This window comes from Salvelinus alpinus, chromosome 2 (assembly GCF_045679555.1).
Source record: "Salvelinus alpinus chromosome 2, SLU_Salpinus.1, whole genome shotgun sequence".
In the NCBI taxonomy this organism is placed as follows: Eukaryota; Metazoa; Chordata; class Actinopteri; order Salmoniformes; family Salmonidae; genus Salvelinus; species Salvelinus alpinus.
In genome coordinates, this window is record NC_092087.1 from 87,838,110 (window position 1) to 88,105,609 (window position 267,500).

A 267,500-nucleotide genomic window follows, 5' to 3' on the forward strand; every position below is an offset into this window, starting at 1 on the left:
ACTCAGTACTGGTACCCCTGCACATTGACTCAGTACTCGTACCCCTGCACATTGACTCGGCACTGAAACTCCTTGGATATCGCCTCACTGTTGTTTTTATTGTGTTACTATTTCCTTTTCATTTAGCAAATATTTGGTTGACTTTAACTCTGCATGGTTGGGAATGAGTTCGTAAGTCAGCATTTCACTGTAAAGTCTTCACTTGTTGTATTCGGCGCATGTGACCAATAAAATCAGATTTGAATTGATTTGACAAGAGACAGACAGATACAGTAGGTCTCTATATAGCGTGTTAATCATTTGAACAGGTACTGCCACCTAGTGGATAAAATAGGTTACAACAGCTAAACCGACTTGAATAGGCCTACTACTCTGACCTCAAATCAAATCAAATTCTATTTTTAACACGTGCCGTATACAACTGGTGTAAACTTTACCGTGAAATACTTGCTTACAAGCCTTTCCCAACTATGCATATTAAAAACATTTAAAAATAAAATTATAATAGAATAGCAACACAAGACAAATAAAATACACAAGAATGGAGCGATATACAGGGAGCACCAATACCTCCCTCCCTGGCTCCTCCCTTCTCTCACGTGGTGGACCAATTAAAACACCTGATGTGCTTCATCTAAGCGGGTAAGGAAGTCAGTTTTATTTGATTTATTCAACTTTTATTGAACCAGGGAGACACACTGAGAGCTAGGTCTCATTCACAAGCCTGGGAACAACAGTCACATCAGCACACACACAGTTATATACACAATATACACAAACAATATACACATTAGCCATTATGATCAAATAAAACAAACACATTCATCACTATAAAAATCCTTAAACAATTTCCTAAATTGACCCAGAGACACAAAATGATCCAAACGAGGTCCTGAAATTCTACATTTCAACAGAGATGTTAAGTATGTTGGCAGCTTGTGGAGTAGGGCTTTAAAAACAAAAAGACAGTAATGAAGTGATCTACGTGTCTTTAAAAGGGGTCCCAGACAACTTGGTAAAGGATGCAGTGATGAGTATTAAAGCTGTCAGATGTAATAAATGAAGGGCGCTGTGATAAAGACAATCAGGGGATTTTAGAGTAGAATCAGTTGTACTTCAGGAGATGGTATCACCATAGTCAAGAACAGGTAGAAACGTTGATTCTACAATTAGCTTCCTGCTAGCCAGTGAAAAACAAGCTCTGTTTCCATATAGGAAACCCACTTTACACTGTTAAAATCACATCATTTTTAATCATGTAGTTTGCTAATAAAACAAAACTGTCCATAGCCTGCATGTGCTTTCTCACATGCTCACCAATTTCACTTGTTTTATTTGTTGTTGTTGTTTATATAGCACAGTCCTAGCCGACCTCAAACCAGCTATTTGCTCTCGTGTCTAAGGGGTATTTTTCACCCATTAGTTTGACTGATATGATCTAGGTGTGGATCAGCACATTAGACAGGTCGTCATTGTTATCATATTCCAGCCATGACTGGCTACAGCTTACATTTGTTTAGATATAAACATTAGGATCCATAGGCATAGGCTCCATAGGGTTCAAACCGGCTCCTTAAATTACCATAGACTCCAGAGTCCAAACTGTCTCCTTAAATTACCATAGACTCCATAGGGTCCAAACTGATTCCTTAAGTTACCATAGACTCCAGAGTCCAAACTGACTCCTTAAATTACCATAGACTCCATAGGGTCCAAACTGCCTCCTTAAATTACCATAGACTACATAGGGTTCAAACCAGCTCCTTAAATTACCATAGACTCCAGAGTCCAAACTGCCTCCTTAAGTTACCATAGACTCTATAGGGAACAAACTGCCTCCTTAAGTTACCATAGACTCTATAGGGTCTAAACTGTCTCTTTAAGTTACCATAGACTCTATAGGGTCTAAACTGTCTCTTTAAGTTACCATAGACTCTATAGGGTCTAAACTGTCTCTTTAAGTTACCATAGACTCTATAGGGTCTAAACTGTCTCTTTAAGTTACCATAGACTCTATAGGGTCTAAACTGTCTCTTTAAGTTACCATAGACTCTATAGGGTCTAAACTGTCTCTTTAAGTTACCATAGACTCTATAGGGTCTATACTGTCTCTTTAAGTTACCATAGACTCTATAGGGTCCAAACTGCCTCCTTAAGTTACCATAGACTCTATAGGGTTCAAACCGGCTCCTTAAGTTACCATAGACTCCATAGGGTCCAAACTGTCTCTTTAAGTTACCATAGACTCTATAGGGTCCAAACTGTCTCCGTAAGTTACCATAGACTCCATAGGGTCCAAACTGCCTCCTTAAATTACCATAGACTCTATAGGGTTCAAACCGGCTCCTTAAGTTACCATAGACTCTGTAGGGTCCAAACTGTCTCTTTAAGTTACCATAGACTCTATAGGGTCCAAACTGTCTCCTTAAGTTACCATAGACTCTATAGGGTCCAAACTGTCTCTTTAAGTTACCATAGACTCCATAGGGTCTAAACTGTATCTTCTTAAGTTACCATAGACTCTATAGGGTCTAAACTGTCTCTTTAAGTTACCATAGACTCCATAGGGTCCAAACTGTATCTTCTTAAGTTACCATAGACTCTATAGGGTCTACACTGTCTCTTTAAGTTACCATAGACTCTATAGGGTCTAAACTGTCTCTTTAAGTTACCATAGACTCCATAGGGTCCAAACTGCCTACTTAAGTTACCATAGACTCTACAGGGTCCAAACTGTCTCCTTAAGTTACCATAGACTCTATAGGGTTCAAACTGCCTCCTTAAGTTACCATAGACTCTATAGGGTCCAAACTGTCTCCTTAAATTACCATAGACTCTATAGGGTCCAAACTGCCTCCTTAAGTTACCATAGACTCTATAGGGTCTAAACTGCCTCCTTAAGTTACCATAGACTATATAGGGTTCAAACTGTCTCCTTGAGTTACCATAGACTCTATAGGGTCCAAACTGCCTCCTTAAATTACCATAGACTCTATAGGGTCCAAACTGCCTCCTTAAGTTACCATAGACTCTATGGGGTCTAAACTGTCTCCTTAAGTTACCATAGACTATATAGGGTCCAAACTGTCTCCTTAAGTTACCATAGACTCCATAGGGTCCAAACTGTCTCTTTAAGTTACCATAGACTCTATAGGGTCCAAACTGCCTCCTTAAGTTATCAGAGCTTTAAACTTAAGATCCCTTCCCGTGTCTTACTTCAACAGAGTGCGTTCAAGATAAGTCTTACATCAACATAATGTACTCAAGATATCAAGTGAAAAGTACAATTCCTGTGATTAGGAGTCGGGTCGTAGAATGTGTCTGACTCTGACCAGCTCCCTCCTCAGTAATACCATCGATGCGTCCTCAGCTCTCAATACTTTCCAATCTGCTTCAACTCCTAGAGACCTCCCATCCTGACTTTCTGACATTTTAATTGTCTTTGTTTACTTGTATGGGAGGTGTACTGTAATTCAGCTTTTCAGCTGCCAAGTAGAGCCTACATGTAACAATAATAATTAACCAGTACTGTTACTACTAACTTGACCCACCTCATCCACTAGGTGGTGGTTTTGACTGAGCCAATAGAGGTAACACTGAAGATACGTTTAACTGTTTCCTCTTTTATCTGTGGTAATAGTGTCTCGATGTTATTGTAATATTCATGTATCCACTCTCAAATACCCATATATTATATGGTCATTCACTTCTATTGGTTTTCTAATTATTGCTAAATATTGTCAGATAAAAATGCACATGAAGATTTCGTAACCTTTCAGTCAGGTAAGTCATTGAGAAAGTGAGGCCAGTTTCAAAACTTCATTTTTAAGCTTTATTAGTAAACCCAACACTCCCAAGTATCACAAAAGTTATATGTATAAGCAGCGGTGGGAAAAGTACTTAATTCTCATATTTGAGTAAAAGTTGAAATATCTTAATAGAAAATGATTCAAGTAAAAGTGAAAGTCACCCAGTAAAATACTACTTGAGTAAAAGTCTAAAAGTATTTAGTTTTAAATATACTTCAGTATCAAAAGTAAATGTAATTGATAAAATATACTTAAGTATCAAAAGTAAAAATATAAATAATTTCAAATTCCTTATATTAAGCAAACCAGGCGGCACCATTTTCTTGTAAACTCAGTCATCGTTTCCAAACGAATCATGTGTTTAATGAGTCCGCCAGAACAGAAGCAGTAGGAGGACCAGGGATGTTCTCTTGATAAGTGTGTGAATTGATCCATTTTCCTGTCCTGCTAAGCATTCAAAATGTAACAAGTATTTTTGGTTGTCAGGTAAAATGTATGGAGTAGAAAGTACATTATTTTCTTTAAGAACGTAGTGAAGTAAAAGTAGTCAAAAATATAAATAGTTAAGTACAGACACACCAAAAACCTACTTAAGTAGTACTTTAAAGTATTTTTACTTATGTACTTTACACCACTGGGTGTAAGGTCAGATAGCTCAAGTTTAAAGGAAAAAACAAGTGAAACGGAATTGTGTCATTTTGACCAAAAGGCATCCATCCTATACAGAGGCTGCTCTCCAAATGGTTACAAATGGCATCCTATTCCCTATGTAGTGCACTACTTTAGACCAGGGCACATATGGCTCTGGTCAAAACTAGTGCACTATATAGGTGATAGGGTGCCATATTGGCCCCGGACAAAAGTAGTGCACTACATAGGGAATAGGGTGCCATTTGCGACACATCCAGAGTGTTGCTGCAGTAAAGGATTTAGTTGGTACTGTAACAACAATGTAAAAAGCCTCAGTGATACACAGAAACACACATACACAGATGTAGGATCTTAAATTGATCACTCTTTTGTTGCTGAGAATTTACCTGCACCACAGGAAATGCAGATGAGCTTTGTGATGTACATAACTTCACTGAAAGCCCCGCCCTAAAACACAAGATTATATTAACAGTATTGTACTTTTCATGTAGCCTACTTTTGTACAGCTAATAGCCTAACCACCGATCCAGCAATATTACGGACAAAACGTTTAAATCCTGTTACTACAGGATTATTTTGCTGTGACAATATAGGTCAAATTACAATCCTACATCTGTAGCCTACACACACACATACCAATATGAAACTTCAATGTACAGCAAACTACAGCGGAGGCTAGCATTATATCAGAATGATAAGTAAAGCATGTTTACAGTAATAGCAAACACAACATTCTTAAAGCTGAAATCCGCACCAGGGGAAACAGCGCCACTGTTCAACCCAGCATATTTGTTAATGTTATTGTTATTGTTTTTGTTGAGGAGTATCAACAAAACAATTTTGCAGTACATACTCTGCTGTTATATTGTATGTACAATGACGTACAATGGTGTCCAAGGAGAAAAGAACTGTGTACATTGTTGTTGTAATATCGCAAAAGGATGAGGCAGTTTCACAATGACGGATTCCAGGGATAAAGGGATACTGCAAGATCCTGGTATTTACAATATAATTTATATTTCTCTGCGTGCAGTATGAAGGTGTCACGACTTCCGCCGAAGTTGGTGCCTCTCCTTGTTCGGGCGGCGTTCGGCGCTCGTCGTCACCGGCTTTCTAGCTTCCACCGATCCATGTTTCTGTTTTCCATTTGTTATGTCTTGAGTGTACACACCTGGTTCCCATTTAGTTATTATTATTTCCCTATTTAACCCTCTGGTTCCCATTATGTTTTGTGTGTGTTTGTTCCTGGTTTGTTGTTAGTCTTTTGTGTTAAGGTTAATGATCCCTGCGTGGCTTTATTTTTCCAGAGTAAAGTTCGTTATTTTACTCAGTTCTGTGTCCTGCGCCTGACTCCGTTCTCACCTCTGCACAACTAACACCTGACAGAAGGAAGTTAGCGGTGCTTTCGCGAGCCAATGCTAACTAGCGTTAGCGCAATGACAGGAAGTCTACAGGTACGGTAGCATTGAAGGCTAGTTTACACAGTTGTACATTAAAAAAACTGGTTCCAACTTCTTGTTTTGTTCAAAACAATTCAAGACAATTTGTGAGAAACAAACTACTTCATAAAAAATATATCTTGGATCCTATAGCATATATGTAGGAACTTGTTTTAAAGTGTTACTGTAACAATAATATAAACTCTTGATAGTCTTTAGAAAAGCAGCAGGCACTCCTTACACATAAGATATAGACACCATCATCAAACATGCAGTCAGAGACACAATAAGAATTAGGTTAGCATCCTAAATGGAACCCTATTCCCTATATGGTACACTTATTTCGACCGGGGTCCATATAGGGAATAGGGTGCCATTTGGGACTCATATTTACACTATGCAGAACTGTAATGTAGTCACTGAGAAATCACTGGGATGGGTGACTTGTTGGCACCAATTCCCTCCCTGTTGAACAAAATACACCACAGTTTGAGTTTTTACATTTGTGCATTTTGGTTGTTAGCATTGATTGACTAAGAAGCAGTTATTAACATATTATTCATTTATATTGTTGGTCTTAAAGTGACAGCAGCACAATCATGGGGGATAGATACTGTAGAGGCAGAGAGTAACAGACTGAACAATAAACTATACTATCTGTCTATAGAGATCGGCAGGTAGCCTAGCGGTTAGCGTATCTCACAGTATCCCTTGCCGAAAGCCGACAAGATGTGCCCTTGAGCAAGGCACTTAACCCTAATTTGCTCCAGGGGTGCTGTACTACTATGGCTGACCCTGTAAAACAACACATTACTGCACCTATCCGGTGTATTTGACAATAAAACATCTTATACTCACCATCACCACCAGTGGTCTTCCTCCTGTTGTAGTAGAGGAGACCAGCTGCAGCGAAGACCAGCCCCAGCACCAGCCCAGATGCCCCGATGGCTATCTTACTCCTCTCAGACCCTGGCAGAGACATGTCTGGGATGAAACGTAGTGAGATGAATGTAGTTATAGTTACAGTTGTTTGAAAAACAATACACATCATTAATAACCCAACTTATCAGAGCTCTTTGCTCCCTTATTTCAACCTTTCCTTACTTCATTGCTTCCTTACTTCCTTGCTTCCTTATTCCCTTCCCCAAACCATTTCCAGTAACACTCAGTTTGTTCCCTGACTTCCTTGTCCCCTTTTTCCTAGTTCCCTTGCTTCCTTGTTCCTTTACTTCCTTGTCCCCTTACTTCCTTACCCCAGTGGAGGATCTTTGGTTCAGTGAAGCTGGCATGCTCCACCATGCAGGAGATCTTCTCTCCAGGTGTGGGAGTGTACTCCAGGTAGGAGTGGATCTGATAGTGCCAGTCGCCATTGGATAGCTCCTCAGAGGAAGTCATGTTTGAGGTCACTTCCTGTCCGTCCTTCCACCAGGTCACCCTGATCTGTTTGGGGTAGAACTTGTAGGCGCTGCACGTCAACATGGAGGGGTGTCTGTCACTGTGGGGCGTCATGGACCTCAGATGGACGGAGGGCTCAACTGAGAGGGGAAAATAATAAAATAGTATTCTTTTGTTTTCTACTGCTTGGTGTTTTCAATGGACAGGTATGTACATGTCCACTAAGGTTGTACATCTATATACGGGTCAGTTCCCTTTCTAGCTTGGGTGTCAATGTGTTCCACCTATAAGCTTTAGTAAGTGTACTTTTAGACAGAGTCAATTGAGGTGGCTTGTGTTGTGTCAGACTGATACCCAAGCTAGTTCTCTTTCACTTCCTCAAAACAACCTCGGCAAGATTCCACCCTGGGATGGTGCGAGTTAGATAAGAACTGCACAGACAGGTTTCTTTCTGGAAGTTCCCTGACTTGTCAAACCCAAACGTAACTCATGTAATAATCAACAAAATGGTGCTTAAAAATAATATTATAAAATTATGATGTGAAATCAATTTTTCCTGAAATATCTTATGCAAATGTGTTTTATTTTCACCACCGTTCTCCATAGAACTGCTTACCATTGTTGTTTATTCCAGCTTCGTAGGCGAGGGCACCATAATGTTTGCAGAAGAAATGAAGTGGAGTTTGAAACGATGCCAGGACCACGGGATCTGCTTTAAATTGCTCGGCGATATGTATCCCAAAGGGTGTGTAACCAGTAAATCTATTGAGAGTGCTGTTGTATTCCATAACCTTCACCATGTCTGAAATAGCTCTCCAGACGTACTCCACATCGTGTGGATCTTCCCCTCTGTAATAACAAAGGTCGAGGAAGGTCATAAAGTGTCCATCTGGTGAGAAAAAACATGAATGCATGTAAACCTTTATACTCTGCCACATAATAGATATACGTTATTATACAATAATATGCAGTTCTCTTTTATTTGGCTATAAATAATTACTCTTAATATACAGTATATATTTTTACTATCTCTTTAAAGGGGCAATCTGCAGTTGCTACATCGATTTATTTAGACTTAAATTATATATACCCATGGATTCTTGGAGAATATAACCTATAAATGCCTCACGAGCTCAGTTCAATGGTCGTACCCCATCAGAACCAAAAACATGAGCTTGTTTTACTACAATGTAAACTTTGTAAATGTAAACAAGCACTGTGCTCGTGGGTTGCATGTGCGAGTACCGGCTGACTGTACAGAGATTGTGACAGCCGGTTAAATGGCGTCCCTTGAGAGGGCAAGAACAAGATGTATGTCAGGAGAAGTGCAGTATTATCATAAGGAGACGTATACTTGGAATAGGGAGGAGGAATGGAGGGCAACAACAGAGGCAGAGGAGGTCTAAGAGAGAGGAAGAGGGTGAGCTTGAGTTGGTTGAAGATGGCGGAAAAAAGGGAGATGGTTTGTTAAAGAATGGTAGAAAGTGTAAACAGAGTGAGCTGTAAGCCGGATCGAAGACAGGAGGAGAAATGGAAGTGAATGAGGGTGAAGTATAGGAGGTGGTAGGTGTGGTGAAGTATAGGAGATGGTAGGTGTGGTGAAGTATAGGAGATGGTAGGTGTGGTGAAGTATAGGAGATGGTAGGTGTGGTGAAGTATAGGAGGTGGTAGGTGTGGTGAAGTATAGGAGGTGGTAGGTGTGGTGAAGTATAGGAGATGGTAGGTGTGGTGAAGTATAGGAGGTGGTAGGTGTGGTGAAGTATAGGAGATGGTAGGTGTGGTGATGTATAGGAGGTGGTAGGTGTGGTGAAGTATAGGAGATGGTAGGTGTGGTGAAGTATAGGAGATGGTAGGTGTGGTGAAGTATAGGAGATGGTAGGTGTGGTGAAGTATAGGAGGTGGTAGGTGTGGTGAAGTATAGGAGGTGGTAGGTGTGGTGAAGTTCTCAGAGCCCCCGGCTTGCAACGAGGGTCAGGATAAAGATGCGTCTGTGACAATAGGAGTGAAGTTGCCTTTTGGCTGATCCATGTGTGGTTTCAGGGTGAAAAACAGAGTTTGGTGCTGTGGAATCGGTGAAGGTAATCAGAAGGGGTCTTGTGATAATTGTTTGTGTTTCTGCTGGTCAGAGGGAGCGGGAACTCCGCGTTAAATGAATGGGGACAAGAGAGGTGAATTGTTTTGCTCTCAAGGAACGGGTGCCATTGAGTGGAGTGACTACAGGGGTAGCGGTAAATGTGAAAGTTGAACCAACTGAAGGGGAAGATTCCCGGTATTTGTGATGCTCGTCGTTTGGTGCGACGCAGACAGGGGGGCGTGAGTGGGGAAACAGAAGAGTTGTTGTCTGTCCTTTTGAGTTTTGATGTTGAGTCTTTGCCCGAAAAAATGATGTTAGGATATACAGTACCAGACAATGTTTGGACACACCTACTCATTCAAGGGTTTTTCTTTATTTTCATGTGCGAAGATGATGGGTGATTGTTGATGGCTGACAGGCAGTACAATGAACAGAAATCAATCTCATTTGCCAACAAAAATAACAGCTAACGACCGTGCAAAACAATTTCCAAATGTTTTTGGAAACAAGAAAAAGTCGACAATAAACAGTACCTTCGAATCACCAAAGCATATGAGAATGTCAGAACAGTTCCCACCAGCGGCAGATCACCAGAACTGAAGTGGTAGCAGGGAAGACAGTGGCAAGCGCTGGAAGAATCAAGGTGAGTGGTGTTTTACTCAACTTTTACTCCGCTAACCTTGGCTTTAGTAGGGTGGTCGACACTCTGCTCTCCCCAGTCTAACCTTGGCTTTAGTAGGGTGGTCGACACTCTGCTCTCCCCAGTCTAACCTTGGCTTTAGTAGGGTGGTCGACACTCTGCTCTCCCCAGTCTAACCTTGGCTTTAGTAGGGTGGTCGACACTCTGCTCTCCCCAGTCTAACCTTGGATTTAGTAGGGTGGTCGGCCCTCTGCTCTCCCCAGTCTAACCTTGTCTTTAGTAGGGTGGTCGGCCCTCTGCTCTCCCCAGTCTAACCTTGGCTTTAGTAGGGTGGTCGACACTCTGCTCTCCCCAGTCTAACCTTGGCTTTAGTAGGGTGGTCGACACTCTGCTCTCCCCAGTCTAACCTTGGCTTTAGTAGGGTGGTCGACACTCTGCTCTCCCCAGTCTAACCTGGGCTGTAGTATGGTGGTCGACACTCTGCTCTCCCCAGTCTAACCTTGGCTTTAGTAGGGTGGTCGGCCCTCTGCTCTCCCCAGTCTAACCTTGGCTTTAGTAGGGTGGTCGACACTCTGCTCTCCCCAGTCTAACCTTGGCTTAGTATAGTGGTCGACACTCTGCTCTCCCCAGTCTAACCTTGGCTTTAGTAGGGTGGTCGACACTCTGCTCTCCCCAGTCTAACCTTGGCTTTAGTAGGGTGGTCGACACTCTGCTCTCCCCAGTCTAACCTTGGCTTTAGTAGGGTGGTCGACACTCTGCTCTCCCCAGTCTAACCTTGGCTTAGTAGGGTGGTCGACACTCTGCTCTCCCCCAGTCTAACCTGGGCTTTAGTAGGGTGGTCGACACTCTGCTCTCCCCAGTCTAACCTTGGCTTTAGTAGGGTGGTCGACACTCTGCTCTCCCCAGTCTAACCTTGGTTTTAGTAGGGTGGTCGGCCCTCTGCTCTCCCCAGTCTAACCTTGGCTTTAGTATGGTGGTCGACACTCTGCTCTCCCCAGTCTAACCTTGGCTTTAGTAGGGTGGTCGACACTCTGCTCTCCCCAGTCTAACCTTGGCTTTAGTATGGTGGTCGACACTCTGCTCTCCCCAGTCTAACCTTGACTTTAGTAGGGTGGTCGACACTCTGCTCTCCCCAGTCTAACCTTGGCTTTAGTAGGGTGGTCGACACTCTGCTCTCCCCAGTCTAACCTTGGCTTTAGCCATTACAAGGCCCAACTTGCCAGATTGATTAAAGAAGCCCCCCCAATTCATTCACCAGACCCGTTGAATCTCTTACCAGTGGAGAGGCTACACAGGCAGCCTGCGTAACTACGTTCACACAGTGTGGACCACAGTCACAATACATATCCAGCGGGTTGTTCTCTCCTTCAAATGGCTTGCACCCCCTGCAATCGTCCAGCCATGTTTGCGGCACCGTCATAGGTTTGTCCTGGAAGTTGGGACAGAGGAAGGCCTAGACGCATCATCACATCACATGCCATCTTGGCTATATTTGCCCTGTCGTTGATGACCCAGGAATTCTGGAGGCCGTCTCTGGAGGCTCCGGGCTGGAGGCCGTCTCTGGAGGCTCCGGGCTGGAGGCCGTCTCTGGAGGCTCCGGGCTGGAGGCCGTCTCTGGAGGCTCCGGGCTGGAGGCCGTCTCTGGAGGCGCCGGGCTGGAGGCCGTCTCTGGAGGCTCCGGGCTGGAGGCCGTCTCTGGAGGCTCCGGGCTGGAGGCCGTCTCTGGAGGCTCCGGGCTGGAGGCCGTCTCTGGAGGCGCCGGGCTGGAGGCCGTCTCTGGAGGCTCCGGGCTGGAGGCCGTCTCTGGAGGCTCCGGGCTGGAGGCCGTCTCTGGAGGCGCCGGGCTGGAGGCCGTCTCTGGAGGCGCCGGGCTGGAGGCCGTCTCTTGAGGCTCCGGGCTGGAGGCCGTCTCTGGAGGCGCCGGGCTGGAGGCCGTCTCTGGAGGCGCCGGGCTGGAGGCCGTCTCTGGAGGCGCCGGGCTGGAGGCCGTCTCTGGAGGCTCCGGGCTGGGCTTAGGCACAGGACTCACCAGGCTGGGGAGACACACAGGAGGCCTCTTCCTTGGCCGAGGCACCGGATACACTGGGCCGTGGAGGCGCACTGGCGGTCTCGAGCGCAGAGCTGGCCCCACCCGTTCTGGCTGGATGCCCACTTCCACCCGGCAAATGCGGGACGCTGGCACCGAGCACACTGGCCTTTGAATGCTCGGCCGAGACACAGTGCGCATCACCCCATAGCACGGGGCCTGACCAGTCACATGCTCGCCACGGTAAGCACGGGGAGTTGGCTCAGGTCTCCAACCTGACTCTGCCACACTCCCCGTGTGCCCCCACCCAAAAAAATTTAGTGGCTGCCTCTCGGGCTTCCTTGCCAGCCGTGTTCCAGTGTAATCCTTGGCCCCTTTCCTAGCTGCCTCCGCCTTCCTGGCTGCCTCCACCTGTTCCCATGGGAGGCGATCCCTTCCAGCCAGGATCTCCTCCCATGTGTAGGATCCCTTGCCGTCCAGGATGTCCTCCCATGTCCAGTCCTCTCTTCCACGCTGCTTGGTCCTTTGGTGGTGGGTAGTTCTGTCACGGCCGTCAAAGAGAGGAGACCAAGGTGCAGCGTGGGATGCGTACATACTTCTTTATTTAAAGAACGAACACTAAACAAACTAACAAAACAACTAACGAACCGTGAAGCTATACAAACATGAGTGCTGACAGGCAACTACACATAGACAACTACCCACAAATACAGGTGGGAAAAGGTAACCTAAGTATGGTTCTCAATCAGAGACAACGATAGACAGCTGCCTCTGATTGAGAACCATACCAGACCAAACACATAGAAATAGAAAACACAGGGAAAAAAACATAGAATGCCCACCCCAACTCACGCCCTTACCAAACCAAAATAGAGACATAAAAAGCTCTCTACGGTCAGGGCGTGACACCACCAGATTCAAAATGGTGTTTTGCATTTGGGGACTGGTGAAATCAAAGTGACCTTTCAGCCAAGGGGTCAGCTCTGCATCGCCCTCTGCCTTGTTCAGCTCTGCATCGCCCTCTGCCTTGTTCAGCTCTGCATCGCCCTCTGCCTTGTTCAGCTCTGCATCACCCTCTGCCTTGTTCAGCTCTGCATCACCCTCTGCCTTGTTCAGCTCTGCATCGCCCTCTGCCTTGTACAGCTCTGCATCGCCCTTTGCCTTGTTCAGCTCTGCATCGCCCTCTGCCTTGTTCAGCTCTGCATCGCCCTCTGCCTTGTTCAGCTCTGCATCGCCCTCTGCCTTGTTCAGCTCTGCATCGCCCTCGGCCTTGTTCAGCTCTGCATCGCCCTCTGCCTTGTTCAGCTCTGCATCGCCCTCTGCCTTGTTCAGCTCTGCATCGCCCTCGGCCTTGTTCAGCTCTGCATCGCCCTCGGCCTTGTTCAGCTCTGCATCGCCCTCGGCCTTGTTCAGCTCTGCATCGCCCTCGGCCTTGTTCAGCTCTGCATCGCCCTCTGCCTTGTTCAGCTCTGCATCGCCCTCTGCCTTGTTCAGCTCTGCATCGCCCTCTGCCTTGTTCAGCTCTGCATCGCCCTCGGCCTTGTTCAGCTCTGCATCGCCCTCTGCCTTGTTCAGCTCTGCATCGCCCTCTGCCTTGTTCAGCTCTGCATCGCCCTCTGCCTTGTTCAGCTCTGCATCGCCCTCTGCCTTGTTCAGCTCTGCATCGCCCTCTGCCTTGTTCAGCTCTGCATCGCCCTCGGCCTTGTTCAGCTCTGCATCGCCCTCTGCCTTGTTCAGCTCTGCATCGCCCTCTGCCTTGTTCAGCTCTGCATCGCCCTCTGCCTTGTACTTTAGACACTGGCTGAAATTCCCACTCTCCTTATCAACGCCTCAAAAAGCCTGACCTTGCAGCGCCAAGAACTTCACACCCCCAACAATCTTCATAAGATTTCTCCTCGCGTGTTGCTGCTGTCTTTAAAGCTCACGTGAAAGTTGCACATGAACAGGCTTTGGCTCCTGAATCCAAGTCATCACAGCTCATTTGTGACACTGGCTGTCTTTATGCGCACTACATTTCTCCAGTGCCTTCTTCCAATTTTGAAAGCCAGTCTGGACAAAAGCTGAATCTGCTTTTGTCGCAAGCTTAGACTTTTGTGTTGCAAAGTATTTATCACAATAGAAACAGAGGACCCCCTTTAAGGAGGGGCTGTAATGGAGCCAAGGATGATCTTTAAACCCTTTCTCCTGAAAGTAGAGTGTCCTATTTGATAGGGTTTGTAACTCTGTGTTGTTGTTTGTGTCGCACTGCTTTGCTTTATCTTGGCCAGGTCGCAGTTGTAAATGAGAACTTGTTCTCAACTGGCCTACTTGATTAAATACAGGTGAAATAAAAAAAAATATATATATATATTTAAAATAAATAGTTTTCAACAGGAGAGATTTGTATAAACTTTACTGTCTGTCTCTCCGACATTTGCAACATTGTTTCAATATTCAAATTAGATCTCCAACTGTCCGATAGTAATGATCCTGTAGGGCTCGGGAGTAGGGACGAGAGAGAGGCAGGCAGCGTTTCTCAGCCAGTTGAAAACACGAATCAGCTGGCAACATTTTTATGGATATATACAAAGAAATGTAAATTGAAAAAAAGTACAACGAAACGAAGTGCAGCTGGTTTTCAGTCTTTCCATCTTCAGTTCGAAGTTATTGTGTTAGCTGTGTTGTTGGCTAGCTCCTCTGAACATTTAGGATTAACGACTGGGTCGCGTCTATAGATACAGAACACAAAGATAATGAAAGTATGTCGATCATTATTTGAATATGTTGGTAACCCGTTTTATATAAGTGATAATGCCATCGAAGCCTCGGGCATTATCCCTTAATTTGGGCACCACTATGGCGCGCCGATAAGAGGGCATTTTGAGAACATTCTTAACAATGGCATGACGCGACCGGGTGACGGAACAGCAGATTATCCCTTTAAATCTGGTAGCAACAGAGTTGTTCATACTGCAACTAACTTCATCTAAACCAACAACAACTTTCACATTTAAAGAGCAGGATTCATTGACAGTCTTTCAGCAGGGTAATTCATTGACAGTCTTTCAGCAATATAAATAATCTCAGAGTCTTATAAAAAATGTTTGTTTTTGTGCAGATACTGTGCAAAATGGTATAGTTTACTAACCAATTTTTAAGATTTCTACTTACCAGTTGGAGTGAAGAATGAAAACATAACCACAACCAACAAATATGACTGCAAGCAAGCCCTCATAATTATAGAATGTTGAAAGGACGGAACTATGACCTACTCATTGCAGTAGTTATGAGAGCCAATATTTTTTCAGAGAAGAGTTCTGTCATCTGTTTCTGGCTGGTATGAACTTTTCATTTATTTATATGAACTTTTCAAGCTCTGCAGCTCTTGACTTCAAAAACGTTTTAAAACACGAATTTGATGTAAATGTGGAGTATAATGTTTAAGTCAATAGGTCTAAAAATTAACTAAATCAAACATTTTATTTTGGGAGGGGGGAATATTAAGCGACCCCCCCCATTTAATACAATAACATCTGATCATTTGTGTTGACAATCATAGTTTAGATTTTTTTTTCTCATTGAAAACATGCTGTTTGTTACAAAAGCATTCCCATAACTTGATTAGAAAAAGGTTTTCTCAATGTCCTCACTGTATCAAAATAATCTTGACTCAGAAATAATGATACCATAAGGATGATACACACAACCATAAACAAATAATATCACTAACAAAAACATTTGAAATAACCTTTATTCCACATCCACACATTACATGTATGAGGACTCGGATAATAATATGTTGCCGCTTGCAAATGTTTTTTCTGATGAGTTAAACATGTTGATGCAGTAAGCAAGTTAATATACAGTGCATTCGGGAAAATGTATGTCGGACTTTTTCCAGATTTTGTTACATTACAAAAATAAAAAACAGATACCTTATTTACATTAGTATTCAGACCCTTTGCTATGAGACTCGAAATTGAGCTCAGGTGCATCCTGTTTCCATTGATCATCCTTGAGATGTTTCAACAACTTGACTGGAGTCCAGTTGGCCATCGAAGCCTCGGGCAGGGTAATTAATTGACAGTCTTTCAGCAGGGTAATTCATTGACAGTCTTTCAGCAGGGTAATTCATTGACAGTCTTTCAGCAGGGTAATTCATTGACAGTCTTTCAGCAATATAAATAATCTCAGTCTTATTTTTAAAAAAATAGTTTTTGTGCCGATACTGTGAAAAATGGTAAATTCAATTGATTGGACATGATTTGGTAGGTCCCACAGTTGACAGTGCATGTCAGAGCAAAAACCAAGCCATGAGGTCAAGGGAACTGTCTGTAAAGTTCCGAGACAGGATTGTGTCGAGGCACAGCTCTGGCGATGGGTACCAAAACATTGTGGCCTCCATCATTCCTAAATGGAAGAAGTTTCGAACCACCAAGACTCTTTCTATAGCTGGCAGCCTGGCCAAACTGAGCAATCGGGGGAGAAGGGCCTTGGTCAGGGAGGTGACCAATAACCCAATGGTCATTGACAGAGCTCCAGAGTTCCTCTGTGGAGATGGGAGAACCTTCCAGAAGGACAACTATCTCTGCAGCACTCCACCAATCAGGCCTTTATGGTAGTGTGGCCAGACGGAAGCCACTCCTCAGTAAATGGCACATGACAGCCCGCTTGGAGTTTCGCAAAGGCACCTAAAGGAGACTCAGACCATGAGAAACAAGATTCTCTGGTCTGATGAAACCAAGATTGAGCTTTTTGTCCTCAGGATCTCAGACTGGGGCAAAGGTTCACCTTCCAACAGGACAACGACCCTAAGCACACAGCCAAGACAGTGGCTTCGGGACATGTCTCTAAATGTCCTTGAGTGGCCCAGCCAGAGCCCGGACTTGAACCCGATCAAACATCTCTGGAGAGACCTGAAAATAGCTCTGCAGCGACGCTCCCCATCCAACCTGACAGAGCTTGAGAGGATCTGCAGAGAAGAATGGGAGAAACTCCCAAATACAGGTGTGCCAAGCTTGTAGCGTCACACCCAAGAAGACTTGAGGCTGTAATCGGTGCTTCAACAAAGTACTGAGTAAAGGGTCTGAATACTTATGTAAATAAGAAAGAAAAATCTTTCTTTAACCTGTCTCCTCCCCTTCATCTACAGTGATTGAAGTGGATTTAACAAGAGACGTCAATAAGGGATCATAGCTTTCACCTGGATTCACCTGGTCAGTCTATGTCATGGAAAGAGCAGGTGTTCATAATGTTTTCTTCACTGTGTATAGTAGAGCATAAATAATTTTAAATTAATGAATAAGACCCAAAGTAGAATTTCAAACAGACATACAGTACCAGTCAAAAGTTTGGACAGTTTGGACCAGTTTGGACCAGTCAAAAGTTTTCTACATTGTATAATAATAGTGAAGACATCAAAACTATGAAATAACACACATGGAATCGTATAGTAACCAAAAAATTGTTTAACAAATGAAAATATATTTTATATTTGAGATTCTTCAAAGTAACCACCCTTTTCCTTGACAGGTTTGCACGCTCTTGGCATTCTCTCAACCAGCTTCTTGAGCTAGTCACCTATAATTTGTGGAATTTCATTCCTTAATGCGTTTGAGCCAATCACTTGTGTTGTGACAAGGTAGGGTTGGTATACAGAAGATAGCCCTATTTGGTAAAATACCAAGTCCATATTATGGCAAGAAGAGCTAAAATAAGCAAAGAGAGACGACAGTCCATCATTACTTTAAGACATGAAGGTCAGTCAATACGCAAAATTTCAAGAACTTTGAAAGTTAAGTGCAGTCGCAAAAAACATCAAGTGCTATGATGAAACTGGCTCTCATGAGGACAACAACAGGAAAGGAAGACCCAGAGTTACCTCTGCTAAAGAGGGTGAGTTCATTAGAGTTACCAGCCCCAGAAATTGCAGCCCAAATAAATGCTTCACAGAGTTCAAGTAACAGACACATCTCAATGTCAATTGTTCAGAAGAGACTGCGTGAATCAGGCCTTCACGGTCAAATTGCTGCAAAGAAACCACTACTAAAAGACAATAAGAAGAAGAGACTTGCTAGAGCCAAGAAACACGAACAATGGACATTAGACCGGTAGAAATTCGTCCTTTGGTCCAATGAGTACAAATTTGAGATTTTTGGTTTCAACCGCTGTGTCTTTGTGAGACGCAGAGTAGGTGAACAGATGATCTCTGCATGTGTGGTCCACATCGTGAAGCATGGAGGAGGAGCTGTGATGGTGCTTTGCTGGTGACACTGTCAGTGATTTATTTAGAATTCAAGGCACACTTAACCAGCGTGGCAACCACAGCATTCTGCAGCAATACCCCATCCCATTTGGTTTGCGCTTAGTGGGACTATCATTTGTTTATGAACAGGACAATGACCCAACACACCTCCAGGCTGTGTAAGGACTATTTGACCAAGGATAGTGATGGAGTGCTGCATCAGATGACCTGGCCTCCACAATCACCTGACCTCAACCCAATTGAGATGATTTAGGATGAGTTGGACCACAGAGTGTAGGAAAAGAAGCCAACAAGTACTCAGCATATGTGGGAACTCCTTCAAGACTGTTCGAAAAGCATTCCAGATGATGCTGGTTGAGAGAATGCCAAGAGTGTGCAAAGCTGTCATCAGGGCAAAGGGTGGCTACTTTGAAGAATCTAAATATATTTTTATTTAACACTTTCTTTGGTTACTACATGATTCCATATGTGTTATTTCATAGTTTTGATGTCTTCACTATTATTCTACAATGTAGAAAATAGTACAAAAATAAAATGATTGAATTAGGCATGTCCAAACTTTTGACTGATACTGTATAGTGTATGTAGCCTAAGAAATTAGGTTCATGAAATCGATTACTTGCTAGTAACAGCTGACATGTGTAGTTAACTAGTGATTATCTGACGATTGATTGTTTTTTATAAGATAAGTTTAACGCTAGCTAGCAACTTACCTTGGCTCCTTGCTGCCACAAGATCCTTTAGACGCTGCACTCGCGCAAAAGGTGGTCAGCCTGCAACGCAGTTTCCTCATGGATTGCAATGTAATCGGCCATAATCGGCGTCCAAAAAGGCAGATTACCGATTGCTATGAAAACTTGAATTTGGCCCTAATTAATCGGCCATGACGATTAATCTGTCGACCTCTAGTACGTACGTTCATGTCGGGTTAGGTTCCTTGTTCCTTGTCAATCATTGGCTTATTGGTGAAATCAGCAGTCAGACAATATCTTATTTAAGTAAATCAATCAAACCTTTATTAATGCAATTGCAGACAGAAGTTGACAATGGAAACACAGCATGTGTGTTTCAGAGTAGGTTCCCACCTAAGGGCACAGCTGATATTATACATGTGATCATATCCTAGTTGTATGATCACCTACGTCAATGTATGTATGCAGCAATAAGCTGAGGTTACCTTAGAAAGTAACCTAGTACAGTAGCTTCTCTGAATTAATTAGCATTGTCCACTGTCACACAAGATCAAAATGTCAAAACCAGACAGTGGTTACTTCTCTTTATCTAGTGTCGGTCTGACTCAGGCCTAGCCTGCAAGCACACTCTTGCAACAGCCAGGGCTTAACCACAAAGACTAATATAGATGCTTGTGCAACATATAGTGGCAGAGTTTTAGACACACAGCAACAGTATCTATTATAAGGCCTGCAGCAAAACATATGAATATTAAGGTCCCCTTAATCAATAATGGGGAGGGTCTTTGGGACTACCCCCTACAGTCACTGTGGGGATGACGTCATCGATGCACTTATTGATGAAGCCAATGACTGATGTGGTGTACTCCTCATTGCCATCGGAGGAATCCCGGGAACATATTCCAGTCTGTGCTAGCAAAACAGTCCTGTAGCTTAGGATCTGTTTGCTCGGAGCAATTTTTTATTGATCACACCCACTCATTCAATGTTTTTTCCTTATTTTTACTATTTTCTACATTGTAGAATAATAGTGAAGACATCAAAACTATGAGAACACATGGAATCATGCAGTTAACAAAGTGTTAAACAAATCAAAAAATACTATATATTTTAGATTCTTCAAAGTAGCCACCCTTTGTCTTTCGTTACTACATGATTCCATATGTGTTATTTCATAGTTTTGATGTCTTCACTATTATTCTAGGCTACAGCATTAACGGTCAGGGAGTTGTAAAGGAGACGCACATATTTCCCTACTCTTGACAAACTAGGCCTACAACATATGCTAATGTACCTTTCTGGACTGTCGAGAATAGACACAAACGGATCTAAAAAATTACAGGCTGATGGCCTAATATCTAGCCAATATTTAGCTTCCTACTTCGGCTACACATCACTGGCCTCTCTTCCAGCTGTTCCCATGTTCAACAGACTAAAGGCTGTGCCTCTACGCAATAGGCCATTCCTCCTCTCCTGAAATTCCAGGAAAAGCTATAGGCTACAAAATCTATAGGACATTTATTTTTATAGTAGGTCTAATAGCCTATTCGTGTGATCACTTTTGGCATGTTATGATAAGATTGTTGCTCTGATGCATTGTAAATAGTTGCACAGGACAGACCGAGATGAGCACATTGAAAAATAATGTTGTAAAGATGCGCAGGCTAAACAGAGTTTTTCGTTGAATTGCTACATTTAAATACAAGTTACTATATTATTTTTCATTTGGCCTACATGTACAGTGCAATCGGAAAGTATTCAGATGCCTTGACTTTTTCCACATTTTGTTAGGTTACAGCCTTATTCTAAAATGGATTAAATAAAAAATTAGATCGTTATTTTTGTTCTCATCAATCTACACACAATACGCCATAATGACAAAGCAAAAGCAGGTTTTCAGAAATTTTTGCAAATGTATAAAAAAAATAAACAAATATCACATTTACATAAATAATCAGACCCTTTACTCAATACTTTGTTGAATCACCGTTGGCAGCGATTACAGACTCAAGTCTTCTTGAGCTACAAATTTGGCACACCTGTATTTGGGGAGATTTTCCCCATTCTTCTCTGCAGATCCTCTCAAGCTCTGTCAGGTTGGATGGGGAGCGTTGCTGCACAGCTATTTTCAGGTCTCTCCAAAGATGTTAGATCGGGTTCAAGTCCGGGCTCATAGAGATTATACTGTGTATTATCACCCAGAGATTATACTGTTTATTATCACCCAGAGACATATAGGAGATTATACTGTATATTATCACCCAGAGACATATAGGAAATTATGCTGTGTATTATCACCCAGAGATGTATAGGAGATTATACTGTGTATTATCACCCAGAGACACATAGAGATTATACTGTGTATTATCACCCAGCGACAGAGACATATAGGAAATTATGCTGTGTATTATCACCCAGAGACATATAGGAGATTATGCTGTGTATTATCACCCAGAGACATATAGGAGATTATACTGTGTATTATCACCCAGAGACATATAGGAGATTATACAGTGTATTATCACCCAGAGACATATAGGAAATTATGCTGTGTATTATCACCCAGAGACATATAGGAAATTATGCTGTGTATTATCACCCAGAGACATATAGGAGATTATGCTGTGTATTACCACCCAGAGACATATAGGAGATTATACTGTGTATTATCACCCAGCGACATAGACATATAGGATATTATGCTGTGTATTATCACCCAGAGACATATAGGAGATTATACTGCGTATTATCATCCAGCAACATATACATATAGGAGATTATACTGTGTATTATCACCCAGAGACATATAGGAGATTATACTGTGTATTATCACCCAGAGGCACAGAGATTATACAGTCTATTATCACCCAGCGACATATAGGAAATTATGCTGTGTATTATCACCCAGAGACATAGAGAGTATACTGGGTATCATCATTGACATTGGGTTCCTTTGACGAGGAAGAATGTTCCGGTAGCGACTCCCAGCAGCCCCAGAGTCAGACCCAGTCCACAGAAAACAGCAGGACCAACACTGGGACGGGGGGGCACCTCGAACTCTGTGGGAAGATATTTCTCTCTTTAAACATGTTTTACTACAAAGATTTCAGTCAAATGTAAATGTAACACTATGTTACATAAATATTTAATCACCCCATGTCCTGGTTAGAGGTTCATCTAGGGCCGTGTGATCCACAATACAGGTGTAGATGTCTCCCTCTTGTGGTTCAAAGGTCAGAGTGGAGAAATGGTAGAAAGTGTAATCACTGTTGGTTGCATATTGACCCGCTTTAACCCCCTTGGGGACGTTCTCATCATTCTTGGTCCATTTGACTTGGACAGGCGGAGGAAAGAAATGATTGACGAAGCAGACGAGAGAGTTGTTTATTCCCAGGTTCACTTCTTCCTTGGCATACAATTTGATCTCAGGAGGAACTGTGGTTGAAAAATACAATACTATTAAGGGTTCTAACTAACTAGCTATCTCCAAAAGTGGTCATTAGCTATGACTGCATGTTGGCTTGGCAGTCCTTTCAGACCAGCAGCTAGCCGCAAGATTCATTTGACCAGGTTCTCTTTTAGTGATTGTATTGACCATCCACCACAACATACCTGAGGGTCTTACTAGCAAGAGGTGGATGGCATTTAGTTTCAAGTAGTCAAATCTGACAAGTCTTTTCCATACATTTTCATCATTAAAATATTTTTGTTGTAAAAATGTGTCAGAATACATTTCGAAATGATTTTGAAATACTCCCAAAGTCCCAAATGTTTAAACTCTGCCCACCTCGTACCAGGCAAGCTAAAGCCATTTCAACTAGAATTTGCCAGGTCTAGAAAAAAATATAAACAAAAATACTGTACCTTTAGCTTCTGGGGTTTCAAGGCTGAGTACTTTAATGGAATTGTTAAGACCTGCTCTTTGCCTCTCTGCAACTCTGACGCAAATAGGACAATCTATATAATTTGCCCATTCTGGGCGCGTTACCACGTCTTCTTTGTTGTTTAAATATACATGGAGATATTCATTACCGTCTACTACAACGGTCATGTTAAATTCCTCCGTTTCAGAACGTGCGTTTATGACGTTGAATACATGTTGCGCTGTGGAGGAAGAGGGTAGAAGTCATCAACATGAATTCTGTTACAACCAACCATACTATCATTGTAATGCAACAAATAAAGAACATTTTATATTTTTGCTTGGAAGTTGTTTTTCTTATAATAAATCTTAAAACAACAAAAATAGTTTTATCAAAACATGTTCTACACACAAGTATTTCAATTACACACCGTAATGGTGAAGTTTTTATGACATGTATTGTGTTGCACTACATTATAAATAGCTGAGGAACGTGCAACTCTGCAAGATAACAGTTGAACATTCCTCAGTTACTGTACATTGTAAGGAACCATGTGTAATCTCAGGTTAGTGCCTCGTGGTTTGCCTGTCAATCTGTTCTTACCTTGTCCTTGTGTAGAACTCACACTGAAAAGCAGAATCATAAACACAAGAGCCATCATCATACCATCAATTCACGATGACTGCTGTGTTTGAGTGTTCAATCTAAAAGGGAAATACAACTAAATCATAACTTCCTCCTCACTCCTCTAGCTTCTCTCATATGTTGCACCAATTAAAAATCTGTATGCTGTTTCTAGGCAGACAAGTTTGTGTCAAAATTGTTTTCCACCCAGGTTTTGACTGTGGTCAAAAACCTATTTGGAATTAGAGTCAACATATTCAACATACAGTCATTATTATTTGCCCCAAAAATATATACTGTGAATACAATGAGTGTACAAAACATTAAGAACACCTGCTCTTTCCATGAAATAGACTGATCAGGTGAATCCAGGTGAAAGATATGATCCCTTATTGATGTCCCCAATTGATGTTAAATCCACTTCAATCAGTGTAGATGAAGGGGAGGAGACAGGTTAAAGAAGGATTTCTAAGTTTTGAGACAGTTGAGACATGGATTGTGTATGTGTGCCATTCAGAAGGTGAATGGGCAAGACAAAATAGTTAAGTGCCTTTGAACAGGGTATGGTAGTAGGTGCCAGGCGCACCAGTTTGAGTGTGTCAAGAACTGCAACGCTGCTGGATTTTTCACGCTCAACAGTTTCCTGTGTGTATCAAGAATGTGGGGCGGAGGGGGTCATACCATGGATCATTTAGCTATTTGATTTAGAATTTTAGGACCCCTTTAGGTATAAAAGAAATGCATTCACTACCGGTCAAAAGTCTTAGAACTCATTCAAGGGTTTGTCTTTATTTTTACTATTTTCTACATTGTAGAATAATAATGACGACATCAAAACTATGAAATAACACATATGGAATCATGTAGTAACCAAAAAAGTGTTAAACATATCAACATATATTTTATATTTGAGATTCTTCAAATAGCCGCCCTTTGCCTTGATGACAGCTTTAAACCTGGCCTCTTCTATTTTTGCAGTAATGCTGCAATTAGTTGGTTGTAATTTTGGGAAGAGCAGACATTTCCATATATTTTTGATAGCTGCATGTATGACAACTCCACCAGTCCTATTTATGATAGAATTTACAAAGAATATACATTTATTTTAATTTTTTTGTTGCTGAAATTAGTATATTTGAGGGGGGGGGGGTTTCTCCTTTTTCTCCCCAATTTCATGGTATCCAATTAGTAGTTAGTCTTGTCTCATCGCTGCAACTCCCGTACGAAAGTCGAGAGGCAGGCGTCCTCCGAAACACAACCCAACCAAGCCTCACTGCTTCTTGACACAATCCCCACTTAACCCGGAAGCCAGCCGCACCAATGCAGGAAACACCGTACACCTGGCGATCGAAAGTGGACAACCTTGTTTTACTCCTCTTGACAGTTTAAAACTTACTGAGAAGTAGACATTATTTAAAAAAATTATTTGATGGTCCTGTCAACACTTTTTTAAACGTTGGTTGAATACAATTACAGTGAAATGGTTGAATTACAGTGAAATGCTTACTTACAGGCTCTAACCAATAGTGCCAAAAAAAGGTGTGTGTGTGTGTGTGTGTGTGTGTGTGTGTGTGTGTGTGTGTGTGTGTGTGTGTGTGTGTGTGTGTGTGTGTGTGTGTGTGTGTGTGTGTGTGTGTGTGTGTGTGTGTGTGTTTAAACAGAAATATAATTTACATAAGTATTCAGACCCTTTACTCAGTACTTTGTTGAAGCACCTTTGGCAGTGATTACAGCCTCTTTGGTATGATGCTACAAGCTTTTCACACCTGTATTTGGGGAGTTTCTCCCATTCTTCTCTGCAGATCCTCACAAGCTCTGTCAGGTTGGATGGGGAACGTCGACTGCATAGCTATTTTCATCAAGGATCTCTGCACTTTTCTTCGTTCATCTTTCCCTTGATCCTGACTAGTCTCCCAGTCCCTGCCGCTGAAAAACATCCCCACAGCATGGTGTTGCCACAACCATGCTTCACCGTAGGGATGGTGCCAGGTTTCCTCCAGGCGTGATGCTTGGCATTCAGGCCAAAGAGTTCAATCTTGGTTTCATCAGACCAGAGAATCTTGTTTCTCATGGTCTGAGAGTCCTTTAGGTGCCTTTTGGCAAACTCCAAGCAGGCTGTCATGTGCCTTTTAATGAGGAGTGGCTTCCGTCTGTCCACTCTGCCATAAAGGCCTGATTGGTGGAGTGCTGCAGAGATGGGAAAACCTTCCAGAAGGATAACTCTGGAGCTCTGTCAGATGTTAAGGAGAGATGCTGCAGAAATTTTTTGGAACCCTTCCCCAGATCTGTGCCTCGCCACAATCCTGTCTCGGAGCTCTACGGACAATTCCTTCGACCTCATGGCTTTGTTTTTGCTCTGACATTTTTTTGCATTGTCAACTTTGTGACCTTATATAGACAGGTGTGTGCCTTTCCAAATCAATTGAATTTACCACAGGTGTCAGGGTTGTGTGCGGCGAAGTAGCAGAGTCAAATGCAGGACACAGGTGTTGAGCGAAACACAAAACGTTTACTCAAAAATCTCAGCAAAATTCCACAACGGGAATAATTACAAAAACATATATGAAATAACAACAACCACTAACGTAACAAACAATCACGGACAAAACAGAAATGAAAGCCAGAGGGTTAAATAGGGAACATAATAGGGGAATTGAAACCAGGTGTGTATAATACAGACAAAACAAAACGAAACAGAAAAATGGATCGGTGGTGACTAGAAAGCCGGTGACGTCGACTGCCGAACACCACCCGAACAAGGAGAAGGGCCGACTTCGGCGGAAGTCGTGACAGTACCCCCCCCTTGACGCGCGGCTCCAGCAGCGCGACGACACCGGCCTCGAGGACGACCCGGAGGGCGAGGTGCAGGGCGATCTGGGTGGAGACGGTGAAACTCTTGTAACATAGACGGATCTAAAATGTCCTCCACCGGTACCCAGCATCTCTCCTCCGGACCGTACCCCTCCCACTCCACGAGGTACTGAAGGCCCCTCGCCCGACGCCTAGAATCCATGATGGCTCTTACGCTATACGCCGGGACCCCCGCGATGTCAAGAGGGGGCGGAGGAACCTCCCGCACCTCAGACTGCTGGAGCGGACCAGCCACCACCGGCCTGAGGAGAGACACATGGAACGAGGGGTTAATACGGTAATCAGGGGGGAGTTGTAACCTATAACAAACCTCGTTCAATCTCCTCAGGACTTTAAATGGCCCCAGAAACCGCGGACCCAGTTTCCGGCAGGGCAGGTGAAGGGGTAGGTTTCGGGTCGAGAGCCAGACCCGATCCCCCGGTGCATACACCGGGGCCTCACTGCGGTGGCGGTCGGCACTCGCCTTTTGTCTCCTGATGGCCCGTTGTAGCCGTACGTGGGCAGCGTTCCAAGTCTCTTCTGAGTGCCGAAACCATTCATCCACCGCAGGAGCCTCAATCTGGCTCTGATGCCATGGTGCCAGGACCGGCTGATAACCCAGCACACACTGAAAAGGTGATAGGTTGGTAGAGGAGTGGCGGAGGGAGTTTTGGGCCATCTCGGCCCAGGGGATGTAAGCTGCCCACTCCCCCGGCCGGTCCTGGCAATAGGACCTCAGAAACCTACCCACATCCTGGTTTACTCTTTCCACCTGCCCGTTGCTCTCGGGGTGGAAACCTGAGGTAAGGCTGACCGAGATCCCCAGGCGTTCCATAAACGCCCTCCAGACTCTAGACGTAAATTGGGGACCCCGATCAGAAACTATATCCTCAGGCACCCCGTAGTGCCGGAATACATGGGTGAACAGAGCCTCAGCAGTTTGTAGAGCCGTAGGGAGACCGGGCAAAGGAAGGAGACGGCAGGACTTAGAAAACCGATCCACAACGACCAGGATCGTGGTGTTACCCCGCGACGGGGGAAGATCCGTCACGAAATCCACTGATAGGTGTGACCATGGTCGCTGTGGAACGGGAAGGGGTTGTAATTTCCCTCTGGGCAGATGTCTAGGTGCCTTGCACTGTGCACATACCGAACAGGAGGAAACATAAACCCGCACGTCCTTAGCTAAAGTGGGCCACCAGTACCTCCCAGAAAGGCAGCGCACCGTCCGACCGATACCAGAATGACCAGAGGAGGGTGACGTATGAGCCCAACAGATCAAACGATCGCGGACATCAAACGGAACGTACAGACGCCCCGCTGGACAGTCATGTGGAATGGACTCTGTACGTGACGCCCGTTCGATGTCCGCGTCCACCTCCCACACCACCGGTGCCACCAGGCGAGAGGCTGTAATTATGGGAGTGGGATCTGTGGACCTCTCCTCTGTATCATACAGCCGGGACAGTGCATCTGCATTAACATTCTGGGAACCTGGTTTGTAGGTAAGGGTGAAATCAAAACGGGTGAAAAACATGGCCCACCTTGCCTGGCGAGGGTTCATTCTCCTCGCTGCCCGGATGTACTCCAGATTGCGGTGGTCAGTCCAAATGAGAAAAGGGTGTCTAGCCCCCTCAAGCCAGTGTCTCCACGCTTTCAGAGCCATGACAACAGCCAGCAACTTCCGGTCCCCCACATCATAGTTTCGCTCCGCCGGGCTGAGCTTCTTCGAAAAGAATGCACAGGGGCGGAGCTTTGGTGGCGTACCCGAACGCTGAGACAGCACAGCCCCTATCCCCGCCTCGGACGCGTCCACCTCAACTATGAATGCTAAGGAAGGATCAGGATGAGCCAGAACTGGAGCCGAGGTAAACAGAGCCTTCAGGTGACCAAAAGCCCTGTCCGCCCCAGCTGTCCACTGCAGTCGCACTGGTCCTCCCTTCAGCAGTGAGGTAATGGGAGCCGCTACCTGACCAAAACCCCGGATAAATCTCCGGTAGTAGTTGGCAAACCCTAAAAACCGCTGCACCTCCTTTACCGTGGTTGGAGTCGGCCAATTACACACGGCTGAAATGCGGTCATTCTCCATCTCTACCCCTGACGCTGAAAAGCGGTACCCTAGGAAGGAGATGGATCGTTGGAAGAACAGACATTTCTCAGCCTTGACGTACAGGTCATGCTCCAACAGTCGACCAAGCACCCTACGCACCAGGGACACATGCTCGGCGCGTGTAGCGGAGTATATTAGAATGTCATCTATATACACCCCTACACCCTGCCCGTGCAGGTCCCTGACGATCTCATCCACAAATGATTGGAAGACTGATGGAGCATTCATTAACCCGTACGGCATGACGAGGTACTCATAATGCCCAGAAGTGGTGCTAAATGCTGTCTTCCACTCATCTCCCCCCTTAATACGCACCAGGTTGTAAGCGCTCCTGAGGTCCAATTTTGTGAAGAAGCTCGCCCCGTGTAATGACTCGGTCATACTGGCTATGAGTGGTAGCGGGTAACTGTATTTTACCGTGATCTTATTTAATCCTCGATAATCAATACACGGGCGCAAACCTCCATCCTTGTTCTTCACAAAAAAGAAACTCGAGGAGACAGGTGAGATGGAAGGCCGAATGTATCCCTGTCCCAGAGATTCGGTGACATATGTCTCCATAGCCACCGTCTCCTCCTGTGACAGAGGATACACGTGACTCCTGGGAAGTGTAGCGTCTACCAAGAGATCTATCGCACAATCCCCCGGTCGATGGGGTGGTAATTGAGTCGCCTTCTTTTTACAGAAGGCGAGTGCCAAATCGGCATATTCGGGAGGAATGTGCATGTTGGAAACCTGGTTTGGACTTTCCACCGTAGTGGCACCTAAGGAAACACCTACACATCTACCTGAACACTGACAGGACCATCCCTTGAGAGTCCTCTGTTGCTACGAAATAATCGGATCATGAGAGGCCAACCAGGGAAGACCCAACACAACAGGAAACGCAGGAGAGTCGATAAAAAAGAGACTAATTCTCTCCTCGTGATCCCCCTGCGTTCTCATAGCGATGGGCGCTGTGACCTCCCCAATCAGCCCCGACCCCAAAGGACGACTATCTAAGGCATGTACAGGGAAGGGAACATCAACAGGAATAATAGGGATCCCTAATCTATGTGCTAAAGAGCGATCAATAAAGTTCCCAGCTGCGCCTGAATCTACTAGCGCCTTATGCTGGGGATGCGAGGAAAACTCAGGAAATTCTATATGTAACCACATGTGCGCAACAGAAGACTCTGGGTGAGTTATGTGCCTACTCACCGGAGATGACCCATCAGTGCTCCGCCTGCTACCTCGACTTCCAGGAGAAACACCCCAGCACCGGACAGCAGTGTGTCCTCTGCGTCCACAGTTGGTGCATGGAGTGGTCCTCCCTCCGGTCTCCCTACTAGCAGCCCCTCCTAACTCCATCGGTGTAGGATCCAAGGGGCTGGGTAATGGAACGGGCGGACCCCGATCTAGACGTCCGCGGGAGGCCAACAGGTTATCCAGCCGGATAGATAAATCCAACAGCTGGTCCAGGTTAAGAGTGGTGTCCCTGCAGGCTAACTCCCTACGAACGTCCTCTCGTAGACTACACCTGTAGTGATCGATCAGGGCCCGCTCATTCCATCCCGCACCAGCGGCCAGAGTACGGAAGTCCAGGGCGAAATCTTGAGCGCTCCTCATCCCCTGTCTGAGATGGAACAAACGCTCTCCCCTCAGGTGGATGATCAAAGACCGCCCGGAAGCGGCGAGAGAAGTCATCATAGTCATCCAGGGTTTGGCCCTCTCTTCCCCAGATGGCGTTGGCCCACTCCAGGGCCTTACCAGTCAGACAGGAGATGAGGGCGCCCACTCTCTCTCGTCCTGAAGGGGTCGGATGAACAGTTGCCAGGTATAACTCCAACTGTAGGAGGAACCCCTGACACCCGGCGGCTGTACCGTCATACGCTCCTGGGAGCGAGAGCCGAATCCCACTGGGTCCTGACGATGGAGGGATGACCGGTGGAGTAGGGAGAGGCGCGGGCGGGGCTGATGGGGTATGATTTACCGGGAGACCTCCTCTCTCCCATCGGTCCATTGTCTGCAGCACGCGATCCATGGCGGTCCCTAAACTGTGTAACATGGTCGCGTGCTGTTGAACTTGCTCCTCGACTGGGAGAGAGGGGCTGGCTGCGCCTGCTGACTCCATTTGAAGTTTGGTCCGTGATTCTGTCAGAGTTGTGTGCGGCGAAGTAGCAGAGTCAAATGCAGGACACAGGTGTTGAGCGAAACACAAAACGTTTACTCAAAAATCTCAGCAAAATTCCACAACGGGAATAATTACAAAAACATATATGAAATAACAACAACCACTAACGTAACAAACAATCACGGACAAAACAGAAATGAAAGCCAGAGGGTTAAATAGGGAACATAATAGGGGAATTGAAACCAGGTGTGTATAATACAGACAAAACAAAACGAAACAGAAAAATGAATCGGTGGTGACGTCGACCGCCGAACACCACCCGAACAAGGAGAAGGGCCGACTTCGGCGGAAGTCGTGACAACAGGTGGACTCGAAGTTGTAAAAACATCTCAAAGACGATCAATGGAAACAGGATGCAACGGAGCTCAATTTAAAGTCTCATAGCAAAGGGTCTGAATACTTATGTAAATAAGATATTTCAGTTTTTTTGTTTTGTTTATATATTTGCAAAAATGTCAATGATTTTTTTTGCTTTGTCATTATGGGGTATTGTGTGTAGATTGATGAGGGGGGGGGGGGGGGGGGGGGGGGGGGACTATTCAATCAATTTTAGAAAACCCTGTAACATAATAAATGTGTCTAGGTGTCTGAATAGTTTCTGAATGGACTGTATCTGCTCTTAGAAAAATAGTGCATTCTCCACTGCTATTTTTGTTGCCAGTTAATCATTGATTTAATTGACTTATTTCAGCAATTTGATTTTTTACATTTTTATAGTAGTCTAATGTTGGTGGGGCATATTATTCTGTTTTAATGTTACCCCTGAATCACTTTGATAAATATAATAGTTATTCTTGAATATACACTGCTCAAAAAAATAAAGGGAACACTTAAACAACACAATGTAACTCCAAGTCAATCACACTTCTGTGAAATCAAACTGTCCACTTAGGAAGCAACACTGATTGACAATAAATTTCACATGCTGTTGTGCAAATGGAATAGACAACAGGTTGAAATTATAGGCAATTAGCAAGACACCCCCAATAAAGGAGTGGTTCTGCAGGTGGTGACCACAGACCACTTCTCAGTTCCTATGCTTCCTGGCTGATGTTTTGGTCACTTTTGAATGCTGGCGGTGCTTTCACTCTAGTGGTAGCATGAGACGGAGTCTACAACCCACACAAGTGGCTCAGGTAGTGCAGCTCATCCAGGATGGCACATCAATGCGAGCTGTGGCAAGAAGGTTTGCTGTGTCTGTCAGCGTAGTGTCCAGAGCATGGAGGCGCTACCAGGAGACAGGCCAGTAGACGTGGAGGAGGCCGTAGGAGGGCAACAACCCAGCAGCAGGACCACTACCTCCGCCTTTGTGCAAGGAGGAGCACTGCCAGAGCCCTGCAAAATGACCTCCAGCAGGCCACAAATGTGCATGTGTCTGCTCAAACAGTCAGAAACAGACTCCATGAGGGTGGTATGAGGGCCCAAAGTCCACAGGTGGGGGTTGTGCTTACAGCCCAACACCGTGCAGGACGTTTGGCATTTGCCAGAGAACACCAAGATTGGCAAATTCACCACTGGCGCCCTGTGCTCTTCACAGATGAAAGCAGGTTCACACTGAGCACATGACAGACGTGACAGAGTCTGGAGATGCCGTGGAGAACGTTCTGCTGCCTGCAACATCCTCCAGCATGACCGGTTTGGTGGTGGGTCAGTCATGGTGTGGGGTGGCATTTCTTTGGGGGGCCACACAGCCCTCCATGTGCTCGCCAGAGGTAGCCTGACTGCCATTAGGTACCGAGATGAGATCCTCAGACCCCTTGTGAGACCATATGCTGGTGCGGTTGGCCCTGGGTTCCTCCTAATGCAAGACAATGCTAGACCTCATGTGGCTGGAGTGTGTCAGCAGTTCCTGCAAGAGGAAGGCATTGATGCTATGGACTGGCCCGCCCGTTCCCCAGACCTGAATCCAATTGAGCACATCTGGGACATCATGTCTCGTTCCATCCACCAACGCCACGTTGCACCACAGACTGTCCAGGAGTTGGCAGATGCTTTAGTCCAGGTCTGGGAGGAGATCCCTCAGGAGACCATCCGCCACCTCATCAGGAGCATGCCCAGGCGTTGTAGGGAGGTCATACAGGCACGTGGAGGCCACACACACTACTGAGCCTCATTTTGACTTGTTTTAAGGACATTACATCAAAGTTGGATCAGCCTGTAGTGTGGTTTTCCACTTTAATTTTGAGTGTGACTGCAAATCCAGACCTCCATGGGTTGATAAATTTGATTTCCATTGATAATTTTTGTGTGATTTTGTTGTCAGCACATTCAACTATATAAAGAAAAAAGTATTTAATAAGAATATTTCATTCATTCAGATCTAGGATGTGTTATTTTAGTGTTCCCTTTATTTTTTTGAGCAGCTGTAGGAATACAGGTCAAATCAGTCATTGACACAGACATGGTGGCGTAGCAGGAAGACATGCCATACCATAAACCAAGAGGTTGGAGTTCAAATCCCAGATGAGGACATGTTGAATAATAATTACTGTATAAATATACAGTACATACACTATGTAATCATTTATGTCATACGTACATTGAAAACGCTGACGCTATTTCGTGATGTTCTGGGGACATCCTTATTTATGTTTGATGGGAGGCATCATTTGAACATTTGAATGCACATGTGCAGAGTTATGTGAACATGTGAATTATCATCACATGTGAATCACATGTGGTTTCACGATTTCACATGAAATTTCACATGTGAAATATGCGCAAATCATGTGATTTTCAACATGTGAAATCATGTGGGTTTTTTTTTATAAGGGTAACTGCACATTCTTGTATGATAACAATCAATATGTGGTGGTGCAAGTATACAGGTGAATTCCATGTTTTTTCTCTCCAGATGTACACTTTGTCACCACCCTCGAACTTTGTTATTACAGAGGGGAAGATCCACAACATGTGAGTTCATCATCAGAATCTATTCAACATGGTGACGGTTGTGGAATACAACAGTGCTTTCAACAGATACACTGGATATACAGTTGGAATATATCATGCTGAGATACAGAACAAAGATCTGTTTTTCTACTGCAAAGATGATGGTGAACTTGTCTACAAAGCTGGATTTAATAAAACAGGTAAGCACCCATAGAGGACAGTAGTGAAAACATAATAAATGTGCTTCAGGCAAAATGTATTTTACATCATGTGTGTTTTATGGCATATAAAATATTCTGCTAAGCACTATTTGGTTGACTCTAACATGAGTGAGGTTTGTATTTGACAAGTCAGGGAACTTCCAGAAAGAAACCTGTCTGTGCAGTTCTTATCTAACTTGTACCATCCCAGGGTGGAATCTTGCCGAGTTTGTTTTGAGGAAGTGAAAGAGAACTAGCTTGGGTATCAGTCTGACACAACACAAGCCACCTCAATTGACTCCGTCTAAAAGTACACTTACTAAAGCTTATAGGTGGAACACATTGAAATACAAGAGACCTGGCCAGTATGAATCTGTCCAACCTTATTGGACATTTACAATACCAGTCAAAAGTTAGGACACACCTACTCATTCAAGGGTTTTTCTTTATTTTCTACATTGTAGAATAATAGTAAAGACATCAAAACTATGAAATAACAAATATGGAATCATGTAGAAACCAAAAAAGCGTTAAACATATTTTATTTGTTGAATTATTCAAATTAGCCACCCTTTGCCTTGATGACAGCTTTGCACACTCTTGGCATTCTCTCAACCAGCTTCACCTGGAATGCTTTTCGAACAGTCTTGAAGGAGTTCCCACATATGCTGAGTACTTGTTGGCTTCTTTTCCTACAGTCTGTGGTCCAACTCATCCCAAACCATCTCAATTGGGTTGAGGTCAGGTGATTGTGGAGGCCAGGTCATCTGATGCAGCACTCCATCACTATCCTGCTTGGTCAAATAGCCCTTACACAGCCTGGAGGTGTGTTGGTTCATTGTCCGGTTGAAAAACAAATTATAGTCCCGCTAAGCACAAACCAGATGGGATGGCGTATTGCAGCAGAATGCTGTGGTAGCCACGCTGGTTAAGTGTGCCTTGAATTCTAAATAAATCACTGACAGTGTCACCAGCAAAGCACCCCCACACCTCCTCCTCCATGCTTCAAGGTGGGAACCACAAATGTAGAGATAATCTGTTTACCTACTCTGCGTCTCACAAAGACACAGCGGTTGCAACCAAAAAGGACAGATTTCCACCGGTCTAATGTCTATTGATCATGTTTGTTGGCCCAAGCAAGTCCCAAGCAAGTCTGTTCTTCTTATTGGTGTCCTTTAGTTGTGGTTTCTTTGCAGCAATTCGACCATGAAGGACTGAATCAGTCTCTTCTGAACAGTTGATGTTGAGATGTGTCTGTTATTTGAACTCTGTGAAGCATTTATTTGGGCTGCAATTTCTGAGGCTGGTATCTCTAATGAATTCACCCTCTGCAGCAGAGGTAACTCTGGGTCTTCCTTTCCTGTGGCGGTCCTCATGAGAGCCATTTTCATCATAGCGCTTGATGGTTTTTGCGACTGCACTTGAAGAAACTTTCAAAGTTCTTGAAATTTTCCACATTGACTGACCTTCATGTCTTAAAGTAATTATTTGAGCTGTTCTTGCCATAATATGGACTTGGTCTTTTACCAAATAGGGCTATCTTCTGTATACCACCCCTACCTTGTCACAACACAAGTGATTGGCTCAAACGCATTAAGGGAAGAAATTCCACAAATTAACTTTTAACAAGGCACACCTGTGAACTGAAATGCATTCCGGGTGACTACCTGATGAAGCTGGTTAAGAGAATGCCAAGAGTGTGCAAAGCTGTCATCAAGGCAAAGGGTGGCTACTTTGAAAAATCTCAAATATAAAATATATTTTGATTTGTTTAACACTTTTTTGGTTATGTAAAGGACCACCAGAGGGCAGGCTGGTCCCACGGATAGTAGCCCAGCCCAGCATGTGAGTCAAGGTGATCAGAGGCATTTATGCACAGCTGATGGTACTAATGACCTATTCTCTTTCCCCTACAAGAGAGAGAAGGGAACCAGCAGTGAGGGGGACTGGAGAAAGAAAAGAGTGTTTGCTTCTCCAACGGAGAGGACATACCTTTCAGAAGGGAGAAGAAGAGGACAAACTACCTCTGGGGAATGGCCACTACGGATCCAGACCACCACCCGAAGGGAGCTCTCCACGAACGGATCGTTAAGGCGGTGACACACCTGTGATTCATGTTATAGTTTAAAGATACTCACCTTGTGTTCCTTGTTCTTGTAAAGAAGATTTGTGTTTTCTTTGGGAGATCATCCTTGATTGTCTTGGAGTTTTTGAGAAGAGAAAAATACCTCAATAGAGAACTTTGTTCAATTAAGAAAACCTGCTCCTGACTCGTTTATTCCACCTTTTCGCTTTAGAGCAACCTCAAAGTACTTGGTCTGCTCACAGTTACTACATGATTCCATGTGTTATTTCATAGTTTTGATGTCTTCATTATTATACAATGTAGGAAATTGTCAAAATAAAGAGAAATCCTTGAATGAGTAGGTGTGTCCAAACTCTGGACTAGTACTGTACATGTGCATTAGTAAAATGGTAGAAAAAGAAAATAAGTGTTTTATGATATTTTCCCCTCGCAGTTGAGCCCTCCATCCATCTGAGGTCCATGACACCCCTCCAAGTTGACGTGCAGCTCCTACAAGTTCAACCCCAAACAGATCAGGGTGACCTAGTGGAGGGACGGACAGGAAGTGACCTCAGATGCAACTTCCCCTGAGGACTTGGCCAATGGCAACGGGTACCACCAGATCCACGCCTACCTGGAGTACACGCCCATACCTTTAGAGAGGATCTCCTGTATGGTGAAGCATGCCAGCTTCACTGAACCAAAGAGCCTACACTGGGGTAAGGGAACGAGGGTGTAAGGGAACGAGGATGTAATGGCTCAAGGAATTAAGGGAATGAAGAGATGAGGAAACAAGTAGCCACACTGAGTTTGACAGGAATTTACTGGTTTAACAAACTGAGTGATACTGGAATGGCTTAGGGAAGGGGGGGAACAAGGAGATTAGGAAATTGGAAACAAGCAGGCAAGTGTGACTCAAAATGGCTAGGGTAAGGGAATAAGGAAGTAAGGAAGCAAACTGAGTGACTGACTGGAATTTCTGTGGTAAGGGAGCAAGGAACTAAAGAAATAGGGAAGTGGGGAATCAAAGAGCTCATATTAATGTGGTTCACCATTTCAGACATACTTTTATTTCATCCCAGACACAACTCTGCATGATTTAAGTGTGGTTATATGCATGTTAGAGATGTGTTTGTTTTGTGACTAACTTGAGCCATTCTAACTCAGTCTGAGAGGAGTAAGATAGCCGTCTGGGCTGGTGCTGGGGGTGGTCTTTGGTGCAGTTGATCTCGATTACTACAACAGGAGGAAGACCACTTGTGGTGAGACATACAAGAATCTATCAAAGATAGTATAGTTCACTGGTGGTGAGACATACAAGAATCTATCAAAGATATTATAGTTCGCTGGTGGTGAGACATACAATCCTCTGAGATATTACATTCAGAGGCCTACCTTTTGACCCACAATTGCCTCACAATGACCATGGCACTAAGTTTACCTGTGATAAGTGTGTAACTTTTTACAATGCCCTCGTTAAGCTAAGGCCAGACCAAGTGGATAGGTTGACGCATGAAACACAGACGCAGAGCGCCTCCCAGCTGTGGCACAATGCAAGGATACTGCGCATCACTGCCAGCACAGCACAACAAACCCAGGAAAATTCTTAAATGAACACTTGCTCCTGGCTTTTAGAGGGAATTCTGCCACTTGGTACTGCAACAAGGACAAAGGCACACAACTGATGGAAGGCAGAGGATTTGCTGTGGAGAGAAAAGGCCTGGTGGTGCATCCTGGCCATCCCTGGTCGGCAGCTGGGATTCTGGATCCTGGAAGTGAAATGTGACCTGAGGCTCCAAATCAAATTTTATTGGTCACATACACGTGTTTAGCAGATGTTATTGCGGGTGTATCGAAATGCTTGTGCTTCTAGTTCCGACAGTGCAGCAATATCTAACAAGTAATATCTAACAATTTCACAACATATACCTAATACACACAAATATAGTAAAGGAATGGAATTAAGAATATATAAATACTTGGACGTGCAATGTCAGAGCGGCATAGACTAAGATACAGCAGAATAGTATAGAATACAGTATATACATATGAGATGAGTAATGCAAGGTATGTAAACATTATTAAAGTGACATTATTAAAGTGACCACATCACTGAAGGAGTTTTTGACCCAGTCACGTGGTGACGTCAAGTCACGTGGTGACAACAAACAGTTTGTCATCCTTCCAAATGGGCCAAGTGGATATTACCTCCAGGTCCAGTTGTCCATGTTCTGTTTGGTCATCTGGACACCTACAGAAGACCTGGACATCCCTTTAATGCAGACTATACACAGGGTCATGTGACACGGTTACATAATTTTTACGTTCTGCACATGCTCCCCAGAATTGTAGATGACTTTGTGGCCAGTAAAATTAAGCTCTGCAGCAAGTACAGCGGGTTAGTAAAGATGCCAGTGAACTAGATGAAGAGGAGATGGGGGATGGGCATAAACTTCTCAGCCCTCTCCTGTACTCCCTGTTCACCCATGACTGCGTGGCCATGCACACCTCCAACTCAATCATCAAGTTTGCAGACGACACTACAGTGGTAGGCTTGATTACCAACAACGACGAGACAGCCTACAGGGAGGAGGTGAGGGCACTCGGAGTGTGGTGTCAGGAAAATAACCTCACACTCAACATCAACAAAACAAAGGAGATGATCGTGGACTTCAGGGGCCTGTTGCACAAAAGTAGAATTAAGACATCCGGGATAAATGACTCAGCTGAGCTCAATGAAGCCAAAACATGTGCGTCCAGGCTTAATTGGTTGCACAAAGACCAAGCCAGGATGAGCAGACACGGATTCATTAAGCCAGGTGAAACCAATCCTGGATAGGTGCGCGCTCACGGCTCACTCAAATAGACCCCGCCACAGATCACAGATTAACTGATTTACCATGGCAACTAGAGCCGCGTACTTTCCCCCGTCGGAAGCACAAATCCTCATGGAGGCATACGAGGAGGTAAAATATATAATTAAGAAGAAAGGCAACACCGCCACAGTGATAAAGCAAAGAGAAAAAGCGTGGCAAAGTATTGCAGACCGCCTGAATGCGTAAGTAGTGCACAATTACACACTCACCGCTCCGCTGAAACATCACAATTACAATTCAAATATTTAATTCACATCTCCAAAAATGCAGTTGTACTGTAATTATGAAACGGTAAAATTTTTAATTGAAATGCACTGCAGATATGAGTGAAATTGTGTAAAGTAACTCCATCACACTGTATAAAGCTATGATAATTTTTTTGATATTTTTACTGAAAACAAGACAAAAATACCAAGTAATTTTTTGCAGTGTGACTCCATTAAATGTGTGTGTGTGTGTGTGTGTGTGTGTGTGTGTAGATTAAACATGAACGGGCCAAAACGGACATGGCAGCAGGTCAAAATCAAATACAAGAACATTCTGCAGAATGGTATGGTCCCTGACTAATATTTAACAAAGCACAAGCATATATTGTACCCAGAAGGTGCCTGCTCACACATTGTCTGTACTGTTTTAGCAGTGAAAAAGAATACCCACAGACAAGGCACGGGTGGTGGGTCACCAAAGGCTGACCTTACCCCAGCAGAGGACATGGCCTTGGAGCTAAATAAAGGCAGGCCCGTCTTAGAGGGGATCCCTGGGGGGAAAGAGACGAGCATAGGTTCCTCCCAAGATGCCACCCGCTTCATTCAAGGTATGTCCTTCCATCTCTACATGGGATACAACCACATTCATATTGAATCAATTTGGACTGTCTGACTTTGGTTTACCTATTGCCTTGCAGTGTCTGGCAGCACTGTGTTCCTGTTAGAGCCACCAGCACAAGCACCAGACGATGCTGATCCAGTGAGTACTCCATCAAAGGCATACTGTAGGCCTGGCATGTCTTGTCTACTAGCTTCAATATGAATCCGATTAAATGTGATAGGGTGAAGGCCCCAGTGCAGCAGCAACAGCACATGATGGAGACGATGATGAGGAGGAGACCATCTCTCTGGATTCCAGAAGGCATGAGGTATCATGTTAAGACTGTGAAAGTACTATTTACTCTACAATGGTGAGGAGTCCTCATCAAAATCAAAAAATCTAATTTATTTTACAGGACCCAGATGCTATACAGTGGGAAAACCAGCCTGGCAACATAGTGCGTATTAATAAAAGGACACCACATCCTGCCAAATTCCAGCTGCGCTAATTGTATTGTGTTCACAGAGCTCACAAGCTATCAGAAAGTTGTATGGCAACCACCTCCGGCGCCAAATAGAACTGGCAGACATAGACATTCAGTACAAGAAGAAAAAGATGGAAAATCTTGCACTGGAGTCCGAAATAAAAAAGAGGACAATTAGGAAACTGGACCTTGAAATAAAAAAACTTGAGAGGGAGGTGAGATATGCCTTCAATGTACACTGTATGCTAACTGTAACACAAATGTATTAATCATTATTTTTCTTTCCTCCCCCAGCTCCAAGAAGATGACACAGCTCAAAATAAAAATTAGGTATATTCTCGTAAAGTCAAGTGAGCCATGACATATGAGCTCTTATTGTGAGCACACAGGACGGTGGCATCTTTCTAAGGTTTTTTTTATTTTCCCAGCAATCAGTACAACCAAGTCATCGTTATAAGGCATCGCCCTCTTTTGCCCACCCCCCCAGCACCAGGTGTGGCCACTAGCCTATATGAAGGCCCAAAATTGTGTGTTCCTTTCTGCTCTGACAATGGCATGCCCATTCGTGCGAGATGTGGTGGATGAAGAAGCACTTGTGCTGAGGAGAGCCTTCAGGCGAGAAAGGGTCTTCAGGGACCGGTTGGACCCACTGGCCTTCCCTGATGACCATCTATATGAAAGATACAGGTTTTCTGCAGATGGCATCAGGTATCTATGCAGACTACTGGGTCCCAGGATTAAGCACCGCACTGCACGGAGCCATGCACTGAGTGTGGAGCAAATGGTTTGTGTGGCCTTGCGCTTTTTTGCTAGTGGAGCCTTCCTGTACTCAGTGGGGGATGCAGAACAGCTGAACAAGGCCACAATTTGCCGCACAATAAGGAGTGTGTGTCTGGCTATCAAAGCATTAGCAGATGTCTTCATCTCCTTCCCTGGCCACAGAAGACTCTGTGACATCAAAGAGGAGTTCTATAGGATTGCAGGTAAGAGGATCTACAAATTACAGGACAACTGTTAACACATAGTAGGATACTCATTACTTTGCGTGACAGGTTTCCCCAATGTCATTGGTGCAGTGGACTGCACACACATAAGGATAAAAGCCCCCTCAGGTGCCCATGAGGCCGATTTTGTGAATAGGAAATCCTTTCACAGCATTAATGTTCAGGTGAACATAACTTTTTGATATTGTCCATTGACGAACACTCTGCATTGCCAGTGATGTGCATTGATTGGTGTAATATTCCTCATCTTATGATTTCAGATGGTCTGCAATGCTGACTGTGTGATCAGCAATGTTGTGGCAAAATGGCCTGGCTCAGTCCATGACTCCAGAATCTTTCGGGCCTCTGAAATCTATCAGTGCCTATCACAAGGTAAGCCACACAACCCCTATTTATAACCATCATGGCTGTGTCAAGAATATCACTGTGTTTATGAGGTAGTAATGATGAGATTTTGTGTTGACAGGTGAATTCTCTGGTGTGTTGCTGGGAGACAGGGGGTATGGCTGCCAGCCTTTTCTCCTGACACCTTTCACAGACCCCCAGGAAGCACAGCAGGCCTACAACCATGCCCATGCCAGGACCAGGGCCAGAGTTGAAATGACCTTTGGCCTCCTGAAGGCACGCTTTCACTGCCTTCACAAATTAAGGGTCAGCCCTGTTAGGGCATGTGATATTACTGTGGCTTGTGCTGTCCTCCACAATGTGGCCTGCCTGAGGAAGGAGAGGGCCCCCAGAGTGCCACCAGCCATGGACTGGGACAATCCGGCAATCTTCCCTGATGACGACAGTGGTCGGCTGCTGAGGGACCAATATGTGTTGAATTATTTTAGTTAGTATGTGTGCTTTCAATTTTGGTTAAATATGTCCTGCGGTGGCAGAGGAATTTGGGTTTTTTTGGGTTCGTTTTTTGACGAATTTGGCCTCTTATGATGTTTGTGCGGTATACTGTGTGTAATACAAGGCTGCAGGGAGGCTACTGCATCCATTCATTTGTCTGTTCAGTTGATGTGTATGGATTTGTCCTGCATTTATTTTAGTGTGCAGACATGCAGGGTGTGTTATATACAGACCTTTGAATGTGTATGTATCATTTTGTATAATATGCTTGGATTCTGTGCTTTCCATCTTGTAGAGTCACTGTGACTTCAGTTTCGAAAGGAGCTGATGGTTTACCTGCTTTGTTTTGTCCTTATTCAATAAAGGAACATAATGTTACACATTGTGTTTTTATATTCATATGGAATGTGTATTTGTTTATATGACAGAGTACTAGGGCCACACTGAAGAAAAAGGATAAAGTCATAAATTTATGAGGCTGGTTCTTTCTGCAGAAAAGCTACATATTGTTTTTACAGTTTTGATACTTATGACAATGTGATACTTAATATTCTGGCACATCAGCATGTCTTTGTTTATGAAACCATACTGAAGTACAATTTCACGAAATGCCCCACATCTGTCATTTTAACAACTGTCCTCCTTTAAAACAACTGGTTACAATATTATGACTTGTGTTTTTTTCCCCTCTGTGGCCCTAATATTCTATCATTTTATATATAGCCTTATAGTCTATGGGAAACTGTAAATTATCTAATGATAGCAACATCATCTAAAAATCATTTTTTATCCAAAATCATTGAAATTAATGATCACAAACGTTTAAATAATAACAGTGGGTCTAGTTATATGTGATAACAATGTATAGTGAGCAGTGAAATAACTATTGGTTTCCATTTGTGGTGACTGCTGACTGACATTAGGGATGAGATTAAATAGATCCTGGAATTTAGCCTGGTCTGGAGCAGGCTAGCTCCACAGAATAAATCTCCATGGTAATTTATACCATAACATATCCTCCTGCCCCCTATCCATCTTTAGTGCAACCGGATTACGGATCAATTGAGCCAGGATCACCAAGATATCCTGGCTTAATCCCTTATCCTAGTTTTGTGCAACAGGCCCCAGGATACAGAAGAGGGCGCACCCCCCTATCCACATCAAAAGGACAGTAGTGGAGAATTTTAAGTTCCTCGGCGTACACATCACGGCAAACTGAAATGGTCCACCCACACAGACAGTGTGTGCGCAACAGCGCCTCTTCAACCTCAGGAGGCTGAAGAAATGTGGCTTGTCACAGAAAACACTCACAAACTTTTACAGATGAACAATCGAGAGCATTTTGTCGGGCTGTATCACCGTCTGGTACGGCAACTGCTCCGCCCACAACCGTAAGGCTCTCCAGAGGGTAGTGAGGTCTGCACAACGCATCACCGGGGGCAAACTACCTGCCCTCCAGGACACCTACACCACCCGATGTCACAGGAAGGCCAAAAAGATCATCAAGGACAACAACCACCCGAGCCACTGCCTGTTCACCCCGCTATCATCCAGAAGGCGAGGTCAGTACAGGTGCATCAAAGCTGGGACCGAGAGACTGAAAAACAGCCATCACTAACATTGAGTGGCTGCTGCCAACATACTGACTCAAATCTCTAGCCACTTTATTAAAAAAATGGATGTAATAAATGTATCACTAGTCACTTTAACCAATTCCAATTTATATAATGTTTACATACCCTACATTACGTATAGGGTATATATGTATATACTGTACTCTATACCATCTACTGCATCTTGCCTATGCTGTTCGGCCATCGCTCATCCATATATTTATATGTACATATTCTTATTCATTCCTTTACACTTGTGTGTAAAAGGTAGTTGTTGTGAAATTGTTAGATTACTTAGATATTACTGCATGGTCAGAACTAGAAGCACAAGCATTTTGCTACACTCACATTAACATCTGCTAACCATGTGTATGTGACCAATAAAATTAGATTTGATAAAGAGGAGATGGGGGAGGGGCATAATGTTAAGAGTAGGTAAGTTCATAACATTTCTCAGAAGTCTATGAATTCACAAACTGGTAGGGATAAATGATCGTGTGATATTGTGTTTTATAAAAGGGTGATAACTGCCACTAAATCATCTCATGTATTGAGAGAGGAGATATGTTGTTACTCATTATGATTTGTTATGCTGTATTCATTATGAAAATGGAGTTCACATCATCTTGACTGAAACCAATAACGTAGTCGACTCTCTGTAATCATTTTGTCATGCCCACTACCAACCTTTTTGCTTATGTTGCCTAATCATTTGGTTATGTTATGTCACTACTGCAACAAAATATTAATAAGAAAAGTAGGTTATCTGTCAGTGTTAAATATACTACCAAGTTGTACATCATTTGTTCAGAGTCACTGTATTTCATGTTTTCAAATAAAAATTCAGTTACATTGAACAATACATTGCAGTTAATGAGGTTACTAGTACCCTCCCCCCACCCCACACTACTTGCTGGAAATAAGCTCCCCTCTCAGATTCACAAGGCCAGCACAGATATGTAGTATTTTATCGATTTTGGAGACCAGTGTGATTGGCACAGTCTTTCAAACGCTGTATTGCCCTTTCGACATGGATGCGGACGTTTGCAATACGCCGAGCGTTGGTCGCCTTCTCACAGGTGAGCTGCCCTCCTTGGCACGTGAACGCTGGAATGACCAAGGTCACTCTACGTTCATCCGGTACGTCCCGGATGTTAAATCCACGACCCCCAGTCGCCTCATCCCCAGAGCGAAGGTAATCCAGAAAAGCCTGAGTGCTGTGTTGTGTATTTATCACTGCACCTGCCACCATAGACATCTGAAATGAACACAACTACTCCACAAGGAGCAACAGCCACTAAATACTTTACAGTGTTGCTGGCATAATAATGGCCGTAAGATTCACTCTGTGAGTCTAAATGTTTTAGACTGTGTGACACCAAAGCGCTGTGTTAAATCAGCCATGACCAAGTTGAGTCTAAGTTTCCTGAGGGTCATCAGTGTCTTGTCCACTACATGCACTGAAAATGATGTAGGAGCAAAAGGCTGTAAACATGATACATGGGTATGAAAGGCAAGCAATGGTAGTCCTTTATATAATATAGTATCTGCAGGTTTGGCAACCAGACTGTCGGCAAAAGTTCTCGATCCCTCATTGGATACCTGGGTCATCTCCATGGCACTGCTGATCTGTATAGTTTGACTGCAATAGTTGTGGTCCTCCAGCATAAGATCCATCCATTGTGACTGAGCATCAGAGAAGCCCTGGGATGCAGGAGGTGACCCACTCACCCTGCTTGACTACAGTCATCTTCACGGTTAAGCATAAAATAATAGTTGTCATTGTAAGCTTGGACAGGCAATGGCACTGGAATATCTGATCAATAACATAGACATTTTGGAAGTGAACTAATAAAAACTGTTTGCCTGGTCAGTGAGCTGAAAACACCAACCTGCTGTTGTAATGTTGTCAGTGACTGCAACTGTCGTTGCCGTGTCTTCTCTGGGGCTCTATCGTAGCCTAGTCATAGCGTTGGGTAAGGGTTCTCGACTTTGTCAACAAAGTGGAACGAGTCTTCGGCGGTTTCTTTAATTTGAGATTTCGCAACCACAATTGCTTGTCTTCTTCCGCAGTTGGTAGACGATGGAATGTGTACCATGGTGGACGTGCATTCTGACCTTTTTAATGGTGTATTAGCTTTAACCACAAACGTCATTAGCTTTAACCACAAAAAATAACGTTAACAACGAAGGTAAAATGTACTATTCAACTAGCGATTAAGTTAGCTAACTCCGGGAGCAAACATCTGCAATAAGAAGTCTACTTCAAACTGGAAACTGTTCAGAATATTGTGGATTGAGATTCCTGCACATTCTGGAGTCTACATTATTTTTGATTGTGCATCCTCATGCCACTAGATGGCACTTTTGTAATAATGAAGAATAACAAAAGATGGGTTAGTTTACAACGGGCAGAAGGTCGTGTGTTGTGATTCTGGATGGCCAGATAATTAGCAACAATGACAAGAAGCTGCCTTGTGGGGAATCGTATGTGTCTCTTTTCAGCTAGTTATCTAACCAGCACCTGTAATGATGTATTTGAGAGTCAACAAGTGCTCAATGTGCAAATGTATTTATCTTTTCAATGAACATTGGAGATGAAATCTAGTTTCCATGTTGTCAACAATCTAAGCCAACCCAGTGTGTTTTGCCCCATAGTTGCGCAAGCATCAGTTTGTTGCTAAACAACCAACCTTATCATTTGGGGCGTAAAACAGAGGTATACTGGACCCCCTAAAAACATACCACTTCGATACAGCTACGACTAGAAGTGACTTTTCGTAACAGGTGCAGACATCGCTGGGGGAAGTAGTTTGGGGGCGTCATATTTCCGTTAGGGAACGCCTACTCTGTGAAGTGCACGTGTGCAATAACTCAATTCGCCTTTGCACTCCTTCTAAACAATGCCATATTTGGAAACTTTGAAAATCGTAAAGTCTACAAAACTTAGTCCACTCTGTTCGTAACCGTTTATAGTATTGGGAACAGAAAACTGTATTGAGATCAAATGTTTAATCGATGAGAAGATTTGCAGAATGTCTGCAATTCCATCTTCTCCCATCTCATTCTATCTTCTCCCATTGCCGGCAACTGGGCTTCCTCTCACTACCATATTTGGTAGTGAGTGGAAACGCCAAGCGGATGCTTCACATTTATACACCCAGTGAAATATCTGTTCAAATGTCAGATGTGTTCAGACTGACATGGCTACTCTAGTTGTCATGGTAATGGCGGGTGTGTGCAGGCTGCATAGGCTGATTGGTGGTGGTGCCCATTCTTCCTCTCAATCAGAAGTTGTTTTGTAGCATGCAGTCTACCCGAGATGCTTTTAATGTTCGATATGAAAGTCTACCCCAGATGCTTTTAATGTTCGATATGAAAGTCTCCCCCAGTTGCTTTGAATGTTTGAAATCTTAGTGTAAGAACACTTTTAAAGCCTCAAAGGGTAAGACGATCCAACTTTCAAAAATAGTCCTTTTTGGCTAGCCACAGCATTCAACTAGCTAGCTATGTAGCTGTTTAGCTTTCACATTCAAGCGTTCAAACAATGAACAAACTTGTGAGCTACCAGATGTTCTTGTCAAACTGTCAAGAGAGTAGCTAGCAAGCAACAATATATGCTAAATCACAGTCTAGAAACCACTTAAGGGCATTTGACCTTTCAGACAAGTCACATGGCCAGGAATCAGATTTATGTGATTTCAAAATGTGGCTTGAAATATCTGATTCCATGTGCTTTTTGTCTGTGCAGACTACAGGAAAAATATCAGATTTGACTCAACTATATACATATTTTTTTTGTATTTGAGTCAAACTTCAAACTGCCACTCTGGCGTTGCAGTTGGGTTGGACATAAAACTAGAAAACATTTATTTGACAGGTATAAAATCTGTTCTTCGTTTGCGTTGACTTTGACATGATTAAGATTTGACATATCAAAGATATTTAATTTGGGGCTTTCTGCAGAGGCCAAAGCGAATCGGATGACGATCTGATTTCCGGTCAGTTTTTCTCTTACTTGCAAAACAGTACTTGGTTATGATTTGAGCAAGATACATTGATCCCAGATCTGCGTTTACCGGTAACTTCCGTGTGCTGGCGACCACGTGTCGGTGCGCTGACCAATGGCAACGCTACTAGCTATAGCTGAACGAAGCCATGTGAGGATCTGTAAAATGGCGGCGCAGTGGCGTGGAAAAGATCAGCATATAATCACCGGCAACACGGACTTTCTGACCACAAACACATTCAATGAGGTACGGCTTTGATACATAATTTTTCTGCATACATGTGGCCAAATAAAAATTACTTGTACCACTTGGCTTGGACTATTTTTCGTGTTTGAAAAAGGCAAACCAGCACGCGGTGCCTACACGTGGATGTGAACGGCTAGTAGTAGCTAACGTTAGCTGCGAGTCGCATGGTGGCATGGGAAAATAACTACTGGTGACACAAGTATTCAACTATAATGTCTCCATTATTTCACGATTTAGTTCGGCATAAAACAATTTCATTGGCTTTCTGCAAAGTAATACCTGTCTAAGTTGCCGTGACAGTAAATGTAATGTGCTATAATTATGTAAGGAGTCAGCCAAGTTTCTTCTCTACTCGGAAAAGGCGATGTTCTGTCTGCTGCTAACGTTTATAGTTGCTGGACACCTAAAGACTGGTCGTGTTGGGTATGCGGAAGCTGGCAACAATGAATTGTCGGTTGGCGTCAATCAAAAGCAAATGATAAGATTCAATTGTTGAGTTTATTCTGCATTCACGTGGCTGCCGATATGCATATTTAGCAAAGTACTGGAACGTACACACTCACTGTCCCATACATATTCAGACAGGGACACGTTACTTTTGTAATGTTGTAACTGTTACGGTCCAAGTGTTGGGCATGTTACCTATGTCAACCATGGGCTCATACAGAGGTACATCTAATTCCGCTACAATACACCCTTATTTTACTCGTTTTTATAGCATTGCATTTCAATTGCCTTTGCGTACCACCCATTTCAGTAAATATTCTCCATATATCATTAACACCTGTCAACACTGGTCTCACACCCAGGGTCTTGTTTTACTGAACTAACTATAGCCGCTCTACTCTTGTGGGAAACATTCATGATAAACAGAGTTGTAGCTAGTGTGATTGTATAGGCCTGACATTGACGTTAATAGGAGTGAGTGTCAGGCACCTAGTAGCCTACAATGGCCTATTTCAACGCTGTCCACGTCTTTGTACTACTGTACTATCCCCGCTCAATTAAAATAATTTATATTTCCTGAGAGGTAATGAGGGATTAGTGCATAGGGACCCAATGGGCTCTGGTCCAAAGTAGTGTACTATATAAGGAATAGGGTACCATTTGGAACGTGCTCAATAATAAATAAAGGCCAAATAAAAAAATAACGTTACGCGACGCTTTTCTGTTTTCCCCAGTCTGAGCATTTTACAATGCTCCCATTGTTACTGTTCGCAGTCGGATCTCATCTCCCACACACTGATTGGTTGGGTGACACTGAGAAAAGAACACTGACTGGAAACTCTCCCAAATGCCACCCTACTCCCTATAGTGCACTACTTTAGACCAGAGAATGGGCCTTGGTCAAAAGTAGTGCACTGCACTTCATATGTAATAGGATGCCATATGGGATGCAGCTTGTGACTATCACGTTTCTCAAGATCCATTTGGATCTATAAGCCCTGGTCATAAGTAGTGCACTGCGTTTGGGAATAGGGTGTAGGGACGTAGGCCCATAATCATATTATAGACAGACAGTGTCCCAGCAACAACCACCACCACACCCAGGGAGGGGCCCGTTGTTGTCAAGGAGTGAGAGTGCGGACTAGTGTGCTATGGGCTAACTGTCACTTTTTATGACAAGCCAACTCATGTCCTTATGATGCGAGACACTTTGTGCTGCTGTTTTTACACCTTGTTGGATACATCAAACTGAAGAGTGGGAATGACTGTCCGAACATTCCCCTCCGCCCCCGCCACAGGGCTCTTCAACAGTCTGAAAACATGCACCCACACTCATTCTGATGGGAGGAAGCATACAAACGCAGCCTCAACAAACACTAATGACTAGCAGCTTGTTTTATTGTATTCAGACTGCCCTTTGAGTTATGTTACTCAAGTGTCTTTTAGTAGAAATGTGTTAACTTTCTCAATCTTTCCTTAATTAATTTTACATTTACATTTTAGTCATTTAGCAGACGTTCTTATCCAGAGCGACTTCCCCCCATCCTTCCTCTTTGCCACTTTCTGTAAATACATTAAAGAAGAACGTAAGAAGGGAGGGACCTTTGGACTTTCTCCTCCAATACGGTTGGGAAAGAGACGAGGAGATGGGATGTGGGGAATCACAAAAAGACTTATGATCGAGCAACTGTTTCTGTAGGCTGCGTTTACACAGGAGGCCCAATTCAGATATTTTTGCTTGCTCTTTTGACCAATCAGATCAGATCTTTTTCCAATAATTGGGCAGCCTATTTGCCTGACTCGTGATTGAACTTGTTCTCCCTTTCTGATCTTGTTGCTTGTTACAGGCTGTCCTGGGTAAAGGGGAAGTCAGTGATCTGGAAATGGACACTCACTCCTGCCTGGACCCTTCCATCCTGGCTATGTTTGAAGACTCCGCCGTAACTGCAGAGGTCAGTATCAGGACACAATGTTGGCCAACATTCAGATATACAGATATTCATTACGCTGATTCTGTTGTAAAACGTTTCTTAAAAGAAGGCAAACGAAACGGGGAGGGAACTACCTGAATTTGTCCTAGAAACTCTAACTTTGTTGTTTGCTACCGTTTGGGTCTTAAACGGTTTCCGTAATGAATATGCCCCTGATGTAGACCCTGTTCCCATCCGAGACAGGTTCTACATCAGTGGTTCCCAAACTTCAGGTCGGGACCCAATCTGGGGTCCCCTGAGAAAATGTGTGATCTTATCAAACAAATTAAGATTTTTTAGAATCTTCCAATGGGTCTAGAGTAGAACCTTTTAGTGTCAACTAAGGGCCGTTTACACTATTAGAATGCTCTTTCCTGTCGTTATTATGAGTTGGGACAGCCTGCGGGACCTAAAGTTGAGGAAATATCAACACGCAGCGTTAACTAGGGAATATCATGTTTCCAAGTGGGGTCCCCTGCATTTTCTAGTGTCCATTTGGAGTCGTGTGCAGAAAAACTCCTGGTTTACAGTAACTTGTCCAATTAGAAACAGAAATGAGAGATGCCAGTTGTATTATTTTTAATTAATTCAATTTATTTCAGAAATGAATGACATTTGTTTTTCAGACTAGGAGCAGACTGGATGAGGAGAGTGAGTCCACGTTGTTGACAGCTCTAACAGAGATACTGGACAGTGTTGACGATGAGACCCTGTCTCCCTTTGACACCCTGCCTGAAACTGGGCTCTTCTCTGACCAGAGGCTACGGGACAACTCACCGGTGGGTAAAACCAAGTGTGGGTCTGTGTGTGTGATTCAGAGTAACCAGCAGTCCTACTCTGAGACGCTGTGTGAATACAGTCCCAGGTGTTGTTGATTTGATGACAATCAGGGGTACTGCTTTTATTTTGGTTTTATCTGGAAGTCATGGTGAAAATGGTGTCTGTGGGAGGACGTGATTGTTGTTTTGTAATTACTGTATTTCTCCTGTTTGGTGTGTTTCTCCAGTTGAGGCGGCTGCTGAGTTTCACACGGTCTCCACCTGATAAAGAAGCACTCTTTCGTTCCATAAAGACCCCCTCTTCATCTTCATCCCCCTCTTCCTCTGTTGGAAAGGTAGAAACCTCATCCCTTTCTGTTTTATGGAAGTGTGTGTGTGTCAGATTAAAATTAGCCGTACTACTACTGGTAATCCCACCCGTTAATCTAGGTTTACAGAGGTCATTTCAATGATAAAAGAACCACTAGAAGAGTGCTCTCCAACCCTGTTCCTGGAAGCTATCCTCCTGTAGGTATTCACTCCAACCCTGTTCCTGGAAGCTATCCTCCTGTAGGTATTCACTCCAACCCTGTTCCTGTAAGCTACCCTCCTGTAGGTTTTCACTCCAACCCTGTTCCTGGAAGCTGCCCTCCTGTAGGTTTTCACTCCAACCCTGTTCCTGGAAGCTATCCTCCTGTAGGTTTTCACTCCAATCCTGTTCCTGGAAGCAACCCTCCTGTAGGTATTCACTCCAACCCTGTTCCTGGAAGCTATCCTCCTGTAGGTTTTCACTCCAACCCTGTTTCCTGAAGCAACCCTCCTGTAGGTTTTCACTCCAACCCTGTTCCTGGAAGCTATCCTCCTGTAGGTTTTCACGCCAACCCTGTTCCTGGAAGCTATCCTCCTGTAGGTTTTCACTCCAACCCTGTTCCTGGAAGCAACCCTTCTGTAGGTTTTCACTCCAACCCTGTTCCTGGAAGCAACCCTTCTGTAGGTTTTCACTCCAATCCTGTTCCTGGAAGCAACCCTCCTGTAGGTTTTCACTCCAATCCTGTTCCTGGAAGCAACCCTCCTGTAGGTTTTCACTCCAACCCTGTTCCTGGAAGCAACCCTTCTGTAGGTTTTCACTCCAATCCTGTTCCTGGAAGCAACCCTCCTGTAGGTTTTCACTCCAATCCTGTTCCTGGAAGCAACCCTCCTGTAGGTTTTCACTCCAACCCTGTTCCTGGAAGCTATCCTCCTGTAGGTTTTCACTCCAATCCTATTTGTAACTAACCTGGGGTGTATTTATTACGTCTTGCAACGGAAACCGTTTACTGTTTAAGAAGCAAACATAATGAAACGGGGAGGGTCCTACTTGAATTTGTCCAATAGAAACTCGCTCTGCCTACAAGAAAATCTCTTGCACAGTTCGTTTTGTATACTAAGTCTTGCGTAGTTGGTTTTGTATACTAAGTCTTGCGTAGTTCGTTTTGCATACTAAGTCTTGCGTAGTTCGTTTTGCATACTAAGTCTTGCGTAGTTCGTTTTGCATACTAAGTCTTGCGTAGTTCGTTTAGCATACTAAGTCTTGCGTAGTTCGTTTTGTATACTAAGTCTTGCGTAGTTCGTTTTGTTTCGGTATGTTGCATTGAAAGGGGCTAACATTTCGTTGATTCGATCCCAATTCCCACAGTAGAGGGAAACGTTGATAGTGTTAACTAACGGGGGAAACTAGAAAGTCGAGTGAGGTTCAGTCTCATGCTTCTCTGCGCGGGCTGATATTTAATCTGCGTGGCAGTCCGAGGCGAGCTGCGCCCCCACGCATGCACCGTCACGCAAAGAAAATAATTCTGTCGAGGGGCACTTTGAAGATGCTGGAACAGTCAACATTTACTTTTCCTCTGCAAACAAAACAAGTTACGAATAGAAAAATCGGACAACCCCATTGTAGAATTATCTATTTCTATGCAAGATAAATATTCCTCTCGAGGCACATTCACGTTATGAGTACCATAGGAAGAGCCCTGCGCTGGAGTAACTTGTTTGATTTCAAATAAGAAAAACGGTTAAAGATTTACATTCGTTTTAATGTACTAAATAAAATGTCTATCATAATGAATTTGACATACATTAGTATGGGATTGGGTTGTGTCATAGTTTGGAAATCATATACAAAAAATATTAGTGTACTAGACTATGGGATTGAGTTTGTCATGAAAAATATTACAGAGAATGATATCTTTATTAAAAATAGAGAAATGGCGAGCACGATTATGAGCATAGCTGGCTCTGCTGGAATAACAGTCTTGACGTCATTCTTCCTTACAGGTTGAGACAGTCATTACTGACAGACCCAGGAGGGCTAGGCTAACTCCCAGAGCCCAGGGCTCTTCCACATCCATACAGAGGAGCGATGGAGAGGTCCACATTCACAGTCCGCCTCGGGGCTTCAATCTGACCAATCAGGACTCGGGAAAACTTTTCCTTGACCAATCAGAAGTCAGAGCGCTGAACTCTGTAGAGAAGGACCATGGCTACTCCTCTACAGTGTCCCTGGTGGACCTGGTGAAACTCATGCACCCCTACTGCCTGAGGGTGTGCCTGGATGAGGAGGAGAAGGACTGGGTCGGCACATCCAGGCAGGAGGCCTCCTCCCTGGGGGAACGGAGCGCGGACCAGAGAGTACCCCTGGAGGGCGAGGTGTGGAGGTATACGAAGCCTGGTTCGGAAGAGAGCGATGAGGAAATTGATGTGGACGGATCAGATGACGAGTGTCCCTCGGGAGGAGGGATGAAGGATGAGAAAGAGGGGGGTGGAGAACAGGGAAGTAAAGGTGAAGAAGTGAAGCAACTAAAAAGTCTACTTGTGAAGTGGGACGTGTCCCAAGAAGGCCAGAAGACCAAGAACAAAAAAAGAGTGAGCTTCGGACCCGTCCTGGTGACATCCTACGAGCTACCAGAAACAGACGAACTTGACTTAAACGTGCTCCCGGACTTGAGCGAGCTCACCAGCCAAATCCCCATTTTTGACTTCAACAACGACACGAAAACAACGACCATTTCCCTCACAACATCCTCTCCAGAGTCTTCAGCAGCATCGTCAAAGGACAACCAACACCCGGTTGTAACTGACATACCTGAAAGGACCGGAGATAAGTCGTCGTCGGAGCCTCCACCACAGCAAGGCGAGTCCAAGCCCAGACCGGCCCTCAGTCTTCAGCAGTACCGCCTGCTGCGCCAGCAGAAAATACTACCCCTGGTGGTGAAACCTGAGAATTACACCACCAAATGGCCCTCTCTACCTGAAACCCCCAAGGAGTTGCCTCCTATACCCTATTTGCAAGGACCTAAATATAACGTTTTGGGACCAACGACCACACATCATTACATAGGAAGTAAAACAGGGGATGATGTCAGTGGATTCAAGCCTATATCTAAGACTAGGACAAAGATTGTCTCTCCTGCTTGTCCCAGTAAACCTGGTAAAGGCATTGGCATCAATGGATCAAAGCCTGTAAGAAGTGGGACTAAGACTTCTCCTGCCAGCTCAGCTTTAAAGCCCAAACGCAACTCAATGGAAGCTAAATCTGCTAATTATGTTGGTGTATTAAAGCGTATTTGGACTGAGACCATCTCTCCTGCTAGTCCCTTACCAAGTCCCAACCTGAACTCCAACTCAGTGGCGGGTCTGGGCCAGAACAGGACGAGCCCAGAAAAGAGTGCTGTTGCTGTCAGTAGCGACCCCCCAAACCCTGTCCTGGTCCCACTACCAGGAACCCGCCCATCTTTGGATGGATTTGATAGGAGCCATGGGACCAACCAGGAGAAGCAGGAACAATCTCTACCTCTGTCCACCACCCAGGAGTCTCCGGCGCCCAAGCCCAAAATGGTGTTCTGCAACCGGGATCCAAGCCTGAAGAGCACCAGTCTCCTCCTTGAGATCCAGCGGAGGTTCTCCACCAAACAACCATTACGGAAAGCACTTCACACCCAAAACACTGCAGAGACCACGAAACAAGGGGATCAGCTTCGCTCTCTCAGTCCAAGGAAAGGGGTCGAGACCGTACCAGAAGGGTCCAAGTTTTCCCCAAGTGCACCAGTAATGGCAAGTCCGTCCTCCAGGCCCTCAGTCCATCCACCCACCCATGCTGTTGTTGCTCCTTACCCAGAGATGGAGAGGGCAAAGCGGGTAGCCCTTGGGAACCTCCCCCATGTCCAACTGTCCACATCTCCAGAGAGTAGCACCTGCATACAGACCCCCACCTGCGGCACAGGTAAGCCAGATGAGCCATAACACACACACAAACAATATATTTTGGTGTAGGGTGAAGTTGACTCTGATTTTGGGTCAGTTTATCATTTTACTTACTACAGGTTAAGGTTAGGATTGGGGAAGTGGAATCTGATCCTAGATCTGTACATAGGGGAACCTACACCCTGAGTATGTATTTCTTCAGATAAAGCTAATTAAGCTAGAGATAAAAGTGGATGATTTGTGATTTAGTTAGAGCTGGTGTGAAATGAACAAAAATGTATCATTTGTGATGACTTTGATATCCTGTGTCATTCTTTCTAAGCCTCATTCAGAAAGAGATTGTTGTCTCCATGTTCAGCTGAAGGAATCAAAGCTTTAAACATGTACTAGATTGACGACTGCTTTTCAGAACGTGTTTATAGTTTTGTATTTGTTTTGTAAGGAGTGGGGCAGTCCCACTCATATTTTTCAGATAGGAAAGATGGAGAGGAAAAAGAGAGTTGCTGAAATAGCAGGGGTCTGGAACCCATGCTGTGGGGGTGTATGTGTTCTGGAGGAAGCAGTTTAGAACACTAGACCAGCAGAACGTTCACCTTGATGAACTGCTACCGTCCCTGCATTCTGAAACTGATTTCTCTTGGTCACGTTGCAGGAATCGAAGCCACAGATCTGACCAGCCTTCTGGAGCGGTTTGAGGAGACACAAGGTGAGTGAGGGATCAGTGGGGTTTTGTTAACTCTCTCCTGTTCTTCTTCCAGCTATACTACGTCTCATCCATTCTGGGATTTGCATTCAGATGTATTGATTTGGTTGATGCATACATCCCAGCTACCCCTGTCCCTGTCATCTTAAACATGGTGCTGGAAAAAGGCACAACAGATCCTAAATCAGCACTCCTACTGTAAGATTCAACCCCTGATCTTGCCTCCCTCATGGCTGTGTCTCTTCCCACAGCCAAAGAGGAGACTGAGAGTGAACCTGAAGGCAGTCCAGATAGGAGCCCTGTTGGAGATGAAGAGCTGAGCAGTAACACTGAAGGTGAGTTAAAGGAAGGTCCTTTCTATTATGCAGAAGGAATCCGCCTGGAGACTTGCACCCTATTACCTCCTTAGTGCACTACTTTTGACCAGAGCCAAATATGGGCACTGGTCAAAACTAGAGCACTATAAAGGGAATAGGGCGCCATTTGGGATGAACCGGTTCTTCGACTTCATTTCTAGTTTAGTCCACACAGTTGCTCAGAGGACTTTGCTGTGGTTATTCTCAGAACTTCAGTTTATCATCTGGTTTGTTGCTTTCTTTCCAGGGATGCTGACACTGCTGGGTGCCTATCTCCTCAGCACCCAAGAAAAACTCTGTCTTCCAGAACCTGCTGGCTTTCCAGAACTTGTCAACACACTCAAACCCCTCAGAACTCCGGAACCCCTCAGAACTCCGGAACCCCTCAGAACTCCGGAACCCCTCAGAACTCCGGGACCCCTCAGAACTCCGGGACCCCTCAGAACTCCGGAACCCCTCAGAACTCCGGAACCCCTCAGAACTCCGGAACCCCTCAGAACTCCGGGACCCCTCAGAACTCCGGGACCCCTCAGAACTCTGGAACGTTGCGATACTCAGGAACCTCTCAGCATCCAGAATGTTCTCAGCACTCAGGAACAGGCCCCTGCACAGCCGCGCTGGAAACCGCTTACCCCTGTCGCACCTCAGAGGAAGCAACCGGCGACCCCCAAACCTCTCCCTCCCAAGGCCATCCAAATCATCGACCCCCGTCCTCTAACACCCAAAAAGGCCCACCCCCTCCCCCCAAAGCCCCCTGTCAACCCCCCTGAGTTCCAGACACCAGTATCTGTCTCCTCGGACCACGACTACTGTCTATCTCAGGATCAACCAGGGAGTAATACTACTATGCTATGCAGCAAAAAACAAACGATACTCCCCGACCACCAACCAATTCCCAACCCCTCCTCAGTGCCTGGCACGCAGAACTCTGGGAAATATTTGCGCCAGCAGCAGCCAATGGACTCCAGGACTGTTCCAGAGACAGAACTTCCCTCAGACTCTGCTCCGCCATCTACAGAGAGCTCCCCCTCTAGGACGGACGCCATTACTGCAGGGGAGACACAGGAAGAGAGAACCAGCCCCTGCATCCCTTCCCCTCCTTCACCCAGTCCCCCTGCCAGAGGTAGGAGGTCGTCCCGGCGCTATCGGACAAGGTCTTCATGCTCGGACTCTAGCTCTAGGTCCCCTTCTTCATCATCATCTTCCTCATCCTCCTCCTCTCGATCCAGGTCTCGCTCTCCACCCCGAAAGAGGTAGGTTCAGATCCTGTGTGGTGACTGTTATTGCTCTTGAATTGAAGTTGGGGAGGGGGAGCATGGTAGTGGGTGTGGTGACTGTTATTGCTCTTGAATTGAAGTTGGGGAGGGGGAGCATGGTAGTGGGTGTGGTGACTGTTATTGCTCTTGAATTGAAGTTGGGGAGGGGGAGCATGTTAGTGGGTGTGGTGACTGTTATTGCTCTTGAATTGAAGTTGGGGAGGGGGGGGGCATGGTAGTGGGTGTGGTGACTGTTATTGCTCTTGAATTGAAGTTGGGGAGGGGGAGCATGTTAGTGGGTGTGGTGACTGTTATTGCTCTTGAATTGAAGTTGGGGGGGGGGGGCATGGTAGTGGGTGTGGTGACTGTTATTGCTCTTGAATTGAAGTTGGGGAGGGGGGGGCATGTTACTGGGTGTGGTGACTGTTATTGCTCTTGAATTGAAGTTGAGGGGGGGGGGGCATGTTAGTGGGTGTGGTGACTGTTATTGCTCTTGAATTGAAGTTGGGGGGGGGGCATGTTAGTGGGTGTGGTGACTGTTATTGCTCTTGAATTGAAGTTGGGGAGGAGGGGCATGGTAGTGGGTGTGGTGACTGTTATTGCTCTTGAATTGAAGTTGGGGGGGGGGGGCATGTTAGTGGGTGTGGTGACTGTTATTGCTCTTGAATTGAAGTTGGGGAGGGGGGGCATGTTAGTGGGTGTGGTGACTGTTATTGCTCTTGAATTGAAGTTGGGGAGGGGGGGGGCATGGTAGTGGGTGTGGTGACTGTTATTTCTCTTGAATTGAAGTTGGGGAGGAGGGGCATGGTAGTGGGTGTGGTGACTGTTATTGCTCTTGAATTGAAGTTGGGGGGGGGGTTATGTTAGTGGGTGTGGTGACTGTTATTGCTCTTGAATTGAAGTTGGGGAGGGGGGGGCATGGTAGTGGGTGTGGTGACTGTTATTGCTCTTGAATTGAAGTTGGGGGGGGGGGCATGGTAGTGGGTGTGTGTGGTGACTGTTATTGCTCTTGAATTGAAGTTGGGGGAGGGGGGGCATGTTAGTGGGTGTGGTGACTGTTATTGCTCTTGAATTGAAGTTGGGGGGGGGGGGGGGAGCATGTTAGTGGGTGTGGTGACTGTTATTGCTCTTGAATTGAAGTTGGGGGAGGGGGGGGGCATGGTAGTGGGTGTGGTGACTGTTATTGCTCTTGAATTGAAGTTGGGGAGGGGGAGCATGGTAGTGGGTGTGGTGACTGTTATTGCTCTTGAATTGAAGTTGGGGAGGGGGAGCATGTTAGTGGGTGTGGTGACTGTTATTGCTCTTGAATTGATGTTGGGGAGGGGGGGGGGGGCATGGTAGTGGGTGTGGTGACTGTTATTGCTCTTGAATTGAAGTTGGGGAGGGGGAGCATGTTAGTGGGTGTGGTGACTGTTATTGCTCTTGAATTGAAGTTGGGGGGGGGGCATGGTAGTGGGTGTGGTGACTGTTATTGCTCTTGAATTGAAGTTGGGGAGGGGGGGGCATGTTACTGGGTGTGGTGACTGTTATTGCTCTTGAATTGAAGTTGAGGGGGGGGGGCATGTTAGTGGGTGTGGTGACTGTTATTGCTCTTGAATTGAAGTTGGGGGGGGGGCATGTTAGTGGGTGTGGTGACTGTTATTGCTCTTGAATTGAAGTTGGGGGGGGGGAGCATGTTAGTGGGTGTGGTGACTGTTATTGCTCTTGAATTGAAGTTGGGGGGGGGGGGGGGGGGGGCATGGTAGTGGGTGTGGTGACTGTTATTGCTCTTGAATTGAAGTTGGGGGGGGGGGCATGTTAGTGGGTGTGGTGACTGTTATTGCTCTTGAATTGAAGTTGGGGAGGAGGGGCATGGTAGTGGGTGTGGTGACTGTTATTGCTCTTGAATTGAAGTTGGGGGGGGGGGCATGTTAGTGGGTGTGGTGACTGTTATTGCTCTTGAATTGAAGTTGGGGAGGGGGGGCATGTTAGTGGGTGTGGTGACTGTTATTGCTCTTGAATTGAAGTTGGGGAGGGGGGGGCATGGTAGTGGGTGTGGTGACTGTTATTTCTCTTGAATTGAAGTTGGGGAGGAGGGGCATGGTAGTGGGTGTGGTGACTGTTATTGCTCTTGAATTGAAGTTGGGGGGGGGGTTATGTTAGTGGGTGTGGTGACTGTTATTGCTCTTGAATTGAAGTTGGGGAGGGGGGGGCATGGTAGTGGGTGTGGTGACTGTTATTGCTCTTGAATTGAAGTTGGGGGGGGGGGGCATGGTAGTGGGTGTGGTGACTGTTATTGCTCTTGAATTGAAGTTGGGGGAGGGGGGGCATGTTAGTGGGTGTGGTGACTGTTATTGCTCTTGAATTGAAGTTGGGGGGGGGGGGGCATGTTAGTGGGGGGAGGGGGGGGGCATGTTAGTGGGTGTGGTGACTGTTATTGCTCTTGAATTGAAGTTGGGGGGGGGGAGCATGTTAGTGGGTGTGGTGACTGTTATTGCTCTTGAATTGATGTTGGGGAGGGGGGGGCATGTTAGTGGGGGGAGGGGGGGGAATGTTAGTGGGTGTGGTGACTGTTATTGCTCTTGAATTGAAGTTGGGGAGGGGGGGCATGGTAGTGGGTGTGGCCAATGGTACGGTACTTTCTATTGCTGTTTTAAACCTAATTTCTTCCAATTCTACACATGTTGCCATGAGGCGGACAGAAAAAAAGATCAGTTTTGAAATATTTTTTTTTGCAGTTTTACACATTTTGCCAACGTTATAAGCCACCAATCAATGACATGAGATTTTAACTTCTCCCTGGCTGTCTACTTTTTATTTTGGTGATTGTTAGTTCTAAAAGATGATCTTCAAAAGAAATATCTCCATTACATGTTCTACATACTTTACATCTGGTTTTAGTCATTAAGTTTACACACAACGTTTACCAAAATGTATTTTCTTGCTTTAACCCACATCTTCTCCTTCCTCTCCTCCCCATCCCTCTCCTCTCCTCCCCATCCCTCTCCTCCCCATCCCCCTCCCTCTCTTCCCCATCCCCCTCCCTCTCTTCCCCATCCCTCTCCCTCTCCTCCCCATCCCTCCTCCCCATCCCCTCTCCTCTCCTCCCCATCCCTCCTCCCCCACCAGGTTCTGTCCCAGGCGTTCTGAAAGCAGCTCCTCCTCGTCGTCCTCTTGCTCCAGCTCCGTCTCCCGTTCCCCGGTTCCCTGCCGGTACCGGCTCCCCTACCCACAGTCCTGGAACCGCGCTCGGTCCACATCAAAGTCCTGGACTCAGTCTGGTTCCAGATCTAGGTCCAGATCCCCCTCCACACTGGCCCACAGCAGGGCCCAGAGGTGGAAGGACTGCTGCAGGTCACTGATGGCATTAATACTTTTTTTAAAGTATTTTGTAAAAGTTTTTAGGGGTGTGTATTATTAAAGGAGTTCTGAATGATAGTTAATAATACAAAAGCCACACTGGTCTTCCGTAGTCCATCTCACCTCGCTGTCTCCCCTCCCCCAACCTTCAGCTCCAACAGGGACTCCAGGAAACGAAAGAGACAACAAGAGATGAGGAATCAAAAACTAAAAGCCATAGTGAGTACTGAGTAGTACATTACAAACCGTGGTACACCTTGTGTTGTTGCTGTTAACATTTTAGAAATATATTTTTTAATACTTTTTAAGATGTTAAATGTAAACGTGACATTACTTCCTGATTGATTTGGAGACCAAATTGTCGCCAACTGTCCTCTTCGGTTCCCACCAGATGGCCAAGCTGCAAATTGAAGATTGGCTATATCATAAACATTTCTGGAAACCAAAATTAGCTTTTTGATCTTCAATTTAGGTCAGGAATACAATACAATAACACAGATGTTTCAGACAACAAGCACTTTAATTCCCTCTGACATCATGGCATGTGTGATATAACAGCATGTACTACAATGTATTTGAATTACATTTCTGGAGGCTCATCTCCTCTGAAACAAAACCAATACAGATGTGCCTGGGAGAGACCTGCGGCACCGTGTCCCCTTTCACAGATCTCAGCTTCATGTTTGGGTTTCAAATCTGATTTTAAGAAGATCATTTGTAGAAATCTGCAGGGCTTGTGATAGTGACAACCCTTGGTGCGTTGTTTTGTGTGGCCAGGACGAGCGCAGGGTGGTGTACGTGGGCCGCATCCAGAGGACCATGATGCACGCGGAGCTGAGAGAACGCTTCTCTCTGTTTGGAGAGGTGGAGGAATGCACCCTGCACTTTAGAGACAGGGGGTGAGTCTTTCTTTCTCTGCATCAAAAGAGATGGACAAAAATCATTAGCATCAGTGTCTTTAAACTCTTTCTTCTCTAGACTTTCTCTGGCCTCTTTCCCCTTCTCGCCCCCTCACCTCTCCCTCTCTGTCCCCTTCACCTCTCCCTCTCTGTCCCCATCACCTCTCTCTCTTTCTCTCTCGGTCCCCTCACTTCTCTCTCTCTCTCTATCCCCCTCACCTCTCTCTCTGTCCCCCTCACCTCTCCCTCTTTCTCTCTCTGTCCCCCTCACTTCTCTCTCTCTGTCCCCCTCACCTCTCTCTCTCTCTCTCTCTCTCTCTCTGTCCCCCTTCACCTCTGTCACTCTTTCGGCCCCCTTAGATATAATAATACTTCATTTTATTTATTGAACACTTATTTCACCAGGTAACTTACCTTTGTCCATGTCAAGTGCTTAGGAAATAACAATTTCTTAACCTGTGTTCTGTTTCCATAGCGACCACTACGGCTTTGTGACGTTCTACAACATGAAAGATGCGTTCTCAGCCATCGAGAACGGCTACAAGCTGAGGAGACCTGACGAGCTGCCCTTTGACCTCTGCTTCGGGGGCAGGCGTCAGTTCTGCAAATCTACGTACGCCGACCTAGGTGAGTACCTTTAAGGGTCCCAAATGAGAAAGGGAGATACCTACTCAGTTGTTCAACTGAATGTCTTCAACTGAAATGTGTCTTCCACATTTAACCCAACCCCTCTGAATCAGAGAGGTGCGGGGGCTGCCTTAATCGACATCCCATGTATTCGGCGCCTGGGGAACAGTGGGTTAACTGCCTTGATCAGTGGCAGAACAACAGATTTGACCTTGTCAGCTTGGGGATTTGATCCAGCAACCTTTCGGTTACTGGACCAACGCTCCTAACCACTAGGCTACCTGCCACACAATGGCACCCTATGTTGATTAAGAATGTTTATCGGCCTCTCGGACGAAGGCTTTCCCCTTTTGGGAAATAGATGATATGAGTTTATTAAGTCACATGCACAGGGTCGCAGATGTAATTGCAGGGTAAACAGGTTGAAATCATAGCATGTTGGTAACTGAACTGGTTTGTTTCACCAGATTCTAATCGGGAAGAGGAGGACCCCACTCCAGCGAAAAGTGAGGAGGAGGAGCTGGACTTTGACACGCTATTGAAGCAGGCACAGAAAGGCTTGAAGCGGTAGCAGAGTCCTGGAGGAAGAGAGGGAGCCAAGAAAGGAATGATGGAGACCCTGTTCCCTATAGAGGGCACGAACCTTAGGGCTCTGGTCCCAAAGCAGTGCCCTCTATAGAAAGGAATGATGGAGCTGTCACCCTGTTCCCTATAGAGGGCACTAACCTGAGGGCTCTTGTCCCAAAGCAGTGCCCTCTATAGAAAGGAATGATGGAGCTGTCACCCTGTTCCCTATAGAGAGCACTGACCTGGGGGTTCTGGTCCCAAAGCAGTGCCCTCTATAGAAGGGAACGGGGTGTAATTTGGTCCTGCTCCAACAAGTTAGAAAGACTTACCTCAGAGATATACACATACTTTAACATTGTAGAAATGTTGTTTTAACTTGTTCACTTTTAACTCATTGTATTTACCGTGCTAGCAAGACTGTTGATGCAGTAAAAAGATTTGTAAGAAGAAAAAAATCATATGAAACTTATTGGAATATTGTAGTTTATTTATTTTTTAAAGGAAGAATCTTTAAATATCTTTGTTTGCACTAATATTGCATTTGCAAGCTTTGCATTACTCTCGTCTGTTACAATGTTTAAAAAGTTGAGATTCCCTTAGTCATTTTATTCCCAATTATGAACATGTTCTTTATGAATGAATAAAGACTATTATTGTGTAATACTGAACTAGTGTCCACCCCATTGCCCTGACTGGACGGATCCATGGACTGACAGATGAAGGAATATCTCAAACCCTACACTGTCAGTCTTCTTAAAGTGGAAACGAGTTGCTTAGTAACAGCCTACCTTTGGTTTTGAAGCTCACAATGTAGAAAATAATTAACCTGCCAAACTATACATTTCCAAAACGACATTCACTTTAAAGAGGATGGTACAAGGTAATCACAAGCAAGACTAGTTTAAGAGGAAATGAATTAAGTTAAAGTAGACTTGTGAACTGATGCCTATTTTTTTTATTTGCACGTTGATAAGATGGAGAGCGGACCCTTTAAAGGAAATTGTACACTGTCTCTTTAAGCACGCACCAACCAGAAGCCCTACATCGATCGATCCACGATTGCGCATGGTTAACTAAAACAATATTTTCTCGACTTTTAATTATGATTCTTCCTATGATTGGCATTCCACTGTCTAATTCTGTAGCACAACTTATATCGCTTTATTTGGCGAGCTACTGAGTCTGCGCACTAGGGAGCAATAAGGAACTCATAACTATCATGCTAATAAAATCCTATGCAGAGCTACGTGGTTGACACAAACACAGCTAGGCCGTTTTGAGTGATCGAGTGTCATTGACTAACTTTACCTAGCTCGATGTGCTACTAAAGGCTTCATCTAACGCCTGATCAAATCATCTCCGGGACAGGTACACAAATTGAAACTACCTAGAACTTGGAGAAAACCATGCCGAAGCCGAGCGCTTCCAAGGCGGCAGCTGAGACGGGGAAGACCCGCAGGTTCATCAGTGGTGTGGTGGAAGGTGAGAGTTCTACTCGTCATCACGTCAAATGGTCTACTGTAAGATGTCAATCAAATAGCTTGCTGTAGGAAAGGCCTACAAATAGTGTCTGGTTTGATTCAATGTAGTTACATTAAGCCACACATTTCAGTGCATGTGTCAGATTATAATAATATGGTATATTTGTATATACCATATAAATTCAGCAAAAAAAGAAACGTCCTCTCACTGTCAACTGCGTTTATTTTCTAATTTTAGGAGGGCATTTTAGATCTATTAAGACATTGTAATTGTATAAAGACATTCAAATTCTATGAGGACATTTGGATTATCTGAGGACATTCTAGTTCTATGAATAATTTCAAGTTCTATGAATACATTCAAGTTCTATGAGTACATTCTAGTTCTATGAGGACATTCTAGTTCTATGAAGACATTTTAAACGCAGCAAAAAAAGAAACGTTCTCTCACTGTCAACTGCGTTTATTTTCAGCAAACTTAACGTGTAAATATTTGTATGAACATAAGATTCAACAACTGAGACATAAACTGAACAAGTTCCACAGACATGTGACTAACAGAAACAGAATGTGTCCCTGGACAAAAGGGGGTCAAAATCAAAAGTAACAGTCGGTATCTGGTGTGGCCACCAGCTGCATTAAGTACTGCAGTGCATCTCCTCCTCATGGACTGCACCAGATTTTCCAGTTCTTGCTGTGAGATGTTACCCCACTCTTCCACCAAGGCACCTGCAAGTTCCCGGACATTTCTGGGGGGAATGGCCCTAGCCCTCACCCTCCGATTCAACAGTTCCCAGACGTACTCAATGGGATTGAGATCCGGGCTCTTCGCTGGCCATGGCAGAACACTGACATTCCGGTCTTGCAGGAAATCACGCACAGAACAAGCAGTATGGCTGGTGGCATTGTCATGCTGGAGGGTCATGTCAGGATGAGCCTGCAGGAAGGGTACCACATGACAGAGGAAAATGTCTTCCCTATCATGCACAGCGTTGAGATTGCCTGCAATGACCACAAGCTCAGTCCGATGATGCTGTGACACACCGCCCCAGACCATGACGGACCCTCCACCTCCAAATCGATCCCGCTCCAGAGTACAGGCCTCGGTGTAACTCTCATTTCTTCGACGATAAACGCGAATCCGACCATCACCCCTGGTGAGACAAAACCGCGTCTCGTCAGTGAAGAGCACTTTTTGCCAGTCCTGTCTGGTCCAGCAACGGTGGGTTTGTGCCCATAGGCGACGTTGTTGCCGGTGATGTCTGGTGAGGACCTGCCTTACAACAGGCCTACAAGCCCTCCGTCCAGCCTCTCTCAGCCTATTGCGGACAGTCTGAGCACTGATGGAGGGATTGTGCGTTCCTGGTGTAACTCGGGCAGTTGTTGTTGCCATCCTGTACCTGTCCCACAGGTGTGATGTTCGGATGTACCGATCCTGTGCAGGTGTTGTTACACGTGCCACTGCGAGAATGTTCAACTGTACGTCCTGTCTCCCTGTAGCGCTGTCTTAGGCATCTCACAGTACGGACATCACAATTTATTGCCCTGGCCACATCTACAGTCCTCATGCCTCCTTGCAGCATGCCTAAGGCACGTTCATGCAGATGAGCAGGGACCCTGGGCATCTTTCTTTTGGTGTTTTTCAGAGTCAGTAGAAAGGCCTCTTTAGTGTCCTAAGTTTTCATAACTGTGACCTTAATTGCTTACCGTCTGTAAGCTGTTAGTGTCTTAACGACCGTTTCACAGGTGCATGTTCATTAATATTTTATGGTTCATTGAACAAGCATGGGAAACAGTGTTTAACCCCTTTACAATGAAGATCTGTGAAGTGATTTAGATTTTTACGAATTATCTTTGAAAGACAGGGTCCTGAAAAAGGGACGTTTCTTTTTTGGCTGAGTTTATATCAGGGATGGGGAAACTCCAGTGCTGAGGGGTGGAGTGGTGTCACGTTCCCCCTATCTCTAGCAAACACAGCTGATTTAACCTAATTGCATTCTAAACTGAAGATCACTATTAGTTGATCATTGGAGTCAGGTGTGTTAGCTGAGGCAAGAAGAGTGACCAATCAGGCTCTGGAGGACCGGAGTTACCCATCCCTGATATATATACAGTACCATTCAAAGGTTTGGACACACCTACACATTACAGGGTTTTTCTTTATTTTTTACAATTTTCTACATTGTAGAATAATAGTCAAGACATCAAAACTATGAAATAGCACATATGGAATCATGTAGTAACCTAAAAAGTGTTCAACAAATCAAAATATATTTTATATTCTTCAAAGTAGCCACCCTGTGCCTTGATGACAGCTTCGCGTGCTCTGTGCTCCACGTTATGCATGACAACTGTAACAGTTTATATGACCTTTGCTTCACTCAGGCTTTTACGGGCGACCATGGACTATGGAACAGAGGACTGAGCTTTTCCAGAGGTAGTAAACCATTTCTAAACACACACTCACCCATACTCTTTCTCTCCTTCTTCTTCACAGGGAACTTATTATCCACGTGTTTCTTTCACCTATCCAGTCCTTACAGGAAGTTGTTGCTTTGCGGGAAGTGTCTCATACAGTGTGTTTGTTTGTATAGGGAGCAGAAGTGGGGTCTGAACACGTACCTCTACGCCCCTAAAGATGACTACAAACACAGAATGTACTGGAGGGACCTGTACTCACCTGAGGAGGCAGGTTAGGAGGACACCGCGTCACACACACACACACACACACACACACACACACACACACACACACACACAGCGTTGCAAACCCCTGACCCCTACATCAGTACCACCTAGTTACACCCCACCCTTAGTTCAGATAAGAGACATAGTGATTGTGATGTGTGTTGTTGTTGTTGTGGCGTTGCCTAGGAGACGCAGCTCCATATTGTGTCTGTTGATATGTTGTCATGTCAGATCATCGTTGATGCCCTCACTTTGACCTGAAGATCCACTCCCCTTTACCTTTGATCTACTTAGATTGAATTGATCTACTTAGCAACCAACGCATTGTTGTAAAAGCCTCTGTCTTGAATGACACCATTTCCCCTAAATAGTAAAAGTAGATGGTGCACGTCTTTAGGGTATAGTTAGTCATTTTGAGACATGGACAAATAAAATGTGTTCTTGTCAATCCATTTACCTGGTAAAGTGAAGGTAAAATTGTATTTTTAAAAAACTGACGTGGCACCCTCTTCCCTAATCTATACAGTATGTACAGGATATATAATGCACGACCTTTGACCTGGTCAAAAGTAGTGCACAATAAAGGGAATAGGGTGCCATTTGGGGTGAATGTTAATCTTCTGTTCCAGAGAAACTGGTTGCTCTGATAACTGCAGCGAAGAAGAACGGAGTGGACTTCATCTACGCCATCTCCCCTGGACTGGACATCACATTCTCCAACCCCAAAGAGGTGGCCACCCTGAAGAGGAAACTGGACCAGGTGATGTTCTAAACTATGGTAGCCTAGAACTGGACCAAGTGATGTTCCAGAACCATGGTAACCTAGAACTGGACCAAGTGATGTTCTAGAACTATGGTAGCCTAGAACTGGACCAAGTGATGTTCTAGAACTATGGTAGCCTAGAACTGGACCAAGTGATGTTCCAGAACCATGGTAACCTAGAACTGGACCAAGTGATGTTCTAGAACTATGGTAGCCTAGAACTGGACCAAGTGATGTTCTAGAACTATGGTAGCCTAGAACTGGACCAAGTGATGTTCCAGAACCATGGTAACCTAGAACTGGACCAAGTGATGTTCCAGAACTATGGTAGCCTAGAACTGGACCAAGTGATGTTCCAGAACTATGGTAGCCTAGAACTGGACCAAGTGATGTTCTAGAAGTATGGTAGCCTAGAACGGGACCAGGTGGGGTTCTAGAAGTATGGTAGCCTAGAACGGGACCAGCTGGGGTTCTAGAAGTATGGTAGCCTAGAACTGGACCAGGTGGGGTTCTAGAAGTATGGTAGCCTAGAACGGGACCAGCTGGGGTTCTAGAAGTATGGTAGCCTAGAACTGGACCAGGTCAGGTGGGGTTCTAGAAGTATGTTTAGAGAGAAAGTGTGGCCTGTGAGGAAAGCTGATTTCTCCTCCCCTCTCCTCTTCCAGGTGAGTGGGTTTGGCTGCAGTTCCTTCTCCCTCCTCTTCGACGACATCGAGACAGAGATGTGTCCGGCGGACAAGCAGGCATTCAGCTCGTTCGCCCACGCCCAGGTAGCTGTCACCAACGAGGTGTTCAAACACCTGGGACAGCCTGACACCTTCCTCTTCTGCCCCACAGGTGAGGTCAGAGGTCAGACCATCACCACAGAATCAGAATGATCTAGAATGGACAAACGGTCAGTCAGACCCATAGAAATAGAATCAGAAGGATCTAGAATGGACATTCCAATTCCATATCAACATTCCAATGTCAGACAACCGCACAATGAGAATGTCATTGTAATTAAAAGCAGTGTTCCATTACATGTTGGTTGCTGGCAGCCATATTGGACACACCCTGTTTTAAAATTCAATAAAAAAGATTTATTTTCTCACAATTTGCTGCTTTTTGCAAGTGTCGTCAAGGACTAGAATGTCTGTGTGTGTTGTGGTTTGTTTCAGATTACTGTGCAGCATTCTGCACTCCTAACGTCTCCCAGTCGGCCTACCTTCACACTGTGGGAGAGAACCTCCTACCTGGGATTGATGTTCTCTGGACAGGTGAGAGCAGACAGGAAGTCACTTTCCTTCATGTTGTTTTCCAACTATAGTCTGTTTGGTAAATTTTGCTCCTGGAATGTTTCCTCGGATGAGGGAGTTTTAAGGACATTACAATGCACATTGTTAAGACTATCAGGCATCCAATCTAACCCACTCTATGCTATCCTGTCCTGCAGGTCCAAAGGTGGTGTCGCACCACATCACTGTAGAATCCATTGTAGAGGTGTCCTCTGTCCTGAAGAGGGCGCCGGTTATCTGGGACAACATCCACGCCAATGACTACGACCCCCAGAGAATCTTCATGGGACCATACAAGGTGTCTATTATTTATACTATGACCCCAGAGGATGAGACTATATAAGGTGTCTATTATTAATACTACGACCCCAGAGGATGAGACCATACAAGGTGTCTATTATTAATACTACGACCCCAGAGGATGAGACCATACAAGGTGTCTATTATTAATACTATGACCCCAGAGGATGAGACCATACAAGGTGTCTATTATTAATACTATGACCCCAGAGGATGAGACCATACAAGGTGTCTATTATTAATACTATGACCCCAGAGGATGAGACCATACAAGGTGTCTATTATTAATACTACGACCCCAGAGGATGAGACCATACAAGGTGTCTATTATTAATACTATGACCCCAGAGGATGAGACCATACAAGGTGTCTATTATTAATACTATGACCCCAGAGGATGAGACCATACAAGGTGTCTATTATTAATACTATGACCCCAGAGGATGAGACCATACAAGGTGTCTATTATTAATACTATGACCCCAGAGGATGAGACCATACAAGGTGTCTATTATTAATACTACGACCCCAGAGGATGAGACCATACAAGGTGTCTATTATTAATACTATGACCGCAGAGGATGAGACCATACAAGGTGTCTATTATTAATACTACGACCCCAGAGGATGAGACCATACAAGGTGTCTATCGTTAATAGTATGACCGCAGAGGATGAGACCATACAAGGTGTCTATTATTAATACTATGACCCCAGAGGATGAGACTATACAAGGTGTCTATTATTAATACTACGACCCCAGAGGATGAGACCATACAAGGTGTCTATTATTAATACTACGACCCCAGAGGATGAGACCATACAAGGTGTCTATTATTAATATTATGACCCCAGAGGATGAGACTATACAAGGTGTCTATTATTAATACTACGACCCCAGAGGATGAGACCATACAAGGTGTCTATTATTAATACTACGACCCCAGAGGATGAGACCATACAAGGCTTCTATTATTAATACTATGACCCCAGAGGATGAGACCATACAAGGTGTCTATTATTAATATTATGACCCCAGAGGATGAGACCTTACAATGTGTCTATTATTAATACTACGACCCCAGAGGATGAGACCATACACGGTGTCTATTATTAATACTATGACCCCAGAGGATGAGACCATGCAAGGTTTATATAATTAATACTACGACCCCAGAGGATGAGACCATACAAGGTGTCTATTATTAATACTACGACCCCAGAGGATGAGACCATACAAGGCTTCTATTATTAATACTACGACCCCAGAGGATGAGACCATACAAGGTGTCTATTATTAATACTACGACCCCAGAGGATGAGACCATACAAGGTGTCTATTATTAATACTACGACCCCAGAGGATGAGACCATACAAGGCTTCTATTATTAATACTATGACCCCAGAGGATGAGACCATACAAGGTGTCTATTATTAATACTACGACCCCAGAGGATGAGACCATACAAGGTTTATATAATTAATACTATGACCCCAGAGGATGAGACCATACAAGGTGTCTATTATTAATACTATGACCCCAGGGGATGAGACCATACAAGGTGTCTATTATTAATACTACGACCCCAGGGGATGAGACCATACAAGGTGTCTATTATTAATACTACGACCCCAGAGGATGAGACCATACAAGGTGTCTATTATTAATACTACGACCCCAGAGGATGAGACCATACAAGGCTTCTATTATTAATACTATGACCCCAGAGGATGAGACCATACAAGGTGTCTATTATTAATACTACGACCCCAGAGGATGAGACCATACAAGGTTTATATAATTAATACTATGACCCCAGAGGATGAGACCATACAAGGTGTCTATTATTAATACTATGACCCCAGGGGATGAGACCATACAAGGTGTCTATTATTAATACTACGACCCCAGGGGATGAGACCATACAAGGTGTCTATTATTAATACTATGACCCCAGAGGATGAGACCATACAAGGTTTATATAATTAATACGCTTTTCTATTCACCTTCTATTGTGGAAAGTTTATGATAATTATTGTCTTTTCAACCACTATTGCCTATATAATGCACTGCTATTGCACTATAAACAGTGTTCCATCAGCAGTGTTCCATCAGCAGTGTTCCATCATGTTTATAGTAGATGTAGAATAAAAGAGAAGTTGTTCTCCTCCACTACTGTGGTCCTCTTCTAGTGGGGTCTTGGGAACAATTTCAATTCAGGCAAGTTCACAAGGAGGTGAGCCTGAATTGAACCCAACCAACCCTGCTGCCAACAGTGTCTTTCAAACCTTCATCACAGATCCAGCTTGTTTCTCCATTAATCCACCTTGGATAGTTTCCCGGTCAGGTTGAACCCCCCTAATTCGCTACATTTCTTCCTCTCCTTAGGATCGTCCCACAGACCTGATCCCCAAGCTGAGAGGGGTGCTGACCAACCCTAACTGTGAGTACTACCCTAACTTCGTGGCGATCCACAACCTGGCGACGTGGTGCCGGTCTGGAGGAGGACAGAGAGACGTGGAGATGAGTGAGTATCTATGAGGTGTTACTGTTTTACTCCTTTTAATGTCTTATGTGAGGCAGCTTGATGTACAAATAACCCCTGGACAGGACGCCAGTCTATCTCAGGGCCTTGCCCCCAATCCATCCACTGAGTGCCATGCAGAGAGGCATCGGCACCCATTTTTAGAGTCTTTGGTATGACTCAACCGGGGGGATTGAACCCCCAACCTTCCAATCTTAGGATGAACCACAATGCCAATGAGTTAAACTAACCCTAAACTATGTCATCGCCCCAGCAGGTGATGATGATGATGAGGCAGGTTCAGACCCCTGCTACAGCCCCAGGAGAGCCCTCACCCTGGCCCTGACTGACTGGCTACAGGAGTTCCTCAGCACGGACCAGCCTGGAGGTACAGAGGGAAAGATGACCAACCAAGCAGCTTCAACATTCAATTCAATACAACTTTATTTATCCCCTCGTGGGCAAACACATGAAAACTTGACAAAAACAACACATCATAGTCTCCATGAGGACCGTGATTACAGATCCACTTTTTAATTACATCTATTCATTGTGAAGAGATAAAACAGATGAATTAACTCTCTGGCTGTCGTCTTCACCTCAGGCCCTCGACCTCTGAACCCCACCCACCTGAAGAAAGAGTCCTCTGACGAAGAGCCCATGCAGACTGACGTGGGAGACCCCGTGTACGTGCCAGGTTCTGGGGACAACCCCCTGTTCACAGCAGAACCCCTGACCCTGGACGATCTCCAGCTACTCTCAGAACTGTTCTACCTGCCGTATGAACACGGTTCTACTGCTAGAACCATGCTGACGGAACTGGACTGGCTGAAAGCACACAGAGAAGCAGTGGCAGAGGCAGAGACTGAGATGGTGAGGAGTGTGTGTGTGTTGGGACTGGGCTGAGATGGTGAGGAGTGTGTGTGTTGGGACTGGACTGAGATGGTGAGGAGTGTGTGTGTTGGGACTGGACTGAGATGGTGAGGAGTGTGTGTGTTGGGACTGGACTGAGATGGTGAGTAGTGTGTGTGTTGGGACTGGACTGAGATGGTGAGGAGTGTGTGTGTTGGGACTGAGATGGTGAGGAGTGTGTGTGTTGGGACTGGACTGAGATGGTGAAGAGTGTGTGTGTTGGGACTGAGATGGTGAGGAGTGTGTGTGTGTTGGGACTGAGATGGTGAGGAGTGTGTGTGTTGGGACTGGACTGAGATGGTGAAGAGTGTGTGTGTTGGGACTGGGATGGTGAGGAGTGTGTGTGTGTTGGGACTGAGATGGTGAGGAGTGTGTGTGTTGGGACTGAGATGGTGAGGAGTGTGTGTGTTGGGACTGGACTGAGATGGTGAGGAGTGTGTGTGTTGGGACTGAGATGGTGAGGAGTGTGTGTGTTGGGACTGAGATGGTGAGGAGTGTGTGTGTTGGGACTGGACTGAGATGGTGAGGAGTGTGTGTGTTGGGACTGAGATGGTGAGGAGTGTGTGTGTTGGGACTGAGATGGTGAGGAGTGTGTGTTGGGACTGAGATGGTGAGGAGTGTGTGTGTTGGGACTGAGATGGTGAGGAGTGTGTGTGTTGGGACTGAGATGGTGAGGAGTGTGTGTGTTGGGACTGAGATGGTGAGGAGTGTGTGTGTTGGGACTGAGATGGTGAGGAGTGTGTGTGTTGGGACTGAGATGGTGAGGAGTGTGTGTGTTGGGACTGGACTGAGATGGTGAAGAGTGTGTGTGTTGGGACTGAGATGGTGAGGAGTGTGTGTGTGTTGGGACTGGGCTGAGATGGTGAGTAGTGTGTGTGTTGGGACTGGACTGAGATGGTGAGTAGTGTGTGTGTTGGGACTGGACTGAGATGGTGAGGAGTGTGTGTGTTGGGACTGAGATGGTGAGGAGTGTGTGTGTTGGGACTGGACTGAGATGGTGAAGAGTGTGTGTGTTGGGACTGGGATGGTGAGGAGTGTGTGTGTGTTGGGACTGAGATGGTGAGGAGTGTGTGTGTTGGGACTGGACTGAGATGGTGAGGAGTGTGTGTGTTGGGACTGAGATGGTGAGGAGTGTGTGTGTTGGGACTGAGATGGTGAGGAGTGTGTGTGTTGGGACTGAGATGGTGAGGAGTGTGTGTGTTGGGACTGAGATGGTGAGGAGTGTGTGTGTTGGGACTGGACTGAGATGGTGAGGAGTGTGTGTGTTGGGACTGGACTGAGATGGTGAGGAGTGTGTGTGTTGGGACTGAGATGGTGAGGAGTGTGTGTGTTGGGACTGAGATGGTGAGGAGTGTGTGTGTTGGGACTGAGATGGTGAGGAGTGTGTGTTGGGACTGAGATGGCGAGGAGTGTGTGTGTTGGGACTGAGATGGCGAGGAGTGTGTGTGTTGGGACTGGACTGAGATGGTGAGGAGTGTGTGTGTTGGGACTGAGATGGTGAGGAGTGTGTGTGTTGGGACTGAGATGATGAGGAGTGTGTGTGTTGGGACTGAGATGGTGAGGAGTGTGTGTGTTGGGACTGGACTGGCTGAGATGGTGAGGAGTGTGTGTGTTGGGACTGAGATGGTGAGGAGTGTGTGTGTTGGGACTGAGATGGTGAGGAGTGTGTGTGTTGGGACTGGACTGGCTGAAGGGACTGAGGCAGTGCGGGATATAGAGACAAGGACTGAGTGGGACAGACTCAATCAATGTAATAATTTAAGTATCTTTATTGATGTGGAAATTGTAAGAACCTACATTGACAACTTTCTCTAACACACACACCCTCTTTCTCTTTCTCACTAACTCTGTCTCTCTGTCTCCATGTATCTCTCGGTCCCCTCTCTCCCTCTCTACAGACAGCAGAGTGGCGTTCCAGGGCCAAGTGTTTTGACGTGATGTGTGTTGCTGTGTTTACCATGTTTAACCGTCTGTCCAACGCCCCCAACCGGAGCATCCTCTACGACCTCTACAACTACATCTGTGACATTAAGAGTGGTGTCACCCTGGCCCGCGCCTACGTCAAACAATTAGGTACAACGGGGGGGGGGAAATAGTGTGTGTGTGAGACACATGAAGCGGCGCCGCAAAATAATTAAGTACAACGGGCGTGGCTGCGGGGGGGGAGAGACCCATATAGTATGTTGTTGTGTAGGTCACTGCGTTATTGTATGTTGCAGTACAAGGAGCTGTATGCAGTAGGCAATAAGCATATTGGTTGATGTATCATTTAAGTGTAAAATTGTTTGTGTCCACAGGGGGGCAGAGTAGGCCCTCAGGCCAGGTGATGACTGACGACCCAGAGCCCTGGGGGTTTAGAGGGGGTCTCTCCGGGGAGTTCCAGGTACGGCGCTTACCCCCATCATCCACCCCTTTAACCCCCATATCCCACCCTTTTAACCCCCATCATCCACCCCTTTAACCCCCATATCCCACCCCTTTAACCCCCATATCCCACCCCTTTAACCCCCATCATCCGCCCCCTTTAACCCCCATATCCCACCCCTTTAACCCCCATATCCCACCCCTTTAACCCCCATATCCGCCCCCTTTAACCCCCATATCCCACCCCTTTAACCCCCATATCCCACCCCTTTAAATCCCATATCCCACCCCTTTAACCCCCATATCCCACCCCTTTAACCCCCATCATCCACCCCTTTAACCCCCATATCCCACCCCTTTAACCCCCATCATCCACCCCTTTAACCCCCATCATCCACCCCTTTAACCCCCATATCCCACCCCTTTAACCCCCATATCCCACCCCTTTAACCCCCATATTCCACCCCTTTAACCCCCATATCCCACCCAAAATTGTTACTGGATGTGTGCAACAAAAGTTCCACATTCACCTTTTGCTACTATTTGTCTACGAGTACAATGTGATGCACCACACAGAACACACTACAGCTGTATGTACTTCTGCTGTCACATTCACATCACAGATCAACACTCAATGACAAGCCACACACACACACAGGGGATCAGACAACCACCTAGACAGAGCCATTGATCTCTCAGGCATAACAAAGAGATCATTGACTTGGTACTGACTGGTTGATGACGATAGTATTGCTGTTGTTTATTGTTTAGAGAATGCTGCCTTGCCATGGTAACAGAGATCTGTTCCGCCACCCTCCTATGACATCAGTGTATTCTATACGACCCTTCTGCCCAGAAGACAAGGTTAGTTATTTCAATATATCTAGAACTGACTATAACATATCTGTTAAAATATACGAGACGTGTGGACCGACTGGCAATGGAAACCAGGTCTTCTGAGTGTTTTGCCATAAGACTGTGTTAGCCCACTGAGCGAAAGCCTGTAGTATAGAGCACCACAGTGGACACGTCATAATTCCCATAAAACCTAGCAGTCAAAAAGGGAAATGGTTCCAAACGTTTTTCCTCCATTCATTTTTCCCATAGGGGATTTTAGAAACACTTAAAATAAGGGCTGTGTTTCGTGTAGGTTTACCCTGGAGTGATGTTTTGATAACTATGTAAATCTCTCTCGGACAAGGTGACTTTTTTAAATCAATATATTCGGCTCTATTTACTCTGATTCAAAAATGCTAATTAGCATCAAAGTAGACATCGTGCAAAACTACAAATCCCTGCAAGCTCCTGCACATCATCTCTAGCTGACACCTTTGCTAACAGGTATTGTGTCAATTTGAAACTTGCACAAGACAGTCCACAGAATTGTCCATATAAAGAACTTTAGTAAATATATTCATTACTACATCGATTCAGCAGTCTCGTCTATGTCATGGCATTTGTAGTTCTGTATGATAGCTACATTAGCATTACATTTTTGGGAGGTAAATACAGGCGAATATATTGATAAGTCACCTTGTCTGATGGGGGGGATTTACATGTTTATCAGAACATCACGCCAGGGTAAACCTACACAAAACACAGCCCTTATTTTAAGTGTTTCTAAAATCACTTATGGGAAAAATGAATGATGCTAGGTTTTATGGGTATTCTGACTCATACTGTGGTACTCTATTGTTTTAATAATTATGCTAATATGACTCGTTTCATTCTCATTGAGAAGCTAGCTGATGCATGAAGAAGCTAACGCGTGTAGTTATAAGCTAGCCCGGGCGTTAGCTAGCCTGGGCGTTAGGTTTGGTTCACCAAACCACCTCTAATACGTGAGGCATGTATCGGCTAGCTGACATCTTTATTGATTTTGTCTTCATAACATCTCTGTTGTTTCAGACTGAGATACAGAAGATCCACATGGAGATGCAGAGAGGAGAGGCCAAGGCTCCTGCAGCAGCACTACCTGCTCTGATCAGTGATGGGTGAGGGAGGGAGTGTGTACAGCATGACTCCCCAATGATCCACTCTGGACAGTCTCTGATCAGTGATGGGTGAGGGAGTGTACAGCATGACTCCCCAATGATCCACTCTGGACAGTCTCTGATCAGTGATGGGTGAGGGAGGGAGTGTGTACAGCATGACTCCCCAATGATCCACTCTGGACAGTCTCTGATCAGTGATGGGTGAGGGAGGGAGTGTGTACAGCATGACTCCCCAATGATCCACTCTGGACAGTCTCTGATCAGTGATGGGTGAGGGAGGGAGTGTGTACAGCATGACTCCCCAACGATCCACTCTGGACAGTATCTGATCAGTGATGGGTGAGGGAGTGTGTGTGTGTACAGCATGACTCCCCAATGATCCACTCTGGACAGTCTCTGATCAGCCAGTAGTTTGTGTTCTTCAATATGTGACTGCGCGCTTGTCCTGACCTTCAGTCTAGACAGCCAGTATGTAATGTCCCAGTGTACCTCTCCCCCTCCCCAGGCTAGCAGGAGGGCAGCTGTGCCCCTCCCCAAGCTGTGGTCTGGTTCTGGAGGATGAGAGGGGGGTGTGTGGTTATGCCCTGGGCCTTACTGACGCCACAGCAGCTGCACTGAACAACCAGGTAACCGCTGGGTTCCAACGGCACAATCACACACTGGAATATGACTTGGTCTCGTTTCAATCATTGACCCCAACATTATTCTATATGGTTGTAGTTCTGTCTCTCTGTATTACTTCAGATGTTTTGTATGGAGTTCCTTGACTCTGAAAATACGATTTGATCTTTTCTCCCTCTCCCCCGTCCTTCTTGTAGAGAGCGTTGCCAGGGGACTTCCCTTCCATGGTAACCATGCAGCTCCACCCCCGGGTTACAGACCCCGCCCCCGCCAGGCGTATGATTGGCAGCCTGCTCTCGTTGATGAAGACCAGTGGTGAGTTGTTAACTTGTATATTCAAGTGCCACTACTGTGATTAGGGGGCTGACTCCCTTGTAGTTGTGCACCTGCACAGTGGGTTTCTGGTCACTGTTTGACTGAGGCTAGAGCAGGTCTCCAACCCTGTTCCTGGAGAGATACCCTCCTGGAGGTTTTCACTCCAACCCTGTTCCTGGAGAGATACTCTCCTGGAGGTTTTCACTCCAACCCTGTTCCTGGAGAGATACCCTCCTGGAGGTTTTCACTCCAACCCTGTTCCTGGAGAGATACTCTCCTGGAGGTTTTCACTCCAACCCTGTTCCTGGAGAGATACTCTCCTGGAGGTTTTCACTCCAACCCTGTTCCTGGAGAGATACTCTCCTGGAGGTTTTCACTCCAACCCTGTTCCTGGAGAGATAACCTCCTGGAGGTTTTCACTCCAACCCTGTTCCTGGAGAGATACCCTCCTGGAGGTTTTCACTCCAACCCTGTTCCTGGAGAGATACCCTCCTGGAGGTTTTCACTCCAACCCTGTTCCTGGAGAGATACCCTCCTGGAGGTTTTCACTCCAACCCCAGTTGTAACTAAGCTGATGCAGCTGATCAACCAGCTAATTATTAGAATCAGGTGCACTAGATTAGGGTTGGAGTGAACCTACAGGACTATAGCTCTCCAGGAACAGGGTTGGAGAACCCTGGCTTAGTGTGATGGCTGCTATGCAACGTGATGATGTCAGAGTTCAACAATACCCTTGACCTATTAGTAATCAGACCGGAGTTCAAGCACTTTCAGCTTTAGAGGTGGGGAATTAACTATTGGCACAACATAAAGTAGGATTCAGTTATTGATCCAGAAATGAATCAGATGTGTCTATGCCAGATGGTGCTTCTCTCCCTGATGGCATAGGGCTGGATTATCAGAACTAACATGTACAGCCCCTCATTCAGAATGAGGTGCATCGTTCAGTTTGTCTTGTTCCTCATTCTTTTCCCCTCATTGTCATTTGACTGTAGTTAACATCTGAATCTACCCCGCCCCTCTCTCTCCTACAGGTTCCAGAGGTGTGTTCTGTGAGCTGAGGAAGGGTGACAGGAGGATGTTTGACTTCTACTCTAAACTGGGCTCCTTCACAACGCTCAAAATGGCAGGGCTGCCTCAGGACGTCATCGCCATGGGAACCAGCTTGTAAACAAAGAGTCGTCGCCATGGGAACCACCTTGCACTACTACATCATCAGGTTTTTAAAATGGCCTTTTGGATAACAGGGACGAGAACGTTTGATTAATTCAGTTGCTTATTTGATTGAAAAACATTGTTTCATGGCCATGTGTCAATCACTATAGGATGATGTGTATCTGATCCACATTGTTTGACTGAGTATTTGTGGAACGTATCTTTGTAAATTCCAATCAGTTAATGGTATGTTTTAAATTATGACTTCCCTGAACAATCCCATATTAATGGAATGATAACTTGAAGTGATTGATTGCATTTAAATCAACCAGGATCTAACTAATGTACTGTATCTGTTTTATGTTGTGATCAATAAAGATTTGACCAATTTGAATCTGTATGACATGTTTTCTGTGGTAAGCTGGTCATTATTCAACCAACTCTGATCAAGAACCAGAATGACCATTTGAATCTGAGGTGTTCTGTTTTAAGAGAGAAAACAAGTTATTAACATAACAGCTGGTGTAAGAAGATCATGCATCTTATTCAGTAGTCTGTTCAACATATGGCAAATGTTGACAACCCAACGTCATCTAAGTTTTGCATTTGTGTGTTAGTTTAAACAAGGGTCCTCTTCAGAAGGCACAAACGTAAAAATTTTTTTTTTACAGAAAACCCCCAAAATTACTGGCCTTATTGAACAACTTCAGGTAATTAATGCTCAGTTTTAAAACGTTTCTTTACGATTTGTGCCTACTGAACACAACCCTGTCAATTTTAGTATTTTTGTTCCTGTGAGCGTCAGTTTTTCTTCTTCGGCTGCGTTTAGATATGCAGCCAATTATTTTGACCAGTCAGATCTGATGTGATTGGTAAAAACCTCAGAATTGGGCTGCCTGTTTAAACCCAGACTTGGTGGACTACATTACCCAGACTCCTTTGGGGGCAGGAAGTTTTTCTGGATTTTTCTGGACAACCTTGTTGGTGATAACTGGGACCTTAACCCTTCCTGGAACAGAGTTCTCCTACCTCATCACACTACTTCACAGGTGTGTCAGGTCACAGGTAGGTGTTGTTTCTAAGTTCTAACAACCAACCCTCTCCAGTCTCTCCTAAGGATCTCCCCATCCCTTCATTTTAAATAAACTCCAGTCCTTCATACTTCAGGTCTCCTATCTTCGTCTCTGGCAGTAACATCCTCCCGTCTAACGTAAACGCCAGGATATACGTCGCTATCTTCCCCGCGTCCTCCTCCGACTTCAACGCTAGTACGATCTGATCGTCGGTGTCCGGTACGAACTTGAACGAGGAGAAACCGTGCGTTGGGTGGAGGGGTCCAGCGTGCCCCACGGTGATGTCGCGGAAGTCCGAGGGGCAGGAGAGGAGGAGGTTGGTGGCGCGGCGCTCGTCGGCGATCTCATCGTAGCGTTCGGAGCTGGCGCGGCGGGGGAGGAAGAACCAGCGCTGGAGGCGGTCGGACCACGCCGCAGACTCATGGATCAGGTAACCTGGACGGGAGAAAGAGAGAAAGGGGATATATATGAAAGAGAAAGTGTGAGATTAACCCAGTTGACAGAGATGGTGAGATGATCGAGGGAGTGTTTTTCCACACAACTGACTTGGTGCATCAGGTCGCCTCGGAGAAAGAGAATAGAAAGTGACATCTTCAGAGGAACAGAGAGAGTCATACATTCTTCCAGGAACCAAGAAGATTAAAGACAGGTGTATTAGACTCCGCCCCTCACCTGGCGGTTGAATCCCGGCTGCGCTGCGCAGGGCGTTGTAACGCGGTACCCAGTTCTCGTGTTCCACGTCGCCGCGGTAACCCACCACCTTGATCCATTGTGGGTTGTCGTTGATGAACTCTCCGGTAGTGGTCGTCCACTCTTTACCCAGACCCCCCACGTAGAGGCACTCATCCTTCACCGCCAGCCACTCCGCCTTGAACCCTACACAGAGGTCAAGGGTTAGAGGTTATTACAGTATGGTCCTGGTGATCCACTCTTTACCCAGACCCCCCACGTAGAGGCACTCATCCTTCACCGCCAGCCACTCCGCCTTGAACCCTACACAGAGGTCAAGGGTTAGAGGTTATTACAGTATGGTCCTGGTGATCCACTCTTTACCCAGACCCCCCACGTAGAGGCACTCATCCTTCACCGCCAGCCACTCCGCCTTGAACCCTACACAGAGGTCAAGGGTTAGAGGTTATTACAGTATGGTCCTGGTGATCCACTCTTTACCCAGACCCCCCACGTAGAGGCACTCATCCTTCACCGCCAGCCACTCCGCCTTGAACCCTACACAGAGGTCAAGGGTTAGAGGTTATTACAGTATGGTCCTGGTGATCCACTCTTTACCCAGACCCCCCACGTAGAGGCACTCATCCTTCACCGCCAGCCACTCCGCCTTGAACCCTACACAGAGGTCAAGGGTTAGAGGTTATTACAGTATGGTCCTGGTGATCCACTCTTTACCCAGACCCCCCACGTAGAGGCACTCATCCTTCACCGCCAGCCACTCCGCCTTGAACCCTACACAGAGGTCAAGGGTTAGAGGTTATTACAGTATGGTCCTGGTGATCCACTCTTTACCCAGACCCCCCACGTAGAGGCACTCATCCTTCACCGCCAGCCACTCCGCCTTGAACCCTACACAGAGGTCAAGGGTTAGAGGTTATTACAGTATGGTCCTGGTGATCCACTCTTTACCCAGACCCCCCACGTAGAGGCACTCATCCTTCACCGCCAGCCACTCCGCCTTGAACCCTACACAGAGGTCAAGGGTTAGAGGTTATTACAGTATGGTCCTGGTGATCCACTCTTTACCCAGACCCCCCCACGTACAGACACTCATCCTTCAGGGCCAGCCACTCTGTTTTGAGCTCCCCCCACACACACACACTGACCTTTTGAGACAGACCCGTCTCCATCAGTCAGTATAACCCAGGGTACCGCCTGGTTCCCCTCTATCCTGTAGACAACTCCTGTACGGTCGTCCACACTGTACAGGTGACCGTTGAACGCAACTAACTCCGACAGCTCCATACCTGAGGGTACAATGATCAGTCAGTCAATACGATCATCAGTCGGTCAATACGATGATCAGTCGGTCAATACAATGATCAGTCGGTCAATACAATGATCAGTCGGTCAGTACGATGATCAGTCGGTCAGTACGATGATCAGTCGGTCAGTACGATGATCAGTCGGTCAGTACGATCATCAGTCGGTCAATACGATCATCAGTCGGTCAATACGATCATCAGTCGGTCAATACGATCATCAGTCGGTCAATACGATCATCAGTCGGTCAATACGATCATCAGTCGGTCAATACGATCATCAGTCGGTCAATACGATCATCAGTCGGTCGGTATGATGCACCCAGCGCAGTCTTCATTAATATTAAGTACAGAAAGTATTCACACTCCTTAACTTTTTCCATATGTTGTTGTGTTACAGCCTGAATTTAAAATGTATTAAATTGAGATGTGTGTAGGCCAGTGACAAAACAAATATCTCATAATGTCAAAGTGGAATAATGTTTTTAGACATTTTTACTAATTAATAAAAAGCTGAAATGTCTTGAGTCAATAAGTATTCAACCCCTTTGTTATGGCAAGCCTTAAGTTCAGAGATACAAATGTGCTTAACAAGTCACATAAGTTGCATGAACTCACTCTGTGTGCAATAATAGTCTTTAACATGATTTTTGAATGACTACCTCATCTTTTATTTACCTTTTTTTATATTTATTGAACCTTTATTTAACTAGGCAAGTCAGTTAAGAACAAATTCTTATATACAATGACGGCCTAGTAACAGTGTTCAGGGGCAGAACGACAGATTTTTGCCTTGTCAGCTGGGGGATTCGATCTAGCAACCTTTCGGTTACTGGCCCAACGCTCTAACCACTAGGCTACCTGCCGCTCCTCTGTACCCCACACATACAATTATCTGTAAGGTCCCTCAGTCGAGCAGTGGATTTATAACAGAGATTCGACCACAAAGACCTGGGAGGTTTTCCAATGCCTTGCAAAGAAGGGCACCTATTGGTAGATGGGAACACATAAAAAGCAGACATTGAATATCCCTTTGAGCATGGTGAAGTTATTAGTTACATTTTGGATGGTGTATCAATACACCTAGTCACTACAAAGATACAGGCGTCCTTCCTAACTCAGGAGAGGAAGGAAACCGCTCACGGATTTCACAATGAGGCCAATGGTGACTTAAACAGTTAAAGAGTTGAATGGCTGTGATAGGAGAAAACTGAGGATGGATCAACAACATTGTTGAACAACATCCACATTACTAACCTAATTGACAGAGTGGAAAGAAGGAAGGCTGTACAGGATAAAAAATATTCCAAAACATGCATCCTGTTTGCAACAACGCACTAAACAAGTAATCCTGCTGAAAATGTGGCAAAGCAATTAACTTTTTGTCCTGAATACAAAGTGTTATGTTTGGGGCAAATCCAATACAACACATTACTGAGTACCACTCTCCATATTTTTAAGCATAGTGGTGTCTGCATCATGTTATGGGCATGCGTGTAATTGTTAAGGGCAGAGTTGTTTTTCAGGATAAACCAGAAACGGAATAGAGCTAAGCACAGGCAACATCCTAGAGGAAAACCTGGTTCAGTCTGCTTTCCAACAGACACTGGCAGATTAATTCACCTTTCAGCAGGACAATAACCTAAAACACAAGGCCAAATCTACACTGGAGTTGCTTACCAAGAAGACAGTTAATGTTCCTGAGTGGCCGAGTTACAGTTTTGAATTAAATCTACTTAAAAATCGATGGCAAGACTTGGTTGTCTAGCAATGCTCAACAACCAATTTGACAGAGCTTGAATATTTTTTTAATTAAGAAGGCAAAGATTGTGCACAGCTCTTAGAAACTTTCCCAGAAACACTCACAGCTGTAATCGCTGCCAAATATTATTCTAACATGTATTGACTCAAGGGTGTGAATACTTAAGTAAATAAGATATTTCTGGATTTCATTTTCAATAAATGTTTTCACTTTGTCATTACGGGGTATTGTGTGTAGATGGGTGAGAGGAAAAACATATATTAAAGCTATGTTGAATTCAGGCTGTAACACAATAAAATGTGAAATAAGTCACGGAGTATGAATACTTTCTGAAGATTTATACTTCTCATATGACAGAAGGAGAACACATTCCAACTACTGTTATGTGATACTAGCCTGGCTGCCAGTCCGTCTCTGCCCTCTAGCCACTCCTTACATAAGGAGTTGGCAAGAGAGCAGAATCAGAGTGGTCTGGCAGCCAGGCAGAGAACACAACACAGTGGTTTAAACCAGTGGCTTTCAAACCTCTCCTCGTGGAACCTCGGACGTTTCACAATTCCATTGTAGAACTAGCTCACCTGATTCACCTAGTTGACGGTTTGATGATTAGTTGACAAGTTGAATCAGGTGTGCTAGCTCTGGAATAGATCAAACACATGGAACGACTTGGGGGTCCCTGAGGAGAGGTTTGAGAACCCCTGGTTTAAACCATGCTCCTCTTCTGCTTAGTCTTTGGGGTCTAGGCCGGGTTACAGTGAAGACGCACTATGCAGAAATCACTCAGCCATTTCCTGGTTGCTACAATTCTAATAGTTGTGACAAAACGCAGGTATAGTGTAGAGAACCTAAAACTTAAGAACAGGAAGTACAGAAATAGCGCACATAGGACAGACCTACCACTTCTTAGACTTGCTTTCAATGAGAACTACAGATCTATAACACGCATTTCTATGTGAATTTGGTCGGGTCGCCCCAGCTTTAAAAGCAGTTTGTGACAAATGCTGATATAAAAAAAAGCTTTTAAGGCATTTGAATAAATGGTACAACACGGTTCGAGTCCCAAATGGCACCCTATTCGCTGTATACTGCACTACCGAGTGGTGCACTAAATAGGGAAGAGAGTGCCATTATAGATGGAACCACAGTAATTAAAACCACCTCGTCCCTTCTCAGCCAGGTGGCTCTCCAGGGTCAGGCTGTCTGCGTCCCACTCCACCTCCACTCTGTCCCCACTCTCAGACACCACCAGGTGGCCCCTCCGCATGACGCTGAACCACGTCTGACCCTACAGGACATAGGAGTAGAATAAACAATTTCTCTTAAGATAAAATAACATAAGATAAATTAAGAAATACTGTATTAATCCCTGACGTAGCTAAACACATCTGCTCCTTAAAATAAAATAAGCTTGTTGAATTAACATCAAATCCAATCACATTTTCTTTTGAGTACACTTAAAACCACCACACGCTTCAGAGTAAAACAGTTAAAAGAAATAAAGCAAACTGATGAATAAAAGAACATAAACACACGGGCCTCCCGAGTGGAGCTGTGGTCTAAGGCACTGCATCACACTGCTAGCTGTGGTCTAAGGCACTGCATCACACTGCTAGCTGTGGTCTAAGGCTCTGCATCACACTGCTAGCTGTGGTCTAAGGCTCTGCATCACACTGCTAGCTGTGGTCTAAGGCACTGCATCACACTGCTAGCTGTGGTCTAAGGCACTGCATCACACTGCTAGCTGTGGTCTAAGGCTCTGCATCACACTGCTAGCTGTGGTCTAAGGCTCTGCATCACACTGCTAGCTGTGGTCTAAGGCTCTGCATCACACTGCTAGCTGTGGTCTAAGGCTCTGCATCACACTGCTAGCTGTGGTCTAAGGCTCTGCATCACACTGCTAGCTGTGGTCTAAGGCTCTGCATCGCACTGCTAGCTGTGGTCTAAGGCTCTGCATCACACTGCTAGCTGTGGTCTAAGGCTCTGCATCGCACTGCTAGCTGTGGTCTAAGGCTCTGCATCACACTGCTAGCTGTGGTCTAAGGCTCTGCATCACACTGCTAGCTGTGGTCTAAGGCTCTGCATCACACTGCTAGCTGTGGTCTAAGGCTCTGCATCACACTGCTAGCTGTGGTCTAAGGCACTGCATCACACTGCTAGCTGTGGTCTAAGGCACTGCATCACACTGCTAGCTGTGGTCTAAGGCTCTGCATCACACTGCTAGCTGTGGTCTAAGGCACTGCATCACACTGCTAGCTGTGGTCTAAGGCACTGCATCACACTGCTAGCTGTGGTCTAAGGCACTGCATCACACTGCTAGCTGTGGTCTAAGGCACTGCATCACACTGCTAGCTGTGGTCTAAGGCTCTGCATCACACCGCTAGCTGTGGTCTAAGGCTCTGCATCACACTGCTAGCTGTGGTCTAAGGCTCTGCATCACACTGCTAGCTGTGGTCTAAGGCTCTGCATCACACTGCTAGCTGTGGTCTAAGGCTCTGCATCACACTGCTAGCTGTGGTCTAAGGCTCTGCATCACACTGCTAGCTGTGGTCTAAGGCTCTGCATCACACTGCTAGCTGTGGTCTAAGGCTCTGCATCACACTGCTAGCTGTGGTCTAAGGCTCTGCATCACACTGCTAGCTGTGCCAATAGAGATCCTGGGTTCGAGTCCAGGCTCAGTCGCAGCCGGCCCATGGGGCTGCGCACAATTTGCCCAGCGTCGTCCGGGTTAGGGGAGGGTTTGGCCGGCAGGGATGTCCTTGTCCCATCGCACACTAGCGAATCCTGTGGCGGCCGGGCGCAGTACACACTGACACTGTCGCCAGGTGTAAGGTGTTTCCGCCGACACATTGGTGCTTCCGGGTTAAGCGGGCATTGTGTCAAGAAGCAGTGCGGCTTGGCTGGGTCGTGTTTCGGAGGGCACACGGCTCTCGGCCTTCGCCTCTCCCGAGTCCGTACGGGAGTTGCAGCGATGAGACAAGACTGTAACTACCAATTGGATACCACGAAATTGGGGAGATTTATAATAAAAAAATAAAACATGTTTTATATAAAATGTAATAAATGAAAAAAACATAAACAGTCTAATTACGGATAAAGCAGAAATGTGGGTTTTTAAGCATGATTTAAATACCTTGGTGCTCCTTGAGGCCGTGTCCAAGTCGGCGATCACCCCAATACGGTACCGGATGCTCCCGGACACAATCCTCTCCGGCGGGCTGAGAGGATATGTGTCGTTGTAGTGTTTATTCTTCGATTTGACGCCGCCGTTGGATCCCACTGCAGCCACCGGTTGACGGTTACCATTATTGTTTACTTCCTTGTCATTGTTCGTCCACCAGCTTTGCGCCCCGTTACCGTGGTGATGGAGGCGGTCAGAGGAGACGCCGCCGAAGAAGTCATTGCCGCCAGTCCCGACCCCCGTCGTCTGGTGCAGGTAGAGCAGCAGGGTGAGGGCGAGGAGCGTTGCCACGGTGATGGCCCTCCATTTTAGGCGGAAGCGGGGGTCGGAGGCAGCGCAGGCCATGAAGGCCAGGGCGGGAAGGCCTCGAACGGAGATCCGCAGGGAATTCATGGAACTGGAATCATCAGGACCACCACCACGTTCCGGCTCTGAATTATACCCTGAGATAATGGACATGGGGGAGGGAAAGAAAGGACGGGTGAGTGAGTGAGAGATGGACAGAGCAAAAAAAGCCAGAGATGCAGGGGGTAAAAGGGGAAAGAGAATTGGAAAAAGAAAAGGAGTGGAAAAGGGAAGAGGAAAAGAGCAAATGTTCATTCATTATATTGTCCACTGTTTATTATTATACTGCAGCCTGGTGCTGAACACTGTATTGTTTATTGTTATACTGCAGCCTGGTGCTGAACACTGTATTGTTTATTGTTATACTGCAGCCTGGTGCTGAACATTATATTGTCCACTGTTTATTATTATACTGCAGCCTGGTGCTGAACACTATATTGTTTATTGTTATACTGCAGCCTGGTGCTGAACACTGTATTGTTTATTGTTATACTGCAGCCTGGTGCTGAACATTATATTGTCCACTGTTTATTATTATACTGCAGCCTGGTGCTGAACACTATATTGTTTATTATTATACTGCAGCCTGGTGCTGAACATTATATTGTCCACTGTTTATTGTTATACTGCAGCCTGGTGCTGAACATTATATTGTCCACTGTTTATTATTATACTGCAGCCTGGTGCTGAACACTATATTGTCCACTGTTTATTGTTATACTGCAGCCTGGTGCTGAACATTATATTGTTTATTGTTATACTGCAGCCTGGTGCTGAACATTATATTGTCCACTGTTTATTATTATACTGCAGCCTGGTGCTGAACATTATATTGTCCACTGTTTATTGTTATACTGCAGCCTGGTGCTGAACATTATATTGTTTATTATTATACTGCAGCCTGGTGCTGAACATTATATTGTCCACTGTTTATTGTTATACTGCAGCCTGTAAAATGTATTATGCGAGAGATGGTGGTGGACATGCCTTTATCAGCAAATATTGGTTTATTATCCAGCATATGGAAGTAAACATGGAGTCACGTGATGAGATGGTGTGTGTGGGCCTCCCACTATGACTCAGGACAGCATGCAGTTTATTAGGCTACAGATGAAATAAGTCATGATGAACTTCACAGGGTGGTGAAAGTACACAGTGATGAGCTTGATGCTCCTTTCAATAAATATTGAGGGTCTTATTCTGGTGACATGATTGATGCTTAACTAATAAAAAATCCTCTTGCTCGTATCCATAATAACATCATAATGTAGGTAGCCTAACCACACTGCATGTGACAGCTGTGGCTAGAGAACACATGGAGGTGAAAATGTGATGGAAACACATTGAACTTTAAGTTTTCATGTACCAAATAAAACGTTTAAAAGTACATTTTGTTCACCAAGTCATCATGCACTGACTTTTAACCACAACAAGTCTGTTTGAAGGAAACCCCACTGTTGGGAAAATGCAAAAATGTTTCTTTATGCAGATTTGTTTAAATATTTGCATGAAGATCTGTCAGCAAATTAGATAGAAACCAGCTAGTGACTGAACAAGGCTCCCCAGGACTGGGTCGTATTCACTAGACACTAAACCAGCTAGTGACTGAACAAGGCTCCCCAGGACTGGGTCGTATTCACTAGACCAGCTAGTGACTGAACAAGGCTCCCCAGGACTGGGTCGTATTCACTAGACCAGCTAGTGACTGAACAAGGCTCCCCAGGACTGGGTCGTATTCACTAGACACTAAACAAAAGAAAACAGACAGAAACTGAACTTATCCAATAAGAAAGAATGTCCGTTTTTTTTTGCGTAACATTTCCTGTTGCAACAAGTTTGCACTAATGAATATGACCCTGGGCTACCAGCTCTTCTAGGTGTCGTTTACCACTAGATACAGATCTAGAGTCAGCTTCACCTACCCCAGTCCCATCTTTAACTAGAAGTAGGGAAAATGCCAAACTGACCCAACACAACAGCGTATAGGGGCAACTTCCCCCTACCTGAACACAGGTGTGGTACCTAAACACCCATTCTGTATGTAGTGTACTACTGTTGACATGGTCCCTTAAGGCTCTATGTAGAGAATAGGGTGCCATGGCTGGGTGGAGGAGAGGGAACAGGTGTCTTCCAGTTGAAACTGGAGAGGGCTGTGTGTGTGTGTGTGTGTGTGTGTGTGTGTGTGTGTGTGTGTGGTAGAGGTCGACCGATTAATCGGAAGGGCCGAATTCAAGTTTTCATAACAATCGGAAATCGGTAATTCTGGATGCCGATTTTGTCGTTTTTTTTACACCTTTATATTTAACTAGGCAAGTCAGTTAAGAACACATTCTTATTTTCAATGACTGCCTAGGAACGGTGGGTTAACTGCCTTGTTCAGGGGCAGAACGACTGATTTTTACCTTGTCAGCTCAGGGATTCAATCTTGCAACCTTACGGTTAACTAGTCCAACGCTCTAACCACCTGCCTCACGAGGAGCCCGCCTGTTACGCGAATGCAGTAAGAAGCCAAGGTAAGTTGCTAGCTAGCATTAAACTTATCTTATAAAAAACAATCAATCAATTATAATCACTAGTTATAACTACACATGGTTGATGATATTAGTTTATCTAGCGTGTCCTGCGTTGCATATAATCGATGCAGTGCGCATTCGCGAAAAAGGACTGTCGTTGCTCCAACGTGTACCTAACCATAAACATCAATGCCTTTCTTAAAATCAATACACAGAAGTATATATTTTTAAACCTGCATATTTAGCTAAAAGAAATCCAGGTTAGCAGGCAATATTAAAAATAAAGGAGAGCCGCACACTCAAGGAGCTCAGATGCAAAAATGTAATTACCAACGTTTCGACAGCCAAGCTGTCTTCATCAGGGTATAATCACAAACACTGCGGGATGACTCGATTATATAGTGTCAAAAGACACACAGGTGTCTGTAATCATGGCCAAGAGTGGCCTAATATCATTGGTTCATTCTCAAATATTAAAATGGCATACAAAGAGCAGCATACAAAAAACAAATGGATAGCATACGATCATAGATTCATTTTAGACTACACAAGCTTACAAACAATTACAATTGCAAAGTCACAATAATCACAAGAATGGGTTCAGATCAAAGTCTACGTTGAGACCGAAGGGAGCAAGGGTCTTTAAGTTAAAGATCCAGGCAGCCTCTCGTTTTAACAATAAATTATCAAGGTCACCCCCTCTCCTAGGGAGCAGGCAATATTAACCAGGTGAAATTGTGTCACTTCTCTTGCGTTCATTGCACGCAGAGTCAGGGTACATGCAACAGTTTGGGCCGCCTGGCTCATTGCAAACTAATTTGCCAGAATTTTACGTAATTATGACATAACATTGAAGGTTGTGCAATGTAACGGGAATATTTAGACTTATGCCACCCGTTAGATAAAATACAGAACGGTTCTGTATTTCACTGAAAGAATAAACGTTTTGTTTTCGAGATGATAGTTTCTGGATTCGACCATATTAATGACCTAAGGCTCGTATTTCTGTGTGTTATTATGTTATAATTAAGTCTATGATTTGATAGAGCAGTCTGAGCGATGGTAGGCACCAGCAAGCTCGTAAGCATTCATTCAAACAGCACTTTCGTGCGTTTTGCCAGCAGCTCTTCGCAATGCTTCAAGCATTGCGCTGTTTATGTCTTCAAGCCTATCAACTCCTGAGATTAGGCTGGTGTAACCGATGTGAAATGGCTAGCTAGTTAGCGGGGTGCGCGCTAATAGAGTTTCAAACGTCACTCGCTCTGAGACTTGGGGTAGTTGTTCCCCTTGCTCTGCATGGGTAATGCTGCTTCGAGGGTGGCTGTTGTCGATGTGTTCCTGGTTCGAGCCCAGGTAGCGGTGAGGAGAGGGATGGAAGCTATACTGTTACACTGGCAATACTAAAGTGCCTATAAGAACATCCAATAGTCCCGTGTGGCTCAGTTGGTAGAGCATGGCGCTTGCAACGCCAGGGTTGTGGGTTCATTCCCCACGGGGGGACCAGGATGAATATGTATGAACTTTCCAATTTGTAAGTCGCTCTGGATAAGAGCGTCTGCTAAATGACTTAAATGTAAAATGTAGTCAAAGGTATATGAAATACAAATCGTATAGAGAGAAATAGTCCTATAATTCCTATAATAACTACAACCTAAAACTTCTTACCTGGGAATATTGAAGACTCATGTTAAAAGGAACCACCAGCTTTCATATGTTCTCATGTTCTGAGCAAGGAACTTAAACGTTAGCTTTCTTACATGGCACATATTGCACTTTTACTTTCTTCTCCAACACTTTTCAATTATGTTCAATTATTTAAACCAAATTGAACATGTTTCATTATTTATTTGAGGCTAAATTGATTTTATTGATGTATTATATTAAGTTAAAATAAGTGTTCATTCAGTATTGTTGTAATTGCCATTATTACAACAACAACAAAAAATAAGGTTTTTATATTGAAATCGGCATCGGCTTTTTTTGGTCCTCCAATAATCGGTATCGGCGTTGAAAAATCATAATCGGTCGACCTCTAGTGTGTGGTACAGACAAGATGACCCGTTCTCTGCATGTCTTGCATCATGGTTGCCAGGGGCAACAGACTTTAAAAAAGGTAGAGACAAGTAGGTACTAGTTCCGTTGTTCCTCTGTCACAGTTATGCACCCACCCACTTGTACTACTGAGTCACGCAATGCTACAAGACAGGCAACAAGGGCTAGACACTACAATACTGTAGAATACGTACCAGGGTTCAAATACTATTTGAAATCTTTCAAAGACTTTTAGCGTTTGCTCTCTAGCATGTTGGAGTCCCAGATGGGTGGAGTTTGACTGCTTGCAACTATTCTATTGGTTCCACTGTGCCCGGCAAGCTCAATCAAGCCCAGATGTATTTGAAATGATTTTAAATAGTATTTGACCCCTGGGAAACACACATTGTCTCTGTAAGGGGAACCAACTGCTGTGGAGTGGCGTCTCCCTTGATGCTATCTGCCTCTGGTCTAGGAGAGACTAAATGATTACTAAACACTGTAGGATGTGTCCAAAACGGTACCATATTTCCTGTTTAAGGCACTTATTTTGACCAGGCACCATAGGGTTGAAAAGCAGTGCACTATGTAGGGAATAGGGTGCCATTTTGGAAAGAAGAACTGTTACATAAACACTGGTTCTGTTCCACTTCAGTTAGGGGCTCCTGAGTGGTGCAGCGGTCTAAGGAACTGCATCTCAGTGCTAGAGGCGTCACTACAGACCCTGGTTCTATTCCAGGCTGTATCACATCCGGCTGTGATTGGGAGTCGGCGCACAATTGGCCCAGCGCCGTAAGTGTTTGGTCGGAGTAGGCCGTCATTGTAAATAAGAATTTGTTCTTAAATGACTTGCATAGTTAAATAAAGGTTTAAAAAAGAAAGAGATGTCAACAGGTTAGCTGTGTAGGTAAGGAGAGTAGGATGTATCATCATGAGGTTATCAGCCAGTCTGTGAAGACTTACTGAGGTAGCCGACCACAAGAGACTAACACTGGTCTCTCCTATCAAAACCATGTGCCTCTAACACAAACACACTCTCACTTTCTCTCACTCAAGCAGTCACTCACCAAATCACCGCCCTCACACTGCATGTCAACCCAAACCTGCGTGCCACAGAAACCAGCTGTGACAACTATTGATCTCTTCCTCTCTCAGATCCAGCTGTGTTCCGTTATTCACCATTTCTCCTCCTCCTCCTTCCTGAGCGCTCAGCAACAGGCATATTCCTCTCATTCACTTGCTCGCATTCCTTTCTCCAGCCCCCTATCCTCTATGCCACCCGCTCATCCAGCAAGTGATTTCCATCTCTTCCTCTCTCTCTCCTTTTATCCCTCTCTCCGTCCGTCCCTCCCTCTCTCTGTCTTTGCATCCCTCCCTCTATCACTCCCTCTCTCCGTCCCTCTCTCTCTCCGTCCGTCCCTGTATCCCCCTCTCTCTAGTCAGTGAGAGGAAAGGTAGAACTGTGCAATAATGACGGAGAAAAAGAAAAAACTCCAAACCAAGTGTGTCCCAAATGGAACCCTATTCCCTATATAGTACACTACTTTACCATAGTGCCCTGTTCAAAAGTAGAGCACTACATAGGGAATAAGGTGTCATTTGTGATGCAACCAGGTGATGTAACCTAATACAGGTAAATGAGGTAACAATGTTTGATTGACTGGAGCACAAAATAACAAAACGTTAACCCATAAGTAAACAACACATAAGAGGCAAAACCACCACTGTTGTTATGGTGATATAATCACTCGCTAATAGGCTGTTATAAAACAATGGATATGTCTCGAATGGCACACTATTCCCTATATAGTGCACTACCAGATCAAACTCATTCCATGGAGGGCCGAGTGTCTAATGGTTTTCGCTCCTCCCTTGTATTTGATTTTTCAAATGTTTTTATTTAACCAGGTAGGCTAGTTGAGAACAAGTTCTCATTTACAACTGCGACCTTGATCAATTAAGGCCATTGATTAGTTAGGAACTCCCCTCACCTGGTCGTCTACATCTTGAATCGGAAACATTAAAAGGAAACAACAAAACCTGCATAAACTCTATTGAAAGAGTTTGACACCCCTGATATAGCTAGGTCCCCTCCAACAAGACATCATGGCCACGAAGACAGGAAGAGAGGTGGAGTCAGAAATCTAGCCAGACTACAAGGGGTGTATTCATTATGGAAACTGTTTAAGAACCAAACGGAAGCAAACAGAGAAAAAGGAACTAAACAGGAATGGACCTACCTACCCAAATTTGTCCAATACAAACTCTTGTTCGAGTTTTCCGTTTGGAGTAAACCATAGATCGATAGAAGACTCATCATGGATATAAAATGTTAACATGGACATTGTCATTGAGGGCCAACTTGCAAGCACAAAAACAGTCAACAAATGTCAAGCAAATATACACCCGGCTACCCTATTAATTGAGGTTTTACTGTACTTTAAAATGGAGATAGCTTTCGCTTCAATGGCACTGCCCATTCTGTCACAGACACTATAACTCAACAGATACAAAGATGAGTCATCTATCTCTATAGAGTAAAGGGTTTCTGTTGCAAAACTTTTGCAAGAGACTAAACGTTTTGCTATAGAATCGGTGTAATGATTACACCCCAGTAATCTTGGGGCAAAACGAATGACTGTCAAACTAGCAGACTGACTGATCTGGCTACTAGTTAGCTTTGATACCTTCACTCCTTAAGGTCCAAGGACCTTATGCTATTTCCAGAGGTAGACCATCTCTGCAGCCAAAACAGCCACATACTCCATCTAAACGTGAAACGATTATCGCTTGCGATATGGTTCTAGAAACATAAAGCCCTCTACTTTCATATCACAAAATAATTTCACAAATGCAAAACACATACAATATACACTTACTGCATGCTGTTTTAACCGGCTTCATCACAGTCGCAGCTGACAGTATCTTTCAGTGACAACATGTTTCTGGCGGCCTTCTGTTACACACAGGTGTTCGGAGCATGCGAGATAATTAGCATGTCGCATGCTTCCGTCGGTCTTCCGTAAACAGCTGTAACATGGAGATATGACCTTGTGGGAACACCAACCCTAACCCTATAAAAGGTGTGTTTCAATTTAACCTTTTGTTTTGAGAAAAGTATGTCTCGCTTATATGAACGATAAGGTTATGATTCCAAAACCGTACCGCATCGATGCGTGTTAATGTTCAGACCGAACGTCTGGGCTCTTATTAACAAACCTCCACCGTAGACGCCTTCGTCCAATTAACGTTACTCATATGTGTAAAGTAATGGAACAGAGTCATGATCAAGGTCTAACTATGATACATGTAGGAGCTACGTCAAAAGCTAGGTGAATGACTGTCAATCAATGTTAACTTGGAAAAAGTCAGAGAAGGTCGGAAATAATTTCGGAAAATATATTCCACTTTTAGCAAGCGCCTAGCTAGCTTGTATAAAAAAACTTTAGCATTAGGGGCTAGCTTTGATAAATCCGCCTCCAGACTGCTTGTCAGTTGAAATTATCCGTTACTTTATTATGCCTGGCTTTGTATACTTTAGACAGAGCGTACTTACTGGGTATACTTTAGACAGACCGTACTCACTGGGTGAGAGGGAGGTATCCACGTCGCCCCGTAGCGACTGTTTGGAGGAGGTTAATGCGGTGGTTCTCGGTCCCTACTCCCCCTGCTCCATCGCTGGAAGAGAGTTGAGGCAGCCAGCTCTACTTCCGCCTTGTCGCTGCTTCCCTGGCGCGAGCGGAATGAACTCTGGAAACTCTGCCAACTTGCCGCGCATGACGACGCACAGCCGCCGCCGCACCGCCTACCCGACGCATTCCAACGAGCTTCCTGATTGGTCCGTTCCTTTCCGCGTCGCTTGACCCAGCGTTTGCTTAAAATATTCTGTCCGTCGCGCTGAGTTGAACACATTGGCCCTGACCTTCTCGGGTAACCTGTACAGTCCATACAAGTGGGTACAGTACAGTTCAGAGATAAATAATATTTTCCTAAAAACTCCGAACGAAACGAATAGAACTGCTGCTGTGTTATAATTAAAATAACGTTCTAGAACAACGCGTTGTTTCTAGAGCGCGATTTTCTCTGATGAATCGGTGTCAGAAGGCTGGTCGAACACAATATCCCTTATGTTCCCCAAAAACAATGATCCTATTTATAACGTTTCATATGATGGTTATGAAAAGCCTAGACTCCTTCCCTTGCAACCACAGTTTTCCCTGACAGTCCCGTCTCTGAAACTCACCCTTATTTTCTCAAAAAGAAAGCTTTAAAAGAATTGGCACACTTCTATGACATACACATTTATTGTGATATTTTACATAATTCTCCCACCAACATTACTAGTCATGTAATGTAAACAATAATGTAATCAAGCATTTAGGCTAATAGACAAAGAAGCAGAATGACCCACATAAAACAATTTTAGTGTGCAAATCTAGATTGACAATTTCATATTAGGGTAGAATAATAAACAAAATACAGTATTCCTTAGTTCTAGATTGTGAGAGACAAATTCAAGTGTCAAAAGGTTATTTTGGGGTAAATGTTACAATTAATTCCATGTGTAACACACATCTGACAATTATATAGGTAAACATTGACATATGTCCAAAATGGCAACCTTTTCCCTAATATAGTGCACTACTTTTCACCATTTGAGACGTACCCTATTGAATGCCAACATTCACCTTTCGTCATACCGATTTCAATTCATGTCATGTACTTAATCTTAACACGAGAAGTTCAGACCCTGTTCATGTCCTTTGGAAAATAACCAGGGTTTGAATTACAGGGGGGTGTAGGCCAGACTGAACACCCTCGTCGTTCATGCACCCCCAAGAGCCAATGTATAATTTGAACCCATAATTTGAAGTTATAATAACAGGTGAACAACATAGTGGGGAAAGACTCCCAGTCAATATGGTTCAGAGAACCCTGGTTCTAATGACAGGTGAATAAAGTAGTGGGAAAGACTCCCAGTCAATATGGTTCAGAGAACAGGCCTCCTTATTCAAGTCAACGACGCCATAATGGGTGGACTATTTCTATGGTTCAGAGAGGTTTAGAAACAAACACAGGAAGTGATGTAACAATACAAAGAAACAAAAAAGTGCCACTGTCGCCGCGTTATCAACTACACTGTGCCACTAAAACAAGCAATGAAATCGACTGGCATTGGCAAAATTGCAATGAAGACAATATTAATTTGTGCATAGTGATTGGTTAACTGATTAGGTATCTCGCTAGCTCTGGAAACAAGTGTTGCTACTTTATCCTGGCAGGCTATGCTTCAGTCCCAAATGGCACCCTATACCCTACCTAGTGAAATAGACCTGGTTAAAACTAGTGAACTATATGAGGATGCAATTTGGGACGCATTTTATGTTGTCAAACTTTGGCTGGTCCAGGATCAGTTTGACCATTTCTTTAAAAGATTCCTAAGAGCTGACCCCAAACCAGTTGTTATAGCACTAACAGAGTGAAGAGGTATAGGTTACATCCTAAATGGGCACCCTATTCCCTCTATAGTGCACTACATTTAACCAGGGCCCATAGGTACCCATAGGGCTCTAGTCAAAAGTACTGCACTATATAGGGAATAGGGTGCCATTTGGGACAAATCCATAGTGTAGTGTGAGATAGTACTGGGCCAGACGGTGAGATAGGGTGCATCCTAAATGGTACCATGTTCCCTGTATAGTGCACTACTTTTGACCGGAGCGCTATATATTGGGAATAGGGTGCCATTTGGGATGCACACTTAGTTTCATCTGGTTGTTACTGTAAGACCGCGTGGGGAGGGGATTTTGGGTTTAAAAAACACTTCAGGCCACTCTAACGGAGCAGGGTAAAGTTGCCCCTATACGCTGATCTTGGGTCAGTTTTGCAAGTGAAGAGGAATCAAAACTGATCCAAGAACTGTAACTAAGGGAATCTTCACCCCGGAGGTTCTGTAACACAAAACATAATACCTGTTACCTAACCACCTTGTTTAGCCAATAGCCATCAGAACAGAGGTGTTTGTGGTTGATATGTAAATGAATGATTGGCCAGTGTCCCTGTATCTCTTCAATGATTGTCTGGTGTCCCTGTATCTCTTCAATGATTGGCCAGTGTCCCTGTATCTCTTCATTGATTGGCCGGTGTCCCTGTATCTCTTTAGCTCTTCCCCATCATCTTTAACAGCAGCTGTACAAGGAGGAGGTAGACGCATAAAGACAAAGGTCACAAAGGTCAAGTGCATCTTAACCTCTGAGACAGACTGATACTCATGATGAGTAATGATCATTAGCTCAAGGAGAGTGACTCCCAAAAAGCACCCCACACTAAGGTCTGGAGGAAATAACACTGTCTAGCTAATACACTTTTTATTTTCCTCAAAGGTTGACTGTGACTTGGAAAGAGATAGGGAGGGAGGAGGTAGGGAGGGGCGAGCGAGAGAAGGAGAAGAAAAAGGAAGGGATAGATAAGGAGGAAGAGGGAGAAAGAGGAAGGGATGGGGGTACCTACCTGAGTGAGGTGGTAGTCTCCGTCGACTAGCTGCTCGATGATGTTGAAGTGATCTGTGTTTGGAACGTCCTCCAATGTTACCTTCAGTCCTTCTGTTGACTCCAGAGCCTGCAAGAGGGAAGGAGGAGAGGAGGGAGAAAGGAAGGAGGAGAGGAGGGAGAGAGGAAGGGAAGAGAGGGAGAGCAAAGGAGGGAGAAAAAAAAGGGACAGAAAGATAGTAGTTTTCTAGGCCCTAAAACTCTTCAAAAAATATAAGGGGTCAGCTGTTATAAAGGTGAATTGTTTTGTCACTTTCTGAAATCGTGCAACAAGAACAATCTAGATATATTCTAATGTGTCCCAGACAATGTCTGTTTTTCCATCCATGGAACTCGGACACATTCTATTCATCAGCTCTGATTCTGTGTTCTACTTCTGTGTGTTCAGTCTGTACTGACTTTGTAGTAGTCCTCCGACTGCTTCCGGAACTCTGGCGAGTCGTTCTGCGCCACGGCAACCACGATGTCACAGTCGGAGGAGGAGAGTTTGAGCTGCGGAACCAACTGACTAGGACTGTTCCTCAGAGCCACCTCTCTGTGAAGAGACAGAGAGAGTGAGACAGAGAGAAAGAGGGGAAAAAAGAAGCGAGAGAGAGAGGGGAGCTTCTGGTGATGGCTCTGACTGGCACTGACTGCTACTGGACACCCACAGAGCAAACACACAGACTACATCTCTCTCTCTAAATATAGGATTCATTTAACCTTCTTCACTCTCTCACATACACAATGCCAAACACACACAAATAATTTGGCCATTGATAAACACCATTACTCACTGACCTTAGGTGACCATTAGTAGATAAGGTAGAGCAGTGGTTCCCAAACTTTTTATAGTCCCGTACCCCTTCAAACATTCAACCTCCATCTGTACCCCCTCTAGCACCAGGGTCAGCGCACTCTCAAATGTTGTTTTTTGCCATCATTGTAAGCCTCCACACACACACACTATACGATACATTTATTAAACATAAGAGTGAGTCTGAGTTTGTCACAACCCGGCTCGTGGGAAATGACAAAGAGCTCTTATAGGACCAGGGCACAAATAATTATAATCAATAATTTTGCTCTTTATTTAAACATTTTACATATAAAACCTTATTTGTTCATCAAAAATTGTGAATAACTCACCACAGGTTAATGAGAAGGGTGTGCTTGAAAGGATGCACATACCTCTGCAATGTTGGGTTGTATTGGAGAGAGTCTCAGTCTTATATCATTTACCACACACAGTCTGTGCCTGTATTTAGTTTTCATGCTAGTGAGGGCGGAGAATCCCCTCTCACATAGGTACGTGGTTGCATAGGGCATCAGTGTCTTAACAGCGCGATTTGCTAAGGCAAGAAACTCTGCACGCAGCCCTATCCAGAAATCTGGCAGTGGATTCTGATTAAATTCAATTTTCACAGAACCGCTTGTTGCAATTTCAATGAGGCTCTCTTGTTCAGATATCGGTAAGTGGACTGGAGGCAGGGCATGAAAGGGATAACGAATCCTGTTGTTTGTGTCGTCCGTTTCAGGAAAGTACTTGCGTAATTGTGCACCCAGCTCACTCGCTATATCACATTTGACATTGTCCATAAGCTTGAGTTCATTTGCACACAGAAAAATCATACAATGATGGAAAGACCTGTGTGTTGTCCTTGTTAATGCAGACAGAGAAGAGCTCCAACTTCTTAATCATAGCCTCAATTTTGTCCCACACATTGAATATAGTTGCACAGCGTCGCTGTAATCCTAGATTCAGACCATTCAGGTGAGAAAAAAAAATCACCCAGATAGGCCAGTCGTGTGAGAAACTCGTCATCATGCAAGCGGTCAGACAAGTGGAAATTATGGTCAGTAAAGAAAACATTAAGTCTCTCAATTTAAAAAAAAACATGGTACGTACTCTGTCATCTTCAGAGGCTCGTTGACATAGGTGGACAGGATGGGCAGGAGGTCATATATACCACTGACCAGGAACGCACCTGAGAGAGAGAGAGAGAGAGAGAGAGAGAGAGAGAGAGAGAGAGAGAGAGAGAGAGAGACAATGTATGGGTAAGGAGATAGGAGGGAGAGAAGATTGTCAATCATTCAAAATAAAAAAGCAGGTCTTTCTGTGATTATGGAGAAAGATTACTGAGCTCACGTCTCTGCTGACAACCCGCTATCTCCTGACCTCTAACCTCTCACCTTTGATCTGAGGGGTCACACTGTACTGAGACCAGTCTGTAGAGAGGATCATAGCAGCCAGGTGGGCCCCCGCAGAGTGGCCACACAGGTACAGACCACTAGAGAGAGAGAGAGAGACACAGAGAGAGACAGAGAGAATTGCCAGTCAGAAACCAACCCCTAGCCTAGACATTCATATCATCAAATCATGACATATTTGTTACTATCCTTTAGTCAGATAGTAAAGATTATATTCAGCCACTCTTGGAAGTTGATTTAAAACTTCCAAGAAAGGCATTAAGACTGCCTTTAGTAAGTACAGATCTGAGATTGAGACTGATGAAGAGGGCGCACCTAATGTGTGAATACTGTTGAATGACGGACACCACACTCCTCCGCACCTGAGACACCATCACATCCATGTTCCCTGGATGGGAAACGGGGAAGAGGAGGAAAGTAAGAAAAAATAGGAACAAACGAAGGACAGATAGAGATGAATGTGTGAAAAAGGGCAGCGAGATCGGGCTAAGTCCAAAATGGGACCCTATTCCCTACAGTGCACAATTTTAGACCAGGGCCCATAGGGCTGAAGCTGCTCTCGACCAACAGGCTGCTGTGCTCTGAAGACCCCAGCTGCAGTCTACAGAAGTAGTACGCTATAGATAAACAGGGAGACATTTGGGACGCATTCATAATGTCTCCTATGTTGCTATGACATCACAAACCAGGGACACACCAACGGTACCTTTGGGAGCGATGTCGTAACCCACGGCGACCACCACGACGCCCTTATGGACCAATGGGACGGCCATAAACCCGGACTCCTCCTTACTAGGAAGAAGAAACACAGGCCATTTCTCAAATGGATTTGCTCAACTCCTGCGTCTGAGAGAGAGAGAGAGGAGATAGAGATAGATAGATACCTAAGGAACTGCCAGTAGCCTCCATGGAGGTAGATCACCAGTGGGACATCTATAAGAAGAAAGAAAACATTGGTTATGGGCAATTCCACAGTAACAGAATGATGCGGACACTCAAGATTTCTTTACTTTAAAATGTATGTCAAACAAAAAACTAAGTTAAACAGCCCCATACAACACAATAACTACTTTTAACCATTTCCACTGAAAATTGACCAAAAAAACTAATGTACTTGAAGAACAGTGCATATGCTAAGTTTGGTAACAGAATGACGATTTGTGCCATTTTTTCCGTCACTCCACAAACCTTCACCCCCTCCCCCACAAACACCCACTTAGAAGATCCAAGACCAGATGCATGTGAGCTGTCTAACCCAGGGCACTGCCTGTGTCTGTGTGGATCTGTGTCTGTGTGGATCTGTGTCTGTGTGGATCTGTGTCTGTGTGGATCTGTGTCTGTGTGGATCTGTGTCTGTGTGGATCTGTGTCTGTGTGCAGTTTCTACTGTGGAAATGCCTTGTTTCTCCAGTTCCATGTTGCCCCCACACCTGTGTGTCATGTAATGTGTTGTGAAAGCTGGGTTTTCCCCTTGATAAGGGCAAACCGTATTCCCTTTAAGTCATTAGAAATCTGTCACAGCTGTCAGTAATGTGCTGCTGCCATACTGCACTACAGTACTACACAACAGTAGTAATGTACACTACAGTACTGAACTACAGTACTACACTACTGAACTACTGTATTACACCACAGTACACTACAATACTACACTATTACACCACAGTACAACACCACAGTATACCCCCTTTGGTCTCAACAACATACTGTAGCTGCAGTATACTAGTGTTAGATCAGGAGATTGAATCTGGAGTTTTGGTTTATGCTTCCTTTTAACACTATTGTGATGTAATATCTTAAATAATCAGTGACTGAAAATAACTCAGTTTTCATGTTTTCAGTGAAACCCTTCTGTTATTTCATTTCACCACGAGATAAAGAATGAAGGTGTGTGTCTCAGTAGCTGGGATCAGAGGGATGATGCCTGAGGGCTGTCTGTGGAGATGCCTGAGGGCTGTCTGTGGTGATGCCCGAGGGCTGTCTGTGGTGATGCCCGAGGGCTGTCTGTGGTGATGCCCGAGGGCTGTCTGTGGTGATGCCCGAGGGCTGTCTGTGGTGATGCCCGAGGGCTGTCTGTGGTGATGCCCGAGGGCTGTCTGTGGTGATGCCCGAGGGCTGTCTGTGGTGATGCCCGAGGGCTGTCTGTGGTGATGCCCGAGGGCTGTCTGTGGTGATGCCCGAGGGCTGTCTGTGGTGATGCCCGAGGGCTGTCTGTGGTGATGCCCGAGGGCTGTCTGTGGAGATGCCCGAGGGCTGTCTGTGGAGATGCCCGAGGGCTGTCTGTGGAGATGCCCGAGGGCTGTCTGTGGAGATGCCCGAGGGCTGTCTGTGGAGATGCCCGAGGGCTGTCTGTGGAGATGCCCGAGGGCTGTCTGTGGAGATGCCCGAGGGCTGTCTGTGGAGATGCCCGAGGGCTGTCTGTGGAGATGCCCGACAGCTGTCTGCGGAGATACCGGAGGGCTGTCTGTGGAGATGCCTGAGGGCTGTCTGTGGTGATGGGGGGGAGGAGGGGGGCTGAGGAGTATTTCTGTCTGTAATAAAGCCCTATTGTGGAGGAAAACTCATTCTGATTTCCAGGCCCACCCGTGGCTGCGACCCTGCCGAGTCATGTGAAATCCATAAATTAGAGCCTAATGAATTTATTCCAATTGACTGATTTCCTTATATTAACTGTAACTCAGCAAAATCTTTGAAATTGTTGCATGTTGCGTTTATATGTGTGTCACTTGATTATCCTGTTATTCTATCGTCATCTTCTAGTTGAAGAGAATATCAGGGAGGGTGTGTTGTTGACAAACAGGCTATACCACACACACCTAGAGAAGTGGTGGTGGGAACATAGACGTCTAGTTTCTCCCCCTCTCCTTCTCCATAGGGAACGTTGAGGAGGGTCTGGGCCAGGCCACGGGCACGCTCCGTACCTGCACACGCACCAAAAACATGCACACGGAGAAATATACAGAGACACACCTTTGTTTACTTTGCAAAAATATATATTTTGACTAAACTGTAGTGTAACCTACGGATACAGAATTACGTGTTAAACATACGGGGCACAACAACAATATAAGTCAAACCAACGACATACAGTTGGTTACTTTCCAACCATTCATTTCATTATTCGCACTGCGGGCACCACCCATATGTCACGGCTAGTCTAAAGATCCCTATAGCAATCAGTTGGCTATTGCTCTTCCCTGAACCCACACTCTTGTCAATAATCAACTTTATCGGCTAGTTAATCAAACATCGACAGACCTTCTTTGAGCGCCGTCACGTGGGATTTGATAACGTCGTCTGCCGACATTCTGTGCGACCACTGGCTGGGCGAAAACTGCCTCTCTAGCTCCTGTCAAAGTAACCACACAGAAGTGTGTTGTGAATCGGGGCGGCCATACGTACCAGCCGGTTGGAGTCGGAACATTAGCTCATAAAGATCAGGCAGACAGCGAGGGCGCAGTCCAACAGCGCCCTCAATCGGTAGACATTCGGAACTTTTTATTAATATCAGAAGTCAACATACAGGTTTTTGTTTATACTTTTGTTGTTTCAACAGTGAACTAAAGTATTTATAATCGATATTTAGATATGAGAAACGGTGCTTTATTTTATAGTAATAATGGCAAATGGATAGGCAAAGTTTAGAAATGAAGAGAGTAGGTTCTGAAAAAGAGGAACTAGGCTACTTTAGACATTATTATATATTTCGAACAGTTGTTAAAATACTTTGTTATATAAAGGTTCAATTTTAAAAATGGAATACAAAAAATGGAATAACACCAGGTTCATATGTTAATATAGCATGTTGATTTGTTATTAACCATGCCTGCCTCCTGGGGAATAGGAGAGCGCGTACTTACGAGACACGCACATATTTGTGCTCTTCAAATGTTGTGTATTTTCTTTTGGATGCAGGAGAGAACTATTAAAACAACCTGATATCCGAGGTCCACGTCTTTAGTCTCAATCAATCACACACAGCGCAGAGCTACAGCTGCACCGGGTACATATTTACAGTACAATGTCTACTGTATGAACAGACACAAAACGTACATCATCTTAACATCACTTACATCCTTATTCATATCCTTCCGACGTGACATTGTTGCTCTTGAATGTAACAACAGCAGATAGACTCCGATAGGCACAACACAGAGAACCTTTGGAATTGGACAAAAGATAAGCAGGAGAAAAAACGACCATCGAGGACAGTGGGTCCAACGGGTCTGCGGGACGAGTGTCTGCGGGGTGTCACAATGTTCTCAGGCAAACGGTTTCAGTTGCCAGATTCTACATAAACAGCTGTTTATTTGTTAACGACAACCGCTAAGATTTTGTACCAACACAGTCAGTGAACCACCGTAACTTGATGGCACAACAATAACAGCTCGTTAGAATTGCAGCCCGGCCAATGTAACAGTGCATTAGTACACGGTGTACTGTACCTTGTGCTGGAGAACATGACATCCTGTGTTGGGTGGAGTAAAAAGGGTTTCACTAACTAAACTGACAATACATGCAACACCGTAACACAGAACGCACTCTTTGATAGCCTAGGCCTACTACAGTAGTGCCTTCAGAGTATTATCATGAATTGTCTAGATACATGTTAAATACTATGGAGCTCCGTACAATTACAAATGAGTTATGTCCAAGCTAAATGAAAGTACAACTTTGTAATGAGTATAATTAACAAAGTCTCCCGCCAGAAGAACGAACGTTTGACCTACTGACGCGTTTGTCACGTGATTATTCTGTGAGCTGATTGGTTCGTTCAGTGACCCTGATCAAGCATTTACAGAAACCGTCGCGGCGGGATATTCGTAATCTTTTCAGCCTCTCCGAAGAGTGCAGAGTTATTTTTCATAATTATTAGGAATATTGTGAAACATAAGGTTAACTTAATGGAGTGTTTGAATGTTCCAAGAATCCTGCCAAATTCCCCACGGAAAGCAATAGGACAGATCCAGGTACGTTCACAATTTATTTTTGAGACAAATGCGTTACCCTAAACATTTTTATAATCATCTTAAAACAAACCAAATAACTCAATCATATGCAGTGCACTGATTGTACGTTTAGATTTCTATGTCGATCGTACACATCAAACTCATTGTCTCTCATTTGTTTGCAGATCATCTTTGGCCCAATGTTCTCTGGCAAAAGGTTTCAGTTGGCTAATTCTTCATAATCAGCTGTTTATTTGTTAACGACAACCGCTAAGATTTTGTACCAACACAGTCAGTGAACCACCGTAACTTGATGGCACGACTATAGCAGCTCGTTAGAATTGTAGCCCGCCAAATGTAACAGTGCATTAGTACACGGTTTACTGTAATCAGCATCTCAAGCACTAGCTCGTAACAAGCTACTGTAGTGTGTACTTTACATAGTATTACAAATTAGAACATATTAGTAATTTAATAGGATCTTTGCATTTATCCTATAAACTGTAACCATCTACTCCGCGGCAGTGTTTTAGAGAGCGCTTCATAGCTGTATTACTAGTTTGTGATACATTTTTTCTATAACTGACTGAAATCTATTTTCTTATTAACAGCACTGAGTTGATCAGGCGAGTGCGTCGTTTCCAGATCGCTCAGTACAACTGTTTGGTGGTCAAATATGCCAAAGATACACGCTACTCCGAGAAGGGCATGGCCACGCATGACAAGTAAGAACACTCTGGTTTATGTCAAATACATTATCTCCTGATTTGTATAGATTACATTTAACCGCACCCCCATTAACTAATTATTACCCTGATTCACCTGATTCTCATTGTTGCCACCCAGGACAACAGTTGTTTCCCTCTGCTTTTGCGAGTTTGAATAGTAGAATACACAAGGTGCCATTTTGAAATGTGGCGGTGCATCGGCAGGTTCTCTTGTTGCGTCACTCACTGACAGTCAAATAGCCCATGTCAGCTAACATTTTTTTAGATTGCTAAATTGGTTTAGAGGCCAGCTATTTAAACTTGTCATCATGGTCGAATTACCAGCCAGGGGCGATTGATTTTGTTAGTCAGTCTCACTCAGATATATTAAAAACTTTCAACATTTCTCTCCGCCCCATGGCAAAATGTACAGAATTGCAGCATCACTAATGTATTTAGTAGGATGGTCTCTTTATATATGTGTGTGTGTGTGTGTGTATATGTATGTATGTATTTATTTATTTATTTATTTCTACACAAACACCAGAAACACAATGGAAGCTGTCCCAGCCAACTCCCTGAGTGACGTGCGTTCTCTCGCTCTGCAGGCTTGCGTCATCGGAATCGACGAAGGACAGTTTGTAAGTATAGTACATTAGTCTGTTACCCTCTCACTGTATCCAACAGAGTGATCCTCTTTGTTCCTCACCAGATCATTACCTGTATGTTCTCTACAGCTGAATAACCTGCCATTGATATTCATCTGTTAAGCACATGGCGTCATCAGCACCATATTCCTTAGTGTTATTATGACCACCTTTTTTCAACCGTCTCCCCCAGACGCTCCACGTATTTAAACTGTTCCAGAGCGAGCACACCTGATTCAACTGGTCAACTAACCATCAAGCCATTTACATTTACATTTTAGTCATTTAGCAGACGCTCTTATCCAGAGCGACTTACAGTAGAGTGCATACATTTTATTACATTTTTACATACTGAGACAAGGATATCCCTACCGGCCAAACCCTCCCTAACCCGGACGACGCTATGCCAATTGTGCGTCGCCCCACGGATCTCCCGGTTGCGGCCGGCTGCGACAGAGCCTGGGCGCGAACCCAGCCCAGCCTGGGCGCGAACCCAGAGACTCTGGTGGCGCAGCTAGCACTGCGATGCAGTGCCCTAGACCACTGCGCCACCCGGGAGACCGGGTGGCCCTTGACTAGTTGAATCAGGTGATCTAGTTCAGGGCTACAACAGAATGGTGAAACATCTCTGAGGAGATCACTGACCTATGCTACATTACCAATGATAACCAACCATGTCCTAACTGTTATACCCGTATGCTTATGAATCCATGCCACATTCTTCTTGTGTTTGTGTGTTTGTCAGTTCCCAGACACGGTGGAGTTCTGTGAGGAGATGGCCAACATGGGGAAGACTATAATCGTAGCGGCCCTGGACGGAACCTTCCAGAGAAAGGTAGGCATGGATGATGAGTCATATCCAAGGTTTGCTGCCTGCCTCCTGGTTGTCTAGCATCGTAATCGTGTCGTCATCGGTAACAGTTGTCTCAGGTAATAGAATATTTGACATGTAGAGTTTGTCAGTTTAATTTGAATGATTAACTGCGTATGAATGATGTCTGTCTGTCTGTGTGTGTGTCTGTACAGACAGTACATTTCTCTGGCTAGTGTACTATCTGACCGAACTCTCTGTCCTGTCTGCAGCCCTTTGGAAACATCCTGAACCTGGTTCCCCTGGCTGAGAGCGTTGTGAAGCTGAACGCTGTCTGTATGCAGTGTTACAAGGAGGCAGCATACACCAAGAGACTGGGGGCAGAGAAAGAGGTGAGGGGGATATGATTTATATTAGAGCTGAGGAGGGATCATACAGTAGAAACATCACATGCCTTCCCGACTCAAAGGTTGTATTCCCTTGAACTTCTGGGAGTGAAATGAGACTGGTGGTTTTTCATATCCTCTTTGTCGTCACAACCAATCTCTCTTGACATTCACTGTCCTGGTCTACCTGCTTCTCTCCCTTTCTGAAATCCCCTCTTGATCTCTCTATCATCCCTGTTTTATTAGTCAACCAGTTAGGAATGAAAAGTCCCTGCAGGAATCACAATTATCACTGTGTCCCATTTCACCATTTATTACCCATCCGATCCTTTCGCATCTGCCCTAAGGAGTAAGGGTTAGGAGGTTGATTTTAGGACTGTGCCTGTATTTGGACATGACCTCACTTCCTGTTTCTTGTCTGTGCCCCGCCCCCAGGTGGAGGTGATTGGTGGAGCCGATATGTACCATGCGCGGTGCAGGAAGTGTTACGGTGGCCTGATGGATGTGGTGAAGGAGAATAGCGCCCCCCACAGGGACGATACGCCACCACATGTGATGACAGGGAAACTGCTTGACAACACTACATCGCCACGGAAACTCTTCGCCACCCTGCAAGTCTGATCATTACCAGTAGACTATTCTTAAAGGATAGTTCACTCACATGACTTTAAAGGGGAAGTTGACTTGAATTGGAACTTTTGAATGAGATGGTGAACAATCCCTTTAAATTTTAGGTGTGGTAATTTGACTGGAGATGAGTTAAAAGGGATAGTTGTTGACTTCATTTTCTAATTGGAGTAATGAACCATCCCTTTAAGTTTTGCACTTGGAATGAGTGGGGACAATAAATGAAGCTCCATCAACCCACTGAACGGTATGGTATCTGTGTAATACCTGTCATTTTATAGGGCTTCTTATACTTCGATGTAAATATTTCTAAAACATAACCCAAATTAGTACATATCATGTTTTTTAAGACTTGGATACACCTGCTAACTTACATACTGCCATGCAATGAGTCTAGTGTACACAACTTAATATTCAACTGTTACTTTTTGTAGTTCTGGTCTGATTTGCCTCCTATAATACAAATAAATATATTTTTTAAATGTTCATTTATGGTTTGTGTTAAGTCATTTTCCGGATTTTGCAAAATGTTAAGTCGAACCCATAACTGTCAGTGTTCAAGGTAATTTTTTGTTGTTGCTCAGTTGTGCCACTACATCATGCTAATTGCACGCTCCCTCAACCTTAGACATCTGGCATTGTGTTGTGACAACTGCACCTTTTCGTGGCCTTTTATCCCCAGCACAAGGTGCACCTGTGTAATGTTGAATCAGCTTCTTGATATGCCACACCTGTCAGGTGGATGGATTATCGGCAATGGAGAAATGCTCACTAATAGGGATATAAACACATTTGTGCACAACATTTGAGAGAAGCTTTTTGTGTGTATAGGAACAATTCGGTGTTTCTCGAGCACATGAAACATGCACCCAACACTTAACATTATAGTTGCCAATCACCCTAGTAACTGAGTGAAAGAAATGGCGCTGGATTGCAATCCAATGTACTAGCCTTGACTGAAATAACCATTTAGGTCTTGGCAGTTGGCATGTTGTTGTACAGTAACTAGCTGCCAATTAAGATGATTTTTATGGTAACACAGAAATCCCCAACGCAGTACATTAGTCACTCAATCTGGACTTGTAAACATGTATTTTTTTAAACCAGTCAAATTATGACCAAATATTGGATTTAAGGCAAATTTTATTCTGCCCCACGCAGACACACACATGTCATTTAGACAGAACAGAATTATATCCTTGTGACAACAATGGATTCAATAGAACACAACTGAACTAACAGGTTTCTGGTGCTATCATTTTTTGTGTGTTATAGGGAAGTGTGACACAATTTGCAAATTAACTTCATAAATGTAAAATAAGTGAGAAATACTCATCTACACTTTCATTTAGATCTGTGGTGGTGGTGATCAAGTGGTAAATCAAAATCATATACATCATTGGTTATCTAACACGATAAAACAATGGACAAAAAGTGAAATATACACATCACCCCTACAACTACAGAAAACAAAACGCAATCAATTAACTCAGTCCCAATACTAAACTACAAATCACATACTTACAGAACTCTTGGCTATCAATCAATCATAGATACAAAGGTTGCTAACTGGTGAGGTTTCATTTGAACAGTAAGGCTGCATTTACACAGGCAGCCAAATTCTGATCTTTTGCCCAATTATGGGCAAAAGATCTGATTTCACTGGTCAAAAGATCAGAATTGGGCTGCCTGTGTAGACACCGCCTCACTAGGCCAAGCTGGACATCTAGGGGGTATGTTCAGGATTGCAAACAACAAATTGCAACATCACTCATCTCCTGACATTTATGAACACAAGGCAACAGTTTGATAATCCTGAATATGCCCTTCAGTTTTTGCTCAAGTGCGTGCCATCATGGCTTAAAATGATTTTGTTCAAGGTTTTATAAAGTAAATATATGGACAGTTTGAGGAGGTTGATTGGGCAAATAGAGTGTATACACCACGGGAAAGTTGAAATGGTTGGTGCCACTATCAGTGGAGGCTGTTGAGGGGAGGACGGCTCATAATAACGTCTGGAATGGTACCAAACATAAGACAACCACGTGTCTGATACCATTCCATTCACTCCATTCCAGCCATTATTATGAGCCGTTCTCCCCTCAGCAGCCTCCACTGTCCTGTATACATATAAATAGAGGGAGCGTTTCTACCCTCCCAAAATGTTTCCACTACTAGCCTTGCAAAGTAGCATCACTCATACTTAATAAATACACCTCTCTGTCCCAAATGGCACCCTAATCCCTATGTAGTGCACAACTTTAGACTAGGGCCCGTACAGTGTAGTGCTCTATATAGGGAATAGGGTGCCATTTTGGACACACAAGGTGAGGTCTTCCCTTTGGCCAAGTGGACTCCTATGATGTGTTTATATACAACTTATCTATGTGTGTGTCTATATTTACCTACACACATCTATATGTGAATATGTACATCTATGCTTGTCTATGGTGGACTCAAGGTCACCATGGTGTCAACATTACATACAAGTACGTCTAAGGCACCGTCAACAAAGTATACCAGGGTTCTTGTTAAGGAGAAGTGCATAACATTTCCATAGAAGCCATTCTTCAATGGATACTACGTCTGCTGTTTTCAGTCTTGTCCTTTAAAACGGCAATCAGCAGTTGAAACGATAACAAATCGTCTCCCCACCCGTTTCAGTAAAAAGCTGAGGGATGGGGCTCAAACTCATAGAGTTATGTATACGAGGACTGACCATCCATGATATCAAAATTATAGTTAACCATGTTGAGGCTAAATAGTGTTTGTTTACATTTACTTTGTTCACAAACATCAGAGTAAAAAAAGCTCATATTTTGGGTTCTGATGGGGTACAACAATTGAACTAACCTCATGAGGCATTTATAAGTTCTATTCTTCAAGAATCAATTGGTACATATCATTAATACATCCAAAAATGTATCTGCAGATTGCCACTTTAAAGAAAAGCAATTGATGAAATCCCAAGTATTGTATTGTTATCAAGTGCTTAAGTTAGTCCTGTATGATTTACATTTAAAGTCAGTCAGATGATTTGAAGTAGTGTGCCAAAGCACACTTGGACCTTGGTGGACCGGAGCTATACAGTCACAGCTCTTGATCGTGTTCATTAGTGCACACCACAGCAAAACTTTTTGCAATGGAAAAACAAAAGCATTTGCCTGATGAAAAACTTCCAACTGTTTTACTTGTTTTGAAAGCAGGAACTCCCCTCAATGTTCTCTGAACATCTAATGACGCTAGGACCAAGAAAATGTATTTAAAATAGCTTCTGAAGTTCGGTAATTGTGTGTTTGTTAATGTTCATATGTACACGGTTTCTCTTCCATTTGGTGCCTAATGAACATGACCCAGCTGCTGCACTGAGGTTCCTGAAGTCAGTCTTGGCAGTAAGAGGATTTATTCATGAATTACTATACTTTTACCTTTAGTAGTACAAAGCAGGCAGTGGTCTCAGACTCAGAAAGACTGATAGGAAACACACAAAGTAATACAAACCATAGATGGCTTTATGTAGCGGCAGTGGAAGACTTATGTTCCGATTCTCCACCTTCTCCAGTGCACATGGTTCTAAAAGCACTGGTGTAAGGATTGGCTGGAGGGAGTTTCCACCATTGTCAAAGCCACAGGGGGGAAAAGTAGGCCAGTGCAGTGCACACTTTGGGAGAAGGGTGGAGAATTGGGACTAATTTATCTCCTGGTTACAGCCGAGTTTCAACCCCTCCAGTTGCTATAGTTTCTGTGGACAGTAGACATATAAAAGATGACTGAAAACTCAATACATAATGACTAGATAGGAACATGCATATTACACAGATCAGTTGAGCAAACAAGCCTTGTGTTTTCAACGTGGGATTTAATGAGCGCTTTAATGTGTTTTTTTCTTTAGGCTTTTTATGGCTTTACCTTGACTGTTATCAGATAGACAGGATTTAAGAGTTATGAAAAAGGACTTGCATGTGTATCCTAAATGACACCCTATATATAGTGCACTACTTTTGACCAGAGCCTTATGGGTCCTGATCAAAAGTAGTGCACTATAAAGGGAATTGGGTGCCATTTGGGACACAGACAAAGTCTGTCTACGGCTCCTGAAGTGGGACAAAAGCCCAGCAGTTTACATAGGACATTAATAATAAGGCTTTCTTGGGCATTTGGCTTATAGTTGGCTTATCCTGTAGAATTCAGTAGTCTCACGATACACTGGTCAATTAAATAAACATACTTTTTTGACATAGAATAAAACACTGTGCTTGCGTGTCATCAACATAATTGTGCTAAATTGAAAACAAAGAGATAAAATGTTTTTAAAAAACACACTACAGCCATTCAAAGAATTGGCGGTTCAACTATGAATATCTAGTATGTACAGACACCAGAGGAGGCTGGTGGGAGGAAGCTATAGGAGGACCGGCTCACTAACGGCTGGAATGAAATACATGGAACCGAGTCAAACATGTGGTTTATTTGATACCGTTCCATTTATTCCATTCCAGCCATTACAATGAGCAGGTCTTCCTATAGCTCATCCCACCAGCCTCCTCTGACAGATACACATTCTCCTTCCTTCTGGAACACAGAAGCAGGGGACTAGAGTTCTGAACAGAGAGGGGGGAGACAAGCACACTGATTAGCTAAAGCAAGCACTTGCCCCTCCCATGAGAGCTCTCATCGGCCGTTTTTCGCATATCCCAAATCATGTGACCTCCAGTCTCCCGTGTCACGTGACCAGGCTCTGACTTTTGCCCCTGCCCCTCAGCTGCGCCCCTGTCTCAGGGTAGAAGTCTCCCTTTAACCACATCATCCACTGAATTAGTAGTAAGCAGACCTGTGTTCAAACACTATTTAAAACCATTATCGGTCTGTGCTTTCATCCAGTTTCCCTGTTGCAAATTAAACCAATGTAAAAGTTGACAGAGTGCAAACTCCACCCACCTTGCACTCCAGACAGACAAAAGCAAAACAAATATTTCAAATAGTATTTGAACCCAGGTCTGGTGATAATGAGCTTCCACTCTTCCTTTCTCCATAATTCTATCCCAGTAATAGTTCGGTGAAATTGCCCCTTGGCCTAGACACTGATCTTGGGTCAGATCTTGCATTTCCCCCACTAATGGTTAAGGTTAGGAATGGGGGAAGTGAAGCTGATCCTAGATCTGCACCTAGGGGAAACTTCACCGCGGAGCCCCTCAGTAGTTGGGGGGTTGGTAGTCCCCCTGGGGTTGGGTGGTGGTGAAGGTGCTGGGGGTGAAGGGGGGTTGTTGGAAGTCGTCTGGCGCGCTGGAAGGGTACGGGGAGTAGGTGGTGGGGGTGTAGGCCGAGGGGGCGTAGGTCGGAGGGTAAGGGGTGTGCTGCTCCGGCGCAGGCTCGGCGTAGATGCTCTGGGTGACATCGGCAACACCACGGCGATATCTCCCCAAAGCGAAGTAGGTTAGGATTCCCTGTTGTAGACACAAAGAGGGGTCAATTAATAAATCAATTAATTAATTAAATCAGTCAGTCAATGAATCAATTAATGAAATAATAAGTCAGTCAGTGTGGTGAAGGTATGACCAGGCCATAGTGTAGCTGTAGTAAAGGAGAGGCAGTAAGGCAGCTGTAGCTGTAGTAAAGGAGAGGCAGTAAGGCAGCTGTAGCTGTAGTAAAGGAGAGGCAGTAAGGCAGCTGTAGCTGTAGTAAAGGAGAGGCAGTAAGGCAGCTGTAGCTGTAGTAAAGGAGAGGCAGTAAGGCAGCTGTAGTAAAGGAGAGGCAGTAAGGCAGCTGTAGTAAAGGAGAGGCAGTAAGGCAGCTGTAGTAAAGGAGAGGCAGTAAGGCAGCTGTAGTAAAGGAGAGGCAGTAAGGCAGCTGTAGTAAAGGAGAGGCAGTAAGGCAGCTGTAGTAAAGGAGAGGCAGTAAGGCAGCTGTAGCTGTAGTAAAGGAGAGGCAGTAAGGCAGCTGTAGCTGTAGTAAAGGAGAGGCAGTAAGGCAGCTGTAGCTGTAGTAAAGGAGAGGCAGTAAGGCAGCTGTAGTAAAGGAGAGGCAGTAAGGCAGCTGTAGTAAAGGAGAGGCAGTAAGGCAGCTGTAGTAAAGGAGAGGCAGTAAGGCAGCTGTAGTAAAGGAGAGGCAGTAAGGCAGCTGTAGTAAAGGAGAGGCAGTAAGGCAGCTGTAGTAAAGGAGAGGCAGTAAGGCAGCTGTAGTAAAGGAGAGGCAGTAAGGCAGCTGTAGTAAAGGAGAGGCAGTAAGGCAGCTGTAGCTGTAGTAAAGGAGAGGCAGTAAGGCAGCTGTAGCTGTAGTGACAGTCCTCCTCACCCAGGTGGCAATAGAGAAGAAAGAGAAGGCGATGGTGGCGCGGGCGGCGTCCTGGGGGAATCCACTGACATCAAGCGTACGACTCCATTGGCTAGCCAGGAGGCAGAAACACACGAACCACAGGAACGTCCACACACCTGATACAAACAGACAAGAAACAAGGAATATACTTATTTACACTACAACTACCTACAGGGTCACGTTCATTAGGGAACACAACTGAAAATGTTATGAAACCTTTAATCAATGAAAAAAAATATATAAGCGTTTCTTATTGTACGTTCCAGGCAGTCCCTCCCCGTTTCAGTCTGTTTTCTTCCATGTGGTGCTATGATGAACAAGACCCAGGTGCCTGGAAGCTCTTTCCTCACACCACAACCCTAGGTTCACACACACCTCCCCTTACCCCCTCCTCACCTGAGAATCCCAGGTCGGCCATGACAGCGTACTTCCTCTCCTTTGCGTTGCTCATCAGCGGCATGTAGGCGTCCAATAAGAGGAAGAAAAAACAGGCCAGGAAGGCTAGAGAAATAAAGAGATACTTCATAAATATATATATTTTAACACTTTATTGAGACTGTAAGGAAATGAGGTGGGGAGTCAGGCAAGTGGGAGAAACAGTAAGAAGGACGCAGGGTTTGAACCCCAGTCTCCTGCGGGGAGTCGTATTATGAGACAAGGAATCAACCCGTCTCCTGCGGGGAGTCATATTATGACACAAGGAATCAACCCATCTCCTGCGGGGAGTCGTATTATGAGACAAGGAATCAACCCCAGTCTCCTGCGGGGAGTCGTATTATGACACAAGGAATCAACCCCAGTCTCCTGCGGGGAGTCGTATTATGAGACAAAGACTGAACCCCAGTCTCCTGCGGGGAGTCGTATTATGACACAAGGAATCAACCCCAGTCTCCTGCGGGGAGTCGTATTATGAGACAAAGACTGAACCCCAGTCTCCTGCGGGGAGTCGTATTATGAGACAAGGAATCAACCCCAGTCTCCTGCGGGGAGTCGTATTATGAGACAAAGACTGAACCCCAGTCTCCTGCGGGGAGTCGTATTATGACACAAGGAATCAACCCCAGTCTCCTGCGGGGAGTCGTATTATGACACAAGGAATCAACCCCAGTCTCCTGCGGGGAGTCGTATTATGAGACAAGGAATCAACCCGTCTCCTGCGGGGAGTCGTATTATGAGACAAGGAATCAACCCCAGTCTCCTGCGGGGAGTCGTATTATGAGACAAGGAATCAACCCGTCTCCTGCGGGGAGTCGTATTATGAGACAAGGAATCAACCCGTCTCCTGCGGGGAGTCGTATTATGAGACAAGGAATCAACCCCAGTCTCCTGCGGGGAGTCGTATTATGAGACAAGGAATCAACCCCAGTCTCCTGCGGGGAGTCGTATTATGAGACAAGGAATCAACCCCAGTCTCCTGCGGGGAGTCGTATTATGAGACAAGGAATCAACCCCAGTCTCCTGCGGGGAGTCGTATTATGAGACAAGGAATCAACCCCAGTCTCCTGCGGGGAGTCGTATTATGAGACAAGGAATCAACCCCAGTCTCCTGCGGGGAGTCGTATTATGAGACAAGGAATCAACCCCAGTCTCCTGCGGGGAGTCGTATTATGAGACAAGGAATCAACCCCAGTCTCCTGCGGGGAGTCGTATTATGAGACAAGGAATCAACCCCAGTCTCCTGCGGGGAGTCGTATTATGAGACAAGGAATCAACCCCAGTCTCCTGCGGGGAGTCGTATTATGAGACAAGGAATCAACCCCAGTCTCCTGCGGGGAGTCGTATTATGAGACAAGGAATCAACCCCAGTCTCCTGCGGGGAGTCGTATTATGAGACAAGGAATCAACCCCAGTCTCCTGCGGGGAGTCGTATTATGAGACAAGGAATCAACCCCAGTCTCCTGAGGGGAGTCGTATTATGAGACAAGGAATCAACCCCAGTCTCCTGAGGGGAGTCGTATTATGAGACAAGGAATCAACCCCAGTCTCCTGAGGGGAGTCGTATTATGAGACAAGGAATCAACCCCAGTCTCCTGAGGGGAGTCGTATTATGAGACAAGGAATCAACCCCAGTCTCCTGAGGGGAGTCGTATTATGAGACAAGGAATCAACCCCAGTCTCCTGAGGGGAGTCGTATTATGAGACAAGGAATCAACCCCAGTCTCCTGAGGGGAGTCGTATTATGAGACAAGGAATCAACCCCAGTCTCCTGAGGGGAGTCGTATTATGAGACAAGGAATCAACCCCAGTCTCCTGAGGGGAGTCGTATTATGAGATGTGCCGGGAGTGTTACCACTACACCATAGCTCTGCATAAAGTGATACCTTCTATTGTCGATTGTCACAGAGACACAAACAATTATTTTTCTGTTATCTGAACCCAGGGCACAACGGCGGGAGATGCCATCTCTGATCCTGTTTGCTGCCCGGCCCCGACCAGATTTTTTCCACTCAAGGGTGGTTTCCCCTAGGTACAGATCTAGGATCAGCTTCCCCTCCCCAATCCTAACTATTAGTGGGGGAAATGCTTAACTGTCCCAAGATCCGCATCTTGGGGCAACTTCACCCAACACCATTTTCTCAGTCAGCCCTGGGATTAGAACCTGTAACCCAGAACCACTAGACTACTTACCTATGATACCGATGCCCACAGCGTAGTGACACGCCGAGTCATTCTGGTTGAAGACACAATGCGCGTAGGGGCTGTGCGGATTGTTGACAAATCCCTCCGCCGTGATGCAGGAGAAGACCACGATGGAAAAAATCTAAGAAGGGGAAGAGAGGAACGTTTCAATTTGACTGTTTTGACTGTGATCTGCATGTTTATTTATCCATCTAGTCGTCTATCAACGACGGGGCCTTGTTTCTCCATCCTCCAGCGACGGGGCCTTGTTTCTCCATCCCGTCCTCCAACGACGGGGCCTTGTTTCTCCATCCCTCAACGACGGGGCCTTGTTTCTCCATCCCTCAACGACGGGGCCTTGTTTCTCCATCCCTCAACGACGGGGCCTTGTTTCTCCATCCCTCAACGACGGGGCCTTGTTTCTCCATCCCTCAACGACGGGGCCTTGTTTCTCCATCCCTCAACGACGGGGCCTTGTTTCTCCATCCCTCAACGACGGGGCCTTGTTTCTCCATCCCTCAACGACGGGGCCTTGTTTCTCCATCCCTCAACGAGGGGGCCTTGTTTCTCCATCCCTCAACGAGGGGGCCTTGTTTCTCCATCCCTCAACGACGGGGCCTTGTTTCTCCATCCCTCAACGACGGGGCCTTGTTTCTCCATCCCTCAACGACGGGGCCTTGTTTCTCCATCCCTCAACGACGGGGCCTTGTTTCTCCATCCCTCAACGACGGGGCCTTGTTTCTCCATCCCTCAACGACGGGGCCTTGTTTCTCCATCCCTCAACGACGGGGCCTTGTTTCTCCATCCCTCAACGACGGGGCCTTGTTTCTCCATCCCTCAACGACGGGGCCTTGTTTCTCCATCTATCAACGACGGGGCCTTATTTCTCCATCCAGTCATCTATCAACGACGGGGCCTTATTTCTCCATCCAGTCATCTATCAACGACGGGGCCTTATTTCTCCATCCAGTCATCTATCAACGACGGGGCCTTATTTCTCCATCCAGTCATCTATCAACGACGAGGCCTTATTTCTCCATCCAGTCATCTATCAACAACGGGGCCTTATTTCTCCATCCAGTCATCTATCAACGACGGGGCCAGTAGAAACATACAATGAGAGGTCTTCTGGAAGATATTCTAACAGGCGACGCCATCCACTTATGCTCTCCCTTTTTCTATTCCAACGACTGTGAAAACAGAAAAACTAGGGCCTGATGCCAACACATGTTCATTAGGACAACAGAAAACCTTTTACAACTGAAAACGAAAATGAACACTTCTTATTGGACGAGTCCAGGAAGTCCCTCCCTGTTTTAGTCTAGTTTCTCTCTCCATTTGGTACCTAATGGACCGGACCCAGGCCTCTGTAGTCAGTTCAGTTCCAGTCTCTGTCTCGTTACTGGTCCACCACCGTCATGTGACCCAGCAGCACTGACATACTTGTGACCAGAGATGCCACCAATTCCCTCTTCAAGTATTAGTGAGACAGAGAGAGAGAGAGAGAGAAATGTGTGTTTCCTTTGAGAATGCGATGGAAAAGAGAGAGACAAAATAGTTTTTCTTTCCAGTGAAAGAAAGACAACGGGAGAGAATGGTACAGATAGTTACTGGGGAGTTCCAAAAAGAAAGAACTGAAAAGTGAGAGAAACAGAGATCAAAGCCAGAGAGACAGAAATAATTCAACAACAGCAGAGAGAGTCTGCTGACTGAGGGAAGAGAGAGAGAATTCAACAACAGCAGAGAGAGAGTCTGCTGACTGAGGGAAGAGAGAGAGAATTCAACAACAGCAGAGAGAGAATGCTGACTGAGGGAAGAGAGATAATTCAACAACAGCAGAGAGAGAATGCTGACTGAGGGAAGAGAGATAATTCAACAACAGCAGAGAGAGAATGCTGACTGAGGGAAGAGAGATAATTCAACAACAGCAGAGAGAGAATGCTGACTGAGGGAAGAGAGATAATTCAACAACGGCAGAGAGAGAATGCTGACTGAGGGAAGAGAGAGAATTCAACAACAGCAGAGAGAGAGTCTGCTGACTGAGGGAAGAGAGAGAATTCAACAACAGCAGAGAGAGAGTCTGCTGACTGAGGGAAGAGAGAGAATTCAACAACAGCAGAGAGAGAGTCTGCTGACTGAGGGAAGAGAGAGAATTCAACAACAGCAGAGAGAGAGTCTGCTGACTGAGGGAAGAGAGAGAATTCAACAACAGCAGAGAGAGAGTCTGCTGACTGAGGGAAGAGAGAGATAATTCAACAACGGCAGAGAGAGAATGCTGACTGAGGGAAGAGAGAGAATTCAACAACAGCAGAGAGAGAGTCTGCTGACTGAGGGAAGAGAGAGATAATTCAACAACGGCAGAGAGAGAGTCTGCTGACTGAGGGAAGAGAGAGATAATTCAACAACGGCAGAGAGAGAATGCTGACTGAGGGAAGAGAGAGAATTCAACAACAGCAGAGAGAGAGTCTGCTGACTGAGGGAAGAGAGAGATAATTCAACAACGGCAGAGAGAGAATGCTGACTGAGGGAAGAGAGAGAATTCAACAACAGCAGAGAGAGAGTCTGCTGACTGAGGGAAGAGAGAGAGAATTCAACAACGGCAGAGAGAGTCTGCTGACTGAGGGAAGAGAGAGAGAATTCAACAACAGCAGAGAGAGAATGCTGACTGAGGGAAGAGAGAGAGAATTCAACAACAGCAGAGAGAGAGTCTGCTGACTGAAGGAAAGGAAGAGTGATGGAAGAGAGACAGAAACAAAGGAAACAGTGTGAGAGAGCACCAACAGATGATAACCCACATGTTATTTCCTTACGCCATGTCATACAACAATGGTGTGTGTGTGTGTGTGTGTGTGTGTGTGTGTGTGTGTGTGTGTGTGTGTGTGTGTGTGTGTGTGTGTGTGTGTGTGTGTGTGTGTGTGTGTGTGAGCAAGTGTCTATGCGATGACGAGTGTGTGTTCCGCTGGATATGAGAGGGTCCTTGGAAGACACTGCTAGAGAGAGCACTGGAGGGAGGGGGGCTAGATGGGGTATCACCTTCCCTCCCATCTGCCCCTTTCTGCTCCCACCGTCAGAGAGCAGGGAGGAGAAGTGGTTGTGTCGACAGGCAGCACATTCTGTCCAGACCGAGGCAGTGTCCCAAATGGCTACCTATCCACTACATAGGGCACTTCTTTTGACCAGAGCTCCATGGGCCCTGATCAAAAGTAGTGCACTATATAGGTAATAGGATGCCATTTGAGTCACAGACCCTACAGTGTTACACTGTTTACATGTTGGTACGCTACACTGCTCAGGCTCATAGACCAACTAGACTGACAATTTACACCGTGTGGCTCTAGTGTTATCTGTTAAGTGTATGTCTCTGTATGGAGGAGACTGTTTGAGCAACAGACATCTTGGTGGTATGTAGCTAGCTACAAGACCTGAGGTTAGATGTTACTTTACAGGGCCTAGGGGCATCTGGTCTTGGTCAGATATTATTGAACAGGGCCTAGGGCCATCTGGTCTTGGTTATATATATTACTGAACAGGGCCTAGGGGCATCTGGTCTTGGTTATATATTATTGAACAGGGCCTAGGGGCATCTGGTCTTGGTCAGATATTATTGAACAGGGCCTAGGGGCATCTGGTCTTGGTCAGATATTATTGAACAGGGCCTAGGGGCATCTGGTCTTGGTCAGATATTATTTAACAGGGCCTAGGGGCATCTGGTCTTGGTTATATATTATTGAACAGGGCCTAGGGGCATCTGGTCTTGGTCAGATATTATTGAACAGGGCCTAGGGGCATCTGGTCTTGGTTATATATTATTGAACAGGGCCTAGGGGCATCTGGTCTTGGTTATATATTATTGAACAGGGCCTAGGGGCATCTGGTCTTGGTTATATATTATTGAACAGGGCCTAGGGGCATCTGGTCTTGGTCAGATATTACTGAACAGGGCCTAGGGGCATCTGGTCTTAGTCAGATATTATTGAACAGGGCCTATGGGCATCTGGTCTTGGTCAGATATTATTGAACAGGGCCTAGGGGCATCTGGTCTTGGTCAGATATTATTGAACAGGGCCTAGGGGCATCTGGTCTTGGTCAGATATTATTGAACAGGGCCTAGGGGCATCTGGTCTTGGTCAGATATTATTGAACAGGGCCTAGGGGCATCTGGTCTTGGTAATATATTATTGAACAGGGCCATCTGGTCTTGGTTATATATTATTGAACAGGGCCATCTGGTCTTGGTTATATATTATTGAACAGGGCCTAGGGGCATCTGGTCTTGGTCAGATATTATTGAACAGGGCCTAGGGGCATCTGAAAAGTAGATGTCGATGTGAGCACATGCAACACACACCCACACAACATTTTTTGGAGTTCCTCAAACTTAATGGACCAATCAAACCAGGAAGATCCCTAAAATTACAATCTCTACCATTAGTCATATCAGACCACAGACTGACTGGGCCTCTCTCTCTCTCTCTCCCTCTTCCTCTTTGGAAAGTCCCTCTTGCTGCCTTCTGGTGGATCAACATGACATTACAACATGGCTGTTGATGACCAACCAAAATGGGCTGGCAGTGTGTGCTGCTACCACTCACTTCTATATGACATGTCTTTTGCTATTTCAAAGAATAGGCCTAATGTCGAGGAAAAACAATTTTTGTGAGAGTTTAATTTGTGTGTGTGATTGTCATTATTGGACAAACAGGCCCTGGTATCTCAGAAGGCAGACGTGTCCATGTGTTTAGGCTACTTTAGGCTGTTGTCCCATTACTTCCTTTGTCCCATTACCTCATCTGTATCAGACAATGGAAACAATGTTCACTAAGTGTCACTTCAGCTAGCCTAGTTCAAGCTGTGTGAATCCTTTAAATCTCATATATACTTCTGCGTCGTGTTTCAAACAACAACAGCAGCAGCCACAGGCATCACATGGGGGTTAGTTCCCCTCGGTCTGTGTGGGTGTGTTGGTAACATCTTCAATACATTGTCAGTCCATATGCATGACATTACACAATGAAGCTCCATGTAAGCCTAGTTGGAAGTGTAGCCTAGGCATATAGCTAGGCCTAATCAATTTAGCATGATAAAAATGCAATGAATTGGAAATGACTCCCGCCCCCACCCATTATCGCTTCAATAGTATCCTGATTGTTGTTGTTGTCAATACGGCTGGCAACAGTCGCACGTCCGCGTGAGCAGCTGTACTTTGCAGTGTCGTGACATCAGCTGTAACATTATACATCTATCAAGAGGAATACGAGTCGACAATAACACATTGGCTAATAAGCAATTAAAGGGCTGTCTGTGGTAAAAATATATATTCGGGATGATCAGATCAACAATTAACACAAACGGCATAGTTCGCTCAGTTGCGTTTGAAATTATACAAAGACAAAGTGACAGGTAACGTTACTTAGACAATGTGTTAACGTTAATCCTCTGTGCTCAACTTCCTTGAAACATTTTAGTCAATAAGTAATTCAAGTTATTACTCTCTGTGTTCCTTGCCTTGTCAAACTCACCCAACTCAAGAAGCGCACGATAGTGTGCGGTTGTTTAGCAAACTTCTGAAAGTCGAAGCTACCGCCTGCGAGCGAAGCTCCGTACGCACTAGCGCCACCAACTCCCCCGGTCTCCTCCATTTCTGTCGCTCAAGTTCAGCACAAGTCACAAGACAAGCAACCGTTGATTTAGCTTTAATCTTCCGTGTAACACAGATAGCGAGACTACCAACCGCCTTCTTGTTTTTTCGCCACCGAGTTTCCTGAAAGTAAAAGAACGCCTACACCTACGTACGTAGCGTGCTATCTCCCGAGGGGCCGTCGTGAAAATGTAATTTCACACAAAAGTGAACAATATTGATACGATGTGACTCACTTGGTCATAAACATGGTCATATGGATCTCTTTGTGAAAACGTAGCAGACAGAAGTCATAATTGGCTATCCACTTTTATTCGCCAAAAATATTTTTAATTTGTCTGTCTTGTAACAATGGACATCTCCCTAATAGTTAATTGTATTCAGTTGTCTCTCTCTCTCATTAATTCAGTTTCAATTCAAATGGGTTTTACTTGCATGGAATACATGTGTTTATATTGCCAAAGCAAGTGATATAAACAACAAACAAAAGCGAGAAGACAAAACAATATTAACAAAAAACTATTAGAAATGAACAGTAAACATTGCAGTCACAAAGGTTTGAAAAATACATTTCAAGTGTTATATTATTAGCTATGTACAATGTTTTAGCAACGTGCAAATAGTTGTAGTACGAATAGTAGGGGAAGATAAATGAACACAAGTATAGCTAGTATTTACAATGTTGTTTGTGCTCCACTGGCTGCCCTTTTCTCATAGCAACGGGCCACAAATCTCGCTGCTGGGATTGCACACTGGTATTTCGCCTAGAAGATATGGGAGTTTATCAATGTTTCATTTATTTTCAAATCCTTTGTGGGTCTGTGTAATCTGAGGGAAATATGTGTCTCTAATATGGTCATACATTTGGCAGGAGGTTAGGAAGTGCAGCTCAGTTTCCACCTCATTTTGAGGGCAGTGTGCACATAGCCTGTCTTCTCTTGAGAGCCAGGTCTGCCTACAGCGGCCTTTCTCAATAGCAAGGCTATGCTCACTGAGTCTGTACATAATTTTGGGTCAGTCACAGTGGTCAGGTATTCTGCCATTGTGTACTCTCTGTTTAGGGCCAGATAGCATTTTCATTTGCTCTGTTTTTTGGGGTGATTACTTCCAGTATGTCAAATAGTTCTCTTTTTTGCTTCCTCATAACTTGGTTGAGTCTAATTGTGTTGCTGTCCTGGGACTCTGTGGGGTCTGTTTGTGTTTGTGAACAGAGCCCCAGAATCAGCTGGCTGAGGGGTCTCTTCTCTAGGTTCATCTCTCTGTAGGTCAGGGCTTTGTGATGGAATGTGTAGGAATCGCTTCTTTTTAGATGGTTGTAGAATTTAAAAGCTATTTTCTGGAATTTCATCCTCCAAGGTCTTCTTCAGTTCCTGTTGTAGCCACAGCCACTCGTCTGTTGATTCTACTTCCCCCTGTGGATCAGTGACATCAGTCTGATTGATTGGTTAATTTATTGATTGATTAATTGGTTAACTGATTCATGGTGGATGGATGGATTATAATAGATTGATTAATTGATTGATTGATTGATCTAGGCTACATTACCTGATCTGAGTCAACGATTCTGGCTGCTCTTACCAGTCCTTCATCCTCCATGTATTCCTCTTCATCCTTCATTGGGAGAAAAGGACTCTGTTACACTCTGTGGGGAAGTTTGAAATGAACTACTTGTACTTATTATCTTTCCACACACACACACACACACACACACACACACACACACACACACACACACACACACACACACACACACACACACACACACACAAAACTTGGTTATCATCCTCGGCCACACCATAATGCACGGGCGACCCAGGAACTCTTCATCATCATCAGACACCATTATGTTGTGCATCTCCAGATCCAACTTGAGATCCAGCCTGTAGGAGATGGAGGAATATGGGGATGAATATCTGGCCACTGTAGTGATTGGAAATACACCTGGTGAAACAGGTGAGATCTCAGGGCTGAGGTTGTTACTGGAAGTAAATTCACTTACGTAGACGTTTCAACAAGATACTGTCTTTTCCCTGTGGGAAAAACAGGCAACAGAGTTAGGGTTAAGATATTAATTTGTGACACGTAAAAGTAATTTTAATTAAGGAGTGGTAAAGAGAGAGAGAGAGAAGTGGAGAAAAAGAGAGAGGAGAGAGAGAGAGAGACAGACAGAGAGACAAACTGAAAGAGAGAGAGACAGAGAGACAAACTGAAAAGCGAGAGAGACAGAGAGACAAACTGAAAAGAGAGAGGAGCGAGAGAGACCAACTGAAAAGAGAGAGGAGAGAGACAGAGAGACAAACTGAAAAGAGAGGAGAGAGACGGAGAGACAAACTGAAAAGAGAGAGAGGAGAGAGAGAGACAGAGAGACAAACAGAAAAGAGAGAGAGAATTGTGAGAAACAGAGAGACAAACTGAAAAGAGAGGAGAGAGAGAGACAGAGAGACAAACTGAACAGAGAGAGAGGAGACAGAGAGACAAACTGAACAGAGAGAGGAGAGAGAGAGACAGAGAGACAAACTGAAAAGAGAGAGAGGAGAGAGACAGAGAGACAAACTGAACAGAGAGAGAGAAGTGTGAGAGACAGAGAGACAAACTGAAAAGAGAGAGGAGAGAGAGAGACAGAGAGACAAACTGAAAAGAGAGAGAGGAGAGAGACAGAGAGACAAACTGAACAGAGAGAGAGAGAGACGGAGAGACAAACTGAAAAGAGAGAGAGGAGAGAGAGAAGCAGAGAGACAAACTGAAAAGAGAGAGGAGCGAGAGAAACAGAGAGACAAACTGAAAAGAGAGTGGAGTGAGAGAAACAGAGAGACAAACTGAAAAGAGAGTGGAGTGAGAGAAACAGAGAGACAAACTGAAAAGAGAGTGGAGTGAGAGAAACAGAGAGACAAACTGAAAAGAGAGTGGAGTGAGAGAAACAGAGAGACAAACTGAAAAGAGAGAGGAGAAGAGAGAAACAGAGAGACAAACTGAAAAGAGAGAGAGGAGCGAGAGAGACAGAGAGACAAACTGAAAAGAGAGTGGAGTGAGAGAAACAGAGAGACAAACTGAAAAGAGAGTGGAGTGAGAGAAACAGAGAGACAAACTGAAAAGAGAGTGGAGTGAGAGAAACAGAGAGACAAACTGAAAAGAGAGAGGAGCGAGAGAAACAGAGAGACAAACTGAAAAGAGAGAGAGGAGCGAGAGAGACAGAGAGACAAACTGAAAAGAGAGTGGAGTGAGAGAAACAGAGAGACAAACTGAACAGAGAGAGGAGCGAGAGAGACAGAGAGACAAACTGAACAGAGAGAGAGGAGAGAGACAGAGAGACAAACTGAACAGAGAGAGAGGAGAGAGACAGAGAGACAAACTGAAAAGAGAGGAGAGAGAGAAACAGAGAGACAAACTGAAAAGAGAGTGGAGTGAGAGAAACAGAGAGACAAACTGAAAAAAGAGAGAGGAGTGAGAGAAACAGAGAGACAAACTGAAAAGAGAGAGGAGTGAGAGAAACAGAGAGACAAACTGAAAAGAGAGAGGAGTGAGAGAAACAGAGAGACAAACTGAAAAGAGAGGAGAGTGAGAGAAACAGAGAGACAAACTGAAAAGAGAGTGGAGTGAGAGAAACAGAGAGACAAACTGAAAAGAGAGGAGAGTGAGAGAAACAGAGAGACAAACTGAAAAGAGAGTGGAGTGAGAGAAACAGAGAGACAAACTGAAAAGAGAGTGGAGCGAGAGAAACAGAGAGACAAACTGAAAAGAGAGTGGAGCGAGAGAGACAGAGAGACAAACTGAAAAGAGAGAGAGGAGTGAGACAGAGAGACAAACTGAAGAGAGAGGAGAGAGAGAAACAGAGAGACAAACTGAAAAGAGAGGAGAGTGAGAGAAACAGAGAGACAAACTGAAAAGAGAGTGGAGTGAGAGAAACAGAGAGACAAACTGAAAAGAGAGGAGAGTGAGAGAAACAGAGAGACAAACTGAAAAGAGAGTGGAGTGAGAGAAACAGAGAGACAAACTGAAAAGAGAGTGGAGCGAGAGAAACAGAGAGACAAACTGAAAAGAGAGTGGAGCGAGAGAGACAGAGAGACAAACTGAAAAGAGAGAGAGGAGAGAGACAGAGAGACAAACTGAAGAGAGAGGAGAGAGAGAAACAGAGAGACAAACTGAAAAGAGAGGAGAGTGAGAGAAACAGAGAGACAAATTGAAAAGAGAGTGGAGTGAGAGAAACAGAGAGACAAACTGAAAAGAGAGGAGAGTGAGAGAAACAGAGAGACAAACTGAAAAGAGAGTGGAGAGAGAGAAACAGAGAGACAAACTGAAAAGAGAGGAGAGTGAGAGAAACAGAGAGACAAATTGAAAAGAGAGTGGAGTGAGAGAAACAGAGAGACAAACTGAAAAGAGAGGAGAGTGAGAGAAACAGAGAGACAAACTGAAAAGAGAGTGGAGTGAGAGAAACAGAGAGACAAACTGAAAAGAGAGTGGAGCGAGAGAAACAGAGAGACAAACTGAAAAGAGAGTGGAGCGAGAGAGACGAGAGAGAGGAGAAAAAGTCAACAGTGTACACTCACCGTACAGCAGACCAATGAAACAACATGTGGTCACCAAGGTAATCAGGAAGAGGAAACAGCCGAACACAACAGCCACCACCACGGTAGGGAGGTGGTTCAACACTGGCAGAGGAAGAAGAAGAGGTAAACAAACAACAACAACTTCAAACATCTGAATACAGGCTTTGATTGAACTACATACAACCCATTGACCCTATGTAGAGCCATGTGTCTGTAAGATTCACACACACACACACACACACACACACACACACACACACACACACACACACACACACACACACACACACACACACACACACACACACACACACACACACACACACACACACACACAATTCCAGTCAAGCAAAGACTCTCATATGCCTGGGATGGTCCAGTGGTCTAAGTCTCTGTGTCTGGAGCCTTTGTACAATGTACCACTACCAGCATGGGTTTGAATCTGGCCTCAATGTACCACTGCCAGCATGGGTTTGAATCTGGCCTCAATGTACCACTGCCAGCATGGGTTTGAATCTGGCCTCAATGTACCACTACCAGCATGGGTTTGAATCTGGCCTCAATGTACCACTACCAGCATGGGTTTGAATCTGGCCTCAATGTACCACTACCAGCATGGGTTTGAATCTGGCCTCGATGTACCGCTGCCAGCATGGGTTTGAATCTGGCCTCAATGTACCGCTACCAGCATGGGTTTGAATCTGGCCTCAATGTACCGCTGCCAGCATGGGTTTGAATCTGGCCTCAATGTACCGCTGCCAGCATGGGTTTGAATCTGGCCTCAATGTACCGCTGCCAGCATGGGTTTGACTCTGGCCTCAATGTACCGCTGCCAGCATGGGTTTGACTCTGGCCTCAATGTACCGCTGCCAGCATGGGTTTGACTCTGGCCTCAATGTACCGCTGCCAGCATGGGTTTGAATCTGGCCTCAATGTACCACTGCCAGCATGGGTTTGAATCCGGCCCACTGCTCTTTCAGCTATCTCTCTCTATCCAATAAAAATATATTTAAGAAAAATAAAAAACGAATCTCAGACCAAACCTTCTTTATCGATGTACCTCTCCTCACTGCTGATTACCGTAGTGCCATCAAAGCTGTCGGACACATCACAATGGTACGTTCCGGCACTGCTCCCCCCCACAGATAACAACAAAATGGATTGCCCCGTCTGGTTCTGCACCCAGTAGAAGTCTCCACGGCCTTCTAGAACAGTTCCGTTGAGGAACCAGCGGTACTGGGGAAAGGTTCCCCTCTCCACGGAACAGTAGAACCTCAGGCCCACAATGGAGAAGTTTTCTCCCACGTCGGTGTCGTAGTGCATCGTCACAGCTCCACCTACTGGAACTGGGGGGGGGGGGGGGGGGTAGATATACTCAGCGACACAAATGGCAACTTTAGAGCACTACTTTTGTGCACTACTTTTGACCAGAGCAAAAACATTTTCACTCTGTAGGGAAAAAGGATGCCATTTGGGATGCAAACATGAAATGATGAGTTTCAATGTATGAGAATGTATAAGTCCAGTGGGTGATAAGTCTAGTGGGTGATAAGTCTAGTGGGTGATAAGTCTAGTGGGTGATAAGTCCAGTGGGTGATAAGTCTAGTGGGTGATAAGTCTAGTGGGTGATAAGTCCAGTGGGTGATAAGTCTAGTGGGTGATAAGTCTAGTGGGTGATAAGTCCAGTGGGTGATAAGTCCAGTGGGTGATAAGTCTAGTGGGTGATAAGTCCAGTGGGTGATAAGTCTAGTAGGTGATAAGTCCAGTGGGTGATAAGTCCAGTGGGTGATAAGTCTAGTGGGTGATAAGTCTAGTGGGTGATAAGTCTAGTGGGTGATAAGTCTAGTGGGTCTTGAGTGCTGAGAACAGAACTATAGGTCAAATCCTTTTCTTGAAACAGACTGTCGGACAAAGAGACAGACAGACAGAGAGACAGACTCACCAATGTGCATGGCCTTCCACTGACCGTACACCACCCGGTCTCCGTTCTCCGCCTGACACTGTAGAAAGCCCATGTGGAGATCTAGAACCACTGGAATAGAGAACGTGGCGAATCGCTCGTCAACCGTCTCCGTGCTGATGAACTCTGACCTGCTGTAGAGGGAGAAGGTGATGGGCGGAGTCCCATTGAGTGATTGACACGTGACGAGGGCAATGTAGGTCCCGTCTGTTTCCTTCAGTACCAGGAAGAGGAGGTCCGGTTCAGACACGAGCTCTGAAAGAGAGGAGAGGATGGATGGAGAGAGTTTTGAACAAGATATCATCTGAATACAGGGTTTGATTTAATACAATCCACTGACTTCACAAAACATAAAAAATAAATATAAATATGTGACAGACTTATGACAGAATCCATTTTAGCTGTCAGGAGCTTTGAGAAATACGCAGGGTGGAGTTTTCCTGACCGCGGGACCTGACCAGGGAAAACTCCTGCCCTAGACAGGAGAGAGAGGGCAACTTGGAGGAAAACAACCCCCTTCAGGGAAACGTCTCTTTGCTAAAAGAAAAAAGCATCGTTTGGTAAGACTTAGATATGTGTATACTATATATATATATATATACTGGCTGTCAATTTACATTTTAGCAGACATTCTTATCCAGAGCAACTAACAGGAGCAATTATGGTCAAGTGCCTTGCTCAAGGGCACAGACAGATGTTTGACCTAGTCGGCTCAGAGATTCAAACCAGCAATCTTTGGGTTACTGGCCCAACACTAACCACTAGGCTACCTGCCTCTATACTTCGGTAAACACATTTTGAAGGGAAATAAGAGGGCAGAATTCTTTCTTGTACTGGTCACCCCTGGAAATCAAACCCACAACCCTGGCGTTGCAAGCGCCAAGCTCTGCTAACTGAGCCACACAGGACAATGTACAACTTATTTCATGGAAAGAACAGGTGTTCCTAGTGTTTTGTACGCTCAGTGTGTATATAGAATGTTTATAGATCTAATTTATTAGATTTAATAAATAACTTTTGCTAAATGAGAAAAATGTTACCTCAAAATTGTTTTAGTGGATTGACTTAAACAGTTGTGATGAGACAGATTAAATGTTTATTTAAGCAAGACTAGTGGCATCCAGTGAAAGACTAGTGGTATCCAGTGAAAGACTAGTGGTATCCAGGGAAAGACTAGTGGCATCCAGGGAAAGACTAGTGGCATCCAGGGAAAGACTAGTGGTATCCAGGGAAAGACTAGTGGCATCCAGGGAAATACTAGTGATATCCAGGGAAAGACTAGTGGCATCCAGGGAAAGACTAGTGGTATCCAGGGAAAGACTAGTGATATCCAAGGAAAGACTAGTGGCATCCAGGGAAAGACTAGTGGTATCCAGGGAAAGACTAGTGGTATCCAGGGAAAGACTAGTGGCATCCAGGGAAAGACTAGTGGCATCCAGGGAAAGACTAGTGATATCCAAGGAAAGACTAGTGGCATCCAGGGAAAGACTAGTGGTATCCAGGGAAAGACTAGTGATATCCAAGGAAAGACTAGTGGCATCCAGGGAAAGACTAGTGATATCCAGGGAAAGACTAGTGATATCCAAGGAAAGACTAGTGATATCCAGTGAAAGACTAGTGGCATCCAGGGAAGACTAGTGATATCCAAGGAAAGACTAGTGGCATCCAGGGAAAGACTAGTGATATCCAAGGAAAGACTAGTGGCATCCAGGGAAAGACTAGTGGCATCCAGGGAAAGACAAGTGATATCCAGGGAAAGACTAGTGGCATCCAGGGAAAGACTAGTGATATCCAGGGAAAGACTAGTGATATCCAGGGAAAGACTAGTGATATCCAGGGAAAGACTAGTGGCATCCAGAGAAAGACAAGTGATATCCAGGGAAAGACTAGTGATATCCAGAGAAAGACTAGTGGCATCCAGGGAAAGACTAGTGGCATCCAGGGAAAGACTAGTGATATCCAGGGAAAGACTAGTGGCATCCAGGGAAAGACTAGTGGTATCCAGGGAAAGACTAGTGATATCCAGGGAAAGACTAGTGGCATCCAGGGAAAGACTAGTGGCATCCAGGGAAAGACTAGTGGCATCCAGGGAAAGACTAGTGATATCCAGGGAAAGACTAGTGATATCCAGGGAAAGACTAGTGGCATCCAGGAAAGTGTTAAAAAATGTTGGTGACATCAAGTGGTTTCTGTTAGAATTACATGAGGGGGTGTTTAACCCCATCAAATAAAATAAAAGGTTATTTGTCAAGTGCACTGAATACAACAGGTGTAGTCCTTACAGTGAAATGCTTACTGACAAGTCCTTAACCAACAATGCAGTTTTAAGAAAATAGAGTTAATAAAATATTTACTAAATAAACTAAAGTAAAAAATAAAAACAAAAGTAACACTAACAACAATAACAATAACAACAAGGCTATATACAGGGAATACCGATACAGAGTCAATGTGCGGGGGTAAAGGTTAGTCGAGGTATTTTGACCATGTAGGCAGGGGTAAAGTGACTATGCATAGTGATGTGGACAGAAAGGAACTTGAAACTCTCGACCCGCTCCACTACAACCCCGTCGATGTGATTTTTATTTTTATTTAAAAAAAAAAAATTATTCACCTTTATTTAACCAGGTAGGCCAGTTGAGAACAAGTTCTCATTTACAACTGCGACCTGGCCAAGATAAAGCAAAGCAGTGCGACAAAAACAACAGAGTTACACATGAGATTAACAAACGTACAGTCAATAACACAATAGAAAAATCTGTATACTGTGTGTGCAAATGAAGTAAGGAGATAAGGCAATAAATAGGCCAATAGTGGTGAAGTAATTACAATTTAGCAATTTACACTAGAGTGATATATGTGCAGATGAGGATGTGCAGGTAGAAATACTGGTGTGCAAAAGAGCAGAAAAACAAAAACAAATATGGGATGAGGTAGGGGTAGTTGGTTGGGTTATTTACAGATGGGCTGTGTACAGCTGCAGCGATTGGTAAGCTGCTCTGACAGCTGACGCTTAAAGTTAGTGAGGGAGATATGTCTCCAACTTCAGTGATTTTTGCAATTCGTTCCAGTCATTGGCAGCAGAGAACTGTAAGGAAAGGCGGCCAAAGGAGTACGGGAAAACCACGCTGGTTGACTTGTCTAACATACAAGACAAACTGGCGCAGAGAGACAGGAAACACAGGGATAAATACACTGGGGAAAATAAGCGACACCTGGAGGGGGTGGAGACAATCACAGGAACAGGTGAAACAGATCAGGGCATGACAGGGCCAGATCGATTAGAAAGGCCTGCTCGCAGAAGTGTTTTAGGGAGCGTTTGACAGTGATGAGGGGTGGTCGTTTGACAGCGGACCCATAATGGACGCAGGCAATGAGGCAGTGATCGCTAAGATCCTGGTTGAAAACAGCAGAGGTATATTTAGAGGGCAAGTTGGTCACGATGATATCTATGAGGGTGCCCATGTTTATGGATTCTGGGTTGTACCTGGTAGATTCCTTGATCATTTGTGTGAGATTGAGGGCACCTAGCTTAGATAGTAGGACGGCCGGGGTGTTAAGCATATCCAAATTTAGGTCACCTATCAGTACGAACTCTGACGATAGATGGGAGACAATCAATTCACATATGGTGTCCAGGGCACAGCTGGGGGCTGGGGGGGTCTATAACAAGCGGCAACAATGAGGGACTTATTTCTGGAGAGATGGATCATGTTCGGTCCTCCTTTTCCTGTAGTCCACGATCATCTCCTTTGAGCTCATGTTGAGGGAGAGGTTGTTTTCCTGGCACCACACGGCCAGATCTCTGACCTCCTTCCTATAAGCTGTCTCAACGTTGTCGAGGTGGGAAAGCGCAGTGTTGGGCGCGATTGAGATTGCGTCATCTGTGGACCTGTTGGGGCATTATGCAAATCGGAGTGGGTCTAGGGTTTCCGGGATGATGGTGTTGATGTGAGCCATGACCAGCCTTTCAAAGCACTTCATGGCTACCGACATGAGTGCTACGGGGCGGTCGTCATTTAGGAAGGTTACCTTCGCTTCCTTGGGCACAGGGACTATGGTGGTCTGCTTGAAACATGTAGTTATTACAAACTAGGTCAGGGAGAGGTTGAAAATGTCAGTGAAGACACTTGCCAGTTGGTCTGCGCATGCCACCCTGATTCTAGCTCCGGGGTGAAGTTTCCCCATAGAGCAGTGGTTTCCAACTATGGGTACTAGGACCTCTGGGGGTACTTGGCCTACCCACAGGGGGTACTTGAGAAGACTGATGAGACCACAGGCCTACTGGTAAAATGCACATGAGGGGTACTACGGGCAGAGCAACATTCAGTTGGTGGTACAGTAACCAAAAAGGTTGATAACCACTGCCATAAAGAATAATAGAGGACTCCTCTTTGTATCTGTCCCATTATGACATCTGTGAGAGCACGGACAGCACCATTGAGGGCATCTCCATTTTGAAGTAGTCCATTTTCTTCTTCTACTACTTCTATGAGTTGGTAAACAAACTGAAAGGGTGCACACTGCCACTTGCATTGTGTTGTTTGAACAGGTATAAAGCCAAGGTTGGTGATATACTGTCAGCTGCAGTTATGGAATGTTTGCTCACAAGCATAATTCATAGGCTGATCCCTCCTGATGACCCGGATGGAATTATGTGATCCTTCCTTAACCCATAGGAAGTCCCACCCTGTTGACTAATTCATAATGGTGAAATCCCTCTATGTTGCTGCCCATGCAAAAACTTTTTTTTTTGGCACTAGAGCCCTCTATCTCTGAGTATCCCCTAGGGACAGATGTAGGATCAGCTTCCCCTCCCCCAAGCCTCACCTTAAGCATTAGTGTGGAAAATGCTAAACTGACTCAAGATCAGCGTCTAGGGGAAACTTCACCCTACTCCATAATTATGTGATACAAATGACCCCTGACCTCTGACCTTTGACCTTGATGACCTTGGCAGTGCTCCTGGAGGAGTAGACCTCGGTCAAGTTGAGTTGGTTGGTAGCAACACAGGTGTACTCCCCGCTGTCCTCGGGCACCATCCTGTAGCATACAAATACAGATATTGTCAACAATATTTCCAGTGAGTTTTCACATATTTTCAAGAAGCTAAATAATAAAACATTGACGAAGATCTATGTGACTGGAATGGTGTATTTGTCAATAAATATATCAGTTCTCTTCAGTTTTTTGCATATCCAATGCACCCATGATCTAACATGCATCTTCAGGTGGGCAAAAGTGAACGTCTGAAAGACAAACACAAGACAGACAGACCAGACAGCCCAGTAATAACAGACCATCCACAATACAGTACCTGTAGATGAAGAGTTGTTCCTGTGTCTGATTGTGTAAAGGAGACAGGGGGAGGGGCTTCCCATCCACCAGCCACTGGTAGGAGACGTGGTTCCCTTTGGTGATGTTACAACGTAGGGACAGTGGCTTCCCTTCGTAGAACTCCACAGATCCTGATTGGACTACAACCTCTGCACCGTTGACTGGGACTGTGGGAGAACACATACAACCATACAGTACAACCATAGAATCTGATAATGTTGTGTTCTAATTCTAGGAGGGCATTTTAGATCTATGAAAACATTTTAGTTCTATTAAGACATTGTAATTGTATAAAGACATTCAAATTCTATGAGGACATTCTAGTTCTATGAAGACATTTGAATTACCTGAGGACATTCAAGTTCTATGAGTACATTCTAGTTATATGAGGAAATTGTAGTTCTGTGAAGACATTGTAAACGCAGCAAAAAAAGAAACGTCCTCTCAATGTCAACTGCATTAATTTTCAGCAAACTTAACATGTGCAAATATTTGTATGAGCATAAGATTCAACAACTGAGGCATAAACTGAACAAGTTCCACAGACATGTGACTAACAGAAATGGAATAATGTGTCCCTGAACAAAGGGGGGGTCAAAATCAAAAGTAACAGTTAGTATCAGGTGTGGCCACCAGCTGCGTTAAGTACTGCAGTGCATCTCCTCCTCATGGACTGCACCAGATGTGCAAGGTCTTCTGTGAGATGTTACCCCACTCTTCCACCAAGGCACCTGCAAGTTCCTGGACATTTCTGGGGGGGAAGGGCTCTAGCCCTCACCCTCCAATCCAACAGGTCCCAGACGTGCTCAATGGGATTGAGATCTGGGCTCTTCGCTGGCCATGGCAGAACACTGACATTCCGGTCTTGCAGGAAATCATGCACAGAACGAGCAGTATGGCTGGTGGCATTGTCATGCTGGAGGGTCATGTCAGGATGAGCCTGCAGGAAGGGTACCACATGAGGGAGGACAGCGTTGAGATTGTCTGCAATGAAAACAAGCTCAGTTCAATGATGCTGTGACACACCGCCCCAGACCATTATGGACCCTCCACCTCCAAATCGATCCCACTCCAGAGTCCAGGCCTCGGTGTAGCGCTCATTCCTTAGACAATAAACACGAATCCGACGATCACCCCTGGTGAGACAAAACCGCGACTCATCAGTGAAGAGAACTTTTTGCCAGTCCTGTCTGGTCCAGCGACGGTGGGTTTGTGCCCATAGGCGATGTTGTTGCCGGTGATGTCTGGTGAGGACCTGCCTTACAACAGGCTTACAAGCCCTCTGTCCAGCCTCTCTCAGCCTATTGTGGACAGTCTGTGGTCTAGAGTTTTTTTCCCTCTGGTTGCACATGTGACATGCTGGTAAAAATGATGTAAGACGGATTTAAGTTTGTCTGTTAAAGTCCCCGGCCACTAGGAGCGCCACTTCTGGATGAGCATTTTCTTCTTTGCTTATGGACTTATGCAGCTCGTTGAGTGCGGTCTTAGTGCCAGCATCAGTTTGTGGTGGTAAATAGACGGCCATGAAAAATATAGCTGAAAATTCTCTTGGTAGATGGTGTGGTCTACAGCTTATCATGAGGTACTCTACTTCAGCAATACCTTGAGCAATACCTTAATACTAGACATCGCGCCCCAGCTGTTATTGACAAATAGACACACACCCCCACCCCTCGTCTTACCGGAAGTAGCTGTTCTGTCCTGCCGATGCACAGAAAACCCGGCCAACTGTATATTATCCGTGTTGTCATTCTTGGTGAAACATACGATATTACAGGTTTTAATGTCCCATTGGTAGGATAGTCTCAAAATGAGCTTTTCCAGTTTATTCTCCAGTGATTGCACATTGGCTAATAGAACGGATGGTAGAGGCGGGTTACCCACTCGCCGACGGATTCTCACAAGGCACCCTGATCTTCGCCCCCTGTATTTCCTTATTTTCTTCATGCGAATGAAGGGGATTTGAGCCTTGTCTGGGAGAAACATTATATATTTCGCTTCTGACTCATTAAAGAAAAAAATCTTTGTCCAGTTTGAGGTGAGTCATCACTGTTCTGATATCCAGAAGCTCTTTTCAGTCACAAAAGACAGTAGCATCAACATTATGTACAAAATAAGTTACAAACAACAAGAAAAACACACAACTGGTTAGGAGCCAGTAAAATGGCAGCCATTCCCTCCAACGCTAATTCTGCCAGAACAAAACAAAAGTATTAATACAGGGCCTATGACTCACCGACTACTCTGAGGTGGTGTCTTTGACTGACTGTGGGCTGTATTACTGTGTTGTTCTGGACGCTGGCTACACACACCATGTGGCCCTCGTAGGAAGCAGTGATGAACAGAGGGAAATTGGCCATCTCACCAGACAGAGCACTGTAGAAGCCTAAGGTCTTGGACCGGTCACCTTCCCTGAGGACAGATTACAGTAATGGATTGGATACATAACAGTGGCAAAATGTATATTTTATTGTATTTTTATACATGGCATTATATTGACAGGGCTCTGTAGAACCTTAAAGCTGCAATATGTAACTTTTTGGGGGCGACCCAACCAAATTCACATAGAAATGTGAGTTATAGATCTGTAATCCTCATTAAAAGCAAGTCTCAGAAGCGGTAGATCTGTTCTATGTGTGCTATTCCTATGCTTCCCGTTCTTAAGATTTGTTTTTGCATCTTTTACTTTAGATTTTGTACACCAGCTTCAAACAGTTGAAAATACTATATTGGTTATTGAAAAGATACTTCACAGTGGTTTAGGGTACAATGATTCTCTACACTATACATGCTTGTTTTGTCACATAAACTGAAATTAGGTGAACTATTCTAATTTTAACAACCAGGAAATGGCGGAGCGATTTCTGCATTGTGCATCTTTAAGGTCTTGTCTCATGTGAGTTTCAAATTGACCCCTAGAACCCTACCCCCTAGGCACTGAGAGAGTGCCATCCTCTACCAGCTATTCAGGTGGGTGTTGCCTACTTGCCTGCTGATATATTCATTTTGACAACACCTCCTGTCAGATCTCCAGTACTTAGGGTCTTGAGGTAGATATTGTAGCGATCTTAACCAAACACTTAGCAAAGGTTCAGAAAATGATATTTTGGCGTAACAACTAAGGTTTTGGGTTGACAGTCGTTTGACTCTCGGTCAGGGCTACCCCCTGAATTCCCTACAATACAGCAACACCCACCTGAATAGCTGGTAGAGGATGGACTCTTCTTTAGGGTAATGCAGCACTTCACACTGGAATTCTTCTACAGTCTTCTCTAGGGCTGTTGAGGGGCCGTACAGCAACGGTCTGCCTAGGACTGAGGCTCCTGGGACTGAGGCTCCTGGGACTGAGGCTCCTGGGACTGAGGCTCCTGGGACTGAGGCTCCTGGGACTGAGGCTCCTGGGACTGAGGCTCCTTGGACTGAGACTCCTGGGACTGAGGCTCCTGGGACTGAGGCTCCTGGGACTGAGGCTCCTGGGACTGAGGCTCCTAGGACTGAGGCTCCTGGGACTGAAGCTCCTGGGACTGAGGCTCCTGGGACTGAGGCTCCTGGGACTGAGGCTCCTGGGACTGAGGCTCCTGGGACTGAGGCTCCTGGGACTGAGGCTCCTGGGACTGAGGCTCCTGGAACTGAGGCTCCTGGGACTGAGGCTCCTGGGACTGAGGCTCCTGGGACTGAGGCTCCTGGGACTGGGGCTCCTGGGACTGAGGCTCCTGGGACTGAGGCTCCTGGGACTGAGGCTCTTGGGACTGAGGCTCCTGGGACTGAGGCTCCTGGGACTGAGGCTCCTGGGACTGAGGTTCCTGGGACTGAGGTTCCTGGGACTGAGGCTCCTGGGACTGAGGTTCCTGGGACTGAGGTTCCTGGGACTGAGGTTCCTGGGACTGAGGTTCCTGGGACTGGGGTTCCTGGGACTGAGGCTCCTGGGACTGAGGCTCTTGGGACTGAGGTTCCTGGGACTGAGGTTCCTGGGACTGAGGTTCCTGGGACTGAGGCTCCTGGGACTGAGGTTCCTGTGACTGAGGTTCCTGGGACTGAGGTTCCTGGGACTGAGGCTCCTAGGACTGTGGTTCCTGGGACGGGGGGAACAGGGGGTACACAACACAGTCAGACACATTCAGAAACACACACACACACACACACACACACACACACACACACACACACACACACACACACACACACACACACACACACACACACACACACACACACACACACACACACACACACACACACACACACACACACACACACACACACACACACAACTTAGACAATGGCACAAAACTTACTTGTCTCCTGGCAGAAGGTGTAGAAACCTTCAGAGAAGAAGAAAAAGAAGACTGACTGTTGGTGTTCTATATAATAATAATCTGAAAGCCATAATAACAAGTACAGCACAACTCACCCAGTAAAACGACTACTGTTGTTCTGAGAGTAGTCATCTTCTCTCCTTCCTCCTTATCCACAAAACCCAATTTGACTGGAAGTTTGTTTTTGACTGAAGAAGCAGATATGGACTTTTGTTGTGTGTGTACTGCAGTTAAAGTGGCTATGGAGGGTGGTGAGAGTGAATGAAGGGTGGAGACAGAGAGATAGAGCGAGAGAGAGCAGGATGTGGGGACCGATAAAAATAACAGAAAAAAGGTTAGGACCTAGTAACCTACACGCCCCACTACACACACATCAGACACACACACCAGACACACACTCCAGACACACACACACACACACATACACTCCAGACACACACACACACACACACACACACACACACACACACACACACACACACACACACACACACACACACACACACACACACACACACACACACACACACACACACACACACACACAGAACTGATAGTACTATACACCGCCCCTTCCCTTATACCCCCTCTCTCTAACAGCAATTCCACGAAAACACAACATGCTTCAAATGTCGCAACTTTATTAACACACACACGAGATGTAGCATTACATTTTGTATTGTTTCAGTATTCATAACAATTATTCCATTAAAAGTCATAAAACATTTGAAAAGACAATTTACAGTCTTAATTTTTTTCACTTTGGTGCAATTTTCACAAGTATGTGGTACATTTTCACAACTCTAAATACAAGACTCTAAACAGATAATCAAAATGTCACGTGGTCAAAATTTTAAGCACATTTTCAATTGACTGAGTACTACAAACAAATTCACAAAGTCACCAAATTGATTTTGTTCACTCTTTCAATTTGCACACATATTCAAGTATCTGCCTTTCAAAATGCAATATTCACTTTACTTTTGATATGATTTTCTTGTCATTTGTTAACAATACATTTGTCTATCACTTAATCAAACGTCTCAAAACGGATAACTGCTGAACCAAAATGGAGTAGTGCTTAGCTTACTTATATAGTTGCATAACTGCTGAACCAAAATGGAGTAGTGCTTAACTTACCTACATAGTTTCATAACTGCTGAACCAAAATGGAGTAGTGCTTAGCTTACTTATATAGTTTCATAACTGCTGAACCAAAATGGAGTAGTGCTTAGCTTACCTATATAGTTTCATAACTGCTGAACCAAAATGGAGTAGTGCTTAGCTTACCTACATAGTTTCATAACTGCTGAACCAAAATGGAGTAGTGCTTAGCTTACCTATATAGTTTCATAACTGCTGAACCAAAATGGAGTAGTGCTTAGCTTACCTATATAGTTTCATAACTGCTGAACCAAAATGGAGTAGTGCTTAGCTTACCTACATAGTTTCATAACTGCTGAACACTGTATCACATCATCATTCTCCATCAGCCAGTGTGCTTCAACAGGACAACGTGGAGAGTCACTGGAAGTGCTTCCATTCAGAATTGTACTGTACAATGCACTGCTGAAATACCTGGGTTGTATATTACAATATATTTATACCTGACTTGTATAACAATATGTTTATACCTGGGTTGTATATAACAATATGTTTATACCTGGGTTGTATATAAAAATATATTTATACCTGAGTTGTATATTACAATATATTTATACCTGAGTTGTATATTACAATGTATTTATACCTGGGTTGTATATAACAATATGTTTATACCTGGGTTGTATATAAAAATATATTTATACCTGAGTTGTATATTACAATATATTTATACCTGAGTTGTATATTACAATATATTTATACCTGGGTTGTATATAACAATATATTTATACCTGGGTTGTATATTACAATATATTTATACCTGGGTTGTATATTACAATATATTTATACCTGGGTTGTACATAACAATATATTTATACCTGGGTTGTATATTACAATATATTTATACCTGGGTTGTATATAACAATATATTTATACCTGAGTTGTATATTACAATGTATTTATACCTGGGTTGTACATAACAATATATTTATACCTGAGTTGTATATTACAATATATTTATACCTGGGTTGTATATAACAATATATTTATACCTGGGTTGTATATTACAATATATTTATACCTGGGTTGTATATAACAATATATTTATACCTGAGTTGTATATTACAATGTATTTATACCTGGGTTGTACATAACAATATATTTATACCTGGGTTGTATATTACAATATATTTATACCTGAGTTGTATATAACAATATATTTAGACCTGGGTTGTATATTACAATATATTTATACCTGGGTTGTATATTACAATATATTTATACCTGGGTTGTATATAACAATATATTTATACCTGGGTTGTATATTACAATATATTTATACCTGGGTTGTATATTACAATATATTTATACCTGGGTTGTACATAACAATATATTTATACCTGGGTTGTATATTACAATATATTTATACCTGAGTTGTATATTACAATGTATTTATACCTGGGTTGTATATAACAATATATTTATACCTGGGTTGTATATAACAATATATTTATACCTGGGTTGTACATAACAATATATTTATACCTGGGTTGTACATAACAATATATTTATACCTGAGTTGTATAACAATATATTTATACCTGAGTTGTATATAACAATATATTCTACTCGTTATCCAAATGTCATTGATACACTGTAAACTGATGAATTTCAAGCAGAGAGACAGGCGATACTGTATCAGTTGACGAATCTGTCACGTTCCTGACCTGTTTTCTGTTGTTTTGTATGTGTTTAGTTGGTCAGGACGTGAGCTGTGTGGGAATTCTATGTTGTGTGTCTAGTTTGTCTGTTTCTATGTCCAGCCTAATATGGTTCTCAATCAGAGGCAGATGGTAATCGTTGTCCCTGATTGAGAATCATATATAGGAGGCTTGTTTTGTGTTGGGATTTTGTGGGTGTTTGTTTCCTGTCTCTGTGGTTGTCTGCACCAGATAGGTCTGTCTCGGTTTTTGCACATTTTGTTATTTTGTATGTTGTTTGTAGTGTTTCACTTGTTCTTTTATTAAACATGTTGAACACTAGCCGCGCTGCACTTTGGTCCAATCCTTGCTACTCCTCTTCGGATGAAGAGATGGAGGAAAGCCGTTACAGAGTCAGACAGAAAAGGTGTTCTTGAACAGTGTTGCATGAGGCAGAAATAGCTACATCAGACTACACTAGGACGTTATAACTGTAGCCTACTGCATTACAAAACCTACACAATACCCCATATATCTGATCATTTGTTCTACACATGTACTGTATAAGGATAATGAAACTAAGACTGACACATGTACTGTGTAAGGATAATGAAACTGTAAGACTGTCACATGTACTGTATAAGGATAATGAAACTGTAAGGCTGACATATGTACTGTATAAGGATAATGAAACTGTAAGGCTGACATATGTACTGTATAAGGATAATGAAACTGTAAGGCTGACATATGTACTGTATAAGGATAATGAAACTGTAAGGCTGACACATGTACTGTATAAGGATAATGAAACTAAGACTGACATATGTACTGTATAAGGATAATGAAACTGTAAGGCTGACACATGTACTGTATAAGGATAATGAAACTAAGACTGACATATGTACTGTATAAGGATAATGAAACTGTAAGGCTGACATATGTACTGTATAAGGATAATGAAACTGTAAGGCTGACATATGTACTGTATAAGGATAATGAAACTGTAAGGCTGACATATGTACTGTATAAGGATAATGAAACTGTAAGGCTGACACGTACTGTATAAGGATAATGAAACTAAGACTGACATATGTACTGTATAAGGATAATGAAACTGTAAGGCTGACATATGTAATGTATAAGGATAATGAAACTGTAAGGAGGACACATGTACTGTATAAGGATAATGAAACTAAGACTGACATATGTACTGTATAAGGATAATGAAACTAAGACTGACATATGTACTGTATAAATCAAATCAAATGTTATTGGTCACATACACATGGTTAGCAGATGTTAATGCGAGTGTAGCGAAATGCTTGTGCTTCTAGTTCCGACAGTGCAGTAATATCTAACAAGTAATCTAACAATTCCCCAACAACTACCAAATACACACAAATCTAAAGGGGTGAATGAGAATATGTACATATAAATATATGGATGAGCGATGGCCGAGCGGCATAGGCACGGTGCAATAGATGGTATAAAATACAGTGTATACATAAGATATTGTCACGAATCCCGTTTCCTGAGTCTGTTTTTTGCCTGTGTTCTGTTCTGGAGTGTTTTTTCCGGTGTCCTGGAACGCACCCTGTCTGGTTGCCGGGCGATTTAGCTAGTTGGGAGATCTCAGATTACCCGCACCTGTATCCCATCAGCTATCTGCACACCTGGTCCTGATCATCATCTCTCCTCTTCATAAGCCCGAACCTGACATCCATTCCCTGCCGGATCGTTAGCCATGAACAGTATGTTGTGCCAGCGTATCAGCCTCCAGCTTGATAGAATTTGTTTTGTTGTTTTGTACGTCTTGCTTGCCTTAAACTTACCTCCGTTTGTTCTGTCTTCAGTTATTCACCCGGATCACTTACCCCATTCCTGCCTGGTCGTCGGAGGCTTCCGCTACTCCCTTGGATCCACCTATTCACTTCCATCAACTCACCGCCGCTGCCCGCTACGCCACCTGGATATTTCTACCCCTTCATATTCACTTGTAAATAAATACTCACCTTCTTCCTACTCTCCTTGTCCTGGTCTGCTTCTGGGTTCGATTTTGAAAGAACGTGACAGATATGAGTAATGTAAGATATGTAAACATTATTAAACTGGCATTATTTAAAGTGGCATTGTTTAAAGTGACTTGTGATCCATTGTTAAAGTGGCCAGTGATTGGGTCTCAATGTAGGCAGCAGTCTCTCTGAGATAGTCATTGCTCTTTAGCAGTCTGATGGCCTTGAGATAGAAGCTGTTTTTCAGTCTCTCGGTCCCAGCTTTGATGCACCTGTACTGACCTCGCCTTCTGGATGGTAGCGGGGTGAACAGGCAGTGGCTCAGGTGGTTGATGTCCTTGATGATCTTTTTGGCTTTCCTGTGACATCGGGTGCTGTAGGTGTCATGGAGGGCAGGTAGTTTGCCCCGTGATGCGTTGTGTACCCTCTGGAGAGCCTTGTGGTTGAGGGCGGTGCAGTTGCCGTACCAGGCTGTGATAGAGCCCGACAGGATGCTCTCGATTGTGCATCTGTAAAAGTTTGTCAGGGTTTTGGATGACAAGACAAATTTCTTCAGCCTCCCGAGGTTGAAGAGTCGCTGTTGCGCCTTCTTCACCACACTGTCACCACACTTTCTTCACCACACTGTCTGTATAGGCTGTCTCGTTGTTGGTAATCAAGCCCACTATGGTTGTGTCATCTGCAAACTTGATGATTGAGTTGGAGGCGTGCATGGCCCCGCAGTCGTGGGTGAACAGGGAGTACAGGAGAGGGCTGAGCACACACCCTTGTGGGGCCCCAGTGTTGACGGTCAGCGAAGTGGAGATGTTGTTTCCTACCTTCACCACCTGGGGGCAGCCCGTCAGAAAGTCCAGGACCCAATTGCACAGGGGTTGAGAGCCAGGGTCTCTAGCTGGATGATGAGCTTGGAGGGTACTGTGGTGTTAAATGCTGAGCTGTAGTCAATGAACAGCATTCTTTCATAGGTATTCCCCTTGTTCAGATGGGATAAGACAGTGTGCAGTGTGATGGCGATTGCATCGTCTGTGAACCTATTGGGGCGGTATGCAAACTGAATTGGGTCTAGGGTGGCCGGTAAGGTGGAGGTGATGTGATCCTTGACTAGTCTCTCAGCACGTCATGATGACAGAAGTGAGTGCTACGGGGCAGTAGTCATTTTGTTCAGTTATCTTTGCCTTCTTGGGTACAGGAACAATTGTGGCCATCTTGAAGCATGTGGGGACAGCAGACTGGGGAGGGAGCGATTGAATATGTCCGTAAACACACCAGCCAGCTGGTCTGCTCATGCTCTGAGGACACGGCTAGGGATGCCGTCTGGGCCAGCAGCCTTGCGAGGGTTAACACGTTTAAATGTTTTACTCACGTCGGCCACGGAGAAGGAAAGTGGGGGGCACAGTCCTTGATAGCAGGCCTCAACGGTGGCACTGTATTATCCTCAAAGCGGGCAAAGAAGGTGTTTAGTTTGTCTGGAAGCGTGACGTCGGTGTCCGTGACAGAGCTGGTTTTCTTTTTGTAGTCAGTGATTTCCTGTAGACCCTGTCACATACTTCTTTTGTCTGAGCCGTTGAATTGCAACTCCACTTTGTCCCTATACCGACATTTCGCTTGTTTGATTGCCTTGCGGAGGGAATAACTACACTGTTTATATTCAGCCATATTCCCAGACCTCTTTCGATGGTTAAATGCGGTGGTTCGCGCTTTGAGTTTTGCACGAATTCCGCCATCCATCCACGGTTTCTGGTTAGGGTAGGTTTTAATAGTCACAGTGGGTACAACATCTCCAGTGCACTTCCTTATAAACTCACTCACAGAGTCAGCGTATAGATCGATGTTGTTCTCTAAGACTGACCGGAACATATCCCAGTCCACGTGATCAAACAATCTTGAAGCATGGATTCCGATTGGTCAGACCAGCGTTGAATGGTTCTAGTCACTGGTACATCCTGTTTGAGTTTCTGCCTATAAGATGGTGGGAGCAAGATGGCGTCGTGGTCGGATTTGCCGAAGGGATGGCGGGGTAGGGCTTTGTATGCATCGCGGAAGTTAGAGTAGCAGTGGTCGAGTGTATTACCACCGTGAGTACTGCAATCAATATGCTGGACGAATTTAGGTAGCCTTGTTGACAAAACTTGCTTTGTTAAAACCCCCAGCTACAATAAATGTAGCATCAGGATATATGATTTCCAGTTTACAGAGTCCAGTGAAGTTCCTTGACGGCCGTCGGGGTGTCTGCTTGAGGGGGAATGTATACAGCTGTGACGATAACTGATGAGAATTCTCTTGGGAGGTAATATGGCCGGCATTTGATTGTAAGGAATTCTAGGTCGGGTGAGCAGAAGGACTTGAGTTCCTGTATGTTGTTATGATTACACCATGAGTCGTTAATCATGAAGCATACACCCCGCTTGTTACGTCCGTCGTTGAATGAATGAGACCAAAGCGCAGCGTGGAAAGTGTTCATGATTTTTAATAATGAACACCGACAAAACAACAAAATCAAACGAATGTAAAGTTCTGCAGGCTAGACAGTAACAATGCAAAAACAAGATCCCACAATCGAAGGTGGGAAAAAGGGCTGCCTAAGTATGATCCCCAATCAGAGACAACGATAAACAGCTGCCTCTGATTGGGAACCATACTAGGCCAACAAAGAAATAGAAAACTAGAATGCCCACCCAAATCACACCCTGACCTAACCAAATAGAGAAATAAAAAGGCTCTCTAAGGTCAGGGCGTGACACCGCCCTTCCTCTTCCCAGAGAGGTGTTTATCTCTGTCGGCTTAATGCATGGAGAAGCCCGGTGGCTGAACCGATTCCGACAACATATCCCAAGATAGCCATGTTTCCGTGAAACAGAGAATGTCACAATCTCTGGGGTCTTTCTGGAAGGCAGCCCTTGCTCGAATTTCGTCAGCTTCATTATCGTAAGGATGATGAAACTGTAAGACTGATGTACGTCTCAACATGCTCACCATTGGATACAACAAAATAGGTTTTTCAAAAACTAATTGTGCATGTCAAGTTATGGCCAAATACTGTACGGAAAATGATATTTACCATATACTCTTCTTTCTACTCAGCACTTCAAAAAGGACAGTTTGTATGTATCTTGTATTTTTTGCTATTGGATTAAAAGGTAGTTAAAATGACTAACTGGTGAGCCTGTCGTTATCTGATTGATTGGTAACTAAACAAAGTGTTGTCATGGTATGACTCGGGTGAACGATGTGTTCAGCACCAATGAATGTTAAATCAACGGTTCTGAACACAAGACAGGGGACATTACAAGTGGTGTGAGTTTTGACTTTTGAAAATATAACACTTCAATCTGAAAAATGAGCTGAAGTGATTGAAAAAAACATTATAATAGTTTGTTGGATAAAATTACATTGAAGGATTCTTTTGTGAGGAACTCGTCAGTCTAAAGTTGGGTTTTATTTCATCACGTCGGTTATATTGTGATCTCAAGGGTCTGAAAAGAGAAAGAACAGTTATGATAAAAAGTTGTATTTTCCCAAAATATATATCATAAAAAAGTGATATACTCTATGGACATTTGTCAGTGCAATGTTGAAATCTCCTTTTTCTACACTGGATTATTCTGGAGTCTAGATTCAAAATCATGCAGCTAATATCAGTAGTATATTGGCTGTGCTATTGCTGCTTTCAAAACAACTGGGAACCCTGAAAAATACGAGGTCAAATCATGACGTCAGTGATCTTCAGGTCAGAAAGCACAAGAAAGAGGCCAGAGTTTCCGAGATGGAACTTCGTGTTGGATGACCTTTCAAATAGACTTTTCCCAGTCGGAGCATGTTTTCTTCCGAGTTCCCAGTTGTTTTGAATGCAATGAAGTCGGAAGTCGGAGATTCCCGAGTTCTGAGCTCTCAGTTGTTTTAAATGTGTCATCAACTCTACCTGATTCTCAACATCACTGTCAACACAGGAAGTGTCCACTTGCTTGACCCCTGACCTGGTTGTGATGTCAGACAGAGAAAGTGGATCTGGGATGATGCAGAAATGTTCGCTGAATCGTCTTTCACTGAAGGGGGAGACATTAAAGAGACAGAGCGAGAGAGAGAGAGACAGACAGACAGGCAGACAGACAGAAAGACAGAGACAGACAGATAAAGAGAGAAAGAGAGAGACAGACAGAAAGACAGAGACAGACAGACAGATAAAGAGAGAGAAAGACAGAGACAGACAGACAGAGAAAGAGAGAGAAAGAGAGAGAGGGAGATGTTTGTAAGGGCAATGACCCTAATCTGAGACAGTACAAGGAGGTTTTGGAAGAGATCATAGTTGGGTTGAATTAAACTGGATAGTTTCAAAACACTGTAGCCCTACCATCGACTAAAAGAAATACAGGACTCACTTCGCCGCTCTCGCTGTCGCTCTCTGCTCGCTGCTTGCAACAACGTCTGAGAGAGAGGGGGGAGGGAGAGAGAGAGAGAGAGAGAACGAAAGACTGAGAGTGACACATTTAAGAACAATGACCATATTCTGAACACACACACACACACACACCTCGTTGGCGGTTGAGCATCCTCATCACACAGGCCACACCCCCTGCCAGGGTCAGCATGAGAAAACAGCAGAACACTATGGCCATGACCTCTATGGTTGTCGTGGAAACTTCTGTATGGACAGAGATGAGAGGGGAGAGAGAGGTCACCACAACCAACTCACCTGTAAAGTTTCAACCTAACTCACCTGTCAACTTGCCCTCATGCATAAAGTTATTACAGTTAAATAAATTGTTATCATTTAGGGTGCTTCCCAAATGGAACCCTATTCCCCATTTGATGCACTACTTTTGACTATGGCCTATGGGTGTCTAATTCTCCCTCATTTGGGACACATCCTAACTCACCTGTGACCTGCACAAGGACAGGTTGGCTTTCCACCCAGGCGGACGTTACGTCATAACTGTCCCTTGCCCTGCACCGATAATACCCAGAGTCCTCTAGGGTGATCTCGGTGAGGAATAGGGTGCGCCCTCCGTCCGCCAGGGCGTGAGATGGGTGAGAGGAGTCTCCCTCGGAGGGGTGAAGGAGGAGGGAGCCGTTGAGGGACCAGGAGAAGAAAGGGAAGGTCCCAAGGCTCAGGAGGCATTGGAGACGAGCGGCGGCCATCTTGGAATCAACCCTGTAAAGGTACTCCACATCCACCTTTGGTGAGCCTCCTACTGGGACTGGAGGGAGGGAGGGAGGGAGGGAGGGAGGGAGGGAGGGAGAGAGGGAGGGAGGGAGGGAGAGGAGGGAGAGAGAGGGAGGGAGGGAGGGAGGGAGGGAGGGAGGGAGAGAGAGAGAGGGAAGGAGGGAGAGAGGGAGGGAGGGAGGGAGGGATAGGATGGGGGAGACAGGGAGGGAGGGAGGCAGGGATAGGATAGGATGGGGGAGACAGGGAGGGAGGGAGGGAGGGAGGGAGGGAGGGATAGGATGGGAGACAGGGAGGGAGACAGGAAGGGAGGGAGGGAGGCAGGGATAGGATAGGATGGGGGAGACAGGGAGGGAGGGAGGGAGGGAGGGAGGGAGGGAGGGAGGGAGGGATAGGATGGGGGAGACAGGGAGGGAGGGAGGGAGGGAGGGAGGGAGGGATAGGATGGGGGAGACAGGGAGGGAGGGAGGGAGGGAGGGAGGGAGGGATAGGATGGGGGAGACAGGGAGGGAGGGAGGGAGGGAGGGAGGGAGGGAGGGAGGGAGGGAGGGAGGGAGGGAGGGAGGGATAGGATGGGGGAGGGAGGGAGGGAGGGAGGGATGAGAAGAAGGAAGGGATGGGAAGGGGGAGAGCGAGGGATGGCCACAGTCAATACTCATACAGCTATTATGATATAAAAACAGTCAACACTCATACAGCTATCATGACATAAACACAGTCAATACTCATACAGCTATCATGACATAAACACAGTCAATACTCATACAGCTATCATGACATAAACACATTCAACATTCATACAGCTATCATGACATAAACACAGTCAATACTCATACAGCTATCATGACATAAACACAGTCAATACTCATACAGCTATCATGACATAAACACAGTCAACATTCATACAGCTATCATGCCATAAACACAGTCAATTCTCATACAGCTATCATGACATAAACACATGCAGGAAACACATGGAATACTACAATACACACACACACACACACACACATAGGTTTAGCCCGTACCCACTACCAGAGTCAGGGGTCTGCTGGTCAGTCTCTGTGCATCACTCTCCACTGCACACCGCACCGCGCCCATGTCACGCCCGGGAACCATGGCAACGGGGAACCAGGCAACCAGCGACTCCGTTGCCACATCGGAACCCACCTCCTTGTCGTCAAGGAAGAGGTAGAAGGTCACGGGAGGGGTTCCCCTTGACGACCTGCAGGTCACATTGCCGTGGTAACTCAAACCCTCTTTGGAGATGGTGAAAGATATTTGGGGTACGGAGAGATAGACTGAGGGAGAGAGAGAGAGAGAGAGAGAGAGAGAGAGAGAGAGAGAGAGAGAGAGAGAGAGAGAGAGAGAGAGAGAGAGAGAGAGAGAGAGAGAGAGAGAGAGAGAGAGAGAGAGAGAGAGAGAGAGAGAGAGAGAGAGAGAGAGAGAGAGAGAGAGAGAGAGAGAGAGTAGGGCAGAGAGAAATGAAGAGAGAGACAGAGGGGGACAGAAATAGGGGGGAGAGAAAGGAGGGTGAGAAAGGAGGGTGAGAAAGGAGGGAGAGAAAGGAGGGTGAGAAAGGAGGGAGAGAAAGGAGGGTGAGAAAGGAGGGTGAGAAAGGGAAAGGAAGAGAGAGAGATAAAGAGAGCAAAACGTTTGACACGGTTAACATTTCATACGTTCTCGGTGTAAATAGTCTCTGTGATCGCCATTCCCCAGGTCCAGTATGGTTGTGGTTGTGACTTAACCTTCGACTTTTAACCTCTGCAATTGTACCTTTGATCCTGACCGTGACCTCTCTGCTGCTGGAGAACCTGCTGTTGGTCTGCATCCTGGTCCCGGCAATGCACGAATAATTCCCAGCATGCTTTGTTGTGACCCTCTCCACTACCAGCGTGTTCCCCACCGGCCAGAGCAGAAGCGGGGTCAAAGGTGAGGTTGGAGATGATGTCACTTCCTGTCTGTTGTAGAACCAGGTGTAGGAGAGGTGGGAGCCCTTGGTGACATCACAGGTGAGAGTGAGCCGCAACCCCTCGTAGAGAATGGGAGGATCAGGGTCAGAAGTCACCATAGTGCCTGAGACAGGGACTGAGGTGGGGTGGAGGAGAGGGGGATAGAGGAGAGGGGGATAGAGGAGAGGGGGATAGAGGAGAGGAGGATGGAGGAGAGGAGGATGGAGGAAGGGGGATAGAGGAGAGGAGGATGGAGGAAGGGGATGGAGGAGAGGGGGATGGAGGAAGGCGGATGGAGGAGAGGGGGATGGAGGAGAGGGGGATAGAGGAGAGGAGGATGGAGGAAGGGGATGGAGGAGAGGGGGATGGAGGAGAGGGGGATAGAGGAGAGGGGGATAGAGGAGAGGAGGATGGAGGAAGGGGATGGAGGAGAGGGGGATGGAGGAGAGGGGGATAGAGGAGAGGAGGATGGAGGAAGGGGATGGAGGAGAGGGGGATGGAGGAGAGGGGGATAGAGGAGAGGAGGATGGAGGAAGGGGATGGAGGAGAGGGGGATGGAGGAGAGGGGGATAGAGGAGAGGAGGATGGAGGAAGGGGATGGAGGAGAGGCGGATGGAGGAGAGGGGGATAGAGGAGAGGAGGATGGAGGAAGGGGAAGGAGGAGAGGGGGATGTAGGAGAGGGGGATAGAGGAGAGGAGGATGGAGGAAGGGGATGGAGGAGAGGGGGATGGAGGAGAGGGGGATAGAGGAGAGGGGGATAGAGGAAGGGGACGGGTGAAAGCATTTAGCTGTGAAATGATCGATTCCACTGAAACAGCTCTACCACTCATTTGTAAGCATACACAAGTCTAGTTAACACACACACAGTCCATCCCCCTCTTTACACACACACACACACACACACACACACACACACACACACACACACACACACACACACACACACACACACACACACACACACACACACACACACACACACACACACACACACACACACCCTTCTACTCACTCACTACTTGCAGGCGGACTGTTCCACTGAGGCCCATGTTTCCACCTGCCGTCACCCTGCAGTGGTACGATCCTTCTGACGTCACAGAGATCTTCAGGAAGAACATAGCCGATTGGTCGTCTTGGAGGTCGTTGCTCGTGGCGACCAGGTGGTTGCCGTCCTTCAGGAGCTCGTATGTGTTTGGTGGAGGAGACCCAGGTGACCTACATTGGAACACTACCTTGGAGTTCAGGTAGGCCTTGTCTGGACCAATCAGAATAGGGCTAGGGAGAGGTGAACCACCTGCAGAGAGGGAGTAGGTTGAAGTAGCCTCAAGATGCTGATCTCGGGTCAGTGTTGCATTTCCTTAATGGCTAAGGTTAAGGTTGGGGAAGCAGATCCTAGATCTGTACCTAGAGGAAACTTCAGCCCAGAGCTAGGAAGTGGGCCACAGAGCTCAGAAACATGGTTTGAGATTTGTTTAGATTCTTTAGAACGTTGCTGTCAAGCAGTTGGAGAGCTTAGTATGGCTGTGAAACTCAAACAAGTGAATTTGACATTTTCTCATTGAACCATATGGAGGATATAATAGACTGTGAAAAGAGTCATATGTGAGATACAACTGTCAAATTGAATGTAATTGGAAAACAGAAAAACGGAACAATTTGAATACATACCCATTATGGACACTAGACAGGCCGCAACTGGAGGAGAACAAACCAACAGAAACACTTTAGTGCAGGACACTAAATGTGGACCCAGGCTACTACTAGGACCCACTAGCGTGGGTCCTAGTCTCCTTATGGCATTGCCATGTTTGGCATGACAATGACAGCAATGGAGTCGGTAAGAGCCACAAACTGATCTGGGGTCAGGGTATAACTTTGTTTAATAAATGAATACAAAATTGTTTCACTGACTCACCTAAAACAGGCAATAAACATAATTCTTGTTTTTTCTTCATACCCAGGCTCGGTCTTCTTCCGTAGCATGTTGTCTGTATACGTGTCATGGGTGTGTGTGTGTGTTTCTGTGTGTGTGTTTCAGGGTGTTGCACGGTCCACCACATGCTAGAGAGAGATAACGTGAGTATGTGCATCTCTAATCAAAAAGCTACTAACCTACTACAACTATACTGTCCATCTAGACAACACTATGACTACTAACCTACTACAACTATACTGTCCATCTAGACAACACTGTTACTACTAACCTACTACAACTATACTGTCATCTAGACAACACTATGACTACTAACCTACTACAACTATACTGTCATCTAGACAACACTGTGACTACTAACCTACTACAACTATACTGTCATCTAGACAACACTATGACTACTAACCTACTACAACTATACTGTCATCTAGACAACACTGTGACTACTAACCTACTACAACTATACTGTCCATCTAGACAACACTATGACTACTAACCTACTACAACTATACTGTCATCTAGACAACACTGTTACTACTAAACTACTACAACTATACTGTCATCTAGACAACACTATGACTACTAACCTACTACAACTATACTGTCATCTAGACAACACTATGACTACTAACCTACTACAACTATACTGTCATCTAGACAACACTATGACTACTAACCTACTACAACTATACTGTCATCTAGACAACACTATGACTACTAACCTACTACAACTATACTGTCATCTAGACAACACTATGACTACTAACCTACTACAACTATACTGTCATCTAGACAACACTGTGACTACTAACCTACTACAACTATACTGTCCATCTTGACAACACTATGACTACTAACCTACTACAACTATACTGTCATCTAGACAACACTATGACTACTAACCTACTACAACTATACTGTCATCTAGACAACACTATGACTACTAACCTACTACAACTATACTGTCATCTAGACAACACTGTGACTACTAACCTACTACAACTATACTGTCATCTTGACAACACACTATGACTACTAACCTACTACAACTATACTGTCCATCTAGACAACACTATGACTACTAACCTACTACAACTATACTGTCATCTAGATAACACTATGACTACTAACCTACTACAACTATACTGTCCATCTAGACAACACACTATGACTACTAACCTACTACAACTATACTGTCATCTAGACAACACTATGACTACTAACCTACTACAACTATACTGTCCATCTAGACAACACTATGACTACTAATCTACTATAACTATACTGTCATCTAGACAACACACTATGACTACTAACCTACTACAACTATACTGTCATCTAGACAACACTATGACTACTAACCTACTACAACTATACTGTCCATCTAGACACTATGACTACTAACCTACTACAACTATACTGTCATCTAGACAACACTATGACTACTAACCTACTACAACTATACTGTCCATCTAGACACTATGACTACTAACCTACTACAACTATACTGTCATCTAGACAACACTGTGACTACTAACCTACTACAACTATACTGTCATCTAGACAACACTATGACTACTAACCTACTACAACTATACTGTCATCTAGACAACACTATGACTACTAACCTACTACAACTATACTGTCATCTAGACAACACTATGACTACTAACCTACTACAACTATACTGTCCATCTAGACAACACTGACTACTAACCTACTACAACTATACTGTCCATCTAGACAACACTGTGACTACTAACCTACTACAACTATACTGTCCATCTAGACAACACTATGACTACTAACCTACTACAACTATACTGTCATCTAGACAACACTATGACTACTAACCTACTACAACTATACTGTCCATCTAGACAACACTGACTACTAACCTACTACAACTATACTGTCCATCTAGACAACACTGACTACTAACCTACTACAACTATACTGTCCATCTAGACAACACTGTGACTACTAACCTACTACAACTATACTGTCCATCTAGACAACACTGTGACTACTAACCTACTACAACTATACTGTCCATCTAGACAACACTGACTACTAACCTACTACAACTATACTGTCATCTAGACAACACACTGACTACTAACCTACTACAACTATACTGTCATCTAGACAACACACTGACTACTAACCTACTACAACTATACTGTCATCTAGACAACACTGTTACTACTAACCTACTACAACTTAACAGGCTAAATTCACAGACAAGGTGAAGTTATGAATGGATGACAGAAGGAACCAGGGTTTTGAGAAAACAACAACAGAACTGTGACATAACACCACAGACTTTTAATAGAAGCTCTTTTATAACTGCTTTCATAGAAGTTCACATTTAAAAACAGTATTTGATCAAATATAAAAAATGTATTAATAAAAAAACTCAAGCAGGTGCAGAAACAACATCTATTTCATAGTAAGAGCTTTTACATGTATATTTCACACCATTAAACACATCAGTATTCTAACAGTACACATCAGTATTCTAACAGTACACATCAGTATTCTAACAGTACACATCAGTATTCTAACAGTACACATCAGTATTCTAACAGTACACATCAGTATTCTAACAGTACACATCAGTATTCTAACAGTACACATCAGTATTCTAACAGTACACATCAGTATTCTAACAGTGCACATCAGTATTCTAACAGTACACATCAGTATTCTAACAGTACACATCCGTATTCTAACAGTACACATCAGCATTCTAACAGTACACATTAGTAGTACTCTGTCCTCAACACTGTTTACAGGTACAGCCTATATAGCAACATCATCCCCAATGATACAACATACCTGAGAGTTAAGCTTTAACAATCTCATCACAGCTACTAAACACATCAGTACAGTAACACTGGTACTGTAACTTTACTCTTGTTGTTCTTAATACTGCATATGACATTTAGGTACAGCCCAGAGCAATAAACCCTGAATGTTAGGGAGTGACAAAAAGCTCAAAGGTCACATCTACTACTACTTTTGTGAGCTAAATATGGAATAGGGTGCCATTTGGCTATGTCTGCTCCATAGAGTTGGATAGAGGGTGCATTTGGCACAATGATAGGTGGTGGGTTTCTAACTCTATGGGCTGCATAGAGATAGTTAGAGATCACAACATCGTATCTGTCCCAATAGGGCGTCTGTGGGAGCATGGGAAGCGCCATTGAGGCAATCTTCATTTCGAAGTAGTTCATTTTCTTCTTCTACTACTTCTATGAGTTGGTAAACAAACTGAAAGGGTGCACACTGCCACCTAGAGTGTGTCGTTTGAACAGGTATAAAGCCAAGGTTGTCGATTTACAGCTACCTGCAGTTATGGAATGTTTCCTCACCAGTATAATTCTTTGGTTGAACCCTCCTGATGACCTGGATGGAATCATGTGATACTTCCTTATACCATAGGTAGTTCCACTCAGTTGACTACTTCAGAATGGTGAAAGTCCCGAATGTCGCTGCACATGCTAAAACTTTTGGGGACTAGGGTCTTCTATCTATCTTTATGATGGGCTGTCATGATGGGCTGTCATCGCCTGTAGGCTGTGCAGAGGGGTCATTCAGAGGGGTCCGGCGATATGGCTGCCCTGTCCGATGCCTGCTGAGGGGTCCTTCATGGTGGTAGAGCTGGTTTTCTTCCTGCGTCTGAGTGAGAGAGTGTGCTGCTTCAGCAGAAAATGCTTATCTGAGGTGCTCTAGGGGAGCAAAACAGAGAAAGAAGGAGAGAGAAAGAGAAGAAAAAAGAGAGAGAGAGAGAGAAAGAGAGAGTGAAAGAGAGAGAGAAAGAGAGAGAGACAGAGACAGAGATAGAAAGAGAGAGACAGAGAGAGAGAGAGAGAGAGAGAGAGAGAGAGAGACAGAGAAAGAGAGAGACAGAGAGAGAGAGAGAGAGAGAGAGAGAATGAATGTATTGCACTATTTGAACTTTCTTACTATGAAGACACAAACCTATCTTCAGCAGCTGGGTTAGGCTCAACTAATACTGTTATCAGTAGGTAACCTACCATCACCAGCATGTCCTTCAGTCTCTCGATGGCTTTTCCATTGGCTCTCCTCCGCGACTCAAAGGAGGTCAGGACAACACTGGGGAAAATGGTAAGATGATATACGATCTGTAACATTTACATCCATGGCAACAGGAACGTGTCAAGTTCTATTCATTTTATTTCTATGATCTGTAAGAAACAGTATCTATGAGAGGAGTCAGGTTCTATTTCACCTATTGCACCTCTGAGCCAGTAGCAGTGGGTGGCAGGCCGGTGTGTGTGTATGTGTGTGTGTATGTGTATATGATCTATATCACCTACATCTGCGCCAGTATCAGTGGCAGTACGAAGGCCTCTGAGGACAGGTATCTCAGGGTGGACTGGGCCAGTCCTGGTAGACTATCCACACACACAGCTGTTACATTAAACACTGTAGCGCTGCCCACGAACGGCCCACAGGTGGAGGAAGGTTCGAACCTTGGGGGGGGGGGGGGGGGGGGGCAAGGGGGAAATAGAGGAGAGAACAAGTACAGTGCTTTGCGGATAGGAAGAAACCTTGAGAGGAATCAGACTCAAGGAACCAGAGGAGTAATTTATGATCTGTTTCCATTTCTTTCATAATTACTGTTGGAGGGTCATTCTAGTAGAGTGAAACAGGAGAGAAACAGGAGTGAAAGAGAAGAGAAAGAGAGGAGGGAGGTCTTACTGTTGGAGGGCGATTCTAGTAGAGTGAAACAGGAGAGAAACAGGAGTGAAACAGGAGTGAAAGAGAAGAGAAAGAGAGGAGGGAGGTCTTACTGTTGGAGGGTCATTCTAGTAGAGTGAAACAGGAGTGAAAGAGGAGTGAAAGAGAAGAGAAAGAGAGGAGGGAGGTCTTACTGTTGAAGGGTGATTCTAGTAGAGTGAAACAGGAGAGAAACAGGAGTGAAACAGGAGTGAAATAGGAGTGAAAGAGAAGAGAAAGAGAGGAGGGAGGTCTTACTGTTGGAGGGTGATTCTAGTAGAGTGAAACAGGAGTGAAAGAGAAGAGAAAGAGAGGAGGGAGGTCTTACTGGTGTAGGTTACTTCCGAGGGTGATGACTGCCATGATGAGACCCAGTAGTAACATGAAGTGGAACAGAACTGAAGAACTGGAGGCACGGAACATTCTCTGGGCCGGAACACAGCACTGGAGAACTGTCAACTGGGAGGAGGGAGGGGGGGTGAGGGGGAGAGAGAGGGAGAGAGAGGGAGAGAGAGAGAGAGCAAGGCAGAAGTGAGAAATGAAACAGTGAGAGATGATTTGTTGAGAGAAAGAGTTATGTAAATAACAACAACACTCACCTTCTTGATGTAAAAAATGGCCGTCAGTTTGACTGTCTCTATAAATGGCAGCATGGGACAGTAGAACAGTCCTACCCAGGTGACCGTCTGACTGTACACCAGGTCTAGAACATTGAACGGGATCAGGAAATGCTGTTTCCCCGACAACCGCGCCAGCCAAGACGATGGGTACCTGTCCACCAACCACCTGCGAGGAGGGATGAAGGGACGACAAGATGAAGGATACTGCTAGAAAACATCCAAAACACACGTTACATAGTTAAAGTATTGTAGCAACCCAACACCTGGCAACCTTGTCAAGAAGTTTGGATCCCTTGATGCGACAGCTAAGTTGTTGTGTTGGCAGTTGCTGGACCCGGCTTCAGGTCCCAGTTGGTGAACAACCCCCAGAATTGGCTACAGTATGAACTGATCAGAGATGATTGGACAGGTGAAAGCGAGGGTTCCACAAGTGCTCTGTTCCATTGGGCCAAATACGTTTTCATCAGAAATATTCCTTCAGAAAGCAGAATACTAACTTACTTTCTAGGATAGGCGATGAAGAAGGTGTTGCAGAAACAGGCGAGGAAATCGAACACAGAGAGCTTGTACATCTCTTTACCAAACTGATTCTCCCAACACTGAGGACACATAGAGTATGAAGTCCATTTAGTGTAGATAAAGTCCATTTAGTGCCAAAGGTCTGTCAATATGTCAATATGATCTGCTGTTGTCAACAATGGTTAGTCATTATGACTCACTTCCTGTTGGCTGTTTTTGAAGAGGAAGAAGAGATACATCCCCAGACTGGCCAACTTCAGGAAGATACTCCTGGGAGCAGGAAGAGGGGGAGGAGGAGGAGCAGGAGGAGGAGGAGCAGGAAGAGGAGGAGGAAGAAGAGGAGGAGGAGCAGGAGGAGCAGGAAGAGGAGGAGGAGGAGCAGGAGGAGGAGGAGCAGGATGAGGAGGAGGAGGAGCAGGAGGAGGAGGAATAGGAGGAGGAGGAGGAGGAAGAAGAGGAGGAGCAGGAGGAGGAGGAAGAGGAGGAGGAGAAAGAGAAGGAGAAAGTTGAAGAATTAAGATGATGAAGAGAGAACTTCAGTGGTTATCAATATTTTTGTATTGATGATGATGATGTTGATGATGAGGACGATGATATGGTGTACCAATAAAGATTGGACATTTATGCTCCTACCTGACGAGGGTAGCATTGACCTGGGTGGTGATGGAGTAATCCTCTAAGAAAGCGATATGGCGGAAGACGTGAGGCAGGAAGAAGTTGACCAGGGTGATGACGACGGGAGGAAGGTAATGGAGAAGCACCCGGAGGATCAAATAGTCTCCACTCTGAGAGAGGGGGAGAGAGACGGGGAGGGGGAGGGGGAGGTAGACGGGGACGGGGAGAGAGACGGGGAGAGGGAGGGAGACGGGGAGGGGGAGAGAGACGGGGAGGGGGTGGGAGGATGAGCAGGAGGGAGGGAGGGAGGGAGGGAGGGAGGGAGGCCTGGTTAAATCTATAACTAACTAATACACACATAACCTCTCAGCCTGGTTAAATCTATAACTAACTAATACACACATACCCTCTCAGCCTGGTTAAATCTATAACTAACTAATACACACATACCCTCTCAGCCTGTGAGGCCATGGTGGCATAGTAGATGAGACAGAAGGCTCCGCCCAGTAGAACCAGGACCAGGAAGTGGAGCAGCCCTCTCAGGGAGTAGAGGTGTGCCCATTGACCCAACGTCCTCCTGGCCTCACGCTGCTGGAACCTCTCCTCTTCTAAGTATAACTGGGGAGGGAGAGGAGAGGGAGAGGGAGAGGGAGAGGGAGAGGGAGTAGGGAGAGGGAGAGGGAGATGGAGAGGGAGAGGGAGAGGGAGAGGGAGGGGGAGGGGGAGGGGGAGATGGAGAAGGACAGGTAGAGGGAGAGGGAGAGGGAGAGGGACAGGGACAGGGACAGGGACAGGGAGAGGGAGAGGGAGAGGGAGAGGGAGAAGGAGGGGAGAGGGAGAGGGAGTGGGAGTGGGAGAGGGAGGGAGGGGGAGATGGAGAAGGAGAGGGAGGGAGGGAGGGAGGGAGGGAGGGTGGACAAAGAGAAAGGAATAGAACAGAAAGGAGAACGAGTGTCAAATATAAAGGTAAAGAAGGAGAGAGAATGAAAAGGAAGAACCTTTGTAAGTATTGTAAATTAAAGAGTTGCCAGCCCCGACCATTGCACAACTGAAAGAAAGAGATGCTCTGTGTGAACTCACTTTTTGAACGAGAGAGAGACAGAGGAACGAATGCAGAACAATCATAATGGAGAGAGAGAGAGAGAGTTAGTTGAAAAGGGCAGACAGACTTCCATGCCTAACCTTCAGTTCGTTCCTGATGAAGCTGAGTTTGAGGGCGGCGGCCTCGGGGTCATGGATACAGAAGTCCCACCCACAGAACACCTTGTAGCTCATGTGGATGTGGTAGCGGTTGCCTAGCAACCACGTGTGCTTGTAGCCTACAACCGTCCTGTTTAAAAGAGGTGATACATTGTTATTGTTTTTAATAAAGCAGATATTACAACTTTGGCCAGTAACTGTGGACACATCTTTAACAGCGTATCCTTAGCTACGTCCCAATAATCTCTCCTTCCTGAAGTGTGTACTCGTTCACTACTCCCTACAAATGTAAAAGCATTGGATTGGTTTAGGCATGCGCTAAAGCAGTGGTTCCCAAACTTTTTATAGTCCCGTACCCCTTCAAACATTCAACCTCCAGCTGTACCCCCTCTAGCACCAGGGTCAGCACACTCTCAAATGTTTTTTGCCATCATTGTAAACCTGCCACACACACACACTCTACGATACATTTATTAAACATAAGAGTGAGTCTGAGTTTGTCACAACCCGGCTCGTGGGAAGTGACATAGAGCTCTTATAGGACCAAGGCACAAATAATTATAATCAATCATTTTGATCCTTATTTAAACATTTTACATATAAAACCTTATTGTTTAATTAAACGAAAATTGTGAATAACTCACCACAGGTTAATGAGAAGGATATGCTTGAAAGGATGCACATAACTCTGCAATGTTGGGTTGTATTGGAGAAAGTCTCAGTCTTAAATCATTTTCCACATTTTCCACATCATTTTGCCTGTGTTTAGTTTTCATGCTAGTGAGGGCCGAGAATCCACTCTCACATAGGTACGTGGTTGCAAAGGGCATCAGTGTCTTTACAAAGCGATTTGTCAAGGCAGGATACTCTGAGCGCAGCCCAATCCAGAAATCTGTCAGTGGGTTCTGATTAAATTCAATTTGCAATTTCGATGAGGCTGTTGTTCAGATATCGGTAAGTGGGTGTAAAGGGATAAGGAATCCAGTTGTTTGTGTCATCCGTTTCGGGAAAGTACCTGAGTAATTGTGCACCCAACTCACTCAGGTGTTTCGCTATATCACATTTGACATTGTCCGTAAGCTTGAGTTCAATTGCACACAAAAGAATCATACAATGATGGAAAGATCTGTGTGTTTTCCTTGTTAATGCAGACAGAGAAGAGCTCCAACTTCTTAATCATAGCCTCAATTTTGTCCCGCACATTGAATATAGTTGCGGAGAGTCCCTGTAATCCTAGATTCAGACCATTCAAGCGAGAAAAAACAATACCCAGATTAGGGCTGGGCGATATGGCCAAAATATATCACAGTATTTATTTTTTTAAATTGACGGTATGACAGTATTTTATGTTTTTTAATAATAAAAGTTCTAAATTTGCTTATGAGTAGTGCGTGACCCTAGGGTGGCAAAACATACATTCTAAGTGATTTCAATGGGTCTTTCTCCATTCTGATTGCTTCATACTGTTCAATTCAACTTCAACCCCCCAAAAGTCATCCTTTTGATCAATTTCTGCATTTGAGATCATTTCCACACTGCCACGTAGGGCTGCACATGATGGGCAAGTAATCTGGGCTTTATTTTTAACCAAATGTTGCAATTTGACTTGGGATTTAGAGCAAAACACTTGGGTTAACTGTTGGAATCATGGGAATATAATGTCTATTCTAATTATATAGTTAGAATATAATAGTGGGCACTTTGAATAGTGTTGTTTGACATGACAACGAACTAAAATGCCAGGGAGGAGTTATTGTGACAGGGTAGGAACTAATGTGTTGATAGGCGTTTCATCTTTAGCTACATTGAATGTTTTCTCTTAGCTACTTCATGTAGCTAACATATTCTTGCTTTGCGTTTACCTCTTTAATTTAGAAGACACTGTTGCACAAACAACATCCTGATTTAGGTCTACACAATCACTGGTATTATCAGGCCGTATAGCAAATTACACTTGTTCTTACTCAGTACATTTATCAGCTAGCTAGCGATTAGCATTAGCGGCTAACAAGATTTATGAACAACATGCTAGGAAAAGACAAACTAGCTGTTTGCATATGTAAGAAACACAAGCTAATAGTGTAATTATAGAATTCTAGTAGATGTATATTAAGAAGCAAAGTGACAACTGCATCGTTGTCAGCAACAGTGTTGCGTGTGCTGCATTGACCATCCAGACAGAACGCAAGTGTCTCGTGGTAGAGGAACGTCAAATGCGCTCCTTGAGTGACAGGGGGCGTGGCTAGGATTGTGTGGAAAGCAGCATAGAGAGAGTGGAGAGAGATTACTTAAGTAGCGAAGTAAACTATAAACAATTTGACATTGCACACTGCGTATCACATTTAACTAACCAAACATTCAAATACCGGTATAGAAGGTAAAGTAAAAACCCAAACCGGTCTGTGCATCAATACCGGTATATCACAAAAAACGGTATACCGCCCATCCCTAACCCAGATAGGTCAGTCTTGTGAGAAATTTTTAATCATTCAAGCGGTCAGACAAGTGAAAAATATGATCAGTAAAGAAAACTTTAAACTCGTCTCTCAATTCAAAAAAACGTGTCAATATTTTGCCCCTTGATAACCAGCTCACTTCTGTATGTTGTAAAAGCTTTACATGGTCGCTGCCCATATCATTGCATAATGCAGAAAATACACGAGAGTTCAGGGGCCTTGCTTTAACAAAGTTAACCATTTTCACTGTAGTGTCCAAAACGTCTTTCAAGCTGTCAGGCATTCCCTTGGCAGCAAGAGCCTCTCGGTGGATGCTGCAGTGTACCCAAGTGGCATCGGGAGCAACTGCATGCATGCGTGTTACCACTCCACTATGTCTCCCTGTCATGGCTTTTGCGCCATCAGTACAGATACCAACATGAGCAGCAGCTACGTTTGGACCGTTAGTGGAATTCCCGCGAGAGAGTAATGTTTAATGTGATTGGATGTTAATTATTTGACTTGGCTACCGGTATTTGACATTGTGTTGTTATTTTGCTGAACACTAGATGGTTTAATTTAATTTTGGCAGTGAAACGAGGCTACTCAGGCGAGAAAAAAACTTTTGAAAATGTGAAGAAATCACTTTTTGGGGGGCGTACCCCCGACGGTATTGCGCGTACCCCTGGGAATACCTGTGCTAAAGGGACAGTGTGTGTGTGTGTGTGTATGTCCTCACAAGGATAGTAAAACAAGGAACCATTGGACAAGTGGGGACATTTTGCTAATTTAGGTTCAGGGTTTAGGATTACAATTAGGGTTAGGGGTTAGGTTTAGGGTTGAGGGTTAGGTTTAGGGTTAGGGGTTAGGTTTAGGGTTATGGTTAGGTTTAGGGTTAAGGGTTTATGGTTAAGGTTAGGGTTACTGTTAGGGTTAGGGATTAGGTTAGAGGTCAGGGAAAATAGGATTTTGAATGGGAATCAATTGTTTGGTTCCCACAAGGATAGTAAAACAACATATGTGTGTGTGTGTCTGACCTGCGGACCACCATGACCAGACTGAGGATGAGGACGGTGAGGGTCCCGAGGAGGAAGAGGAGGGGCGTGTTCAGACACAGCAGGTCTAGAGAACTACGTGCATAGAACCCATAGAATACTGGAGAACGTTCTAGAAAACCCTGGAGGAGGGAGGGAAGAGAGGAAGGAGGGTGATCAAGAGGAAGAGAGAGAGGAGAGAGAGGGAGAAAGAGGGTTAAATCACACACACTGTACTCCACAGGAGGTTGGTGGCACCTTAATAGGGGAGGACAGGCTCGTGGTAATGACTGGAGCGAAAGATGGAATGGTATCAAATACATCAGACACATGGTGTCATGCCATTCCATTCACTCCGTTCCAGCCATTACCTTGAAAAAAATCAAAAAATCTAAATCACATTTTATTTGTCACATACACATGGTTAGCAGATGTTAATGCGAGTGTAGCGAAATGCTTGAGCCATCCTCCCCTCAGCAGCCTCCACTGCTGTACACAAATACACACACACACATACGTACACACAGACACACAGACACACACACACACACACACACACACACACACACACACACACACACACACACACACACACACACACACACACACACACACAGACACACACACACACACAGACACAGACAGACACAGACACACACTCACCGAACCAACGAAGAAGTCCAAAACCGAGTCATTGCCCTCAAACCTCAGTAGTCCTGCAACCACATCACAGAGCAACTGTCAACTAAGTATATGACATTTTGCCACAACAACGCATACATCCGGCACATTATAAGAATATATTACCCACACACCTCTGTCACCATCGCTGTCATAGACTACTGTGGGTGTGAGTATAGTCCCTCCGATGACCAGACACAGGAGCAGGTTCAGGTAAAGCAAATATCTCAGGAAGACAAAATAAGCCTTCACGCCTACACCGAATCTACCTGGAGGGGAGAGAGAGACAGGTGGTGGTGGTGAAGCAGGTATATATTACCGATATACGCCTACACCGAATCTACCTGGAGGGGAGAGAGAGACAGGTGGTGGTGGTGAAGCAGGTATATATTACCGGTATACGCCTACACCGAATCTACCTGGAGGGGAGAGAGAGACAGGTGGTGGTGGTGAAGCAGGTATATATTACCGGTATACGCCTACACCGAATCTACCTGGAGGGGACAGAGGACAGGTGGTGGTGGTGGTGCAGCAGGTATATATTACCGATATACGCCCACACATGGCACAACGTTTTGGAGTGTTCAGATGCCAAACGCTGTCCAACGTTGCATGTTAGTTCTACGTAACATGTTTCTATCTGAACACTCCAAAACGTTGTGCCGTGCTGAACGTGCCTCAGTATTTACACGCCGTAATTGCACAGTGTTTCCACATCTCTGTGAAATATGACCTAGAATTACTTACAATATGAGTGACATAGTTTTCCTTTCAAACAAGGTAATTATGTGTGTTAAAAAGCAGATTTTCTGTGTCTGAATGGTGTGGGCGTATACTGGTCATACAAAAAGTATTCATGCAAGTAGACCGCTGATTGGCCAGCTCATAGTCCTTAGCGAGATAACATCATGTTTTATGAGGAAATAGCAAGCATTTTTGAAATGGTCTGTTTGATATACAAGTTTGAGGTGGGGTTGGGCAACACACACACACACACACACACGCACTCCCACCCCCACTCTCAATCCCTCTCACTCTCACCTTCAATGGTGTGGAAGGTGCTGCTCCATGGCAAAAGCCTTGACATTGCCCCGCCCACCTGCTCCCCGAGCCTCTTCCTGTTTATGCTCTGGTTCCGTTTCCATGACTCCCATCGGCCAACAGTACGCGTCTGCAGGTGCCTCAGGTCCCTGATTGACAGATGACACCCCTCTTTATCAGCAAGTATTTTTTTCAGTCTTATATCTTGTATCATTATACAGCTGCTTCACACACATCCATATCCACACACACCCAACTCTCTCACTCTACCTTATATGATAACATAAACACTGAAACAGAGAATGGCAAAGCAACTTGCAACACTGCCTCCGTGACCCTTATTCTTGCAACAGTTTGGTGAATATTTGTATGTGTGTGCGACACCTGTGTGTGAGTGTGTGTTCATGTGATCTCTCCACACAACATCTCGATCCCTCACCTTGCCTCTCTCTTCCTCTGCATACAGACCGGCAGGCTCCTGATCGGCTGAGTAAGGGCCCTGTCTCTGGCTTCTCCTGCCAGTCCAGGGTGCTTCTCTACTGGGTGCGATGTCTCTGTGGTCCCCCTGTCCTGGTGGTGGTGGTGGGTCCGTCGTCGGGCCAGAGAGCTGGGGAGCTGGTTGAAGATCTCAGTCTGGTAGTTATTAACACACAACTCATCTGTCACAGTGGAGCTACAGCTCTCCTCTATTGGGGGGATGGAGAGAGGTGGAGAGGGATGGAGAGGAATGGAGAGGGGATGGAGAGAGGGATGGAGAGAGGGATGGAGAGGGATGGAGAGGAATGGAGAGAGGGATGGAGAGAGATGGAGAGGGATGGAGAGAGGGATGGAGAGAGGGATGGAGAGAGGGATGGAGAGGGGGATGGAGAGAGGGATGGAGAGAGGGATGGAGAGGGATGGAGAGAGGGATGGAGAGAGGGATGGAGAGAGGGATGGATAGATGAATGGAGAGAGATATTTTATTTCTATTTATTTATGTCACCTTTATTTAACCAGGTAGGCCAGTTGAGAACAAGTTCTCATTTACAACTGCAACCTGGCCAAGATAAAGCAAAGCAGTTCGACACAAACAACAACACAGAGTTACACATGGGATAAACAAACGTACAGTCAATAACACATTAGAAAATCTGTATACAGTGTGTGCAAATGAAGTAAGGAGGTAAGGCAATAAATAGGCCGTAGTGGTGAAGTAATTACAATTTAGCAATTAACACCGGAGTGATAAATGTGCAGATGAGGATGTGCAAGTAGAAATACTGGTGTGCAAAAGTGCAAAAAAAACTAAAAACAAATATGGGGATGAGGTAGGTAGTTGGTTGGATGGCCTGTTTACAGATGGGCTGTGTACAGCTACACCGTAAGCTGCTCTGACAGCCGATGCTTGAAGTTAGTGAGGGAGATATAAGTCTCCAACTTCAGTGATTTTTGCAATTTGTTCCAGTCACCGGCAGCAGAGAACTGTAAGGAAAGGCGGCCAAAGAAGGTGTTGGCTTTGGGGGTGACCAGTGAAATATACCTGCTGGAGCGCATGCTACGGGTGGGTGTTGCTATGGTGACCAGTGAGCTGAGATAAGGCAGGGCTTTACCTAGCAAAGGCTTATAGATGACCTGGAGCCAGTGGGTTTGGCGACGAATATGTAGCGAGGACCAGCCAACGAGAGCATACAGGTCGCAATGATGGGTAGTATATGGGGCTTTGGTGACAAAACGGATGGCACTGTGATAGACTGCATTCAATTTGCTGAGTAGAGTGTTGGAGGCTATTTTGTAAATGACATGATGGATAAATGATGGATAGAGAGATGGAGAGAGGGATGGAGAGAGGGATGGATAGAGTGAGACAGAATGAGCAGGGAGGGGTGGCTCATCGGTCTAAGGCACTGCATCGCTGTGCTAGAGGCGTCACTACAGACCCGGGTTTGATCCCAGGCTGTGTCGCAGCCGGCCGCGCCCGGGAGACCCATGAAGCGGCACATAATTGGCCCAGCGTCGTCCAGGTTAGGGGAGGATTTGGCCAGCCGGGATGTCCTTGTCCCATCGCGCTACAGCGACTCCTTTTGGCGGGCCGGGCGCTTGCACGCTGACTGGGGTCGCCAGTTGTACGGTGTTTCTTCCGACACATTGGTGCGGCTGGCTTCCGGGTTAAGGGAGCAGTGTGGCTTGGCAGGGTCGTGTTTTGGAGGACGTATGGCTCTCAACCTTTGCCTCTCCCGAGTCTGTACGGGAGTTGCAGCGATGGGACAAGACTGTAACTACCAATTGGATACCATGAAAATGGGGAGAAAAGGGGTAAAAGTACCCCAAAATGTTATAAAAATGAAACAGAATGAGCAAGGGGGAGAGAGACTCATCTATGAAGGGATGGAGTTACAGCTCTTGTCCATGGAGGGGATAAGAGGTTGATGATAGAGGGAGCAGGGAGGAGAGCATCTAGGAAGGGATGGAGCTACAGCTCTTGTCCATGGAGGGGATAAGAGGTTGATGATAGAGGGAGAAGGGAGGAGAGCATCTATGAAGGATGGAGCTACAGCTCTTGTCCATGGAGGGGATAAGAGGTTGATGATAGAGGGAGCAGGGAGGAGAGCATCTATGAAGGATGGAGCTACAGCTCTTGTCCATGGAGGGGATAAGAGGCTGATGATAGAGGGAGGAGGGAGGAGAGCATCTAGGAAGGGATGGAGCTACAGCTCTTGTCCATGGAGGGGATAAGAGGCTGATGATAGAGGGAGGAGGGAGGAGAGCATCTAGGAAGGGATGGAGCTACAGCTCTTGTCCATGGAGGGGATAAGAGGTTGATGATAGAGGGAGGAGGGAGGAGAGCATCTATGAAGGATGGAGCTACAGCTCTTGTCCATGGAGGGGATAAGAGGTTGATGATAGAGGGAGGAGGGAGGAGAGCATCTAGGAAGGGATGAAGAGAGTGAGTGAGGGTGAAGGAAGAGGTAGAGAGAGAGGGATGGAGACGATCTCGCAGGTGAAGAAGCCAGATGTGGAGGACCTGGGCTGGCGTGGTTACACATGGTCTGCGGTTGTGAGGCCGGTTGGGATGTACTGCCAAATTCTCTAAAATGATGTTGGAGGTGGCTTATGGTAGAGAAATTAACATTAAATTCTCTGGCAAAAGCTCTGTTGGACATTCCTGCAGTCAGCATGCCAATTGCAGACATCTGTAGCATTGCGTTGTATGACAAAACTGCACATTTAGAGTGGCCTTTTATTGAACCCAGCACAAGGTGCACCTATGTAATGATCATGCTGTTTAATCAGCTTCTTGATATGTCAGACCTGTCAGGTGGATGGATTATCTTGGCAAATGAGAAATGCTCACTAACAGGGACGTAAACAAATTTGTGCACAACATTTTAGAGAAATATGATTTTTGTGCATTATGGAACATTTCTGGGATCTTTTACTTCAGCTCATGAAAAATGCGACCAAACCTTAATTAATTAACATGTTGCGTTTATATTTTTGTTCAGTATATATTATATAACTATACGTATTGAATTTTTATGTTTCCACCAAGTCCTCCAACCAGAAAAATAGTTATTAATAAATAAATAAAATGATGCAAGTGATATTATTTGATAGAATTCCATTCTATATGCTAATTTCAGAGCTGTTCTAAATAACGAACCAACAAAACAACAACTGGCCTAACAAGAGGAAGTAGACAAGGTTCTCTCTCTCTCACACACACACACACACACACACACACACACACACACACACACACACACACACACACACACACACTGTGTCTGAAAACTGAAAGTTTAAAGCTGCATATTCAGCTGTTGATTATAACAAACAAACCGTTCCATTGTAGTCTGTTTATTATAAATTCAAATTCAAATGTCATAAAAGCCAGATATCAGTGGCTTGACTGTGTCACACTATGTCTTTAATGAAATCTTCATACAACTGACGTTAAACAGCTAGATAGTTAGTTCTATCAACTGACGTTAAACAGCTAGATAGTTAGTTCTATCAACTGACGTTAAACAGCTAGATAGTTAGTTCTATCAACTGACGTTAAACAGCTAGATAGTTAGTTCTATCAACTGACGTTAAACAGCTAGATAGTTAGTTCTATCAACTGACGTTAGACAGCTAGATAGTTAGTTCTATCAACTGACGTTAGACAGCTAGATAGTTAGTTCTATCAACTGACGTTAGACAGCTAGATAGTTAGTTCTATCAACTGACGTTAAACAACTAGATAGAACTAACTATCAACTGACGTTAAACAGCTAGATAGAACTAACTATCAACTGACGTTAAACAGCTAGATAGTTAGTTCTATCAACTGATAGCACATAAAGATGGAAGTGGCCCACACACACACACACACGTTTACCTGATACGAGCCTCATGAAGCCACCGCTGTTGCATTCTTTGTCCTCCATCTTTCTTCAAGGTCTTCTAGGTCTCTACTGTGTTCCGCTTCCTGATCTTACACACACACTCATATGCGCACACGCACTTACAAAGTCACTAAACGATGTACACACATTCACTCAGAGCTCCCTTCAAACACACATTCACACACTCCCCACCCAATATCAGCCTCGCATCAGCCTCGCATCAGCCCCTCTCTGTTTCCTCCTCTCCCTCTCTCTCTCTGTGTTTCTCTCTCTCCCCTCTACCTTAGATACGTCATCCTCCCCTATAGGTTGACTTGTTACTTCATGTTTTAGAACTGATCTAAGACCTGTGGATAAGCTGCAGCTTCTGCCTTCAGGTCTCAGGAAATCACATGACAGGAAACAGAGATGGGTGTTGCGTTATTGAGTCTGTTGTTGAGAACGAAGACACACACACGCATACACACAAATTCACACACACTGCTAACAGACCTGACTGGACTAGGTCGAAGAGGAGCGGAATGGAGAGGGTCCAGAGCAGGTAAGTTGGTCTGTGTGAGTGTGAGTGTGTCTGTGTGAGTGTGTGTGTGTGTGTGTCTGTGTGTGTGTGTGTGTGTGTGTGTGTGTGTGTGTGTGTGTGTGTGTGTGTGTGTGTGTGTGTGTGTGTGTGTGTGTGTGTGTGTGTGTGTGTGTGTGATGTGTTTTCTTGTATGCTGAATAAGCCAGATATTGTCGTTGTGCGGGGAGGCCAGAGGGAGGTGATGATTTTGGAAGTGGGCTGCTCATTCGATTGTTACATGGAACATAATCTTGGTTACCCAGAACTCAAATTCACTCGTGAAAGTTTGTCATTTCCTCCATGAGAATCTATCCAGGAGAGATTAGACCGAGCAGGACTTTTCTGAAAGCTCCTTAAATACCAGCACCTCATATCAGGCTTGGACAGCCTGGGATGCAAATGCAAGTTGGTGATATTTGGTAGTCTCGGCCACGTACATAGGATTACTGTATGAGGCCTTCAGATTGCAGGCCTGCCTATGAGTAGGGCAAAACACCCAGCTATGCAGCCCATAATGGCTGAAACAGAGCAGTACTTTCTTTCAGACGTTATGGGCTGCATAGCTGTGTGGAGGAGAAGGTACTGCTCTGTTTCAGTCGTTATGGGCTGCATAGCTGTGTGGAGGATATACTTCTTGTTTCCTTAAGTGTCCTTGAGGTCAATGACCTTTAACATGTTTGAATCCTTTATGATGTAATATGTGGAATCAAATAAAGTATTTAAAATGTGGTTGAGTGCAATGAAGACTGATCATAGGCCCTAGTCATTCTGAAACTGTTGGTGAGAAGGAGAGGATTCTGCTGAAAAGCTAGTGTGTGTTCGCCACCTACTCAAACCACAGATGGCATTATCATGTATAGTCTTACTGGGGAAGGAAAGCAGCTACTTCGTCAGTTCCACAACTGATCGCATTCAACCGAAATGAGTCTTCCACATTTACCCCAACACCTCTGAATCAGAGAGGTGCAGGGCGCTGCCTTACTCAATGTCCACAGCGCCCGAGGAGCAGTTGTTGGAGGTTAACTACCTCGTTCAAGGGCAGAAATGCAGATTTTCCCACCTTGGGGATTCAAACCAGTGACCTTTTGTTTCCTTGCCCGGCGCTCTTAACCACTAGGCTACCTACCGTCCCTACTGTAGTCTATGGAGACCAAAGCAAACAGTTGGTGCAGCTTGTGGATGTTCTACCTCTCTTGGTTGAATGCACCGCTGATTGTAAAACATGGATAAGAGTGTCTGCAGAAGGACTAAGATGTAAATGTGAGATAACAGTTCTCATGTGATGCCAAATACAGGCTGTGAAATGGTGGCTGCATGGCTGCAAACGGTTGCATAGTCGTCCATGCAGTCTGGGTGTAACTAGTGGAGGAGGGAAATCATCTCTAGCATCTATAAAGGTAGCCTGGGTACCAGTCTGTTTGAGGAATGAAGAGGTAGAGACAGGGGAATGGAGAGGAAGATACAGGGGAATGGAGAGGTAGAGACAGGGGAATGGAGAGGTAGAGACAGGGGAATGGAGAGGTAGAGACAGGGGAATGGAGAGGTAGAGACAGGGGAATGGAGAGGTAGAGACAGGGGAATGGAGAGGTAGAGACAGGGGAATGGAGAGGAAGAGACAGGAGAATGGAGAGGAAGAGACAGGGGAATGGAGAGGTAGAGACAGGGGAATGGAGAGGTAGAGACAGGGGAATGGAGAGGTAGAGACAGGGGAATGGAGAGGTAGAGACAGGGGAATGGAGAGGAAGAGACAGGGGAATGGAGAGGAAGAGACAGGGGAATGGAGAGGAAGAGACAGGGGAATGGAGAGGTAGAGACAGGGGAATGGAGAGGAAGAGACAGGAGAATGGAGAGGAAGAGACAGGGGAATGGAGAGGAAGAGAGGGGAATGGAGAGGTAGAGACAGGGGAATGGAGAGGTAGAGACAGGGGAATGGAGAGGTAGAGACAGGGGAATGGAGAGGTAGAGACAGGGGAATGGAGAGGTAGAGACAGGGGAATGGAGAGGTAGAGACAGGGGAATGGAGAGGTAGAGACAGGGGAATGGAGAGGTAGAGACAGGGGAATGGAGAGGTAGAGACAGGGGAATGGAGAGGTAGAGACAGGGGAATGGAGAGGTAGAGACAGGGGAATGGAGAGGTAGAGACAGGGGAATGGAGAGGTAGAGACAGGGGAATGGAGAGGTAGAGACAGGGGAATGGAGAGGTAGAGACAGGGGAATGGAGAGGTAGAGACAGGGGAATGGAGAGGTAGAGACAGGGGAATGGAGAGGTAGAGACAGGGGAATGGAGAGGAAGAGACAGGGGAATGGAGAGGTAGAGACAGGGGAATGGAGAGGAAGAGACAGGGGAATGGAGAGGTAGAGACAGGGGAATGGAGAGGTAGAGACAGGGGAATGGAGAGGTAGAGACAGGGGAATGGAGAGGAAGAGACAGGGGAATGGAGAGGTAGAGACAGGGGAATGGAGAGGTAGAGACAGGGGAATGGAGAGGTAGAGACAGGGGAATGGAGAGGAAGAGACAGGGGAATGGAGAGGTAGAGACGGGGGAATGGAGAGGTAGAAACAGGGGAATGGAGAGGAAGAAAGAGAGGTTGTAGTTTTGGAAATATACTTATTCTTTCAGTCATTCATCAAAAACTACATTACCCAGAGGTTCTCGAGGCGAGTTAACATGTACAGTAGGTGTGGCCAGGTGCGTCAAAGACAGATAGAGAGAGCTCATTGTAATTTTCAATCCAAGAAATAGGATACAGAAAAATCTCCTGATCAACAGCACACAGGTAATTTCAGCCTCTTCGTTTCCTTCTCTCACCTCTCAGATGACCGTTCTTCCGTTTGTATGTTTCATTGACAGGCTACCTTTAGGCTAGAACAGACCAGGGAACGTATTGTGCAATAGAACACACCCAGACAATCTCTCACACCTTGACCAGACGAGGCTCTGTCAATGGAGTAGGATACTTGACTTGGCAAAATTTATGAATTCACAAATGTTTAGGCCACCTGTATTGGAGACGTTAAGCCTAAAGTAGCATAAGAAGGCTAGCCTATACGTTTGTTGAAATGTTTTATGAATGATATGGTATAAAAAAATATATATATCTAGAAAGGACAGACGTCACCAATTTATCTTACCAAGGAAATGTACTGTACTGACACAGCTGTCTATGGAATTATATAGCGTGTGAAAACAAACGTTGGAAGAAGGATTTCGAGCAATGAATAGGAATGTTCCATTCGATGGAAAACTTTATTTGAGGGGGAACTTTGCGGTTCCAACATAAAATCACAAACACACAGCGGCGGTTTTTCTTGAACTGAAATATAAACCACACGTTGAGACAGCCGGTAAACTGTTTCTCCGTAAAAGTCTACCTATTGCCCGTTACAACGTTTCAATGCGCGAGGATTATGATATCGTCACCCCGAGAGGCGACAAAGGTTCGTTGCCGCTGTTTAACACGCTGATGTATTTTGTAACAGTAGAGAGAGAGAGAGACTGATCTACTGCGCCGGCACTGCAGGTTAAAGCTTGAACGGGTTTCGCAAGTTACGAAGGGGGTGAGTGTACCGACCTTATGGCTGACTGTAGCTTTTTTCATATTGTGTTGTCGTTTTCCTTTCCATGTATTTGGACACGGCAAAAAAATCTCGAGAAACAGTTTGTCCGCTGTAGCTTCCAAGATATTTTAACTGTTCAGTGTGAAACGTTTGATTGACTGACAGGTTAAGAATAAACCGAACAAAAAGGAAAGGCAAGGCGCCATTCATAACAGAAACAACAATGCAACAATTGTGGGTTGTTTACGAACTAGGTGGGCTATTTTCGTTGTGAGCTAAAACCAGCGGAAAGACAACCATATCGGGCGACGTTATCAGGCAGTGCCTGTCATTCATGTCGATTGCCTTGGGGGTAGGTTTTTGCTGCTGGCTGCAAAGTTGCAGAATCAGTCCGTGAATTGCAGGGCTTGCAGAAAAACGTCGCAAACGCGCTAATATGACCGATGTTTCAAAATTGATCGTTTGTTTTTATAGGTCAACTATAATTGGGCCAAATGTAGCATACATCAACTTGAACTTTTACCCCGTTTATATCATAACAGCTGCCTTCAACACAACAAAAATATGACACTTTTGTCTCAAAGCCCTAGTCTCAGGACACCTACCACTCATTGTATATATTTCTTCCAATGTAAAAGAGCACATGGCACAGAAAGAAGACACACACACACACACACACCTTGTTTGGCTGCATACTGGGGATAGCGTTGTGTTATAACGTTAGCTTTGTGTTATAACGTGCGTTTTAGTCCAGGAGTAAGCTTGATCTGTGTCAGAGAAACCAGTCCATTGTGTCCAGGGCCAACATCAGTTAATTTTACTCCTACTTCCACAGTGAATTCAATGCTCTGGGGTGAAGTTTCCCCTAAGTACAGATCCAGGATCAGCGTTCCCTCCCCCAATCCTAACCTTAACCATTAGTGGGGACAATGCTAAACTGACCCAAGATAGGGTAAAGACCTGCATAGAAGTTTCCCATGTAAGACTATACTTGTATTGTTTGTGGGCCTTCATCCACCCCGGGACCCACCCCAAGTTTAGTTGTCTTGGCCTAGTGACAGTTGACTGCAGAATACTGTTCCGTTGCCGTAACAACACAGGGAGAACTTTGGCACAACAGGGCAGTGTAATTACAGTGGTAAGTGTCAGTCTGTGTAATTACTTCCATGTTTCCACTTTCTCCTCTACCTTTTACTCCCTTTCCATCTTCTCACATTAGGCCTATTCTCTCCTCAGTTCTTTGTTCCATTCACATAGTTATCTGGGATGCCTGTCTGTTGTTTGTATTTTCCTGTCCGTTCCCTCAACTGAGTGACAACACAATGCACTGAAGAACAAGAGGGCCTTGCTCCTTCCTATAGAACTATAATTCTAGTTATGTGCTTCTGATACAGCAGTCCTTAGAGTTTTTCTGTTCTGTGCTGATTCTGTTTCCTCTCTGTGTGTGTGTCTCTCTGTCTCTCTCTGTGTCTCTCTCTCTCTGTGTGTGTGTCTCTCTGTCTCTCTCTGTGTCTCTCTCTCTCTGTGTGTGTGTCTCTCTCTCTCTGTGTCGCTCTCTGTGTCTCTGTCTCTCTCTCTCTCGCTCGCTCTCTCTCTGTGTCTCTCTCTCTCTCTCTGTGTCGCTCTCTGTGTCTCTCTCTCTCTCTCTCTCTTTGGTTGTGTGTGTGTCTCTCTCTCTCTGTTAGTTTTACCGTTGTGTGAACTGATTATCAGTCAGCCGTTAACTGCCAGACTGACAAAATATTCCCTTCTACCCTGTCAGTCCCACCCCCTCTTTTGACCCCCTTACACCCTCTGCTCCCCTCTCCCCCTCCCCCTCCTCCTCCCTCCCCCTGCTCCAGCCGGAACATAATTGCAAATCATTTGTAAACTACAAATTGACCACAAGAAGCCCAAACAGATGTGTTTGACTAAAACATAATCATTTCAGCCCTTGCTTGTATTTGTATACGATCACGTCTCTCTCTTATGCGTGGGATTACATGGGAACAGATTTCTTAAATTAAAATCACTTAGGGATTATTTCCTGGTGTATTTACTGTCTTTAATGTCCAACAATAAACATGTGGGGGGAAAAATATAGAACTTTTTATTTATATTTTTTTACTTGGGGGTCCAAATACCACCAGCTGGGGAACCCTGCCCCGGGCCTTTATAGTGTTACGTTTACATACTGTTTCTCCTCCACAGCAACTTTAACTTGATAAAATATTGTGTAAGTATATTAGTGTTGTGTAAGTGTGCTGTATCATCATGTTAATCTGCCGATGTGTTAGACAGTGCAGTAAGTGTGCTGTATCATGTTAATTACATTTACATTTAAGTCATTTAGCAGACGGTCTTATCCAGAGCGACTTACAAATTGGAAAGTTCATACATATTCATCCTGGTCCCCCCGTGGGGAATGAACCCACAACCCTGGCGTTGCAAGCGCCATGCTCTACCAACTGAGCCACACGGGACCGTTGTGTTAGACAGTGCAGTAAGTGTGCTGTATCGTCACGTTAATCTGCCGTTGTGTTAGACAGTGCAGTAAGTGTGCTGTATCATGTTGATCTGCCGTTGTGTTAGACAGTGCAGTAAGTGTGCTGTATCATGTTGATCTGCCGTTGTGTTAGACAGTGCAGTAAGTGTGCTGTATCATGTTGATCTGCCGTTGTGTTAGACAGTGCAGTAAGTGTGCTGTATCATGTTGATCTGCCGTTGTGTTAGACAGTGCAGTAAGTGTGCTGTATCATGTTGATCTGCCGTTGTGTTAGACAGTGCAGTAAGTGTGCTGTATCGTGTTGATCTGCCGTTGTGTTAGACAGTGCAGTAAGTGTGCTGTATCGTCATGTTAATCTACCGTTGTGTTAGACAGTGCAGTAAGTGTGCTGTATCGTCATGTTAATCTACCGTTGTGTTAGACAGTGCAGTAAGTGTGCTGTATCGTCATGTTAATCTACCGTTGTGTTAGACAGTGCAGTAAGTGTGCTGTATCGTCATGTTAATCTGCCGTTGTGTTAGACAGTGCAGTAAGTGTGCTGTATCGTCATGTTAATCTACCGTTGTGTTAGACAGTGCAGTAAGTGTGCTGTATCGTCATGTTAATCTACCGTTGTGTTAGACAGTGCAGTAAGTGTGCTGTATCGTCATGTTAATCTACCGTTGTGTTAGACAGTGCAGTAAGTGTGCTGTATCGTCATGTTAATCTGCCGTTGTGTTAGACAGTGCAGTAAGTGTGCTGTATCGTCATGTTAATCTACCGTTGTGTTAGACAGTGCAGTAAGTGTGCTGTATCGTCACGTTAATCTGCCGTTGTGTTAGACAGTGCAGTAAGTGTGCTGTATCGTCACGTTAATCTGCCGTTGTGTTAGACAGTGCAGTAAGTATGTTTCTCATCACTCAGTGTTTTCACTGACAGGTCAGCTGACTTGCTTTGTTTGGCTGTACTACAGACATACTTTGACCTGGAGCCAGACAATGTTCAGGGGTTGTTGACAGTGACACACACACAGATAGACACTGATCTTCATGCATGCACACACACACACTGAGAAAAGGGAAATGGGCGCTGGTCAAAAGTAGTGCACTATATAGGGTTCTATAGGGCCCTGGTCTAAAGTAGTGCACTGAATAGGGAATAGGGTTCTATAGGGCCCTGGTCAAAAGTAGTGCACTATATAGGGAATAGGGTTCTATAGGGCCCTGGTCAAAAGTAGTACACTATATAGGGAATAGGGTTCTATAGGGCCCTGGTCTAAAGTAGTGCACTGAATAGGGTGCCATTTGGGACTTGTCTCTGTGATAAGACCAGCAGTCTGACAATATGCCCTAGGAGAGTGAGAGAGGGAGGACAGGAGGAGGGGGGACAGGAGGAGGGGGGACAGGAGGAGGGGGGACAGGAGGAGGGAGGACAGGAGGAGGGGGGACAGGAGGAGGGGGGACAGGAGGAGGGAGGACAGATGTGCAGAAAGACAGTCAGTGATTGGAGACTTGGAGCATTGACGGAGTTGGAGATAATGGAGTTTGAGAGAGAAAGAGACAGAGGGAGAGAAAGAAAGAGAGGGAGAGACAGAGGGGGAGGCTGTGAGAAAATATGGTAATGCGTAGGTTATGGATTTGAACGGACTCAAAAGCACAGCCAAGACAATAGAGATTTGGAGAGAAAAGCTCAAAGAAAGAGAGCAAGTTAGAGGGACTGAGAGCGAGAGACAGAGAGATTGACAGAGAGAGAGAGAGAGAGACGGCGAGAGAGAGAGGGACTGAGAGAGACTGGGTCTGTAGGAGAGAAAGAGAGAATATCTATGATAGAGAGATAAGGAGAGAGAATAAAGACTAGTGAGAAGCTAGACAGGATGTGTAGAATGAACATGTTGAATCCATTCACTTCCACAGTGCAGTCAGATCTGCCCTCAGCTGTCTGCCTCTGATGAGGTCATCACGGAGAAGTTATCTGTGCCAGGAAAAGAACCATGGAACTCCACCCAAGTCACACACACACAGATAGGGCCCTGTAAAATCAGCGTTGCTGACGGAATCAAGGAATCCAGACATTAAAACAGAGTTCCACAATATTCTAAATGTTATTGAATTTAGTAAGAAATCAACTAAATGTATTGAACTTATTACAACATGAATTAATTAGACAAAGTTTCATCATAAGACATGAACAAAAATACATCAGTGATTCCTATCTTCCTGCAACTTTCTGAAACAGTACCGAAGTGTGTGTGTGTGTGTGTGTGTGTGTGTGTGTGTGTGTGTGTGTGTGTGTGTGTGTGTGTGTGTGTGTGTGTGTGTGTGTGTGTGTGTGTGTGTGTGTGTGTGTGTGTGTGTGTGTGTGTGTGTGTGTGTGTGTGTGCTTCTACATTTTGTGTGCTTCTACATTTTGTGTGGCCGTTAGCGATGATGCTAATGATAACCTTCTTCTGATAGAGAAGGAAAGGCTTTCCCAAAAACCTTGTCATTTAAATGTTAACTACAGAGAAGGAAAGGCTTTCCCAAAAACCTTGTCATTTAAATGTTAACTACAAAGTGGACTGACTACCTGGCAGAATGATGTCATTATATCATCAACCCGTTTGTTTAGAAAAACTCTGCAATCACACGAGCACTACAGAAACATCACTAACCAAACAACGGTCTCTTCCTGGTAGGCAAGCGCCATGGTCGTGTAGTGGACAGCGGTCTCGTAGTGTAGTGGACAACGGTCTGTTAGTGTAGTGGACAACGGTCTCTTAGTGGAGTGGACAACGGTCTCTTAGTGGAGTGGACAGCGGTCTGTTAGTGGAGTGGACAGCGGTCTCTTAGTGGAGTGGACAGCGGTCTCTTAGTGGAGTGGACAGCGGTCTCTTAGTGGAGTGGACAACGGTCTGTTAGTGTAGTGGACAACGGTCTCTTAGTGGAGTGGACAGCGGTCTGTTAGTGGAGTGGACAGCGGTCTGTTAGTGGAGTGGACAGCGGTCTCTTAGTGGAGTGGACAGCGGTCTCTTAGTGGAGTGGACAGCGGTCTCTTAGTGGAGTGGACAACGGTCTCTTAGCATAGTGGACAACGGTCTCTTAGTGGAGTGGACAGCGGTCTCTTAGTGTAGTGGACAGCGGTCTGTTAGTGGAGTGGACAGCGGTCTGTTAGTGGAGTGGACAGCGGTCTGTTAGTGTAGGGGACAACGGTCTCCTAGTGTAGTGGACAACGGTCTCTTAGTGTAGTGGACAACGGTCTCTTAGTGGAGTGGACAACGGTCTCTTAGTGGAGTGGACAACGGTCTCTTAGTGGAGTGGACAACGGTCTCTTAGTGGAGTGGACAACGGTCTCTTAGTGGAGTGGACAACGGTCTCTTAGTGTAGTGGACAACGGTCTCTTAGTGGAGTGGACAACGGTCTCTTAGTGGAGTGGACAACGGTCTCTTAGTGGAGTGGACAACGGTCTCTTAGTGGAGTGGACAACGGTCTCTTAGTGGAGTGGACAACGGTCTCTTAGTGGAGTGGACAACGGTCTCTTAGTGGAGTGGACAACGGTCTCTTAGTGGAGTGGACAACGGTCTCTTAGTGGAGTGGACAACGGTCTCTTAGTGGAGTGGACAACGGTCTCTTAGTGGAGTGGACAACGGTCTCTTAGTGGAGTGGACAACGGTCTCTTAGTGGAGTGGACAACGGTCTCTTAGTGGAGTGGACAACGGTCTCTTAGTGGAGTGGACAACGGTCTCTTAGTGGAGTGGACAGCGGTCTCTTAGTGGAGTGGACAGCGGTCTCTTAGTGGAGTGGACAACGGTCTCTTAGTGGAGTGGACAGCGGTCTCTTAGTGGAGTGGACAGCGGTCTCTTAGTGGAGTGGACAGCGGTCTCTTAGTGGAGTGGACAACGGTCTCTTAGTGGAGTGGACAGCGGTCTCTTAGTGGAGTGGACAGCGGTCTCTTAGTGGAGTGGACAACGGTCTCTTAGCGGAGTGGACAACGGTCTCTTAGCGGAGTGGACAACGGTCTCTTAGCGGAGTGGACAGCGGTCTCTTAGCGTAGTGGACAACGGTCTCTTAGTGGAGTGGACAGCGGTCTCTTAGCGGAGTGGACAGCGGTCTCTTAGCGGAGTGGACAGCGGTCTCTTAGCGGAGTGGACAACGGTCTCTTAGCGGAGTGGATAGCGGTCTCTTAGCGGAGTGGACAGCGGTCTCTTAGCGGAGTGGACAACGGTCTCTTAGCGGAGTGGACAGCGGTCTCTTAGCGTAGTGGACAACGGTCTCTTAGTGGAGTGGACAACGGTCTCTTAGCGGAGTGGACAACGGTCTCTTAGCGGAGTGGACAGCGGTCTCTTAGCGGAGTGGACAGCGGTCTCTTAGCATAGTGGACAGCGGTCTCTTAGCATAGTGGACAACGGTCTCTTAGCGGAGTGGACAGCGGTCTCTTAGCGGAGTGGACAACGGTCTCTTAGCATAGTGGACAGCGGTCTCTTAGTGGAGTGGACAGCGGTCTCTTAGCGGAGTGGACAACGGTCTCTTAGCGGAGTGGACAGCGGTCTCTTAGCATAGTGGACAACGGTCTCTTAGCGGAGTGGACAGCGGTCTCTTAGTGTAGTGGACAGCGGTCTCTTAGTGGAGTGGACAGCGGTCTCTTAGTGGAGTGGACAGCGGTCTCTTAGTGGAGTGGACAGCGGTCTCTTAGTGGAGTGGACAGCGGTCTCTTAGTGGAGTGGACAGCGGTCTCTTAGTGGAGTGGACAGCGGTCTCTTAGTGGAGTGGACAGCGGTCTCTTAGTGTAGTGGACAACGGTCTCTTAGTGTAGTGGACAGCGGTCTCTTAGTGTAGTGGACAACGGTCTCTTAGTGTAGTGGACAGCGGTCTCGTAGTGTAGTGGACAGCGGTCTCTTAGCATAGTGGACAACGGTCTCTTAGTGGAGTGGACAGCGGTCTCTTAGCGGAGTGGACAACGGTCTCTTAGTGGAGTGGACAGCGGTCTCTGGCTGGTGGCTACGATTTGGCAGCATCTCTGGCTGGTGGCTACGATATGGCAGCATCTCTGGCTGGTGGCTACGATATGGCAGCATCTCTGGCTGGTGGCTACGATATGGCAGCATCTCTGGCTGGTGGTTACGATATGGCAGCATCTCTGGCTGGTGGCTACGATATGGCCGCATCTGGCTGGTGGCTACGATATGGCAGCATCTCTGGCTGGTGGCTACGATATGGCAGCATCTCTGGCTGGTGGCTACGATATGGCAGCATCTCTGGCTGGTGGCTACGATATGGCAGCATCTCTGGCTGGTGGCTACGATATGGCAGCATCTCTGGCTGGTGGCTACGATATGGCAGCATCTCTGGCTGGTGGCTACGATATGGCAGCATCTCTGGCTGGTGGCTACGATATGGCAGCATCTCTGGCTGGTGGCTACGATATGGCAGCATCTCTGGCTGGTGGCTACGATATGGCAGCATCTCTGGCTGGTGGCTACGATATGGCAGCCTCTTTGGCTGGTGGCTACGATATGGCAGCATCTCTGGCTGGTGGCTACGATATGGCAGCCTCTTTGGCTGGTGGCTACGATATGGCAGCAACTACAAAGATTAGCCTACATCGTCACACAAAACAAAGATTTATTTTGCTCCAATGCAATGTGGAGGGACCGTGTCCTGCTTGTGTTACTGCAATATCCGTTACAACAGACAGAGAATGTTGTAGCCTTCGTAATGCCCTTGAATGTTGGTTCAAATCGCCGCAGCGTTCTGTATTCTCAGCCAGGGTCATAATCCTCTACTTTACTGCTCTTCTCTGATCACTTCCTTGTCCTGTGTTGTTCGCTCAGAGCTTTACAACTCTGGGAAACTGTAGTCTTTAGTTCATTAGCTCAGTGTGGAACATCTGGAACCAGTTGTGTTGAAGTCTAAACGCTCGGTCACACACTCACCACCTCCAGGTTGTGATACGCATGAGGTGTGTAATTACATGTGTTTCATAGCAACAGGACAGGAAGTGTCTGCTTTGTCTCTGAGTCGGGACTAAACAGCGCAACACAGATTTTAGGATTAAACAAGCCTGAACTCTACAGTGGCTGTCCTGTTCATCACATAATCAGGATGTTCATTCCAGTCTGAGTGGATGACAGTGGCCGTCCTGGTCATCACATAATCAGGATGTTCATTCCAGCCTGAGTGGATGACAGTGGCTGTCCTGTTCATCACATAATCAGGATGCTCATTCCAGTCTGAGTGGATGACAGTGGCTGTCCTGTTCATCACATAATCAGGATGTTCATTCCAGTCTGAGTGGATGACAGTGGCTGTCCTGTTCATCACATAATCAGGATGTTCATTCCAGCCTGAGTGGATGACAGTGGCTGTCCTGTTCATCACATAATCAGGATGTTCATTCCAGTCTGAGTGGATGACAGTGGCTGTCCTGTTCATCACATAATCAGGATGTTCATTCCAGTCTGAGTGGATGACAGTGGCTGTCCTGTTCATCACATAATCAGGATGTTCATTCCAGCCTGAGTGGATGACAGTGGCTGTCCTGTTCATCACATAATCAGGATGTTTGGTGTATAGTAGTGATGCACTGACATGACATTTTTGTCCGATACTGATATCCTATAGCTATATTTATATAGGTATATTATACAGGTATATCCTATAGGTATATCCTATAGGTATATCCTATAGGTATATCCTATAGGTATATCCTATAGGTATGTTATATAGGTATATCCTACAGGTATATTATATAGGTATGTTATATAGGTATATCCTATAGGTATATTATATAGGTATATCCTATAGGTATATCCTATAGGTATATCCTATAGGTATATCCTATAGGTATATCCTATAGGTATATCCTATAGGTATATTATATAGGTATGTTATATAGGTATATTATATAGGTATGTTATATAGGTACAGTGGGGAGAACAAGTATTTGATACACTGCCGATTTTGCAGGTTTTCCTACTTACAAAGCATGTAGAGGTCTGTAATTTTTATCATAGGTACACTTCAACTGTGAGAGACTGAATCTAAAACAAAAATCCAGAAAATCACATTGTATGATTTTTAAGGAAATTATTTGCATTTTATTGCATGACATAAGTATTTGATCACCTACCAACCAGTAAGAATTCCGGCTCTCACAGACCTGTTAGTTTTTCTTTAAGAAGCCCTCCTGTTCTCCACTCATTACCTGTATTAACTGCACCTGTTTGAACTCGTTACCTGTATAAAAGACACCTGTCCACACACTCAATCAAACAGACTCCAACCTCTCCACAATGGCCAAGACCAGAGAGCTGTGTAAGGACATCAGGGATAAAATTGTAGACCTGCACAAGGCTGGGATGGGCTACAGGACAATAGGCAAGCAGCTTGGTGAGAAGGCAACAACTGTTGCCGCAATTATTAGAAAATGGAAGAAGTTGAAGTTGACGGTCAATCACCCTCGGTCTGGGGCTCCATGCAAGATCTCACCTCGTGGGGCATCAATGATCATGAGGAAGGTGAGGGATCAGCCCAGAACTACACGGCAGGATCTGGTCAATGACCTGAAGAGAGCTGGGACCACAGTCTCAAAGAAAACCATTAGTAACACACTACGCCGTCATGGATTAAAATCCTGCAGCGCACGCAAGGTCCCCCTGCTCAAGCCAGCGCATGTCCAGGCCCGTCTGAAGTTTGCCAATGACCATCTGGATGATCCAGAGGAGGAATGGGAGAAGGTCATGTGGTCTGATGAGACAAAAATAGAGCTTTTTGGTCTAAACTCCACTCGCCGTGTTTGGAGGAAGAAGAAGGATGAGTACAACTCTAAGAACACCATCCCAACCGTGAAGCATGGAGGTGGAAACATCATTCTTTGGGGATGCTTTTCTGCAAAGGGGACAGGACGACTGCACCGTATTGAGGGGAGGATGGATGGGGCCATGTATCGCGAGATCTTGGCCAACAACCTCCTTCCCTCAGTAAGAGCATTGAAGATGGGTCGTGGCTGGGTCTTCCAGCAAGACAACGACCCGAAACACACAGCCAGGGCAACTAAGGAGTGGCTCTGTAAGAAGCATCTCAAGGTCTTGGAGTGGCCTAGCCAGTCTCCAGACCTGAACCCAATAGAATATCTTTGGAGGGAGCTGAAAGTCCGTATTGCCCAGCGACAGCCCCGAAACCTGAAGGATCTGGAGAAGGTCTGTATGGAGGAGTGGGCCAAAATCCCTGCTGCAGTGTGTGCAAACCTGGTCAAGAACTACAGGAAACGTATGATCTCTGTAATTGCAAACAAAGGTTTCTGTACCAAATATTAAGTTCTGCTTTTCTGATGTATCAAATACTTATGTCATGCAATAAAATGCAAATTAATTACTTAAAAATCATACAATGTGATTTTCTGGATTTTTGTTTTAGATTCCGTCTCTCACAGTTGAAGTGTACCTATGATAAAAATTACAGACCTCTATATGCTTTGTAAGTAGGAAAACCTGCAAAATCGGCAGTGTATCAAATACTTGTTCTCCCCACTGTATATTATATAGGTATATTATATAGGTATATCATATAGGTATATTATATAGGTATATTATATAGATATATTATATAGGTATATTATATAGGTATATCATATAGGTATATTATATAGGTATGCACGTCAGCTTTCACATCGGTTTTGCACATCGGCGTTAATTAAACTAGACATCGGGCCGATACTGATGTTGACATGTTTAGCGAATATCGTCCGATTCCGATATGTTCACCGATATATCATTAATCCCTGGTGTATAGGCCTGTTATGTTGTAGGCCTAGTACAGTATTCAAACACTTCACTGGTGAAACACACACACACACACACCAACTGCTCATACAATGTTTTGTTGGTATGATAAAGAACTGCTTTAATGAGGTGTGTGTGTGTGTGTGTGTGTGTGTGCGTGTGTGTGTGTGTGTGTGTGTGTGTGTGTGTGTGTGTGTGTGTGTGTGTGTGTGCTACTAGAAGACAAGCTGAAACACGAAGGAGAGGAGAGACCAATCACCACACCTTATGATTCCTAACATTCCTCTATCTCTGTCTTTCTATCTCTCTCTCTCTCTCTCAGGTAGTTTTTGCAACACTATGCTAGGAGAGTGGAGAGGCGTGACTAAGCGGACAAGGGTGTGACCCTTCTCTGTGATTGGTGGACAGAGATTGATGGTTGACAGACAGACGGATAAAGAGAACGAGACAGACAGGAGAGGAGAGACGGAGAGAGAGAGATGGCTCACAACGTCAACTTTGACCTGACTGCTCAACACATGGAGGCTGGCCTGGAGTGAGTATTATCAGACTATATCAGTGGAGGCTGCTGAGGGGAGGACGGCTAATAATAATGGCTGGAATGGATTGAATGGAATGTGTCTTTCTCTCTGTCTCTCTCTCTCTGTCTCTCTCTCTCTCTGTCTGTCTCTCTCTGTCTCTCTCTGTCTGTCTCTGATGTGTTGATGTTCTGGTAAACAGAAGAGAGGGTTAAAATAAGACAATGACATAGTTAACTGTCTGTTTGGTGTTCTTTGGGGCAACTCTGAGGCCCACTTCTACACAGTACCAGTATCCAGCCAGACCCATTGTTCCCACAGAACAGACTGACTGTGTTTGTTGGACTGTTTGACTAGTCTTTGTTCCTTTGTGGTGTGTGTGTGTGTTGTATTAACTGAGGAGAATCTTCTGAGTGAGTCACTTCCTGTGGTGTTCAGCTGCAGGTTCCCTGGGGAACAAAAGGCTTGTGATTGTGGTTCCTTTCAAATGTGGTGTAAAAGGCCATGAAATATGTGACATGAAGAGTTGTCAGGGCTTGTCAAGGTGGCTGAATCCTAGTGGCGAGGAGTGTTTACACCATGGCTGTTTTTCTGAGCAGTGGTTACTGGTTAGGGGTGTGTTTGTCTTTAGTGGTTAGAAGTGTGTGTGTGTGTGTGTGTGTGTGTGTGTGTGTGTGTGTGTGTGTGTGTGTGTGTGTGTGTGTGTGTGTGTGTGTGTGTGTGTGTGTGTGTGTGTGTGTGTGTGTGTGTGTGTGTGTGTGTGTGTGTGTGTGTGTGTGTGTGTGTGTGTGTGTGTGTGTGTGTGTGTGTGTGTGTGTGTGTGTGTGTGTGTGTGTGTATCCGACCCACTGAAGTACCCCCTCTCTCTCTCACACACTCTTTCTCCCTCATTCTCCGCTCACCCCCCCCCCCCCCCCCCCTCTGTTAATTTAAATTCAAGGGCTTTATTGGCATGGGAAACACATTGCCACATTGCCAAAGCAAGTGAAATAGATAATAAACAAAAATTAAACAAACAATAAGAAGTGAACAGTAAACATTACACGCACAGAAGTTCCAAAAGAATAAAGACATTTTAAATGTCATATTATGTCTATATACAGTGTTGTAACGATGTGCAAATAGTTAAAGTACAAAAGGGAAAATAAATCAACATAAATATGGGTTGTATTTACAGTGGTGTTTGTTCTTCACTGGTTGACCTTTTCTTGTGGCAACAGGTCACAGATCTTGCAGCTGTGATAACACACTGTAGTATTTCACCCAGTAGATATGAGAGTTTATTGGTTTTGTTTTCTAATTGTCTGTCTGTCTGTCTGTCTGTCTGTCTGTCTGTCTGTCTGTCTGTCTGTCTGTCTGTCTGTCTGTCTGTCTGTCTGTCTGTCTGTCTGTCTGTCTGTAACAGGAGCCCAGCGGATGAAGAGGGGGTCCATGACTCCTTTAACCAGCTGATAGAGGATCAGAGACAGGAAGCCTTTGAGCTGCAGGAACTACAGAGAGACCTGGACGAGGAGGAAAGAGGTAGTGTGTGTGACTGTGTATAAGAGATAAAGTGTATGTGTGTGTGTATACAGACGTAAACCTCATACTCGCCTTCCTCCAGACAGTGTAGCGTACCTGTCCAGCCCTGGTCGGGAGATGTGGCATGGGAGCCAGGGGAGAGGTGAGGAGGAGGAGGAGAGGAGACAGTTAGACCCCCTTATAGAGGAACGCTGGTCCTCCGCCACCCTCAAAGTCCTCTCCTCCATGCCCAGCCGCACCATCGGTAAGTCACCCCTACGACACCCTTATGACATACTTATGGCACCCCTACGACACTCTTATTACAGTCTTTAGATGGCTGTATGTACACCTACCTAGTATTTATTCTGTTCACGCTTCATGAGAGATAGAGCGAGGTAGTTTCAGAAGTCTGAACTATTTCTGCCGTTGTCATGTGACTGTTAGTTCCTCCAGCTAGCAGGTGCACCGGCAGCCAGCCAGCCAGCCAGCCACTATCAACACATCAACAGATACTGTATCTAACACAGTGGCTCTGAAAACACCATGTCACAAACTAGACTTCTGTCCCTCTACAAGACATAGTTTAGGAATCATGTATCTACACACCTCCCCTCGCCCCCCTGTTAACTTCCTCTCCTCTCTCTGGGTCGTAGTGGAGGTGCTATCATCTCTCAGTACTATAACAGGACCCTGTTAACTTCCTCTCCTCTCTCTGGGTCGTGGTGGAGGTGCTATCATCTCTCAGTACTATAACAGGACCCTGTTAACTTCCTGTCCTCTCTCTGGGTCGTGGTGGAGGTGCTATCATCTCTCAGTACTATAACAGGACCCTGTTAACTTCCTCTCCTCTCTCTGGGTCGTAGTGGAGGTGCTATCATCTCTCAGTACTATAACAGGACCCTGTTAACTTCCTGTCCTCTCTCTGGGTCGTAGTGGAGGTGCTATCATCTCTCAGTACTATAACAGGACCCTGTTAACTTCCTGTCCTCTCTCTGGGTCGTAGTGGAGGTGCTATCATCTCTCAGTACTATAACAGGACCCTGTTAACTTCCTCTCCTCTCTCTGGGTCGTAGTGGAGGTGCTATCATCTCTCAGTACTATAACAGGACCCTGTTAACTTCCTCTCCTCTCTCTGGGTCGTAGTGGAGGTGCTATCATCTCTCAGTACTATAACAGGACCCTGTTAACTTCCTCTCCTCTCTCTGGGTCGTAGTGGAGGTGCTATCATCTCTCAGTACTATAACAGGACCCTGTTAACTTCCTCTCCTCTCTCTGGGTCGTAGTGGAGGTGCTATCATCTCTCAGTACTATAACAGGACCCTGTTAACTTCCTGTCCTCTCTCTGGGTCGTAGTGGAGGTGCTATCATCTCTCAGTACTATAACAGGACCCTGTTAACTTCCTCTCCTCTCTCTGGGTCGTAGTGGAGGTGCTATCATCTCTCAGTACTATAACAGGACCCTGTTAACTTCCTGTCCTCTCTCTGGGTCGTAGTGGAGGTGCTATCATCTCTCAGTACTATAACAGGACCCTGTTAACTTCCTGTCCTCTCTCTGGGTCGTAGTGGAGGTGCTATCATCTCTCAGTACTATAACAGGACCCTGTTAACTTCCTCTCCTCTCTCTGGGTCGTAGTGGAGGTGTTATCATCTCTCAGTACTATAACAGGACCCTGTTAACTTCCTCTCCTCTCTCTGGGTCGTAGTGGAGGTGCTATCATCTCTCAGTACTATAACAGGACCCTGTTAACTTCCTGTCCTCTCTCTGGGTCGTAGTGGAGGTGCTATCATCTCTCAGTACTATAACAGGACCCTGTTAACTTCCTCTCCTCTCTCTGGGTCGTAGTGGAGGTGCTATCATCTCTCAGTACTATAACAGGACCCTGTTAACTTCCTCTCCTCTCTCTGGGTCGTAGTGGAGGTGCTATCATCTCTCAGTACTATAACAGGACCCTGTTAACTTTCTCTCCTCTCTCTGGGTCATAGTGGAGGTGCTATCATCTCTCAGTACTATAACAGGACCCTGTTAACTTCCTGTCCTCTCTCTGGGTCGTAGTGGAGGTGCTATCATCTCTCAGTACTATAACAGGACCCTGTTAATTTATGGCTGCCATCCCGCTACCGGGATGATAACAACAGCGAGTGAAAGTGCAAGGCGCCAAATTCAAAAAGCAGAAATCTCATAATTAAAATTCCTCAAACAGATTTGTCTTATATCATTTTAAAGGTAATCTTGTTGTTAATCCCACCAAAGTGTCCGATTTCAAATAGGCTTTTCAGCGAAAGCACTACAAAAGATTATGTTAGGTCACCACAAAACCACAATAATCACAGCCATTTTTCCAGCGAAAGATAGCTTTCACAAAAAACAGAAATAGAGAAAATTAATCACTAACCTTTGATTATCTTCATCAGATGACACTCATAGGACTTCATGTTACACAATACATGCATGTTTTGTTTGATTAAGTTCATATTTATATAAAAAAATCGGATTTTACATTGGCGTGTTAGATTCACTAGTTGCAAAAACATCAAGTGATTTTGCATAGCCACATCGTTTCAACAGAAATACTCATCATAAATGTAGATGATAATACAAGTTATACACATGGAATTATAGATATACCTCTCCTTAATGCAACCACTGTGTCAGATTTCAAAAAAACTTTACGGAAAAATAAACCATGCAATAATCTGAGACGGAGCTCAGAACAATAGCCAAATTAGCCGCCATGTTGGACTCAACAGAAACCAGAAAATACATGATAAATGTTTCCTTACCTTTGATGAACTTCATCTGAATGCAGTCCTAGGAATCCCAGGTCCACAATAAATGCTTGATTTGTTCGATAATGTCCGTTATTTATGTCCAATTAGCTACTTTGGAATTGTTTACCAAACTCCCTAACCAAAGTCACAAAGCGCGTCCACTATAACGTGACGAAATGTCCAAAAGTTCCGTTACAGTCAGTAGAAACATGTCAAACGATGTACTGAATCAATCTTTAGAATGTTGTTAACATACATCTTGAATAACGTTCCAACCGGAGAAATACATTGACTTCAGTTGAGCGATGGAACGGAGCTGCCTCTCACGTGAACGCGCCTCTTCAATGCGTGATCAACTCGTGGCAGTGGTGACTAATTCCTGTCTCCTTCGGCCCCCCTTCACATTAGAGTCATCAGACAAAGTTCTATTGACTGTTGACATCTAGTGGAAGCCGTAGGAAGTGAAAACTCACCAATATCTCGCTGTAATTTCAATGAGAGCTTGGTTGAAAATCTGGCACCCCCAGAAAAAATCCAAACAGGAAGTGGAACTTCTCAGGTTTTTGCCTGCCATATGAGTTCTGTTATACTCACAGACATAATTCAAACAGTTTTAGAAACTTCAGAGTGTTTTCTATCCAATACTACTAATACTATGCATATATTAGCAACTATGACGTAGGAGCAGGCCGTTTACTCTGGGCACCTCTGTGCACCTTTCATCCAAGCTACTCAATACTGCCCCTGCAGCCATAAGAAGTTAACTTCCTCTCCTCTCTAGGTCGTAGTCGAGGTGCTATTATCTCTCAGTACTATAACAAGACCATGAAGTTGAGACGACGCAGACAGAGCAGGCCTTCCATAAAAGACTTTTCCCGCTCCGCACGGCCCAGTATCCGTGGTTACGGCATGGAGTCAGACTGCATGGAGACCGAGGGCGTGGATGAGGAGGGTGAGGTCACTCACTTAAACGTTACATACGCACTGAAATACCAACATTTTTGTTGTTGTAATGATGTCATAACCTACGCATAACTAATGTGTGTGTCTGTCCGTCTCTCTCTGTGTGTGTGTCTGTCCGTCTCTCTGTGTGTGTGTGTCTGTCCGTCTCTCTGTGTGTGTGTGTCTGTCCGTCTCTCTGTGTGTGTGTGTCTGTCCGTCTCTCTGTGTGTGTGTGTGTCTGTCCGTCTCTCTCTGTGTGTGTGTGTCTGTCCGTCTCTCTGTGTGTGTGTCTGTCCGTCTCTCTGTGTGTGTGTGTGTGTCTGTCCGTCTCTCTCTGTGTGTGTGTGTGTCTGTCCGTCTCTCTCTGTGTGTGTGTGTGTCTGTCCGTCTCTCTCTGTGTGTGTGTGTCTGTCCGTCTCTCTCTGTGTGTGTGTCTGTCCGTCTCTCTCTGTGTGTGTGTGTGTGTCCGTCTCTCTGTGTGTGTGTGTCTGTCCGTCTCTCTCTGTGTGTGTGTGTCTGTCCGTCTCTCTCTGTGTGTGTGTGTCTGTCCGTCTCTCTCTCTGTGTGTGTGTCTGTCCGTCTCTCTCTGTGTGTGTGTGTCTGTCCGTCTCTCTCTGTGTGTGTGTGTCTGTCCGTCTCTCTGTGTGTGTGTGTCTGTCCGTCTCTCTCTGTGTGTGTGTGTCTGTCCGTCTCTCTCTGTGTGTGTGTGTGTCTGTCCGTCTCTCTGTGTGTGTGTGTCTGTCCGTCTCTCTGTGTGTGTGTGTCTGTCCGTCTCTCTCTGTGTGTGTGTCTGTCCGTCTCTCTCTGTGTGTGTGTGTCTGTCCGTCTCTCTCTCTGTGTGTGTGTGTCTGTCCGTCTCTCTCTCTGTGTGTGTGTCTGTCCGTCTCTCTCTCTGTGTGTGTGTCTGTCCGTCTCTCTCTGTGTGTGTGTGTCTGTCCGTCTCTCTCTGTGTGTGTGTGTCTGTCCGTCTCTCTCTCTGTGTGTGTGTCTGTCCGTCTCTCTCTGTGTGTGTGTGTATGTCCGTGTCTCTCTGTGTGTGTGTGTCTGTCCGTCTCTCTCTCTGTGTGTGTGTGTCTGTCCGTCTCTCTCTGTGTGTGTGTGTCTGTCCGTCTCTCTCTCTGTGTGTGTGTCTGTCCGTCTCTCTCTCTGTGTGTGTGTCTGTCCGTCTCTCTCTGTGTGTGTGTGTGTGTCTGTCCGTCTCTCTCTGTGTGTGTGTGTCTGTCCGTCTCTCTGTCTGTGTGTGTGCGCTGCAGGGCGTAAGCGTGACCAACTGGTCAACAACCTTCAGAACCTCTCTCTCAGTGACCGGGTCAGGATGCTGCGGGCCATGCCTCTCTCTGTGGCAGAGAAGAGTGAACTAAGGTATCTATACTCCTCTACCATCCCTCTATCCTGCTGTCCATCTCTCTGTCTTTCTCCATCCTGCTGACCATCTCTCTCTTGTTCTCCATCCCTCTATCCTGCTGTCCATCTCTCTCTCTTGTTCTCCATCCCTCTATCCTGCTGTCCATCTCTCTGTCTTTCTCCATCCTGCTGACCATCTCTCTCTTGTTCTCCATCCCTCTATCCTGCTGTCCATCTCTCTCTCTTGTTCTCCATCCCTCTATCCTGCTGTCCATCTCTCTGTCTTTCTCCATCCTGCTGACCATCTCTCTCTTGTTCTCCATCCCTCTATCCTGCTGTCCATCTCTCTCTCTTGTTCTCCATCCCTCTATCCTGCTGTCCATCTCTCTCTCTTGTTCTCCATCCCTCTATCCTGCTGTCCATCTCTCTCTCTTTCTCCATCCCTCTATCCTGCTGTCCATCTCTCTCTCTTTCTCCATCCCTCTATCCTGCTGTCCATATCTCTCTCTTTCTCCATCCCTCTATCCTGCTGTCCATCTCTCTCTCTTTCTCCATCCCTCTATCCTGCTGTCCATATCTCTCTGTCTATTTCTCCTATCTCTCTATCCTCTCTCTCTCTCCTATCAATTCAATTCAAGGGCTTTATTGGCATGGGAAACATATGTTAGCATTGCCAAAGCAAGGGAAGTAGATAATAATATACAAAAGTTAAATCAACAAAAATGAACAGTAAACATTACACTCGCAGAAGTATCTCTCTCTCTCCTCCCTGCAGCTCTATCAGTAGGTCTCTCCCACCATCCCTCTCTCTCTCCTCCCTGCAGCTCTATCAGTAGGTCTCTTCCACAAGTGAGTGACAGAGGAATAGAGTATCATCTTGTAACCACCATCCGTCTCTCTCCCCCATCCCTTTCTCCCCCATCCCTCTCTCTCCCCTCCTCCCTCTCTCCCCCATCCCTTTCTCCTCCCATCCCTCTCTCTCTCCAGGAGGTTGGCTGGCAGGAAGGGTCAACGCTCCAATCACAGTCAGATCCCGTGCTGCAGCCAGCTCAAGTATCACATCATGATCGTACGTCACACAGTCAGATCCCGTGCTGCAGCCAGCTCAAGTATCACATTATCATCGTACGTCACACAGTCAGATCCCGTGCTGCAGCCAGCTCAAGTATCACATTATCATCGTACGTCACACAGTCAGATCCCGTGCTGCAGCCAGCTCAAGTATCACATTATCATCGTACGTCACACAGTCAGATCCCGTGCTGCAGCCAGCTCAAGTATCACATCATGATCGTACGTCACACAGTCAGATCCCGTGCTGCAGCCAGCTCAAGTATCACATCATGATCGTACGTCACACAGTCAGATCTCCTGCTCCAATATTACATTGGTCCAGTTCCTGATACATTTCAGGCGTCCACCACGCCATGCACTCTGCAGCCGGCCGGCAGATTGCTGGGTCATGTGATGTGGTTGCTATCTGACATGTTGAACACCTATCCAGGCCTCAGCTGATCTGTCTAGACAACAATCATGGTGTTTGTCCTAGTTTCTGTGGAAGTCAGGGGTTTATAGCTGTGGTCTCCCAGCGGTCGTCACAGACAGACAGGCAGACAGGTGTGGTGTTTCCTGTAGCTGTGTATCTACTGATGGTGTTCTAGTCCTGTTGTCCAGGACTTAATGGCCCTGCTCATTATGGGTGAATCATACGGTCCATTCTCTTAGACTAGACCCTGCTCATTATGGGTGAATCATACAGTCCATTCTCTTAGACTAGGCCCTGCTCATTATGGGTGAATCATACGGTCCATTCTCTTAGACTAGACCCTGCTCATTATGGGTGAATCATACAGTCCATTCTCTTAGACTAGACCCTGCTCATTATGGGTGAATCATACAGTCCATTCTCTTAGACTAGACCCTGCTCATTATGGGTGAATCATACGGTCCATTCTCTTAGACTAGGCCCTGCTCATTATGGGTGAATCATACGGTCCATTCTCTTAGACTAGACCCTGCTCATTATGGGTGAATCATACGGTCCATTCTCTTAGACTAGGCCCTGCTCATTATGGGTGAATCATACAGTCCATTCTCTTAGACTAGACCCTGCTCATTATGGGTGAATCATACAGTCCATTCTCTTAGACTAGACCCTGCTCATTATGGGTGAATCATACAGTCCATTCTCTTAGACTAGGCCCTGCTCATTATGGGTGAATCATACGGTCCATTCTCTTAGACTAGGCCCTGCTCATTATGGGTGAATCATACAGTCCATTCTCTTAGACTAGACCCTGCTCATTATGGGTGAATCATACAGTCCATTCTCTTAGACTAGACCCTGCTCATTATGGGTGAATCATACGGTCCATTCTCTTAGACTAGGCCCTGCTCATTATGGGTGAATCATACGGTCCATTCTCTTAGACTAGGCCCTGCTCATTATGGGTGAATCATACGGTCCATTCTCTTAGACTAGGCCCTGCTCATTATGGGTGAATCATACGGTCCATTATCTTAGACTAGGCCCTGCTCATTATGGGTGAATCATACGGTCCATTCTCTTAGACTAGGCCCTGCTCATTATGGGTGAATCATACGGTCCATTCTCTTAGACTAGGCCCTGCTCATTATGGGTGAATTATACGGTCCATTCTCTTAGACTAGGCCCTGCTCATTATGGGTGAATCATACAGTCAATTCTCTTAGACTAGACCCTGCTCATTATGGGTGAATCATACAGTCCATTCTCTTAGACTAGACCCTGCTCATTATGGGTGAATCATACAGTCCATTCTCTTAGACTAGGCCCTGCTCATTATGGGTGAATCATACGGTCCATTCTCTTAGACTCTGCTCATTATGGGTGAATCATACGGTCCATTCTCTTAGACTAGACCCTGCTCATTATGGGTGAATCATACGGTCCATTCTCTTAGACTAGGCCCTGCTCATTATGGGTGAATCATACGGTCCATTCTCTTAGACTAGGCCCTGCTCATTATGGGTGAATCATACAGTCCATTCTCTTAGACTAGGCCCTGCTCATTATGGGTGAATCATACGGTCCATTCTCTTAGACTAGGCCCTGCTCATTATGGGTGAATCATACGGTCCATTCTCTTAGACTAGACCCTGCTCATTATGGGTGAATCATACGGTCCATTCTCTTAGACTAGGCCCTGCTCATTATGGGTGAATCATACGGTCCATTCTCTTAGACTAGACCCTGCTCATTATGGGTGAATCATACAGTCCATTCTCTTAGACTAGGCCCTGCTCATTATGGGTGAATCATACGGTCCATTCTCTTAGACTAGGCCCTGCTCATTATGGGTGAATCATACGGTCCATTCTCTTAGACTAGGCCCTGCTCATTATGGGTGAATCATACGGTCCATTCTCTTAGACTAGGCCCTGCTCATTATGGGTGAATCATACAGTCCATTCTCTTAGACTAGACCCTGCTCATTATGGGTGAATCATACAGTCCATTCTCTTAGACTAGACCCTGCTCATTATGGGTGAATCATACAGTCCATTCTCTTAGACTAGACCCTGCTCATTATGGGTGAATCATACGGTCCATTCTCTTAGACTCTGCTCATTATGGGTGAATCATACGGTCCATTCTCTTAGACTCTGCTCATTATGGGTGAATCATACAGTCCATTCTCTTAGACTAGACCCTGCTCATTATGGGTGAATCATACAGTCCATTCTCTTAAACTAGACCCTGCTCATTATGGGTGAATCATACGGTCCATTCTCTTAGACTAGACCCTGCTCATTATGGGTGAATCATACGGTCCATTCTCTTAGACTAGACCCTGCTCATTATGGGTGAATCATACAGTCCATTCTCTTAGACTAGGCCCTGCTCATTATGGGTGAATCATACGGTCCATTCTCTTAGACTAGACCCTGCTCATTATGGGTGAATCATACAGTCCATTCTCTTAGACTAGACCCTGCTCATTATGGGTGAATCATACAGTCCATTCTCTTAGACTAGACCCTGCTCATTATGGGTGAATCATACAGTCCATTCTCTTAGACTAGACCCTGCTCATTATGGGTGAATCATACAGTCCATTCTCTTAGACTAGACCCTGCTCATTATGGGTGAATCATACAGTCCATTCTCTTAGACTAGACCCTGCTCATTATGGGTGAATCATACAGTCCATTCTCTTAGACTAGACCCTGCTCATTATGGGTGAATCATACAGTCCATTCTCTTAGACTAGACCCTGCTCATTATGGGTGAATCATACAGTCCATTCTCTTAGACTAGACCCTGCTCATTATGGGTGAATCATACAGTCCATTCTCTTAGACTAGACCCTGCTCATTATGGGTGAATCATACGGTCCATTCTCTTAGACTAGGCCCTGCTCATTATGGGTGAATCATACGGTCCATTCTCTTAGACTAGACCCTGCTCATTATGGGTGAATCATACGGTCCATTCTCTTAGACTAGGCCCTGCTCATTATGGGTGAATCATACAGTCCATTCTCTTAGACTAGACCCTGCTCATTATGGGTGAATCATACAGTCCATTCTCTTAGACTAGACCCTGCTCATTATGGGTGAATCATACAGTCCATTCTCTTAGACTAGACCCTGCTCATTATGGGTGAATCATACAGTCCATTCTCTTAGACTAGACCCTGCTCATTATGGGTGAATCATACAGTCCATTCTCTTAGACTAGACCCTGCTCATTATGGGTGAATCATACGGTCCATTCTCTTAGACTAGGCCCTGCTCATTATGGGTGAATCATACGGTCCATTCTCTTAGACTAGACCCTGCTCATTATGGGTGAATCATACGGTCCATTCTCTTAGACTAGGCCCTGCTCATTATGGGTGAATCATACAGTCCATTCTCTTAGACTAGACCCTGCTCATTATGGGTGAATCATACAGTCCATTCTCTTAGACTAGACCCTGCTCATTATGGGTGAATCATACAGTCCATTCTCTTAGACTAGACCCTGCTCATTATGGGTGAATCATACAGTCCATTCTCTTAGACTAGACCCTGCTCATTATGGGTGAATCATACAGTCCATTCTCTTAGACTAGACCCTGCTCATTATGGGTGAATCATACAGTCCATTCTCTTAGACTAGACCCTGCTCATTATGGGTGAATCATACAGTCCATTCTCTTAGACTAGACCCTGCTCATTATGGGTGAATCATACAGTCCATTCTCTTAGACTAGGCCCTGCTCATTATGGAGGGACGTCAAAGCAGAGTTTCTCAGATGGTGCAGTTGTGGAGGCAACTAAGTTATTATGGGACATTTTTAGTTAATGAGGAAACAGAATGTGTGTGTCCTATAATTCTAATTATCTTTTTAATGTGGACACAAACATTACTGTAGTTGACACTGACCCTCTCTTCCCCTGCAGGCTCTGAGACAGAGCTGGTACAGCTGTCTCTCCTTCCTCCACTCCCTACAGCTGTGGCAGGTAAGGCTGTCTGTCTGTCTCTCTCTCTCTCTCTCTCTCTCATTGTATCTCTCTGTTCTTTCTCACCATCTCTGTTCCTCTTCCCCAGGTGGCGCTGAAGAGGGTGAGCGGTCGTTTCGGCACCGGCGTCCTCTCTTACTTCCTGTTCGTCAAGACCCTCCTCTTCTTCAACATCTTCCTGTTCCTGGTCACGGGTTTGTTCCTGGCCCTGCCCCAGGCAGTACACCCCCCCACGTTAACCCAGGGACACGAAGCCTTCTCTGGGCTGGAGCTGCTCACTGGAGGGGTAAGAACCAGACATTCACCCCGAACCAAACACACTGTCCCATACCTCCAAACTGCACCAGGCAGCACACCCCTTCAAACTGCACCAGGCAGCACACCCCTCCAAACTGCACCAGGCAGCACACCCCTTCAAACTGCACCAGGCAGCACACCCCTCCAAACTGCACCAGGCAGCACACCCCTCCAAGCTGCACCAGGCAGCACACCCCTTCAAACTGCACCAGGCAGCACACCCCTCCAAACTGCACCAGGCAGCACACCCCTCCAAACTGCACCAGGCAGCACACCCCTCCAAACTGCACCAGGCAGCACACCCCTCCAAACTGCACCAGGCAGCACACCCCTCCAAACTGCACCAGGCAGCACACCCCTCCAAACTGCACCAGGCAGCACACCCCTCCAAACTGCACCAGGCAGCACACCCCTCCAAACTGCACCAGGCAGCACACCCCTCCAAACTGCACCAGGCAGCACACCCCTCCAAACTGCACCAGGCAGCACACCCCTCCAAACTGATCCCCATACCAAACATACCACCCCCTCTAACACCCTCCCTCTCCTCCCCCCTCGCTCTCTCTCTCCCCCTCCCTCTCCCCTCGCTCCCTCCCCCTCGCTCCCCTCCCCCTCACTCCCTCCCCCTAACCCTCGCTCCCTCCCTCCCTTGCTCTCTCTCCCCTCCCTCTCCTCTCCCTCTCCCCCTCTCTCTCCCCCTCTCCTCTCTCCCTCTCTCTCCCTCTCTCCTCAGGGTTATTTCTCAGACTCAGTGATGTACTATGGTTACTATAGTAACTCTACCCTGTATAAGGACTGTAGAGTCACTAGTAGCAGTATGGACCAGCAGCCCAGTCCCTCTGTATCTAGAAGGACAATGGAAACAGACTGTGGGGTGAAGCTGTCCTACAACATGCCCCTGGCATACTTCTTCACCATAGGAGTGGCTTTCTTCATCACCTGCATCATCCTCGTCTACAGGTGGGTGTGTGTCCGTGTCCCTCGTCTTCATTCTCATCTCTATTGCTTTCTCTTTTTGATCAGGGGTGTGTGTGTGTGTGTGTGTGTGTGTGTGTGTGTGTGTGTGTGTGTGTGGGGGGGGGGGGGGGAACTACTTCAGTATACACTGAGTATACAAAACATTAAGAACACCTTCCTCATATTGAGCTGCACCACCTTTTGCCCTCAAAACAGCCTCAATTCATCAGGTATGGACTCTATTAGGTGTTGAACGCGTTCCACAGGGATGCTGGCCCATGTTGACTCCAATGCTTCCCACAGTTGTGTCAAGTTGTCTGTATGTCCTTTGGGTGGTGGACCATTCTTGATACACACGGGAAACTGTTGTGCGTCAAAAACCCAGCAGCGTTGCAGTTCTTGACATACTCAAACCAGTGTGCCTGGCACCTACTACCATACACTGTTCAAAGGCACTTCAATATTTTGTCTTGCCCATTCACCCTCTGAATGACACAAATACACAATCCATGTCTCAATTGTCTCAAAACTTAGAAATCCTTCTGTAACCTGTCTCCTCCCCTTCATCTGCACTGAAGTGGATTTAACAAGTGGCATCAATAAGGGATCATAGCTTACACCTGGTCAGTCTGTCATGGAAAGAGCAGGTGTTCCTAATGTTTTGTTCACTCAGTGTATTTAGGATATGTTAAACTACACCACTTACAGTAGTAACAGTTCACAAAGTAAGGTGTGTGTGTGTGTGTGTGTGTGTGTGTGTGTGTGTGTGTGTGTGTGTCGTCCCCCCAGCATGTCCAAGTCGTTTGGTCAGAGCTTCCGTATAGACAAGTCACATGGTATCCTGGCGATGAAGGTGTTCTGTTCCTGGGACTTTAAAGTCATCAAGAAGACCTCCGTCAAACTCCGGTCTGAAAACATCTGCACTCAACTCAGGGTAGGGACACACACACACACACACACACACACACACACACACACACACCCATCACACACTTGAGGAAAAGCTCATTCTCGTACTTAATCACAATCACCTCTCCCCCTCCCTCCTTATGTAGGAGTTGTTAGAGGAGACTAGTCGTAACCATGTCTCTCTCTCTCTCGCTCTCTCTCTCTCTCTCTGTAGGAGTTGTTAAAGGAGACTAGTCGTAACCATGTCTCTCTCTCTCTCGCTCTCTCTCTCTCTCTCTGTAGGAGTTGTTAAAGGAGACTAGTCGTAACCATGTCTCTCTCTCTCTCGCTCTCTCTCTGTAGGAGTTGTTAAAAGAGACTAGTCGTAACCATGTCTCTCTCTCTCTCGCTCTCTCTCTCTCTCTGTAGGAGTTGTTAAAAGAGACTAGTCGTAACCATGTCTCTCTGTCTCTCTCTGTCTCTCTCTCTCTCTCTGTAGGAGTTGTTAGAGGAGACTAATCGTAAGCATGTCCAGAAGACTGTGTGTCAGAGAACAGGACGTGTGTTAGTACATGTTCTGGCGTGGTTCATCTGTATAGGCAGCACAGTGGCCTGTGTTCTAGCTCTCTACTACTTCTCTGAGTACATGCACAAGGTAAGAGACACACGTTTTCAGCTGCTGTACATTGCTTTCATCCTCCACTTTCGTCTTTCACCTTCTCTCCCTCCCTCCCTCCCTCCCTCCCTCCCTCCCTCCCTCCCTCCCTCCCTCCCTCCCTCCCTCCCTCCCTCCCTCTCTCCCTCTCTCCCTCTCTCCCTCTCTCCCTCTCTCCCTCTCTCCCTCTCTCCCTCTCTCCCTCTCTCCCCCTCCCCTCCCCTCCCCTCCCCTCCCCTCCCCTCCCCTCTCTCTCTCCCTCCCTCCCTCCCTCCCTCTCTAGGACCTCCAGTACAGATCTCGTATTCCCACTAAGGACCCTCTCCTGAAGGAAGCCAGTCTGTTAGCCCTGCCGGTCGTAGTGTCTCTCATCAACCTCCTGCTCCCTGGCCTCTTCAACGCTACTGCCTGGATGGAGGAGTACGACTCGCCCAGCGTAAACACATACGTCGCCATCAGCAGGTAGAGGGGTGGAACTGCAGTCCACAAACTTCATTTAGACGTGTGTGTGTGTGTGTGTGTGTGTGTGTGTGTGTGTGTGTGTGTGGAGGAGTATGACTCCCCCTGCGTTCACACATACATCGCCATCTGTAGGTAGAGGGGTGGAAGTGCACCCTACAGACTTAATGAAGTTAATGGAGAGTTTATGGAAATCAAGAGAGTCTTGCTAGTTGACAGAAGTGTGTGTGTGTGTGTGTGTGTGTGTGTGCTAAACATGTAAAAAAGATATACTATTTGTGTGTTTGAGGAACCTGATGTTGAAAGTGAGCGTGCTCGTAGTGCTGTGCTTCCATTGGCTGGGCCGGATCGCTTCTGACCCCCACAGCATCGGCCTGCAGGTGAGAGGAACATTCCCGTTCCAGCAACATTCCCATTCTATCCTGTGCTGCTATTATGACTGGTGTCGTTGATATTGATGATGTTGTTGTTGTTGATGTTGTTTGTTGTGGTGTTGTTGTCAGTGCTGGGAGAGTTTTGTAGGACAAGAGCTGTACCGTTTCCTCCTCATGGACTTCATCTTTACCATACTGGACACCTGCTTTGGAGAGTTCCTCTGGAGGTGGGCTGTCTGGCTGGCTGGCTGGCTGGCTGGCTGGCTGGCTGGCTGGCTGGCTGGCTGGCTGGCTGTCTGTCTGTCTGTCTGTGTCTCTGTCTGTCTGTCTGTGTCTCTCATATGTTCTTGCTCATAACCTCGGCAACTCGTTCAACACGTCATACAGTCTCTATTGCTTTCTCTCCCGTTCTCAATCCTTTATCCCTCATCTTCTTCTCTCTCTCCTGCAGGTTGTTTTCTCAGAGGGTGTTGAAGAGGAAAAGAAAGCCTGTGTTTGACATCTCCAGGAACGTGTTGGAACTCATCTACGGACAGACACTGGCCTGGTATGAACTCTAACCTCGGCCCTGCACCTAGCCTCGGCCCTGCACCTAGCCTCGGCCCTGCACCTAGCCTCTACCCTGCACCTAGCCTCTACCCTGCACCTAGCCTCGGCCCTGCACCTAGCCTCGGCCCTGCACCTAGCCTCGGCCCTGCACCTAGCCTCGGCCTTGCACCTAGCCTCTACCCTGCACCTAGCCTCAACCCTGCACCTAGCCTCGGCCCTGCACCTAGCCTCAACCCTGCACCTAGCCTCAACCCTGCACCTAGCCTCAACCCTGCACCTAGCCTCAACCCTGCACCTAGCCTCTACCCTGCACCTAGCCTCTACCCTGCACCTAGCCTCAACCCTGCACCTAGCCTCGGCCCTGCACCTAGCCTCAACCCTGCACCTAGCCTCAACCCTGCACCTAGCCTCGGCCCTGCACCTAGCCTCAACCCTGCACCTAGCCTCTACCCTGCACCTAGCCTCAACCCTGCACCTAGCCTCAACCCTGCACCTAGCCTCAACCCTGCACCTAGCCTCAACCCTGCACCTAGCCTCAACCCTGCACCTAGCCTCAACCCTGCACCTAGCCTCAACCCTGCACCTAGCCTCGGCCCTGCACCTAGACCTCAACCCTGCACCTAGCCTCAACCCTGCACCTAGCCTCGGCCCTGCACCTAGACCTCAACCCTGCACCTAGCCTCAACCCTGTACCTAGCCTCAACCCTGTACCTAGCCTCAACCCTGCACCTAGCCCTCAACCCTGCACCTAGCCTCAACCCTGCACCTAGCCTCAACCCTGCACCTAGCCTCAACCCTGCACCTAGCCTCGGCCCTGCACCTAGCCTCGGCCCTGCACCTAGCCTCAACCCTGCACCTAGCCTCAACCCTGCACCTCAACCCTGCACCTAGCCTCTACCCTGCACCTAGCCTCAACCCTGTACCTAGCCTCAACCCTGCACCTCAACCCTGCACCTAGCCTCTACCCTGCACCTAGCCTCGGCCCTGCACCTAGCCTCGGCCCTGCACCTAGCCTCTACCCTGCACCTCAACCCTGCACCTAGCCTCTACCCTGCACCTAGCCTCAACCCTGTACCTAGCCTCAACCCTGCACCTAGCCTCAACCCTGCACCTAGCCTCAACCCTGCACCTAGCCTCGACCCTGCACCTAGCCTCGACCCTGCACCTAGCCTCGACCCTGCACCTAGCCTCGACCCTGCACCTAGCCTCTACCCTGCACCTAGCCTCAACCCTGCACCTAGCCTCAACCCTGCACCTAGCCTCTACCCTGCACCTAGCCTCTACCCTGCACCTAGCCTCAACCCTGCACCTAGCCTCAACCCTGCACCTAGCCTCTACCCTGCACCTAGCCTCAACCCTGCACCTGCCCTCGACCCTGCACCTAGCCTCGGCCCTGCACCTAGCCTCGACCCTGCACCTGCCCTCGACCCTGCACCTGCCCTCGACCCTGCACCTAGCCTCAACCCTGCACCTAGCCTCAACCCTGTACCTAGCCTCAACCCTGCACCTAGCCTCTACCCTGCACCTAGCCTCAACCCTGCACCATGTATCATGTCTGTGTTGTGGAGGTTGGGGTGATGTTGTATCTGTGTTGTGGAGGTTGGGGTGATGTATCTGTTGTGGAGGTTGGGGTGATGTTGTATCTGTGTTGTGGAGTTTGTAGTGTGTTGTATCATGTCTGTTGTTGTGGAGGTTGGGTGATGTTGTGGAGGTTGGGTGATGTATCTGTGTTGTTTAGGTTGGGGTGATGTTGTATCTGTGTTTAGGTTGTAGTGATGTTGTATCTGGGTTGTGGAGGTTGGGGTGATGTTGTGGAGGTTGGGTGATGTTGTATCTGTGTTGTGGAGGTTGGGGTGATGTTGTATCTGTGTTGTGGAGGTTGTAGTGATGTGGTATCTGTGTTGTGGAGGTTGTAGTGATGTGGTATCTGTGTTGTGGAGGTTGTAGTGATGTTGTATCTGTGTTGTGGAGGTTGTAGTGATGTTGTATCTGTGTTGTGGAGGTTGTAGTGATGTTGTATCTGTGTTGTGGAGGTTGTAGTGATGTTGTATCTGTGTTGTGGAGGTTGTAGTGATGTTGTATCTGTGTTGTGGAGGTTGTAGTGAATTATCTGTGTTGTGGAGGTTGGGTGATGTTGTATCTGTGTTGTGGAGGTTGGGGTGATGTTGTATCTGTGTTGTTTAGGTTGTAGTGATGTTGTATCTGGGTTGTGGAGGTTGGGGTGATGTTGTATCTGGGTTGTGGAGGTTGGGGTGATGTTGTATCTGGGTTGTGGAGGTTGGGGTGATGTTGTATCTGGGTTGCGGAGGTTGGGGTGATGTTGTATCTGGGTTGCGGAGGTTGGGGTGATGTTGTATCTGGGTTGCGGAGGTTGGGGTGATGTTGTATCTGTGTTGTGGAGGTTGGGGTGATGTTGTATCTGTGTTGTGGAGGTTGGGGTGATGTTGTATCTGGGTTGTGGAGGTTGTGGTGATGTTGTATCTGGGTTGTGGAGGTTGTAGTGATGTTGTATCTGGGTTGTGGAGGTTGGGGTGATGTTGTATCTGGGTTGTGGAGGTTGGGGTGATGTTGTATCTGGGTTGTAGAGGTTGGGGTGATGTATCTGTGTTGTGGAGGTTGTAGTGATGTTGTATCTGTGTTGTGGAGGTTGTAGTGATGTTGTATCTGTGTTGTAGTGATGTTGTATCTGTGTTGTAGTGATGTTGTATCTGTGTTGTTTAGGTTGGGGGTGTTGTTCACTCCTCTGCTTCCTGCTGTACAGATCATCAAACTGCTGCTTCTCTTCTACATGAAGCAGGTACGTCTGTTCTGATCACTATGATCATACTGCTAACTGCACTATGTACACTAATTACTATCCAACTACAACTGAATGTCAACTGACCTTTAACCTTGTCTTGACTCACAAACTCTTCTCTGACCGTATCCTGACAGTACTCTCTCTCTCTCTCTCTCTGTGTGTGTATGTCTCCCCCCCCCCCCCCCCCCCCACCAGACTAGTGTGATGATGAACTGCCAGTCCCCTAGGAAGCCCTATAGAGCCAGTCAGATGAGCACCATCTTCATCACTCTCCTCTGCTGCCCTTCCTTCCTGGGGGCTGCTGTTTGTGTCAGCTACACCATGTGGAGGTAAGGAGAGATGGATGTCAGTAACACACACACTGAAGATGTTGAACACACACTAGCAAATTCAAACACACACATACCTGCAATATACATTACTCACATAGATAACATAGTATATCAATCTCTCTCCCTCCTCTCCACTCCCTCCCCTCCTCTCCCCTCCTCTCCCTCCCCTCCTCTCCCTCCCCTCCTCTCCCTCCTCTCCCTCCAGTATCCGTCCGTCTGAGTCATGCGGGCCGTTCCGTAGCCTGTCCACTATGTTCCAGTCAGGGAAGCTGTGGGTGAAGGAGTTGGAGACACACAACCCTAACCTGGCCTGGTTAGCCTGGGCTCACAGCTACATAGTGGAGAACCCTCTGTTTCTGTTCCTGGCTGCTGGGATCTTCCTGTGAGTGACACACACACACACATGTGCGCACACACACACACACACACACACACACACACACAGACACACAGAGAGAGACCGGTGTACAGACAGACAGACAGACAGACAGACAGACAGACAGACAGACAGACAGACAGACAGACAGACAGACAGACAGACAGACAGACAGACAGACAGACAGACGCATGCATAGACAGACAGACAGACAGACGCATGCATAGACAGACAGACAGACAGACGCATGCATAGACAGACAGACAGACAGACAGACGCATGCATAGACAGACAGACAGACGCATGCATAGACAGACAGACAGACAGACAGACGCATGCATAGACAGACAGACAGACAGACGCATGCATAGACAGACAGACAGACGCATGCATAGACAGACAGACAGACGCATGCATAGACAGACAGACAGACGCATGCATGCATAGACAGACAGACAGACGCATGCATGCATAGACAGACAGACACACACACATGCATAGACAGACAGACACACACATGCATAGACAGACAGACACACACATGCATAGACAGACAGACACACACGCATAGACAGACAGACACAGACAGACACAGACAGACACAGACAGACAGACAGACAGACAGACAGACAGACAGACACAGACAGACAGACACAGACAGACAGACACAGACAGACAGACACAGACAGACAGACAGACAGACAGACAGACAGACAGACACCTTTCCTGACTAGCCTGGGCTCACAGCTACATGATGGAGAACCCTCTGTTTCTGGTATCTTCCTGTAAGCAGGATGACAGTTTGAGGGATTTGACACAAACTAAGTTCCTTCAGGTTGCTTTGATCATTTCCATTCCTGTCAGTATCTCTGTAAAGGAGAACGTTGTTGTGTGTTTTCATACTGTCTCTCTGTGTCTCTCAGGATAGTGATGTACTTCAACACCCAGGTGGTGGATGGACAGAGGAAGGTTATCAGTCTGCTGCAGGAGCAGATAGAAAACGTAACGTCTCAACTCTCTTATACAATACTAATGTGACTTAACCCTTTATAACAGATAGAAAACGTAACGTCTCAACTCTCTTATACAATACTAATGTGACTTAACCCTTTATAACAGATAGAAAACGTAACGTCTCAACTCTCTTATACAATACTAATGTGACTTAACCCTTTATAACAGATAGAAAACGTAACGTCTCAACTCTCTTATACAATACTAATGTGACTTAACCCTTTATAACAGATAGAAAACGTAACGTCAACTCTCTTATACAATACTAATGTGACTTAACCCTTTATAACAGATAGAAAACGTAACGTCTCAACTCTCTTATACAATACTAATGTGACTTAACCCTTTATAACAGATAGAAAACGTAACGTCTCAACCCTCTTATACAATACTAATGTGACTTAACCCTTTATAACAGATAGAAAACGTAACGTCAACTCTCTTATACAATACTAATGTGACTTAACCCTTTATAACTGTGACTTAACCCTTTATAACAGATAGAAAACGTAACGTCAACTCTCTTATACAATACTAATGTGACTTAACCCTTTATAACAGATAGAAAACGTAACGTCTCAACTCTCTTATACAATACTAATGTGACTTAACCCTTTATAACTGTGACTTAACCCTTTATAACAGATAGAAAACGTAACGTCTCAACTCTCTTATACAATACTAATGTGACTTAACCCTTTATAACTGTGACTTAACCCTTTATAACAGATAGAAAACGTAACGTCTCAACTCTCTTATACAATACTAATGTGACTTAACCCTTTATAACTGTGTGACTTAACCCTTTATAACAGATAGAAAACGTAACGTCTCAACTCTCTTATACAATACTAATGTGACTTAACCCTTTATAACTGTGTGACTTAACCCTTTATAACAGATAGAAAACGTAACGTCTCAACTCTCTTATACAATACTAATGTGACTTAACCCTTTATAACAGTGTGAGTTAACCCTTTATAACAGATAGAAAACGTAACGTCAACTCTCTTATACAATACTAATGTGACTTAACCCTTCATAACAGTGTGACTTAACCCTTTATAACAGATAGAAAACGTAACGTCTCAACTCTCTTATACAATACTAATGTGACTTAACCCTTTATAACAGTGTGACGTAACCCTTTATAACAGATAGAAAACGTAACGTCAACTCTCTTATACAATACTAATGTGACGTAACCCTTTATAACAGTGTGACGTAACCCTTTATAACAGATAGAAAACGTAACGTCTCAACTCTCTTATACAATACTAATGTGACTTAACCCTTTATAACTGTGACTTAACCCTTTATAACAACGTGTTCTATCTGGATAACACTATGTCTCAACCCTCTTATACAATACTAATGTGACTTAACCCTTTATAACAGTGTGACTTAACCCTTTATAACAGTGTGACGTAACCCTTTATAACAGTGTGACTTAACCCTTTATAACAGATAGAAAACGTAACGTCTCAACTCTCTTATACAATACTAATGTGACTTAACCCTTTATAACTGTGACTTAACCCTTTATAACAACGTGTTCTATCTGGATAACACTATGTCTCAACCCTCTTATACAATACTAATGTGACTTAACCCTTTATAACAGTGTGACTTAACCCTTTATAACAGATAGAAAACGTAACGTCTCAACTCTCTTATACAATACTAATGGGACTTAACCCTTCATAACAGTGTGACGTAACCCTTTATAACAGATAGAAAACGTAACGTCTCAACCCTCTTATACAATACTAATGTGACTTAACCCTTTATAACAGTGTGACTTAACCCTTTATAACAGATAGAAAACGTAACGTCTCAACCCTCTTATACAATACTAATGTGACTTAACCCTTCATAACAGTGTGACTTAACCCTTTATAACAGATAGAAAACGTAACGTCTCAACCCTCTTATACAATACTAATGTGACTTAACCCTTCATAACAGTGTGACTTAACCCTTTATAACAGATAGAAAACGTAACGTCTCAACTCTCTTATACAATACTAATGTGACTTAACCCTTTATAACAGTGTGAGTTAACCCTTTATAACAGATAGAAAACGTAACGTCTCAACCCTCTTATACAATACTAATGTGACTTAACCCTTCATAACAGTGTGACTTAACCCTTTATAACAGATAGAAAACGTAACGTCTCAACTCTCTTATACAATACTAATGTGACTTAACCCTTTATAACAGTGTGACTTAACCCTTTATAACAGTGTGACGTAACCCTTTATAACAGTGTGACTTAACCCTTTATAACACTTCCTGTACAAAGAGGATCTTCAATAATCCCTTTCCCACCTGACCAGGTCTGACTTGCTGATAGCTACTTTATTGAGATGTCTCTCTGGATCAGTGCGTCTGCTAAATGACTAAAATGTCAATGTAGAAAATGTACTTTCAACACTGTGTATACAAGCACTTAACTTGTCATGGCGTGTTCTAACACGGTGTGTATAATGTGTTAATGGAGTGTTCTAACACTGTGTATAATGTGTTAATTGAGTGTTCTAACACGGTATAATGTGTTAATGGAGTGTTCTAACACTGTGTATACTGTGTTAATGGGGTGTTCTAACACTGTGTATAATGTGTTAATGGAGTGTTCTAACACTGTGTATAATGTGTTAATTGAGTGTTCTAACACGGTATAATGTGTTAATGGAGTGTTCTAACACTGTGTATACTGTGTTAATGGGGTGTTCTAACACTGTGTATAATGTGTTAATGGAGTGTTCTAACACGGTATAATGTGTTAATGGAGTGTTCTAACACTGTGTATAAGGTGATAATGGAGTGTTCTAACACTGTGTATAAGGTGATAATGGAGTGTTCTAAAACTGTGTTAATGGAGTGTTCTAACACTGTGTATAATGTGTTAATGGAGTGTTCTAACATTGTGTATAATGTGTTAATGGAGTGTTCTAACACTGTGTTAATGGAGTGTTCTAACACTGTGTTAATGGAGTGTTCTAACACTGTATTAATGGAGTGTTCTAACACTGTATTAATGGAGTGTTCTAACACTGTGTTAATGGAGTGTTTTAACACTGTGTTAATGGAGTGTTCTAACACTGTGTTAATGGGGTGTTCTAACACTGTGTATAATGTGTTAATGGAGTGTTCTAACACTGTGTTAATGGGGTGTTCTAACACTGTGTATAATGTGTTAATGGAGTGTTCTAACACTGTGTATAAGGTGATAATGGAGTGTTCTAACACTGTGTATAAGGTGATAATGGAGTGTTCTAACACTGTGTTAATGGAGTGTTCTAACACTGTGTATAATGTGTTAATGGAGTGTTCTAACATTGTGTATAAGGTGATAATGGAGTGTTCTAACACTGTGTTAATGGAGTGTTCTAACACTGTGTATAATGTGTTAATGGAGTGTTCTAACATTGTGTATACAGTGATCCCTCGCCACTTCGCGGTTCACTTATCGCGGATTCGCTATTTCGCGGATTTTCATAATGCATTTTTTTTTTTTTTTTGGTGCATTGTGCTCTGCATTCTGATTCGCTAAAAACTCACTCCCGCTTCTTGTATCAAAACATGCTACGAATTGTGCTATCATTTTGTCGTCTCGTGCAGTTATGTGTACGTACATAAAACAGCTTGGCAAATTTACATTAAGTTGGCCAAATTATCTTGTAATTTCGAACATCTCCTAAACCCATAATGTCGACGAAACGGCCTACACGTGAGTCACTGTATTTGTATACATGTAATAGTTGCTAATTGTAAAAAAAAAAAAAGTTTTCTATTTCGCGGATTTCACTTATCGCGGGTCATTTTCGGAACGTAACCCCCGCGATAAACGAGGGATTACTGTAATGTGTTAATGGAGTGTTCTAACACTGTGTTAATGGAGTGTTCTAACACTGTGTTAATGGAGTGTTCTAACACTGTATTAATGGAGTGTTCTAACACTGTATTAATGGAGTGTTCTAACACTGTGTTAATGGAGTGTTCTAACACTGTGTTAATGGAGTGTTCTAACACTGTGTTAATGGAGTGTTCTAACACTGTGTTAATGGAGTGTTCTAACACTGTGTTAATGGAGTGTTCTAACACTGTGTTAATGGAGTGTTCTAACACGGTGTTAATGGATTGTTCTAACACGGTGTTAATGGAGTGTTCTAACACGGTGTTAATGGAGTGTTCTAACACTGTATAATGTGTTAATGGCCAGCTACATGGTTGTTCCCTGCTGACCTGTGTCATTGTGTGTCTAGGAGGGGGAGGATAAGAAGTTCCTGATCACTCGTCTCCAGGCCATCCACCAGCAGAAACGACCCCTCTCCCCTCGCAGACTCACCAGTCAGGCCAGTCAGGTGTGTGTATGAGAGAGAGAGTCTGTGTATGGTAGATTATGTGTATGAAGGAGGGAGAGTGTGTGTGTGTGTGTGGCTGCATGCATTCTTTTGTTCCCAATTTTTCCTGGCTCACATTTCTGACCATTTTCTCCTGTCCTCTTCCCAGGATTCCAACGGCTAGCATTCCAACTACTGAAACAGCATTCTCTCCTTTCTCCGTGGAGGGAATATCTCAGTAGATCTCTGAATATCCTTTGGAAAATGTTCTGAATGGACCAACCTGGATGTAGCTCTCCTCTCCTGCCTCTGGGAAGAGTTGTTAAGGAATTCTTCAACTGGAGAACTATTCTCTGAGGATGTCGTCTTTCCCAGGAAGATGAGTTGGGACTGGGACTAGAAAGAAATGTACTTCTTTACAATAACAAATCCCACATACGCCAAAATATGATTCTGATAGGATCCACACTCTTTCCCAGGAATCTGGTCCTTATAAGGATTGGGAATAGGATTGGGAATGGGACAAAGCAGGTTTTCCCTCTTCCAATAACAGGCTACACCTCATAGGGAAAGACCACTGTCTTTATAGGATCTTACCAAGGCCAAGCCATAGGCTACACCTTACTGTAACTAGGCTACATAGGAAAATACCACTGAGTTTATATGAACTTACTATGGCCAAGCCATAAGCTACACCTTACTGTTTATTCTTCATATAATATGACAGGACATGCCACTGTCACAAAACCATGGTTTATCGAAGCTCAATACTTTCAGCCAAGGATCTTTGTCCTTTTTTAAAAGTTGGATTGGAACCCCTGGTCATGAGGATGTAGGGGTGAAGAGGTGAGGAAACGAGACTGGGATACGGTCTGCTTGTAGGGACACAGAACGGAATGCGTTTTTTTACAAACAATATTTTTTCCCCCTCACAACTTTGAATAGGGAACATATCAAATGCCAAGAAGCTGCCAACATTGCACAAAGGATTACAACAGTGGCATTGTTAAGCAGGGTGAATTCTGTGAAATATAGGAATTGTATTTTTTAATTGTAAATAGTATGTTTTTTTATTTTTATTACTTTAATGTTTTTATTGTATAAACTGGTATTTTGTCATCAGCCCTTTCATACCAACTGTGAACAAATTGGTTATTTCTTTCCGTTTCTGATATAAAATGTTTTTGCTATGTTTTTATGTTAATTGGTGGTCAGTCTCGTCTCTGCTTCTGAAATGGCACTCTTCCCTACATAGTGCACAACTTTATAGGGCGCTGGTCATAAGTAGTGCACTATGTAGAGAATAGGGTACCTTTTTGGATGCATCCTCTGTTTACTGTCTCTGTAGGAGGAATCCACCTCTTAGTATCGGGTGATCTGATTGGTTCGTTCAAACAGGAAATCAACCACTGGAATCAACCACTGGAACAGTACGTTATTTGAATCTCTTTTTGTTTTTAAGTTGTTTTATTGTTTGTGTTTTATACGCAATTAAATGTTTTACCATATTTGTGTGTGTATTTACTTATCTGATGAGTACCTAGTGGTTACGCTACACTTGTACTTTTCAGTGGAGAAATCTAATATAAATCATTGAAAAATACATCTTTCTATTATTTAACACAATTATGATGTATTACAGACATGCAATCAGCACCATAAAAAGAGCTAAATATATTTCAAAATAATCACTTTCTTGTCATAACAGCACTCATACAGGATACACCTAATACATATGAAGTATAACAGTACTCATACAGGATACACCTAATAAATATGAAGTATAACAGCACTCATACAGGATACATCTAATACATATGAAGTATAACAGCACTCATACAGGATACATCTAATACATATGAAGTATAACAGCACTCATACAGGATACATCTAATACATATGAAGTATAACAGCACTCATACAGGATACATCTAATACATATGAAGTATAACAGCACTCATACAGGATACATATGAAGTATAACAGCACTCATACAGGATACATCTAATACATATGAAGTATAACAGCACTCATACAGGATACATCTAATACATATGAAGTATAACAGCACTCATACAGGATACATCTAATACATATGAAGTATAACAGCACTCATACAGGATACATCTAATGCATATGAAGTATAACAGTACTCATACAGGATACATATGAAGTATAACAGCACTCATACAGGATACATCTAATACATATGAAGTATAACAGCACTCATACAGGATACATCTAATACATATGAAGTATAACAGCACTCATACAGGATACATATGAAGTATAACAGCACTCATACAGGATACATCTAATGCATATGAAGTATAACAGTACTCATACAGGATACATATGAAGTATAACAGCACTCATACAGGATACATATGAAGTATAACAGCACTCATACAGGATACATCTAATACATATGAAGTATAACAGCACTCATACAGGATACATCTAATACATATGAAGTATAACAGCACTCATACAGGATACATCTAATACATATGAAGTATAACAGCACTCATACAGGATACATATGAAGTATAACAGCACTCATACAGGATACATATGAAGTATAACAGCACTCATACAGGATACATCTAATACATATGAAGTATAACAGCACTCATACAGGATACATCTAATACATATGAAGTATAACAGCACTCATACAGAATACATATGAAGTATAACAGCACTCATACAGGATACATCTAATACATATGAAGTATAACAGCACTCATACAGGATACATATGAAGTATAACAGCACTCATACAGGATACATCTAATACATATGAAGTATAACAGCACTCATACAGGATACATCTAATACATATGAAGTAGAACAGCACTCATACAGGATACATCTAATACATATGAAGTATAACAGCACTCATACAGGATACATCTAATACATATGAAGTATAACAGCACTCATACAGGATACATCTAATACATATGAAGTAGAACAGTACTCATACAGGATACACCTAATACATATGAAGTATAACAGCACTCATACAGGATACATCTAATACATATGAAGTAGAACAGTACTCATACAGGATACATCTAATACATATGAAGTATAACAGCACTCATACAGGATACATCTAATACATATGAAGTATAACAGCACTCATACAGGATACATCTAATACATATGAAGTATAACAGCACTCATACAGGATACACCTAATACATATGAAGTATAACAGCACTCATACAGGATACACCTAATACATATGAAGTATAACAGCACTCATACATGATACATCTAATAAATATCAACTCCAAAGTAGCTTGAGTTTAGGGTTGCAAAAATCCACCAGAAATCCTGGTTTAAAGATTCCCAGATTCTCTGTTTATTCCCTCCTGACTCCAGGAAACTTCCAACTGTGATTTCAGGAACATTTTGGGAAAGTTACTGAAAATGTGCAACCCTTCGTTGAGTTCAAACAGTTAATCACATAACCTTTTAGAGATACTAAAGTATAACCCATTATTATCCTTGTATAAAAGCCTATGTGGTTAAAAGCACCAGTCAGTAATATTTACCGAGGGAGAGTTGGAAGCAGCAAGAATACAAATGTTTGTAATTCTCAAAATCTCCAGTAGAGAGCGCCATATCATAAATCTCCCATTCCCCACATACTGTATCAGCCATCCATCCAGACATTCCCCACATACTGTATCAGCCATCCATCCAGACATTCCTCACATACTGTATCAGCCATCCATCTAGACATTCCCCACATACTGTATCAGCCATCCATCCAGACATTCCCCACATACTGTATCAGCCATCCATCTAGATATTCCCCACATACTGTATCAGCCATCCATCTAGACATTCCCCACATACTATATCAGCCATCCATCCAGACATTCCCCACATACTGTATCAGCCATCTATCCAGATATTCCCCACATACTGTATCAGCCATCCATCCAGATATTCCCCACATACTGTATCAGCCATCCATCCAGATATTCCCCACATACTGTATCAGCCATCCATCTAGACATTCCCCACATACTGTATCAGCCATCCATCCAGACATTCCCCACATACTGTATCAGCCATCCATCCAGACATCTCTCCCATTCCCCACATACTGTATCAGCCATCCATCCAGACATTCCCCACATACTGTATCAGCCATCCATCTCTCACTCTGCTAGTAGCCTATGTTTAGGTGTGGCAGTCTCCATCCCCCTCTGCTGGTGAGTTCAGATGTGGCAGTAGGCTGTGTGGTCGTTTGAGACAACTCTGATCAATCAATCAGTTCTAGTGAACCCTGTTACTATGGCTGTGTTTACACAGGCAGCCCAATTCTGGCCCAATTATTGGTAAAAGACCCTGATCTGATTGGTTAGAAGACCAATTACTGTAAATAGATCAGAATTAGGCTGCCTGTGTAAACGTAGCCTATGAGGGGCTCGCTATAATCCACTGCCTTCCATATCAGAAGCTTGATTCTGTATCTTCTGTAGCATTGATCAAAATGATAATTGAAGTCTATCAAGTCATTACAGTCTGAGGATTCCACTTCATATACATTCACAACTTCTACATCTATTATGCATATATATATTTTCAAAATACACAAGTCTGTTGTCTTATTTACTTTAAAACTAACAGATTGCGTCCCAAATGACGATCTATTCCCAAAATATTGCATATTGCACTAGTTTTGACCAGAGCCCTATGGGGGAATCTGATGCCATTTGGGACAGTATCCTTAAAACGGATGACGTTCCATTTATGTATGTCTTTTCGCACCTGAATAATTATTTCAGTATAGTTGAGTTCTGTTCAGGTTTGGCTGAGTTGAGTTCAGCGTTGTTGAGTAAAGCATTGTTCAGTTGTTTGAACTCAAACTTAGCAGTTCCGTTGTTGTATTCTAATAACTAAAAATGAGTTATTATTCAGTTGAGTCGAGTTCTGTCCCGTTGCAGACACTATTCAAGCTGCGTTCAGAGTTGAGGTGTTTTGAGTTGCACCAAGTCAAAGTTCTGAATTCAGATCCATAGAGTCCAGTTCAGTTTAGCACAGTAACTTTTTCTGTTCAGTTCTGTTGCTTTTGGGGTTCGCTCAGTTTTGTTCAGTCCTATTCTGTTTTTGCATTGAGTTCCGTTCATCTCCACCAAAGCGTTCTTTGGTCCATGCCCTGCTGTGTCAGAGTGTGTGTGTGCGTTTCATTTCAGCTCCCTGCGTGAGTCTCTCCCTGCTCAGTTCCCGTTATTCAGCATCCCCAGCAGTTTCCCTGCGTCCATGCCCTGTTGCTGGGCCATCTTGGCAACATCAAATCCCATGTGTTTCAGGAACTGGATCACGCTCATTTCCTGTCCGGTGATCTGATCCCGTATAGTGGGACAGGTGGGATTACAGTGAGGCCAGGGGCAGCTGTCAATCAGACGCAGAGGACAGCCCCTTGGAGGCGAAGCTGGGGGCAGAGCCTTGTTGGGGGTGGGGTTAGGATTGTTGCTATGGGTGTTGTTGTTGGAGGATCTTTGGTGGAGGTTGTTGTCGTGGAGACCACGGTCCCAGCAGTGTAGGGCTCTGGGGAGGGAGGTTCCTTTGACTTGGATGTCCATCCAGTAACTATGGTAACGGGGAGGAGCGGAAAGGAGGTTAGAAATGGGAGAGGTACCGGTCAAGTCACACATTTTTTGGTTTCAAGTTAAGGTTATGATATGTCTAATCTAAGACCCAGGTATGATATGTCTAATCTGAGACCCAGTTATGATATGTCTAATCTGAGACCCAGTTATGATATGTCTAATCTGAGACCCAGGTATGATATGTCTAATCTGAGACCCAGGTATGATATGTCTAATCTAAGACCCAGGTATGATATGTCTAATCTGAGACCCAGTTATGATATGTCTAATCTGAGACCCAGTTATGATATGTCTAATCTGAGACCCAGTTATGATATGTCTAATCTGAGACCCAGTTATGATATGTCTAATCTAAGACCCAGGTATGATATGTCTAATCTGAGACCCAGGTATGATATGTCTAATCTAAGACCCAGGTATGATATGTCTAATCTAAGACCCAGGTATGATATGTCTAATCTGAGACCCAGTTATGATATGTCTAATCTGAGACCCAGGTATGATATGTCTAATCTGAGACCCAGGTATGATATGTCTAATCTGAGACCCAGTTATGATATGTCTAATCTGAGACCCAGTTATGATATGTCTAATCTGAGACCCAGGTATGATATGTCTAATCTGAGACCCAGTTATGATATGTCTAATCTGAGACCCAGTTATGATATGTCTAATCTAAGACCCAGGTATGATATGTCTAATCTGAGACCCAGTTATGATATGTCTAATCTGAGACCCAGTTATGATATGTCTAATCTAAGACCCAGTTATGATATGTCTAATCTGAGACCCAGTTATGATATGTCTAATCTAACTGGGATTAGACTGTTCACTCACTTCCTGGTGATGACCTCATGGGATAGGCAGGCTGGAGCAAACAGGGCCCTGGCAGTCAGAACAGACAGATCAATCAACGTGATCAGAGGAGAGTTAACATTCCACATAACATAAAACGTTAACATTCTTTAGGGAATAAAACAGGAAGTTATGGTATGTATGTGTGTTTGTACATTATTATTGTTTGTGTGTGTGTGTGTGTGTGTGTGTGTGTGTGTGTGTGTGTGTGTGTGTGTGTGTGTGTGTGTGTGTGTGTGTGTGTGTGTGTGTGTGTGTGTGTGTGTGTGTGTGTGTGTGTGTGTGTGTGTGTGTGTGTGTGTGTGTGTGTGTGTGTACACTATCCAATGTGTGTGTGTGTCTTACGGGACGTCTTTGAGTGTGTTCCTCAGCTCGTTGCCCAGATTCTGTATGTATCTCCATTGTCCCTCGTGGACCGGATGACCAGTCAGGTGGATGTTATCTACTGTTAACTGGGCCTCATCAAATAACCACTGGACCACAAACACTGGACCTGGAGAGAGAGAGAGAGGGGTTAGATGGAGGAGGGAGAGAGAGAGGGAGGAGGGAGGGAGGGAGGGAGAAAGGGGTTAGAGGGGGGGGAGAGAGGGAGGAGGGAGAGAGAGGGAGGAGGGAGAGAGAGAGGGAGGAGGGAGGGGGAAAGTGGGGGAGGAAAAGAGAGGGAGGGGGAAAGTGGGGGAGGAAGAGAGAGGGGGGAAGTGGGGGAGGGTGGGGGGGAAGTGGGGGAGGGGGCGTCTACTTTTAGCTGGGCCTCATCAAATAACACTGGACCTGGAGAGAAAGAGAGAGTGCTAGAGAGAGACAAAGAGAGACACACAGAAGAAGAGACAGAGAGAGAGACACACAGAAGAAGAGAGAGAGAGGGAAGAGACAGAGACAGAGTGCTAGAGAGAGAGAGAGAGAGAGAGAGAGAGAGGGAGAAAGAGAAGAGAGAGAGAGAGGGAGAAAGAAAAGAGAGAGAGTACTAGAAACACTCTCGTACTCTTGAGTGTGGGGTAGACTTTATATCCGAAGAAGCAGTTCCACTCCTCTCCTATGTGAGTCTGTCTGCAGCTCTCTGGCACCACACTACCCCAGTACCTAGACAGGAAACAGGAAGTATTGTCACAGTTGTCACTCGTATGGTCACTTGTTGTCTCTCCCCCTCCCTCCCTCCCTCCTCCTTCTCTCTCCCTCCCCTCCCATCCCTCCTTCCCTCTTCTTTCTCTCACCTGATTCCTCTCCTGATAGCCTCAGTAGGGTCACAGCTGATGGTGCTGTGACAGTCTGTAGATCTGTACTGCTTGTTATCCAGGAACCAGCCAGAGTCAGCCAGACCCCGGACCTGAATCTCCCTGTGTCCCCGGGACTCCAGGTGCTCCGCCACACGGTCCACGTTCAGTAGTACACCTGTACCCCCCGCACTGGAGGGGAGAGGGAGGGAGGGAGAGGGAGTGGGGAGAGAAAGGAAAGGGAGAGGGAGGGAGTGGGAGGAAAGGGAGAGGGAGTGGGGAGAGAAAGGCAGAGGGAGTGGGGAGAGAGAGAGAGAGAGTGTAAAAACCATTCAGTAATCCAGAGGGGGGAAAATAAGGAGAGTTGGAGAGGTCCAGAGGGCCAGATTGAGGGAGAAACAGACAGATGTCCAAAAAAGGAGACTGTGGTGATTTTATCAGACACACACACAGTGTACTGACCTGCTCCCAGCCAGTAGCAGGACCTTAGCGCTGTCCAGTCCTTTAGTGAGCAGCTCATTAACCACCTCCTTAATGATCACTGAGCCCATGAACGCATAGTCACCTACACAGAGAGAAACATACGCACATACACACACAGAGCAACATGAAGACAGGCACAGTAGACACATTGATTGATAGCTTGTTAAACAACCGGTGGGTCTAATCCTGAATGCTGATTGGTTAAAACCGCATTCCAGCCGGTGTCTATTCCACAAGTTACCACCAGCTAAATCTATGACGTTGAAATGTCTATTTACTCTGTTCCATCTGACTGTGCAATCCACTGTCTTATCAGCCTAGCCAGGCAATTTATAAACTTAATCTCCACTACAAAAAGCATCTAGAGATTATCTCACATTTCTTTTTGACTAACATTTAGTTTTCAACAGCGGAGATTTGTATAAACCTTGCTGTCTGTCTCTCTGACATTTGCAACATTGTTTAAATATTGAAATTCGATCTCCAGCTGTCCCATAGTAATGAACGCTTCGGGATGGGACAGGCAGGAAGGTTCTCAGCCAGTCGAAATAATGAATTAGCATATTTTGGGGTGTATATATACAAAGAAATGTTAATAGAAAACAGTTCAAACGAAGTGCAGCTAGTTTACAGTCTTTCAGGCTTCAGTTTGAAGTGATTGTGTTAGCTGTGTTGTTGGCTAGCTCCTCTGTTGTTGGCTAGCTCCTCTGAACAACAGTGTCCTGGCCAGAGAACACATTTTCTATGTCAGGTGAAATCGCGCCTCATTAGCTCATTGTTGTGGATGTATCCAAATAAATGTAGTTGGCTAGCTAGCAAGCAAGGGATCAGAACATTACTGGAAAGAGCTGGAAAACCTGGACCCATACAAATCAGCTGGGCTTGACAATCTGGACCCCCTATTTCTGAAACTGTCCGCCGCCATTGTCGCACCCCCTATTACCAGCCTGTTCAACCTCTCCTTCGTATCATCTGAGATCCCCAAGGATTGGAAAGCTGCCGCGGTCATCCCCCTCTTCAAAGGGGGAGACACCCTGGACCCAAACTGTTACAGACCTATATCCATCCTGCCCTGCCTATCTAAGGTCTTCGAAAGCCAAGTCAACAAACAGATCACTGACCATCTCGAATCCCACCGTACCTTCTCCGCTGTGCAATCCGGTTTCCGAGCCGGTCACGGGTGCACCTCAGCCACGCTCAAGGTACTAAACGATATCATAACCGCCATCGATAAAAGACATTACTGTGCAGCCGTCTTCATCGACCTGGCCAAGGCTTTCGACTCTGTCAATCACCATATTCTTATCGGCAGACTCAGTAGCCTCGGTTTTTCTAATGACTGCCTTGCCTGGTTCACCAACTACTTTGCAGACAGAGTTCAGTGTGTCAAATCGGAGGGCATGTTGTCCGGTCCTCTGGCAGTCTCTATGGGGGTACCACAGGGTTCAATTCTCGGGCCGACTCTTTTCTCTGTATACATCAATGATGTTGCTCTTGCTGCGGGCGATTCCCTGATCCACCTCTACGCAGACGACACCATTCTATATACTTCCGGCCCTTCCTTGGACACTGTGCTATCTAACCTCCAAACGAGCTTCAATGCCATACAACACTCCTTCCGTGGCCTCCAACTGCTCTTAAACGCTAGTAAAACCAAATGCATGCTTTTCAACCGTTCGCTGCCTGCACCCGCACGCCCGACTAGCATCACCACCCTGGACGGTTCCGACCTAGAATATGTGGACATCTATAAGTACCTAGGTGTCTGGCTAGACTGCAAACTCTCCTTCCAGACTCATATCAAACATCTCCAATCCAAAATCAAATCAAGAATCGGCTTTCTATTCCGCAACAAAGCCTCCTTCACTCACGCCGCCAAACTTACCCTAGTAAAACTGACTATCCTACCGATCCTCGACTTCGGCGATGTCATCTACAAAATAGCTTCCAATACTCTACTCAGCAAACTGGATGCAGTTTATCACAGTGCCATTCGTTTTGTTACTAAAGCACCTTATACGACCCACCACTGCGACCTGTATGCCCTAGTCGGCTGGCCCTCGCTACATGTTCGTCGTCAGACCCACTGGCTCCAGGTCATCTACAAGGCTATGCTAGGTAAAGTGCCGCCTTATCTCAGTTCACTGGTCACGATGGCTACACCCACCCGCAGCACGCGCTCCAGCAGGTGTATCTCACTGATCATCCCTAAAGCCAAAACCTCATTTGGACGCCTTTCCTTCCAGTTCTCTGCTGCCTGCGACTGGAACGAATTGCAAAAATCTCTGAAGTTGGAGACTTTTATCTCCCTCAACAACTTTAAAAATCTGCTATCCGAGCAGCTAACCGATCGCTGCAGCTGTACATAGTCCATCTGTAAACTACCCACCCAATTTACCTACCTCACCCCCCATACTGTCACGTTCCTGACCTGTTTTCTCTTGTTTTGTATGTGTTTATTGGTCAGGGCGTGAGCGGGGTGGGCATTTCTATGTGTTGTGTTTCTATGTTGGGTTAAAGGCTTGCCTGGTATGGCTCTCAATTAGAGGCAGGTGTTTGGCATTTCCTCTGATTGAGAGTCATATTAAGGTAGGTTGTTCTCACTGTTTGTTTGTAAGTGGTGGTGTTTGTTTCGTGCATCGTGTTTGCTGTACTGTTTTCGTATTCCCCGTGTCTGGGGTTGTTTAAGTGGTCACCCAGTGTGTTAGTTGGGTGGCCTAGTTTTCTACATGTTCATTAAAGAACATTTGGTTATTGCACCTGCTGTTGCCTGCGCTTGACTTCCACTCCGACACCCAGGCCTTACACATACTGCTTTTATTTATTTACTTTTCTGCTCTTTTGCACACCAGTATCTCTTCTTGCACATGATCATCTGATGATTTATCACTCCAGTGTTAATCTGCTAAATTGTAATTATTCGATTTATTGCCTACCTCATGCCTTTTGCACACATTGTATATAGATTCTCTTTTTTTTCTACCATGTTATTGACTTGTTTATTGTTTACTCCATGTGTAACTCTGTGTTGTCTGTTCACACTGCTATGCTTTATCTTGGCCAGGTCGCAGTTGCAAATGAGAACTTGTTCTCAACTAGCCTACCTGGTTAAATAAAGGTGAAAAAAAATAAAATAAATAAAATAAAATTACCAGCCAGTATGGCAACAGAACTGATCGAACGAACGACTGGGTCGCGTCTCTGGCAACCCAACTGACAGGCATTATCAGGAATTATCACTTAAATGTTTTGAATTATTTTAAATAAAATGCATAGTGTTTTTCCAAAGAGGCATCCTATTCACTATAGAGTGCACTATATACTTGAACTGATGTTCCCTACTTTGGTCAGTCTTTGCTGAGGCTCCACTCCAGGCATCACTAGAGCAGTATGGGATGAACCTAGAGAGAGAGAGGAGAGACAGATCATCATGCTTTGTTGATTTCCAAAAAGGCTTTTGACTCAATTTGGCATGAGGGTCTGCTATACAAATAGATGGAAAGTGGTGTTGGGAGGGGAAACATACGACATTATAAAATCCATGTACACAAACAAGTCTGCGGTTAATATTGGCAAAAAAACACACACATTTCTTTCCACAGGGTCGTGGGGTGAGACAGGGATGCAGTTTAAGCCCCACCCTCTTCAACAAATATATCACCGAATTGGCGACGGCACTAGAACAGTCTGCAGCACCCGGCCTCACCCTACTAGAATCTGAAGTCAAATGTCTACTGTTTGCTGATGATCTGGTGCTTCTATCCCCAACCAAGGAGGTCCTAACGCAGCACCTAGATCTTCTGCACAGATTCTGTCAGACCTGGGCCCTGACAGACCTGGGCCCTGACAGACCTGGGCCCTGACAGACCTGGGCCCTGACAGACCTGGGCCCTGACAGTAAATCTCAGTAAGACAAAAATAATGGTGTTCCAAAAAAGGTCCAGTTGCCAGGACCACAAATACAAATTCCATCTAGACACCGTTGCCCTAGAGCACACAAAAAACTATACATACCTCGGCCTAAACACTTAAGCGCCAGACTTAACTTGCACAAAGCTGTGAACGATCTGAGAGACAAGGCAAGAAGGTCCTTCTATGCCATCAAAAGAAACATAAAATTCGACATACCAATTAGGATCTGGCTAAAAATACTTGAATCAGTTATAGAACCCATTGCCCTTTATGGTTGTGAGGTCTGGGGTCCGCTCACCAACCAAGAATTCACAAAATGGAACAAACACCAAATTGAGACTCTGCATACATAATTCTGCAAACATATCCTCCATGTACAATGTAAAACACTAAATAATGCATGCAGAGCAGAATTAGGCCGATACCCGCTAATTATCAAAATCCATAAAAGAGCCGTTAAATTCTACAACCACCTAAAAGGAAGCGATTCCCAAACCTTCCATAACAAAGCCATCACCTACAGAGAGATGAACCTGGAGAAGAGTCCCATAAGCAAGCTGGTCCTGGGGCTCTGTTCACAAACACAAACAGACCCCACAGAGCCCCAGGACAGCAACACAATTAGACCCAACCAAATCATGAGAAAACAAAAAGATAATTACTTGACACATTGGAAAGAATTAACCCCCCAAAAAACTGAGCAAACTAGAATGCTATTTGGCCCTAAACAGAGAGTACACAGTGACTGACCCAAACTTAAGGAAAGCTTTGACTATGTACAGACTCAGTGAGCATAGCCTTGCTATTGAGAAAGGCCGCCATAGGCAGACCTGGCTCTCAAGAGAAGACAGGCTATGTGCACACTGCCCACAAAATTAGGTGGAAACTGAGCTGCACTTCCTAACCTCCTGCCCAATGTATGACCATATTAGAGACACATATTTACCTCAGATTACACAGATCCACAAAGAATATGAAAACAAACCCGATTTTGATAAACTCCCATATCTACTGGGTGAAATGCCACAGTGTGCCATCACAGCAGCAAGATTTGTGACCTGTTGCCACAAGAAAAGGGCAACCAGTGAAGAACAAACACCATTGTAAATACAACCCCATATTTATGTTTATTTATTTTCCCTTTTGTACTTTAACTATTTTTTCAACTATTTGCACATCGTTACAACACTGTATATATACATAACATGACATTTGTAATGTCTTTGTTATTTTGGAACTTCTGTATGTGTAATGTTTACTGTTCATTTTTATTGTTTATTATTATTTTTATTTTTTTTCACCTTAACCAGGTAGGCTAGGTGAGAACAAGTTCTCATTTACAACTGCGACCTGGCCAAGATAAAGCAAAGCAGTGTGACACAAACAACAACACAGAGTTACACAGGGAATTAACAAACGTACAGTCAATAACACAATAGAAAAAATCTATATACAGTGTGTCCAAATGAGGTAAGATTAGGGAGGTAAGGCAATAAATAGGCCGTAGTGGCGAAGTAATTACAATTTAATTATCTAATTATCTACTTTAATTATCTATTATCTACAAATGATCTACTTCACTTGCTTTGGCAATGTAAACATGTGTCCCATGCCAATAAAGCACCTTAAAGTGAAATTGAATTGAGAGAGAGACAGAGAGAGAAAGACAGAGAGACAGAGACAGAGAGACAGAGAGACAGAGAGACAGAGACAGAGACAGAGAGACAGAGACAGAGACAGAGAGACAGAGACAGACAGAGAGAGAGAGCGAGACAGAGACAGACAGACAGGGAGAGAGAGAGAGTTAGGAAACCATAACACACAGAGACTCAGAGTTTCAGTCAGAGGGAGGAAAAGGTTGTTTAGTAAAGAGCTGCAGCACAACTTTACCTTCTCACTCTGACAAGAAAAAACACCAACCGTTTCACACACAAACACCATAAACAAACACACATATACAAGAAGGGAGAGAAGAGCGATAGGAGAGAGAGCAGACTGAAAAGAAGGGAGAGAAGGGCGATAGGAGAGAGAGCAGACTGAAAAGAAGGGAGAGAAGAGCGATAGGAGAGAGAGCAGACTGAAAAGAAGGGAGAGAAGGGCGATAGGAGAGAGCAGACTGAAAAGAAGGGAGAGAAGGGCGATAGGAGAGAGAGCCGACTGAAAAGAAGGGAGAGAAGGGCGATAGGAGAGAGCAGACTGAAAAGAAGGGAGAGAAGGGCGATAGGAGAGAGCAGACTGAAAAGAAGGGAGAGAAGAGCGATAGGAGAGAGAGCAGACTGAAAAGAAGGGAGAGAAGAGCGATAGGAGAGAGAGCAGACTGAAAAGAAGGGAGAGAAGGGCGATAGGAGAGAGCAGACTGAAAAGAAGGGAGAGAAGGGCGATAGGAGAGAGAGCAGACTGAAAAGAAGGGAGAGAAGGGCGATAGGAGAGAGAGCAGACTGAAAAGAAGGGAGAGAAGGGCGATAGGAGAGAGAGCAGACTGAAAAGAAGGGAGAGAAGGGCGATAGGAGAGAGAGCAGACTGAAAAGAAGGGAGAGAAGAGCGATAGGAGAGAGAGCAGACTGAAAAGAAGGGAGAGAAGAGCGATAGGAGAGAGAGCAGACTGAAAAGAAGGGAGAGAAGGGCGATAGGAGAGAGAGCAGACTGAAAAGAAGGGAGAGAAGGGCGATAGGAGAGAGAGCAGACTGAAAAGAAGGGAGAGAAGAGCGATAGGAGAGAGAGCAGACTGAAAAGAAGGGAGAGAAGGGCGATAGGAGAGAGAGCAGACTGAAAAGAAGGGAGAGAAGGGCGATAGGAGAGAGAGCAGACTGAAAAGAAGGGAGAGAAGAGCGATAGGAGAGAGAGCAGACTGAAAAGAAGGAGTCAAATAAAGAAGAGAAAAGGAGGGAGGGAGTTCTTACACCATGTTGGCATTCCACCAATAGGGGTTCTCCTCTGGCTGAGGAGACAGAATACCTGTACCTGGAGACAGAGAACCACAGAGAGGGGGGTAAAGACCCATGGAAATGGAGAGAGAGAGAGAGAGGGGAGATGGAGGGGGAGAGAGAGAGACAGAGAACCACAGAGAGGGGGGTAAAGACCCATGGAAATGAAGAGAGAGAGAGGGGGAGAGGGAGAGGGAGAGAGAGAGAGGGGGGAGATGGAGGGGGAGGGATAAAGACCCATGGAAATGAAGAGAGAGAGGGGGGAGATGGGGGGGAGAGGGAGAGAGAGAGAGGGGGATAAAGACCCATGGAAATGAAGAGAGAGAGGGGGGAGATGGAGAGAGAGAGAGGGGGATAAAGACCCATGGAAATGAAGAGAGAGAGAGGGGGGAGATGGAAGGGGAGAGGGAGAGAGAGAGGGAGGGGGAGAGGGAGGGGGAGAGAGAGAGAGAGGGAGGGGGAGATAAAGCCCCATGGAAATTAAGAGAGAGAGGGGGGAGATGGAGGGGGAGAGAGAGGGGGAGAGGGAGAGAGAGAGGGATAAAGACCCATGGAAATGAAGAGAGAGAGAGGGGGGAGATGGAGGGGGAGAGGGAGGGGGAGAGATAAAGCCCCATTGAAATGAAGAGAGAGAGAGAGAGAGAGAGAGAGAGAGAGAGAGAGAGAGAGAGAGAGAGAGAGAGAGAGAGAGAGAGAGAGAGAGAGAGAGAGAGAGAGAGAGAGAGAGAGAGAGAGAGAGAGAGAGAGAGAGAGAGAGAGAGAGAGAGAGAGAGAGAGAGAGAGAGAGAGGAGAGCAGAGAGAGAGAGAGAAGAAAGAGGTACTTGTGAGTGTGAGATTAATTTTGGTAACTAAAACAGACAGACTGACTGAGTTCTACTGATTAAAGGGAAACACTAACATTTATATGGCCTGAGATCTTTTCCCTCTACAGCCTGTACTGGACCAATGATTTTTAAAGAGTCAATGTTATGTGTTGTAATAAGTGTTTATAACAGTGTGCTGACCTGTTCTGGTGCGTGGCCACTTGAGGGAGCTCATGAGTCTCCTCATTGTCTGGTACCTGGTGTCACAAGTCTGTCTGTTGAAACAGTACCATCCACCTACACAGACCAACAACATTACATACAGCACCATCCACCTACACAGACCAACAACATTACATACAGCACCATCCACCGACACAGACCAACAACATTACATACAGCACCATCCACCTACACAGACCAACAACATTACATACAGCACCATCCACCTACACAGACCAACAACATTACATACAGCACCATCCACAGACCAATAACATTACATACAGCACCATCCACCTACACAGAACAACTAACATTATAAAAAGCACCATCCACCTACACAGACCAACAACATTACATACAGTACCATCCACCTACACAGACCAATAACATTACATACAGCACCATCCACCTACACAGACCAACAACATTACATACAGTACCATCCACCTACACAGACCAACTAACATTACATACAGCACCATCCACCTACACAGACCAACAACATGACATACAGCACCATCCACCTACACAGACCAACAACATTACATACGGGCACCATCCACCTACACAGACCAACAACATTACATACAGCACCATCCACCTACACAGACCAACAACATTACATACAGCACCATCCACCTACACAGACCAACAACATTACATACAGCACAATCCACCTACACAGACCAACAACATTACATACAGCACAATCCACCTACACAGACCAACAACATTACATACAGCACCATCCACCTACACAGACCAACAACATTACATACAGCACCATCCACCTACACAGACCAACAACATTACATACAGCACCATCCACCTACACAGACCAACAACATTACATACAGCACCATCCACCTACACAGACCAACAAACATTACATACAGCACCATCCACCTACACAGACCAACAACATGACATACAGCACCATCCACCTACACAGACCAACAACATGACATACAGCACCATCCACCTACACAGACCAACAACATGACATACAGCACCATCCACCTACACATACCAACAACATTACATACAGCACCATCCACCTACACAGACCAACAACATTACATACAGCACCATCCACCTACACAGACCAACAACATTACATACAGCACCATCCACCTACACAGACCAACAACATTACATACAGCACCATCCACCTACACAGACCAACAACATTACATACAGCACCATCCACCTACACAGACCATCCACCTACACAGACCAACAACATTACATACAGCACCATCCACCTACACAGACCAACAACATTACATACAGCACCATCCACCTACACAGACAAACAACATTACATACAGCACCATCCACCTACACAGACCAACAACATTACATACAGTACCATCCACCTACACAGACCAACAACATTACATACAGCACCATCCACCTACACAGACCAACAACATTACATACAGCACCATCCACCTACACAGACCAACAACATTACATACAGTACCATCCACCTACACAGACCAATAACATTACATACAGCACCATCCACCTACACAGACCAACTAACATTACATACAGCACCATCCACCTACACAGACCAACAACATTACATACAGCACCATCCACCTACACAGACCAACAACATTACATACAGCACCATCCACCTACACAGACCAACAACATTACATACAGCACCATCCACCTACACAGACCAACAACATTACATACAGCACCATCCACCTACACAGACCAACAACATTACATACAGCACCATCCACCTACACAGACCAACAACATTACATACAGCACCATCCACCTACACAGACCAACAACATTACATACAGCACCATCCACCTACACAGACCAACCACATTACATACAGCACCATCCACCTACACAGACCAACCACATTACATACAGTACCATCCACCAACACAGACCAACAACATTACATACAGCACCATCCACCTACACAGACCAACAACATTATATACAGCACCATCCACCTACACAGACCAACAACATTACATACAGCACCATCCACCTACACAGACCAACAACATTACATACAGCACCATCCACCTACACAGACCAACAACATTACATACAGCACCATCCACCTACACAGACCAACAACATTACAAACAGCACCATCCACCTACACAGACCAACAACATTACATACAGCACCATCCACCTACACAGACCAACAACATTACATACAGCACCATCCACCGACACAGACCAACAACATTACATACAGCACCATCCACCTACACAGACCAACAACATTACATACAGCACCATCCACCTACACAGACCAACAACATTACATACAGCACCATCCACAGACCAATAACATTACATACAGCACCATCCACCTACACAGAACAACTAACATTATAAAAAGCACCATCCACCTACACAGACCAACAACATTACATACAGTACCATCCACCTACACAGACCAATAACATTACATACAGCACCATCCACCTACACAGACCAACAACATTACATACAGTACCATCCACCTACACAGACCAACTAACATTACATACAGCACCATCCACCTACACAGACCAACAACATGACATACAGTACCATCCACCTACACAGACCAACAACATTACATACAGCACCATCCACCTACACAGACCAACAACATTACATACAGCACCATCCACCTACACAGACCAACAACATTACATACAGCACCATCCACCTACACAGACCAACAACATTACATACAGCACCATCCACCTACACAGACCAACAACATTACATACAGCACCATCCACCTACACAGACCAACAACATTACATACAGCACAATCCACCTACACAGACCAACAACATTACATACAGCACAATCCACCTACACAGACCAACAACATTACATACAGCACCATCCACCTACACAGACCAACAACATTACATACAGCACCATCCACCTACACAGACCAACAACATTACATACAGCACCATCCACCTACACAGACCAACAACATTACATACAGCACCATCCACCTACACAGACCAACAAACATTACATACAGCACCATCCACCTACACAGACCAACAACATGACATACAGCACCATCCACCTACACAGACCAACAACATGACATACAGCACCATCCACCTACACATACCAACAACATTACATACAGCACCATCCACCTACACAGACCAACAACATTACATACAGCACCATCCACCTACACAGACCAACAACATTACATACAGCACCATCCACCTACACAGACCAACAACATTACATACAGCACCATCCACCTACACAGACCAACAACATTACATACAGCACCATCCACCTACACAGACCATCCACCTACACAGACCAACAACATTACATACAGCACCATCCACCTACACAGACCAACAACATTACATACAGCACCATCCACCTACACAGACAAACAACATTACATACAGCACCATCCACCTACACAGAACAACAACATTACATACAGTACCATCCACCTACACAGACCAACAACATTACATACAGCACCATCCACCTACACAGACCAACAACATTACATACAGCACCATCCACCTACACAGACCAACAACATTACATACAGTACCATCCACCTACACAGACCAATAACATTACATACAGCACCATCCACCTACACAGACCAACTAACATTACATACAGCACCATCCACCTACACAGACCAACAACATTACATACAGCACCATCCACCTACACAGACCAACAACATTACATACAGCACCATCCACCTACACAGACCAACAACATTACATACAGCACCATCCACCTACACAGACCAACAACATTACATACAGCACCATCCACCTACACAGACCAACAACATTACATACAGCACCATCCACCTACACAGACCAACAACATTACATACAGCACCATCCACCTACACAGACCAACAACATTACATACAGCACCATCCACCTACACAGACCAACCACATTACATACAGTACCATCCACCTACACAGACCAACAACATTACATACAGCACCATCCACCTACACAGACCAACAACATTATATACAGCACCATCCACCTACACAGACCAACAACATTACATACAGCACCATCCACCTACACAGACCAACAACATTATATACAGCACCATCCACCTACACAGACCAACAACATTACATACAGCACCATCCACCTACACAGACCAACAACATTACAAACAGCACCATCCACCTACACAGACCAACAACATTACATACAGCACCATCCACCTACACAGACCAACAACATTACATACAGCACCATCCACCTACACAGACCAACAACATTACATACAGCACCATCCACCTACACAGACCAACAACATTACATACAGCACCATCCACCTACACAGACCAACAACATTATATACAGCACCATCCACCTACAAAGACCACCAACATTACATACAGCACCATCCACCTACACAGACCAACAACATTACATACAGCACCATCCACAGACAACAACAACAGATATCAACATAGCACCATCCACCTACACAGACCAACATTACATACAGCACCATCCACCTACACAGACCAACAACATTACATACAGCACCATCCACCTACACAGACAACAACAACAGATATCAACATAGCACCATCCACCTACACAGACAACAACAACAGATATCAACATGGCACTAGGGCCAGGATTCAATCCAAGGCCGGTTGTAGAGCAGCGCACTGGTCAGCCGACTGCACCTCTTAAAGGTCATTTCCCTGCCGTTTGTGCAGCTCACATTCACGATAAACACAGTGATTGTCAACTGAAAACGTACATTACCTTTAAGAGGCACATTGTTGGCTGTACAGTGCTCTGCCCTGTAACGTGCCTTGGATTGACAAATACAGCAGACAAATAGCAGAGTTTGGAAGTCTTAAACCTCTCAACTCACCCTCCAGGAATATCAGCCACCTCCTGCTGCCTTTAGATTCCCTGATGTAGTACCTATACAGGACAATACAAAAACAAACTGTTTTACAAGTGTGTGTGTGTGTGTGTGTGTGTGTGTGTGTGTGTGTGTGTTTCCCCCCCTTTTCTTCTTCAAAGTGGGCCATCTGACAGAATCACATAGTTCAGTGTCAATTGGGGAAAAAATGTTTATTGGACTGGGTGGAAAAAAGCAGTGTTGGCAGACCCCGACACACACACACACACACATACACACACAGAGTATGTATTTCTGAGCCTCTACATTCACACACACACACAGTTGGTTGGGTTTGTGTTATAGACCGCTCCAGAACAATTGGTTGGGTTTGTGTTATAGACCGCTCCAGAACAGTTGGTTGGGTTTGTGTTATAGACCCGCTCCAGAACAGTTGGTTGGGTTTGTGATATAGACCCGCTCCAGAACAGTTGGTTGGGTTTGTGTTATAGACCGCTCCAGAACAGTTGGTTGGGTTTGTGTTATAGACCGCTCCAGAACAGTTGGTTGGGTTTGTGTTATAGACCCGCTCCAGAACAGTTGGTTGGGTTTGTGTTATAGACCCGCTCCAGAACAGTTGGTTGGGTTTGTGTTATAGACCCGCTCCAGAACAGTTGGTTGGGTTTGTGTTATAGACCGCTCCAGAACAGTTGGTTGGGTTTGTGTTATAGACCCGCTCCAGAACAGTTGGTTGGGTTTGTGTTATAGACCGCTCCAGAACAGTTGGTTGGGTTTGTGTTATAGACCGCTCCAGAACAGTTGGTTGGGTTTGTGTTATAGACCCGCTCCAGAACAGTTGGTGGGGTTTGTGTTATAGACCCGCTCCAGAACAGTTGGTTGGGTTTGTGTTATAGACCGCTCCAGAACAGTTGGTTGGGTTTGTGTTATAGACCCGCTCCAGAACAGTTGGTTGGGTTTGTGTTATAGACCGCTCCAGAACAGTGGGTTGGGTTTGTGTTATAGACCGCTCCAGAACAGTTGGTTGGGTTTGTGTTATAGACCCGCTCCAGAACAGTTGGTTGGGTTTGTGTTATAGACCCGCTCCAGAACAGTTGGTTGGGTTTGTGTTATAGACCGCTCCAGAACAGTTGGTTGGGTTTGTGTTATAGACCCGCTCCAAAACAGTTGGTTGGGTTTGTGTTATAGACCGCTCCAGAACAGTTGGTTGGGTTTGTGTTATAGACCCGCTCCAGAACAGTTGGTTGGGTTTGTGTTATAGACCGCTCCAGAACAGTTGGTTGGGTTTGTGTTATAGACCCGCTCCAGAACAGTTGGTTGGGTTTGTGTTATAGACCCGCTCCAGAACAGTTGGTTGGGTTTGTGTTATAGACCCGCTCCAGAACAGTTGGTTGGGTTTGTGTTATAGACCCGCTCCAGAACAGTTGGTTGGGTTTGTGTTATAGACCGCTCCAGAACAGTTGGTTGGGTTTGTGTTATAGACCGCTCCAGAAGGTGTGCGGTCCTTTAGGCTTCTGCTTTGAACTAAACTTGAAACATTTAGCTCTGGTTTCCAGCTAAAACTCACAGCTCACAGAGCCCATTCAGATGCCTAAAACAGCCAGACAGACAGAGCCCATTCAGATGCCTAAAACAGCCAGACAGACAGAGCCCATTCAGGTGCCTAAAACAGACAGACAGACAGAGCCCATTCAGGTGCCTAAAACAGCCAGACAGACAGAGCCCATTCAGGTGCCTAAAACACCCAGACAGACAGAGCCCATTCAGATGCCTAAAACAGCCAGACAGACAGACAGAGCCCATTCAGATGCCTAAAACAGCCAGACAGACAGACAGAGCTCATTCAGATGCCTAAAACAGACAGACAGACAGAGCCCATTCAGATGCCTAAAACACCCAGCCAGACAGACAGAGCTCATTCAGATGCCTAAAACAGACAGACAGACAGAGCCCATTCAGGTGCCTAAAACAGCCAGACAGACAGAGCCCATTCAGGTGCCTAAAACAGCCAGACAGACAGAGCCCATTCAGATGCCTAAAACAGCCAGACAGAGCCCATTCAGATGCCTAAAACAGCCAGACAGACAGAGCCCATTCAGATGCCTAAAACAGACAGACAGACAGAGCCCATTCAGATGCCTAAAACAGCCAGACAGACAGAGCCCATTCAGATGCCTAAAACAGCCAGACAGACAGAGCCCATTCAGATGCCTAAAACAGACAGACAGACAGACAGAGCCCATTCAGGTGCCTAAAACAGCCAGACAGACAGAGCCCATTCAGGTGCCTAAAACAGCCTTTCAACAGGGGCCTGTTTGGATGCCTATATGAAAGGAACCCAGGGCCATTATATGAATGATTGGATTAGTGTAATGTGTGTAGAAAGTCCTCACCACAGGAGAGTTACACTACACTCAGTCAGACTGATCACTAGTGGTCCGGCCTGGCAGACACACAGACACACACATAAACAAGGGACACGTCTTTGGGCTGCATGTGTGAGGTTGTGTGAAACACACACACACTCATGTGCTGTTATGAACAGGCAGGTGATGGCATGAACAGGCAGGTGATGGCAGGAACAGGCAGGTGCTGTTATGAACAGGCAGGTGCTGTTATGAACAGGCAGGTGCTGTTATGAACAGGCAGGTGACGGCAGGAACAGTTCACACACAAACTCCTGCTCCTGTTCTGCAGCTATCCATCTCCATTAGTGAGAGATGTGCCAGGTGTTTTAGGTTAAAGAGGATTAACTGTGTCTCTACTGGACAGCTGCTGGAAAGGAGAATGGAGAGAGACAGAGAGACACTGACAGACAGAGAAAGAGAGAGAGAGAGCTCAGAGACACCGACAGAGAGAGAGAGACACACAGACAGACAGAGAGATTTTAACTATTTTCGCATCGATACAACACATACGACATTTGAAATGTCTTTATTCTTTTGGAACTTCTGTGAGTGTAATGTTTACTGTTCATTTTTATTGTTGATTTCAATTTTGTTTATTATCTATTTCACTTGCTTTGGCAATGTTAACATATGTTTCCCATGCCAATAAAGCCCTTGAATTGAAAGAGAGCAAGAGACAGACAGACAGACAGACAGACAGACAGACAGACAGACAGACAGACAGACAGACAGACAGAGACTAAGAGAAAATGAAGTCTTATATATAAAAATGTGACTTTTAACTTTGGGTTGCCAGATTGAACATTTAAAAATGAAGTGGGAAAGAGTAGAGGGGGCGCCAGGTTGGGTTCAAGTAGTTCAAACAAATCAACGTCAGAAGCTTCATTTGTAATTAAGAAACACAGGGAGAGTAAATTCCTCACATCCTCAGACACATTGTTCTTAATAACTCCCCGTGGCTGTGGAAAAGTACTCCCCCCCCCCTCACACTGTATGGGTTTTTACACACACATGCCAATGGCAGCAGGAGAAGTGTAGCCTTAACGGCAGTGATCCACTATAAAGATAGCCACGCTAGCTTCGCCCTCGTGTGGGTGTTAGCAAGCACGCTAGCTACGGCTAGGTATCAACAGCTAATCCAGTCCGGGCTGGAAGTTATAGTGAGGTTCGATTGGTCAAGATGCAATGTTGTGGAGTATTTTGGATAAAGTTCAGTTTATTCCAATTTAGGTCCCGCCCTGTTCACGTCCCTCGCCCATTTTCGCATTACCCAATGGTCCCCCACCCGCTTCACTTCCTGCATTGACAATGAATGGATATTGGTTGTTTCATCGCCCACAACGTGCTGGATGGATCTCTGCAGTAACTCTCGAGGCAGACTGTGTGGTTGAGAGAGGGTTGGATCTCTGCAGTAACTCTCGAGGCAGACTGTGTGGTTGAGAGAGGGTTGGATCTCTGCAGTAACTCTCGAGGCAGACTGTGTGCTTGAGAGGGTTGGATCTCTGCAGTAACTCTCGAGGCAGACTGTGTGGTTGAGAGAGGGTTGTATCTCTGCAGTAACTCTCGAGGCAGACCGTGTGCTTGAGAGAGGGTTGGATCTCTGCAGTAACTCTCGAGGCAGACCGTGTGGTTGAGAGAGGGTTGGATCTCTGCAGTAACTCTCGAGGCAGACTGTGTGGTTGAGAGAGGGTTGGATCTCTGCAGTAACTCTCGAGGCAGACCGTGTGCTTGAGAGAGGGTTGGATCTCTGCAGTAACTCTCGAGGCAGACCGTGTGCTTGAGAGAGGGTTGGATCTCTGCAGTAACTCTCGAGGCAGACCGTGTGCTTGAGAGAGGGTTGGATCTCTGCAGTAACTCTCGAGGCAGACTGTGTGGTTGAGAGAGGGTTGGATCTCTGCAGTAACTCTCGAGGCAGACTGTGTGGTTGAGAGAGGGTTGGATCTCTGCAGTAACTCTCGAGGCAGACTGTGTGGTTGAGAGAGGGTTGGATCTCTGCAGTAACTCTCGAGGCAGACCGTGTGCTTGAGAGAGGGTTGGATCTCTGCAGTAACTCTCGAGGCAGACCGTGTGCTTGAGAGAGGGTTGGATCTCTGCAGTAACTCTCGAGGCAGACCGTGTGGTTGAGAGAGGGTTGGATCTCTGCAGTAACTCTCGAGGCAGACTGTGTGGTTGAGAGAGGGTTGGATCTCTGCAGTAACTCTCGAGGCAGACTGTGTGGTTGAGAGAGGGTTGGATCTCTGCAGTAACTCTCGAGGCAGACTGTGTGCTTGAGAGAGGGTTGGATCTCTGCAGTAACTCTCGAGGCAGACCGTGTGGTTGAGAGAGGGTTGGATCTCTGCAGTAACTCTCGAGGCAGACTGTGTGGTTGAGAGAGGGTTGGATCTCTGCAGTAACTCTCGAGGCAGACTGTGTGGTTGAGAGAGGGTTGGATCTCTGCAGTAACTCTCGAGGCAGACTGTGTGGTTGAGAGAGGGTTGGATCTCTGCAGTAACTCTCGAGGCAGACCGTGTGGTTGAGAGAGGGTTGGATCTCTGCAGTAACTCTCGAGGCAGACTGTGTGGTTGGGAGAGGGTTGGATCTCTGCAGTAACTCTCGAGGCAGACTGTGTGGTTGAGAGAGGGTTGGATCTCTGCAGTAACTCTCGAGGCAGACCGTGTGGTTGAGAGAGGGTTGGATCTCTGCAGTAACTCTCGAGGCAGACTGTGTGGTTGAGAGAGGGTTGGATCTCTGCAGTAACTCTCGAGGCAGACTGTGTGGTTGAGAGAGGGTTGGATCTCTGCAGTAACTCTCGAGGCAGACCGTGTGGTTGAGAGAGGGTTGGATCTCTGCAGTAACTCTCGAGGCAGACCGTGTGGTTGAGAGAGGGTTGGATCTCTGCAGTAACTCTCGAGGCAGACTGTGTGGTTGGGAGAGGGTTGGATCTCTGCAGTAACTCTCGAGGCAGACTGTGTGGTTGAGAGAGGGTTGGATCTCTGCAGTAACTCTCGAGGCAGACCGTGTGGTTGAGAGAGGGTTGGATCTCTGCAGTAACTCTCGAGGCAGACTGTGTGGTTGAGAGAGGGTTGGATCTCTGCAGTAACTCTCGAGGCAGACTGTGTGGTTGAGAGAGGGTTGGATCTCTGCAGTAACTCTCGAGGCAGACCGTGTGGTTGAGAGAGGGTTGGATCTCTGCAGTAACTCTCGAGGCAGACCGTGTGGTTGAGAGAGGGTTGGATCCGTCGTGAGAAATCAGCAATTTGTGGTTGGAGGGATAAGCGACGGTTGTAATTTTCTCTGCTGGTTGTCAGATAGAGAAGGCGTGCCCAGAGCCTGTCTGCCTGGCCCTGCATGGCCTCGCGCGCCCAGAGCCTGTCTGCCTGGCCCTGCATGGCCTCGCGCACCGCAAGTCAGGGTCTATTGAGAGGTCTCTTGTGGTTTGGGATGTTGCTGACACACACAGTCACGTCGATGGAGAGCGGAGACACTCTGGTGTGCTGATTCTCTCCCTCTCTCGTTCTCTCTCTCCCTCTCTATGTAAAGTGATGTGGGTCTGAGGTCTTTACTTGGGATGGAGTGGGATCACGAGAGGTTCCGTTGTGATGAGTCAACTGAATCTCGCTCTCTTTCTGGTTCTCTCTGGTTTATTCATAATGGAATAGTCATCTTAAAGATGAATAGCAAACTGTGTAATTAGGGTCTATTCTATTCTTCAACCTTCAGTTGACTTGTGAGCTTGTTCTCACACTGGAGAAGACAAAAATGTAACTGGCAAAAGGCAGTCTTTCTCTCTCAACACCTGGCAACCATGGTGTGAAACAACATAAGGATTTCAAAGCACTACTTCCCAAAGTCAATTATCACAGTTATTTGACCAAAACATTGGTATTTCACACTGAGGATAACCCCTATTTTCTTCCCGTGAAGAAATCGGCCCATGTTTGTTCTATTGGTCACTATCAACCTATAACTGTCATGGCGCATTCATGCAGGGCACCTGTCGCGGCTGGAAGTGGATCTGAGAGGACAACAGGGCTTCGGCTTTGTGGAATGTTTTTACTTTCACACCTTCTTTCATCACAATCATCCATTAGCGTCGCTACATTCCGTTCTAATATAGCGTCCCCTCCTCAATTTCACGTCTCTCTCCAAATGCGCAATATCATGACGCACGGCCTAGAAAGCCATTTGGATAAAGCCAAAGGCAACAAGGATAGTAGCCTACAAGAGGATGAGATTTGTCCCTATAGACTCTGATCCGAAGTCAGTCTTGCGTTTTCCCTTCAAACGGTTGAGGTTATATGGGTTTGGAGAGCATAAGCTGATCCTAGACCTGTGACGCAAATAAACGGCACTACATAACCAACCAACCAACGCCTGCTGTACATGAAAGGCATTGTTTTCACTGTGGCCTCGCGTGCTCTCCTTCCGCAAAATTCATTTTGTCAAACGTTCCATTGATGAGAGGCATCTGATCTCGCGGTCCGGGCTCCCTCTCGAGCTCCGACATAGATCTCAGAGAGCGCCAGTCCTCTGATCTTATCATTTTTTTCCCATTTTATCAACATCCGGATTGACATGAAGGGCAGGAAAAGTTGTTGTGGTGGTGATAGATGGACTGGCTTTCATTCAGCCATTGAGAGTTTGATAGACAACTGGAAAGATGTGTCAAAGTCAATACGTGCAACAAAAGTATGTGATTGTCATGTGAGTTTAGACTACTTGTGAAAAGTTGAAAAGTGAAGTTTAGGGTGACTTTAATTCAGCCCAATTCAGAATTTAAACGTCGAACTTTAAAGTCTTCCACTTACCCAGCTGGGGATCCATCGTTACACGTCGCAGAGGAATTGTCCAAGAAGTGCAGCCTCATGTCCTGGTCCAGCTTCTGCGCCGAGCACGGGTACAGCGACTGCGCCAGGTTTTTAATTTGGGTCATAAAGTTGTCCATGTTCCCCTCGACGGCGGTGAAGTCTAACGGGAAGCTCTCACTGGCTCCGGTCCCCTCTACTACCCGGTCCCTGTACGTTAACATTGGGGACGGCATGGCTGAGGCTCTCCGGTGTTGCGCGCGGCTGCCCCGTAGCTTCCTCGCCTCTGGTGCACCAATGTGAAGAAGACCCAACAACAAAGCGGAACGCAGCAACGCCAGAGTCCCTATAGGCCTACTTATCTCAGTACTTTGGCTCGTCATTTCAAAAACCTTAAGAGGGAGGGGGGAAAACGACTTAATAGTTCCTTGGGGTAAAAACTAAACAAGAGTGCGTCTGGTCTGGTGAGCTAAATGAAAAAGTTGCAGTGGATGAATTGCCAAAGAGAGTAAAATGTAAACAGAGAGAGAAAGAGTTCCACTTGGCATCAGTGTGTTATCGACAGAAGAATCAGGTGTTCCAGCGGTCCCAGAGCTTGGTGTGGGCTGTCAGACGACTCCAAAATGACTCCAAGCTAGAACTTGTAAAACATTTAAATCAGGTTTCAGTGTGGTGCGCCATTCGCATTCAATCACATCCATTAGGGTAAAAAAAATATGTAATTCAAATAAAAATATAGGCTATATTAAGAAAAAGAAAACAACTTTGAAGTCACTCGTATCATGTAAAAATGCGGATAAAAATACAAATCAGGCTCATTTTATTGATTCACCAAAAAAGTGTTTGCATCCCCCTTCTATTTCTTGAGATATCAAACGGTTTTCAACGGTTTTCCCCAGCGCTGATAACACAGATGGCATCACTTGCTGCTGCTGTCCTGGTCGAAGTTACGTTCATACTACCAGGCAGGCACCAGAGGGGTTTTATTCAAACGTTTCCCCCTTTTCTTTCCCCCAAACCAATCGTTACCGTGGGCTGGTGCTTTGAGGGGCGTGAGTTTCACACACATACACCTTTGTTTTACTATCCTTGTGGGGACCAAACAAATGATTCCCATTCAAAATTCTATTTTCCCTAACCCCTCACCCTTAATATATCCTTAACCCCTAAACCTGAAATATCCATTTTCTTGTGGGGACTGGCGAAATGTCCCCAATTGTCCGGATTGGTCCCAAAAAGGATAGTAATACCAATAACACTCACACGGCACGCCCCCTCATGTCCAGGGGCCTGTTGCACAAAAGTAGAATTAAGACATCCGGGATAAATGACTCAGCTGAGCTCAATGAAGCCAAAACATGTGCGTCCAGGCTTAATTGGTTGCACAAAGACCAAGCCAGGATGAGCAGACACGGATTCATTAAGCCAGGTGAAACCAATCCTGGATAGGTGCGCGCTCACGGCTCACTCAAATAGACCCCGCCACAGATCACAGATTAACTGATTTACCATGGCAACTAGAGCCGCGTACTTTTCCCCGTCGGAAGCACAAATCCTCATGGAGGCATATGAGGAGGTAAAAGATATAATTAAGAAGAAAGGCAACACCGCATCAGTGATAAAGCAAAGAGAAAAAGCGTGGCAAAGTATTGCAGACCGCCTGAATGCGTAAGTAGTGCACAATTACACACTCACCGCTCCGCTGAAACATCACAATTACAATTCAAATATTTAATTCACATCTCCAAAAATGCAGTTGTACTGTAATTATGAAACGGTTAAATTTTTAATTGAAATGCACTGCAGATATGAGTGAAATTGTGTAAAGTAACTCCATCACACTGTATAAAGCTATGATAAATTTTTTGATATTTTTACTGAAAACAAGACAAAAATACCAAGTAATTTTTTGCAGTGTGACTCCATTAAATGTGTGTGTGTGTGTGTGTGTGTGTGTGTGTGTGTGTGTGTGTGTAGATTAAACATGAACGGGCCAAAACGGACATGGCAGCAGGTCAAAATCAAATACAAGAACATTCTGCAGAATGGTATGGTCCCTGACTAATATTTAACAAAGCACAAGCATATATTGTACCCAGAAGGTGCCTGCTCACACATTGTCTGTACTGTTTTAGCAGTGAAAAAGAATACCCACAGACAAGGCACGGGTGGTGGGTCACCAAAGGCTGACCTTACCCCAGCAGAGGACATGGCCTTGGAGCTAAATAAAGGCAGGCCCGTCTTAGAGGGGATCCCTGGGGGGAAAGAGACGAGCATAGGTTCCTCCCAAGATGCCACCCGCTTCATTCAAGGTATGTCCTTCCATCTCTACATGGGATACAACCACATTCATATTGAATCAATTTGGACTGTCTGACTTTGGTTTACCTATTGCCTTGCAGTGTCTGGCAGCACTGTGTTCCTGTTAGAGCCACCAGCACAAGCACCAGACGATGCTGATCCAGTGAGTACTCCATCAAAGGCATACTGTAGGCCTGGCATGTCTTGTCTACTAGCTTCAATATGAATCCGATTAAATGTGATAGGGTGAAGGCCCCAGTGCAGCAGCAACAGCACATGATGGAGACGATGATGAGGAGGAGACCATCTCTCTGGATTCCAGAAGGCATGAGGTATCATGTTAAGACTGTGAAAGTACTATTTACTCTACAATGGTGAGGAGTCCTCATCAAAATCAAAAAATCTAATTTCTTTTACAGGACCCAGATGCTATACAGTGGGAAAACCAGCCTGGCAACATAGTGCGTATTAATAAAAGGACACCACATCCTGCCAAATTCCAGCTGCGCTAATTGTATTGTGTTCACAGAGCTCACAAGCTATCAGAAAGTTGTATGGCAACCACCTCCGGCGCCAAATAGAACTGGCAGACATAGACATTCAGTACAAGAAGAAAAAGATGGAAAATCTTGCACTGGAGTCCGAAATAAAAAAGAGGACAATTAGGAAACTGGACCTTGAAATAAAAAAAACTTGAGAGGGAGGTGAGATATGCCTTCAATGTACACTGTATGCTAACTGTAACACAAATGTATTAATCATTATTTTTCTTTCCTCCCCCAGCTCCAAGAAGATGACACAGCTCAAAATAAAAATTAGGTATATTCTCGTAAAGTCAAGTGAGCCATGACATATGAGCTCTTATTGTGAGCACACAGGACGGTGGCATCTTTCTAAGTTTTTTTTTATTTTCCCAGCAATCAGTACAACCAAGTCATCGTTATAAGGCATCGCCCTCTTTTGCCCACCCCCCCAGCACCAGGTGTGGCCACTAGCCTATATGAAGGCCCAAAATTGTGTGTTCCTTTCTGCTCTGACAATGGCATGCCCATTCGTGCGAGATGTGGTGGATGAAGAAGCACTTGTGCTGAGGAGAGCCTTCAGGCGAGAAAGGGTCTTCAGGGACCGGTTGGACCCACTGGCCTTCCCTGATGACCATCTATATGAAAGATACAGATTTTCTGCAGATGGCATCAGGTATCTATGCAGACTACTGGGTCCCAGGATTAAGCACCGCACTGCACGGAGCCATGCACTGAGTGTGGAGCAAATGGTTTGTGTGGCCTTGCGCTTTTTTGCTAGTGGAGCCTTCCTGTACTCAGTGGGGGATGCAGAACAGCTGAACAAGGCCACAATTTGCCGCACAATAAGGAGTGTGTGTCTGGCTATCAAAGCATTAGCAGATGTCTTCATCTCCTTCCCTGGCCACAGAAGACTCTGTGACATCAAAGAGGAGTTCTATAGGATTGCAGGTAAGAGGATCTACAAATTACAGGACAACTGTTAACACATAGTAGGATACTCATTACTTTGTGTGACAGGTTTCCCCAATGTCATTGGTGCAGTGGACTGCACACACATAAGGATAAAAGCCCCCTCAGGTGCCCATGAGGCCGATTTTGTGAATAGGAAATCCTTTCACAGCATTAATGTTCAGGTGAACATAACTTTTTGATATTGTCCATTGACGAACACTCTGCATTGCCAGTGATGTGCATTGATTGGTGTAATATTCCTCATCTTATGATTTCAGATGGTCTGCAATGCTGACTGTGTGATCAGCAATGTTGTGGCAAAATGGCCTGGCTCAGTCCATGACTCCAGAATCTTTCGGGCCTCTGAAATCTATCAGTGCCTATCACAAGGTAAGCCACACAACCCCTATTTATAACCATCATGGCTGTGTCAAGAATATCACTGTGTTTATGAGGTAGTAATGATGAGATTTTGTGTTGACAGGTGAATTCTCTGGTGTGTTGCTGGGAGACAGGGGGTATGGCTGCCAGCCTTTTCTCCTGACACCTTTCACAGACCCCCAGGAAGCACAGCAGGCCTACAACCATGCCCATGCCAGGACCAGGGCCAGAGTTGAAATGACCTTTGGCCTCCTGAAGGCACGCTTTCACTGCCTTCACAAATTAAGGGTCAGCCCTGTTAGGGCATGTGATATTACTGTGGCTTGTGCTGTCCTCCACAATGTGGCCTGCCTGAGGAAGGAGAGGGCCCCCAGAGTGCCACCAGCCATGGACTGGGACAATCCGGCAATCTTCCCTGATGACGACAGTGGTCGGCTGCTGAGGGACCAATATGTGTTGAATTATTTTAGTTAGTATGTGTGCTTTCAATTTTGGTTAAATATGTCCTGCGGTGGCAGAGGAATTTGGGTTTTTTTGGGTTCGTTTTTTGACGAATTTGGCCTCTTATGATGTTTGTGCGGTATACTGTGTGTAATACAAGGCTGCAGGGAGGCTACTGCATCCATTCATTTGTCTGTTCAGTTGATGTGTATGGATTTGTCCTGCATTTATTTTAGTGTGCAGACATGCAGGGTGTGTTATATACAGACCTTTGAATGTGTATGTATCATTTTGTATAATATGCTTGGATTCTGTGCTTTCCATCTTGTAGAGTCACTGTGACTTCAGTTTCGAAAGGAGCTGATGGTTTACCTGCTTTGTTTTGTCCTTATTCAATAAAGGAACATAATGTTACACATTGTGTTTTTATATTCATATGGAATGTGTATTTGTTTATATGACAGAGTACTAGGGCCACACTGAAGAAAAAGGATAAAGTCATAAATTTATGAGGCTGGTTCTTTCTGCAGAAAAGCTACATATTGTTTTTACAGTTTTGATACTTATGACAATGTGATACTTAATATTCTGGCACATCAGCATGTCTTTGTTTATGAAACCATACTGAAGTACAATTTCACAAAATGCCCCACATCTGTCATTTTAACAACTGTCCTCCTTTAAAACAACTGGTTACAATATTATGACTTGTGTTTTTTTCCCCTCTGTGGCCCTAATATTCTATCATTTTATATATAGCCTTATAGTCTATGGGAAACTGTAAATTATCTAATGATAGCAACATCTAAAAATCATTTTTTATCCAAAATCATTGAAATTAATGATCACAAACGTTTAAATAATAACAGTGGGTCTAGTTATATGTGATAACAATGTATAGTGAGCAGTGAAATAACTATTGGTTTCCATTTGTGGTGACTGCTGACTGACATTAGGGATGAGATTAAATAGATCCTGGAATTTAGCCTGGTCTGGAGCAGGCTAGCTCCACAGAATAAATCTCCATGGTAATTTATACCATAACATATCCTCCTGCCCCCTATCCATCTTTAGTGCAACCGGATTACGGATCAATTGAGCCAGGATCACCAAGATATCCTGGCTTAATCCCTTATCCTAGTTTTGTGCAACAGGCCCCAGGTTGTTCCCTTTGATCTTGTTATGTTGTTGCCTTCGGTCTCTATTTATGTAGTGTCGTCTCTCTTGTCGTGATGTGTGTTTTGTCCTATATTTATTTTTGTATTTTTAATCCCAGCCCCGTCCCCGCAGGAGGCCTTTTGCCAGGCCGTCGTTGTAAATAAGAATTTGTTCTTAACTGCATTACCTAGTTAAATAAAGGTTAAATAAATAAAATAAAAACATATTTAGGATGGCAACATGGCAACAAGTGACAAACGTTATACGCCTATAATTAATATTTCGTGGCGCGATATTTTCGTACTGGTTTGCCTGGATTAGGCTATGATTGGTCCTCACATTAGGAAGTTAACACCTTTAGAACGTTTATTTCGTAATTGATCGCCAGGACAGACCCTCCGTTTGTTTATTCAGAAGCCGGACATTTCCTCTGGTTGTGTATTTGTTTTCAACCTCGTGGGCGTGGCCTCTTAACCTAAATGATGGTTGTCACACCCAAGAGGAAGGTGACAGCCTCTCCGCCATGACTCACACCTTCTCCTCAACTACCCATTCCGTGTCCAGATGGTGAGAAGTGAGTTGACGGATAATGTAGACTGCCCTCCCCTTTCAGACCCCTTGGAGATACACAGTGTGCCATCACAGCAGCAAGATTTGTGACCTGTTACCACAAGAAAAGGTCAACCAGTGAAGAACAAACACCATTGTAAATACAACCCATATTTATGCTTATTTATTTTCCCTTTTGTACATTAACCATTTGTACATCGTTACAACACTGTATATAGACATATGACATTTGTAATGTCTTTATTCTTTTGAAACTTCTGTATATCTAATGTTTCCTGTTAATTTTTATTGTTTATTTCACTTTTGTATATTATCTACCTCACTTGCTTTGGCAATGTTAACACATGTTTCCCATGCCAATAAAGCCCATTGAATTGATAAAGGATCAGTCATGGACTGAAACCCCAAAGTCTCTCTCTCTCTCTCTCTCTCTCTCTCATATCAAATTGTATTTGTGACATGGGCCGAATACAACAGGTGTAGACCTTACCGTGAAATGCTTATGTACAATCCCTTAAAAAAAAATACAGATCTGTATTGTTGGTTAAGTAAGACAATATTTGCTAACAAAATGAATACAAAATAAAGAAAAAAAGTTAGACAATAAAATAATGAGGGGGTACAGGTTAGTTGAGGTAATATGAAGGTAAGGGTAAAGTGACTATACATAGATAAACAGCGAGTAGCAGCAGCGTAAAAAAGGGGGTCAATGCAAATAGTCCGGGTGGCCATTTGATTAACTTTTTATCAGTTTAATGGCTTGGGCGTAAAAGCTGTTAAGGAGCCTTTTGGACCTAGACTTGGCACTCCGGTACCGCTTGCCGTGCAGTAGTAGAGAGAACAGTCTATGACTGGGGTGGCTGGAGTCTTTCACAATTTTTAGGGCCTTCCTCTGACACCAGCTGGTATAGAGGTCCTGGATGGCAGGAAGCTTTGCCCCAGTGATGTACTAAGCCGTACGCACTACCTTCTGTAGTGCCTTGCGTGACGAGGGGCGTTGTACAAAACAAAGTCATCAGCGAATGGTTCATCTCCAACCGATCAGAGTATCAAAGCCAATGACACATTTTCAAACTGCCGCTTTACCCATGTGTTCTGGCGCTGGCCCAACCCATCAGTTTCTGGACCAATCAAACGGACCCGAATGTGTTCGCGTTTGGTGAAGGGTCGGGGAGGTACTCAGATCGAGACTAACTGCGCAGAAGAAACTAACATCTGTGGGAGTGGCCTAGCGTTTGTCCGGAGCGAGGAGTCTGGGTTGCCAGGCAATTAAAATCTATGGTGGGGAGTGGCCTAGCGTTTGTCCGGAGCAAGGAGTCTGGGTAGCCAGGCAATTAAAATCTATGGTGGGGAGTGGCCTAGCGTTTGTCCGGAGCGAGGAGTCTGGGTTGCCAGGCAATTAAAATCTATGGAGGGGAGTGCACACTCCAAAGAAGGTGGAGACTCTGGGAGAATCTCAATTGCATATTCCTCTCTCTCCTCGCCTCCTTCTCAAAACCTATTGGAGAAGGTCAGAAGGGAGAGCCTCTGACTTTCTCATCCAATGGGTTTTGAGGAGGAAACGAGGACGCGAGGAATATGCAATTGAGATTCTCCCTCTACCAGACACTAGTGTCACCTTTGACCCCCAGACATCAAAGGGTGTGGGATGTCAACACTGATTTAACTGAACCAGACGGGTCCACGATCGGCGTGCTCACCTTGCAGCACCGCATCATATCCGTCAAACAGTGACACAGTAGAACCGGCCCAACTCAACACCTGTCTGTCCCAGCGTCTTGTTTACCGGGAGGAGACGGCAAGAAACGGCAGCCAAGATGCCTGAACGATAAGCAAAGAGCAAGCGGATGGGGCAGGAGGTGTGTCTGCGTGCCGGGTTTGTGTGGGTGTCTGCGGGACAGGTGGTGTGGGTGTCTGCGGGACAGGTGTGTGTGGGTGTCTGCGGGACAGGTGTAGGTGGGTGTCTGCGGGACAGGTGTGTGTGTGGGTGTCTGCGGGACAGGTGTATGTCGGTGTCTGCGGGACAGGTGTGTGTGTGGGTGTCTGCGGGACAGGTGTGTGTGTGGGTGTCTGCGGGACAGGTGTGTGTGGGTCTGCGGGACTTCAAAAGAACCGAACGGGGGCTAATTTATAAAAAAACAACTCCACAAAATATCTGAATGACAGACTGGGCACTGCTCCCCCCTCCCTCTCCATTCTGTGGAATACAAGAATGCAGTCTGAATCCAGGTAGATAACACATGGAGCATGAACAGCAGAGAGTCTCTGGCACGACTTCCAACGAGTGTGTGTGTGTGTGGAGAGAGAAACTAATAGAACAATAGCCTGTTACAATAGAACGGTAGCAATTTAGTAGAGTTCATTCTGTTCTAAGCACTGTTCTAGCTGTTGATATCAACTCAGAGAGAAAACACAACCACATACTGGCAATGGAGATATTTTAGATTCCTTTATTAATTCGTTTCATGTTTTTGAACTCTTGTAAAACTATTTGAAGTGCACACTGGATTCACAATGGGTTTGAATACATCACAATCCACTTTGAACCTGGAATTTCATTTTAAAAAGGTAGGAGGAACAGTGTGTTGGGGCGTCCGCTCTGTTCTGTATGTCCCTCTATGGTAGCCGTAGTCATCTGGTCACAATCCTCATTTCTTACCTGGAGACAATAAAAACATAATATTAGAGGAAATAACAGTTGGATCTTATAAAACTTGACACACAAGTCTTAACGACCATGAATAATGTCCAAAGAAATGTGTTTTCCTTGATCAGCACTGCCACATGTTGACTTTCAGTCAGAAAAATTACTAGGCCTATAACCCGTTATACACTGTTAAGAAAAAAGCTTGCTAGGCCTATAACCCGTTAAACACTGTTAAGAAAGAAGCTTGCTAGGCCTATAACCCGTTATACACTGTTAAGAAAGAAGCTTGCTAGGCCTATAACCCGTTATACACTGTTAAGAAGCTTGCTAGGCCTATTATAACCCGTTATACACTGTTAAGAAGCTTGCTAGGCCTATTATAACCTGTTATACACTGTTAAGAAAGAAGCTTGCTAGGCCTATAACCCGTTAAACACTGTTAAGAAGCTTGCTAGGCCTATTATAACCCGTTATACACTGTTAAGAAGCTTGCTAGGCCTATTATAACCCGTTATACACTGTTAAGAAAGAAGCTTGCGAGGCCTATTATAACCCGTTATACACTGTTAAGAAAGAAGCTTGCTAGGCCTATTATAACCCGTTATACACTGTTAAGAAAGAAGCTTGCGAGGCCTATTATAACCCGTTAAACACTTAAGAAGCTTGCTAGGCCTATTATAACCCATTATACACTTAAGAAAGAAGCTTGCTAGGCCTATTATAACCCATTATACACTGTTAAGAAGCTTGCTAGGCCTATTATAACCCATTATACACTGTTAAGAAAGAAGCTTGCTAGGCCTATTATAACCCATTATACACTTAAGAAAGAAGCTTGCTAGGCCTATTATAACCCACTATACACTGTTAAGAAGCTTGCTAGGCCTATTATAACCCATTATACACTGTTAAAAAATAAGCTTGCGAGGCCTATTATAACCCATTATACACTGTTAAGAAAGAAGCTTGCTAGGCCTATTATAACCCATTATACACTGTTAAGAAGCTTGCTAGGCCTATTATAACCATTATACACTGTTAAGAAGCTTGCTAGGCCTATTATAACCCGTTAAACACTGTTAAGAAAGAAGCTTGCTAGGCCTATTATAACCCGTTAAACACTGTTAAGAAAGAAGCTTGCTAGGCCTATTATAACCTGTTAAACACTTAAGAAGCTTGCGAGGCCTATTATAACCCATTATACACTGTTAAGAAGCTTGCTAGGCCTATTATAACCCATTATACACTGTTAAGAAAGAAGCTTGCTAGGCCTATTATAACCCATTATACACTTAAGAAAGAAGCTTGCTAGGCCTATTATAACCCATTATACACTGTTAAGAAGCTTGCTAGGCCTATTATAACCCATTATACACTGTTAAGAAATACGCTTGCTAGGCCTATTATAACCCATTATACACTTAAGAAAGAAGCTTGCTAGGCCTATTATAACCCATTATACACTGTTAAGAAGCTTGCTAGGCCTATTATAACCCATTATACACTGTTAAGAAAGAAGCTTGCGAGGCCTATTATAACCCATTATACACTTAAGAAGCTTGCTAGGCCTATTATAACCCATTATACACTTAAGAAGCTTGCTAGGCCTATTATAACCCATTATACACTTAAGAAGCTTGCGAGGCCTATTATAACCCATTATACACTTAAGAAGCTTGCTAGGCCTATTATAACCCATTATACACTTAAGAAGCTTGCTAGGCCTATTATAACCCATTATACACTTAAGAAGCTTGCTAGGCCTATTATAACCCATTATACACTTAAGAAGCTTGCTAGGCCTATTATAACCCATTATACACTTAAGAAGCTTGCTAGGCCTATTATAACCCATTATACACTGTTAAGAAAGAAGCTTTAATATCAAAGTGTTAACAGACTCTTCCAGATAGACCAGATAGACAGTCAGAGAGGAAGACAGGCAGACAACCAGATAGTCAGAGAGGAAGACAGGCAGACAACCACATAGACAGTCAGAGAGGAAGACAGGCAGACAACCAACCACATAGACGGTCAGAGGAAGACAGGCAGACAACCACATAGACAGTCAGAGAGGAAGACAGGCAGACAACCACAGACAGTAAGAGGAAGACAGACAGACAACCACAGACAGTAAGAGGAAGACAGGCAGACAACCACATAGACAGTCAGAGAGGAAGACAGGCAGACAACCACATAGACAGTCAGAGGAAGACAGGCAGACAACCACAGACAGTAAGAGGAAGACAGGCAGACAACCACATAGACAGTCAGAGAGGAAGACAGGCAGACAACCACATAGACAGTCAGAGGAAGACAGGCAGACAACCACATAGACAGTCAGAGAGGAAGACAGGCAGACAACCAGATAGACAGTCAGAGAGGAAGACAGGCAGACAACCAGATAGACAGTCAGAGAGGAAGACAGGCAGACAACCAGATAGACAGTCAGAGGAAGACAGGCAGACAACCAGATAGACAGGCAGAGAGGAAGACAGGCAGACAAACAGGGAGACACTACAACAACTAGCCACAGCTCCAACGCCACCAGAAAACACTACAACAACTAGCCACAGCTCCCAAGCCACCAGAAAACACTACAACAACTAGCCACAGCTCCCATGCCACCAGAAAACACTACAACAACTAGCCACAGCTCCCACGCCACCAGAAAACACTACAACAACTAGCCACAGCTCCCACGCCACCAGAAAACACTACAACTAGCCACAGCTCCCACGCCACCAGAAAACACTACAACAACTAGCCACAGCTCCCACGCCACCAGAAAACACTACAACAACTAGCCACAGCTCCCACGCCACCAGAAAACACTACAACAACTAGCCACAGCTCCCACGCCACCAGAAAACACTACAACAACTAGCCACAGCTCCCACGCCACCAGAAAACAATACAACAACTAGCCACAGCTCCCACGCCACCAGAAAACACTACAACAACTATCCACAGCTCCCACGCCACCAGAAAACACTACAACGATCCACAGCTCCCAACGCCACCAGAAAACACAACAACAACTATCCACAGCTCCCACGCCACCAGAAAACACTACAACTAGCCACAGCTCCCACGCCACCAGAAAACACAACAACAACTATCCACAGCTCCCACGCCACCAGAAAACACAACAACAACTATCCACAGCTCCCACGCCACCAGAAAACACTACAACTAGCCACAGCTCCCACGCCACCAGAAAACACAACAACAACTATCCACAGCTCCCACGCCACCAGAAAACACTACAACTAGCCACAGCTCCCACGCCACCAGAAAACACTACAACTAGCCACAGCTCCCACGCCACCAGAAAACACAACAACAACTATCCACAGCTCCCACGCCACCAGAAAACACTACAACAACTAGCCACAGCTCCCACGCCACCAGAAAACACTACAACAACGAGCGAGACCATCCTTCCCACAACCAAAACAGCTGGAGCACCGCGACCACCAGCTCCACCACAACAGAGCAACCCCAGGCTCCGGAGCACCAGACAACAGGAGCCCGCCGTGTTTCATGTGGCCCAGAACGGAGCACTCTGACTGGGGCTGCGTGTCAGCAGAGGTCCCCTGGGGGTGGAGGGGAAACCATCCTGAACTAATAAATGTGTGTGTGAGGGGGTGTGTGTACCGTTCCCCCAGAACAGCATCCTTATCTTTTGACTCATCTGATGTTTCTTTTTCAACACTTCCTGTTGACTGTGGTTTTAAAGAGGGCCCTTCGGAGTGGAGTGTGTGTGTGTATATATATGTGTGTGAAGGAATGTGTTAAAAGCTGCAATCGATTAATGTTTGAAAACAGGGTGGGTGACTTTTAAGGCTGCATGATTTGGACCAACATGTTGAATTGTGATTTTTGATTTGGGACAGATATTGCAATTGCGATTATGAATTGAGATGTTTACTTGGTAATTCCACCAGACATGGTAAAAACAAGGTTCAGGGTAGAGAACATCACCTCTACAATGAGATGAATTCATACATAGTGTGCTAACTGAATACGAAACCAAAGGTAAAAATCAGTCGGCTCAATCATTATTAGAATTTGAATTATAGGTCAAAGTGCCTTAAAAACCTGTAGCACGTAGCCTAGCGACTGTACGGAGCCTAGCGACTGCACGTAGCCTAGCGACTGCACGGAGCCTAGCGATTGCACGGAGCCTAGCGACTGCACAGAGCCTAGCGACTGCACGGAGCCTAGCGACTGCACGGAGCCTAGCGACTGCACGGAGCCTAGCGACTGCACGGAGCCTAGCGACTGCACGTAGCCTAGCGACTGCACGTAGCCTAGCGACTGCACGGAGCCTAGCGACTGCACGGAGCCTAGCGACTGCACGTAGCCTAGCGACTGCACGGAGCCTAGCGACTGCACGGAGCCTAGCGACTGCACGTAGCCTAGCGACTGCACGTAGCCTAGCGACTGCACGGAGCCTAGCGATTGCACGGAGCCTAGCGACTGCACGGAGCCTAGCGACTGCACGTAACCTAGCGACTGCACGGAGCCTAGCGACTGCAAGGAGCAGCTTGTGTATAAAACAGTCTGATCCAGTCATTCAACACGTCATGTTTCAACTTCTCCCGTAACTCTGTTCTACAGTGTTGGGATGGCGACTGTGGAGAAATAGGCTGCCTGTTTAACGTAGGTGTCTGGTTGTGGCCGAGGGGCTTGGCTGCTGTCAGGTGTTTTTAGTTGTTTTTCATGCAATCGTCATAAAGTAGGGGATATTCTTCTAATGATTTAATACACATGTCGTGTTGCCGCTTGTTGTCACTACAACTCTGAGGTACTTTGGCACAACATATGCATTTGGTCATCGGTTTGCCTGTAGCCGAAATACTGCCACACCGCTGAAGCCGCGCCGAAATACTGCGTCCTTCTTTGGCAACAACCCGCTGTTCTCGTTAGCACTAGCAGCACTCATGTATCCAACACACTGAGGTAAAGCCCCAGTGTCTCCTACAGTACTGTCTTTGGTAAAGCCCCAGAGTTTCTCCCACTGTACTGTCTTTGGTAAAGCCCCAGAGTTTCTCCCACTGTACTGTCTTTGGTAAAGCCCCAGTTTCTCCCACTGTACTGTCTTTGGTAAAGCCCCAGTTTCTCCTACTGTACTGTCTTTGGTAAAGCCCCAGAGTTTCTCCTACTGTACTGTCTTTGGTAAAGCCCCAGAGTTTCTCCCACTGTACTGTCTTTGGTAAAGCCCCAGAGTTTCTCCCACTGTACTGTCTTTGGTAAAGCCCCAGAGTTTCTCCCACTGTACTGTCTTTGGTAAAGCCCCAGAGTTTCTCCCACTGTACTGTCTTTGGTAAAGCCCCAGAGTTTCTCCTACTGTACTGTCTTTGGTAAAGCCCCAGAGTTTCTCCTACTGTACTGTCTTTGGTAAAGCCCCAGAGTTTCTCCTACTGTACTGTCTTTGGTAAAGCCCCAGAGTTTCTCCCACTGTACTGTCTTTGGTAAAGCCCCAGAGTTTCTCCCACTGTACTGTCTTTGGTAAAGCCCTCCCTCTCCTCACCAGCATCTAACTGGGCGCTTTAAGCAGGGGACCCTTGTGATTGGTCAGCATCTTCTGTGCGGAGTGAGTGAATGGAGACCAGTGCATCTCATTAGAGGAGGTAGTGTGGTCTAGTTGTATTAATGAAGGGTCAAATAAAGGAGAACACCACAGCCTCTTGCAACATTATATATCACCGACGTCCATATCGCACGTTGGATGTGAATAATCACGTCGCCCACCAGCGTGGTAACATCGTCCACCAGCGTGGTAACATCGTCCACCAGCGTGGTAGCATCGTCCACCAGCGTGGTAACATCATCCACCAGCGTGGTAACATCATCCACCAGCGTGGTAACATCATCCACCAGCGTGGTAACATCGTCCACCAGCGTGGTAACGTCGCCCACCAACGTGGTAGCATGGTAACATCGTCCACCAGCGTGGTAACGTCGCCCACCAGCGTGGTAGAGTGGTAACATCGTCCACCAACGTGGTAGCATGGTAACATCGTCCACCAGCGTGGTAACATCGTCCACCAGCGTGGTAACGTCGTCCACCAGCGTGGTAACGTCGTCCACCAGCGTGGTAACATCGTCCACCAGCGTGGTAACATCGTCCACCAGCGTGGTAACGTCGTCCACCAGCGTGGTAACGTCGTCCACCAGCGTGGTAACATCGTCCACCAGCGTGGTAGAGTGGTAACATCGTCCACCAGCGTGGTAACATCGTCCACCAGCGTGGTAGAGTGGTAACATCGTCCACCAGCGTGGTAACATCGTCCACCAACGTGGTAACGTCGTCCACCAGCGTGGTAACGTCGTCCACCAGCGTGGTAACATCGTCCACCAGCGTGGTAACGTCGTCCACCAGCGTGGTAACGTCGTCCACCAGCGTGGTAACATCGTCCACCAGCGTGGTAACATCGTCCACCAGCGTGGTAACGTCGTCCACCAGCGTGGTAACGTCGTCCACCAGCGTGGTAACGTCGTCCACCAGCGTGGTAACATCGTCCACCAGCGTGGTAGCGTGGTAACGTCGTCCACCAGCGTGGTAACATCGTCCACCAGCGTGGTAACATCGTCCACGAGCGTGGTAACATCGTCCACCAGCGTGGTAACATCGTCCACGAGCGTGGTAACATCGTCCACCAGCGTGGTAACATCGTCCACCAGCGTGGTAACGTCGTCCACCAGCGTGGTAACGTCGCCCACCAGCGTGGTAACGTCGCCCACCAGCGTGGTAACATCGTCCACCAGCGTGGTAGAGTGGTAACATCGTCCACCAGCGTGGTAACGTGGTAACATCGTCCACCAGCGTGGTAACGTGGTAACGTGGTCCACCAGCGTGGTAACGTGGTAACATCGTCCACCAGCGTGGTAACATCGTCCACCAGCGTGGTAGAGTGGTAACATCGTCCACCAGCGTGATAGCGTGGTAACGTCGTCCACCAGCGTGGTAACATCGTCCACCAGCGTGGTAGAGTGGTAACATCGTCCACCAGCGTGGTAGCGTGGTAACGTCGTCCACCAGCGTGGTAGAGTGGTAACATCGTCCACCAGCGTGGTAGCGTGGTAACGTCGTCCACTAGCGTGGTAGCGTGGTAACGTCGTCCACCAGCGTGGTAACGTCGTCCACCAGCGTGGTAGAGTGGTAACGTCGTCCACCAGCGTGGTAGAGTGGTAACATCGTCCACCAGCGTGGTAACGTGGTCCACCAGCGTGGTAACGTCGTCCACCAGCGTGGTAACGTCGTCCACCAGCGTGGTAACATCGTCCACCAGCGTGGTAGCGTGGTAACGTCGTCCACCAGCGTGGTAACATCGTCCACCAGCGTGGTAACATCGTCCACCAGCGTGGTAACATCGTCCACCAGCGTGGTAGAGTGGTAACGTCGCCCACCAGCATGGTAACATCGTCCACCAGCGTGGTAACGTCGTCCACCAGCGTGGTAACATCGTCCACCAGCGTGGTAGAGTGGTAACGTCGTCCACCAGCGTGGTAACATCGTCCACCAGCGTGGTAACGTGGTAACGTCGTCCACCAGCGTGGTAGCGTCGCCCACCAGCGTGGTAACATCGTCCACCAGCGTGGTAGAGTGGTAACATCGTCCACCAGCGTGGTAACATCGTCCACCAGCGTGGTAGAGTGGTAACATCGTCCACCAGCGTGGTAGAGTGGTAACATCGTCCACCAGCATGGTAACGTCGTCCACCAGCGTGGTAACGTCGTCCACCAGCGTGGTAACATCGTCCACCAGCGTGGTAACGTGGGAACGTTGTCCACCAGTGTGGTAGCGTGGTAACGTCGTACACCAGCGTGGTAGCGTCGCCCACCAGCGTGGTAACATCGTCCACCAGCGTGGTAACATCGTCCACCAGCGTGGTAACATCGTCCACCAGCGTGGTAACATCATCCACCAGCGTGGTAGAGTGGTAACATCGTCCACCAGCGTGGTAACGTCGTCCACCAGCGTGGTAACATCATCCACCAGCGTGGTAACGTGGTAACATCGTCCACCAGCGTGGTAACATCGTCCACCAGCATGGTAACATCGTCCACCAGCATGGTAACATCGTCCACCAGCGTGGTAACATCGTCCACCAGCGTGGTAGCGTGGTAACGGCATCCACCAGCGTGGTAACGTCGTCCACCAGCGTGGTAACATCGTCCACCAGCGTGGTAACATCGTCCACCAGCGTGGTAACGTCGTCCACCAGCGTGGTAACATCGTCCACCAGCGTGGTAGCGTGGTAACGGCGTCCACCAGTGTGGTAACGTCGTCCACCAGCGTGGTAGCGTGGTAACGGCGTCCACCAGCGTGGTAACGTCGTCCACCAGCGTGGTAACGGCGTCCACCAGCGTGGTAACGTCGTCCACCAGCGTGGTAACGTCGCCCACCAGCGTGGTAACGTCGTCCACCAGCGTGGTAACACTATGTCAGTGTAAACAGGGTCAGCATGCTGAAGAGGGAAACTGCAACGTCTCAGAACATAGGACACTGAACAGATGAACTAGGAATTGCCAATCCATTCGTTTTAGGATGAACTCTCCCATTAAAACAATTATAATAATTTGGTAGGTGCTTATAATTGTCCTGTTTCACACTTGTGGAGTGTAGTTGTGTGGATTGGTTAACGTGTTTGTAGCATATCCTAACTCCCCCTGAGACATCCACAGTAAGCAGGGGTTAAGTGCCTTGCTCAGGGGCACAACGGCAGAGTTTTCACCGTCGGCTCCAGGATTATGAACCAGCCACCTTTAGGCTACTGGCCCAACGCTCTGACCTCGAGGCTTCCTGCCGTCCTGGTGGAATTAGATGATGATCTGTCACACTCTTTAACAATGATGGAAAATTGCTGATGCTCCCTTTATCAGTTAGGTAATAGTAGGTCATTTTAGAGTGACCTACCCTTTAACAGGTCTGATTGGTAGTGTACCTGGCAGTTTGAGCCACTTGGGGACCTTGCCGGTGTCCGTCCTGACTGGTTTGGGGGCCTGGCTGTGTGTGTTAGGGTCCTCCTCCTCCTCCTCAATCTCCCTGGTCCCCGCGGGGGGGTCTGGAAGGGGCTCCTCTGTTACCATGGAAGAGAAGGAGGAGGAGGGGGGCGAAGACCTGGGCATACAGCTGAGAGGGGGGGAGAGAGGGTGAGGAATGAAGGGAGAGAGAAAGGGATGGAGGGGAGGAAAGAAGGGAGAGAGAAAGGGATGGAGGGGAGGAAAGAAGGGAGAGAGAAAGGGATGGAGGGGAGGAAAGAGCATTCAGTCCACAGGATTTCATCAGATGTGTATTCTGAACACACACACACTTCCTGTACTTTACATTCTATCTCTAGACCCCCAACTCATGGAAAGAAATGTCTGTATTCTCCAGATGGGGCAGGGGACGTGTTTGGGAAGTGGAGTGTGTGTCCCAGGGGGTTCAGGACAGGGGACGTGTTTGGGAAGTGGAGCGTGTGTCCCAGGGGGTTCAGGACAGGGGACGTGTTTGGGACGTGGAGTGTGTGTCCCAGGGGGTTCAGGGCAGGGGACGTGTTTGGGAAGTGGAGTGTGTCCCAGGGGGTTCAGGACAGGGGACGTGTTTGGGAAGTGGAGTGTGTGTCCCAGGGGGTTCAGGACAGGGGACGTGTTTGGGAAGTGGAGTGTGTGTCCCAGGGGGTTCAGGACAGGGGACGTGTTTGGGAAGTGGAGCGTGTGTCCCAGGGGGTTCAGGGCAGGGGACGTGTTTGGGAAGTGGAGTGTGTCCCCCAGGGGGTTCAGGACAGGGGACGTGTTTGGGAAGTGGAGTGTGTGTCCCAGGGGGTTCAGGACAGGGGACGTGTTTGGGAAGTGGAGTGTGTGTCCCAGGGGGTTCAGGGCAGGGGACGTGTTTGGGAAGTAGAGTGTGTGTCCCAGGGGGTTCAGGGCAGGGGACGTGTTTGGGAAGTGGAGTGTGTGTCCCAGGGGGTTCAGGGCAGGGGACGTGTTTGGGAAGTGGAGTGTGTGTCCCAGGGGGTTCAGGGCAGGGGACGTGTTTGGGAAGTGGAGTGTGTGTCCCAGGGGGTTCAGGGCAGGGGACGTGTTTGGGACGTGGAGTGTGTGTCCCAGGGGGTTCAGGGCAGGGGACGTGTTTGGGACGTGGAGTGCGTGTCCCCGGGGGTTCAGGGCAGGGGACGTGTTTGGGAAGTGGAGTGTTTGTCCCAGGGGGTTCAGGCTCTTTCATGTGGCCAGGACTAGTGACCTCAGAGGTTAGGAAAGGTCATGACACCACTATCACATGACTTCCTGTCCAGGAGATGGAACAAACACATCCTCTCCTGACAGAACAACATTTCACCTTTGACCCGGGTGGCACATTATTAATAACTTAAACGTCCCTCTGTTTTCCTCTCTCTCTCTTTCCCCCCTTTCCCACTCCCCCTCTCTCTCTCTTACCCCCCTTTCCCACTCCCCCTCTCACCCCCCTTTCCCACTCCCCCTCTCTCTCTCTTACCTCCCTTTCCCACTCCCCCTCTCTCTCTCTCTCACCCCCCTTTCCCACTCCCCCACTCTCTCTCTTACCCCCCTTTCCCACTCCCCCTCTCTCTCTCTCTCCCTCACAGAAGTAGGGGAGAGGTAGAAGGTGCCCTGGCATCCCCTTTGAAGCTAACAGTGGAATTAGTGACAGGAGGAGGAGAGAGGTGGGGAGCGGTAGAGAGGGGTGTGGATGGATGAAAGGGGGAGATGGGTTAATGAGGTGTGTGTGTCCTCCACTGATGGTGGAGAGGGCAACAGGTGGGGGTCAGTTTGGGGAAATGGCTCTATCTTTAGAGGAAGGGGGAGGAGGGGTGTGTGTTCGTGCGTTTGGCCGGAACTCTTCAAAGGGATTCCGATGATGACAGCAATGTGACAGGAAAATAGAGCCGTCGCCCGGGGATACACAGCCCGAGCCGTGTTGCCAAGACGATGGGGCAGTTCCACCAACAGGCTTTTCGGATGCTCTCCTTCTCACGCACAAATAGAATGTTGTTGTTTGGTTGTTAAATGTCAATAGTAGACTGACCCAGCAATGGCCTCGTCTGCTTGTAGGGCAGAGACACTGGAATCCAGGAGAAGTCTCTCTAAGTAACTCTCTGTGGAGAGAGAACACATCAGAACCAGCTCATCCAAGTCAACATGATTAAATCAAACCGAGGTAAAGGGAGACGGACCTGTCTTGACGTCAGAGCCAAAGTAGACCAGGGCAGCAGGGAACAGGTCAGCCTGGACAGAGAGGGAGAGAGACGCTCGTTTCTATCTACTTCTAACACGCAAACACATTCTTCACCGTCAACAAACATGGCGGCACACAGTTCAGTTTGAAGTCAACCACTAACTGAAGGCTCATCCAGCGGTTGGGAAAACACCTTCACCACGCGAGCCAAACAAAACCTCTGAATCACAACCCCTTAAAGTGAAGGTTAAATGGTGCTGATGGCTGTAATGCCTGACAGACTGGTGATTACAGGGTGAAAACAGACAGAGTTAAGTTATTATTCTGACTCTGCTGTTTACCTGAGAGATGTAGGCAGACAGACCGTTAAAAACACCTCTAGTGCTGTCTGCTGAGGATAGACACAGCCCCAAAACCTTCTCTACCCCTCCCTGTTCTCTCTCTACCCATCTCCCCTCCATCCTCCCCCTGTCCTCTCTCCACCCATCTCCCCTCCATCCTCCCCGTCCTCTTGCCTCCTCCCTCTGTCCTCTCTCTACCCCCTCTGTCCTCTCTCTACCCCTCTCCTGTCCTCTCTCGCCTCCTCCTCCCTCTGTCCTCTCTCTACCCCCCCTGTCCATCTCCCTCTGTCCTCTATCTACTCCTTTCCCCTCCCCCCTCTGTCCTCTCTCTACCCCTTTCCCCTCTGTCCTCTCCCCTCTCTGTCCTTTCTCTACCCTTCTCCCCTCTCTCCCCTCTCTACCCCTTCCCCTTCTGTCCTCTCTCTACCCCTTTCCCCTCTGTCCTCTCTCTCTCTCCCTCCCTCCCTCCCCCCCTCCCTCCCTCTCCCCCCTTCCCCTCTCTCTCTCTCCTCCTCCCTCTCTCTACCCCTTTCCCCTCTGTCCTCTCTCTCCCTCCTCCCTCTCTCTACCCCTTTCCCCTCTCTCTCCCCTCTGTCCTCTCTCTCCTTCCTCTCTCTAGTCCCTCTGGTTTCTATTATGGACAGAGCTGTTAATGACTATTATTAGAGACTCTGAACAAGAAACAATGTGTAGCAATGGGATAACAGACATTCCACCTCTCTCTCCCTGGGCACAACATGCTCCCTTTGGCACTGGACATCTCAATAGGCCGGGGAGAGATAGAGGGGAGGGCTACTATCAAAGGGATGTGGGATGGGAAACATTCCTTCTGTGACATGACACAAAGTGATTGAAGATTGTCTGTGTGTGTGTGTGTGTGATGGCTCCAGAATATCTCTCCAGACTGGTGTGTACTTCTAAGGGTGTAATCATGGCGATCTCTACACTCCCTGTGAATCTAACCCTTGCAACCTCACACATCAGACACTGCCCCCCCTTCACTCACCCCCCCCCCCATCTCTCCCCCCCGTCTCTCTCTCTCCTCACCCCAGATCAAACAGTGGTGAAGGTCAGTAGGGCAGAAAATGGACACAGAGAGAGAGACATTTATTTTTCTAAAGCACATGAGAATTCCTTGTGTTGTGTTGTTATTGTGTAAGGTTCATGTGACGTCTCCATGCTGTTTCAAACCCACTAGAACCCTAATTAATATTTACACTGCTTGGAGCAACAATAAATAAAGTTAACCAGTCCAATTTAATTCCTGTGGGTGGGGGGGGGTGGGGGGGGGGGATATGTGACAGGAACCTTACCTGAAAGAGGGTGGCTGTTGGGTCCTCCAGAATGGTTTTAGGAGGAGCGATGACTGGAAGAGAGGAAAGGATCATTTTATATCCAAAATGAGAGAGAGAGATGGAGAGATTCTAATCTCCCTCTCTCCCCCCATCCCTCCCCCTGAGGACCTGAGCTCTAGGGCTATGCCTCAGGACTCCTGGCTGTCCCCGTCCCTCCCCCTGAGGACCTGAGCTCTAGGGCCATGCCTCAGAACTCCTGGCTGTCCCCGTCCCTCCCCCTGAGGACCTGAGCTCTAGGGCCATGCCTCAGGACTCCTGGCTGTCCCCGTCCTTCTCCCTGAGGACCTGAGCTCTACGGCCATGTTTCAGAACTCCTGGCTGTCCCCGTCCCTCCCCCTGAGGACCTGAGCTCTAGGGCCATGCCTCAGGACTCCTGGCTGTCCCCGTCCCTCCCCCTGAGCTCTACGGCCATGTTTCAGAACTCCTGGCTGTCCCCGTCCCTCCCCCTGAGGACCTGAGCTCTAGGGCCATGCCTCAGGACTCCTGGCTGTCCCCGTCCCTCCCCCTGAGGACCTGAGCTCTAGGGCCATGTTTCAGGACTCCTGGCTGTCCCCGTCCCTCCCCCTGAGGACCTGAGCTCTAGGGCCATGCCTCAGGACTCCAGGCTGTCCCCGTCCCTCCCCCTGAGGACCTGAGCTCTACGGCCATGTTTCAGAACTCCTGGCTGTCCCCGTCCCTCCCCCTGAGGACCTGAGCTCTAGGGCCATGTTTCAGGACTCCAGGCTGTCCCCGTCCCCAGTCATGCTGCCAATCAAGGTCCTGTTCACCAGACCTGCTGTTTCCACCCTCCCTGTCTCTTCCAGTCACTGTGCTGCTACATCTACATTGCTGATGTAAAAAGGGCTTTATAAATATACTGAACACAAATATAAAACACAACATGTAGTGTTGGTCCTATGTTTCATGAGCTGAAATAAAATATCCCAAAAATGTTCCATACGCACAAAAAGCGTATTTCTCTAAACTGTTTTGCAATAATGTGTTTACATCCCTGTTAGTAAGCATTTCTCCTTTGTAAAGATAATCCATCCACCTGACAGGTGTGGCATATCAAGAAGCTGATTAAACAGCATGATCATTACACATAAAAGACCACTCTACAATGTGCAGGTCTGTCACACAACACAACGCCACAGAAGTCTCAAGTGGAGGGAGTGTGCTGACTGAAATCCACAGATTGGGGCCTAAAATGTATTTCAATTGACTGATTTCCTTATATGAACTGTAACTCATTAGAATCGTTTAAATTGTTGCATTTAACTTTTATATTTGTGTTCAGTATAAAGTTGATTGAGAGAGACGGAGCGAGAGAGAGAGAGAGACGGAGCGAGAGAGAGAGACGGAGCGAGAGAGAGAGAGAGAGAGAGAGAGAGAGAGAGAGAGAGACGGAGAGAGAGAGAGAGAGACGGAGCGAGAGAGACGGAGTGAGGAACGATACTCACACAGGTAGAAGGGTAGTTGGGGGTCCTGCAGGTGGATCTTCACAAAGTGCCTCAGAGCAGCAACTGGACGGACAGTTGAAAACCACCTGGTTATTCCATCACATCTCTACGGTTCCAGTTTGATTCTAATGTCAGATAGATATCAACTAGCGTCTAGAGTCAACACAGAGTTACTAATAACAGGAGACAGAGAGGGAGAGAGGAAGAGAGAGAGAGGGAGAGAGAGAGAAAGAGAGGGAGAGAGGAAGAGAGATTGAGTGATAGATGGAGAGAGAGAGAAAGAGAGAGGGAAAGAGGAAGAGAGATTGAAGGATAGATGGAGAGAGAGAGAAAGAGAGGGAGAGAGGAAGAGAGATTGAAGGATAGATGGAGAGAGAGAGAGAAAGAGAGAGGGAAAGAGGAAGAGAGATTGAAGGATAGATGGAGAGAGAGAGAAAGAGAGAGGAAGAGAGATTGAAGGATAGATGGAGAGAGAGAGAGAAAGAGAGGGAGAGAGAGGAAGAGAGATTGAAGGATAGAGGGAGAGGGAGAGAAAGAGGGAGAGAGAGGAAGAGAGATTGAATGATAGATGGAGAGAGAGAGACTGAAGGATAGATGGAGAGAGAGAGAAAGAGAGAGGGCGAGAGGAAGAGAGATTGAAGGATAGAGGGAGAGGGAGAGAAAGAGAGGAAGAGAGATTGAAGGATAGAGGGAGAGAGAGGAAGAGAGATTGAAGGATAGAGGGAGAGATCTACCTGTCTAGAGTCAACACAGAGTTACTAATAACAGGAGACAGAGAGGAAGAGAGATTGAAGGATAGATGGAGAGAGAGAGAAAGAGATCTACCTGTCTCTAGAGGTCTGAAGAATCCCTGTAGAACACGTCTGTCAGGGAACTGGACCCTCAGAACTACCTGGACACACACACACACACACACACATTATTATATTGCTAATGTTACCGTAGTAACAGATTTAGGACCACTATTGGCATCCACCTCCAGGTTAGTGTTCGATTCCATGTAAGGAGAAATTCAAGGGTATCTGACACACACACGGGCGAACACACATCCACCCACACAACTCACTCGGGGGTATCTGTCCATCTTATCCTTCATCTGAGATTCTCTCAGAGCTTTAGTCATCAGAGGAGCCTCCTCTAGTACCCTCCTAAAGGGAGAGAGAGGGGAGAGGAGAGAGAGAGGGGAGAGGAGAGAGAGGGGAGAGGAGAGAGAGGGGAGAGGAGAGAGAGGGGAGAGGAGAGGAGAGAGGACATAGAGGGGAGAGGAAATAGAGGGGAGAGGAGAAAGAGAAAGGAGAGAGCGAGAGAGAGATGATTTACAGTTGACTTTTTGACGTGTGTGTGTGTGTGTGTGTGTGTGTGTGTGTGTGTGTGTGTGTGTGTGTGTGTGTGTGTGTGTGTGTGTGTGTGTGTGTGTGTGTGTGTGTGTGTGTGTGTGATCACTGTGGTCAATGTAATTCTAGCCTTGATAATCTGTCTAGTGTGGTGTCACACAGAGGCTGGGGAGGCAGACATCTCTTTTGTAGAAGACATCGTAAAGAACCAATCAGGTGCACGCACATACCACACAGCAACGTTTCCCAGCATTCCCCACAGTCATTCTCCAAAGCGTCTAATTAAGTCATTGGCATACTGTAATTTGAGTATATATATAAACCCATATAGAAATTCCCTGACTGACTGCTTTCAGACCTTAACCAATAGAAGGTAAAAACTGACCCCAGATCTGCTCTTCTTACTTTTGTTTACACATGACACTGGGTTATCCTAACTAACTAAATCCAGGATGTCAAAACTGACCCCAGATCTGCTCTTGACAGGTAGCCTAGCAGTTAAGAGCATTGGGCCAGTAACCGAAAGGTCGCTGGTTTGAATCCCCAAACGGCCTAGATAAGAACATCTGTCAATGTGCCTTTGAGCAAAGCACTTAACCCTCGTCGCTCCTGTAAGTCTCTCTGGATCAGAGCGTCTGCTAAATGACTCACTAACTGTAAGTCTCTCTGGATCAGAGCATCTGCTAAATGACTCACTAACTGTAAGTCTCTCTGGATCAGAGTGTCTGCTAAATGACTCACTAACTGTAAGTCTCTCTGGATCAGAGTGTCTGCTAAATGACTCACTAACTGTAAGTCTCTCTGGATCAGAGCGTCTGCTAAATGACTCACTAACTGTAAGTCTCTCTGGATCAGAGCGTCTGCTAAATGACTCACTAACTGTAAGTCTCTGGATCAGAGCGTCTGCTAAATGACTCACTAACTGTAAGTCTCTCTGGGTCAGAGCGTCTGCTAAATGACTCACTAACTGTAAGTCTCTCTGGATCAGAGCGTCTGCTAAATGACTCACTAACTGTAAGTCTCTCTGGATCAGAGCGTCTGCTAAATGACTCACTAACTGTAAGTCTCTCTGGATCAGAGCGTCTGCTAAATGACTCACTAACTGTAAGTCTCTCTGGGTCAGAGCGTCTGCTAAATGACTCACTAACTGTAAGTCTCTCTGGATCAGAGCGTCTGCTAAATGACTCACTAACTGTAAGTCTCTCTGGATCAGAGCGTCTGCTAAATGACTCACTAACTGTAAGTCTCTCTGGATCAGAGCGTCTGCTAAATGACTCACTAACTGTAAGTCTCTCTGGATCAGAGCGTCTGCTAAATGACTCACTAACTGTAAGTCTCTCTGGATCAGAGCGTCTGCTAAATGACTCACTAACTGTAAGTCTCTCTGGATCAGAGCGTCTGCTAAATGACTCACTAACTGTAAGTCTCTCTGGATCAGAGCGTCTGCTAAATGACTCACTAACTGTAAGTCTCTCTGGATCAGAGCGTCTGCTAAATGACTCACTAACTGTAAGTCTCTCTGGATCAGAGCGTCTGCTAAATGACTCACTAACTGTAAGTCTCTCTGGATCAGAGCGTCTGCTAAATGACTCACTAACTGTAAGTCTCTCTGGATCAGAGCGTCTGCTAAATGACTCACTAACTGTAAGTCTCTCTGGATCAGAGCGTCTGCTAAATGACTCACTAACTGTAAGTCTCTCTGGATCAGAGCGTCTGCTAAATGACTCACTAACTGTAAGTCTCTCTGGATCAGAGCGTCTGCTAAATGACTCACTAACTGTAAGTCTCTCTGGATCAGAGTGTCTGCTAAATGACTCACTAACTGTAAGTCTCTCTGGATCAGAGCGTCTGCTAAATGACTCACTAACTGTAAGTCTCTCTGGATCAGAGCGTCTGCTAAATGACTCACTAACTGTAAGTCTCTCTGGATCAGAGCGTCTGCTAAATGACTCACTAACTGTAAGTCTCTCTGGATCAGAGCGTCTGCTAAATGACTCACTAACTGTAAGTCTCTCTGGATCAGAGCGTCTGCTAAATGACTCACTAACTGTAAGTCTCTCTGGATCAGAGCGTCTGCTAAATGACTCACTAACTGTAAGTCTCTCTGGATCAGAGCGTCTGCTAAATGACTCACTAACTGTAAGTCTCTCTGGATCAGAGCGTCTGCTAAATGACTCACTAACTGTAAGTCTCTCTGGATCAGAGCGTCTGCTAAATGACTCACTAACTGTAAGTCTCTCTGGATCAGAGCGTCTGCTAAATGACTCACTAACTGTAAGTCTCTCTGGATCAGAGCGTCTGCTAAATGACTCACTAACTGTAAGTCTCTCTGGATCAGAGCGTCTGCTAAATGACTCACTAACTGTAAGTCTCTCTGGATCAGAGCGTCTGCTAAATGACTCACTAACTGTAAGTCTCTCTGGATCAGAGCGTCTGCTAAATGACTCACTAACTGTAAGTCTCTCTGGATCAGAGCGTCTGCTAAATGACTCACTAACTGTAAGTCTCTCTGGATCAGAGCGTCTGCTAAATGACTCACTAACTGTAAGTCTCTCTGGATCAGAGCGTCTGCTAAATGACTCACTAACTGTAAGTCTCTCTGGATCAGAGCGTCTGCTAAATGACTCACTAACTGTAAGTCTCTCTGGATCAGAGCGTCTGCTAAATGACTCACTAACTGTAAGTCTCTCTGGATCAGAGCATCTGCTAAATGACTCACTAACTGTAAGTGACTCTGGGTCAGAGCGTCTGCTAAATGACTCACTAACTGTAAGTCTCTCTGGATCAGAGCGTCTGCTAAATGACTCACTAACTGTAAGTCTCTCTGGATCAGAGCGTCTGCTAAATGACTCACTAACTGTAAGTCTCTCTGGATCAGAGCGTCTGCTAAATGACTCACTAACTGTAAGTCTCTCTGGATCAGAGCGTCTGCTAAATGACTCACTAACTGTAAGTCTCTCTGGATCAGAGCATCTG

The 267,500-nt window shown here is 45.5% G+C and overlaps 15 protein-coding genes across 39 annotated transcripts in view; 5 read left to right on the forward strand and 10 right to left on the reverse strand.

Annotated features, from left to right (window-relative positions):
• Positions 1-3,818: 3,818 nt before the first annotated feature.
• On the reverse strand, positions 3,819-15,288 carry LOC139568081 (rano class II histocompatibility antigen, A beta chain-like). The gene is made up of 5 exons (XM_071389777.1): positions 15,185-15,288; positions 7,911-8,183; positions 7,153-7,434; positions 6,758-6,883; positions 3,819-6,364 (listed from the first exon to the last, which is right to left on the reverse strand). Exons 1-5 carry the CDS (start codon positions 15,246-15,248, stop codon positions 6,327-6,329), a joined length of 783 nt encoding a protein of 260 aa, XP_071245878.1. The 5' UTR covers positions 15,249-15,288; the 3' UTR covers positions 3,819-6,326.
• A 6,030-nt stretch (positions 15,289-21,318) lies between these two features.
• On the reverse strand, positions 21,319-23,589 carry LOC139568019 (rano class II histocompatibility antigen, B alpha chain-like). Its single transcript, XM_071389687.1, has 4 exons — positions 23,437-23,589; positions 22,835-23,074; positions 22,124-22,405; positions 21,319-22,029 (listed from the first exon to the last, which is right to left on the reverse strand). The coding sequence occupies exons 1-4, from the start codon at positions 23,495-23,497 to the stop codon at positions 21,905-21,907; spliced, it is 708 nt and encodes a 235-aa protein (XP_071245788.1). The 5' UTR covers positions 23,498-23,589; the 3' UTR covers positions 21,319-21,904.
• Positions 23,590-33,485: 9,896 nt separating this feature from the next.
• Positions 33,486-42,157, forward strand: LOC139568020 (putative nuclease HARBI1). 5 transcript variants are annotated; one of them, XM_071389689.1, is made up of 11 exons: positions 33,486-33,682; positions 35,600-39,437; positions 39,528-39,589; positions 39,672-39,758; positions 39,846-39,887; positions 39,956-40,129; positions 40,209-40,244; positions 40,343-40,897; positions 40,967-41,082; positions 41,179-41,290; positions 41,385-42,157. In XM_071389689.1, the coding sequence occupies exons 8-11, from the start codon at positions 40,426-40,428 to the stop codon at positions 41,753-41,755; spliced, it is 1,071 nt and encodes a 356-aa protein (XP_071245790.1). In that variant the 5' UTR covers positions 33,486-33,682; positions 35,600-39,437; positions 39,528-39,589; positions 39,672-39,758; positions 39,846-39,887; positions 39,956-40,129; positions 40,209-40,244; positions 40,343-40,425; the 3' UTR covers positions 41,756-42,157. The 5 variants fall into 5 exon arrangements, with proteins under 5 accessions (XP_071245790.1, XP_071245791.1, XP_071245789.1 ...); XM_071389690.1 differs by having other exon boundaries at positions 35,600-39,173; positions 39,261-39,437; positions 40,209-40,897; XM_071389688.1 differs by having other exon boundaries at positions 40,209-40,897.
• Positions 42,158-47,478: 5,321 nt separating this feature from the next.
• Positions 47,479-63,453, forward strand: LOC139568021 (peroxisome proliferator-activated receptor gamma coactivator-related protein 1-like). Of its 2 annotated transcripts, XM_071389693.1 has the most exons (13): positions 47,489-47,627; positions 49,922-50,026; positions 50,671-50,823; positions 51,051-51,158; positions 53,113-55,057; positions 55,691-55,744; positions 55,993-56,076; positions 56,345-57,350; positions 60,462-60,686; positions 60,845-60,911; positions 61,470-61,591; positions 62,067-62,218; positions 62,686-63,453. In XM_071389693.1, the coding sequence occupies exons 1-13, from the start codon at positions 47,496-47,498 to the stop codon at positions 62,787-62,789; spliced, it is 4,257 nt and encodes a 1,418-aa protein (XP_071245794.1). In that variant the 5' UTR covers positions 47,489-47,495; the 3' UTR covers positions 62,790-63,453. The 2 variants fall into 2 exon arrangements, with proteins under 2 accessions (XP_071245795.1, XP_071245794.1); XM_071389694.1 differs by lacking the exons at positions 61,470-61,591; positions 62,067-62,218; positions 62,686-63,453 and adding an exon at positions 61,084-61,463 and having other exon boundaries at positions 47,479-47,627.
• A 361-nt stretch (positions 63,454-63,814) lies between these two features.
• ogal (O-GlcNAcase like) lies at positions 63,815-79,574 on the forward strand. Of its 3 annotated transcripts, none has more exons than XM_071389695.1 (17): positions 63,815-64,267; positions 66,652-66,703; positions 66,861-66,958; positions 67,584-67,714; positions 68,383-68,554; positions 68,878-68,976; positions 69,153-69,292; positions 71,684-71,822; positions 72,094-72,207; positions 72,424-72,692; positions 74,630-74,804; positions 75,029-75,114; positions 75,867-75,959; positions 77,004-77,089; positions 77,595-77,715; positions 77,908-78,025; positions 79,060-79,574. In XM_071389695.1, exons 1-17 carry the CDS (start codon positions 64,192-64,194, stop codon positions 79,194-79,196), a joined length of 2,106 nt encoding a protein of 701 aa, XP_071245796.1. In that variant the 5' UTR covers positions 63,815-64,191; the 3' UTR covers positions 79,197-79,574. The 3 variants fall into 3 exon arrangements, with proteins under 3 accessions (XP_071245796.1, XP_071245797.1, XP_071245798.1); XM_071389696.1 differs by having other exon boundaries at positions 72,097-72,207; XM_071389697.1 differs by lacking the exons at positions 63,815-64,267; positions 66,652-66,703 and having other exon boundaries at positions 66,861-66,954.
• A 71-nt stretch (positions 79,575-79,645) lies between these two features.
• Positions 79,646-95,829, reverse strand: cant1b (calcium activated nucleotidase 1b). 5 transcript variants are annotated; one of them, XM_071389701.1, is made up of 6 exons: positions 95,659-95,829; positions 87,137-87,627; positions 85,165-85,291; positions 82,089-82,229; positions 80,926-81,129; positions 79,646-80,688 (listed from the first exon to the last, which is right to left on the reverse strand). In XM_071389701.1, the coding sequence occupies exons 2-6, from the start codon at positions 87,575-87,577 to the stop codon at positions 80,318-80,320; spliced, it is 1,284 nt and encodes a 427-aa protein (XP_071245802.1). In that variant the 5' UTR covers positions 87,578-87,627; positions 95,659-95,829; the 3' UTR covers positions 79,646-80,317. The 5 variants fall into 5 exon arrangements, with proteins under 5 accessions (XP_071245802.1, XP_071245801.1, XP_071245800.1 ...); XM_071389700.1 differs by having other exon boundaries at positions 95,630-95,829; XM_071389699.1 differs by lacking the exon at positions 95,659-95,829 and adding an exon at positions 94,953-95,124.
• A 532-nt stretch (positions 95,830-96,361) lies between these two features.
• afmid (arylformamidase) lies at positions 96,362-106,719 on the reverse strand. Of its 6 annotated transcripts, none has more exons than XM_071389703.1 (12): positions 106,582-106,715; positions 104,884-104,970; positions 104,069-104,159; positions 103,627-103,731; positions 101,696-101,744; positions 101,518-101,603; positions 101,127-101,199; positions 100,794-100,891; positions 100,510-100,588; positions 99,021-99,156; positions 98,584-98,691; positions 96,362-98,262 (listed from the first exon to the last, which is right to left on the reverse strand). In XM_071389703.1, exons 1-12 carry the CDS (start codon positions 106,663-106,665, stop codon positions 98,233-98,235), a joined length of 1,026 nt encoding a protein of 341 aa, XP_071245804.1. In that variant the 5' UTR covers positions 106,666-106,715; the 3' UTR covers positions 96,362-98,232. The 6 variants fall into 6 exon arrangements, with proteins under 6 accessions (XP_071245804.1, XP_071245806.1, XP_071245805.1 ...); XM_071389705.1 differs by lacking the exon at positions 106,582-106,715 and adding an exon at positions 105,256-105,384; XM_071389704.1 differs by lacking the exon at positions 104,884-104,970 and having other exon boundaries at positions 106,582-106,719.
• tk1 (thymidine kinase 1, soluble) lies at positions 105,591-109,425 on the forward strand. Its single transcript, XM_071389709.1, has 7 exons — positions 105,591-105,780; positions 105,945-105,976; positions 106,371-106,484; positions 107,014-107,107; positions 107,859-107,948; positions 108,197-108,316; positions 108,746-109,425. The coding sequence occupies exons 1-7, from the start codon at positions 105,715-105,717 to the stop codon at positions 108,929-108,931; spliced, it is 702 nt and encodes a 233-aa protein (XP_071245810.1). The 5' UTR covers positions 105,591-105,714; the 3' UTR covers positions 108,932-109,425.
• Positions 109,426-110,062: 637 nt separating this feature from the next.
• Positions 110,063-123,686, reverse strand: syngr2b (synaptogyrin 2b). The gene is made up of 5 exons (XM_071389718.1): positions 123,388-123,686; positions 117,878-118,010; positions 115,646-115,750; positions 115,229-115,365; positions 110,063-114,381 (listed from the first exon to the last, which is right to left on the reverse strand). The coding sequence occupies exons 1-5, from the start codon at positions 123,505-123,507 to the stop codon at positions 114,130-114,132; spliced, it is 747 nt and encodes a 248-aa protein (XP_071245819.1). The 5' UTR covers positions 123,508-123,686; the 3' UTR covers positions 110,063-114,129.
• Positions 123,687-123,910: 224 nt separating this feature from the next.
• Positions 123,911-140,016, reverse strand: LOC139568027 (Fc receptor-like protein 3). 2 transcript variants are annotated; one of them, XM_071389710.1, is made up of 13 exons: positions 139,759-139,996; positions 139,643-139,669; positions 138,544-138,850; positions 137,584-137,759; positions 135,328-135,514; positions 134,947-135,053; positions 129,993-130,265; positions 129,094-129,396; positions 128,051-128,152; positions 125,506-125,536; positions 125,302-125,386; positions 125,052-125,117; positions 123,911-124,918 (listed from the first exon to the last, which is right to left on the reverse strand). In XM_071389710.1, exons 1-13 carry the CDS (start codon positions 139,793-139,795, stop codon positions 124,829-124,831), a joined length of 1,791 nt encoding a protein of 596 aa, XP_071245811.1. In that variant the 5' UTR covers positions 139,796-139,996; the 3' UTR covers positions 123,911-124,828. The 2 variants fall into 2 exon arrangements, 1 of the variants encoding a protein (XP_071245811.1); XR_011673491.1 differs by lacking the exon at positions 123,911-124,918 and having other exon boundaries at positions 125,063-125,117; positions 129,111-129,396; positions 139,759-140,016.
• A 6,912-nt stretch (positions 140,017-146,928) lies between these two features.
• Positions 146,929-153,864, reverse strand: LOC139568029 (Fc receptor-like protein 5). 6 transcript variants are annotated; one of them, XM_071389712.1, is made up of 10 exons: positions 153,509-153,861; positions 153,262-153,288; positions 152,606-152,887; positions 151,417-151,728; positions 150,669-150,941; positions 149,354-149,674; positions 149,008-149,118; positions 148,856-148,901; positions 148,454-148,522; positions 146,929-147,952 (listed from the first exon to the last, which is right to left on the reverse strand). In XM_071389712.1, exons 1-10 carry the CDS (start codon positions 153,681-153,683, stop codon positions 147,865-147,867), a joined length of 1,704 nt encoding a protein of 567 aa, XP_071245813.1. In that variant the 5' UTR covers positions 153,684-153,861; the 3' UTR covers positions 146,929-147,864. The 6 variants fall into 6 exon arrangements, with proteins under 6 accessions (XP_071245813.1, XP_071245814.1, XP_071245818.1 ...); XM_071389713.1 differs by having other exon boundaries at positions 148,399-148,522; positions 153,509-153,844; XM_071389717.1 differs by lacking the exon at positions 148,856-148,901 and having other exon boundaries at positions 153,509-153,864.
• Positions 153,865-155,834: 1,970 nt separating this feature from the next.
• On the reverse strand, positions 155,835-171,052 carry tmc8 (transmembrane channel-like 8). Its single transcript, XM_071389722.1, has 16 exons — positions 170,784-171,052; positions 166,860-167,106; positions 166,421-166,569; positions 165,514-165,648; positions 165,362-165,414; positions 164,702-164,841; positions 161,212-161,359; positions 160,480-160,647; positions 160,048-160,199; positions 159,615-159,684; positions 159,397-159,494; positions 158,875-159,061; positions 158,604-158,734; positions 157,873-158,028; positions 157,570-157,648; positions 155,835-157,260 (listed from the first exon to the last, which is right to left on the reverse strand). The coding sequence occupies exons 1-16, from the start codon at positions 170,830-170,832 to the stop codon at positions 157,126-157,128; spliced, it is 2,097 nt and encodes a 698-aa protein (XP_071245823.1). The 5' UTR covers positions 170,833-171,052; the 3' UTR covers positions 155,835-157,125.
• A 155-nt stretch (positions 171,053-171,207) lies between these two features.
• On the forward strand, positions 171,208-212,479 carry tmc6b (transmembrane channel-like 6b). 3 transcript variants are annotated; one of them, XM_071389719.1, is made up of 22 exons: positions 171,208-171,331; positions 186,449-186,661; positions 188,050-188,165; positions 188,248-188,409; positions 191,698-191,868; positions 193,112-193,220; positions 194,190-194,271; positions 198,633-198,692; positions 198,781-198,978; positions 199,723-199,949; positions 200,736-200,880; positions 201,334-201,489; positions 201,773-201,951; positions 202,238-202,328; positions 202,452-202,549; positions 202,774-202,869; positions 205,593-205,668; positions 205,867-206,000; positions 206,209-206,385; positions 207,303-207,381; positions 211,665-211,763; positions 211,912-212,479. In XM_071389719.1, exons 2-22 carry the CDS (start codon positions 186,606-186,608, stop codon positions 211,924-211,926), a joined length of 2,526 nt encoding a protein of 841 aa, XP_071245820.1. In that variant the 5' UTR covers positions 171,208-171,331; positions 186,449-186,605; the 3' UTR covers positions 211,927-212,479. The 3 variants fall into 3 exon arrangements, with proteins under 3 accessions (XP_071245820.1, XP_071245822.1, XP_071245821.1); XM_071389721.1 differs by lacking the exon at positions 171,208-171,331 and adding an exon at positions 174,037-174,126; XM_071389720.1 differs by lacking the exon at positions 171,208-171,331 and adding an exon at positions 174,746-174,907.
• Positions 212,480-212,669: 190 nt separating this feature from the next.
• On the reverse strand, positions 212,670-241,059 carry notum1b (notum, palmitoleoyl-protein carboxylesterase b). Its single transcript, XM_071389723.1, has 11 exons — positions 239,895-241,059; positions 232,709-232,761; positions 227,769-227,864; positions 226,740-226,800; positions 223,270-223,328; positions 219,907-220,009; positions 219,445-219,636; positions 219,216-219,313; positions 218,579-218,726; positions 218,216-218,263; positions 212,670-217,358 (listed from the first exon to the last, which is right to left on the reverse strand). Exons 1-11 carry the CDS (start codon positions 240,272-240,274, stop codon positions 216,986-216,988), a joined length of 1,611 nt encoding a protein of 536 aa, XP_071245824.1. The 5' UTR covers positions 240,275-241,059; the 3' UTR covers positions 212,670-216,985.
• A 7,592-nt stretch (positions 241,060-248,651) lies between these two features.
• aspscr1 (ASPSCR1 tether for SLC2A4, UBX domain containing) overlaps positions 248,652-267,500 on the reverse strand; it is a 33,221-nt gene continuing 14,372 nt past the window's right edge. Inside the window, exons 10-17 of the mRNA XM_071389724.1 lie at positions 264,257-264,338; positions 264,016-264,082; positions 263,191-263,253; positions 261,707-261,759; positions 260,051-260,102; positions 259,903-259,972; positions 257,822-258,009; positions 248,652-248,876 (exon numbers count right to left, since the gene is read on the reverse strand). Coding sequence (XP_071245825.1) covers positions 248,866-248,876; positions 257,822-258,009; positions 259,903-259,972; positions 260,051-260,102; positions 261,707-261,759; positions 263,191-263,253; positions 264,016-264,082; positions 264,257-264,338 — 586 coding nt within the window. The 3' untranslated portion in view covers positions 248,652-248,865. The remainder of the gene's footprint in view (positions 248,877-257,821; positions 258,010-259,902; positions 259,973-260,050; positions 260,103-261,706; positions 261,760-263,190; positions 263,254-264,015; positions 264,083-264,256; positions 264,339-267,500) is intronic.

Excerpts from the sequence above, each read along its gene's own strand:
- LOC139568081 (XM_071389777.1), bottom strand. The coding sequence starts at position 15,248 with ATGAGGGCTTGCTTGCAGTCATATTTGTTGGTTGTGGTTATGTTTTCA. Across the intron at positions 7,435-7,910 it reads AGCTGGAATAAACAACAATG|TTGAGCCCTCCGTCCATCTG; the intron begins GTAAGCAGTTCT and ends TTCCCCTCTCAG. Across the intron at positions 6,884-7,152 it reads ACCAAAGATCCTCCACTGGG|ACATGTCTCTGCCAGGGTCT; the intron begins GTAAGGAAGTAA and ends GTTTCATCCCAG.
- LOC139568019 (XM_071389687.1), bottom strand. The coding sequence starts at position 23,497 with ATGATGATGGCTCTTGTGTTTATGATTCTGCTTTTCAGTGTGAGTTCT. Across the intron at positions 22,406-22,834 it reads TGAAACCCCAGAAGCTAAAG|TTCCTCCTGAGATCAAATTG; the intron begins GTACAGTATTTT and ends TTTCAACCACAG. Across the intron at positions 22,030-22,123 it reads ACCTCTAACCAGGACATGGG|AGTTCGAGGTGCCCCCCCGT; the intron begins GTGATTAAATAT and ends ATCTTCCCACAG.
- LOC139568020 (XM_071389688.1), top strand. The coding sequence starts at position 40,426 with ATGAAGGCCCAAAATTGTGTGTTCCTTTCTGCTCTGACAATGGCATGC. Across the intron at positions 40,898-40,966 it reads GGAGTTCTATAGGATTGCAG|GTTTCCCCAATGTCATTGGT; the intron begins GTAAGAGGATCT and ends TTTGCGTGACAG. Across the intron at positions 41,291-41,384 it reads CTATCAGTGCCTATCACAAG|GTGAATTCTCTGGTGTGTTG; the intron begins GTAAGCCACACA and ends TTGTGTTGACAG.
- LOC139568021 (XM_071389693.1), top strand. The coding sequence starts at position 47,496 with ATGGCAACGCTACTAGCTATAGCTGAACGAAGCCATGTGAGGATCTGT. Across the intron at positions 50,824-51,050 it reads GGCTACGGGACAACTCACCG|TTGAGGCGGCTGCTGAGTTT; the intron begins GTGGGTAAAACC and ends GTGTTTCTCCAG. Across the intron at positions 60,912-61,469 it reads ATCAAAAACTAAAAGCCATA|GACGAGCGCAGGGTGGTGTA; the intron begins GTGAGTACTGAG and ends TTGTGTGGCCAG.
- ogal (XM_071389695.1), top strand. The coding sequence starts at position 64,192 with ATGCCGAAGCCGAGCGCTTCCAAGGCGGCAGCTGAGACGGGGAAGACC. Across the intron at positions 68,977-69,152 it reads GATTGATGTTCTCTGGACAG|GTCCAAAGGTGGTGTCGCAC; the intron begins GTGAGAGCAGAC and ends CCTGTCCTGCAG. Across the intron at positions 78,026-79,059 it reads CTCGTTGATGAAGACCAGTG|GTTCCAGAGGTGTGTTCTGT; the intron begins GTGAGTTGTTAA and ends TCTCTCCTACAG.
- cant1b (XM_071389698.1), bottom strand. The coding sequence starts at position 93,295 with ATGCCTGTTGCTGAGCGCTCAGGAAGGAGGAGGAGGAGAAATG. Across the intron at positions 85,292-87,136 it reads CGGCCTCAAGGAGCACCAAG|GGTCAGACGTGGTTCAGCGT; the intron begins GTATTTAAATCA and ends TATGTCCTGTAG. Across the intron at positions 81,130-82,088 it reads AGACGGGTCTGTCTCAAAAG|GGTTCAAGGCGGAGTGGCTG; the intron begins GTCAGTGTGTGT and ends ACCTCTGTGTAG.
- tk1 (XM_071389709.1), top strand. The coding sequence starts at position 105,715 with ATGGAGTGTTTGAATGTTCCAAGAATCCTGCCAAATTCCCCACGGAAA. Across the intron at positions 106,485-107,013 it reads GGCATGGCCACGCATGACAA|AAACACAATGGAAGCTGTCC; the intron begins GTAAGAACACTC and ends CACAAACACCAG. Across the intron at positions 107,949-108,196 it reads ACGGAACCTTCCAGAGAAAG|CCCTTTGGAAACATCCTGAA; the intron begins GTAGGCATGGAT and ends TCCTGTCTGCAG.
- afmid (XM_071389703.1), bottom strand. The coding sequence starts at position 106,665 with ATGGCACCTTGTGTATTCTACTATTCAAACTCGCAAAAGCAGAGGGAA. Across the intron at positions 104,971-106,581 it reads GTGGCAACAATGAGAATCAG|GTTCTCTGTGTTGTGCCTAT; the intron begins GTGAATCAGGGT and ends CCAATTCCAAAG. Across the intron at positions 104,160-104,883 it reads GGAAGGATATGAATAAGGAT|GAGCTAGAGAGGCAGTTTTC; the intron begins GTAAGTGATGTT and ends TTACTTTGACAG.
- syngr2b (XM_071389718.1), bottom strand. The coding sequence starts at position 123,507 with ATGGAGGAGACCGGGGGAGTTGGTGGCGCTAGTGCGTACGGAGCTTCG. Across the intron at positions 115,366-115,645 it reads GGCCGACCTGGGATTCTCAG|GTGTGTGGACGTTCCTGTGG; the intron begins GTGAGGAGGGGG and ends TGTTTGTATCAG. Across the intron at positions 114,382-115,228 it reads TCTTCTCTATTGCCACCTGG|GGAATCCTAACCTACTTCGC; the intron begins GTGAGGAGGACT and ends TGTCTACAACAG.
- LOC139568027 (XM_071389710.1), bottom strand. The coding sequence starts at position 139,795 with ATGACTACTCTCAGAACAACAGTAGTCGTTTTACTGG. Across the intron at positions 138,851-139,642 it reads CACCTTCTGCCAGGAGACAA|GAGCCTCAGTCCTAGGAGCC; the intron begins GTAAGTTTTGTG and ends CTTCAGTCCCAG. Across the intron at positions 135,515-137,583 it reads ACACCACCTCAGAGTAGTCG|TCCCAGTCAACGGTGCAGAG; the intron begins GTGAGTCATAGG and ends GTTCTCCCACAG.
- LOC139568029 (XM_071389711.1), bottom strand. The coding sequence starts at position 153,683 with ATGCACATACTCACGTTATCTCTCTCTAGCATGTGGTGGACCGTGCAA. Across the intron at positions 150,942-151,416 it reads GGTCACGGTCAGGATCAAAG|TCTATCTCTCCGTACCCCAA; the intron begins GTACAATTGCAG and ends TCTCTCCCTCAG. Across the intron at positions 149,675-150,668 it reads ACCCCTGACTCTGGTAGTGG|TCCCAGTAGGAGGCTCACCA; the intron begins GTACGGGCTAAA and ends CCCTCCCTCCAG.
- tmc8 (XM_071389722.1), bottom strand. The coding sequence starts at position 170,832 with ATGGAGGACAAAGAATGCAACAGCGGTGGCTTCATGAGGCTCGTATCA. Across the intron at positions 167,107-170,783 it reads CTTCATGAGGCTCGTATCAG|AGGAGAGCTGTAGCTCCACT; the intron begins GTAAACGTGTGT and ends TCCCCCCAATAG. Across the intron at positions 159,685-160,047 it reads GTCAATGCTACCCTCGTCAG|GAGTATCTTCCTGAAGTTGG; the intron begins GTAGGAGCATAA and ends TCCTGCTCCCAG.
- tmc6b (XM_071389719.1), top strand. The coding sequence starts at position 186,606 with ATGGCTCACAACGTCAACTTTGACCTGACTGCTCAACACATGGAGGCT. Across the intron at positions 199,950-200,735 it reads TGCATCATCCTCGTCTACAG|CATGTCCAAGTCGTTTGGTC; the intron begins GTGGGTGTGTGT and ends TCGTCCCCCCAG. Across the intron at positions 201,490-201,772 it reads TCTCTGAGTACATGCACAAG|GACCTCCAGTACAGATCTCG; the intron begins GTAAGAGACACA and ends CTCCCTCTCTAG.
- notum1b (XM_071389723.1), bottom strand. The coding sequence starts at position 240,274 with ATGACGAGCCAAAGTACTGAGATAAGTAGGCCTATAGGGACTCTGGCG. Across the intron at positions 232,762-239,894 it reads AACGATGGATCCCCAGCTGG|GTACTACATCAGGGAATCTA; the intron begins GTAAGTGGAAGA and ends TGTCCTGTATAG. Across the intron at positions 219,637-219,906 it reads CTGCTACTGGCTGGGAGCAG|TGCGGGGGGTACAGGTGTAC; the intron begins GTCAGTACACTG and ends TCTCCCCTCCAG.